This window comes from Pongo abelii, chromosome 12 (assembly GCF_028885655.2).
Source record: "Pongo abelii isolate AG06213 chromosome 12, NHGRI_mPonAbe1-v2.0_pri, whole genome shotgun sequence".
Classification (NCBI taxonomy): domain Eukaryota; kingdom Metazoa; phylum Chordata; class Mammalia; order Primates; family Hominidae; genus Pongo; species Pongo abelii.
In genome coordinates, this window is record NC_071997.2 from 25,405,341 (window position 1) to 25,685,412 (window position 280,072).

General features: G+C 42.0%; 2 protein-coding genes, 3 long non-coding RNA genes and 5 pseudogenes across 8 annotated transcripts; 5 read left to right on the top strand and 5 right to left on the bottom strand.

Moving 5' to 3' along the window:
* Positions 1-9,738: 9,738 nt before the first annotated feature.
* LOC129057490 (cilia- and flagella-associated protein 144-like) lies at positions 9,739-10,831 on the bottom strand (annotated as a pseudogene).
* Positions 10,832-31,287: 20,456 nt separating this feature from the next.
* On the top strand, positions 31,288-31,759 carry LOC112131746 (cytochrome c oxidase subunit 7B, mitochondrial-like; annotated as a pseudogene).
* Positions 31,760-42,549: 10,790 nt separating this feature from the next.
* LOC129057491 (protein CREG2) lies at positions 42,550-61,146 on the bottom strand. The gene is made up of 3 exons (XM_054547167.2): positions 61,121-61,146; positions 50,659-52,388; positions 42,550-45,926 (listed from the first exon to the last, which is right to left on the bottom strand). Exons 2-3 carry the CDS (start codon positions 51,322-51,324, stop codon positions 45,921-45,923), a joined length of 672 nt encoding a protein of 223 aa, XP_054403142.2. The 5' UTR covers positions 51,325-52,388; positions 61,121-61,146; the 3' UTR covers positions 42,550-45,920.
* Positions 43,192-50,732, top strand: LOC129057494 (uncharacterized). Of its 3 annotated transcripts, XR_008522052.2 has the most exons (5): positions 43,192-43,312; positions 46,274-46,388; positions 49,246-49,400; positions 49,925-50,059; positions 50,186-50,730. It is a non-coding gene; the product is annotated as an uncharacterized LOC129057494 (long non-coding RNA). The 3 variants fall into 3 exon arrangements; XR_008522051.2 differs by having other exon boundaries at positions 49,925-50,730; XR_008522053.2 differs by lacking the exon at positions 49,246-49,400 and having other exon boundaries at positions 49,925-50,732.
* Positions 61,147-62,062: 916 nt separating the features above from the next.
* LOC112128507 (ranBP2-like and GRIP domain-containing protein 4) lies at positions 62,063-206,162 on the bottom strand (annotated as a pseudogene).
* On the bottom strand, positions 188,946-192,669 carry LOC129057496 (uncharacterized). The gene is made up of 2 exons (XR_008522056.1): positions 192,012-192,669; positions 188,946-191,680 (listed from the first exon to the last, which is right to left on the bottom strand). It is a non-coding gene; the product is annotated as an uncharacterized LOC129057496 (long non-coding RNA).
* A 1-nt stretch (position 206,163) lies between the features above and the next one.
* On the top strand, positions 206,164-221,171 carry LOC129057485 (tripartite motif-containing protein 43B-like; annotated as a pseudogene).
* A 3,469-nt stretch (positions 221,172-224,640) lies between these two features.
* On the top strand, positions 224,641-232,220 carry LOC134759631 (uncharacterized). Of its 2 annotated transcripts, none has more exons than XR_010136158.1 (3): positions 224,641-224,900; positions 229,418-229,556; positions 231,297-232,220. It is a non-coding gene; the product is annotated as an uncharacterized LOC134759631 (long non-coding RNA). The 2 variants fall into 2 exon arrangements; XR_010136159.1 differs by lacking the exon at positions 224,641-224,900 and adding an exon at positions 228,642-228,720.
* On the bottom strand, positions 225,781-228,557 carry LOC129057486 (Krueppel-like factor 4; annotated as a pseudogene).
* A 17,773-nt stretch (positions 232,221-249,993) lies between the features above and the next one.
* Positions 249,994-253,148, top strand: LOC129057489 (putative upstream-binding factor 1-like protein 6). The gene has a single exon (XM_054547165.2). It carries the CDS (start codon positions 250,783-250,785, stop codon positions 251,935-251,937), a length of 1,155 nt encoding a protein of 384 aa, XP_054403140.1. The 5' UTR covers positions 249,994-250,782; the 3' UTR covers positions 251,938-253,148.
* Positions 253,149-280,072: the final 26,924 nt, after the last annotated feature.

A 280,072-nucleotide genomic window follows, 5' to 3' on the forward strand; every position in this document is an offset into this window, starting at 1 on the left:
GAGACAAAGTCTCACTCTTGTCCGCAGGCTGGTGTGCAATGGCGCTATCTCGGCTCACTGCAACCTCCACCTCCCAGGTTCAAGCGATTCTCCTGACTCAGCTTCCTGAGTAGCCGGGATTACAGGTGCCTGCCACCATGCCCAGCTAATTTTTGTATTTTTAGTAGAGACAGGGTTTCACCATTTTGGCCAGGCTGATCTTGAACTCCTGACCTCAGGTGATCCACCTGCCTCAGCCTCCCAAAGTGTTGGGATTACAGCTGTGAGCCACTGCTCCCGGCTGGATGTTATAACATTTTAAATCAATCAATGCAGTCATATTAACAGTGTAAAGAAGAAAAATTACATGATCATATCAATTGATGTAGAAAAAGCATCTTACATAATTCAATGTCCATTCATGATAAAATCTGTCAGCAAACTAGGAATAGGAAATTTCCTCCATCTGATAAAGGCATCTATAAATATCTGTGGCTGGCCGGGCACAGCTGATAAAGGCATCTATAAATATCTGTGGCTAGCCAGGCTCTAGCCTGTAATCCCAGATGTTTGGGAAGCCAAGACAGGAGGATCGCTTGAGCCAGGGAGTTTGAGACCAACCTGGACAACTTAATGATACCTCATCTCTACTAAAAATCAAAAAATAAAAAAAAAATAGCTAGGCATCATGGTTAATGACCTAATTAACAGTGAAACTCTTTCCCCTTAAGATCAAAAAGACTTTTATCATTAAGTAGGAGAGAATATCCTCTCACACCAGTCTTATTCAATATTTTACTAGAAGTTCAAGATTTTGAAATAAGACATAAAAAAAAAAGAAAGAAACAGCATACAGATTGAAAAGAAAGATCTAAAACTGTCCCTCTTCACAGATAACATTACTGTCTATGTGTAAAAGCTCAAATAATTTACAATTAATCTCCTAGAATAGGGAAGTTTAGCAATGTCACAGGATACGAGGTTGTATTTCTCTATACCAGCAATGTACAATTTAAAGCTGAAATCTAAAAAAAAATAGCATTTACATTAGCTTTATAAAAACAGAACTTATAACTTAACAAAACATGTACAGGTTGTATATGCTCAAAACCACAAAATACTGTTGCAACTGAAGAAGATCTAAATAAATGGAGAGACATACCATTCCCATGAATTGGAAGACACAGTAAAGGCGTCAATTCTCCCCATATTGATCTATAGATCAAACACATTTCCAATCAAGTTCTTAGCAGATTTTTTCATAGATATAGATAATTAAATTAGAGAATGTAGGTGGAAAATCAAAGGAACTAGAATGTGATAACAATTTTGACAAAGAAGTATAAACTTGGAGGAATCACACTACCATCTTTAAACCTTATTATAAAGCTATAGTAGGCCGGGCGCAGTGGCTCACACCTGTAATCCCAGAACTTTGGGAGGCCAAGGTGGGTGGATCATTTGAGGTCAGAAGTTTGAGACCAGCCTGGCCAACATGCTGAAACCCTGTCTCTACCAAAAAATACAAAAATTAGATGGGCATGGTAGTGCCCACCTATAGTCCCAGCTACTCAGTGGGAGAATTGCTTGAACCTGGGAGGCAGAGGCTGCAGTGGGCCTAGATTGCACCACTGCACTTTAGCCTGGGCAACAGAATGAGACCCTGTCTCCAAAAAAAAAAGCTATTGTAATCAAGAAAGCGAGGTATGTGCAAAGAGATAGATACATAAATCAATGAAAACAAAAAGATAGTCCAGATATAAATCCACACTAATATGGCATTTGATATTTACAAAGGTGGTACAGCAATCTTTGTAAATTGATTTTACAAATCAATTTACAAACATATGAGAAAATATGTAAACATATGAGTGTAAAACATATGAGAAAATCTTACTGACCTAGGGTTAGGCAAAGAGTTCGTAGACATGACACCAAAAGGATGAGTTATAATAGAAAATAATGGCTAAGTTGAACTTTATTAAAATTAATGGCTGGGCACGGTGGCTCACACCTATAGTCCTAGCACTTTGGGAGGCCAAGGAGGGCAGATCATGAGGTCAGGAGATCAAGACCATCCTAGCTAACACAGCGAAACCCCGTCTCTACTAAAAATACAAAAAAATTAGTCAGGCGTGGTGGTGCACGCCTGTAGTCCCAGCTACTCGGGAGGCTGAGGCAAGAGAATCGCTTGCACCTGGGAGGAAGAGGTTGCAGTGAGTCGAGATTGCACCACTGCACTCCAGCCTGGTGACCCCGTCTCAAAAGAGCAAGACCCCATCTCAAAAAAAAAAAAAAAAAACAGGCAGCCAGCCCACAGGCTATGGCTATAGTTTGTTGACCCTTGTCCTAGAAAAATTAAAACTATGTCCATTGAAAAACCTTTATACAAATGTTTACAGAAGCTCTATTCATAATCACCAAAAACTGGTAATAACCCAAATGTCCTAAAAATGGTAAATGTACTAGTGGTATATCCATACTATGGAATATTATTCAGCAATGAAAACAGAAACTATTTCTACAGGCAGCAACTTTGGATGAATTTCCAGGGCATTATGCTGAGTGAAAGAAGCCTGTATCAAAAGGCTACATAACATATAATTCCATTTATATGGTATATAGTGTGTAATCAGTGGTAAGGGGGTGAGTGGAAGGTATAACTATAAAGTAATAACATGAATGAGTTTTTAGAATGTTGGAATTGTTATGTATCCTTACTGCGGTAGTGGTTACATGAATCTGGACATACGTGTCTTAAAATTTGTAGAACTGGCTGGGCAGGTGGTTCATACACATAATCCCAGAATTTTGGGAGGCTGAGGTGGGTGGATCACCTGAGGTCAGGAGTTTGAGACCAGCCTGGCCAACATGGCAAAACTCCATCTCTACTAAAAATACAAAAATTAGCTGGGCGTGGTGGTGCATGCCTGCTATCCCAGTTACTCAGGAGGCTGAGGCAGGAGAATCGCTTGAACCCAGGAGGCGGAGGTTGCAGTGAGCTGAGATTGAACCACTGCACTCCAGCCTGGGTGACACAGTGAGACTCCATCTAAAAAAAAAAAAAAAAAAATTGTAGAACTATACACGCCCTGGCTGGGTGTGGTGGCTCACACCTGTAATCCCAGCACTTTGGGAAGCCAAGGCAGCTGGATCACAAGGTCAAGAGATTGAGACCATCCTGGCCAACATGGTGAAACCCCATCTTTACTAAAAATACAAAAATTAGCTGGGCGTGGTGGTGCATGCCTATAATCTCAGCTACTCAGGAGGCTGAGGCAGGAGAATCGCTTGAACCCAGGAGGCGGAGGTTGCAGTGAGCCGGGATTATGCCACTGCACTCCAGCCTGGCAACAGAGTGAGACTCCGTCTCAAAAAAAAGAAAGAAAAGAAAAAAAAAAAAAGAACTATACACCCCCCAAATGGGCAACTTTTCTATATGATTATATACTGAAAATACCTGTATCGATTATAGTTTTTTAAAAAAGTAATCACCACTTTGTGCACCTGTTTCCTTACCACCTAATTCCTCCTTTTCCATGGGCGGGTGGGTTTTGGTCTGTACCACTTTTTTCAAAAGTGAGCTTTTAGAGGAGGAGGCAGAGCAGATGTCTGAATAGAACCCTCCAGCAAGCATCACCCCAACCCTCTGCCCTGCAGGAACACCAAATGGAACAACTATCTACATAAAAAAGCACCTTCCTAAGACACAAAGATCAGATGAGTGATCACAGTACCTGGTTTTTAACATCATATCAAGGAAAGAGGCACTGAAGAGGGAAGGAAAGACAGTCTTGAACTGCTGATGCCACCTTTCCCCCATCTCCCCAGTAGTAGCAGCAGCCTCATGACAAGAGAGAATCTGTGTGATTTGGGGAGGGAGAGTGCAGTGATTGTGAGACTTTGCCTTGGAACTCAGTGTTTCCCTGTAACATCGGAAAGCAACACAGAGCAGAATTCAGCAGGTACCCTCGGAGGGAGCATTTAGACCAGCCACAGCCAGAAGGGTATTATCCATCCTAGTTGTCAGAACCTGAATTCCAGCAAGCCTTGCCACCATGGGCCAAAGTGCCCTGGTGTCCTAGGGCACTAAACTTAAAAGGCAGTCCAGGCCACAAGGACTACAATTTCTTAGCAATTTTGGTGCTATGGTTTTTTGGACTCAGAGCCAGTGAACTCCGGGTGCACATAACCTAATGAGACACCAGATGGGGTGGCTGAGAGCCCAGCACCCCAGGGAGTACAGCTGGGGTAGCATGGCTGTGGGAGAGACTCTTTTCTTTTCTTTTTCTTTTTTTTTTTTTTTTTGAGACAGGGTCTTGGTCTGTCACCCAAACTGGAATGCAGTGATGCAGTCATGGCTCCCTGCAGCCTCGACCTCCCAGGCTCAAGTGATCCTCTCACCTCAGCCTCCCCAGTAGCTGGGACTACAGACATGTCCCACAATGCCTGGCTAGTTTATTTTTCTCTGTAGAGACAGGGGTCTCACTATGCTGCCCAGGCTTCTCTCAAACTCCTGGGCTAAAGCAATCCTCCTGCCTTGGTGGCCCAAAGTGCTGGGATTACAAGTATGGGCCACCATGGCTGGCCAAGACTCTTTTCTTCTGTGGGAAGAGAGCAGAGGGGAGAGTAAAGAGGACTCTATCTTGCAACTTGGATACCAACTCAGCCACAGTAAAATAGGGCACCAGGCAGAGTCCTGAGGCCCCCATTTAGGCGCTAGCTCCCAGATGACATTTTGGGACACACCCTGGGCAGGAAGGGAACCCACTGCCTTGAAGGGAAGAACCTGGTCCTGGCAGAATTCATCACCTGCTGACTAAAGAGCACTTGGGCCTTGAATAAACATCAGTGGTTGCCAGGCTGTACCCACTGTGGGCCTTGGGTGAAACACAGTGCCATGTGGGCCTCATGTGTGACCCAGTGCATTCCCAGCTATGGTGGCCATGGGGAGAGGCTCCTTCTGCTTGATGAAAGGAGAGGAAAGAGTAAAGGGGACTTTGTCTTGCAGCTTGGGTTCCAGCTTGGCCACACTGAGATAGAGCAACAGGTGGGCTCCTGGGGTCTCTGATTCCAGGCCTTGGCTCCTGTGTAGCATTTTTGGACTTGCTCTAGGCAAGAGGGATCCCTTTGTCCTCAAAGAAGAGACCCAGCCTGGCAGCAATCACCAGAAGCTGGTGATTCTGGTGATTCCTCATCACAAGGAAATGATAAGTATTTGAGGTGATGGATATGCTAAATACCCTGATTTGATCATTACGCAACTTATCCCATAAATCTATGCAATTCTTATGTGTAAATTAAAAATAAACCTTTTACAAAATACATAATTTCCTATAAGTAAAGAACACACAAAAAAGGAGAGGCCAGAGAATTGAATCCAGCCATCTAAATGGACATTGAACCCACTCAGCATGACAGACTCAAGAATAAGACTTTGAGAGAAGTGTGAATGTTTTCATTGAAAAAGAGAGGATCCAGGAGGTCTGAAAGGACAAGCCAGGGACACGGTGGCTCATAGCACAAGCTTCTAAGGAGCAAGAGATTTTCTAATAGGAAGAGAGAAATAATGGTTTTAAAGGAATTAGAAGGAGCAAGGAGAAGCAATACCCCACCCACATTCTCACCCTGAAGTACTTTAGAGTTTGAAAGAATGATTAGTCTCTACTTGAGATACAAGGGAAACAGTGTCCTCAAGAGAAATGCAGGTACAGTTAAAGCCAGGAGTCACAGGGGACTGTCAATAAAGAAGCACTCCCAGGAAATAGGGGAGTTTGCTGAATCATGTAGCTGGACTTCCAGGAAGTACAACGGAAGGTTTTGTCAAATAAGAGAGGAAAAGGACGTTGGGGAAAAGTCAGATATTATAGTGATGTTGATGAAAAGAGTTAAACTTTGAAGATGGCCGAATAGGAACAGCTCTGGTCTATAGCTCCCAGCGTGAGTGATGCAGAAGACAGGTGATTTCTGCATTTCCATCTGAGGTACTGGGTTCATCTCACTAGGGAGTGCCAGACAGTGGGCGCAAGACAGTGAGTGCAGTGCACCGTGCACAAGCCAAAGCAGGGTGAGGCATTGCCTCACTCAGGAAGTGCCAAGGGTCAGGGAGTTCCCTTTCCTGGTCAAGGAAAGGGGTGACAGATGGAGGGCACCTGGAAATTCGGGCCACTCCCACCTGAATACTGCGCTTTACCGATGGGCTTAGGAAACGGCACACCAGGAGATGATATCCCGCACCTGGCTCAGAGGGTCCTGCACCCACGGAATCTCGCTGATTGCTAGCGCAGCAGTCTGAGATCAAACTGCAAGGCGACAGCGAGGCTGGGGGAGGGGCGCCCGCGATTGCCCAGGCTTGCTTAAGTAAACAAAGCAGCCAGGAAGCTCGAACTGGGTGGAGCCCACCACAGCTCCAGGAGGCCTGCCTGCCTCTGTAGGCTCCACCTCTGGGGGCAGGGCACAGTCAAACAAAAGACAGCAGTAACCTCTGCAGACTTAAATGTCCCTGTCTGACAGCTTTGAGGAGAGCAGTGGTTCTCCCAGCACGCAGCTGGAGATCTGAGAACGGGCAGACTGCCTCCTCAAGCGGGTCCCTGACCCCTGACCCCCGAGCAGCCTAACTGGGAGGCACCCCCCAGTAGGGGCAGACTGACACCTCACATGGCCATGTACTCCTCTGAGACAAAACTTCCAGAGGAACGATCAGACAGCAGCATTCGCGGATCATGAAAATCCGCAGTTCTGCAGACACCGCTGCTGATACCCAGGCAAACAGGGTCTGGAGTGGACCTCTAGCAAACTCCAACAGACCTGCAGCTGAGGGTCCCCAGTACTTCAGCCAGATTCACAATTTAATCCTCTCCCATCCAACTCCTTCTCCTCTTCTGTGTTCATTGTGGTTGACTCCTTGACATCTATTCCTCTTCTCTTTACAACTAACCTGATTTCCACTGGGTTACCAATCTACCTGAAACAGAGGGATCTGATTCCATCTTGGACTCTAGGGTTGTCAAGGCTCTAAACACTGCAACAGTCCCTAGTTACACTTACATTGCTTCTTTATCACTAATAAGAGATGGATATATGGCTCAATTGGAGTCAGTAAGACATGAGGCAAGGCTTCCTGGTTGTTTGAAGGAAAGAAGCTTTCTCACTTGTCTGAAAGTTGCTAATGTGATCACCTGTCCTGCAGATTTGGATAAGTAAGTCCGAACCCTGGGAGTTGTTGGCAGCCAATCCGGGCAGTGGATCGGGGAAGGCGAGAGCCTTAGGATGAAGCTGACACTCAAGACAGCAGAGCGGAGAGACAAAAGGATTCCAGGTGCCTGATGACACTGTCGAAATGCTGAATCAAACCATCCCTGAAACTCACCCTACCCCTGAGCTTTCTATTATGTGAGTTTATAGATCTGTATTGCCTAAGTCAGTTTGAGTCTTTAGTTACCTGCAATTAAAAACACTTGAGACACTTGTATTAAAATTGTTCTTACCTGGTTCTGGATTGACTTCTATGCAGCTAAATATAATAATCTCTCTCAGTCTCATTTTCTCTTCTTGACAGCATTTGACAAATATACCACTGACTCCTTAAGGCAATCTTTTAGCTTGGCTTCTGTGAGATATATACATATTGAGACAGATTCTTTCCCTGTCACCCATGCTGGAGTACAATAGCATGATCACAACTCACTGCAGCCGTGACTTCTCTGGCTCAAGCGATCCTCCTGCCTCAGCCTCCCGAGCAGCTGGGTCCAGAGATGTGTGGCACCATGCTCAGCTAATTTTTAACATTTTTGTAGAGAGGAGGTCTCACTATGCTGCCCAGGCTAGTCTTGAACTCCTGGGCTCAAGCAATTCTCCCACCTTGGCCTCCCAAACTGTTGGGATAACAGGTGTGAGCCACCACCCCCTGCCTTCCATGATATTATGCTCACTGCTGTTTCTCCTCCTCTACAGCCTCTGTTCTCTGGTCTCCTTAATCCACTCTTTTGTCTCTACCTAACCCCTGAATATTGGAGGTCTTCAGAGACTGGTCATATGCACACTTCAATTCTCACTTGATACCTTCTACCTAGGCAATGCCTTTTATTTCCCTGTGTTTAAGTCCCACGACAGGGCAATGACTCCCAAATTTATACTCTTCAATTCAGACCTCGTTTCTGAGGAGCTGCAACTGCTATTGGGACTGTTTCTTTTTTTTTTTTTTGAGACAGGGTCTTGCTTTGTCACCCAGACTGCAGTGCAGTGTCCCAATCATGGCTCACTGCAGCCTTGACCTCCCGGGTTCAATGGATCCTTCCACCTCAGCCACCCGAGTAGCTGGGCCTACAGGTGCATGCCACCATGCCCAGCTAATTTTTGTCTTTTTAGTAGAGACAGGGTTTTGCCATGTTGTCCAGCCTGGTCTACAACTCCTGGGCTCAAGTGATTTACCTACCTTGGCCTCCCAAAATGTTGGGATTACAGGCATGAGCCTGTAATGAGCACCTGGCCTATTGTGATGTCTTGGTCATCTCACAGGGGCTGAAACCTAATTTGTTATATTAAAATATAAAGTTTACGAGGTCAGGGCCCATGGCTGTCCTGTTTGCCACTGTATCACCCATTCCCAGCATCCTGCCTCACACAGAAAGATTCCATGAAACTTCTGAATGAAAGAATGAATGAGGAACAGATGAGTGAATAAATTAAGTAATGGTGCCCTCTGGTTGCAAATAACATGATATCCCAACTCAAAGTAGTTTAAATAAAAAGAGAAAGTTAGTGTAGACAACTGAGGGAGTCTCAAGTGCACTTGGGGAATGTGGCTGAACCTCAAGACCATTTAGAACATTGGCTTTGGACACTGTCAGGACTTTCTTCAACTATCGCCACTTCTTGGTATGCAGTTACTTCATTTTTCTCTCTTGCTGCCTTTTTAGTTCCTCAGACCAAATAGAAATTCTAGACCTCCACTGGGATTGGTTGGTTTTTTTTTTTTTGAGACAGCGTCTCACCCTGTCACCCAGGCTGGAGTGCAGTGGTGCAACCTTGGCTCACTGCAACCTCTGCCTCCTGGGTTCAAGCGATTCAGCCCCCTGAGTAGCTGGGAATACAGGTGCGCACCACCACACCTGGTTAATTTTTGTATTTTTAGTAGAGGCGGGGTCTCACCATGTTGGTCAGGCTAGTCTTGAACTCCTGACCTCATGATCCGCCTGCCTTGGCCTCCCAAGGTGTTGGGATTACAAGTGTGAGCCACCATGCCTGGCCTGGCAGGTTTTTTAAAAGGCCCCGAGCTTTATGATATCACACTCTGCTGATTTTCACCCTCTACAGCCTCTCTTAGCTGGTGTCATTTATCAGCTTTTTCCTCTACCCAGCCCCTAAGTTTTGGAGTTCCTCAGGGACTGGTCACATAGGCTTGCAGGTCATGAGGTCTCTCTCATAACCACTCGCCTTGGCCATTGTGCACGAAAGCAGTTATAGACAGTAGGTAAATAAATGGCCACTACTGTGTTCCTAGAAAACGTGATTTCCTCACTGGCTAGAGTAAAAGGAAAAAAAAACACACACACAAAAAAACATTATTTACAAACAGGTGGTGGCCCTTGGGCTGTAGGCTGCTGGCCCTGGTCTAGAATACCAACAGATACTGATATGGTTTGGCTGTGTGACCCGGCCCCCCTCCAAATCTCACCTTGAATTGTAATAATCCCCACATGTCAAGGGCAGGGCCAGGTGGAGATAATTAATTCGTGGGGACAGTTTCCCTCCTACTGTTCTCAGGTAGTAAATAAGTCTCATAAGATCTGATGGTTTTATAAAGGGGAGTTCCCCTGCACAAGCTCTCTTGCCTGCCGCCATACAAGGTGTGACTTTGCTTCTCCTTTGCCTTCCGCCATGATTGTGAGGCCTCCTCAGCCATGCTGAACTGTGAGTCCATTAAAACTCTTTCCTTTATAAATTACCCAGTCTTGGCTATGTCTTTGTTAGACGCATGAGAACAAACTAATACAGATACTAAGTCCGCATGTCATCATCAGTTCAGTAATTTGGAGACAGTCACAGCTCTCTCTTGGTTCTGTGCTGTCTCTTAGCCTAGCTGGGGTGGCTTTCCCATCCCTGATCCAAGGGACTGGTGGTGGAGGAGGCAGGGCCAACATACTACTCTCTAGGTGAGTATGGCTACTCTCATGGCGCTCACCTGTACTGCAGAAGGACTGAAGATTGGGAACAATTCCTGGGAAGAATCATGCTACAAAATTCCAATGTCTAAAACTTAGTGTCATTTTATTTATTTGGCTTTAAAATAACATTTATTTCTCGGGGCAGTGCACACACTGGGCATGAAACCCGGGGCCTCACTCCACCGCTGGGATGCCACTGGTGGCCATCATCTTCTCCCAGGCTCCACATCTGAGCCTTGTATAGAGCAATGTCATTGCAGACCCTGCAGTGGTTCAGCCTGCGATCTGGGCATTCTGGGTTGAGCGAGGGCTCTGAGTCCCATACAGTTTCCTGGTTTTCAGTCTGTGTCTGGGTCCTTCTTCCTTGATCCCTGGGCAGTGTGGTGAATGAGATTCCGAAACCTGGCGTCTCCAGGCTCCTCCAGGTTACCATGCCAAGACGTGGGCTTCCTGGTGATCTGTGGACCTCGTGGAGGGGTTCACGTGATGCCGCGCATAGGCGTTCTGGGCTGGCAGCTCTTTGAGGTACAGCTCCTGCAAGATCTGGTTCTGACGGACCTCATCCTGGATCACCTTCTCCCTGGGGTGTCCCGCCATGGCCTTGGCGTTGCTCCATCGGGTTCGATGCGCTCTCTGCTCCCTGGTGCCTCTCTCCCTGGCCCCGGGCATCTGCCGTCTCCAGGCAACGGTGTCCCACGCAGTCTCCAGGCAACAGCGCTCCCACAGCCCCAGCTCCTGGCGACCCAGCCCTTACCCCAACCGCCCGTGGACACCTCCAGGAAAGGGCTTCCTGTCACAGGACAGACCCGGAGGTCATGGGCATGTGGTTAGGCCTCACCTTGGCCAGTCGTTTCCCTCCCAGCGAGCAGAGGCGCTGCTTCCTCGTGCTCTCCCTTCTCCGTCTCGGGCCTGCAGTTTGCTCGGTGGTTCCAGACCAAGGCCCACGGGGAAGCCATTGCCAAATGCAGAGGCTGGCGCGGCTGGCTGAGCAGGCAGCGGAGGCCGAGGGTGGGTGTCCGTGGTCCTGCGTCCCCGTGTCCACAGCCAGGCCGCGGGGACCCCAGGTTCCGCTCCTTCGCTGCCCGAGCACGGTGCCTGCAGGGTCCTCTCCGTGGGATCCTGGATCGTCAGGGCCGCGTGGGTGGCTGGGTGGGAGCGGGCTGCAGGCAGGCTCTAAAAGCAGGGGCTGGGCGGGGGCGTGGGGGGATAGGGAGGGACGTAGTGGAAGTTGGGGCCCCAACGGACATGCGGGCGGCAGATGCAGCCCTTGTGAAGACTCAGGCAGGAAGAGCTCGGCAGGGCGATGCCCACGACGGGGTAGTGGACGGGGACGAATTGGTTGAGAGACGGGTAGCAGATGGGGCAGAAGGACGAGTAGGTGGGATGGAACAGGAGCGTAGTCTGCGGGTCCAGAAACGGGCGACGGATGGGAGGAAAGAAGAGCTGACTGCCAGGGCGCTGCGGGGTGGCGCCGAGCGGGCGCCGGGGTTGGAAGGCGGAGAGGCGGGGCAGCTTTCGAGTCATTTTGAGCGAGTGCAGCGCTCCCTCGTCGGAACTGTCGGAGTGCGCGGCGAGCGCGGGGCCTGCGCGGCTTTTATCTCCTCCGGGCGTTCCAGGGCGGAACGCGCTTTGTGACCCGCGCCCCACCCGAAGCCGGGAGCGCCCCGCCGGTCGGCACAGGGCCCCATCTCCGAGTTTAGGACTGAACAGGGGAAATGGAAGACAGAGGAAATGGCAGCCCCTGTTCTTGGGTACCCTGTAGTTTTGCCCTCAGCAGGCAAAGGCTGATCAGGGGGCTAGCATACAGGTAGGGGCCGGGGGCCTGGGAGAGAGGCTCTGATCAGGATCTGGGAAAACGGGACGGAGTCAGTGCCCCAGGCGCCTTCCCTTACGACAGCGCAGCGTTGAAAGCCCTTCAGTCCCTCACATCACTGCGGGAACATGCGCAATTAGACATGCTACGTCCATTTTACCCATGGGACACGCACGGAGGACCAGAGAGGGAACCTCCATAGGCTGGCGGTGGGTGACAAAGCAGGTGGGGCTAGAACTTGGGGCAGGAGAGGGCAGGTAGGAGGGAACGCAAAACGGCCCCAAGCGCGCACCAGCGGTCGCTCCTGCGTGTCTGGACGGGATCCTGCAGGGGGCGCGTCAGAGCAGACCTGGGCGTTTCCTAGCTTACCCCGGCCCCTGTGTTCCTTGGTTTGATGCTTTTAACTAGAACCAGAAACGTAAGAGTCACAGCTGGTAGGATGACTACCCACTCCTGAGCGCCTAATAACTAGATTTGGATTTCCTTGTTCCCTACCTGAGATGCCTCGCTCCCTGCCAGATGATTAAGGAGGCTGCACTTTTGTCTGATGCAGAAACCCTCTCTGCTGAACATTACTGGTTTCTTTGATCACCATCCAAAGCATAAGCTCCTTTATTCCCCTATTCTCAAGGATACTTTTATTACAGAGGACTAAGCTCTAATGTTTTATCTTACCCAAATTCCTACCTAAGGGGTCTAGAGATTCATGCCCTACAAACCTTAAATTCTCGTCAGATGAGTTTTATTTAACCCTGTATATTGTGACTTACTTTTCTTGTCTTTCCTTTCTTTTTTTTTTTTTGAGACGGAGTCTCACTCTGTCACCCAGGCTGGAGTGCGGTGGCGGGATCTGGGCTCACTGCAAGCTCCGCCTCCCGGGTTAACGCCCTTCTCCTGCCTCAGCCTCCTGAGTAGCTGAGACTACAGGCTCCCGTCACCATGCCCAGCTAATTTTTTTGTATTTTTAGTGGAGACGTGGTTTCACCGTGTTAGTCAGGATGGTCTCGATCTCCTGACCTCGTGATCCACCCGCCTCGGCCTCCCAAAGTGCGGGGATTACAGGTGTGAGCCACCGCGCCCGGCCTGTGACTTACTTTTCAATCTAACTCTGGCATAACATTATAAGACAAGGAAAAAATATTTAACCCCAAAATATATCTCCTTGCCATACCTTAAAATTGCCCTGCAAAGTCTCTTGTGGGAAAAAATCCACATTCTATAGAGAACCCCCTCCCCCTTTGTTTTCCTTCCTTTCTTTCCAGATCCAGGAGATAATCAACTAAGAGCCAGGCACCCTTTTAGGTCCCATAAGAAATATTTTACAACCTGCTCTCTCTAAAGTTGGCTATGTGAGAGCTTCCTCTGCGCAATAAAACTTAGTCTCCACAATCTTTTATCTGTAAGCTAAACATTCCTATCAATCCCAAGTCTTTAAACAAACTCAACCAATTGTCAACCAAAAAATTGTTTAAATTTACTTACAGCCTAGAAGCCCCCACTTTAAGTTGTCCCACCCTTCTAAACCAAACCAATGTATTTCTGAAATGCAATTAATGTCTCATGCCTTCCTAAAACATAAAAAACCAAGCTGTGCCCCAACCACCTTGGGCACATATTCCCAGCACCTCCCGAGGGCCATGTCATGGGCCATGGTCACTCATATTTGGCCCAGAATCAATCTCTTCAAATATTTTACAAAGTTTAACTCTTTTCTCTTTTGTTTTGTTTTTTTTTATTTTATTATACTTTAAGTTTTAGGGTACATGTGCACAATGTGCAGGTTAGTTACATATGTATACATGTGCCATGCTGGTGTGCTGCACCCATTAACTCATCATTTAGCATCAGGTATATCTCCTAATGCTATCCCTCCCCTCTCCGCCCACCCCACAACCATCCCCAGAGTGTGATGTTCCCCTTCCTGTGTCCATGTGTTCTCATTGTTCAATTCCCATCTATGAGCAAGAACATGCGGTGTTTGGTTTTTTTGTCATTGCGATAGTTTACTGAGAATGATGATTTCCAATTTCATCCATGTCCCTACAAAGGACATGAATTTATCATTTTTTATGGCTGCATAGTATTCCATGGTGTATATGTGCCACATTTTCTTAATCCAGTCTATCATTGTTGGACATTTGGGTTGGTTCCAAGTCTTTGCTATTGTGAATAGTGCCACAATAAATATGCGTGTACATGTGTCTTTATAGCAGCATGATTTATAGTCCTTTGGGTATATACCCAGTAATGGGATGGCTGGGTCAAATGGTATTTGTAGTCCTAGATCCCTGAGGAATCGCCACACTGACTTCCACAATGGTTGAACTAGTTTACAGTCCCACCAACAGTGTAAAAGTGTTCCTATTTCTCCACATCCTCTCCAGCACCTGTTATTTCCTGACTTTTTAATGATTGCCATTCTAACTGGTGTGAGATGGTATCTCATTGTGGTTTTGATTTCCATTTCTCTGATGGCCAGTGATGACGAGCATTTTTTCATGTGTCTTTTGGCTGCATAAATGTCTTCTTTTGAGAAGTGTCTGTTCATACCCTTCACCCACTTTTTGATGGGGTTGTTTGTTTTTTTCTTGTAAATTTGTTGGAGTTCATTGTAGATTCTGGATATTAGCCCTTTGTCAGATGAGTAGGTTGCGAAAATTTTCTCCCATTCTGTAGGTTGCCTGTTCACTCTGATTGTAGTTTCTTTTGCTGTGCAGAAGCTCTTTAGTTTAATTAGATCCCATTTGTCAATTTTGGCTTTTGTTGCCATTGCTTTTGATGTTTTAGACATGAAGTTCTTGCCCATGCCTAGGTCCTGAATGGTAATGGCTAGGTTTTCTTCTAGGGTTTTTATGGTTTTGGGTCTAACGTTTAAGTCTTTAATCCATCTTGAATTAATTTTTGTATAAGGTGTAAGGAAGGGATCCAGTTTCAGCTTTCTACATATGGCTAGCCAGTTTTCCCAGCACCATTTATTAAATAGGGAATCCTTTCCCCATTGCTTGTTTTTCTCAGGTTTGTCAAAGATCAGATAGTTGTAGATATGCAGCGTTATTTCTGAGGGCTCTGTTCTGTTCCATTGATCTATATCTCTGTTTTGGTACCAGAACCATGCTGTTTAGGTTATTGTAGCCTTGTAGTATAGTTTGAAGTCAGGTAGCGTGATGCCTCCAGCTTTGTTCTTTTGGCTTAGGATTGACTTGGCAATGCGGGATCTTTTTTGGTTCCATATGAACTTTAAGTAGTTTTTTCCAATTCTGTGAAGAAAGTTATTGGTAGTTTGATGGGGATGGCATTGAATCTATAAATTACCTTGGCAGTATGGCCATTTTCATGATATTGATTCTTCCTACCCATGAGCATGGAATGTTCTTCCATTTGTTTGTGTTCTCTTTTATTTCATTGAGCAGTGGTTTGTAGTTCTCCTTGAAGAGGTCCCTCATGTCCTTTGTAAGTTGGATTCCTAAGTATTTTATTCTCTTTGAAGCAATTGTGAATGGGAGTTCACTCATGATTTGGCTCTCTGTTTGTCTGTTATTGGTGTATAAGAATGCTTGTGATTTTTGCACATTGATTTTGTCTCCTGAGACTTTGCTGAAGTTGCTTATCAGCTTAAGGAGATTTTGGGCTGAGACAATGGGGTTTTCTAGATATACAATCATGTCATCTGCAAACAGGGACAATTTGACTTCCTCTTTTCCTATTTGAATACCCTTTATTTCCTTCTGCTGCCTGATTGCCCTGGCCAGCACTTCCAACACTATGTTGAATAGGAGTGGTGAGAGAGGGCATCCCTGTCTTGTGCCAGTTTTCAAAGGGAATGCTTCCAGTTTGATATTGGCTGTGGGTTTGTCATAGACAGCTCTTATTATTTTGAGATATATCCCATCAATACCTAATTTATTGAGAGTTTTTAGCATGAAGCGTTGTTGAATTTTGTCAAAGGCCTTTTCTGCATCTCTTGAGATAATCATGTGGTTTTTGTCTTTGGTTCTGTTTATATGCTGGATTACATTTATTGATTTGCATATATTGAACCAGCCTTGCATCCCAGGGATGAAGCCCACTTGATCATGGTAGATAAGCTTTTTGATATGCTGCTGGATTCGGTTTGCCAGTATTTTATTGAGGATTTTTGCATCAATGTTCATCAAGGATATTGGTCTAAAATTCTCTTTTTTGGTTGTGTGTCTGCCCGGGTTTGGTATCAGGATGATGCTAGCCTCATGAAATGAGTTAGGGAGGATTCCCTCTTTTTCTATTGATTGGAATAGTTTCAGAAGGAGTGGTACCAGTTCCTCCTTGTACCTCTGGTACAATTCGGCTGTGAATCCATCTGGTCCTGGACTCTTTTTGGTTGGTAAGCTATTGATTATTGCCACAATTTCAGATCCTGTCATCGGTCTATTCAGAGATTCAACTTCTTCCTGCTTTAGTCTTGGGAGGATGTATGTGTCAAGGAATTTATCCATTTCTTCTAGATTTTCTAGTTTATTTGCGTAGAGGTGTTTGTAGTATTCTCTGATGGTAGTTTCTATTTCTGTGGGATCGGTGGTGATATCCCCTTTATCATTTTTTATTGCATCTATTTGACTCTTCTCTCTTTTTTTCTTTATTAGTCTTGCTAGCGGTCTATCAATTTTGTTGATCTTTTCAAAAAACCAGCCCTGGATTCATTAATTTTTTGAAGGGCTTTTTTTTGGTCTCTATTTCCTTCAGTTCTGCTCTGATTTTAGTTATTTCTTGCCTTCTGCTAGCTTTTGAATGTGTTTGTTCTTGCTTTTCTAGTTCTTTTAATTGTGATGTTAGGGTGTCAATTTTGGATCTTTCCTGCTTTCTCTTGTGGGCATTTAGTGCATAAATTTCCCTCTACACACTGCTTTGAATGTGTCCCAGCGATTCTGGTATGTTGTGTCTTTGTTCTCATTGTTTTCAAAGAACATCTTTATTTCTGCTTTCATTTCTTTATGTACCCAGTAGTCATTCAGGAGCAGGTTGTTCAGTTTCCATGTAGTTGAGTGGTTTTGAGTGAGTTTCTTAATCCTGAGTTCTAGTTTGATTGCACTGTGGTCTGAGAGACAGTTTGTTATAATTTCTCTTCTTTTACATTTGCTGAGGAGTGCTTTACTTCCAACTATGTGGTCAATTTTGGAATAGATGTGGTGTGGTGCTGAAAAAAATGTATATTCTGTTGATTTGGGGTGGAGAGTTCTGTAGATGTCTATTAGGTCCGCTTGGTGCAGAGCTGAGTTCAATTCCTGTGTGTCCTTGTTAACTTTCTGTCTCGTTGATCTGTCTAATGTTGACAGTGGGGTGTTAAAGTCTCCCATTATTATTGTGTGGGAGTCTAAGTCTCTTTGTAGGTCACTCAGGACTTGCTTTATGAATCTGGGTGCTCCTCTATTGGGTGCATATATATTTAGGATAGTTAGCTCTTCTTGTTGAATTAATCCCTTTACCATTATGTAATGGCCTTCTTTGTCTCTTTTGATCTTTGTTGGTTTAAAGTCTGTTTTATCGGAGACTAGGATTGCAACCCCTGCCTTTTGTGTTTTCTATTTGCTTGGTAGATCTTCCTCCATCCCTTTATATTGAACCTATGTGTGTCTCTGCACATGAGATGGGTTTCCTGAATACAGCACACTGATGGGTCTTGACTCTTTATCCAATTTGCCAGTCTGTGTCTTTTAATTGGAGCATTTAGTCCATTTACATTTAAAGTTAATATTGTTATGTGTGAATTTGATCCTGTCATTATGATGTTAGCTGGTTATTTTGCTTGTTAGTTGATGCAGTTTCTTCCTAGTCTCGATGGTCTTTACATTTTGGCGTGATTTTGCAGTGGCTGGTACCGGATTTGCCTTTCCATGTTTAGTGCTTCCTTCAGGAGCTCCTTTAGGGCAGGCCTGATGGTGACAAAATCTCTCAGCATTTGCTTCTCTGTAAAGCATTTTATTTCTCCTTCACTTATGAAGCTTAGTTTGGCTGGATATGAAATTCTGGGTTGAAAATTCTTTTCTTTAAGAATGTTGAATATTGGCCCCCACTCTCTTCTGGCTTGTAGAGTTTCTCTAATGAGAGATCCGCTGTTAGTCTAATGGGCTTCCCTTTGTGGGTAACCCGACCTTTCTCTCCGGCTGCCCTTAACATTTTTTCCTTCATTTCAACTTCGGTGAATCTGACAATTATGTGTCTTGGAGTTGCTCTTCTCGAGGAGTATCTTTGTGGCGTTCTCTGTATTTCCTGAATCTGAATGTTGGCCTGCCTTGCTAGATTGGGGAAGTTCTCCTGGATAATATCCTGCAGTGTTTTCCAACTTGGTTCCATTCTCCCCATCACTTTCAGGTACACCAATCAGATGCAGATTTGGTCTTTTCACATAGTCTCATATTTCTTGGAGGCTTTGTTCATTTCTTTTTATTCTTTTTTCTCTAAACTTCCCTTCTCACTTCATTTCATTCATTTAATCTTCCAGCACTGATACCCTTTCTTCCAGTTGATCACATTGGCTCCTGAGGCTTCTGCATTCTTCACGTAGTTCTCGAGCCTTGGCTTTCAGCTCCATCAGCTCCTTTAAGCACTTCTCTGTATTGGTTATTCTAGTTATACATTCATCTAAATTTTTTTCAAAGTTTTCAACTTCTTTGCCTTTGGTTTGAATTTCCTCCTGTAGCTCAGAGTAGTTTGATTTTCTGAAGCCTTCTTCTTTCAACTCGCCAAGTCATTCTCCGTCCAGCTTTGTTCCGTTGCTGGTGAGGAACTGCGTTCCTTTGGAGGAGGAGGGGTGCTCTGCTTTTTAGAATTTCCAGTTTTTCTGCTCTGTTTTTTCCCCATCTTTGTGGTTTTATCTACTTTTGGTCTTTGATGATGGTGAGGTACAGATGGGTTTTTGGTGTGGATGTCCTTTCTGTTTGTTAGTTTTCCTTCTAACAGACAGGACTCTCAGCTGCAGGTCTGTTGGAGTTTGCTAGAGGTCCACTCCAGACCCTGTTTGCCTGGGTATCAGCAGCGGTGTCTGCAGAACTGCGGATTTTCATGATCCGCGAATGCTGCTGTCTGATCATTCCTCTGGAAGTTTTGTCTCAGAGGAGTACCCAGCCATGTGAGGTGTGAGTCTGCCCCTACTTAGGGGTGCCTCCCAGTTAGGCTGCTCGGGGGTCAGGGGTCAGGGACCTGCTTGAGGAGGCAGTCTGCCCGTTCTCAGATCTCCAGCTGCATGCTGGGAGAACCACTGCTCTCCTCAAAGCTGTCAGACAGGGACATTTAAGTCCGCAGAGGTTACTGCTGTCTTTTTGTTTGACTGTGCCCTGCCCCCAGAGGTGGAGCCTACAGAGGCAGGCAGGCCTCCTTGAGCTGTGGTGGGCTCCACCGATTTTGAGCTTCCTGGCTGCTTTGTTTACTTAAGCAAGCCTGGGCAATCGCGGGCACCCCTCCCCCAGCCTCGCTGTCGCCTTGCAGTTTGATCTCAGACTGCTGCGCTAGCAATCAGCGAGATTCCGTGGGTGCAGGACCCTCTGAGCCAGGCGCGGGATATAATCTCCTGGTGTGCCGTTTTCTAAGCCCATCGGTAAAGCACAGTATTCAGGTGGGAGTGGCCCGATTTTCCAGGTGCCCTCCATCTGTCACCCCTTTCCTTGACCAGGAAAGGGAACTCCCGGACCCCTTGGAATTCCTGAGTGAGGCAATGCCTCGCCCTGCTTTGGCTTGTGCACGGTGCACTGCACTCACTGTCTTGCGCCCACTGTCTGGCACTCCCTAGTGAGATGAACCCAGTACCTCAGATGGAAATGCAGAAATCACCTGTCTTCTGCATCACTCATGCTGGGAGCTATAGACCAGAGCTGTTCCTATTCGGCCATCTTCAAAGTTTAACTCTTTTCATCAACATCACTATAATATCTGATTTTTCCCCAACGTCCTTTTCCTCTCTTATTTGACAAAACCTTCCATTGTACTCCCTGGAAGTCCAGCTACATGATTCAGCAAACTCCCCTATTTCCTGGGAGTGCTTCTTTATTGACAGTCCCCTGTGACTCCTGGCTTTAACTGTACCTGCATTTCTCTTGAGGACACTGTTTCCCTTGTATCTCAAGTAGAGACTACTCATTCTTTCAAACTCTAAAGTACTTCAGGGTGAGAATGTGGGTGGGGTATTTCTTCTCCTTGCTCCTTCTAATTCCTTTAAAACCATTATTTCTCTCTTCCTATTAGAAAATCTCTTGCTCCTTAGAAGCTTGTGCTATGAGCCACCATGTCCCTGGCTTGTCCTTTCAGACCTCCTGGATCCTCTCTTTTTCAATGAAAACATTCACACTTGTCTCAAAGTCTTATTCTTGAGTCTGTCATGCTGAGTGGGTTCAATGTCCATTTAGATGGCTGGATTCAATTCTCTGGCCTCTCCTTTTTTGTGTGTTCTTTACTTATAGGAAATTATGTATTTTGTAAAAGGTTTATTTTTAATTTACACATAAGAATTGCATAGATTTATGGGATAAGTTGCGTAATGATCAAATCAGGGTATTTAGCATATCCATCACCTCAAATACTTATCATTTCCTTGTGATGAGGAATCACCAGAATCGCCAGCTTCTGGTGATTGCTGCCAGGCTGGGTCTCTTCTTTGAGGACAAAGGGATCCCTCTTGCCTAGAGCAAGTCCAAAAATGCCACACAGGAGCCAAGGCCTGGAATCAGAGACCCCAGGAGCCCACCTGGTGCTCTATCTCAGTGTGGCCTAGCTGGCACCCAAGCTGCAAGACAAAGTCCCCTTTACTCTTTCCTCTCCTTTCATCAAGCAGAAGGAGCCTCTCCCCATGGCCACCATAGCTGGGAATGCACTGGGTCACACGTGAGGCCAGCATGGCACTGTGTTTCACCCAAGACCCACAGTGGGTACAGCCTGGCAACCACTGATGTTTATTCAAGGCCCAAGTGCTCTTTAGTCAGCAGGTGATGAATTCTGCCAGGGCCAGGTTCTTCCCTTCAAGGCAGTGGGTTCCCTTCCTGCCCAGGGTGTGTCCCAAAATGTCATCTGGGAGCTAGTGCCTAAATGGGGGCCTCAGGACTCTGCCTGGTGCCCTATTTTACTGTGGCTGGGCTGGTATCCAAGTTGCAAGATAGAGTCCTCTTTACTCTCCCCTCTGCTCTCTTCCCACAGAAGAAAAAAGTCTTGGCCAGCCATGGTGGCCCATACTTGTAATCCCAGCACTTTGGGCCACCAAGGCAGGAGGATTGCTTTAGCCCAGGAGTTTGAGAGAAGCCTGGGCAGCATAGTGAGACCCCTGTCTCTACAGAGAAAAATAAACTAGCCAGGCATTGTGGGACATGTCTGTTGTCCCAGCTACTGGGGAGGCTGAGGTGAGAGGATCACTTGAGCCTGGGAGGTCGAGGCTGCAGGGAGCCATGACTGCATCACTGCATTCCAGTTTGGGTGACAGACCAAGACCCTGTCTCAAAAAAAAAAAAAAAGAAAAAGAAAAGAAAAGAAAAGAGTCTCTCCCACAGCCATGCTACCCCAGCTGTACTCCCTGGGGTGCTGGGCTCTCAGCCACCCCATCTGGTGTCTCATTAGGTTATGTGCACCCGGAGTTCACTGGCTCTGAGTCCAAAAAACCATAGCACCAAAATTGCTAAGAAATTGTAGTCCTTGTGGCCTGGACTGCCTTTTAAGTTTAGTGCCCTAGGACACCAGGGCACTTTGGCCCATGGTGGCAAGGCTTGCTGGAATTCAGGTTCTGACAACTAGGATGGATAATTCCCTTCTGGCTGTGGCTGGTCTAAATGCTCCCTCCAAGGGTACCTGCTGAATTCTGTTCTGTGTTGCTTTCCGATGTTACAGGGAAGCACTGAGTTCCAAGGCAAAGTCTCACAATCACTGCACTCTCCCTCCCCAAATCACACAGATTCTCTCTTGTCATGAGGCTGCTGCTACTACTGGGGAGATGGGGGAAAGGTGGCATCAGCAGTTCAAGACTGTCTTTCCTTCCCTCTTCAGTGCCTCTTTCCTTGATATGATGTTAAAAACCAGGTACTGTGATCACTCATCTGATCTTTGTGTCTTAGGAAGGTGCTTTTTTATGTAGATAGTTGTTCCATTTGGTGTTCCTGCAGGGCAGAGGGTTGGGGTGATGCTTGCTGGAGGGTTCTATTCAGACATCTGCTCTGCCTCCTCCTCTAAAAGCTCACTTTTGAAAAAAGTGGTACAGACCAAAACCCACCCGCCCATGGAAAAGGAGGAATTAGGTGGTAAGGAAACAGGTGCACAAAGTGGTGATTACTTTTTTAAAAAACTATAATCGATACAGGTATTTTCAGTATATAATCATATAGAAAAGTTGCCCATTTGGGGGGTGTATAGTTCTTTTTTTTCTTTTCTTTTTTTTCTTTTTTTTGAGACGGAGTCTCACTCTGTTGCCAGGCTGGAGTGCAGTGGCATAATCCCGGCTCACTGCAACCTCCGCCTCCTGGGTTCAAGCGATTCTCCTGCCTCAGCCTCCTGAGTAGCTGAGATTATAGGCATGCACCACCACGCCCAGCTAATTTTTGTATTTTTAGTAAAGATGGGGTTTCACCATGTTGGCCAGGATGGTCTCAATCTCTTGACCTTGTGATCCAGCTGCCTTGGCTTCCCAAAGTGCTGGGATTACAGGTGTGAGCCACCACACCCAGCCAGGGCGTGTATAGTTCTACAATTTTTTTTTTTTTTTTTTTAGATGGAGTCTCACTGTGTCACCCAGGCTGGAGTGCAGTGGTTCAATCTCAGCTCACTGCAATCTCCGCCTCCTGGGTTCAAGCGATTCTCCTGCCTCAGCCTCCTGAGTAACTGGGATAGCAGGCATGCACCACCACGCCCAGCTAATTTTTGTATTTTTAGTAGAGATGGAGTTTTGCCATGTTGGCCAGGCTGGTCTCAAACTCCTGACCTCAGGTGATCCACCCACCTCAGCCTCCCAAAATTCTGGGATTATGTGTATGAACCACCTGCCCAGCCAGTTCTACAAATTTTAAGACACGTATGTCCAGATTCATGTAACCACTACCACAGTAAGGATACGTAACAATTCCAACATTCTAAAAACTCATTCATGTTATTACTTTATAGTTATACCTTCCACTCACCCCCTTACCACTGATTACACATTATATACCATATAAATGGAATTATATGTTATGTAGCCTTTTGATACAGGCTTCTTTCACTCAGCATAATGCCCTGGAAATTCATCCAAAGTTGCTGCCTGTAGAAATAGTTTTTGTTTTCATTGCTGAATAATATTCCATAGTATGGATATACCACTAGTACATTTACCATTTTTAGGACATTTGGGTTGTTACCAGTTTTTGGTGATTATGAATAGAGCTTCTGTAAACATTTGTATAAAGGTTTTTCAATGGACATAGTTTTAATTTTTCTAGGACAAGGGTCAACAAACTATAGCCATAGTCTGTGGGCTGGCTGCCTGTTTTTTTTTTTTTTTTTTTTTGAGATGGTGTCTTCCTCTTTTGAGACGGGGTCACCAGGCTGGAGTGCGGGAGCACAATCTCGACTCACTGCAACCTCCGCCTCCCGGGTTCAAGCGATTCTCTTGCCTCAGCCTCCCGAGTAGCTGGGACTACAGGCGTGCACCACCACGCCTGACTAATTTTTTTGTATTTTTTGTAGATACAGGGTTTCGCTGTGTTAGCTAGGATGGTCTTGATCTCCTGACCTCATGATCTGCCCTCCTTGGCCTCCCAAAGTGCTAGGACTATAGGCGTGAGCCATCGTGCCCAGCCATTAATTTTAATAAAGCTCAACTTAGCCATTATTTTCTATTATAACTCATCCTTTTGGTGTCATGTCTACGAACTCTTTGCCTAACCCTAGGTCAGTAAGATTTTCTCATATGTTTTACACTCTTATGTTTACATATTTTCTCATATGTTTGTAAATTGATTTGTAAAATCAATTTACAAAGATTGCTGTACCACCTTTGTAAATATCAAATGCCATATTAGTGTGGATTTATATCTGGACTATCTTTTTGTTTTCATTGATTTATGTATCTATCTCTTTGCACATACCTCGCTTTCTTGATTACAATAGCTTTTTTTTTTGGAGACAGGGTCTCATTCTGTTGCCCAGGCTAAAGTGCAGTGGTGCAATCTAGGCCCACTGCAGCCTCTGCCTCCCAGGTTCAAACAATTCTCCCACTGAGTAGCTGGGACTATAGGTGGGCACCACCATGCCCATCTAATTTTTGTATTTTTTGGTAGAGACAGGGTTTCAGCATGTTGGCCAGGCTGGTCTCAAACTTCTGACCTCAAATGATCCACCCACCTTGGCCTCCCAAAGTTCTGGGATTACAGGTGTGAGCCACTGCGCCCGGCCTACTATAGCTTTATAATAAGGTTTAAAGATGGTAGTGTGATTCCTCCAAGTTTATACTTCTTTGTCAAAATTGTTATCACATTCTAGTTCCTTTGATTTTCCACCTACATTCTCTAATTTAATTATCTATATCTATGAAAAAATCTGCTAAGAACTTGATTGGAAATGTGTTTGATCTATAGATCAATATGGGGAGAATTGACGCCTTTACTGTGTCTTCCAATTCATGGGAATGGTATGTCTCTCCATTTATTTAGATCTTCTTCAGTTGCAACAGTATTCTGTGGTTTTGAGCGTATACAACCTGTACATGTTTTGTTAAGTTATAAGTTCTGTTTTTATAAAGCTAATGTAAATGCTATTTTTTTTTTAGACTTCAGCTTTAAATTGTACATTGCTGGTATAGAGAAATACAACCTCGTATCCTGTGACATTGCTAAACTTCCCTATTCTAGGAGATTAATTGTAAATTATTTGAGCTTTTACACATAAACAGTAATGTTATCTGTGAAGAGGGACAGTTTTAGATCTTTCTTTTCAATCTGTATGCCGTTTCTTTCTTTTTTTTTTATGTCTTATTTCAACATCTTGAACTTCTAGTAAAATATTGAATAAGACTGGTGTGAGAGGATATTCTCTCCTACTTAGTGATAAAAGTCTTTTTGATCTTAAGGGGAAAGAGTTTCACTGTTAATTAGGTCATTAACCACCATGCCTAGCTATTTTTTTTTTATTTTTTGATTTTTAGTAGAGATGAGGTATCATTAAGTTGTCCAGGTTGGTCTCAAACTCCCTGGCTCAAGCGATCCTCCTGTCTTGGCTTCCCAAACATCTGGGATTACAGGCTAGAGCCTGGCTAGCCACAGATATTTATAGATGCCTTTATCAGCTGTGCCCAGCCAGCCACAGATATTTATAGATGCCTTTGTCAGATGGAGGAAATTTCCTATTCCTAGTTTGCTGACAGATTTTATCATGAATGGACATTGAATTATGTAAGATGCTTTTTCTACATCAATTGATATGATCATGTAATTTTTCTTCTTTACACTGTTAATATGACTGCATTGATTGATTTAAAATGTTATACCATCCAGCCGGGAGCAGTGGCTCATGGCTATAATCCCAGCACTTTGGGAGGCTGAGGCAGGTGGATCACCTGAGGTCAGGAGTTCAAGATCAGCCTGGCCAACATGGTGAAACCCTGTCTCTACTAAAAATACAAAAATTAGCTGGGCATGGTGGCAGGCACCTGTAATCCCAGCTACTCAGGAAGCTGAGTCAGGAGAATCGCTTGAACCTGGGAGGTGGAGGTTGCAGTGAGCCAAGATAGTGCCATTGCACCCCAGCCTGTGGACAAGAGTGAGACTTTGTCTCAAAAAAATATATATATATATGTTATACCATCCTTGAAAGTCCCAGGATAAACCCTATTTGGTTGTGATGCATTTGTTTGTTTATTGTGGTAAAATACACATAACATAAAACTTACCATTTTAACTGTTTTTAAGTGTACAATTCAGTAACATTAAGTTTGTTCACCATGTTGTGTAACCATCAACACTATCCATTTCCAAAACTTTTTGATCATCTCAAATAGAAACTCTGTGCCTAATAAACAATTACTCCCCACTCCCCACTCCACAAGCCCCTGGTAACCCTAACTCTGCTTTTTGTCTTTATGAATTTGCCTACTAGCATTTTTTGTTGCTGTTTTGTTTTGTTTTTTGAAACAGGGTCCTGCTCTGGCGCTCAGGCTGGAGTGCAGTGGCATGATCTTGGCTCATGGCAACCTTCGCCTACTGGCTTCAAGTGATTCTCAAGCCTCAGCCTCCTGAGTATCTGGGACTACAGGCATGTGCTATCACATCCAGATAATTTTTGTATTTTCAGTAGAAATGGGGTTTCGCCATATTGGCCAGGCTGTTCTCCAACTCCTGGCCTCAAGTGATCCGCCTGCCTCAGCCTCCCCAAATGCTGGGATTACAGGCATGAGCCACTGCGCCTGACCTCATGGCTTTGAATGACTGAATATGTATTGACATTTTGTAAACTACTTGATTCAGTTTGCAATCTTTTTTAGGGTTTTTGCATCTAATTTCATGAGGGATATTGATATTTTCTAATTTCCCTTCAGATATTCTCTTTGATACATAGATTAATTTAGAAGTCTGTTGTTTAAATGTTCAGGGATTCTCCTATTGTTTGTCTTATTGATTCCTGGTCTACTTTTGTTATGGTCAGAGAACATACCTGGCATGATTTCACTTCATTTAAGTATGTTAAGGCTTGTTTTATGACCCAGGATATAGTCTATCTTGGTGAATGGTTCTATGTGCACTTGAAAATAATGTATAGTCTGCTGTTTATGGGTAGAGTGTTCCTCAAAGTTCAATTAGATCTTGTTGGCTAGTGGTGCTGTTTAATTCTCCTCTTCTTTGCTGATTTTCGTTTTCTGTTTTTTTTTTTTTTTTTTTTTTTTTTTTTTTTTTTTTTTTTTTGTGACTGAGTCTCACTCTGTTGCCCAGGGTGGAGTGCAGTGGCGCAATCTCGACTCACTGCAAGCTCCACCTCCCAGGTTCATGCCATTCTCCTGCCTCTGCCTGCCAAGTAGCTGGGACTACAGGCACCCGCCACCATGCCCGGCTAATTTTTTGTATTTTTAGTAGAGATGGGGTTTCACCGTGTTAGCCAGGATGGTCTCGATCTCCTGACCTTGTGATCTGCCCGCCTTGGCCTCCCAAAGTGCTGGGATTACAGGCGTGAGCCACCGTACCTAGCCTTCTTTGCTGATTTTCTAATAGTTCTATCAGTGATTGAGAGAGGAGCATTGAAGTCTCCAAATGTAATTTTGGGTTTGTCTATTTGCTTTGAGAATTTTGAAGCTGTGGTGTAAGATGCAAACTATTTAGGATTATTATATCTCCTTGGTGAATTAACTATTTTATCATGATGTATGATCCTTTTTTGTCCCTAATGATTTTCATTGCTCTGGAAGTTGCTGTGTGTGATATTAACATAGCCACACCAACTGTTTTGGTTAATATTTCCATGCTATATCTTTTCCTCTTTTTTTTTTTTTGGAGATGGAGTCTTGTCCTGTCACCTGGGCTAGAGTACAGTGGCGTTATCTCAGCTCACTGCAACCTCCACCTCTCGGATTCAAGTGATTCTCCTGCCTCGACCTTCTGAGTAATTGGGACTACAGGCAACACCACTACACCTGACTAATTTTTGTGTTTTTGTTAGAGATGGGGTTTCACCATGTTGGCCAGGCTGGTGTATATCTCCTGACCTCAAGCAATCCACCCGTCTCGGCCTCCCAAAGTGCTGGGATTACAGGCATGAGCCACTCTGCCCGGCCTCTATTCTTTACTTCTAACCTATATATATAATATTTAAAGCAAGTTTTGGCTGGGTATGGTGGCTATTGCTTGTAATTCCAGTGTTTTGGAAGGCTGAGGTGGGAGGACTGCTTGAGGCCAGTAGTTTGAGACTAGCCTGGGCAACCTGGTGAGCCCCTGTCTCTATAAAAAAAACAAAACAAAACAGAAAATCTAGTCAGATATGATGGTACATGCCTGTAGTCTTAGCTACAGGGAAAGCTGAGGCAGGAGGATTTCTTGTGTCCAGGAGTTGGAAGCTGTAGTGAGCTATGATCATTCCATTGCACTCCAGTCTGGGCACCAGAGCAAAACCTTGTCTCTAATAAATAAATAAATAAATAAATGCAAAACATTTTTTTAAAAATGAAAAAAATTTTAAAAAGTAAAGCAAGTTTCTTGTAAATAGCATATGGCTGGGCACTGCTTTTACCCATTCTGACGATGTCTTTTGAGATTTAGGTTTAGTCCATTGATGTTTACTGTAATTATTTATGTGTTTGGATATATGTCTACCATCTTATTTTATTTCATTTTTTCTGAGACAGAGTCTTGTCCTGTCACCCAGGCTGGAGAGCAGTGGTGCCATCTCAGCTCACAGCAACCTCAGCCTCCCAGCCTCAAGCGATTCCGGTGCCTCAGCCTCCCAAGTAGTTGGGATTACAGGCATGTACCATCATGCCCAGCTGATTTTTCTATTTTTAGTAAAGACAGGGTTTTACCATGTTGGCCAGGCTGATCTCAAACTCCGGGCCTCAAGTGATTCACCCACCTCAGCTTCCCAAAGTTTTGGGATTACAGGTGTGAGCCACTGGGCCCAGCCCCATCTTATTACTTTTTTTTTTGCTCCAATGTTTATCCTTCTGCTTACCACTTTTCACCTCCTTTTTGGTTATTTAAATGATTTTTAGCATTCTGTTTTATTTCATATATTGGTTTTGAATATATCTCTTTGAATAGTTTTTTAAATGGTGACTCTAGGGATTACAATACACTTAATTTTTCACAGAATGAACATATTACCACTTAAGTGGAATGTAGAAATCTTACAGCTGGATAGGTATTTTTACCTTTCCCTCTTTACATTATAGATGTTTTCTATTACATTTACATGCATTGTAAACTCCACTAATGTTATAATTTTTGCTTTTGCTTTCTTCTCTTTCTTTCCTTCTTTCCTTCTTTTTTTTTTTTTTTTTTTGAGATAGGGTTTTGCTATTGTTGCCTAGGCTGGAGTGCAATGGCGTGATCGCGGGTCACCACAACCTCCTGTCCCAGGTTGAAGTGCTTCTCCTGCCTCAGCCTCCCGAGTAGCTGGGATTACAGGCATGTGCCACCATGCCTGGCTAATTTTTGTATTTTTAGTAGAGATGGGGTTTCTCCATGTTGGTCAGGCTGGTCTCGAACTCCTGACATCAAGTGATCTGCCCGCCTTGGCCTCTGAAAGTGCTGGGATTATAGGTGTGAGCCACCACACCTGGCCTAATTTTTGCTTTCAACCGTCAAATGTATTTTTAAAAACAATAATGGACAGATCCACTAGACAGGGACCATCAAGAAAATACAAGACTTCAACAATGGGTTAAACAAGCTAGACCAAATAGACATCTATAGAAAATTCCACCTAACAATATCAAAATACACATTCTTCTTAAGTGCACTTGGAAAACTCTTTAGCATAACCCATATGCTAGAGCATAAGAAAAACTTCAATGATTCTTTTTTCAATAAGCCTTTTGTACTCCTAAACCCTCAATAAATTTAAAAGAATTGAAATCATAAAGCATATGTGTTCTGACCAGAATGGAATGAAATTAGAAATCAACAACAGAAATTTGAGAAATTCACAAACATTTGGACATTAAACAACACACTTCTAAATAACCAGTTAGTCAAATAAGAAATCACAAGGGAAACTGGGTATGGTGGCTCACGCCTGTAATCCCAACACTTTGAGAGGCTGAGGTGGGCAGATCATGAGGTCAGGAGATCGAGACCATCCTGGCTAACACGGTGAAACCTCGTCTCTACTAAAAATCCAAAAAAAAAAAAATTAGCCAGGCATGGTGGCAGGTGCCTGTAGTCCCAGCTAATCAGGAGGCTGAGGCAGGAGAATGGTGTGAACCCGGGAGGTGGAGCTTGTGGTGAGCCGAGATTGTGCCTCTGCACTCCAGCCTGGGTGACAGAGCGAGACTCTGACTCCAAAAAAAAAAAAAAAGAAAAGAAAAATGAAATCACAGGGGAAATTAGAAAGTACACAGGAAATGAGAAGAAATCACGACATGTGAAATTAGAAAATTAGAGAAATTTGAGATGGATAAATGAAGATACAGCACACAAAAACTTATGGGATACAGCTAAAGCAACATTAAGAAGGAAATGTATACCTATAAAGACTATATTAAAAAAAATAATGACCTCTAAAAAGTAAGTAACCAAAGCATACCACTACAGAAAGTCATTGAATCATAAAGGAAGACAGTAAGAGGGGAAGAAAGGAACAAAGGATCTATGAAACAACTAGAAAACAATTTTTTTTTGAGACACCATCTCACTCTGTCACCCAGGCTGGTGGAGTGCAGTGGTGCAATCTTGGCTCACTGCGACCTCTGCTTCCCGGGTTCAAGCAATCCTTGTGCCTCAGCCTACCGGGTAGCTGGGACCACAGGTGTGCACCAACTCGTGGGACTAGTTTTTGTATTTTTAGTAGAGACAGGATTTCACCATGTTGGCCAGGCTGGTCTCAAACTCCTGGCCTCAAGTGATCTGCCCACCTCGGCCTCCCAAAATGCTGGAATTACAGGCATGAGCCACTGTGCCCATCTGGAAAACTTTTTTTTTTTTTTTGAGATGAAGTTTCACTCGTTGCCCAGGCTGGAGTGCAATGGCATGATCTTGGCTCACGACAACCTCCCCCCACTGATTTCAAGTGATTCTCCTACCTCAGCCTCCTGAATAGCTGGGGTTACAGGCATGTGCCACCACACCTGGCTAATTTTGTATTTTTAGTAGAGACGGGGTTTCTTCATGTTGGTCAGGCTGGTCTTGAACTCCTGACCTCAGGTGATCCACCCGCCTCGGCCTCCCAAAGTGCTGGGATCACAGGCGTGAGCCACCACGCCCAGCCAGGAAAACAATTTTTTAAATGACAGTAGTAATCTTTACCTATCAATAATTACCTTGAATATCAGTGGACTTAAAAAAATGATCTCAAATCAATAGCCTGGGGAAAAAAAAGAGCAAACTGTGCTTAAGGCAAGCAGAAGGAAGGACATAAAGGTCAAAGCTGGAATTAGTGAAATAGAAACTAGAAAAACAATAGAGACCTCAACAACAGCAAACAAGTGAGCGAAAGGCTGGACTAGACAATTTTCTAAGGATGATACAGAAATGTATAAAAAGCATAAGAAAAGATGCTTAGGCTGGGTGCGGTGGCTCATGCCTGTAATTCCAGCATTTTGGGAGGCCAAGGCGTGGTGGATCACTTGAGGTCAGTAGCTCAAGACCAGCCTGGCCAACGTGGCAAAACCCCATCTTTATTAAAAATACAAAAATTGGAATTTGCACCAAAGCAGCAGCTGCATTCCCACAGTTCGATCTTCACCTTCACGATGTTTCACTGGTCAAAAAATGCACTAAGTCATCTCCAAGATCAAAGCATTCAGCAAACAATGGCAAGGCAGAGCCACCAGAAAAGTTCACCTGATTTTCATGACAATACGATAATGCTGTATTAGATAGTGGAGCCACTTTCTGTATTGCTATATGGACATATGTAGCAACACAAATCAGAATAGAATGGAACCTGGACCCTACTGGCAGAGTCACCCCAAAGGAACGGAGAGATCAGTAATCATCCCAGCTGGTATAATAATGAATTGTTTAAAAAACAGCTCATAATTGATACCAAGTTAAAACACTGTGTACCCATTAAGTTATGGCATTATTGAAGAAATAAAGTACATTTTGAAACCTTCAAAAAAAAATACAAAACTTAGCTGGGCATAGTGGCAGGCACCTGTAATCTCAGCTACTTGGGAGGCACAGGCATAGAATAGCTTGAACTCAGGAGGCAGAGGTTTCAGTGAGCCAAGATCGCAACACTGTACTCCAGCCTGAGTGACAGAGTGAGACTGTGTCTCAAAACAAAAACAAAAACAAAACAAAACAAAAAATGCTCAACATTGCTAATCATCATTAGAGAAATGGAAATCAAAATCACAAGGAAATATTATCTTACACCCATTAGGATGTCTACTATCAAAAAAGCAGAAAATCACAAGTGTTAAAGAGGATGCACAGAAACTGGAGCTTTTGTGCAATGCAAAATGGTGTAGCTACTACCAAAAACAATCTGATGGGTTCTCAGAAAAATAAAAATAGAATTGCCATATGCATTTCTGGACATATATCCAAAAGAATTGAGAATAGGGTCTTTAAGAGATATTTGCACATTGCACTTTAAGAGATATTTGCTATTTGATTTATAGCAGTATTATTCACAATAGCCAACATGCAGAAGCAGCCTAAATATCCATCAACAGATGAGTGGATAAACAAAATGTGGTGTATACAAATAAGGGAGTATTACTCAGCCTTAAAAAGGAAAGGAATTCTGTTACATGCTATAACATGGAAGAACCTTGAGGACATCATGCTAAGTGGAATAAGCCAGTCACAAAAATACAAATACTGTATGCTTCCACTTATATGAGGTATCTAAAGTAGTCAAATTCACAGAAACAGCAAATCAAATGGTGGTCACCAGAAACTAGGGAGAGGAGGAAATGGAGAGTAGTTGTTTCATGGGCATAGATGTTCAAGTTTTAAAAGATAAAGTTGGGCCAAGTGGTGGCTCACGCCTGTAATCCCAGCACTTTGGGAGGCCGAGGTGGGAGGATTGCTTGAAGCTAGGAGTTTAAGAACAGCTTAGGCAACAAAGCAAGACTCTCTCTCTACAAAAAAAAAAAAAAAAAAAAATTAACCCAGCTCAGTAGTGCACACCTGTAGTCCTCAGCTACTTGGGAGGCTGAGGCAGGAGGATTGATTGAGCGCAAGAGTTTGAAGTTGCAGAGACCTATAATTGCACCACTGCATTCCATCCTGGGTGACAACGAGATCGTGTCTCAAAATAATAAATAAATAAATAAATAAATAGAAATAAAAGATGAAAACGTTCTGGAGATATATTGCACAACAACATAAGGCTACTGCACTGCACACTTAAAAATGGTTAAGTTGGGCCGGGTGTGGTGGCTCATGCCTGTAATCCCAGCACTTTGGGAGGTCGAGGTGGGCTGATCACGAGGTCAGGAGATCAAGACTATCCTGGTTAACAATGTGAAACCCCGTCTCTACTAAAAAATACAAAAATAAAATAAAATTAGCCAGACATGGTGGCGGGCACCTGTAGTCCCAGCTACTCGGGAGGCTGAGGCATAAGAATGGCGTGAACCCGGGAGGCAAGCTTGCAGTGAGCCGAGATCATGCCACCGCACTCCAGCCTGGGTGACAGACTCCATCTCAAAAAAAAAAAAGGTTAAGTTGGGCTGGGTGTGGTGGCTCACGCCTATAATCCTAGCACTTTGGGAGGCCGAAGCGGGCATTCACCTGTGGTTGGGAGTTGGAGACCAGCCTGACCAACATGGAGAAACTCTGTCTCTACTAAAAATACAAAATTAGCAGGGCATGGTGGCACATGCCTGTAATCCCAGCTACTCAGGAGGCTGTGGCAGGAGAATCGTTTGAACTCTGGAGGTGGAGGTTGCAGTGAGTGGAGATCGTACCAGTACACTCTAGCCTGGGCAACAAGAGTGAAACTCTGGTTCAAAAAAAAAAACACGTTAAGTTGGTAAATCTTTTTTTTAACCACTATTAATTCTTTTAAAAATCATTTTTAAAGAGTAGAGAAAACCAACAAAGGCAAAAGTTGGTGTTTTGAAAAAAAATTTTTTTTTTTTTTGAGATGGAGTCTCGCTCTGTCACCCAGGCTGGAGTGCAGTGGTGCGATCTTGGCTCAGTGCAAGCTCTGCCTCCTGGTTTCATGCCATTCTCCTGCCTCAGCCTCCTGAGTAGCTGGGACTACAGGCACCCACCACCACACCCGGCTAATTTTTTTTTTTTTGTATTTTTTTAGTAGAGATGGTGTTTCATCGTGTTAGCCAGGATAGTCTCAATCTCCTGACCTTGTGATCAGCCTGCCTCAGCCTCTGAAAGTGCTGGGATTACAGGAGTGAGCCACCATGCCTGGCCTAGAAAAAGTTTTAAAATTCATGAACTTTTTTTTTTTTTTTGAGATTGACCAAGAAAAAAGAAAGACTCTAATTACTAAAATCAGGGATGAAAGAAGGGGTATAAAAACTGACTTATGGCTGGGCGCAGTGGCTTACAAAGTGCTTGTAATCCCAGCACTTTGGGAGGCCAAGGTGGGCAGATCACGAGGTCAGGAGTTCGAGACCAGCCTGGTCAACATAGTGAAACCCCGTCTCTAATAAAAATACAAAAAATAAGCCAGGTGTGGTGGTGGGCACCAGTAATCCCAGCTACTCAGGAGGCTCAGGTAGGAGAATTGCTTGAACCTGGGAGGTGGAGGTTGCCGTGAGCCGAGATCATGCCAATGCACTCCAGCCTGGGCCAAAGTGTGAGACTCCGTGTCAAAAAAAAAAAAAAAAAATTGACTTACAAGGATTCCTTCTTTCTTCACTTTTATTCAACACTGTACTGGATGTTCTAGCCAGGGCAATTAGGCAAGAAATGCAAACAAAAACTATTGAAATAGGAATAGAATAAATAAAACTATCTCTCTTCTAGATGACATGATCTTATATATAGAAAACCCTAGTGAAACCTCAAAAAAAAAGACCTAAACCATCAGTGATAATACATGAGTTCAGAGATTGTACCATACAAGGTCAATTAAAAAAATGAGTTGCCTACTTATACACTAGCAATGAACAATTCAAGTAAAATTAAGTAAACATTTCCATTTATAATATTATCAAAAATAATAAAATAATTATGAATAAATTTAATCCAAAAGTGTAAGACTTGTAAACTGGAAACTACACAACACTGTTGAAAGAAATTAAAGAAGAGCTAAATCAATGGAAAGGCATCCTGTGTTCATTAATTGGATGTAAACATGTCTACACAAAAACTTGTATACAGGCCAGGCATGGTGGCTCATGCCTGTAACCCCAGCACTTTGGGAGTTTTCGATGGGAAGATCACTTGAGTCCAGGAATTCGAGACCAGCCTGAGCAACACAGTGAGACCCCCATCTCTACAAAAAAGAAAAAATGAAAACAAAAGCAAACCTATACATGAATGTTTATAGCAGTACTGTTTTTATTAGTAAAAGGTGGAAACAATCCAAATTTCCATCTACTGAAGATGGACTTTTAAAATGTGGTATTATTGGGCACAGACACACATGCCTGTAGTCCCAGCCACTGGGGAGGTTGAAGCAGGAGGGTCGCTTGAGCCTGAGAGTTTGAAGCTGCAGTTTGCAGCTGCAGTGATGCTCCTTGATCTGTGCAGGAGCTGTGATCAGGCCTGTGAAGAGCCACTCTACTCCAGCCTAGGTGACATAGTGAGATCTCTGTCTCAAAGAAAAATGTGGTATAGCCATACCATAGAATATTACCTTTGCATAAAAAATAATGAAGTACCAATGCATACTACAACATGAATCAGCCTTGAAAACATTACTGTAAATGAAAGGAGCCAATCACAAAACCTTGTATATCATTTAATGTATATGAAATATCCAGAGTAGGCAAACTCAAAGACACAGAGAGTAGACTAGTGATTGCCAAGGGATGGGCGGAGGGGAAATCTGGGAGTGCATGTGACTGCCAAAGTGAATGGAGTCTCTCGTTGGGGTGATAGAGATATTTTGGAATTAGATTTTGGGGATGGCTGTAAAACATTGCAAATTTACTAAAAAAAAAAAATCATTGAATGAAATTAAATCCTATGGAGATTAGAGGTATTTTCATTTTGGCCAGGCAATCTACCTGATTAGGTTCAAGCCACAAGTTCCCACCCCTCCATTCTGCAGTCTGGTTCCAAAGTCAGTTCAGTGTCCAAAATCTTCCCAGGACTATTCAGTTCTGTCTGACTTGTGCACTACCCAGTGGCCAGTTGTGTCTGTGGGTGATGGTCTCTCAGTTCAGCTGTCAATCTTTGGTGTGTTGAACAGGACCAGATCTATGCAGGAGCAGCTCAAGAATGAGCCCTGGGGTTTGTAGACAAGTTAATGGGGTTGCTTCACTGATTAACTCTCTCTCAGTAATTACCCTGTTGCTTTCATTTGCTGAGGCTTCTCTTTTTAGTCTTCCAAGCAGAAAACAGGCTTTCGTTATCTGGCTCTACCATGCATTTCTACATCTGAAGCCAAGCAGTGGGAGGTCTGAATTGGAAGGGAAGCAACATGGATTGTTTCTGCCCTCTTGGGACCACAGCTCTGTCAATTGGAGAAGGTTCCTCCTGCATCTTGGCTCCTGGGCTCCTCTTGGGGCTGGTGCTAGTGCCACGGTGGGACTGCTTGTGGGCTGAGGTATGAGAGAACAGGGAAAAGAAAAATGGGGAGGAACGAACTTCTGGATTCCCTCGGAATGTTAGGAGACCCTTTTCCTGTTACTTGAGCCAGAAATAGAGAGCGTCTTCTGCAGCTCTTTCTATCTACACCCTGGTGCCCACTGCCAGGTTAGTCAGGGGATACCATAGGGGAAACATGGTTATCTCACCACTGGTTTGGTGGTACTTCAAGTTCTGGTCTTCTTGGGAAAGCTGCCTGCAACTATTTAGTTTTCAATGTCTTCCAATAGCTGCTCCATGCATTCCGTACTGTCTCCCGGCTGGACTCCATGCAGGAAGCCTGTCTCCTCCACAGTGTGCACTCACTCAGGTCATTGCTCAGTTTTATTGTTGGCATTTGTTTGCCTTAATTTTTCAGACTGGCTTCCTAGAGGTTGCTTCTTGTCTGCATAGTTTGTCAGTCAAACATCAGTTAAAGCCAATATGGCTTCCACCATCTGCTGCTGGATCTATGTGCAATGGCACATAGATTGCCCCGGGCCGTTTGCCCGGGCCATTTGCAAGGGTGTTCTGGCTTTTACTTCCTAACACTGGCACCGGCACAGACACAGGCTGTGTGCCCTGGGCATATGGACATGGCTTGGGTTTGCTCTAATCTCTGCCAGCTATGAGCCTTCAGTCCGTTTGGATAGTGTGGAGTTTACTAAGCTCCCTCTGGCTCTCCCACCTCCTGGAGCTCCCTCTTACATCCCTGACTAATCTGCAGGTCATTTGCTTGTCTCCAAAGGCCCAGAGCCTCAGGCTAGGAGTCAGTGGCCTTTCTTCCTCCTGGTCACTGATATGACCACCTTAACTAGCCATGCTGCAAATTAAAACCTTCCTCACTCTTGCCTCTAGCTCCTGCAGCGAGGTGGCAGGGGAGCTTATTTCCACAGGCTGCCCTGCTGGGGGCCACTGTGTGTGTTATCAACAGCTGGGGTAAATGGGGGTAGCAGCCTGGGCAAAGATGCCATGGACACAGGCTGGTCTTATCCAAGGCTCACTTTAATTCTTTTTTTTTTCTTTTGAGACAGGGTCTGTCTCACTCTGTTGCTCAGGTTGGAGTGCAGTGGTGTGATCACAGCTCACTGCATCCTCAATCTCCTGGGCTCAAATGATTCTCCTGTCTTAGGCTCCCATGTAGCTGGGACCACAAGTGTGCACCACCATGCCTTTTTTGATTTTTTTTGTAGAGACGGGGGTCTCACCACATTACCCAGGCTGTTTTTGAACTCCTGAGCTCAAGTGGTCCTTCTGCTTCAGCCTCCCAAAGTGCTGTGGTTACAGGCATGAGCCACCATGCCCGGCCAGCTTTCATTCTTAAACACATCCCCATTTGTGCTGTGCCTTTGGTAAAATTACAGAATGCTAAATGGTTTGTCCAGCTACCTTTTGGAAAGATTTGTTGACCTCCTCACTTCATCATGCTAGAAGTGGGAACTTTGATTACTCTTTAAAGAATCTGAAGATGAAGGGAAGACCAACACATAATTTGAGAGAATGTCAAGACTGAGAAAGGTTTCTGTAGCATGGTGCATGCATGTGTGTGTGCGTGTGTGTGTAGGGAGAGGCAAAGGGTTCTGACAAGAGGAAGAGGCTGAGGAAGCAGGCTTATCTCCACAACGTGCTGCTGCCACCCAATCATAGGGTCTTTTGCAGCAATTCTAGTCCTGATCTCACAAACCTCATACCCTAACTACTGTCCCCCTAATTGGGGTCCCTCCTCAGAGCTTTCCTAAGGCTCCCTAACTTTTCCCCTCACCTCGGTTGAGACCTCCATGGTTTGGACTTGTTGGTTTTGCCTTGCTCTTCCCTTGATAAATACACCGTTTATTCCGGTTCAGCCCTTGGAACTTTAAACCTTAACCTAAGCCTCCTGCACCCCACTATATTAGCCCAAGCCTAGAGTATCAGATCTGGATATTTGGGTAAAGATGCAGACAAATTTTGAATTGGAAAAGAACTTAATTCATTACTAAAAGATGACCTTGATAGCTATATGGGAAACAAGAATGTATCGGGAAGTTAATCCTTTGCTCACACTACACCTGGTGCATGTAATTCCATCTCTGAGTTTTCCCCTTATTATTATTATTATATTTTGAGATGGAGTCTCACTTTATTGCCTAGGCTGGTGTGCAATGGCACAATCTTGGCTCACTGCAACCTCCACCTCCTGAGTTCAAGCGATTCTCCTGCCTCAGCCTCCCGAGTAGCTGAGGTTACAGGTGTGTACCACCACGTCTGGGTAACTTTTCTATTTTTAGTACAGACAGGTTTTCCCCATGTTGGCCAGGCTGTTCTTGAACTCCTGACCTTGTGATCTGCCCACCTCAGCCTCCCAAAGTGCTGGGAATATAGCCATAAGCCACAGCGCGCACTCTATCTTTTGGTTATTAATCCCTTATCAGATAGATAGTTTGCAGCTAATTTCTCCCCTTCTGTGGGTTTTCCCTTCACTTTTTTCCCTTATTGTTCAAAGCCAAGCTCAAGTCCTGCCCCTTTGGGAAAACTTCCTTGACCACTCTATTACAGAGTGTTCGCTTTTTCTATCCTTGGAGTTCCTATCACATTACTATCCCGTTCCTCTGGCATCAATCATCTATTATGTCCTATCTTTCCTTGTATTATTCCCTTTTTTGTGGTTGCAATAGTACGGTGGGATAAAGGGCTCTTGCCTGGAGAGGCTTGGCAGGACTCTGTATGGTAGAATGGCTTTGATGAAACCTCCACCATCCAGGATCTGATTCTTAGCTGACAAGACACTGTGTTGTCAGTATCCCAAAAGCCAACCAATGTCTGACAATTAATCAATCAGCAGATATTTATTGACTGCCTCTGCCATGTCAGGTGCTGTGCTAGGCATAGGTCCATGTTAGCCACCCATCTCCAACTTCATCTCTCGCACCAGAGCTTAATCTCAACTAAATGGGAATTCTCACCATTCTCTTATCACACCAGGCTCTTCTTACAGGTGGGTCTCTTTGCCTAAAAAGCCCACTCACCCCTCCGCCCCACCCTCCGCCCTTTCCCCTTTCTCCCTCTGGAAAGCTGCTTCCATGTCTTTCAAACCCCAGTGCAGCCATCACCACCTTTGGGAAATCTTTGCAGATGCCCTACAATCACCCAGTCTCTCTGAGCAATCTCTGTATCCCATTCATATATATATATATATATATATATATATATATATATTTTTTTTTTTTGAGATGGAGTCTCGCTCTGTCACCCAGGCTGGAGTGCACTGGTGCAATTGCAGCTCACTGCAACCTCTGCCTCCTGGTTTCAAGCGATTCTCTTGCCTCAGCCTCCTGAGTAGTTGGGACTACAGGTGCCCACCACCACACCCAGCTAATTTTTGTATTTTTAGTAGAGACGGGATTTCACCATATTGGTGAGGCTGGTCTTGAACTCCTGATCTCAGATGATCTGCCTGCCTCGGCCTCTCAAAGTGCTGGGATTACAGGCATGAGCTACCATGCCTGGCCTCCCATTCATATTTCTAACATTGATTCTTACCACATTATATGCTGATGCTTTTTCTTTTTTTTTAGAAAGGTCTCACTTTGTCGCCCAGGCTGGAGTACAGTGGTATGATCATGGCTCACTGCAGCCTCAATGTCCTGGGCTCAGGGGATTCTTCCACCTCAGCCTCCCGAGTAGCTGGGACTACAGGTGCATGCTACCACACCTGGCTAATTTTTTGTATTTTTAGTAGAGATGGGGTTTCATTGTGTTGCTCAGGCTGGTTTTGAACTCCTGGACTCAAGCCATCTGCCTGCCTAGGCCTCCCAAAGGGCTGGGACTACAGGTGTGAGCCACCGTGCCTGGCCTCTGATGCACTTCTTTTTTTTGTGGTCCTCAACCTTTTTGGCACCATGGACCAGTTTCATGGAAAGCAATTTTTCCACAGTTGGTGGTGGTGGAGATGGTTTCAGGATGATTCAAGCATATTACCTTTATTGTGTACTTTACTTCTATTATTACATTGTAATATATAATAATTACACAACTCACTATAAGGTAGAATCTGTGGGGGTCCTGAGCTTGTTTTCCCGCAACTAGATGGTCCCGTCTGAGGGTGATGGGAGACAGTGACAGATCATCAGACATCAGATTCTCATAAGGAGCACCCAACCTAGATCCCTCACATGCACAGTTCACAATAGGGTTTGTACCCCTATAAGAATCTGATGCCCCCGATGATTTGACAGGAGGCAGATGGTGATGCAAGTGATAAGGAGAGGTTGTAAATACAGAGGAAGCTTCACTTAGGGACCACTGCTCTAGTTGTTCTTTTTTTTTTTGAGACAGAGTTTCACTCTTGTTGCCCAGGCTGGAGCGCAATGGTGCGATCTCGGCTCTCTGCAATCTCCGCCTCCCGGGTTCAAGCGATTCTCCTGACTCAACCTCCCAAATAGCTGGGATTACAGGCATGTGCCACCATGCCTGGCTAATTTTGTATTTTTAGTAGAAACAGGGTTTCTCCATATTGGTCAGGCTAGTCTCGAATTCCCGACCTCAGGTGATCTGCCTGCCTCGGCCTCCCAAAGTGCTGGGATTACAGGTGTGAGCCATCTCGCCTGGCCAGAATGTCACTAATTTTTATTGCAAGGGTAAATGGCTTCTGAGATCTAAAATTTTACCAGGCAGGGTGACTGGCTCATTAGAGTGAAGGCTTTACTTTTAACTCTACTAAGTTAGAATTTGTGATAATTAAGACAGGAGCTGCTTAAAAGCAGCTAAAGCTCAGCATGGCTCCATCTGTGGGGAAAATTTTGCCAAAAAATTATGAAAACAATATTGTAGCATATGCATTTGATTTAACAGAGCACGTTCAAAAAATAAAGTTACCATTTCCTATTATTATAGAATTTTGGCAAGCTGAAAACACAATCTGAAGAGTCCCCTTTCTCTACAAAAAAAAAAGCTCCAAACAAAAAATTTAAAAACCATTTCCATAACATTTCAATATATTCCCTCCATCTTTTCAAAAGGCCATTTTGCACATACTTATGATCATGTATAGTATTTTAGATCCTGCTTTTACTATTATAAGTATTTCCCAAGTAGATTTTTTTAATTTTTTTTTCAGACAGGGTCTCGCTGTCACCCAGGCTGGAGTGCAGCAGTGCGATCATAGCTCACTGCAGCCTTGACCTGGGCTCAAGCCATCCTCAGCCTCCAGAGTAGCTGGTCACCATAGGCATGTGCCACCATGCCTAACTTTTTGATTTTTTGTAGAGACGGGGTCTCACCACCACACCTGCCTAGTTTTTAATTTTTGTAGAACTGGGGTCTTGCTATGTCGCCCAGGCTTGTCTTGGAACTCCTGGGCTCAAGCAGTCCTTCTGCCGTGGCCTGGGATGCCCACTCCCTATCCTCCTTCCCCACCTGGCCAACTTCTGTTCATCTCTCAAGATCCAGCTCCTCTAGGAAGCCTCCCCTCTCCTCCCCTCCCTGGGCTCCTGCCACTATGGTCTAGCATGCTCTGTGCTCACCCCATCCAACACTTCCCACAGGGAGATGTAATGACCTGTCTCACCTCCACAGGGAAGGAAATGGAATGCAAGACTCAGACAGAGCCCCCAGGATTCTCTACATTTAAGGTGGATGCAGAGCCAGGCGGACCAAGCCCTGGAAGAGGAATGCCCTGGTAGTGGGTGTCTTAACAACACACTGCGCACAGTGACTCAGGGCCTGCTGAATTGTTTATTAAGCTGTATATCTCCTTTCTTTTTTTTTTTTGAGATGGAGTCTTTCTTACTCTGTCACCCAGGCTGGAGTGCAATGGCACAGTCTCAGCTCACTGAAACCTCTGCCTCCTGGATTCAAGTGATTCTACTGCCTCAGCCTCCCAAGTAGCTGGGACTACAGGTGCACACCACCACGCCCTACTAATTTTTGTATCTTTAGTAGAGATGAGGTTTCACTGTGTTGGCCAGGCTGGTCTCAAACTCCTGACCTCAAGTGATCCACTGGCCTCGGCCTCCCAAAGTGCTGGGATTACAGGTGTGAGCCACTGTGCCTGGCCTGTTATCTCCTTTCTTAAGAATAAGAAAAATAAAAAAAAAAACCCAGCATTTACATTGAATAGAGGGAAGACTACACCATTGTTCTAAATGGTTCAAAATTTGGCTTATCTATAGTAACCAGGTCATTTTATTCATTTACTTGTTTCTATTATATATTCATGAATACTTCAATTTTCATATGTATTTCACATATATACCATTCAAATTAAACAATATACAACAGGTTATCGTTAACAGTTATTAACATTTATTAAGCACCAAGAATATACTGTGATGGTTGCTGTATGAAAACATAATTATCGATATAGTATCCCTGCCATTGAGCTTACAATCTAAAATGAAACACAAGGCTATGAGCCTACCTAAAAACTTCCTTAACTTAGAAATGGCTACTTTGGCAAATGAGTGAGGCAAATTACCTATTATTCAGGTGCAGTGCTAATAAGGCTTTGAGTATGATCCAAAGAATGTTTTACTTGTACCCATTTTTCCCGATTATATTACACTTGCTAAGAAAAACAGTACTTAGAATTTTGGCATGAACAATGAATTATTTCCAATTGTCTTGTAGGACTTTAAACAAAGAGATGCTTACTGGCCTAAGTTTTCCAGCAGCCAGGGAAAGCCCTATTAAAAATATTATGAACTAGACCAAGTTTCTCTTTTAATCCACTTAAACAGTTTTTTTTTTTTTTTTTTGAGACGGAGTCTTGCTCTGTCGCCCAGGCTGGAGTGCAGTGGCGCGATCTCGGCTCACTGCCAAGATCCGTCTCCTGGGTTCAAGCCATTCTCCTGCCTCAGCCTCCCGAGTAGCTGGGACTACAGGTGCCCGCCACCACGCCTGCCTAATGTTTTTTTGTATTTTTAGTAGAGACGGGGTTTCACCGTGTTAGCCGGGAAAGTCTCGATCTCCGGACCTCATGATCTGCCCCTCTCAGCCTCCCAAAGTGCTGGGATTACAGGAGTCAGCCACCACACCCAGCCCAGGTACACTTTTTAAACTTCTTCCTCTTCTCCTATACCTAAGGGCTCCAATGATACTACTTATCAGGGAAGAAAGTACTGTATCTAGATAAACTACCCTTAAGTATTACAGGCTTAGCAAGTTGAATTTCTAGAAAATACTCATGCATAGTTTATTTTTATTTTTTATTTTTATTTTTTTTGAGATGGAGTCTTGCTCTGTTGCCCAGGCTGGAGTGCAGTGGCGCAATCTTGGCTCACTGCAAGCTCTGCCTCCCGGGTTCCTGCCATTCTCCTGCCTCAGCCTCCTGAGTAGCTGGGACTACAGGTGCCCGCCACCACGCCCGGCTAATTTTTTTGTAGTAGTGATGGGGTTTTGGTGTTAGCCAGGATGATCTTGATCTCCTGACCTCGTGATCCACCTGCCTCAACCTCCCAAAGTGCTGGGATTACAGGTGTGAGCCACCGCACCTGTCCACTAATTCATATTTTAAAAGAGGACTGAGCAAAGACAGCAATGGAACCTCTGGCTACAGGAGATGCCTGGCTATGCCTGATATGTAAACAAACACAAGCAGTCGAGTTCAGGCCATGCATCTTCAAAGTGATGAAGAATATATGTAAATGCTTGTTTTTCTCCTCCATATTTCTCATGTAGAGGTGTATGAGAATTTAGCATCAAGACTCTATACTGCAAACCCTGTCCTATGTTGCCTATATTCATAGTATAACATTTAATAAATACTCCCAAGTTTGTCATTGCTGGTCACATATTAGCTGACAAAGGCACACTGAAGGGACTTTGATTCTTGCGGTCAAATGCAAAGATTGTTTTAAACTACTGAACACATACAATCTTAAACTATGTGATGATTATTTTCAATCATTTATGATAATTTTTATTCTGAAAGATTACTAAAAAAATTGGTTGTAGGGTATCTGAAAACAGAAATAGAATGTACTCTATAAAGTACATGCACAGAATTTTTAAAAATGCAGGCATACAAATATTTAATGGCAGAGTGGTAATAACCTGAGACCTTTTAAAAATGGGAAAACAATATTTCAGCAATTTTTGGAAAAAAAAATATTTTCCCTAAGAAGTCTCTCTTGGCAACTTTCTTTTTAAGTAACAAAGCAGCAGCAACATTTTTAAATGTTCATAAAGCTTGCTTTCCATTAACAAGTTTATTAAGGAAGAGTGGTCCTGAAACTTCAGGATAAAACTTTTGATAAAAATAGAATCACTAATTTTGACCTAAAACAGACACTAAAACACCCCTCCTTCCAATTTAAGAGTGTCATTTATACCTCCTACTTATAGTAAATAAATCCAATTAATTATAAGATTTGAAATGGAAAATCTGAAACATATCAACATCATTTTCTTCTAATAAGATAACAGAAATTAACTTCAATGGATTTCCCCAAAAAGAGGAGAATAGAGTTTCTAAAAACTTAATTACAGCTGTGGTAAATGAATCTGGGTTTCCCAATCTCAGATCTCAATGCACTTAGTTTTAGTTGGTATTCTGTGAGATGGCTAGAATTTCTGATTTAAGTATGTAGTATGTATTTTTTTAAGGCAAGGCAAGTTTGAGTATGTATAAAGCATAGATATTAGCATGGTTATAAAGGCAATATGACCGACATACACATTCAGTTTTCTGAAGCAATACATTCCAAGCTACATACAACTTAATTTCATGTCCTATTCTAAGACTACATGCTTAACATTAAGCTTAGAAACATAATTGCTGTAATACATTAAAAATACTTCATTTTCCAATATTGTAAAGTATATTTCCAAATACCTGGTAGAAATTTTTTTGCACAAAAATTTAAAAGACATCCTACTAGCTAGCTATTACTACTGTGTTAAGTAATCATTTGAAGGAAGAATTCACAAGGAGAGCAGGTTATAAAACTAAGCATAATAATTATTGCATTGAACTAAAAAAGAATCAAGTAGTTCTGAATTACACTTGTTTTCTGTCTTAGCAATGTGCATATTCACTTTATAGCTACTAGTTTGATAAATATACTAAAGATTGTATAAGATTTGTTTTTCTTGTTTTTGTTTTTCTTGGGTGGTTATTTTTCTTTTCTGTGTCCTTCCCCAACAGCAGTTGGAATTTTCTTTTGAATACAAAGTAAATTAATGTTTATACTGTTTTTTCACCTGAGTCATGTAAAAGGTGGCTCCCTTCATTTTAAAAAGTCATATGTAATTTTGGGGGGCCTTAATTAAAATTTAACATTTAACCACGTGGTTTTTTTTTTGTAGACAGTCTACATGTCAACAAATGGATAAGGGTTAACAAAGGCAAATACTGACTTCATCTGTGTTTTAAACACGATTATATGAATTTTTCTTTTTTAATTAAAAAAATGACATAAAACCATTCATACAGGTCCTCTTCTCTCTCACCTGCTTTGAGATATAGCTTTAAATATGGGTAGATCAAGACAAGTAATGTTGGTAATCTCTTATCTTGCATAGAAAAGAAAAAATAAAGGAACTTATTTCCTTCCTAAGGTCTCAGCTAGTTTCTTAAGTCTTTTCTTCAGCTCCAATGGAAATTTCTCATAGCACTTCTTACAGACTGGCTTCATGTCGAACTCCACAAACTTATTCCTAAAGATAATAATTATAAAAAAAAAGAAATTAGTGGAAACATATTCAACAAAGATATATAAATGATGTGAAGTAATTGTACCAAACTAAACGAAGGCCACTAGGTGATGATATTATATTCATGTTAGTAAAAAACCATAATTCTAACCTCAATTCTTATTGTGATATACATATAAAAATTTAGTATCATTTGAAAAAAAAGTCCTATAAATTTGTTCTATACATCCATCTGTGTAACATAGACTGTAGATTACATTTCATTCAGTACTAAGTAAATAGGAAATCTAATGTAAATATAATTTACTTAAATACAGTCAATCACTTTTTTTTTTTTTTTTTGGAAACAGAGCCTCGACTGTCACCCAGGCTGGAGTGCAGTGGTGATCACAGCTCGCTGCAGCCTCTAACTCCTGGACTCAAGCCATCCTTCCCACCTCAGCCTCCTGAACAGCTGGGACACAGGTGCATACTACTATGCCTGGCTAACTTAAAAATTTTTTTTGTAGAGACAGGGTCCTGCCGTATTGCCTAGGATGGTAATCACATTTTAGAATACCTCAAAGATAAATTTATCTAAAGGAAAGAATCATATTTTTATAATGTGAATGATTTCTTTATTGGAGGCAACATGATCTTAGTACTTTAAACTAGGTAGCCATGAGGTTTAATTAATTTTAAATTATAAGGGGTTATTTTGGTTATCTGACAGAAAGGTTGGAAGAAAGTTTTTAATCACTCTTAACATAAATGTAACCAGATCACCTGTGGTTGTATTGTAAGCTGTAGCTATTTGAAGAACTCAACTATTCTTTTGAAAAGCTAGAGCAATACACATTATTAATTTATTTTTAAAATGGTCCTGGAGAAGACAACTTTTCAGAGAGCCTCCTGACCATCTGTAATGCATTTCCAACAGGTAACCACAGGAGCTTATTACTGTTGAAATCCACAGTGTTTAATTTTGAATTGAGTAAATATACAACTTGGTAACTTGTTCATTGTCTGTGAAATTATATTCAGGTAGCATTTGTGAAATAAATCTAGTGGTATATTGCTATCTATGACAAAAATTATAAAATCTGCTGATATTTTTACTGCATTTAAACATTGTATTAAACTAGACTTTGCTTCAAGATCATTTTAAAGGACAATGTTAGTAACACAGGAAATTCCTAAACACATATTTAAAACGAAAAATCTTCTATTTTAAAACACCACACTGGGAATTATTTTACGGCTTTTCTCCCAAGGTCATCTTAGAGCAAAAGCTATTAAAACTGCCATTTTTTTGATAAAAGAAAAAAAATTATTCCTGTTTTCAGACAGACTACCTTAGCAAGCTTTCCAGTTTTAATCTTTTTTATATTATTTTTTTTTTGAGACAGTCTCACTCTGTCACCCAGGGTGGAATGCAGTGGCACGATCTCGGCTCACTGCAACCTCTGCCTCTCAGGTTCAAGCAATTCTCCTGTCTTGGTCTCATGAGTAGCTGGGATTACAGGCACCCGCCACCATGCCTGGCTAATTTTTTTGTATTTTTAGTAGAGATGGGGTTTCACCATGTTGCCCAGGCTGATCTCAAGTGATCTGCTGCCTTGGCATCTCAAAGTGCTGGGATCACAGGCGTGAGCCACCATGCCCAGCTTCATTGTTTTAATCTTACATTTACATTTAATTCCTCTTTATAGAAGGAAACATGTAAACTGAAACAAAATATTTTTAGAGCTCCAAACACGATGGTAACTATGAGGGAAAACTGGAACAATCATGCTAGTAATTCAAGAGAATTTCAAAGATTGAAATACTTCTCATAAAAATCAGGAATAAAAAAAGAGTTTGAAGACACTGAGGAAATGAATTCATAAACAGTAGCATATGGGTATTGTATGAATGCATATTTGAACATCACAGAAGAAGATGTCTTATGTAAACCGGATGGACTTTGCTTAGATATGAAACATGCTGAAAGATTTTTTTTTTTTTTGAGACAGAGTCTCACTCTGTTGCCCAAGCTGGAGTGCAGTGGCAGTCATGGCTCACTGCAGCAGCCTCAGCCTCCTGAGTAGCTGGGACTATAGGTATGGGCCACCACGCCTGGCTAATTTGTTTATTTTTTTTGACGGATGGGGTCTAGGCATGTTGTCCAGGCTGGTCTCAAAATCCTGGGCTCAGGCAATCCTTCCACTCTGGCTTCCTAAAGTGCTGGGAATATAGGCGTGAGCCACCATGCCTGGCCATGTTGAAATAATTTAATACATAACTTAGAATATATGCATTTTAAAAAATATCAAACAACACTTATAATTTATCAATTAAATGATGTGGCAAGGAAACCAAAAATCAGGATTTTAAAAGCTACAGTTAATCAGACAAAAATTCTTTAAAATGTTTTCCAGGGTCTATTAAGAGATTAGAATTCTTCCCTTTGAATCCATTTTTTAAAAAAATGAAAGAAATGTATACCATATGGTGTTTAAAAAATGAAGTGAGTGAGTGAGTCTACAGAGTAAGTCAAGTACATGACCACAAAATTGTATTAAGTATGGGGTGTATTCATTTAATTTTCATAATTTTAGCAGTTATGCAAAAGGACCAATTCTACATAGGACAAACACTTGAATTTCAATCTCTGATGACTACAAATACATGCCCAAAAGTTGCAGGGGGGGAGGAAAGCAAAAGACAGAAACAGAATAAAGCTGGAAACTATGTCAGGCAAATTTGCCTCCTGTTTTATTGCTAAATAAGATAGCTACAAAGATAACAACCTACATCCCTCCCTCATCATTTGCCCACAAGAAAACTCCTTATGGAAAAAGGACAGACACAACTCAAAGTCATCCTTTGAGGCTCACCTGAGACAAATGCATAACTGATTGCTTCCTCTACCCTATTGTTCATGTAAAAATGTAGGTTCACTGAGCCAGACACAATTGTGTATTCATTGGAAGGCTGATCAAGGACTCAAAAGAATGCAACCTTTTGTCTCTCATCTACTTCTGGCCTGGAAATCCCCTACTTCGAATTGTTCTGCCTTACTGGACCGAACCAATGTACATCTTACATATATTGATTGATGTCTCATGTCTCCCTGAAATGTATAAAAGCAAGGTGTACCCCGACCACCCCGGGGCGCATGTTGTCAGGACCTCCTGAGGCTGTGTCATGGGTGTGTCATTAACTTTGGCAAAATACACGTTCTAAATTGAATAAGACTTGTCTCAGATACTTTTTGGTTTACAGCAATGATGACAATCATGATGTAGCACTAGAGACAACTAAAGGGCTCAGAATCTTTCTCATGTCCCCGTCCTCTCAGGGCAGTGTGCCACCCACCAAAACCAAGAGACTGTGAAATAAAATCTACAGAACAAGCACAAGGCACACTGATGGACAGTCACGGAACCAGCAGCGATAAACAAAATGCAGCAGAGACACCAAGTAACAACCATAAATAATGATATCCAAGAGTCAGTGAGTGCTTCCTATCACATCCCTTAATCCTTCCCATGGCTTCTGAGATAGGTGTTAGTTACAAATGAAGAAACTGAGGCACAAAGAGACTGAATAACTACTAAGGAGGTGGTGGAGTCAAGATTTAAACCTAGGCACTCTGAGTCCAGAGCCTATGTTGTTAATCCCTATGTGAGAAAATGGTAAACATAATTACTGGGAAGCACAATGGTTAGCCAGAAAAGATTAGGGAGTGGGTACCAGATAGGACTGGAAGCAGGGGACCAAATCTTTCTACTTTGAACCCTAAAAATCTCAGAGGATAGGTCAAGAACTCAAAGGCTGTGGGCTACAGATCCTGCCCAGGCCCAAAGCCTATGGCTGACGAAACAAGGGAACGACCATATTTAAATAAGAAAGGAACAACCTCATGGTTTAAAATTTTTCCTTTCAATTTATCTACATTCTTGGTGAGACCCAGAGCTGGGGCAAGAACCTGGCCAATGTCCTATGCCTTCTATAAAAGATTATTTCTTTTTTTGTAGGAAGTAAAGAGGAGTTCACATTACTGCCCTGTAGCTCTTTCATCTCTCTTTAAAACCCCAAAAGCCTTCTGGAGGCGTGGAAGTTACATCTGCATTACTTATCCATGTCATTCTAGGTGGAATCATGTCTAACAGGTGAGTAAAGCATTTGCGAACTGAACAATTAAAAGTGCAGCGAATAGCTCATTCCAGCATTTACACACTTTGCATAATGAGCCTCCTTTCCAGAAAAAATCTTGAACTCCATTTTCTTAAATGCAGATTTCCATCGAAGCCCTGGTGCTGTCTCTCTCCCCATCCCCGCTTCAGCTCCAGGTCAGAAGGTGAAGGGGAGTTCAGGTCTATGGGTTTGTGCCCTGCGCTGGGAAGGGCTGTCCTCGCCTACTCTGCGATTCCAAAGGCTCTGTGGCTGCTTTGGTCCAGGTCTCGGTCAGACGCTGGTTAGGTGTCCGTCTCTCTGCCTGGCCACCTCAAGGTGGGGATTCGGTACTCAACCCTACCTGGCAGGAAGCCTGGTTATTCATGTCCCTCTCCGACCCTGCCCCGACTTCGCCAGGCTCACGGAGGCACCATCGCCTTCCATTATGTACAGTGCCCAGGGTCCCGTCCAGCGCACCGGGCACGTCTGGTGGACCCGGATCCCAGTCCCGAGCGGTCGCGAGCACGTCCCAGTCCTCGTCGCCCCGCCGCCGCCTGAATGCCAGGCACCCTCGCGCTCCCCGCCGGGCGCTTACCTTCTCGTGGGCGGACACGGTGGCCAGGCAGCCCCAGACGCTGGCGTGGGTCAGGGAGCGGGCGGTGGCGGCGCGCAGTCTAGGGCCCGGGGGCGCACCGGCCGCCTGGCCGCCCTCGCGCCGGTAGGAGAACATCCCGGGCGGCGCGGGGGGCGGCCTGGCGCGGGCGGCGCCCGCCCGGGGCCACAGGTGCGCGTCCTCCTTATGAGCCGAGGCGGGGAAGCTTTGCTGCCAGATGCTGCCCGAATCCTCCAGCAGCGCGGGCATAGCCTCCTCACTGGAGGCGCTGTCCAGCTCCTCGTCCACCTCGTTGGTGACGACCCAGGACACGGAGCTCACGATCAGGTAGCCCGCGGCCGGGGACAGCAGGGCGCTGCGGCACAGCAGCCAGGAGAGGCGGGTCCCCGGCCGCGCCGGCCGCCAGCCGCGGCGCACGGACATCTTGCAGGCGGCACGCCCGGCCGCCGGGGCCGCCAGTAGCGCTAGTGCCGGGGAGCCCGGCAGCGCCCCCCTGCGGCGGAAGCAAGGAGCCCGCGCCTCCTTCCCACCCCTGCAGGATCCCCGGGCGCGGTCCCTGGCGCGAGTCCCGGCGAATCCCTGCAGCCGCGCGCCAAGCTCAGAAGTCCAGGCTTGCAGAATACCAGGTTCCACGCACACGCCGCGCATCCTGCGGAGTCCTCCTGGCGCGCCAGGTCCCGGGATGGGTTCGTTTCCTGCAGGATGGCACAGGTTCCGCAGCCAGAGGGAGGGCGTTCAAATCCCGGCTTAATACACGCCTCTGCTCAACAGCTGTGAGACCTGCCAAGCTACTTAACCTGTCTGTGCCCATTTCCTTCATTAGGTGACAAAGATAATGTCTACCTCTTAAGGATGATGGATGGGACGGTTGAACGATTAATATTTGAAGAGGCTTGGAACAGTGTGTGGCATGGAGCAAACGCTCTACAGTGGTCCCTTGGTATCCGAGGGGTATTGGTTCCAGGACCCCCGTGGATACCAAAATCCAGAGATGCTGAAGTCCCTTATAAAAAAATAGTGCAGCATTTGCATATAACCCATGCACATCTTCCTTTAATATCTAAATTGCTTATAAAATGCCTAATACAATGTAAATACTATGTAAATTGTTGTTTACTGTATTGTTTAGGGAATAGAACAAGAAAGAAAGCCAATATATGTTCAGCACAGATGCAATCACCCTTTTTTATTTTTTATTTTTCTGATGAAGGGTCTTGCTCTGTCCTCCCAGGCTGGAGTGCAGTGGCACAATCACAGCTCACTGCAGCCTCAACTTCCCAGGCTCAGGTGATCCTCCTGCCTCAGCCTCCAAAAGTGCTGGGATTACAGGTGTGAACCACTGCGTCCAGCTTTTTTGTTCTTCAAATATTTTCAGCCTGTGGTTGGCTGGGAACCCACAGATACGAAGGGCTGACTGTATTTAGTAAGCTAGACACAAGCTAGGGATTGTTATCATCATCTTATTAGAGGAGAAAACTGAATAAATGGTGGAGGTAAGATTAGCACCAATTCCATCTGATGCCCATTCTCTTTCTCTGCAAGGACGATAACCCTTACACTTTGCTGTGTCAGGAGGGCATCGCAGCCAGTTCATCTAATAGCAGAATCAAATTATTTGCATTTAAGCTGAAACAAACTGACCGAGGCCACATGGACAAATACCGCCTTGGCCAAGCCCCTCATTCCAGGTCATCAGAACTCCGGTCCAAGCCCTGGAAAGGAAAAATGCGGAGGAATATGGCAGGCTTTTGGCTGTTTTCTTTTCTTTTCCCTCCCTCCCTCCCCGCCTCCCTCTCCTTCCTTCCTTCCTTCCTTCCTTCCTTTCTTTCTTTCTTTCCTTCTTTCTTTCTTTCTTTCTTTCTTTCTTTCTTTCTTTCGTTCTTTCTCTCTTTCTTTCTTTCTCTTTCTTTCTTTCTCTCTTTCTCTCTTTCTTTCTTTTTTGAGACAGAATCCCGCTCTTTCTCCAGGCTGGAGCGCAATGGCACACTACAACCTCTGCCTCCCGGGTTCAAGCGATTTTTCTGCCTCAGTCCCCCGAGTACCTGGCACTGCAGGCGCCCGCCACCACACCCAGCGAATTTTTGTATTTTTAGTGGAGATGGGGTTTCACCATGTTGGCCAGGATGGTCTCGATCTATTGACCTCATGATTCACCCGCATCGGCCTCCCAAAGTGCTGGGATTACAGGCTTGAACCACCGCGCCCAGCCATGGCTATTTTCTTACTCCTGCCTCCTCATGGGAGAAGTGACCCATATGATGTATGAGTTTCGAGAGGCAAGCTTAACATGCTTTTCTCAGCCCCTGCAAAGCTATTCTTTTCTGAATGATCTGTTCACCCTTCTCTTCTGTCTTGCCTGAGCTGTCCTGCCCCTTCAGCAGGTGAGAGGTCGCCCCGCCCTGTCTGTGACTAAGGGAGTAAGTTCAGTTGCAGAACCTAATAGGAATCCTATTTGGTCAAAATTTCCCATTAGCTTTACTTCTATTACGCTTTCTGATTCTTGAGTTTTATTTCCCAAATTAGTTCCACACTCAGAGGGGATTTAAGAGGGTGATCAATAATCAGTCTTCAAACCCCATCACACAACTTGTGCCAGAACATAGTAAATGCTCCATTAATGACAGCAATTGTTGTTCGTTTTGGCCATTTACCCCTGAATATTCAACAGATCCCTCAAACTCAAATTTTGGAAGATAATTCTCCATGGATTTCCTGGTTTCCTGCAGAATCCAAATCTGTTTGAATAACCTTGAAAAGCTAGAGATAGTGTCTTTCTGGAGAGATTTAGGGATCTATTTTGCAGAGGCATCCCAGGTAGTAAAGATATGGGTAGGAATATTTTTATATATATATTGAAAATATATATATATATTTGAAAATCAAACTTATTTTCAAAATGATTGTACCAGTTTATACTGCTACTGTCAGAAGGTGAGAGTTACTGTTACAGCTCTACATTCTCATCAACACAGATTAGCGTTAGTTTTTTTTGCCCATTCCCCGCACCCTCCCATGCCAACCAAATCTGGCGGATGAGCAATGGTATCTCATTGTTATTTTAATTTGCATTTACCTAATGACTAATATGGTTGATCATTTTTCATGCATTTATTGCCCAGTTCGAAATCTTTTATAAAATGCCTGTTAATGTCTTTTGCCCATTTAAAAAAATGTGGTAAAAAGTGTAACATGAGATCTACCTAACAAGTGTACAGTACAGCATTGTTAACTATAAGAACACTGTTCTATAGCAAATCTCTAGAATTTTACCTTGCATAACTGAAACTCTTTATCCACTGAACAGCAACTCCCCATTTTCCCTTCCCCCAGCCCCTGGCAGCAGCCATTCTATTCTCTGTTTCTATGAGTTTGACTATTTTAGATACCTTATATAAGTGGAATTATACAGTATTTGTCCTTCCATGACTGGCTTACCTTACTTAGCATGATGTTCAAAATTCATCCACGTTATAGCATATGACAGGAGGTTATTCTTTTTAAAAGGTGAGTAATATTCCATTGCATGTGTGAAAGGAAAATATCTTGGGACCCCAAAATCAAAATCTGAGACACGTCTCAGTTAATTTAGGACGTTTATTTTGCCAAGGTTGAAGATGCTCCCATGACACAGCCTCAGGAAGTCCTGACGACATGTGTCCAAGGTGGTCGGGGCACAGCTGGGGTTTATACATTTTAGGGAGACATGAGACATCAATCAATACATGTAAGAAGTACATTGGTTCAGTCTGGAAAGGCTGGACAGCTTGAAGCAAAGGCAGGAAGACTTGAAGTGGGGAGGGAGTTTCCAGGTCACAGATAGGTGAAACAAAAATGATTGCATTCTTTTGAGTTTCTGATTAGCCTTCTGGGTTCACATATGTATATATCACATTTCCTTTTTTTTTTTTTTTTTTTTGAGTCAGGGTCTCACTCTGTTGCCCAGGCTGGGGTGCAGTGGCACGATCATGGCTCACTGCAGCCTGGATTGCCTGGATTCAAGTGGTCCCCCATCCTCAGCCTCCTGAGAAGTTGGTACTACAGGCACACCACCATGCCTGGCTCACTTTTATTTTTTATTTTTTGTAGAGATGAGGTCTTACTATGTTGCCCAGGCTGATCTCGAACTCCTGAGCTCAAGCAATTCTCTGACTTCAGCCTCCCAAAGTGCTGGGATTACAGACGTGAGCCACTGCATCGGGCCCATATTTTCTTTATCCATTCATCATTGATGGACATTTAAGTTGTTTCTGCCTTACAGTTATTGTGAATACTACTGCAATAAACATTTGAGTGTAAATACATCCTAGAGATCCTGTCTTGAATTCTTTTGGGTAAATCCCGATAATTGTGATTGCTGAATCATAAGATAGTTTGCTTTTAATGAACCTCCATACTGTTTCCCAAAACAGCTGCACTATTTTATATTGCTACCAATGATGCACAAGAGTTCTAATGTATCCACCTTCTCACCAACACCTGTTGTTATTTTTTATAATGGCCATTCTAATGGGTGTAAGGTGATATCATTGCAGGGTTTTTTTTTATTATTATTATTATTCTTTCTTGTTTGTTCATTTTAGAGACAGAGTCTTACTCTTTTGCCCAAGCTGGAGTGAAGTGGTAATGATCATAGCTCACTGTAACCTCAAACTCCTGTGCTCAAGCGATCCTCTCTCCTTGGCTTCTGGAGTAGCTAGGACTATAGACAGGAACATGCCATCATGCCAGGCTAATTTTTATTTTTTATTTTTTTTGTAGAAATGGGGTCTTGCTATGTTGTCCAGGCTGGTCTTGAACTCCTGGACTCAAATGGTCCTCCCACCATGGCCTTCCGAGGTGTGAGCCTCTGCACCCAGCCACTAAGTGGATTTTGATAGGAATTGAATTGAATTTGTAGATTCCTTTGGGTAGTATGAACAGTTTAACAAAATTATGTCTTCTGATTCATGAATATGGGATGTCTTTGCACTTATTTGTGTTGCCTTTAATTTCTTTTATCAATATATTATATATTCTATATATATTGAAGAGATTAAGGGACTTAAAATCATATATATATATAATTTAGTTAATGGCCATAAATTTGAAGTGTCTATATATATATAAATCATATATATGTATAGTATATATAATTTTATATATATTGTATATATGATTTATATACAGTGTATACATGATTTTAAATATATATACAGTGTATATATAGAGAATATATATGATTTTAAGTTCCTTAATCACTTCAGATTTATGGCCATTAACTTCAAGGGGGCATTAGCCCTGCCTGGTAGTACTCTCCTACTTCTCTGATTCATTTTCCTCCCCTTTTTAGGAGACTCTCACACCTTTCCTTTCTCCTACTTTCTTCAGGTCTCTTTTCAGATTACCCCTTGTGAGAGAGGTCTTGCTTGAATGCCCTATAAGAAGCAGCATCAGGCTGGGTGCGGTGGCTCACGCCTGTAATCCCAATACTTTGGGAGGCAGAGGTGAGCAGATCACCTGAGGTCAGGAGTTCAAGACCAGCCTGGCCAACAAGGCAAAACCCCGACTCTATCAAATAATACAAAAATTAGTTGAGCATGGTGGCACACACCTGTAATCCCAGCTACTCGGGAAGCTGAGGCAGGAGAATTGCTTGAATCCGGGAGGCAGAGATTGCAGTGAGCCGAGATCACGCCATTGCACTCCAGCCTGGGCAATGGAGAGAGACTCTGTCAAAAAAAAAAAAAAAAAAGAGAGAATCTCCATCCCCATAGTGAATTTTCATGGTAATACTTATATCTACTTAAGATATTTTGCTTTTATTTGCTGATTAGCTCAGTGTCAGTCTTCCTGTACCAGGAACATAAGTTCAATAAAGAGCACAGATTTATCTATTTTATTCATGGTTGAGAAAGTCATGCCCAGAGTGTAACGCTTTGACATGCTGAGTACTTTGAAGTAAAGGACAGTGGAAGAGCCTCAGAAGCAAAATCTCTTTCTGGCCTTTTCCTACCCTTCTTTCTCCTGCTCCCCCTCTCCCACAAGGCAGGCCATAGGAACTAGAATTTCTCTTCCCCAAGATGGATCACAGAAATTAGAACCCCTCTCCTTCAAAGCCAGCCATAAAGCCTAGAAATATGACTGTAACTCCCTCTGCCTTCCTGTATAGGAGCTGGCCATAAAGAGGTCCTCGGATCCACCTTGTCCGAGAGTAGGTCATGAGACCTCATTCCAGAAGGGGTCCTGCCCCACACCTGGGGGAAGGGAATGACACACAGAAGGAGGAAGAAGACCCTGAACAGACAGGCCTTGCTGGGTTTCCCACTCGTCTATTACCATTAGATCATTCACTTTTTCTCCAATCACAATTCTTCATGGTTGTCCGTTCTTCACCGAGCATAAGCATGGAAATGGACAGATTTCCCTGAGTCTTTGAGTCTTTATTTATTTATTTATTTTTTTTTTTTTTATTTTTTTTTTTTTGAGACGGAGTCTCGCTCTGTCGCCCAGGCTGGAGTGCAGTGGTGCGATCTCGGCTCACTGCAACCTCTGCCTCCCGGGTTCACGCCATTCTCCTGCCTTAGCCTCCGGAGTAGCTGGGACTACAGGCGCCCGCCACCATGTCCGGCAAATTTTTTTTGTATTTTTAGTAGAGGCGGGGTTTCCCCATGTTAGCCAGGATGGTCTTGATCTCCTGACCTCGAGATCCACCTATCTCGGCCTCCCAAAGTGCTGGGATTACAGGCGTGGGCCACCGCGCTCGGCGAGTCTTTATTTAGGCTTTCATGTCACATAAAACTTTGATGGTACAGTTTGGATCTGTGTCCCCCGCCCATATCTCATGTCTAACTGTAATCCCCAACGTTGGAGGTGGGGCCTGCTGGGAGGTGATTGGATCATGGGGGTGAATATCCCCTTTGGTACTACTCACTAATAGTGAGTGAGTTCTCGTGAGATCTCATTGTTTAAAAGTGTATAGCACCTATCCTGCCCACTGCCTCCTGCTTCAGCCATGTAAGATGTGTCTGCTTCCCCTTCACCTTCTGCCATGATTGTAAGTTTCCTGTGGCCTCCCCAGAAGCCAAGCAGATGCCACCATGCTTCCTGTACAGCCTGTGGAACCACGAGCCAATTAAACCTCTTTTCTTTATAAATTACCCAGTCACGGGTATTTCTCTGTAGCAGTGTGAGAATGGCCTCATACATGGGATTAAATTTTAAATACATTTGTTATGCTTTTCTCTTTTTCCTTTTGTTACAGGAGTGTTGGCCATGACGGTTATGGTGGGTGAGGAAAGGTATCACGGCTTTCCACCCCTACAATCCCAAGTGTTTATACAGTACCCGGTAAAAGAAAAAATACATGACAAATACTTAATTTTGGAAAATGTCACTGTAAATTTTTGATCAGATATGTGTTTCTGAAAAATCTGTCTGCTGCCAGCATGTTAGTGGGCTTCCAACTTATCATCATGAGTGAACATTTATGTTCCAAGATACATGTGGGTGCAGCTATTATTACTGTGAAGAGAAATGTGATGTGCCTCTCTTTCTGTACTCACCATATTGACAATCAGTAATGTGCCCAAGAGGGATATCTGTCTGTACAGGTTCTCATTATTTTTCCTATTTCAAATTACTGTTTCAGAAAATCCTATTGCTTCTATGCATACTAATGGATCAAATGTTTGTTTCCTATCAAGTTAAGTTGCATGGAGGGCAGTGCCGTAATAATGTCACAATTGATGGGGGTGATTGATTGTGGAATCTGCAGGTGGCCAGGATCTCACTGCTGCTTGAGGATCCTGAGCAGGGCATTTCCACCTGGGAAGAGAGCAACTGGGATAATGATTTAGATGTTGTTTTGAGTGAGTTGAACTGGATAAGGTAGGTGGTAGAGTGATGTGGTTGACAACTCCAATTGTTTGACACCTCCCTGCATCCATACCCATTAGGAGTACCTTATCTTGCTAACTCTGAGTTTGGCAACATGACTTGCTTTGGTCAATGGTTCAAGACCACACTTGATGCAAAAGGAGGTGTGAAAACATGCTTGTGTGTTTCCACGTCTGCTCTCTTGGACTCCCTCCTGTCATGAGAACATGCATGAACTGGCCTGTTGAAGGAATGTGGGAACCACATGGAGGACAGCTGAGGCCATCCTAGACTAGCCAGCCCCCTACATACCTGTCAGGAACCTTGGAGGGCTGAGTGAGCCCAGCTGAGATTTGTCGAGTCCAGCCTAGAACAGCAGAACCAGCTACGCAAGCAAACTGCGGACTGGTGAGGAATAATACATAGACGGTGGTTGTTTTAAGCCATGAAGGATTAGTTTGTTATGCTGTAATAGTGAACTGATCCATGGTACAAGCAGAAAACAATCTTTGCAACCTGCTGTGTGGATTCTTTATGGCTCTTGAAGAAAAATCTAAGTTTGGGGTAGGGAATAGGGGGATTTCCTGTTCACATTCATGTTCGCTTTCAAGTAGTAGACCACCAGTTACTTTCAATCATAGGAACCATCTCTGTTCAGTAATTAAAATCTCAGCGTAATAATCAAAATGTCAAACTTCATGAAGGTTGACATCTTCTCCTCTCTCCTGCTAGCTGCTTAAGGATTTGAGGGCTGAGGTGGGTGAGACAGATGTGTTTGCATTCTTTTTCATTTTTCTCTTTGCTGGGCCTCATGTCTCAGCTCATCAAGGAAGGGGATTGGGAGTTAAAAATAAAGACTTGCCTATGAGGCAGGTGCAGCTCTGTTCTCACACCAGAGCTTGTTGGTCCTGGTGGTTTTCTTTCTTTCTTATCTCTTTCTTTCTCTCTCTCTCTCTTCTCTCTTTCTTTTTCTACTTTTTTTTTCCAGACAGGGCCTTGCTTTGTGGCCCAGGCTGTAGTGCAGTGGTACAATCATAGCTCACTGCAGCCTCAACCTCCTGGACTTAAGCTATCCTCCCACCTCAGCCTCCCAAGTAGCTGGGACTACAGGCACTAATCACTATGCCTGGCAATTTTTTATATTTTTTGTCAAGATGAGAGTTTCACCATGTTGCCCAGGCTGGTGACAAACTCCTGAGCTCAAGCAATCCAGCCACCTTGGCCTCCCAGGTGCTGGGATTACAGGTGTGAGCCACTGCACCTGGTGACTTTTCAAGCCCAGCTCGCTTCCTCTTGAAATCCTCTTGTGTGCTTTTTAATCTTTCTTCCATCAGGAACCTCCAATCCACTCCCCATAAAGTGGGCAATGCCATTTATTTATTTATTTTTAAGACAGGGTCTTGCTCTGTCATCCAGGCTGAAGTGCAGTGGCATGATCATAGTTCACTGCAGTCTTGAACTGGGCTCAAGCAATCCTCCTGCCTCCTGAGTAGCTGAGACTACAGCTACATGCCACCACATCCAGCTGATTTTTTTCTTTTGTAGAGATAGGGTTCTCATTATGTTGCCCAGGCTGGTCTTGAACTCCTATGCTCAAGCAATCCTCTCACCTTCAGCTCCCAAAGTGTTGGGATTATAGGCATGAGCCACCGTGCCTGGCCACCTTGTATTTTTTAAGATACACTTTCATATATAACATATGCAGAAATGTAATCAAGTCAAATCACAAACTTCGTGACACATTTTCGCAAGGTGAACACACGACACTGTATGGCCAGCCCCCAGCCCAAGAATGGGAGCACCGTGAGGGTTCCTGGCATAGACTTCATGGAGTGGCAGCCTTGACAGCCATTTTTAGACCTGACATAAGCTGTTTGAAATCCAGTTCAATCCTGTCATCCTTGTCTTCAGTGAGACTTCTCCTCTCTGTGTGGTGTTTGCAATAGAGCCTGCTTGTTCCTCATCTCACTGATGCCAAATCCAGCTCATGCCACAGTTGCTGGCTGTGGGAAAAATCTAATGGTCAACACTGGAGTCATGTAAATGAGTTCCCTCTTTTATGTATGTTTTCTTTAAATGACTCAGATCCACAAGTCCCAAGGGAAAGCCTAAGGACTAGCACCCTGGGCCTTAATAAAGGCAGGTCCCACAGGCTCAACCACAGGCTGGCTGAGCTCCCTGCTGCCTCCAGTCTCCTCCTGGCCCTCCTAGTGATTCGGTGCCCCTAACCTCTCTGGGTCTGTGAGCAATAAACTTCTGCTTCTTGCATTTTCGTTTAACCAACACACCCAAACCTTATTCTCTCCCCCTCCCACCCCATCAGGGCTCTCCTAGACAGGCCCCAATATCAAATAAGAAAGAAACCATAATAATACAAATCGCAACAGTCCCAGAAGTCCCTCCTCCTCTCTGCTATTACCCATCCACATCCCCTATCCTAACGTCTAACGCTACAGAGAAACAATGAAAATTGTTTTCTTTGGTAAACTTGAGCATTCAAGGACAGAATGCCCAGAATGACTTCTGCTAGCTCTTAGCTAATCAGTTTACCCCAAAACATGCAAACAAAATTCACCATTCCCACACTTACAGATCCTGTTGTCTCCTGTGTTCTGTGACTCAGTCCACCAACTGTCTACTTACTTATGAGCAAACACATGACATGCAAAGTCACCGAGCAGTGAGCAAAAGAATAAATATCTCTCTGACTCATTCTTTGACAAAGAACAACTCCTCCCAGATAGCCTGAGATAATATATTAAATGTAGTTGAAAAGGGCTCTTAAATATGATTACTTTTTTATCCATAAAGATGAGTAATTCTTAATGAATCTACAGACGTACAGCTCCTGTGGTTTTTAAAAAAATTTCCAAGCATTTGGGGAAATGTAATTCATTTCATAAGTAAATTTAATTCATTCCATATGTAAAGATACATGAAATTTAGTTCATTTCATATGTAATATGAGATCAATAAAATATTCTCTATTTTTTCCATGTATACCGGAAATCATGTGAAGCACGAATTTTAAAATTCCTTTTAAATATTATAATCAGTTACATAAAAGTGGATTTTCTGTAACAATGATCTATTCCTAGTTTCAGCAGTTTTTAGGATTTTGCTACAAAAAGAGAACTAAACAGTGATTCAAAGCAGGACATTGGCCTCTGCTGCAGACATTGTTGCATTCAAAATTCTCTCACTTTATGAAAATTGGGATAGTGAACCAAAGGTGTTTAATGGACCAGTGAATGAGTTTAACAGTGATATCATATTGATTTTTTTTCTGTTCATCACTGCCTGAGGGGATCTATCTACAAATTCTATTTTGATTGAGGCACCACCAAGGGGAGGAAAAATATCACCACTGGCATTTTACTGCTTGTACCAGTTGGTATTCCTTGAACTTTTTCTTTCTCTGGAGCCTTAACTATTTCTTTACTCCCGAAAAGCATTCTCAAATTTCCTTTCTGCCATGTCTCAAAATAGAAATACTCGGACAGCCCCAAAAGAAAAGCAACAGAGGCAAAAATTATTCTCCAAATCAGTTTATATATTTTATCAAAACCACCTCCTTGAAATACATATAAACATAAAATAGACAATGCTACATCTATTATATACATAACATCGTCTTTTATCAATAGAAAAACTTTAGGATTTAATATTTTTAAGAATGCAAGTCTATCAGTTTTCTTATTCTCTATTCAAATAAATAATCTCACACTTTAGCATTGCTTTCTCTGAAATAAATATCTTCAGAGCTTTGGGGTACATCTGATATCTGAATCACAAATTGTTGTCCGTCTTTTAGGGTTATGAGGGCTTCTTGTCCCATAGGAAGGCTGAGTTTAACTGCGCTTTCGGTGGTTTCATCTTCCAACAGCACGTGGATGAGCTGTGAGAGGGAAATGTTTAAAGGGAAAAGATAAAAAGAGACAGTTATACTATTCCTTGTTGCAGGAACTACCATTTGAGTTCTTCTACCAAGCCCAAGGTCCCACCCTGGGATGTAAAGGAGAAGTTCATGCATTTATTCTTTTTTTTTTTTTTGAGATGGAGTTTCACTCTTGTTGCCCAAGCTGGAGTGCAATGGCACCATCTCAGCTCACTGCAACCTCCGCCTCCCAGGTTCAAATGATTCTCCTGCCTCAGCCTCCCAAGTAGCTGAGATTACAGGCATGTACCACCATGCCCAGCTAATTTTGTATTTTTAGTAGAGACAGGGTTTCACTATGTTGGCCAGGCTGGTTTCGAACTCCTGACCTCAGGTGATCCACCTGCGTCAGCCTCCCAAAGTGCTGGGATTAGAGGCATGAGCCACTGCGCCCAGCTCATGCATTTATTCTTACTAAGAGAACTCCTGATTTCTCAGGAAAACACTCAGGGTCCAGTGAGGACTCAGTGGGAGGCTTTGCAAGGCAGGGATGGTGCAGGGGCAGGGAGCTGATGGGCTCTCTTTAGGGAAAGGAAGAGGGCTTTGCAGTTTGTGAGAAATGTCCTCGTGAGAGCAAACCAACATTCTTCCTTAACAGACACTGGAGAAAGCAGATGAGTCGTGAAAGTTGGGAGGGAGCCTATGAAAGGCACCCACGGTCTCCATGTGGCTGCAGAACCCCCATCAATTTGGGGGTCTCAAGACGTGTACTAATCCCCGCATTCTCAACAAGTCTCTGGAGCTGACATAGTCGGTTCAAATTCCCACACAGGCTCTCCTTCCCCCATCCATCAGCAATCTGGTATTGGTGACTCAATTGGGAAGTAACAGATTCGAGAGATGGGGAGGTTCTAAGTTACCTGAAGCTCTCCTCAGACACTTCACCTGACGAGCAAGTAAGTCTTCCTATCTGAGAATGGTGAATGTACCATCCCTCCCTTAGCTCCAGGAAACTTGGCCATGACTACTTTAAAACCAATAGAAATGTATTCACTTGGTCTGATTTCATGAATAAACCTCCTATAAGCTAGTATACTTTGACAGAGATGTGTGCACCATTAACTTCAAATGCAAGGTTCATGAAAGTATGTCTCACTCCTCCTCTAAATTCAACAAAAACCATCACCACCAATGAAAAGGCGTTTTTCTTCTTTTTCAAAAAATTGTTTTCACCTTTATCTTAGAGGTGAAGAGACACTTAAAAAATGTTGTTTTGCTCTGCTGTAATCCTGGAGTACATGACCTAAATTCGTTATTTGATATCAGTATAGTTTTTCACTTTATTCTTAAACATGCCTTGGCATCTGACTATTTTGAATGCCGCTAGAATGTAGAAGAGGGACAGATGGGTATGGCAATCCGGAATGCTGACTTCAGTTGTTACCGGAGGTGCAGGCCAGCACTAAATTGTTCAGGGAATGAGGCTGCCACAGCTGTGCAGCTGAACGGGGTGTTAAATGGTGGCAGATGAATGCAGATGGGACACGCAGGGTGTGCTTTTCTGTTGATGATGAGTGCAAGTGCTGAATAATGGATGCAATGAAAATCAGATGAGTGTAACTTTTGGTGTGATTGTTTAAGTCATTATAGCTAATTCAGCAGGCAGGAATGAACAGAAGCAGGTTTAATTAATCTCTAATGTGTATTACCTTGGATTACCTGACATTTGTCTGCTTCTGTTGCTTTATTATGTAGTTCAATTAAGTGTTTAATATCTTCTCTATTGTTTCCACCCATTAAATATAGGTCAAACCTCATTGCAAGGACCTTCAGAGGAGCTAAGGGATTGGGCCAAGAGTGTTAAGAGAAAGTGCTCAGCTTAGGAGGCAGTGGTGGAGCAATAATAATGATGACCAGTGGTTACTGGGTACTTACTATATTCTAGGAAATAGCCTAAGCATTTTACAACAATTAACTCATTTAAACCTCATAATGGCCCTATAGAATTAGACATGAGTATCCCCATAAGTTAAGCAATTTGTCCAACGTTCTAACTAACAAGGGGAAGAAGTAGAATTTGAACCCAGAAATGTACGTGCCAGGATTGCCTTTATCAGACTTGAAGGTATTTTTAGTAATTAGTCCCAAGTGACCAATTATGGAATTAAAGCAGATGGCAGAAAACACTTTGGGGGAGAGAGAGAATGCTGAGAAGGACAGTCTTGGAAGGATCTGTGGAGGTGTAAATTCCTGTTCTTCCACTAATTAGTGAGGTGACCTTGGGAAAATTACCCAACCCCTTCAAGATCCTCAGTTATGCCAGCTGTAAAATAGGGTTGATGATAACACCTATTTCACTGAGATGAAAAGATGCATTTAAACGTTCAGCTATGGAAGACTGTCAGCGTCTGCTCTTCACGCCTTCTAACTGTGCCTGAAGAGGTAAAAGCTTACTCCTGGTTACCTTGCTGACTAATATATACACATTTACTATATAATTGTGTATATCATTTGACTAACATTCTCCACTTGGCTGAACTTTATTCTGGCTCCTGAACCTTCTCGTTTGCCCACTTTCTTGTGAAATCCAGTTTTAGCAAGAACCCTGCTGAGTCACTTTAGCAAGAATGCCCCATCTCCATATGTGATCAGTTTCCTCATCCTCTGCCAGCCTCTAGGTGATGTCTGGTCACCCCAGCTGGCTGGACTTCTACAAGAATCCTCTTAGGTGGGTTCAGCCAGAATCCCCCTTACCTCTGACATTTCTTCTTAGTAAGTTCCCATCCACTGACCCCCCACCCAGCTCCTAGGCTATAAATTCCGCTCCCGCCACCCTGTCCCTGCTGTACTCAGAGTTAAGCCCAATCTCCCTCCCCGGCTGCAAAAGCCCTGTGGAGATGGTACTGAATAAAGCCTTCCTTACAGATAAAGCCTCCCTTATGGTGCTTTAACAAGTGTCACTGCAAGATGTTTTTGTTTTTCCTTTAACAAGTTGTCATGCTACGCGCTGACCTCTTGCTCCAGCTGGTGAGCGCAAAGAATTTGCTTTCACTTGGAGCTGAACACTGCAGCCCAGCATGAATGCTGGCCCTGCTAGGGCTCTACAGAATGCTCCAGACTACACTCAGGCGCTTTCCACTGGTGGCCCTTGGAGGGCTCTGCCACAGGTACAGCAGCAGGGAGAGCCATTCTCCTAGGCATAGCCTAGCCAAGCCATTGCCTCTTCAGAACTAACTGGGCCTTCTTTCTGCCAACTGTCTAAAAACACCTGCTTCCTGAAAGCGCCTTAGCTGCTGCCAGCTAAGGAGGCCCAGCTCTCATTAGCACCCCCAAGTTGGGGTCAGTGTTTCACTGCTGCATGCTTCATCAACCATGTCTGCTCTTTTCACATGTACACTCATGCAGGAGGTGAGTTTCTCATTTACAGACACACATTGGAATCTACCTCACAGAGAGCACTGAATGCAGCTGGATATGTGACTTACTATCTCAAAGTGAGAAAGAAAGACCAAATACAGATAGAGAACTGGTAAACCTGAGAGATGCATTGAGATGCATTTCCCTGGCTCCTGTTTTTTTTTTTTTTTTTTTTTGGTCTAGGGAGGTGTCTTGTCCAAGCATTGCTCAATAACAGGTGTGCAGGATCTCTGCAATTGGAGAACTCAGAATGAGAGTTTGCTCAAGAAGGAAAGGGCCCTGGAAGCTTCCTATTATTCTGCGGACTCTAAGGCATGAAGAGTTTTAGGCTGTGACTCATTGCCACGGCCAAGACCACTATTAACCTGCTTCAGGGTGAATGATTGCACCTACTTCAATTTCCTACTAAGCACAACTCATCTGTGTGAGAGGGGGAACTTGTGGGCACAAAAAGAAGATGGATAGCGGCTAAACATCAAACATGTGCAGAGAAATTAGCCCTAAGACAATTGCTGTCAGTTTTTTTTTAACCAGCCCACTCCCCACTCCTCAATGGAGGCATTTCAGTTGTTCCTCCATCAGTCCAGCTCTGCTTCATGGTACTGACGTCCATGTCCGACCTCTACAACCTGTGTCCTGCACTCCTCAGGGCATAAAACAACCTCCTGTCTAGGGTTGTAGGTGAAGAATGGACTTGAGATCAGGCAGGCTGGGGCTCCAATCTCTGTTCCACTATTTCCTCGCATTTCCTTGCTGTGTGACTTTGTGCAAGTCACTCAGCTTCTGTGAGCCTCAGTTTCCTCATCCATCAAATGACAATGACAAGAACAAATATTCTACAGGATGGCATGGCTTCGAGATAACATACATAAGGGCTATATAGTAGGTGTTAGGTAAATAGTAACTCTAATTTTTGTATCTTTCAACAGGTATCCCAATGTAATCTTTTCAAAATCCTCTGTTCAGACTATTTGACGTTTCCTGTCTTTGAACACTAGGGGAATTTTCAGTGCATGCCACTCAGATGTCAGTGGTGTGCTATTGCTGAGTTAGTCTCACCAGGCCAGGCACACTCTGGGAAGGCAATAAATACCCAGGCCATCAGATGGCCCACACTTCTAATCATGCCAGGCATCTATCAATGTCCCACAAACCTGAGCCGACCAGTAATCAACAGACAGTGAATTAAACTCACCCCCAGCAAAATCGCCTAGTGTAAAGATGATTGTAGAATCCTTTATCATTGTTTGGACAAAGTGATCTTGAGGGTTTTCCTAATCACCTATGGCTCTTATTCCCCTTGAAACAGCTGTGTGGAAGGGGGTCCTGGTGTCCCTACCTTATCGCCCGTGGCAGTGTCCACCAAGAAGCCCAGGATCCTGAGGACCATGTTGCTCACACCCACGGGATATCGGCCGTGGCCCATGTGTGTCAGCATCACCCCCAGTAGCTCCACGCTGGGGCTGGCACACGCCTGCGACAGTGAGGAATTCAGAGGGTGGGAAAGTGCCTGATCTGGCTGGCTGAGAGTCGGGTCATCTGGTAGCATTTCCTTGACATTCCCCATGTCCTCCTCCTCCTCTTCCTCCTCTAGGCATGACTGAAGTATATGAATTATGTATTCTAAAAGCAGCAAGTGAAACAGATGCCAGGAGCCTACATTTAGATAATAACCAAAAATGAATACATTTGATCGACAGACAATAAACAAATCACTGTGAAACTAACAACTTTTCTGGGGCTAACACCTGTGTAAGTGAGCCTCGTTCCAATAGCCTACCCAGAAGAGGCCTGGGTGGGCCTCTTACATAGCAGCCATCAGTAGAAAACCCCTGGCAAGGCAGCTTTTGGACAGAAAGGACCAAGAGCTAAACAGCCTAAGCCATGAAAAGGAACTTAAAATCCATCTGGTGTGAGATGGGAGGAAAGCAAACCCTACAGGGAACTGGGTGCTGCTCCCAGAGCTGGAGAGGTTACCCCTCAACCTCACTGTGCCCCATGTATGATCCACAGGAATGTCCAGAAGGGGTGGGAGGAAATGGGGGCAGTGTGCAGAGGGAGCCCTGCTGCTGTTTCGTGGTGTTTGAAACGTAGTGCGTTGCCTCTCTTGCAGACCCTGTGGCTGCAGCTTTTTGTGTGGGAAGTGGGTAAGGAGGCCAGCTGGCTTTCCACCTGTGAGAGGTGTCTTCTCAGGTGCACCTGCAAGTGCCGTCATCAGAGAGGAAGGAGGGTATGTGACTTAGCTGAATGCTCCAAATCCCAAGGACTTTGCACTCACAGAAAGGAAAACAATCATTAATGTTTGCTTGAGAAACAGAGGAGGAAATCTGGCCTATTGCAATCGTTAAAAGATAAGTATTAAATAAAGGTAAAATCATGACTCTTATACAGATATAAAATAGACACATCAGGCACAGTGGCTCACACCTGTAATCCCAGCACTTTTGGAGGCCGAGGCGGGCAGATCACAAGGCCAGGAGATCGAGACCATCCCGGCTAACAAGGCAAAACCTCGTCTCCACTAAAAAATACAAAAAATTAGCCGTGCAGGGTGGCACGTGCCTGTAGTCCCAGCTACTCGGGAGACTGAGGCAGGAGAATCACTTGAACCCAGGAGGCAGAGGTTGCAGTGAGCCGAGATCACACCATTGCATTCCAGCCTGGGTGACAGAGCCTGGGTGACAGAGTGAGACTCCATCTCAAGAAGAAAAAAGAGAAAAGGACATATCAAAGGTTTTCTTTAACTCATTAATTAAATGATGTATTACATCTTATTGCTACATCAGTAAGATGTTGTCACTGGTTCAAAAGAGAATTCAAAGTACTAACTATATACTATAGACAGAAAAGAATGCTGACAGTGACAAATAGATCCAAAAGGGATCTGTCCTCAAGGCAGCATCAATCACAACCACCTGACACAACTAGTTTGTATTTCTGTGGATGAGGGTCATCTGCATTATCAGTTTGCTGCAACTTACAGAGCTGTAAAAATAACTCAAAGACAATGGAATGTAGAGATAACCCAGAAGGCTGTGCCAACCTTTTGTCCATTTCAAAGCCTTTTGTCCATTTCAAGTAATCTTTTCATCCATTTCAAAAGCCCTTCACAGTTTTTTCCCTGAGCAGTGTTCTATTCCTCCACGGATCTGGGTGAGAGATCACTGTCCCTGTGGAAGGCATGACCTTGCCTGAAGTGAGCCTGACAACATCGTCTGGCCTATTTAACCTTGGAAAATCAGAGTCCAAGTCTTGAAACCGTTGTTCAAACTACTGGTGTGAATACACTGATTTCATGTGGAGGTACAGAGAAGGTAGACTGGGAAAAGTAACAACTACAGACTAGATTTCTTTTCTTTTTTTGACACAGAGTCTGGCTCTGCTACCCAGGCTGGAGTGCAGTGGCCCAATCTCAGCTCATTGCAACCTCTGCCTCCCTGGTTCAAGCAATCCTCCCACCTCAGCCTCCCAAGTAGCTGGGACTACTGGGCCACCACATCTGGCTAATTTTTGTATTTGTATTTTATTTTTTTTGTAGTGACAGGGTTTGATCATATTGCCCAGGCTGGTCTTAAACTCCCAGGCTCAAGAGATCTGCGTGCCTCAGTCTCGCAAAGTGCTGGGATTACAGGTGTGAGCCACCATACCCGGCTCAGGGCTAGATTTCTTCCCATGATGCATGTAAACTCTGCTGTCTCTCTGCTCTGGAAGAGCAGGAGCATAAAGCAGAGTCAGTTTGGACTTCAGTGAAGGGAAGAGTCCCACTATAAGTGAGTGTCACCTATATGGCAGCTGATAGCAGCAGCCCTCAGGAGCTCCAGGGTGTCTGCAAAGCTGGTCTAATAGGGCTTGCTTTCTCTTCCTTCTTGCTGTGAGAGCATCTGGCAGCTCTCTGTGCAGGGATCACTTGCCATAACTACTGTGCAAACTCACAGGAGTGGAGACTTTATCTTTTCACTGCTGTATGCCCAGTGCCCAGGAAGGTGCCTGGGAAGCATGAAATACCTTTTGAAGGAATGATCCAGTCCATGAAGCTGGTGGGCTGAGTGGTGAACTTCCCTTCCTATAATCCTTTTTGTTTTTTTTTCTTTTTGAGGTGGAGTTTCACTCTTGTCACCCAGGTTGGAGTGCAATGGTGCGATCTCAGCTCACCGCAACTTCTGCCTCCCAGGTTCAAGTGATTCTCCTGCCTCAAGCTCCCGAGTTGCTGGGATTACAAGCATCCACCACCATGCCTGGCTAATTTTTGTATTTTTAGTAGAGACAGGGTTTCACCATGTTGGTCAGGCTGGTCTCGAACTCCTGACCTCAGGTGATCCACCTGCCCCAACCTCCCAAAGTGCTGGGATTACAGGTGTGAGCCATAGCACCCAACCCCTACAACCCTTTTTATAAGGCAATTGCATCAAAGATGTGACCTTCCCCAACAGAGGAAGACCAGGGATTTGACCAGGAAGTTTGCAAAATGAACATTACTTCACTCTCTCTACCATCTGCATACAATGGCAACTTAATCATTATTCCTGAGAGTTAAGTATGAGTGCTTCAAAGAATCCATTTTGTGCTCCATCTCAGTTGTCTCTCTCGGTGCTTTTCTCTAAATGTCACAAAGCTCATAATTCAAGAACAAGGAGAGGCTTCCTGTGTGTCTAATGATGATGAAACAGGAAGGAAAAGCATGGTCCATCTGTTTGACAGACTATCACACTGACACTAAAAATAAAAATTACTATCATGTTGTATGGTTTGCTGCATCTATGTTATATTTTACATAAAAAGGTTAAAAGAAGATGGCTGGATTCTACATAGCAATACGCAAAATACTTATGCCATAATGACATTTTTAAAAGGTAGAATACAAAATATTTTCTTATTTTCTGACTTACCAAAACTATCTCCGTGGCAGAGGGTCATGGCTTTGCTCACAGCAGTGAGAAGAAGATTCCATCTCAGCTGGAAGCTGGCGGCTAATTTGATAAACTCTTCTTTGCTTCTGCTTGGCTGTTAAGTTTTTGTGAGAAAAAGGCTGCAGTTTGTGATAAAATCAAGAAGCAGAGTATGTTTCGAATGCACACATTTGTCATGCACACGCATTTTTAAACAGCCAGAGAAGACGAAGATGAAATAATGGGCCAATGTCTGGTCTTTCTCTGTCTTCCATGGAGATGGTTCCAGGGCAGAGCCCTTTAAAGTTGGTGGAGAGAAGGAGGGAGGTAGGAAATTGGCTTACTTTTTCTCTTAAAATAAAAAAAAAGCAATTTTTTTTTTGAGACATGGTCTTCCTCTTCCCCAGGCTGGAGTGCAGTGGCATGATCTTGGCCCACTGCAGACTCAAACTCCTGGGCTTAAGGGATCCTCCCACCTCAGCCTCCTCAGTAGCTGGGACTACAGGCATGCACCACTGCGCATGACTAATTTAATTTTTGGGGGGAGGGTGGGTAGAGATAAGGGTCTCACTGTGTTGCTCAAGCTGGCCTTAACTTCTAGGCTCAAGTGATCCTCCTGCCTCGGCCTCCCAGAGGCACTGGGATTAGAGGCATAAGCCACCATGCCCAGCACCACACAGTTTTTCAAAAGAGGTCACTTATGATGTGTGACACAGAAACACCGTAGGGACAGCCTCATTGAAGTCCACTTGGGAATGGCCATCAAGAGGGGCAGGGGCTGTTTTATTCCTGCACTTCTGCATGTCAAATCTGATTGTGGAAAAGCGGCACAGAATCCCATAATAACGAAAAGCAGTGGTGCCCATTTGGAAAAGCTGGTCATCATGCTTGCTGTGTAAGCAAGCTCCAAACTGGAAAGTCCCAGCTCCTGCACCCAGTGGAACCAAGGTCATCTGACAGCCTCACTGGCACTAAACTGTATACCAATAAGATGCTGCTGCATGCAGACTAAGAGATTCCCTCTACCCAGACAGAGAGCAGCCTTGGACCACACTTGAAGCCATCTGTAAGCCATGAGTCATGGATTTCAAATGCATCTGTCAATATGCATGCTCCAAGCCTCGTCTCATCCTCAGTCACATGCCTGTGGACCCACCACAGCTCCACCACATGTCTTTGAGGAAGAAATAGAGAGCCTGGCTATAAACAAAGAATGCCCTTTCTTGTCATTGCTTCTTTTCCCTTCTGCCCCAGCGAAACCCTTGGCACACCAGAAGGTGGCCCTGAGCTTCAGGGGACGTGAGGTCCTTTCAGTAGCATCCTCCTCCTCAGTGCTCCTCACCATCTGAGATGGACTCTTGGGAGGAGCCCTTCCCATCGGTGTTCAGCAGAGGGTTTTATGTTGAAGGGACAATGAGAGTACAAAAGCACAGGGATCCTGCTGGGCACGGTGGCTCACGCCTATAATCCCAGCACTTTGAGAGGCAGAGGCAGGTGGATCATTTGAGGTCAGGAGTTCAAGACCAGCCTGGCCAATATGGCAGAACCCCATCTCTACTAAAAATACAAAAATTAGCCAGGCAGGGTGGCACACACCTGTAATCCCAGCTACTCCGGAGGCTGAGGCAGGAGAATCGCTTGAACCTGGGAGGCGGAGGTTGCAGTGAGCTGAGATTGCACCACTGCTCTCCAGCCTGGGTGACAGAGCAAGACTCCATCTCAATTAAAAAAAAAAAAACAACCCACAGGGATACTTCCTAAAAGCATCGGGGGATGCAGCTCTGAGTGACCAGGGCTCTCTCTGCACAAATGTTTGAAAGTCAGCATAAACACCATTGAGCGTTCTTCCCGTCATGTCCACAGTGTGGCACTTCATGTCCCCCAACATAGAAGCTCCTCCAGGGCCCAAACTGCCCTCTGCTCACTGACTGCCAGATGCTAACTGAAGCCATGGGGCATCTCTGACAAGCCCAAGTGTGTGCATCTTAATAGTCTGAGCATTTGATTGACAATAATCTGGTTTTGTAAAGATCAGCCAAGCTATTTTACAAAAACAAGACCTTCAAAGGCACACAGTTACAAAAACACCATTTTTCTAATGTGCCTCCTTTGTGAAGGCTGAAGGCACAATGATGGAGACTTGGGAAACACATAGCCCTCTGGTTTGCAATGTAGGATGGCAGGGTTGGCAGTGATGATCTCAGTGGGTTCATCTGATTAAAGCTGGAGGCTGAGTTCTAGTTTCCACTTAAGGAACAGACAATAGACAGCTCCTGTCTGTGAGGATGTATAATATAAGCCTTTGGCTAGCGAATGAATAAATGTCTCAGTAGCCATCCAGCTCTGGACATGGTCACTGCTGTTAAAAATAAGCTTTGCCTAAGATCAACAGGAGGAATAAAAACCATACAGAATCTGGGATAATGATTTTCAAGAAGCATATGAGACCAGGCACCTGCCAAGGGTTGGAACTGGCTTTCCAGCTCCTTCCTGAGGATTTTTCTGGTTCATACCTAGGAGGTCGAAAATCCCAAAGTCCCCTGCAGTCTTCTTGGTCTCAGTGATTATTTCTCCTCTTTCTTCTCAACTGAGAGTTCAGGGATACAGACAAGGCCAGGCAGGTGGCACAAGGGAGTGGCCGCAACATGGCCAGAAGCTTAAAGAGAAAGCTCAGAGCCACGCTCCCAGCCCCAGGCCCTCGGAGTCTTTGTTCTCTCCCCCAGTGTGGACTGCTCCTTCCTTCCTAGGTAAACTCACTCCTGCTCTTGAATGCCCGATCCCCCTCTCTCAGCTTATTTTAATCCTACACATGCTTCATATCCCAGTTTTAAGTCCCACCTTCTCTTCGAAGCCTTTCCAAACCACTTCAGCCTTGGCAAGCACAAAGTCTCAAGAGGTGGGGCCCGGGCTGCCTCATTTCCCCCTAGGTGTTTTTGTTTGTTTGTTTGTTTGTTTGTTTTTTGAGACAGAGTCTTGCTCTGCCACCCAGGCTGGAGTGCAGTGGTGTGATCTCAGCTCACTGCAACCTCCAGTTCCCAGGTTCAAGTGATTCTGGTGCCTCAGCCTCCCGAGTAGCTGGGATTACAGGTGCATGACACCACGCCCAGCTAATTTTTTTGTATTTTTTTAGCAGAGACGGGGTTTCACCGTGTTAGCCAGAATGGTCTCCATCTCCTGACCTTGTGATCTGCCTGCCGCGGCCACCCAAAGTGCTGGGATTACAGGTGTGAGCCACCATGCCCGGCCAGACGGAGTCTTTTGTTGCCCAGGCTGGAGTGCAGTGGCTCTCAGCTCACTGCAAACTCCGCCTCCTGGGTTCAAGCGATTCTCCTGCCTCAGCCTCCTGAGCAGCTGGGATTACAGGTGTGTGCCACCATGCCCAGCTAATTTTTGTATTTTTAGGAGAAAGAGGGTTTCACTGTGTTGGCCAGGCTGGTCTTGAACTCCTGACCTCACGTGATCTTCCCGCCTTGGCCTCCCAAATTGCTGGGATTACAGATGTGAGCCACCGTGCCCGGCCTCCCTGTAGGTTTTAACCCGCAGCCCCTAGCTCTCCCCACCTGCCCTGGGCCCATGGAGTGAAGGACCGTGACCTCTCTCAAGGCATTCTCAGCTCTCCACTGCCCCCATGGAGGATGATGAAAATCAAGCCCAGGACCCCACTGAAGCAACTCCCAAGAGTCACGATGGTCGGAAGGATCAAACCTGCCCATATCCACAACGAAACCATCTTTGGGCTTTTGAAATCAAGCCAGACATTTTACTGGAACATGTCTGCAAAACATGGGCTGTTCTCCCCCTGAAACAGACAAAACCCCTCCTCCTTTTCCACACTCCCTTTGCTGCAATACACACCTGCACACACAGTCACCCACACCAACTTACACACATGCTCACACACACTGCACACACATGCTCACCTGTACACACACTCATCCATGCATGCTCAAACACCCACACACATACTGCATACGCTCATGCACACCCACTCACCTGTACACCATGCTCACCACACCCACATACACACATGCTCACACACACCCTGACACACATGCTCACCACAGGCTCACCCCTCCACACACACTCCCACACACCCAAACATATGCACACACTCACACACACACACACACACACTTGTGTGATGTGCTCCCCCAGACCCCCATTCTCTGCCTGCTACAGAGTTTGAGGCCATCCCCTGCCCTCACACCCAGGCCAGCTTTGACACATTTCCGACCAGAGCCTAAGAAGCCTCTTTCCCATCCCTTAGGCAATGGGCACTCATTTATCTAGAATGGTCAACACACTTTGTTTGTTTTTTTCTTTTAAGTCACAGCTTCCTACCTGGAACACAAATGCTTGCAGATGTGAAGACAGACAGCTGAGGAATACCCTGAGATCTGTTGATGTTCCCAGCAAAGAAATTAGGTTTCTTAAACCTGCAAAGATACAAAATAAACAAACTAAAGATTGCATGCAGCAGAGCAGAATTTCTCTTAGGTATTTGTGTACTGGGTAACCTGGGAACATCACTGAACAATAGCTCGAAGGGACTCCCCAGGGCCTCACGCTCATTGTGAACACAGAGGATGTCCTGAGGCTGGCTTTGTCACCTCTGCGGTCATCTATTCAGAATTACATGGACATACCTGTTGTGAGCCACCTCTGCCACTTGTTGAAACAGAAATATTTTGAAACCATAACTACACCTTGCAATTATCCAGACCTTGTCTTCAGATGAGCTCATTGCACGATACAGACATGACCTCACCTATCCTTGCCATCTTCATAAAAGGGCTGGTTTATTAGTGTCATTGAAGTGATGGCAGACATACATCAAAGCTGCTGAGAGAGGGTGAGCGCCTTGCCTGTGGTTATGCACTCAGTTAGGTGGAGCCTGGTGTGAAGTCAGGTTCTGGATCCTCCACCTGCACAGGTAGCACTGAGAGGGAAAGAACAGCCTTTGGCCTTCCCAGCTTTTTGAGTGCTTCTGCATACCAAGCAGAGTTTGGAAAACTGAGTCGTTTGCAGTGGCCCCCCTGACGCTTGGTGGAGGTACGCTTGGACTCGGAAGTGGAAGCATTTGTCTGCAGGTATCAGCAGTGGCTGACAGTCTGCTATCTCCCTGCAGAACTCTGCATCTTCCTGTTGGGACTCACGAAGATGCCAGTAGGAGCACAGGAGCCCTGGCCAGACCAGTGGGCAGTCTCGAACGCACCTGGGCGTGGGGGGGTCTCATGCCTTCCTGGGACTCCCTGTGATCCAGCTGGGGGTAAGAGGGGGTTTTGGTTAGCCAGCACGTTGGGAAGGGGACCTATTGGGTTCCCACTAATCAAAACTGCAGAATTACTAATCAGAATTAGTAATCCTACTAATAGCTCTGAAGCCTGCTGGATTAAGTGTTAACCTTTTAGTTGCTGGACTGGTGAGAAAAAAAAAAAGTGCCCTGTGGGAGGATCTGGAATTGGGGTCAGCCAGGGGACACTATCAAGGAACAGGACAGTGGAGGGGAGCAGAGGTCATTTACCAACAACTAGGGATATATTTTAGTATTTTAATAACTGGCACAACCCTACCAAGGCCAGCCCTACTGCAAGGTGAAAGAAAGAGGATGGGCTAATTTACAGGTGGTGCTTTTGTGTACTCCTGAATTCTGTACCCATCAAGTCACAAAACACTGAAGTGCTCCTGTGGGCCAGTGCAATTCTGGGTGGCCCAGGGTTACTAAGACACAGCTGACAGCCTGAAGGGGTTCATGGGAACTGAGTGGGCAGCTGTGGACACAGCTGAGAGTACTAGCAAGGAGTTATGCCCATAGAGGGAGAGGCCATTGGACTTACCTGGGGCATCGCAGCAGCGAGTGTTTGGAAAGGGCACACACAGGAGAGCCTGGCACCCTCCCTGTAGCCATCATAGGAGGGCCTAGAGATGCCCATAATTCATAATTGGTAACCATCCTGCAGCTCCCTGCCTCCCAGGTCCTCTCTGAGTCTGGAGAGCTCCTTCTGCCATTACGTTCGCTCCCCAAGGACGCAACAACACACACCAGCCAGCAATGCAAGCTCTTTATGGAAGGGGGATTTTTTTCTTGAAAAACAATGACAATGATCAATAGCAAATGGCAAGAATATCCACCTGCTTCCTGTCACTTGTTTGGAAGGTAATGAAATATGGTAAAAGCACCATTGTTAAACTTCACATTGCAGGTAACAAGAGTGATGGGAGAATGTGTCAATGCAGACATCTAGCTCAAGGCAATTTAGCATGATTGAAGAGACACAGGAGTCTGTGTGTGTACAACACAGATGCAGAAACTAAACTTTTCCCCCACAGGAGATATTCTGGAGATAAATACTGTCAAGCAGCAAGCACACTCATCTGATCGTTAATTAACTCAACTAACAGGTATCAGCACTGCTGCCCTGTCTGGCCCTGGGGTAGGTCCTGGGAGCACAGGGACAGGGCATTCCCTGGGGTGTTCATCACCCCACTACAGGAAGAGAAGTGTGAGCAGGAAACTTAGAACATCGGAGTTATAAAGTTCTACCCCTATTAAGAAATTCATGAGTTAATGATGGCCATGCTAGCCCCAGATCTATGCCCAACATGCCAATAAAGCAAGCTGCAGAAGGAAGATTACATTTCATCTCTGGGTTGTTCTCCAGTTCATCTGCACCACTCCGGTCACTTGCCAGGGCTTTCTTAGAAGTAGCCAAAGTGCCTTGATTGATGATGGCCTGCAGATCTGACTTCAAAACGCTGACACGCCTCTTACTTTTCAATACCATTCGCATAGTCTAAAGATAATGGGGAGGCATAATACTCAATTCAATCTTGTCATTTTATTTTTACCTAACTCTCCCCCAAATTGCCAAGATTTTTGTTGTGGGGGAGAAAGAAACATTGATGCAGGTATTACCCATTAAAAATGAATCTTAAACAAGAATGAAAAGGTTAAAATTGCACGCATTCTAGAACGGCCCTTCTGGAAGAAGAAAGAACAAATCTCTAGGAAGACACGTTCAGGGCTGTCTGGCACTGCTGCTGCTGCTTCTCTGCACCACACTCACCCCACGCCCGAATGACTCTAGTAAGGGAACCCAGGGATTGAGCCTCTGCAAGGAAGGTGTAGGTAGAGCCTGCACTGATCCTGAGGGAGCGGCTGTGGGATTCGGAAGCTGGCTGTCCCTTCTTCGTGGGAGCCTTGGCCATGAGGAATTTGGCCTCTGGGAGGTGATATCCTCAGCTGTCAAATGGGGACAATCTAGTCCCCAACACTGTCCATCTGCCTGGGATGCACTTGGTGATCCTCACAGCAGTCCTGTGAGAAGGCACGAGTTACCCCTCCCTTTTACAGAGGAGGACACTGAGGGCTCTTGGGGCGTGAAGTAACTTTCCTGAGGGAATGCCTTTCCTGCTCTAAGATAAGGCTTAGAGCAGGGACAGGCTTCAGAACCCACGCTTACTGCTCTGGTTGTGTTGAGAGGAAGAGCACACTGCCGGGTCATTTCCAGACTGACTGAGTCAGGACGTGAGAGCCCTGGAGGACAGGACTGGCTGTGACTGGCAGTGGGACACAACCCCTCTGAGCTCAGAGTCTGGGGAGGGCTCTGCACTGGGAGGATGGGGCCCAGCTTGGGGTCATGGAAGCCACAGCTGGGATCCTCCCACTGGAGACTGATTTGGAGCAGGGTGATGGTCCCCAGGCCCTATCCCGATAGGGCGCTCGCAGGACGTGAGAGAGGACTCCTGGTAGCCCATGAGCTGGGTGCCAGCATCACAGAATCTTTTCTTCAGCCCTTCTCAACCTTTCTCTAAATCACCCCAGGATTGAAAAGGTCAGAGCTGAAGTAACTGGCGGCCTGGCCACACTGAGTCCACGGGCCACACACATGGGTGAAGGGTGTGTCTGTCTGTCTGTCATAGGCCCTGTTACCTCTGACACTGGCACCTCTGTGTGGGGCCTCCTTCTGGCATCTTTTAATTTTATTTTTTTATTTTTTTGAGATGGAGTCTCGTTTTGTTGTTCAGGCTGGAGTACAGTGGCACAATCTTAGCTCACTGCAACCTCCATTTCCCAGGTTCAAGAGATTCTCCTGCCTCAGCCTCCTGAGTAGCTAGGACTCCAGGCACACACCACCATGCCCAGCTAGTTTTTGTATTTTTTTTTTTTTAATAGAGACAGGGTTTTGCCATGTTGGCCAGGCCGGTCTCGAACTCCTGACGTCAAGTAATCTGCCTGCCTTGGACTCCCAAAGTGCCACGATTACAGGTATAAGCCCCCCACGCCTGGCCATTGGCATCTTTTAAGTGTTGACCTGCTTTCCCTCCTGCTCTGAGAGAGCCAGGAGATTGGAGCCTTCCTGAGGATGGGTGGAAAGGGGGCAGGCTTCTAGCTTTGAGTCACGGGGGCCCACCTCGACTCCTCTGCTGGTGGCCAGGCAAGGCCACCCTGCCTGCCCTCTGCCCTCCAGATGGACAGAGCAACCACTCACTCTTAACAGGGACTTAGAGCTTTCACCTCTTTTCAGGAAACTGCTCTGTTCCCTCCTATCTGCTTGGCTGAAACCTACCTTAGCCATGTTGGAAAGTTACGTCTTTCTTCTTAGTCTTTTGACAAATAGAGTAACTTCTGTTAAGAACAACACATGTGGCCATTAATACAATAACTTCAAGTTCTCATGTGGGCAGTGGGGAAGAGAAGGTGCATGTTTGGGGTAGGAAGGCACAGCTGGCTAAACTGCAACTTCCCCACCCTGTGTCTGCGGGTCCTCTCTGAGTGGCTAGGAGATCCTGGCAGGGGACACTTGGCTGAAATGTCCTCATGTGCCAGAAAAGTTAAGTAACCCCAGCATCTGACATGCGTGCTACTATGATGTGAATGTTTATCTCCCACACCCCCAGTTTCATATGTTGAACCTCACCCCCGTTGTGATGGTGTTAGGAAATGGAGCCTTGGGGAGGTGATGAGGCCCTGAGTGTGGAGTTCCCATGAAGAGCATTAGAGGCCCCAGAGTGACCCCTTGCCTCTTTCACCATGTGAAGACAAAGCAAAAAGACAGCCATCTGTGAACCAGTAAGCAGACCTTCCCCAGACACCCATCTGCTGGTGCCTTGATCTTGGACTTCCCAGCCTCCAGAACTATAAGCAATACATTTCAGTTGTTTATATACTGCCACCTAGTTGGTGGCATTTTACTACAGCAGCCAGATTGGACTAAGACCGGTATGCGAAGGAGCACCCCCAACTTTCTCATCCTACAGTGCTTTCCTTGGAAAATAATCAAAGGAAAGGAAAGGATGAAAAGGGAACACATAGAAACAGGTGTTCTCTTCTTGAATGCATTCATTCATTTGACAAATATTTGGGAGAACACTCGTGCAGTGTTTGCTCAATAACTATTTGCTGGAAGGCTGCTGAGCTGATGGACGGAAGAGGACAGCCCTTCCCTACAAAGGGCTCATGCTCCAGAGGGTGGGTCACCAGATATGCAAACACATCCCAAAAGCAGGCTAAGTGCTCCTATGTGATGTGAGAGCACAAGGAAGAAAGGGAGGCTGTCTGGAAGAAGGTATTGAGGAAAGCTTCACTGAGAAGGTGACATTTCATCTGGGCTTTGATGCGTAGGTAGGAGTTAGCCAGGAGTAATGGGGCAGAAGGCAGTCCAAGCAGAGAAAATGGCAGGAATAAGGGCCTTTTCTGGGGACAGCCTGTCTAGTGTTGCTGAAGAGCACTGTTGGGTCATGGGAGTCCCTTGGGAGATGGAGACAGGGATGGGGCCAGAGGCCAAACTGTGAAGGGGCCAGAGGCCAAACTGTGAATGACTGCAGAGCAGTGGAGGAGAGTGGGCCATCTGGGCAGTGGGGGCCTGGGAAGGTTGGTAATTGATTAATTGCTGTTTTAGAATGATCACTGGGGGTGGAGGGGAGTGTGTCTGGGAAGGGGGGGTGGAAGCAGGATGACCAACTAGGAAACTGCTGAAGTAGCCTACAGAGTGAAGAGACAGAGGCTTGAATTCGGGCAGATGTTAAAGGAGCACAGGAAAACTGGAGCGAGGCTCTGCTCCCCACTCCTTGGACCCCCTTTGTAGCAAGTCCCAGTCTCACCTTCTGCAACATCCCTAAAATTTCCAAGTGGGACAAACTGGATCAGGGCACCCAGCATTAGTAGTGAACACAGCTGGGGGAAGGGGTCATGGGGAGTGGCGATTAGACATGGTCCTATGCTGTAGGCACTTTGAGAAGTCCCCTATCTGCACTACCTAGGAAATAATTGCAAAGGAAGCAAGACTTACAGAAATGTGAGGCAATAACTGGTGCCTGCTTGGTGACAAAATGGCCCTGAGCTGGCAAGAAGGGTGGGACCCCATAGGGAGTTTGAGAGCTGCAGGCAATGATAGCAAAACTGCACAAAGGCAAGAGGGAGAAAATGGGTATTTCCAGGATGATCTGACAGGGCATGGCAGGTGCGGGCTGGCCTTTGAAGGAACATGGAGATTCAGGGACACAAAGAGGACAGATTTATAGGGAACTGGACCAGCTGACAGAGCAGTTCAATCTCACGCTCGGAAACCACTGCAGGCCTTGAACAGATAAATAGCCTGGTGGGACTGCAGCCTGGCAGCCAGACAGAAGGGGAAAGCATTCTAGAAACTCAGCAGAGAGATGGTGCAATTCAGGTGTGAGAATGCCCTGGTGAATATCCACACCTAGAACACCTTGACCTGCCAAAAGTCCATGTTATTATTCCAAAGAGAAATAGCTTAAAAGGGTGTGGCTGGATCAGCACAAAAATCCATCACCAGCACTAAAAGCCAGAAACCCTGAGCAGGCTGGGCCTTCCGGACTGTAGCTGAGTGCATGCGGCAGCCGCTGAAAGCTACCACCCAGGGTGAAAGTCAGGTGCTTCATCTACACTTACAGAATTTATTTATTTATGTATTTCTTTACTTTAAAAACAGGGTCTTGCTCCATCACCCAGGCTGGAGTGCACTGACATGATCATGGCTCACTGTAGCCTTGACCTCCTGGGCTCAAGTGATCCTCCCTCCTCAGCCTTCTGAGTAGCTAGGTCCACAGGTGTGTGCCACCACACTCAGCTAATTTTTAAAACTTTTTTGTAGAGACAGGATCTCACTATGTTGCCCAGGCTGGTCTCAAACTCCTGGGCTCAAGCGATCCTCTTGCCTTAGCCTTCCGAAGTGCTGGGATTACAGGCATGAGCCACTGCACCAGCCCAGAATTTATTTTTGTCATTGAAACCTACCTTTGAGTTTGGAGATCTGCAAGAGGGCCAGGACACCTTCCAAAGCACTAAGAAGCCACAGCTTAAATTTCTTACTAAATAACCGCACAGATTTCAGGTACTGAATAGAAACATCTTCCAAGAAGTCATGAAGGAGAACATCCTCAATTCCCTACAACAAAAGTATCAAGACACTATGATTCTGCTGATGGTGCAGGTGTGACTGAAGCTCACACATGCCACAGGGACAGGGAGGGTCTCAAGAAGTCTGAGAGCGGGTCCCCACCCAGGTTGAGGGGGAAGCACCATGTAGCCTGGCCACTGCTTCCCATGCAGGATGTTAGGCTGGTGCAGCCACAGTTGGAATTTTTTTCCAATATTTTTATTTATTTATTTGAGACGGAGTCTTGTTCTGTCACCCAGGCTGGAGTGCAGTGGCATGATCTTGGCTCACTGCAACCTCCGCCTCCCGGGTTCAAGCGATTCCCCTACCTCAGCCTCCCGAGTAGCTGGGATTACAGGTGCATGCCACCACACCTGGTTAATTTTTTTGTAATTTTAGTAGAGATGGGGTTTCACCATCTTGGCCAGGCTGGCCTCGAACTCCTGACCTCGTGATCCACCCGCCTCAGCCTCCCAAAGTGCTGGGATTACAGGCATGAGCCATCGCTCCTGGCCTCAAATATTTTTAGAAGATTGATAACTGATTCAAATATTTTTTTAAAAAATCACACAATGCTGGCCAATACTAGGTGGGTCAATCCAAATGTATTTAAGGGCTGAACCCAGCTTCTAGTTTTCAAACTTTGTGTTAAAAACTTGGAAGTACTAGATGGTTTCCTTATAAATAATAAAATAAAAGGTTAGGCTTGTGACTCGCTGAAGGAGAACATCTTTTTAACCCAGAGAAGATGTAAACCTGACCCTCCAAATACAACCCTCCAAATACAATCACTTCAGAGATAGCGCTTCAACCAAAGCAAAGCAAAGCAAAGCAAAGCAAAGCAAAACAAAACAAAAGCCCTGGCAGTTAAGCATATTACAATTCCAATTATTCATTTTAGAATGTCTTCTTTTACAGAAATTCCCAGAGAAAGAACTTCGACTCAATTCGGACTTCACTGATATGGAACCAGAGGTTACTATGTGCTTTGGCTTTTGGTGTCCATGAGGTAATTCACAAAGGGAAACTGAGTGTTAGGCAGAGATCAGATGGCTCCTGGTCCATACACCCCACTATTCACTCCTCAGAGGACCATGGAGACTGCAGAGAGGTGGAGCTGTGGGTCCAAACCCAGCATTTGCTGCCAATTTCTGCAAAGGATACACTCTAGAGACTCACGCATCCTCCTACCTTGTACAGCTGGACATCGTAGCATTTAAAGAGCTGGCACACATCAGGCAATGACATCAGCATGATTGTGTCTTGCTGCAGAGACTTCCAGAAGGAAGTAAGCAAGTCCTCCACCTGGGGTAAGTAACAGCATATTGCCAAAACTCGTTTTCCACCTCCCAAGGCTAACCCCCTGCCACAGATACTTCCTTAGCCCCAGATGACAATGGGATGAATTTTGTTCCAGTGCAAGTAAAGCTTTGCCTCTCAGCTTTTCCAAGCTGTATTTTGATAGAATTCTTTCCAACAACCCATCTGAGAGCACCTGCCAGTTGGATGGGATAATGTAGAACATTATTAATATTTTTTTGAGGCAGTTTCTAGAAGGGAAGCTCTTTCTGACCACAAGGAGGCTCCAGTTGATTATACTAGGATGAGGACTGGGCCACAGGGCACAGCCCAGAGAGAATAAATGTTCATTGGCTGACTGACTGACTGACTGCCTCAATCATTTTTCAGCTCAGAGAAAGGTGTGATAGTACTTAATCTAAGAGACCCCTTCCTTGCCATCAAGTTAGAAGTCGCCTAACGACTGTGGAAGGAAAAGGAGACTGGTGTGGTTCTACACAGGAGCCTTCTCTAAAGCCTATGTGGACTACTTCGTGGCGGCTCCTCTTTTCTGTTTTTTCCCATGTTGACTTATCAGTTTCCATTCTTGAACCACGTGACCGATCTGCTTCGCCGCCAGTAAAGACTCTTGCCTGTTTGGGATTTCCACAGGCTCAGACACTGTGAGGCATCACAACCTTATCGTGTCTCCCTTGGTCCTGGTGCTAGGACCTGCCAGTGATGCCAGACAAGGTGCTGGCCCCATGCATCGGTTGTCATGGAAGTTAGGGTCAACTCCTGAATTACATGGCCACAGGCACTGATTTAAAATCCTGTTATCAAGGCATTAATTCTAGAGAGGACTTCTCCAAAGACACTCTGAAAAATACAACACAGGGTGTAGCAATCCCTTTTCTCTCAGGCTGGGAACCTTGGAGCAAGGAGCTTTGGGGAAGGGGGGTCTGGGTGGAGCCACTACCACAGACTTGTCTCTGCCCACCCCTCACCACCCGCGTCCAAGTCACCAAACCCTGTTGCGATTGCCTCTGAAATATTTCTCTAACCTGCCCCTGTTTAATCTGTGATATCACTGTCACTGCCCCAGAACCGACCCTTGTTGCTTCTCACCTCAACTGTGACAAAACCTCCTCGCTGCCTCTCTGTTCCACGACGGCCAAGCCCTATTGTCACTGCTCCCCCACTGTCTTCTCAACAAGTCAAGAGTTCTTCCTGGGGCATCCGAGGCCCCTTCTAGCATCAGCCTACTTTCCCACCTCCCCTCTGGCTTCTCTTCTTTAGAAATAATAAAATCTAGGCTGGGCACGGTGGCTCACAGCTGTAATCCCAGCACTTTGGGAGGCTGAGGTGGGCAGATCACCTGAGGTCAGGGGTTTGAGACCAGCCTGGCCAGCATGGTAAAAACCCCGTCTCTACTAAAAATACAAAAAATTAGCCGGGCATAGTGGTGGGCGCCTGTGGTCCCAGCTACTCGGGAGGCTGAGGCAGGAGAATTGCTTGAACTCAGGAGGTGGAGATTCAGTGAGCCGAGATCGCACCACTGAACTCCAGCCTGGGTGACAGAGCAAGACTACGTCTCAAAAAAAAAAAAAAAAAAAAAAGAAAGAAAGAAAAAAGAAAAGAAAAAAAGAAATAATAAAATATAGTCATAGTGACCTTTTTGTCACATCATGCCCGTGAACATCATGCTGCCTTTACCTGCACCATGGGTTCTACCTGGAATCCCTCTCCTACCCCATTTTCTGTCTATTGCACCTCTGCCTTTCCTACTAGAGTCAGCAGCAACGTGGCCTGCTTTGGAAGCACTCCCTGGCCTTCTCTGTTACCCTTCTCTGGGCACCCAGAATAGTCTAATCATGCAGCTATTCTAGAACTTTCCACATTGCATCATATTTATTGGATAATATTGCTCCTTTCATTACCAAATACTAACTTCTCAAGCCTTATGGAGAATACTTTCCTAGTCCTGGTAACAGTGTCGGTCACAGGGTAGGAATTAAATACGTATTTGATGAGTAAGTGAAGAAGGAAAGGAATATGTCAGATATCCAGTGTGGATGGGTATTTGTAACATTGCATCAACAGGACAGGGGCCATCCTGAAGACATCTTGGTCTCTCCCTCACTACAATGCTTTACACCAAGTAGGTAGTAAATGCGCTCGTGCTGAATGAACGTTATCACCCAAAGTTGAAGTGCTTAGAATATACTGAAGCATCAGGAAAAAATTCTCATTTGAATGTGCACTTGTTTCCTTGGATTTTCATCTCACACTGCAGAAGATGAAACTCAGAATAGCTGAAAGATTTATTCATGTTTTCCACAGCCAATTCTAGGATTAAATCCAATCGTGACAATACCCATGCCAGATCACTCAGCTGTGAAGTCCTGCTCCATCTTCAGTTAGGGCATATCAATAAAATGGCTCTTCGGCACCACTGAAAATTCCAGGGTGAATTTTATTACCAATACTTTATTCAAAATGAGCAGAATTAGGATCTAAAAAATAGCTGAATTTGTATTTAGAGCCTAAAGTTATCTGTATTAGCACCTTGGAGAATTTCCAACTGATTACACTGAAAATCAATCTCACCTTCCAGAACTCAATGACTACAAGATAGGCACATAGCATGTAAGCACTTCAGTGCAGTGGGTTACCACTGGACATCGGTTGATGGAGTCTCATCAAATAAAAATGATTAATAAGGAGTCATAAATGCTTGTATTTTATAGATAAAACCCTACCCTCTCAAGTTCTTGGTTCCTCACATTTCGTAAAATGTCTCGACAAAAGTTGCAGTATTCGTCAGCAAGGAAGGCCATCTAGGAAGAATATGGAAAATTATTTCAGCTTGTGGGCCTTTTCAAAAATGAACTGATCTTCACAGACTTTTCTGAAGCTCTCAGAGGCTGGTCTTGTTGCAATTCTCAAATGACAATAGCTGGGCCCTTCACTTGGGCCACAGCATTTTGTTTGTTTGTTTCTATAAACTAATGCAGACCTTATAGGCTGATAGTCCATGTAGCTTTAATTTCAATGTCATAACTCATATTTGCAGATTTATTCTACTACTACAAAGGCCACCAAACTTTGACACCTTTTTTTCTAAACTTCAATTTTCCCCTCCATAATCCCCAGCCCTAATTTCTAGAAAATCCATATATCTGTTCCTTTGTTTGTCTTGGGGAAGAGGCAGTCCCAGCAGGAGCCTTGCCATAGGATGTGATAAGGAACCCTGAACTTCCTGAGCACCATCAAACCAGGGAAGGCTGCTAAGGCTGCTGGTCCTCATGGGTCTGGCAAAGGCAAACATTATTCCATGTGACACAGCCATGACCACAAGCACAAAAGGAAGCTATTTACTGCCCTAAGCATCACACAGCCTGAAAGGCTAATCTCCCCATGAGTGTAAACCTACCATATTACAGGAGTATTTCTTTGCCAGTTCTTGCTCCAAAAATGGACATCTCCCGAATTCAGACAAAGGGGATCCAACTGGGTCTGTCTTCATTGGTGAATGATCTTCACACTAAAAATCATTTGTGCAATGGATTATGTCTTAAAATACAATACTTTTTTGGCATACAAATCATCTTATGATCACGCTACTCTAAGTTAGTATTGTGTATAACCTTTTAGCCACACCTCTGCACACATTACTGATTCCAGCAACTTTCCTCTCATATTTTACTCCAAATGCTGCTAGTTTTTGTCTATAATTCTATGAACGATGGACATCAGGGAAGGGATAGGATTTAATGTATTACCAAATGTATCTCTCTTGGGATCATCCATTTACAAATCCTCTATAGCAATGTACAATAAGACTATTATCTATGAATTATTTAATATCACAATACACTTCTACAACCCTTGTCCATGTAATTGTTCCTCCTTGAAATGAAATCATACCTTGTTTGGGTCATCCTGCCTATATCATAACAATGGTTCATTGTATGAGAAATCTCAGGGCCATTGCAAACAAGGAAAATGAGGAGCATGGACTTTCCTTTAGAAGAGCCAATTACAGGCCCAGGCGTGGTGGCTCATGCCTATAATCCCAGCACTTTGGGAGGCTGAGGTGAGTGGATCACTTGAAGTCAGTAGTTCAAGACCAGCCTAGCCAACATGGTGAAACCCCGTCTCTACTAAAAATACAAAAATTAGCTGGGTGTGGTGGCGGACACTTGTAATCCCAGCTATTCGGGAGGCTGAAGTGGATGAATTGCTTGAGCCCAGGAAATGGAGGTTGCAGTGAGCCAAGATTACACCACTGCACTCTAGCCTGGGCGAGAAAGAGCAAAACTCCATCTCAAAAAAAAAAAAGAAAAAAAAGAACCAATTACAGGATGGGAAGGAGGAAGAAAGGTGGCATGGCGGAAAGCAAGTGCAACATTCCTCCCTGCCTCCCTGTGTCACTCATGCTGCTGTCCCCTCTGGGCATGGGGAGGCATGAGGTCTCCTCCTGGTCTGAATAAAGGGTATCAATTTTATTTGAAATGATTTCTTCAGCGTTGTCATAGACTGCTTTTAAATAATTTCACTTACAATAAAGTAGGATGAAAGAATTCCTCCAAGTTGAAAATTGAGCGGCCAACCCTGCTACGCCAGACTGTGACTTTTCATTCTCTCAAACCTCATGACCCGCTCTCTGACCCTATAGTTCCAAGGTCAGCATTCCATCCTTAGCCTGCCCAGTCCTTACGCACCCTAAGCCTCACTAAGCTACTCACTTATAGAATTGCTTCTGTGGGTTTTGGTAGGTTCCTGTCTATAAGACATGTGAGGGCATGGCAGCTTCTCTAACCACCTGTGCCCACCCTTTACAGGAGGAGTGAGCTCAGCCACCATCCCACACAGTGCTGCACACACTCAAAACAGGCACCACTGTGTTTTCCTCCTCTCCGATGCCCCAGTGTCAACCAGTACTGCACTGGGGATCACGGAAGTTTAGAGAGCATGCTTAACTGTCCTCTCAGTGCCCTAAAGTCTGTATTTCATAACTCTGTTGTGATTCTGAACCTCTTTAAGAATCTGATGAAAGCAACTGACCCTCTCCCTGGAGAAAATGCATACTATGCACACAATATTATGAAGATGCCATGTTAAAACTTCCCCCATTAATACTGTTGGAATGATGTAGGGGTATAGATGTCTAAATAAATACATAAAGCAGGAACACAGAGGGGACAGCTCAAAGGAGTCTCTCTATTGGGTGCTGTCTAAGCCTCATTCACACCACACTTTAGAATATTGGCTTTATTCGGAGTCATCAGAAGATGGGTCTTCTTGACATTTATGCAGCCAACAGACACATGAAAAAATGCTCATCATCACTGGTCATCAGAGAAATGCAAATCAAAACCACAATGAGATACCATCTCACACCAGTTAGAATGGTGATCATTAAAAAGTCAGGAAACAACAGGTGCTGGAGAGGATGTGGAGAAATAGGAATGCTTTTACACTGTTGGTGGACTATAAACTAGTTCAACCATTGTGAAAGAGAGTGTGGTGCCGCCTCAAGGATCTAGAACCAGAAATACCATTTGACCCAGTGATCCCATTACTGGGTATATACCCAAAGGATTATAAATCATGCTGCCATAAAGACACATGCACACGTATGTTTATTGCGGCACTATTCACAATAGCAAAGACTTGGAACCAACATAAATGTCCATCAGTGATAGACTGGATAAAGAAAATGTGGCACATATACACCATGGAATACTATGCAGCCATAAAAAGGATGAGTTAACGTCCTTTGTAGTGACATGGATGAAGCTGGAAACCATCATTCTGAGGAAACTATCACAAGGACAGAAAACCAAACACTGCATGTTCTCACTCATAGGTGGGAATTGAACAATGAGAATGCTTGGACACAGGGTGGGAAACATCACACACTGGGGCCTGTCAGGGGTTGGGGCCTGGGGAAGGGATAGCATTAGGAGAAATACCTAATGTAAATGACGAGTTGATGGGTGCAGCAAACCAACATGGCACATGTATACCTGTGTAACAAACCTGCACGTTGTGCACATGTACCCTATAACTTAAAGTATAATTAAATAAATAATAATTTGAAACAGAAAAAAAAAAAGAAGATGGGTTTTCTTGTATGTGGGTATGGATGATGCTCAAGTTGATCATACTGAAGGATGGAGCTATTCCATGAAGCTCATTGGCCTGATCATAGGCGTTCTGTTAGAGAACTGAGGAATCCTCAATTTTAACTCTGGGCTAACCTCTCATAATGCAAGACCCCAACTGCATCCATATTTTCCAGAGCACTCACACCCTGGTTATGTCAATGTTCTCTGGGTGTTACTGCTGGTATTCCCAAAGCAGCATTCTCAAACACATCAGAATCCCTTGGGGCCCTTGAGATCCATGTTCCTAGGCCTCTAGTGAATCTGATGAGACAAGAACTCTAGATGTGTAACCAGCTTCCCTACTGAGCCTTCTGCATGCCCATGCTGAGAACTGCAGCTTTAGGCCGACAGTTCTTTGTTGAATGCTACAGAAATCTCTACATTTCACCATGGCATATACAACACAGTTTCACCTGTTCAGAAGAAAACATCTGACAATGTACTGTTAAGATATTCAATAAACAATTACAAGGAAAATGTAAAAGTGTTTTATTACACAACATAATGAAGAGCAAATTCATGATTTCCTGAAGTCAATTCCCTGAGGTCTCTTCCTCCATAGACATTACTTATAGGCATAATCCTTTCATTAAAAACTGTGAAAAGAATTGTTCTTTCACAAACAATATTTTTAAAATCATAAATTGAAATATTTCCTTTACAACATAAACAACCAGAAATCTAAAGTAAAAGTAGAGTACAGACCACTAAAGTGTGGATCCCTGCAGGAGATTCTCTACAGCAGAAGGCATTCAGGAAGCATGCTGAGGAATTCCAGTGCATAAACAATAATTCGGCAAAGCAAAGAAGGGGATGGAGAGAAGTTGATCAATGGGTACAAACAGACAGTCAGAAGAAATGAGACCTAGGCTTTGATCAATCTAGTAGAGTGACTATTGTTCACAAAAATCTATTTGATATTTTCAAATACCCAGATGAGAATCATTTGGCTGCCTCCAGATAAAGAAAAGATACCTGTTTAAGGCAATAAGTATCCCAATTATACTGATTTGATCTTTACACAGTATAGAAATGTATCAAAATATCACGTGTATCCAGAAAATATATACATCTATTATATATCAGTCTTTAAAAATCCACCAACTTTTAAACAATAACTGTGTTGAGTGTGGTGGCTCATGCTTGTAATCCCAGAACTTTTGGAGGCTGAGGCAGGAGGATTGCCTCAGGCCAGGAGTTCATGACCAATATGGGCAACATAGTAAGAGCCTGTCTCTACAAAAAATTTTAAAAAAAAAAACAAAAAAAAAAAACATGTCTGGGCATGGTGACATACGCCTGGAGTCCTAGCTACTCAGGAGGCTGAGGTGAGAGGATGCCTTGAGCCCAGAAGTTGGAGGCTCCAGTGAGCTGTGATCATGCCACTGCTCTCCAGCCTGGGCAAAAGAGCAAGACCTCGTCTCTAAAAAATAAAATAAATAAATAAATACTGCATAATGACAAATATGTATAAACAAAAGCTATATCTAAAAAATGACAAAGAAAAAAATGAGAAATTCTACGTGGATTCTTTAGGTATATTAAATGCAGTTTGAGATTTTCAATAGACCCAAGAAATGTCATTGGAGTTACATGCTACCATTCATCTACTCATTCTTTAGTGAGCGTGCACTAGGTGTCAGCCCCTGGGAGTCTGATGTGTGACACCTTCCCACCATCACCTGCTCCATCAGGCACCATCTGCCTCCCCTGGATTACCCCATCAATTCTCCTGAATGCCTTTGCTTCTTCCTGCATCCTTGAAGACACTGTTCCCAGAATTATCACCCCCCAAAGCAAATGTATCCTGTTACTCCCCTTCTGAAGATGCCTCGATGGTGCCCCATGGTCTCCTGGGTCAAATCCAAGTTCTCTGCCTAGCATTGACAAGCTCTGTGCCCTCTGGTCCTCTCCACCCACCTCGCCCAGTGCGCTGCTCCCCAGCATATGCACGCTGGCTTCCACACACGTTTGTCATCACCTCCCAGCTCCAATGCAGGCTACACCCTCAAAATGAACACCCTCCTAAGTGAGGAGCCAGTGACCCCCTTCAGGACTAGCTCAAGGATAATATGACAGGCAGAATCAGGCCCCTCCACCCCAAAAATGTCCACATCCTAATCCCTGGAACCTATGAATATGTTCCCTTGCATGGCAAAGGGACCTTGCAGATGTGATTAAGGTTAAGGACCTTGAGATGGGAGGGTTTCCTGCCTTATCCAAGTGGCCTCATGTCATCACAAAGGTGCTTTAGAAAGGGCCACCTTTCCCAGCTGCAGGGAGCCAGACAGACTGCAGCATGAGAAGGGTCTGGCCTGTCTTTGCTGGCTTTGAAGATGGGGCGCAGGCCATGAGCCAAGGAATGGGAGTGACCTCTAGAAGCTGGAAAAGGGAAGGAATGGATTCTTCCCTAGAATGTCCAGAAGGAACACAGCTCTGCCAACACGTTGATATTAGTCTGGTAAGAATGGTGTTGAAATTATGACTTCCAGGGCTGTATGACAACAAATTTGTGTTGTTTTAAGTCACTGACTTTGTGCTAATTTGTCACAACAGTAGGAACCGCACTCTTGAGTGCAGCCCTCTCTAATCACTCTTGCCTCCCATAGCCCCTCTCCTCCACCCCCAATTTGGAGTTCCCAAACCACCCATGGCCTGCACTGCCCACTCGACCTGGTACCCATTGTTCCACGTCTATCTTAGCTTCCCAACTACAAAACTGTGTCCTACTTAAGTAGAGGGACTTTGTTTGGTTTTAGCTTTTCTTTCACAACCCATTCAGCCCTGAAGAGGGCTGGTCACTAAACATGTTTATAAATGGTTATCTGTTCAATGACACTTGTCAACAAGACAGTATCTGTTATTGTCAGAATGTTGGTATCCCCACCGCCCCCCGCCAGGTAATATGTTAAAACCCTAATCCTGGCTGAGCGTGGTGGCTCACTCCTGTAATCCCAGCATTTTGGGAGGCCGAGGGGGGCAGATCGCTTGGGGTCAGGAGTTTGAGACCAGCCTGGCCAGCTTAGTGAAACCCTGTCTCAACGAAAAATAAGAAAATTAGCCAGCGTGGTTGCGGGCGCCTGTAATCCCAACTACTTGGGAGGCTGAGGCAGGAGAATCACTTGAACCAGCCTGGGCAACAGAACGAGATTCCATCTCAAAACAACAACAACAACAACAACAACAAAAAACCTCTAATCCCAACATTACAGTATTTGGAGGTGGGGCCTCTGGGAGGTAATTAGGTCACAAAAGTGGAGCTCTCATGAATGAGATTAGTGCTTGCTCCCTCTCTTTTCACCACGTGAGACACAATGAGGAGTCATCTGCAGCCTGAAAGAGGACCCTCCCGTAACCTGGCGATGCTGGCACCTGGGACTTCCAGCCTCTGGAACTGTGAGAAATAAATGTTTGTTGTTGAAGCCATCCTGTCAATGGTAATTTGCAGCTCGCACTAAGACAGTATCCAAGTACTATCATATCGTTTTGGCCCACTAAAATAAAATCAACTCATGATGTCATACATTAGTTATTCATAGTTCTGGTGTCCTAATTCAGAGCTGTAACTGTAATAGGGAGACACTTCAGACACATTTATTGCCAACAGCCTATATATCCTTTTTAATTTTAGCTGAAGAAACACAGTTAAGCAGGGAATGTGCAGCCAAACAGTAGGTTCCTTAAGGACAGAGACTATGTCTGTCTTGGCACAGCATGTGGAAAGTGGTGGGCACTGAACATTTATGGTCAGATGGGTGAATGGTTAGGAGCTACCTAGAGTAAGAACATTACACACAGAAAAACAGCTGGATTGAATTAAGCAATCACTGGTATTGCTAGATCTGGGTCTATTATAGTAAATCTATTTGATTAACACTCACTGTTGCTTCTTGTTGGATAATGCTGTTATAATTAGTAGATTTTTCAAAGGCAATGGCATCTCCACTGTGAAGGAACAGAAAACAGAGAAGTAATTTTAGCAAGACACCTGTCTCTGAGCAGAAGCACGAAGTTTCTTTTGCAGCAAGGTTATTTGTTTAGGGGTATAACTTTTATTGAAAAACCCTCTGCTATGTTTCTATCCACAAATGGTAATGATCACAAGCTTGGGGCTTTAAAAAATCCATTTCTGTAACTGGGACAACCACGCATTTATTTTTAAAGGTTTATTCCTTTCAGAAGCAAGAATATGATATCATCATGGGTAGAATTCACTCCTGTGGGAAAAGAAAAATCATCATGAACTTGAATTCTTATTACTTTTTTATTTTGGTGCATTTTAAATAATCGATACAGAAATGATAACATCCTCTGAGTTGATGGATGTAGAAGAACACCTTTACAGAACAAAGAAACTGGTAATTAATAATAGAGATGTAAATTTCATTTCACCATGCCTCTTGGATTCATATAAGATAATGGAAAAGTTTATACATAATGGAGAACAGACTCGGTCCTATCTATGCAGTACAGTGTATTTTTTCTTTAATCATGGGCATTCGATAAGCTGTGAGCCCAGTTCACTTGCACCAGGGAATGTCCATTCTCAAGATGCCAGAGTTGGTGGTGTCTCCTCCCACTTCCCTGTCACTCAGCCCCAGAGTTATGGCTGAGCCAAGGGCAGACATGACTTCGGTGGGTCCGTCCACTCCAAGTCAGCACACATCCTCATGCCTGATGGTTTCAGCTCTACCTGAACATAAAAAAGAGAAGAGGAAGCCAGCAGCCTCTTGCTGTGCTTCTGGAAGCCAGGCAATGGTCATCCAGGTAAGGAGGACCTGGGAGGAGGTGGGAGTCAGAGGGGAGGTAGAGGAAAATGGCTTTCCTTCCAGATAGGATGGTTCTACATCCTCCCCAGCCTCTTGAAAGCCCCAGGGGCTCTCTTCTGAAGGTTTGGGTCAGTCCACTCTCCAAACCAAGTCATAGAAAACTGGGCAGAATGCTTGATACCCATCTGATAAATGTTTCCACATAATGTTTTATTTCAAAACAGGGCACACAGATTCAGGGTCTGGACACAAACCCACTAGAAAGGCACTCTTCATCTTTTAATAAGAGTTGTTATCAAAATAGAAATTTTGCTGTGGACTTTCCAGTGGCTGCAGGACACAGCACCTGTTCAACCTGAAAGGGTATATGGATAAGCCCTGCACATGCACATAGGGTGATGGGCAATGCTAGAGGAGCCAAAGGCAAAGAATTTGGAGTGTCTTAGGAATTCCATTTGTCATGTGTTATGGACTGAGTTGCCTTCTCCTCAAATTCCTATGTTGAAGCCCTAGCCCTCTATGTGACTGTATTTGTAAATAAGATCTTTAAGGAGATAATTAAGGTTAAATGAGGTCATAAGAATAGGGCCTTAATCCAATCCAGGACTGGTGTCCTTATAAGAAGACACCAGAGAACTTGCTCTCTTTCTCTCTCTCTCCATGTGAACAAAGACAAGAACATGTGAAGACACAGCAAGAAGGTGGCTGACTGCAAGCCAGGAAGAGAGCCCTCACCAGAAACCAAATTTTGGGGTACCTTGATCTTGGACTTCTAGCCTCCAGAACTGTGAGAAAATAAATTTCTGTTGCTTAAGCCACCCAGTCGGTTGTATTTTGTTATGACAGCCCAAGAGAATGCATCATATCTCAATGATATCTTGGGTAGGTGTGAATATTATGCAGTTTCTTCAGGTAAAATTTATAAACAGCCCATTGCCACAGATTCTGGGACATTATAGCAACAAAAACAACAAATAATAAATCAAACTTAGAATAAAGACTAGAATGAAATAAGACAGAAGAAAATATCAGAAGTGAAATTTCACTAAATAAAGGGCTAATAGAAAAGAAATTTAATCAGCAAAATATGGTCATCACTCTTTAGAGATGTCTAAAAATTACTTGTGAGACTTTCTTCAACTAAATTGGAGGAAGGGCAATTTCTCCCCAATTCCATGTTGTGTCAGCATGCTACTCCTAATATGTTTTCTTTGGAAAATGAATGCAAGACCACAATATGAATACACTGAGCTCCATCCATCCATCCATTCATCCATCCATCCATCCAACCAACCATCCATCCATCCATCATCAATCCATCTCTCATTCATTCATCAGTGTCTACTGAATGTCAGGCATTGTGCCAGGCTTTGGTGGATATAGCTGTGATCCAGGGAGACAAGGTCTGTTTTCACAGAGGTTATAGCCTATTGGGGAGGAAAAATGTCACACAAATAATCACTAATCACAAAGATGTTGAGTGAGGGTTATGACAACTGAAGTGTTGGGTGCTAGGAAAACGTACATCAGGGGGCCATCCTATTCTCTTGTTAGTCCAACAGTGCACATCTCTGTCAATTGGCAGCTTGATGAGCTCAGGAGAGCTGCATTTGTGATCAGTTAGCCTGATCTGGTTGGTGTTCATCACATCACCATATAAGGATAGCTTATTAAACAATTTTGAATGGTGACATTGATCCTCATGGGGCATTCCTATAGATACTCAGAAACAGATATTTCAAAGCTAGAATGTCTGGTTTCAGACTTAAAGGAATGACAAGGAAAACTCTCAACTTTATCACTCATCCCTCTCCCTCCACCCTGACTCTGGGAGCTTTGGACTAATGAGTAATGCTCATTATGACTGAGTAATGTTCTCAATTATTTTGAGTTCCTAAATGATACTCCCAAGTTTCTGCCTCTGTTCAATGCAGAATATGGGCTTAATTCAACAGCAATTGAAAAGAAGGTGGCATCACCCTCCTCATCTTTATAGGGAAGCCTGAAGTGACCTGCCTGCCCTGTAGGGGTCTGTGTATAGCAGGAATCCTCACTGGGAGAGCTATGTTAATTTTTAGCATTTAATTGGGAGACTTTATGCATCAACCTAATGGTGAGAAAGAGAAAATATTTCAACCTCATGGAGAGATGGGGTCATCTATGAAAAAGTCCCCATTTCTACCTGGCCGGACAAAGACATTCATTTGTTCAAACGAATGGCAAGGCTGTCTCTTTCCACCTCTGGAATGTCCTAATTTAAGAGACTGGCTCACAACAGGGGTCATCATGTAGGTTTAATGAGATCATATTTATTTTCTAAAATCACCTAGTTTCTGAGGCTTCTGCAAACAAAGAACCACAAAAATATTCAAGTGACAGGGGGATTAGGAGGCAATAACATTGTTGGGCTACAAGGCAGGTGAGCAGAGTTGCTGGAGACCAGCAAGTGGGGATTCATGAGGGTCTAAGTTCAGGTTACCAGCACCCTGAGAGTCTGGCAGATTCAGAAGAGTGAACAATGCAGGCATTGCTGGGCTTTCATCTGGCAGGCAAGGCTGGACTAGGCTAGAGAGGGAGGTTGAGGTAGACCAGTGCTCCACCAGGGTGCAGTTCCCCATATGGGGCCACCACCCAAGAGCAGGTGCAGGGAGCGTGAGGCCAGAGCAGGCTGGGAGGTGGCTGTTTCAGGCAGAAGCCCTGCGTGCCCACCGGGACAGCTTTGTGTCTTTGGGCTCACTGCCCCCTGCATCATTTCCAGACTGTGGCTCTGAGTCAGGCCTTTGGGACATTTATCAGACTGTGATCAAAAGCACAGTCATTGCTAAAATACAGCACCAAGGAAACCACACACAACATCCAGAGCTGGCCTTGTTGTGAAGGAAGGGCTTCCAGTCCAAAAGGCATCTTCTCCACTTGCTCTCCGAGGCCTGTGATGCTTTAGCAATGCCAAATCATCGAGTCAGAGAAAAACAACAGAGCACAAGGCAGACCTTGACACAGGAGTGACTCCCAGGCGAGTCCATCCTCAGGTCATTTGCATTCCTTGGGAGCTGCCCCCCTTAGTGACTGCTCCTCAGGGCCCAGGCCAAACCTGGCCTAAGATGTTAGGATTTAATAACCACTGGAGGGAAGGGCAGGGTCAGCTGGGGATGGAGGGAGAAGAGCCCAGATGGGGAAGACTGGGGAGGGAGAAGGGCTGAGAATTCCTGCAGCACAATGGAACGGGCCTCCTAGTTCAGCTCTGCAGCTAGCTGGCTATATTGCTTTAAGCAAGTCACATGAAGCGCCAGGGCCTCAATTTTGCACCCTGTAAAGGGAAGGATTGGGATTTGGTGACCCCCACCCCAAGACCTTTTCCAGCTCTCACTGGAACACGGGGACTCAGAGGTCCCCCAGGTCTTACACAATGGTCTGAAGGTTCCTTCTGGGCTTCATGCAGGGACAATGGAGGTGGGCCTGGTTTCTTCTGGGCACCAGCAAATTGTCCACTTTACTCAGTACAGTGAAGTCACAGACTGAGAACCACGTTTTACTTTAATTTTTATGATCAATTTGTCTAAAAAATGTCAGGCATAGAGAGGACTGAGACACAATTATATAGCACATAACTCATCTTCTTTCTTTAATTTTTTCCCATAAAGTCTTTCAAATGTAGTGTTAGCTTAATATGCTCTTTGGCATTAACTTTTCTTAGTCTAACTACAATTTGCATTTACATTCTCAGGTTTTGACATCATTTATCATTAGTCCAGACTTTCATTGACATCATTTTGGCATCATAAATTGCCCTCGCAAATCACCCTAACCAGTGGTGAAACAACTTGAAGCAATTACAAAGGTAAGAGGATAAAAATGTAATAAAACCTAATTCATGTACCATACTTGTTCTGTGTCAGATTTCAGAGCAAAGGCGCTTCATCTTCCAATCATTAAAGGCTCTCATCGTAACTCTTCCTCAAAGCACATGAAGTAATTATTTTGGTTTTGATTAAGAGAAGATATCTTTGACTTGATGAATATTTTTACATATGTTAAAATAGTAAATATATATATATATTCACATTCAGACATATGTCATTATAATTTTGAAAAACTAATATAATTTTGATTATACTAATAATATTAATCATTAAAATACACTCAGCACTTACTCATCCTAAATGTTTTACTTGTTTTACCCTAGTTCTCATGAACACCTGTTAGGAAGGTAGATAAGAATTATCCCCAACTTGCAGATTAAGAAGGACAAACAGAATTCACAGAGCTGGAGACCTCCCTCTGACTTCAGAGTAGAATATTACCTATTCTATGATTCTGTCTTTTAAGACGGAATCACGTGTGTGGCAAAAAAAATGTACACAAGAAGCAAAAAGTAAGATATCAATTTTTTGAAACTGAAAATTAACAAGAACAATCTTCCTTTAAAATCTGGTCTTGTGTGTGTTGGGGTTTAGTTGTTTTCTGCACTGGGGCCATTATTGTTATATTACTTAACTGTATCCTGACCCATTCGATTTTATGAACACCTTAATTGCAAAATGATGACCGAGGGGGAGACATGTGGAAGTGAGGGAAGTATAACACATCCACATTCACCTTCTTGAGGCAAAACTCAGCCACTGGGGGTTAAGCTTCACTGGCAGACAGCAAATAACACGTTGCATTGCACGGGCGTCTGTCTGTTGGAGATGGGCAAGAGAGCGATAAAATGATACAGTTCCCGACGTGAGAGGTATTCAGAGCGGTACCTCCTTTTAAAACCTTTCCCAAGCAAGGAAGGGTGCAGTCTAGGCTGTTATTCTCCACACATGTGTTTTAATCTGCCAGAGAGCAACCAGGTAATACATATTTTTTAGCATTAGCAAGTTCTAACCAGCCTTGAAAACCACAGGGTGGACAAGGCCAAAAAGCGGGTTGCAACTTGGACACCTTATTAGTACCTGAGAGGGAGGCCCTCTGGGGTTCATCGGAGGCCTTGTGGGGGGCCCTGGCCCCAGGAAGACTCAGCCCCAACTCTCAGCCCCTCCAGGGGCCTTGGCTGCACACACAGAAGGAAAACAGGCTCCTGCTTGGGGCTGGAGAGACCCCTCTGAAAGAACCACTGGTGTCTGACATCACCAGGCTGTGGTACCACCGCCGCCGGCTCCCTGTGAACCCGCTCGCCCTCAGCGCGGTGAAGCCTGGAAGACGAACCTCTCCCTCTTCTGTTCCACCGTCTGCACAGCCGCTGTGGACCCGCGGCCCTGCATTCCCCAGTCTCAGGCCCGCCAGGCAGCGCCCCTGAGCTCATGGCTTGCAAAAGAACAAAGGCGTGGAAGAACAAAGGCACGGCGTGTTGAAGGCACAGTTTTAGAAGCTTTTTAAAGGCCTTTAATAAGCCGAGTTGAAAAAGCTGACGTGGTGAGAGAGGAAAGTGTGTGTGTTTCGGGAGGGATGAGGGCGAGGCTGTTTCCACATATCCCCAAGGGGAACCTGAGCCTCCCAATGGCTGATTGCAGACTTTACATGACATAGAATGGGGATTCATGTTTGGAAAATGACAACAAATTTATCCTTGAAACAAAACCCAGGGATTTTGCCTAAGAGGTGGAGAATAAAGGTTAATTACACAGAGCTGTTTCTCCAGATGTGATATAATACACGCACATATACACACGTACACATACATACACACACACGTTCTCCACTCCCCTGTTCCCCTAGACAATAATAAAGTATTTTATACTTTGGCCTGGATTCTTCCATGAATTTCTGAGTCAGCAATTATACCCAGGTCCAAACCTCAATCTGGTTGCCAACTAAACGGGATTGGAATCTGGGGAGGCCATTCTGCCCTGATAGGGGAGCAGGAAGGGAGGGGGAATGTGCTGGACTTTGTGAAGTGGTCTTGTTCGTGTGGCACACGTTGCACATTTATGGTCATTTTCATTTAAAAAAATAGCCTCAAGCTGTTCATTTGTTTTAAAAATCAAACCTTGGTCTCTCCTTGGTGAGGACAAATGCTGCCTCTGCATTTTTCAGCACGATTCACCACAATCCCCATCCCACCCCAGTGAAAACGAATGCCCCCACCTGCTGCTCAGCCACCTCTCCAGGTGTCCAGTTAAGTGGACCACCAGTGCCCTGGTTCCCGGCTCTGTCATGACCCCCCTGCTGCATCTGTGGGCACCCTCTTCTCCCCTCCCCAGCAGATGGGTGTGGAGGGAGGAGCAGGATGTGCAGGTTCAGGGACCTGGGAATCAGAATTCCTAAACTTCCGGGGCTTAGGGGGCAATATGGAAACAATAGGGAGGAGATAAGGGCTAATCTTGAGACTACATTTATTTTAATTAGATTCTATGCTTCTTTGGAGTACTTGGTGGTAGTGAGAGAAGTTGCCCCTTTGCTACAATCCTGGTTCATGGCCAAATCTCTCTAAGACAATGCTCTTATTGGTGTTTCCATTTCTTTCCTTAACACAAGGTCCAGAAAGAAGAGATAAAGATGAATCAGATGCCCTTGAACAGCCTGCGCACAGCTCGGTGACTCTGAGAACTGATTTGGGAGAGCTTGTATGTTCTACTCTAAGATGGTCCCAGCAAGGCGTGCTCTTTTTAACCACCCTCACCCCCAACCAAAATGAAATTCCAGTTCCTCCCTTAGGCAAATATTAGTAGGACAGTTTTTGCAAATCACTCTGCAATTGCTGCACACATAGAGAAATGGCTGCTTCACCCAGGCATAAAACATTGGGGGAAAGACCAATATACTCATCGTAGGTTTGCTAGAGGGCTCGCTTCTGGGTTTTAAAGACAATAGAGATCACATCCGTAAAAGCCTTGTGTGAGAACGCACCCTGTGCACACACAGCTGCACACCGTGGGGACTGACCACCTCCAGGTGGGCAGCACTCTGGTCCTCTGTTGGCCTCTGACCTCCCTCTGCTAAGGAGCCCTGCTCTGGTTCTGTTAAAGGCAATGATGCCTGTGTGTCCAGAGGAAAAGCAACTGTGTGCACGGATGGAAATGCCAGGAGAGTGCTTTGAAAGAAAGGAAGGAGTCGCACTCCAACCGTGAGAAGAGAGAATGGGCGTCAGCGGAAGAAACCCTGAGACCTTGGACCCCCCAAGAAATGGGCAGGAAAGGGCTGTGGGGTACTTCATGGGGCCTGTCATGATGTCATTTCCTGAATTATAGGATTCTGCTTGATTTATTATTTTTAATTGAAATTCTTATGAAGATAATTGTAGATTTACATGCAGTTGTAAGAAATAATTCAGGCTGGGTGCAGTGGCTCACGCCTGTAATCTCAGCACTTTGGGAGGTTGAGGCAGGAGCATCCCTTGAGCCCAGCAGTTGCCCAGCCTGGACAACATAGTAAGACCCATCTCCTACAAAAAAATAAAAATAATTAGACAAGTGCAGTGGCTCCCAACTGTCGCCAGCTACTTGGGAGACTGAGGCAGGAGGATCCCTTGAGGCCGGGAGTTCAAGACCAGTGTGGGCAACACAACAAGACCCTGTCTCTACAAAAAAACAAAACAAAAAAATAGCTAGGTATGATGGTGCCTGCCTGTGATCTCAGCTACTCGGGAGGCTGAGGCAGGAGGATCACTTGAGCCTAAGTGGCCAAGGCTGTAGTGACCCGTGATTATGCCATGTCACCACACTCCAGCCTGGGTGACAGATGTTTCAAAAAAAAGAAAAGAAAAGAAGGAAAAAAAGAGAAAGGAAGACAAAAGAAAAGAAAGAAGGAAGGAAGGAGAGAAATAATTCAGAGAGATCTCTTTTACACCCTGCTTAGCTTCCCCCAATGGTTATATTTTGCAAAAACTATGGTATAATATCACAACCCAGATACTGACGTTGATACACTCTGCTGATCTTAAATTTCCCAAGTTTTACTTCAACTCATTTGTGTGTATATTTATTTCTAGACAATTGTATCACCTGTGCAGGTTCATGTATCCACCACCACAAACAACCACATTCCTCTCTTGCTTTCCCCACCCCTACGTCATTTCAAAATATTTTATAAATGGACTCATGCTATATAATTTTTTGGGATTGGAGTTTTTTCCACTCGGCAAAATTCCCTAGATTCATTCAAGTTGTGTGTCAATAGTTTGTTCCTCTTTTTTTTTAATTTTCAATTTTTGTGTGTACATAGTTGGTGTATATATTTATGGGGTTCATGAGATATTTTGATATAGGCAATGTGTAATAATCACATCGGGATAAATGGGGTATCCATCACATCAAGCATTTATCCTTTGTGTTACAAACAATACCATTATACTTTTATTTTTTAATATACAATTAAATTATTATTGACTATCGTCACCTGCTGTGCTAGTGAATATTAGATCTTATTCATTATTTATGTTGTTGCAAATGACAGGATCTCATTCCATTTTACAGCTGAATACTACTCCACTGTGTATATGTACCAAATTTTCTTTATCCATTCATCAGTTGATGGACACTTAGATTGCTTCCAAGTAATAGTTTATTCCTCTTTATTGTTGAGTAGTGTTCCACACTATGGATGGATCATAGTTTATTTACAGTCACCTATTGAAGGACATCTAGGCTGATTCCAGTTTTGGGCTATTACACATAAACTTGCTATGAATGTTTGTATACAAGCTTCTGTGTGGCTATAAGTTCTCACGCCTCTGGAATAAATGCCCAAGGTGCAGTTGCTGGTTTGGATGGTAAATTGTATGTTTGGTTTAATGAGAAACTGCCAAACTGTATTTCAGAGTGGCTAGACCATTTTACCTTCCCATTGTGTGAGTGACCTAGCTTCTCTACATCCCTGCTGGCATTGGGTACTGTCACTATTTTTTATTTTAGTCAATCTTGTAGGTGAGTAGTGATATCTCATTGTGGTTTTATGTTTTATTTATTTATTTCTTTTTGAGACGGAGTTTCACTCTTGTTGCCAGGCTGGAGTGCAATGGCGTAATCTAGGCTCACTGCAACCTCCGCCTCCTAGGTTCAAGCGATTCTCTTGGCTCAGCCTCCTGACTAGCTGGGATTACAGGCACCCGCCACCATGCCTGGCTAATTTTTTGTATTTTTAGTAGAGACAGGGTTTCACCGTGTTGGTCAGGCTGGTCTTGAACTCCTGACCTCAGGTGATCCACCTGCCTCAGTCTCCCAAAGCGCTGGGATTACAGGTGTGAGCCACCATGCCCCGCCTCTTTGTGGTTTTAATTTGTATTTCCACAGTGACTAATGGACTGAGTGTCCCTTCATGTGCATATTTACAATTGCTTTAACATATGTTTATGTTTTTGCCCATTTTCTAATTGGATTGTTTGTTTCTTTTACTGTTGAGTTTTGAGCCTTCTTTCTATATTCTAGATACTAGTCCTTGGTCAGTTATGTGGTTTGCAAATGTTTTCCTCCCATTTGTAGCTTGTCTTTCCCTCCTCTTCACATGGGCTTTCTGAGAGCAAAAGTTTTGATTTTGATGTGGTCCAACTTTACATTTTCTTTTTATGGATCATACTTCTGGTGTCTGGTCTGAGAACTTTTTGTGTGCAAGTCCCAATGATTTTGTCCAAGGTTTTTAAAGTTTAATATTATGCTTTAAGTCTACGATCCATTTTGAGTTAATTTTCATATACATTGTGAAGATTAGACTGAGGTTCATTTTTTTTTTTTTTTTGCCTCTGGTTTTCTAATTGTTCCAGCACCATTTGTTGAAAGCAGCCCCTTTCATTGAATTAATTTTGTACCCTTGACAAAAATCAGTGGAACGTATTTGAGTAGATTTTTTTTTTTTTTTGAGATGGGGTTTCACTTTTGTCACCCAGGCTGGAGTTCAATGACACAATCTCGGCTTACTGCAACCTCCACCTCCCAGGTTCAAGTGATTCTCCTGTTAGCCTCCCAAAATGCTAGGATTACAGGTGTGAGCCACCATGCACAGCCGAGTGGATCTATTTCTGTATCCTTCACTCAGTTCCAGTGATCTGTGTGTCCATGCCGCCATCAATACCACACCATCCTGATTGCTGTGGCTATACGGTGAGCCTTAATATAAGGGAGAGTGTTCACCTCCCATTTTATTCCTTTTTGTCAAGTTTGTTTGAGCAATTTGCTTTTCCATATAACTTTTTAGAAGAGGCTTGTCTATGTCTACGAGAAAATCTTGCTGGGATTTAAAAAAACAATCTCATTGGGAGATAATTCATATACCATACAATTCACCCATTTAAAGAGTCCAAGTCAATGTTTATTTAAAGCATATCCACAGGGTTATGCAGCTGTGCAGAAAAGAGATAACACTGCAGGCCTGAGACTGCTCTTGTAGAAAGCTCTGCTGCCAAGTTTGGCCCTTGGCTAGGGTCTGGGAACTTGGCTCTTGGAGTGTTCCCAGTCAACCATTAACTGATAAGAGTGGCTCCCTGTGCCTAGACTGTACAAAGAATATGGTTTATGCTGAACACCTGCTTTCCTTTTAGGAGTCTATAATGTTGGCATGTGCTAGACATAGGGTGCTTATGTGACCAGCTTTCAATAAAAACTCTAGGTGCCGAGTCTCTAATGGGCTTCCCTGGGAAGAAACCTCAAACACATGTTGCTGCATTTCATTGCTGGGGGAGGAGTGAACTTTGTATGATCCCTCATGGGGGAGGGGAGAGCACACAGGAAGCCTCACAAGGGTTCCACCAGACTCTGCCTCTTTTTCCATCATGATCCTGGGTATCTTTACTGGGTCACTGTCATAAATCTTAGCCATGCGTACGATTATATGCTAAGTCCTGTGAGTCCTTCTACTGGATCTCTGCAAGTGGAGGTGGTCTTGGAGATCCCTAGCACAGTGGTGAGATTTGCTAGAATAACCAGAATTCACTGAAGTACGGCTCAGAGAAAAAGAAAGGGCAGTTTGATTGTTCAGTGTGCACACATTTAGGATGGTTATGTCTTCCTGGGGGATTGATCCTTTCATCATTATATAAGGTCCTAGTTATGGTTTGAATATTTGTCCCCTCTGAAACTCATGTTGAATTTTTTTTTTTTTTGAGACAGAGTCTCGCTCTGTCGCCCAGGCTGGAGTGCAGTGGCACGATCTTGGCTCACTGCAAGCTCTGGCTCCCAGGTTCACGCCATTCTCCTGCCTCAGCCTTCTGAGTAGCCGGGACTACAGGCACCCGCCACCACGCCTGGCTAATTTTGTTTTTGTATTTTTAGTAGAGAAGGGGTTTCACCGGGTTAGCCAGGATGGTCTCGATCTTCTGATGTCGTGATCTGCCCGTCTCGGCCTCCCAAAGTGCTGGGATTACAGGCATGAGCCACCACACCCAGCCCTTGTGTTGAAATTTAATCCTCAATGTGGCAGTATTGAGAGGTGAGGCCTTTAAGAGATAGGTGATTTGATCTTGAGGGCCCTGCCCTTAAGAATTCATGGATTCATGGATTAATGGGTTATCATGGGAATGAGACTGTTGGCTTTGTAAAAGAGGAAGAGACCTGAGCCAGCACACTCAGCCCCCTTGCCATGTGATGTCCTGGGCCACCTCGGGACTCTGCAGAGGGTCCCTGTCAGCAAGAAGGCCCTCACCGGATGTGGCCCCTTGAACTTAGACTTCTCAGCCTTCATAACTGTAAGAAATAAATTCATTTTCCTTATAAATTACCTAGTTTCAGGTATCCTGTTATAAGCAACAGAAAATGGACTAAGTCAGTCCCTTTTTGTCCCTAGTAATTTTCTTTGTTCTGAAGTCTGCTTTATTAGATATGAACATAGCCACTCCTGCTATCCGTGGATTAATGTTTGCAAGTTACATCTTTTCCATCCATTTACTTTCAACCTGCCTATGTCCCTGAATTTGAAGTGAGTTTCTTGGCAACAGTATATACTTGAGTCATTTTTTTCTTTTTAAATTCACTCTGCCAGTCTTGTCTTTTGGCTGATTATATAAGATAATTTACATTTAAGGTAATTCTTGGTATGTTAGCACTTAAGTCTGCCATTTTATTACTTGTTTTCTATTTGTTTCCTTTGGTTCTTATTCTTCTATTTCTCTTTTCTTGCCTTTCTGAGGACTAAACAGCATTGAGGACTCTATCTTGATTTAATTGTAGTATTTTTGAGTGCATCTCTTGGTATAGTTCTCATAGTGGTCACATGAGTATTACAATAGACACGTGTGACTTACCACAGTCTGTTGTTGGCAATGTTTCACCACTTTGAGTGAGGTGTGGAAATCTCTTTTCCATTTAGGCCTCTTTATCTTCCCCACTTTTAAATATCATTGTCTCAAGTACCAGATGGAGGCCTGATTTTTGTTTCATCAAACATGATTCATAGAACTTGTGAAGCAAAGGACAGTGTATTGTATGTATCCCATATTTCTGCTCTTCCCATTGTTTTTTCTCTTCTGATACTCCAACATTCCTTCTATTACCATTTCCCTTCTCTTTGAAAAACTTTCTTTAGCTGATCTCTAAGGGTGAGTCAGCTAGTGGCAAATTCTTTTGGTTTTTCTTTGCCTGGGAATATTTTCATTTCCCTTTCATTCCTGAAAATAAATTTGCTGGATGTAGAAATTGTGGTTGACAGTTCTTATCTCAGCCCTTGAAACCTTTTGTGCCACTTCCTTCTAGCTTTCTTGGTGGTTTCAATGATAAATGTGTTGCCATTCAAATCACTGTTATAGGTAATGTGTTATTTTTCTGCCTACTTCCAGGGGTTTTTTTTTTTTTCCTTTGTTTTTTGTTTTCAAAAGCTTAATTTTCAGAGCCTTTGTGGTGTTGTTTCAGCCTGCTTGGTTTATCTGGTGCCTCTGGGCCTCCCACTGGTTCCTGCTGGTGCTACCTGAGGAGGGAGAAGGGTTTCCCCGGGCTAGACTTTGGGACTTCTCTCCATGAGGGAAGTACTCCTCCTACTGATGCTCCTGGCAGCCTCTAGGGAGCGGAAGAGTGTCAGTCAGGCTGCAGAACAAAGAGGCTTCCTGGACCAAGAGGCTTGTTGAAGCTGGGTCTCTCTAGGCAGATCGGCTCACACCCTCAGTATCTCTTGGTAGAAAAGGAGTGTCTCAGACCCAGGAAGGAAGGAGAGTATTTTCTCTATTAACCAACCCCAAAATTATTTTGCCTGATATTATTAGAGCAACTCAAGGAAGGAAGAATGAATCTACCTGGGTTGCCTTCTCTTCCTACTTCAGGCTTGGAAAACATTGAGTCTGGGTTTCAGGGTGCAGGGTGGGGGATGCAAGATGCTCTGCTGCGGTGCTGATTGTACAGTCCTGGGTCCCAAACCAGCTCACTCTCTTATCACCACCTTTCAGAGTTTTCCTTTGGTTGCCTCTTGCATTATTTCCAGGGTTTACAGTTGTGCTTAGTGTGGAGGGGCATGAAGAAATATGTTCATCTTGTCCCAACCAGAAGTCTCCACCATCGTATTTTGACTGATCATATTTTGAAGTATTAGGCACAATCATATAATTAAGCATTCCACTCACTAGTAATATTGGTTCCTAATGTATATATGGTTTGTTTTCAAAAAGCATCTGTGGTAGTTTGTATTACAAATCATGTACAGGGAACAAGGTGGTGTAGATTCACCTTCCTTTCCTGCCTCTAATACAACTAAATATTTGGAAATTATTCTACAAACAAGGATAGAAGAGCTCTGAAAGCTGGAAAGAAGAAGTTAGACTGGGTAGAGATGACAGGAGTAGAGAAATGACAATGTGGTGGGTTCCCTGGGTTTTCTTTTTGTCTTCCACACACCCCTGGACTGAGCACTGGAGAAATGTGCAACACAGTCTGTTATGTCAATAGGCGTAGGCATAAAATCCCAAGAAAAGCCTGCACTTTGGCCAAAGGACTAGGAAAGGGAAGGGAAGTCCAGTGGAGACCTAGTAGGGGGCTGCAACCCTCTTTCCACAACGAGGGCATGAACTGGTGACCCATCTGCCCACAGCAGCAGCTTCAGAGTTCTGGTAGACTGACCTGCATGCTCCATACACCCACACCCAGAGCACTGGCAGGCAGGCAGGATCAGGATCAGCCTGCCTGCCAGTGCTCTGGGTATGTGTATATAGGGTCACTACTGTCCACCTGCATGCATAGTAGTGAAGCCATGGGTCAATTCAATGCCCATTCCACATGTGCAGCACTGAAATGGCAGGTCATGCTCCCCACATGACAACATTGGCAGAGCCTGATGCCTCCCTCCTTACACCAAAGGGCATAAGGAGACCCAGGCCCAGCCACTCTGGCTCTCCCCACTCTCCACAGAAAGTGGTCCATGGAAGTGGGTTGAGCCCCTGCAGGTGGCACCAGTAGGGATTAATCAGAAGTCTCAGCAGTGCCAGAAGAATGAAGCAGACAAGAATATCATGCAAAGGCTCAGGAAACTGAGCTGGCATTGGACCCACAGCCCATAAAAGTAGGCCAGAACCTACACACTAAACCTAAACAGGGCGACTGCCTTCTGTCTAAAACAGAAGATTTACATAGGATCAAGAGTCTCCTAACATAACCAAAATTCCCAGGATGCAATGGAAACTCACCCATAATCCCAAAGACCAGGTAAGTCACCATTTGAATGAGAGAAGACAATCAACTGATACCAAGACTGAGGTGAATCAGATGTTGAATTATCTGACAAGGATTTTCAAGCAGTCATTATAAAAATGCTCCAATAAATAATTGTCAATTCTTTTGAAACAAATGAAAAAATTGAAAACCTCAGCAAAGTCATATAAGTCATACAAAAGAATCAAGTGGAAATTATGCAACTGAAAAATACAATAACTAGAGTAAAAATAATACATGAATACCATGAAAAAATCATGCAGACATGATAAAATAAATACATCAAAGTACAGATCAATATGCTTAGGAGCCCTACTGAATGTTTACTGTGTGCCAGATGCTGCACTAAGCATTTTCCCTGTATTAATTAATGTAATCTCACAACCGTCCCATGAAATAGATACTGTTATCCTTAATTAATGGATGAGGAAACTGAGACCCAGAGAGACTGAGTGACCTGCCTAAGATCACACAGCTTACTAGCGGTAGAGCCAGACAGTCTGCTCCAGTCTCTGCTCTTATCCACATGTAGTATTGCATAGTGTGCTGCTGCCTCTTGGGAGAATTAAAATTATTTAAGTCATTCATCTCAATGGGCTGTTTCTTCCAGGGCTGCCACAAAAGCCTCTCCCTAGTCTCTCTAACCTCTACCTCACCTCTGTGGTCAGGTTCCTCTCCTCCCACCCTCCTGCTCACCCACTGAAGTCCACGCTCAGACTTTCTTGCTCCTTGAACTAATCTCTGCCTCAGGCCTTTTTTTGCACAGCCCTTTCCTCTGCCTGGAACGCTTGTTCCAGATCTTCACTTAGCTTCTTGACTGGCACTCTGTTCAAATGCTGTTGTCTCAGGGAGGCCTCTCCATGACTCCATTGTATTGTCTTCAGGTCACATCTCGAGATTATTCCTTTTTTTTCTGAGACAGGGTCTTGCTCTGTAGCCCAGGCTGGAGTTCAGTGGCGTTATCATAGCTCACTGCAGCCTTGACCTCCTGGGCTCAGGTTACTCTCCCACCTCAGCTTCCTGAATAGCTGGGACCACAAGTGCACCACCATGCCCAGCTAATATTTATGTATAAATATACATTAAATACAAAATATTTAATTTTGTATTTTTTGAAGAGATGGGGGTTTGCTTTATTGCCCAGGCTGGTCTCAAACTCCTGAACTCAAACAATCTGTCCATGTTGGCCTCCCAAAGCACTGGGATTACAGGCAGGAGCCACTATGCCTGGTCTATTGTCCTTTTTTATTCTTTTTTCCTAACTAAGCTAACAAAAGGAGAGACCTTGTTTATCTTGTTCACTGCTATATCACTGGTAGCTAGAACAGGCCTGACTTATTGTAGGAACTCAAATGAATGAACAAATAAGTAAATGGCAGATGAGTTATAGAGTTTTCATTACCTGAAAACCAGAGAGATAAACTTATTTATTTTGAGACCTAATTTTTATGAGGAATTTGTCACACAGGTCCTTATATAATAAAATAGACACTTTTCATCAGTACAGCTGATTAACAACAGTGTACGATTTCTTATACTTCTGCTTTCTAAAATACACTTTTAGTGTGTCCTGAATGTGGCATTGGTAGTGAAGTTATCCTTAAATCTTAACGCTTTAAAAAAAAAATCTCTTAGTTGGCCAAGACTTTAAAGTTGATCTATTATTTTTGTTTGTTTTTGTTTTTTGTTATTCTTTTTGAGATGGTGTCTCACTCTGTCGCCCAGGCTGGAGTGCAGTGGCATGATCTCGGCTCATTGCAGCCTCCACCTCCTGGGTTCAAGCAATTCTCCTGTCTCAGTCTCCCAAGTAGCTGGGACTACAGGCACGCGCCACCACACCTGGCTAATTTTTATATTTGTGGTAGAGATGGGGCTTCAGTATGTTGGCCAGGCTGGTCTCAATCTCCTAACCTCGTGATCCACTCACCTTGTCCTCCGAAAATGCTGGGATTACAGGTGTGGGCCACTGCTCCCTGCCAAGTTGATCAATTATTAAGTATATGCTGAGCATAGAGTACATGAAAAACACCTGTTGCTGGGCTTATCTCATGACCAGCCGATGTCACTCTTGCCTTTATCTTTGTCCTCTAGCAGTCCTCCTCTTCCTCACCGATGATAAAGCCTATTTTGATTCCCCCACGAAGGCCACTCCTAGCCCCTCTCTCTGTGACATCGGAAACAAACAGAGTCCCCGGGACACTAATGGTCTCTCCCCTCTGAGTGCCGAGTGCCTGCCTAGTTACTTGTTTTCCTGGAGCATGCAGGGCTCTCCAAATTGTCTGTTAGTTAACTGACTGCTAGGTGCCAGGGGGTGGGGGTGGGGGGGGCACAAAATGGAATGCAGGATCTACACCCAGCCTTTCAGGAGCCTACAGATCAGGAAGTGAGAGGACACTTTTGCACTAGGGATGTTCTAACAGTCACTAAAATAAATCTCTCATTATAGCTATTCCTTTTCCTAGCTTCTCTATTTTTGCCAATGTCACTTTTCCATCCCTGTGACTAAGAGATGAATAAGAGATGTAAGAGGAAGAGCTGGTTTGGCACAGAACACAGTGACTTTATTTGAGGTTGAGTTTGAGGTTTAGGTGGGACAGGCTTGACTGAATCTTCTCTGCTCCCCTCTACTACACTGACTCGACCAACTGCCAGATCCTGAAGACCCTGCCTCTAAGAGGTCTCTCAGACCTGCCTCCTATCTGATTCCAGCGTAAATCTGAACAACGGCAGCAGCCCTGGGGCCATCTCCAGGCTCGTCACCCTCTCCTTTCCCAACTCTTCTTCTTAAACCCCAATGCTGAATTTTCAGTTCTCCAATAGCTATTTCAGTGCCCACTCTGGGAATATGTCCTTGTTCCCGCAGCTGTAACAAAATACCTTAGACTGGGTACTTTATAAACAAAAGAAATTTATCTCTCACAGTTCTGGAGGCTGGGAAGTCCAAGATCACGGTGCAGGCAGATTTGGTGTCTGGTAAAAGCTTGCTCTTTGCTTCTTCTTCTTTTTTAACATACTAATTGTATACATTTATGGGGTACATGTGATATTGTGATACATGCATCAGGGTGTTTAGCATATCCATTACCTTAAACACTTATTATTTCTTTGTGTTGGGACATTTCAAATCTTCTAGATATTTTGAAATACACAATATATAGTCACCCTGCTAGGCTATCAAATACTAGAACTTATTCCTTCTATCTAACTGTATGTTGATATCCATTAATCATTAACCCACCTTTCATTCCTCCCTATTGTCTCCAGCCTCTGGTAACCACTATTCTACTCCTTGCCTCCACAAGATAAACTTCTTTTAGCTCTCTCCTATGAGTGAGAACATGCAATATTTGTCTTTCTGTGTCTGGCTTATTTAACTTAACATAACAAACTCCAGTTCTTGCTCTCTGCTTCTAAGATAGTACCTTGTTGCTACATCCTCATGTGGCAGAAGGCAGAAGGATGACAGAGATGAACACTGTGTCCTCACATGGCAGAAGAGACGAAAGGGCCAGCTAGCTCTCTGAAGCCTCTTTTACAAGGTTATTAATCCCATTCATGAGGGTGGAGCCTTCATGGCCTAATCATCTTGGAAAGGCCCCACCTCTTAATATTGTTGCATCGGGGATCAGGTTCAATGTGAATTTTGGAAGGACACAAACATTCAAACCACGGCACAACAGAAACAAACAAAGCTCCATGGTTTCTGCCCTTGTGGATATTCCACCCTATTTCTCAAAGGAAGCCTCCAAAGGACTTGTGGACACCCCCCACCGCCCAGGCTGGTAATCTAGGCCCCCTGAACTTTCCCTCCAGATTCATCTTCTTCTACTAGAGCTCCATGCATGCCTGTACAGGACGAAGCCCATGCCTTCATGTACCTTTATCTTTGCTCCCCTAAGCCTGGATGTCCTCTGCACTCCTGCCCCCTTCTCCGACACCACCTGTCAAAATTCTAATCTGTTCTTCATTGCTTCACTCAAAGCCCAACGCCCTTGTAGGCCCTTCATGGTCACCTATCTAAAATGTGTGTTCCACATCTTTGAGTTCTTATGGTACCTTTTTTACCTTTCTGACACTCGTCATGTTATATATGAGGATCAAAGTAAATGGACATCTTAGCCTCCCTCTTCAGCTATCAGAGAAAAGGGTCCTTGTCTTACCTATACTGGAGGCTCCTCATCTCTCTACCACAGCAGCTGCCTCATACACAGGATGCTTTATACCAAAGGTAACCATATAATTCATTTTAATTTATTGTTCAAACTAGAACACCTTTGAGAGTGAAAGGAGCACAATTAATAATTATGCAGGGCTCCAAGTGAAATTGATATTGTCCTTGGCTACTTGGATATATGATCATCTTTTTATGCCAAAGAAGGCTCAAATAGCAGGAATGCTGGTTGTATGGATGGACAGTGATCAGCATGAAGAAGTGGAAGAAAGAGCTTTCCTGTACCTGGCATTGTTGGGGATGGTCCCATGGGGCAGGTGATCTCTGAGGTATGTCCAGAAGGTACGGACGGGATTCAGGAAGGTCCCATTAGACAGAGACAAGAAGAAATGGCACTATAGAAGGTTGGATGGTGGGAGCAAAGGTGGACTGCATTTGATAGGTTCAGGGAAACGTGAGTGTGGCTTAAATTATGGTTGGTATTGGGGAGAAATAAGTAACATGGTTGGAAAGTGGAGTCAGAAGGAACTTGGCTAACACCAGCCTAGGGTTGGTCTTTATCCAGCAGGTAAGAACAAGCACTTACATGTTTCTGAGCAGGAAAGAGACAAAGCAAATGTAGAATTTTAGGAGGATTCATCTGGTAGCTGTGTTTAGAGCAGGGAGAGGCTGAGGAGGGGGAGGCCATATGGGATCACTGAAAATAATTTCAGTGTAAGATGACAAAGGATTAAAGGAGATATTGGTTACCAAAAAGAGTGAGTTCAGGAGAACTTAAAGAGAAAGGTTAACAAGGCTTTGTGACCCACGGGGGTCAGGGGTGGCTTTGGAGTGACACTTTGTATAGGTTCTATCTCTTGGTATCAAGATTGAACTAAGAAAATCAAGGGGCAGAGACAATTTGGAGGAAGAGGCTAAATTTAGATTTCCATATGTTGAGTGTGAGGTACCAGTGGGTCATCTAAATGGAAATGTCCAGTAGAGAGCCAGGGAGGAATGCCTAGGATGTGGGCAAGGTCAGGACCAGTGAGGATTCAGGAGTCATCCACCTGCAGGAGGCCACAGGTGAAAGATAAAAAAGAATGAGATGTCTGGGGCCAAACGGTAGGAAGAGTAATGGCGATTATCAAGATGAGATCTCGGGGAAAGCCCAAGCTTACTGGAGAATGGAAAGAGCAGGAGACTGAGGATTCAGGGCTGGGGTGGGGGGTGTTGGATGACACAGTCCTGAGGGCTAAAGGAAGCTTTGAGAGAGGTGCCCAATTGTGTCCAATTTTGCAGAAAGGTTGAGAAGGATAGACTCAGTGAAAAATGGCTTTGGCAACTGGATGACAGTCAAAATGAGAAATGTCTTAAGGAAATGAAGCAGAAATGCACTTCTCTGGCCAATGACATTGCCAGAGGCTGACAAAGGGGCATTGGTTAAATGTTGATGTGATATGTGTGTTTCCTTAAGGAGGACTTAAAGACAGAACAACCAAAAATTCAGTTAGATACAACTAAAATATGAATGGTTCTTTTATTTATTAATTTATTATTATTATTACTATTTTGAGACAGGGTCTCACTCTGTCACCCAGGCTGGAATGCAGGGACGCAATCACGGCTCACTGCAGCCTGGACCTTGTCAGGCTCAGGTGATCCTCCCACCTCAGCCTCTCGAGTAGCTGAGACTACCGGTGCACAACACCATCCCTGGCTAACTTTTGTATTTTTTAGTAGAGATGGAGTTTTGCCATGTTGCCCAGGCTAGTCTTGAACTACTGAACTCAACTCAAGCGATTCTTCCACCCCAGCCTCCCAAAGTGCTGGGATTACAGGCGTGAGCCACCACACTTGGCCTGAGTGGTTCTAACATTCACCAGGCTTGTGACCCAAGACCAAAGTACCAAAATGATAGTTACTAACCTGTGATACCTTTTTTCACCTATCAGGTAGCAATACTGGGCATAGAAGAAAGAGCTTTTCTTGATACAGATTCCATCATAATGATACCTGGAAAAATAAAGGCTGTCTTTAAATTTTTGTCTAACTACTGACATGCTTTATGGAAGGCAGAGAATAGGTGAGCTAATGAAGACTTGGAGTTCTTCTCCAGGTTTTATCATTGGCTGCATTTCTCTGGAAAAGCTAATCCTTCAGTCTGACCAAGCTCTGTTATGTAGACAAGCAACTTCATACACTTTCACACATCAGCCTTGAAATAGGTTTGTGGAGGCTCTCCTCTGCTTGCCTGATGCAGGACATGCTAATCTTAGAGAGATGTGATAGGGAAAGCCTCCTTGTGCCCTGCCCCGCCTCCTCAACCACTGCCTCCCCAACCCCCAGCACCCATTAACCTTTTTCAGGTGAAGGGAAAATGACACCAAGGTTCCCTCCACTGAAGTTGTCAGAAACCCAGTAGGGAAGTCAAGAGCCTTCTCAGTAGCCCAGACCTTCCTCCGCTAAGCCCAGGGGGCTATAGCAGCTTGTCCTGCCTTAAGACAAAATTTTTTCAAGTTAATTATTGCCCAGTATTAGGTTTGGCAAACACTTCCACTGTCTTCAATTCCTTGGTGAGTGGCAGCCCCCTTTCCTAATTTGGCTTCAATGTCTTCTCACTGATTTTCCCTCGCAATTTAAAACAAGCAACAAATAGCAATAATAATTGAGTGACAATTATGACACAAGGCACCCAATAATGCTGGAATTTATTTTCACATTAGAAATACAACCTTGGGGCCGGGCGCGGTGGCTCACACCTGTAACCTCAGCTCTTTGGGAGGCTGAGGTGGGTGGATCACCTGAGGTCAGGAGTTTGAGACCAGCCTGGCCAACATGGTAAAACCCCGTCTCTACTAAAAATACAAAAAATTAGCCGGGTGTGGTGGCAGGCACCTGTAATCCCAGCTACTCGGGAGGCTGAGGCAGGAGAATCGCTTGAACCTGGGAGGCAGAGGTTGCAGTGAGCCATGATCATGCCATTGCACTCCAGCCTGGGCAACAAGGGTGAAACTCCGTCTCAAAAAAAAAGAAAATTAATATAGCCTCGGGACCACACCTCTGGAATATAATTCAAATATGCTAATTTGGTGAACATAGAGACTTTAGTTCAAAGGGTAATTAAACAGTTCCAAGGGTGGACATGGTGGCTCACACCTGTAATCCCAGTGCTTTGGGAGGCCAAAGTGGGAGGATCACTTGAGCCCAGGAGTTTGAGACCCACCTGGGCAATTTAGCAAAACCTTGTCTGTAAAAAACACAAAAACTAGCCAGGCCTGGTGGGACACACCTGCAGTCCTAGCTACTCAGGAGGCTGAAGTGGAAGGACTGCTTGAGCCCAGGGACTTGAGGCTGCAGTGAGAAATGATCACACCATTGCACTCCAGCCTGGGAGACAGTTGCATTACTTGATGTGTGTTAATTATTTAAATATTTCAAGAATGAGACACTTACCTAACTGTAGAACAATAAAAATATATTGTAACCTTCATATATTAACAAAATAGAGGCCAGTGTTTGGTTCTAGCATCAACTGAATGATTTCAGGCACTGGGAATTAATGTGAATTGTGGACACTCTTTGGTAAGAGTTGTTATTTATAGTTTGCTTTGTTTTGCATTTTTTATCGTTCATTTTGTGATTTTCCAAATCCTTGTTTTTAACATTTGAAATAAAACAAAAATTCTCAACTTACCTGGCGCTTCCTCTAGTGCCCAGCCTCCAAGTGCCAAGGTCCAGTAAAACCAATCTCACAAGCTAAAAGAATAAACCAGGTTTAAAGTTGCAACTTGAAAACTTAGAAACAAACTTCCAATTTTTTGTCTTACAATATTTAAATGACATTCCTTTTCCTCTTTTCTAATAAGCAAACAATAAAGAAAATAAATATAATAATAAAGTAATAAGGTAACAATAAAGAAAATAAATGTAAATGAAATTTTTGGGGAAAAAAAATCAGACAAGTGTCAAAAAGAAAACATACCACTTGGAGGCCAGGCACAGTGGCTCCTGCCTGTAATCCCAACACTCTGGGAGGCTGAGACAGGCAAATCACTTGAGGTCAGGAGTTTGAAACCAGCCTGGCCAACATGGTGAAACCCTGTCTCTACAACCTGGTCTCTACTACAAATACAAAGGCTGGGCATGGTGGCTCACGCCTGTAATCCCAGCACTCTGGGAGGCTGAGGCAGGCGGATCATGAGGTCAAGAGATTGAGAACATCCTGGCCAACATGGTGAAACCCCGTCTCTGCTAAAAATGCAAAAATTAGCTGGGCATGGTGACGCGTGCCTGTAGTCCCAGCTACTAGGGAGGCTGAGGCAGGGAGCTACTAGGGAGGCTGAACCCGGGAGGTGGAGGTTGCAGTGAGCGGAGATCGCACAACTGCACTCCATCCTGGTGACAGAGCAAGACTCCATCTCAAAACAAAGGAAGAAACAAACAAACTTAGCCAGGTGTGGTGGCACACACCTGTAGTCCCAGCTACTCTGGAGGCTGAGGCAGGAGAATCAATGGAACCAAGGAGGCGGAGGTTGCAGTGAGCCAGGATCATGCCACTGCACTCCAGCCTGGGTGACAGAGCAAGACTCTGTCTCAAAAAAAAGAGAGAAAAAAAGAAAACATATCACTTGGAGAAAATGCCATTTAAATCTCGATGTTGGCCAGGCATGGTGACTCATGCCTGTAATCCCAGCACTTTGGGAGGCCACAATGGACAGATCACCTGAGGTCAGGAGTTTGAGATCAGCCTGGTCAACATGGTGAAAGCCCGTCTCTACTGAAAATACAAAAATTAGCTGGGCGTGAACCCAGGAGGCAGAGGTTGCAGTGAGCTGAGAGTGCATCGCACTCTAGCCTAGGTGACAAGGGTGAAACTTGGTCTCAAAAACAAAACAAAACAAAAAACCCTCAATGTAATTTCCTCCAGTCTTTTTTTCAAAGCCCCAATATGTGTAAGTGTTCTCTGGGTTTCATATTTAATACCTGGCATCACACAATTAGCATGTCTGCAGTTTTGCATTCTACTTTCTTCCCTCAACATTATGCCACGGATATTTCCCCTTGTCATAAAAAATTCTCTGGAAACAGGGAATTATGAACCATAGTTATAATTGGGCTCACAGGTTGGCATCATAGTCCAACCTGTGAGAATGCTATAATTTTACCATTTTCCTCTTTTTCTAATGTGATAGTCATTTTCACTTTTTAAATTATTATTATACTTTAAGTTCTAGGGTACATGTGCACAACATGCAGGTTTGTTACATATGTATACATGTGCCATGTTGGTTTGCTGCACCCATCATCTCATCATTTACATTAGGTATTTCTCCTAATGCTATCACTGCCCCAGTCCCCCACCCCCCGACAGGCCCCAGTGTGTGATGTTCCCCGCACTGTGTTCATGTGCTCTCATTGTTCAATTCCCACCTATGAGTGAGAACATGCAGTGTTTGGTTTTCTGTCCTTGTGATAGTTTGCTGAGAATGATGGTTTCCAGCGTCATCCATGTCCCTGCAAAGGACATGAACTCATCCTTTTTTATGGCTGCATAGTATTCCATGGTGTATATGTGCCACATTTTCTTAATCCAGTCTATTATTGATGGACATTTAGGTTGGTTCCAAGTCTTTGCTATTGTGAATAGTGCTATAATAACATATGTGTGCATGTGTCTTTATAGTAGAATAATTTATAATCCTTTGGGTATATACCCAGTAATGGGATCACTGGGTCAAATGGTATTTCTAGTTCTAGATCCTTGAGGCGGCACCACACTGTCTTCCACAATGGTTGAACTAATATACCACAGTGTAAAAGCATTCCTATTTCTCCACATCGTCTCCAGCATCTGTTGTTTCCTGACTTTTTAATGATTGTCATTATAACCAGCATAAGATGATATCTCATTGTGGTTTGATTTGCATTTTTCTGATAACCAGTGATGATGAGCATTTTTTCATATGTCTGTTGGCTGCATAAATGTCTTCTTTTGAGAAGGGTCTATTCATATCCTTTGCCCACTTTTTGATGGGGTTGTTTTTTTCTTGTAAATTTGTTTAAGTTATTTGTAGATTCTGGATATTAGCCCTTTGTCAGATGGGTAGATTGTAAAAATTTTCGCCCATTCTGTAGATTGCTTGTTCACTCTGATGATAGTTTCTTTTGCTGTGCAGAAGCTCTTTAGTTTAATTAGATCCCATTTCTCAATTTTGGCTTTTGTTGCCATTGCTTTTGGTGTTTTAGTCATGAAGTCTTTGCCCATGCCTATGTCCTGAATGGTATTGCCTAGGTTTTCTTCTAGGGTTTTTATCATTTTAGGTCTTACATATAAGTCTTTAATCCATCTTGAGTTAATTTTTGTATAAGTTGTAAGGAAGGGATCCAGTTTCAGCTTTCTACATATGGTTAGCCAGTTTTCCCAGCACCATTTATTAAATAGGGAATCCTTTCTCCATTGCTTGTTTTTGTCAGGTTTGTCAAAGATCAGATGGTTGTAGATGTGTGGTGTTATTTCTGAGGCCTCTGTTCTGGTCCATTGGTCTATATATCTGTTTTGGTACCAGTACCATGCTGTTTTGGTTACTGTAGCCTTGTAGCATAGTTTGACATCAGGTAGTGTGATGCCTCCTGCTTTGTTCTTTTGACTTAGGATTATCTTGGCTATGCAGGCTCCTTTTTGGTTCCATATGAACTTTAAAGTAGTTTTTTTCAATTCTGTGAAGAAAGGCATTGGTAGCTTGATGGGGATGGCATTGAATCTATAAATTACCTTGGGCTGTATGGCATTTTCATGATATTGATTCTTCCTATCTATGAGCATGGAATGTTCTTCCATTTCTTTGTGTCCTCTTTTATTTCATTGAGCAGTGGTTTGTAGTTCTTGAAGAGGTCCTTCGCATCCCTTGTAAGTTGTATTCCTAGGTATTTTATTCTCTTTGTAGCAATTGTGAATGGGAGTTCACTCATGATTTGGCACTCTGTTTGTCTGTTATTGGTGTATAGGAATGCTTGTAATTTTTGCACATTGATTTTGTATCCTGAGACTTTGCTGAAGTTGCTTATCAGCTTAAGGAGATTTTGTGCTGAGAAGATGGGGTTTTCTAAATATACAACCATCTCATCTGCAAACAGGGATAATTTGACTTCCTCTTTTCCTAACTGAGTACCCTTTATTTCTTTCTCTTGCCTGATTGTCCTAGCTAGAACTTCCAACACCATGTTGAATAGGAGTGGTGAGAGAGAGCATCCTTGTCTTGTGCTGCTTTTCAAAGGGAATGCTTCCACTTTTTGCCCGTTCAGTATGATATTGGCTGTGGGTTTGTCATAAATAGCTCTTCTTATTTTGAGATATGTTCCATCAATGCCTAGTTTATTGAGAGTTTTTAGCATGAATGGCTGTTGAATTTTGCTGAAGGCCTTTTCTGCATCTATTGAGATAATCATCATGTGGTTTTTGTCATTGGTTCTGTTTATGTGATGGGTTATGTTTATTGATTTGCGTATGTTGAACCAGCCTTGCAGCCCAGGGACGAAGCCGACTTGATCATAGTGGATAAGCTTTTTGATGTGCTACTGGATTCGGTTTGCCAGTATTTGATGGAAGATTTTCGTATCGATGTTCATCAGGGATATTGGTCTAAAATTCTCTTTTTTTTTTTGTTATGTCTCTGCCAGGCTTTGGTATCAGGATGATGATGGCCAGATAAAATGAGTTAGGGAAGATTCCCTTTTTCTATTGATTGGAATAGTTTCAGAAGGAATGGTACCAGCTCCTCTTTGTACCTCTGGTAGAATTTGGCTGTAGAATCCATCTGGTTCTGCACATTTTTTGATTGGTAGACTATTAATTATTGCCTCAATTTCAGAATCTATTATTCAGAGATTCAACTTCTTCCTGGTTTAGTCTTGGGAGGGGGTAGGTGTCCAGGAATTTATCCATTTCCTCTAGATTTTCTAGTTTATTTGCATAGAGGTGTTTATACTATTCTCTGATGGTAGTGTGTATTTCTGTGGGATCAGTGGTGATATCCCCTTTATCATTGTTTATTGCATCTATTTGATTCTTCTCTCTTTTCTTCTTTATTAGTCTTGCTAGCGGTCTATCAATTTTGTTGATCTTTTCAAAAAACCAGCTCCTGGATTCATTGATTTTTTTGAAGGGTTTTTGTGTCTCTTATCTCCTTCAATTCTGCTCTGATCTTAGATATTTCTTGCCTTCTGCTAGCTTTTGAATTTGTTTGCTCTTGCTTCTCTAGTTCTTTTAATTGTGATGTTAGAGTGTCGATTTTAGATCTTTCCTGCTTTCTCTTGTGGGCATTTAGTGCTATAAATTTCCCTCTACACGCTGCTTTAAATGTGTCCCAGAGATTCTGGTACATTGTGTCTTTGTTCTCACTGGTTTCAAAAAGAACATCTCTATTTCTGCCTTCATTTTGTTATTTATCCAGTAGTCATTCAGGAGCAGGTTGTTCAGTTTCCATGTAGTTGTGCGGTTTTGAGTGAGTTTCTTATTCCTGAGTTCTAATTTGATTGCACTGTGGTCTGAGAGACAGTTTGTTGTGATTTCTGTTCTTTTACATTTGCTGAGGAGTGCTTTACTTCCAATTATGTGATCAATTTTGGAATAAGTGTGATGTGGTGATTCTGTTGATTTGGGCTGGAGAGTTCTGTAGATGTCTATTAGGTCTGTTTGGTGCAGAGCTGAGTTTAGGTCCTGGATATCCTTGTTAACCTTCTACCTCATTGATCTGTCTAAAGTTGACAGTGGGGTGTTAAAGTCTCCCATTATTACGGTGTGGGAGTCTAAGTCTCTTTCTAGGTCTCTAAGGACTTGCTTTATGAATCTGGGTGCTCCTGTATTGGGTGCATATATATTTAGGATAGTTAGCTCTTCTTGTTGAATTGATCTCTTTACCATTATGTAATGGCCTTCCTTGTCTCTTTTGATCTTTGTTGGTTTAAAGTCTGTTTTCTCACAGGCAAGCATTGCAACCCCTCCTTTTTTTTGCTTTGCATTTGCTTGGTAGATCTTCCTCCACCTCCTTATTTTGAGCCTACGTGTGTCTCTGCACATGAGATGGGTCTCCTGAATATAGCACACTGATGGGCAATGATTCTTTATCCAACTTGCCAGTCTGTGTCTTTTAATTGGGGCATTTAGTCCATTTACATTTAAGGTTAATATTGTTATGTGTGAATTTGATCCTATCATTATGATGTTAGCTGGTTATTTTGCCCATTAATTAACGCAGTTTCTTCCTACATCGATGGTCTTTACAATTTGGCATGTTTTTGCAGTGACTGGTACTGGTTGTTTGTTTCCAAGTTTAGTGCTTCCTTCAGGAGCTCTTCTAAGGCAGGCCTCATGGTGACAAAATCTCTCAGCATTTGCTTGTCTGTGAAGGATTTTATTTCTTCTTCACTTATGAAGCTGAGTTTGGCTGGATATGAAATTCTGGGTTGAAAATTCTTTCCTTTAAGAATGTTTAATGTTGGCCTCCACTCTCTTCTGGCTTGTAGGGTTTCTGCTGAGAGATCCACTGTTAGTCTGATGGGCTTCCCTTTGTGGGTAAATTGACCTTTCTCTCTGTCTGCCCTTAACAATTTTTCCTTCATTTCAACGTTGGTGAATCTGACAATTAAGTGTCTTGGGGTTGCTCTTTTTGAGAAATATCTTTGTGGTGTTCTCTGTATTTCCTGAATTTGAATGTTGGCCTGCCTTGGTAGGTTGGAGAAGTTCTCCTGGATAATATCCTGAAGAGTGTTTTCTAACTTGGTTCCATTCTCTCCGACACTTTCAGGTACATCAATCAACGCAGATTTGGTCTTTTCACATAGTCCCGTATTTCTTGGAGGCTTTGTTCATTTCTTGTTACTCTTTTTTCTCTAATCTTGTCTTCTCACTTTATTTCATTAATTTGATCTTCAATCATTGATACCCTTTCTTCCACTTGATTGAATTGGCTATTGAAGCTTGTGCATGCATCACAAAGTTCTCGTGCCATGGTTTTCAGCTCCATCAGGTCCCTTATGGCCTTCTCTACACTGTTTATTCTAGTTAGCCATTCATCTAACCTTTTTTCAAGGTTTTTAGCTTCCTTGCAATGGGTTCAAACATCCTCCTTTAGCTTGGAGAAGTTTGTTATTACCGACCTTATGAAGCCTATCTCTGTCAAATCGTCAAAGTCATTCTCCGTCCAGTTTTGTTCCGTTGCTGGCGAGGAGCTGTGATCCTTTGGAGGAGAAGAGGCGCTTGGTTTTCAGAATTTTCAGCTTTTCTGCTCCGGTTTCTCCCCATCTTTGTGGTTTTATCTACCTTTGATCTTTGATGTTGGTGACCTACAGATGGGGTTTCGGTGTGGATGTCCTTTTTGTTGATGTTGATGTTATTCCTCTCTGTTTGTTAGTTTTCCTCCTAACAGTCAGGCCCCTCAGCTGCAGGTCTGTTGGAGTTTGCTGGAGGTCCACTCCAGACCCTGTTTGCCAGGGTATCACCAGCAGAGGCTGCAGAATGGCAAATATTGCTGCCTGATCCTTCCTCTGGAAGCTTTGTTCCAGAGGGGCACCCACCATATGGGGTGTCTGTTGGATGCACCTGGGAGATGTCTCCCAGTCAGGCTATGTGGGGATCAGCAACCCACTTAAGGATGCAGTCTGTCCATTCTCAGAGCTTGAATGCTGTGCTGGGAGAACCACGGCTCTGTCTTCAGAGCTGTCAGACAGGGACATTTAAGTCTGCAGAAGTTGTCTGCTGCTTTTGTTCAGCTATGCCCTGCCCACAGAGGTGGAGTCCACAGAGGCAGTAGGGCTTGTTGCACTGCAGTGGGCTCCATCCAGTTCGAGCTTCCCAGCTGCTTTGTTTATGAACTCAAGTCTCAGCAATGGCCAATGCCCTGCCCCACCCCTCACCTGGCTGCATCCTCGCAGGTTGATCTCAGACTACTACTGCACTAGCAGGGAGCAAGTCTCCTTGGGCGTGGGACCCACTGAGCCAGGCACAGGAGGGAATCTTCTGGTCTGCCAGTTGCTAAGACCTTGGGAAAAGTGCAGTATTTGGGCAGGAGTGAAATGTTTTTCCAGGTACAGTCTGTCATGTCTTCCCTTGGCTAGGAAAGGATATCCCCCAACATCTTGAGCTTCCCAGGTGAGGTGACACCCCACCCTGCTTCAGCTCACCCTCCAAGGGCTGCACCCACTGTCCAACCAGTCCCAACAAGATGAACCAGGAACCTCAGTTGGATATACAGAAATCACCTGTATTCTGCGTCGATCTCACTGACAGCTGCAGATAGGAGCTGTTCCTATTCGGCCATCTTGGAAGCCAGACCCCATTTTCACTTTTTATTATCCATTTGTTTGCCTAATTTGTTTTCACTTTCTGGGTTTGATTAGTGAATGCTATCTTGTTTATCAGCACTTTGTTAGAGAGCCATGACATTACACTTATGACCAATAGAAGTCTGGTCTAGTTTCCGAATCAGCGAGGTTCATGACAAGCGTGGCATCCACGACATGCGTGTTGAGTGGAAATCCTGGATTATCATGAAATTACGAAACACAGAGCAGGGAAGCCACGATGTTTGGAGCTGTCAAGTAATTACTTCTGTTCTTTTTCTACACCCTGTCCGTAATCATTCAGTCCTTGCTTCTGCTTGGTTTCATGTTGCATCCCTCTTTCTTTCTTTTTTTTTTTTTAAATTAGCTCCCAAGCAGTGGGATTTGATGGAAATTTGAACCATTTTTCCTCTTTTCTGACTCCAGGTCCTACCTCTTCCTGCAGGAAGCCCACACAAGCTGGGATGAGGGGGAGGCAAGAAAAAAGAGCAGGGTAGGCAAGTTTGACACAATTAACACCTTGATCATGCCTCCAAATGCAGAAGGTCTTTCAGGGAAGGAGAACCAAAATGTACAGGAGAAAAATGACAGGAGATGACAGGCACGGTGGCTCACGCCTGTAATCCCAGCACTTTGGGAGACGGAGGCGGGTGGATCACGAGGTCAGGAGATTGAGACCATCCTGGCTGACACAGTGAAACCCCATCTCTACTAAAATACAAAAAAAAATTGCTGGGCCTGGCAGTGGGCACCTGTAGTCCCAGCTACTCCGGAGGCTGGAGAATGGCATGAACCCGGGAGGTGGAGCTTGCAGTGAGCCGAGATCATGCCACTGCATCCCAGCCTGGGCAACAGAGTGAGACTCCATCTCAAAAAAAAAAAAAAGAAAAGAAAAGAAAAGAAAAATGACAGGAGACAAAAGGAAAAGTCAGCCAAATCTAAATGCAGTATTAGAAGCTAGAAATTCCTGTTGTCAACAAGAGATTCTGACAACTTCATCTCCTCTAACTTAAGAAAATCATTGAAAAGCCTTCCTATATGTTTAGTTGCAAAGCAAAATCCAGATGCACATCTTAAGTACCTACAGAAATTATGAGAAAGTATGCAGCAGGCTCAGATTCTAGCCCTGAGAAATAATCTGGTGTTTGGGAGAGAAAAGCAGAAGTAAAGTGCCTGATTGTCTGGCAAAGTAACACTCTGTACATTGAATAATACTGAGTCACCCCAACCCCAGACTATTCTGTGATTTCATTTTAATATAGAGAGCAAACACAACACAGTTAAAATGAAAAAATCAACTGGGATAACTTGCAGAAAATATAATTAAGTTAAAAATTATATCCTGAACATAGAGAGAACTCAAACAAATCAATAGGAAATACACCCCAGTAGAAAATGATCTGGTGGTAATATGTACACACACAACATACACATGACCAAAGCGCATGCAAAAGTCCTCACCTTATAATCCAATAAATGCAAGTAGAAACAGCTAATTCTAATTTTTACCCAGCAAGTTTTCTGGGGTAGGAATGTTATGAATTTGTGTAAGAATACCATGAATCATCATCAGGGATGGGAACTGACTGCAATTGTTTATAGTTGGTTTCAAAAAGCAATTCAGCAGGCCACATGTGGGGATCTATCCTAAAAAAAATGACCAGATATGGATGGGGACTTACGGTGTTTAAAACAAAGGAAAATTACAAACAACCTGTATTTCCAATAAGGGATATGGTTAGGCTGGGCGCGGTGGCTCACACCTGTAACCCCAGCACTTTGGGAGGCCAAGACGCAGATGCATTGCCTAAGCCCAGGGGTCCAAGACCAGCCTGGGCAACTTGGCAAAACCCTGTCTCTACAAACAAAACAAAACAAAACAAAATTAGCCAGGTGTGGTGGCACACATGTAGTCTCAGCTACTTGGGAGGCTGAAGTGAGAGGCTTGCTGGAGCCCAGGAGGCAGAGGTTGCAGTGAGTTGAGATCATGTCACTGTATTCCAGCCTAAGTGACAGAGCAACACTCTGCCTCAAAAAAAAGGGGGGGATATGGTTAAATAAATTATGGTACACCCCCCAAAATATTTCACAGCTATTATACAAGATGCACTTGAAAATATCTTAATGTGAAAATGCTTATGATATTTGAGGCAAAAAGAATGATAAAAGTTAGTATTTCTTGGGGGCTTTCCACGTCCCAGGACTGTTTTATTCCGTTTACATCTGTTTCTCATTCATTTCTTAAAAGAACCTCATGAAGTAGATACTATTATTAATATTACTATTATTAATATCCTCACTTTATATACGATGAAGTGGAAACAAGATGGTTATCTTACCCAGGGTTACAATCTAAGAAGTTCCATTCCAGGCTTGATGCTGTTAAAAATTTTACCACGTTACCTGATGGCTATCTGTCTGTCTGCCTGTGTGTCTGTCTATCTACCTATTTATTTTTATCAGTTAGGGTCCCAATAGGAAACAGCACACTCAAGTGAAAATAACTGAAGAAGACTTTGTCAAAAGGAGTCTTTATAATAGGTGTGGCCAGGAGGTAAGGAAGCAATAAGAGGCCATGCAGTACTCAAGGCCCAAAGAGGAAACAAAAATCAAATCAGGAAGAAGAAAGTCTTCTCAGGGGTCCTCTTGTCTAATTATTATCTGTCCGTCCATCATCCATCCACACATCAATCTTTCAATCCATCCAGCCTTGCAGCCTCTGTATGACAGGATGAGGCAAAAAGACAGCAGATAACATGCCATAAAGTGAATTGTGAGACACATACCCTAGGGGACTTTTGTCTTCCAGCATTTAGCTGAAATGTGGTTATAGAATGCTACAGAAGCCCTTAACACTAATCCCCCACAATGAGGTAGAGAGGATAGGACACATAAGGGGCTTTCCGGCTTCGAGACCACCCTCTTCCCTGGTGTGGGAGGGGTGTGGGCCCCCTCAGGCCTGAGTCACTCAAAGAGCAGCCTCAGACTCCTGGTGGGCAGTGAGGGCAGGGCTGGCCAGCAGCTCTGGCAGGAGAGTGGAAGAGATGGGTGCAGCTGTGGGTTCAGCCGGCTCATCCACCGTCTGTGCAGGCTGAGAATGGCTGCGTCCTCTCCATGGAAGAGCTGGCATGTGGGAGAGCCCAGACGCTGCCCTGTGAGACCCCTGGTCAGGCAGTCAGCCACAGCAGCCCTGGCAGATAGCCTGCCGGGCAGGCAGCATGTGACCGCTGAAAAGGGTCTTTCACCAAGCCTGGGGATGCACACTGGGACAGTCCCTGGGGATGCATGCTGAACACTACCACCGGGAGACAGGGTCCGCCTGCCCCCAGAGCCTGCAGCCATGAAATAAGTACTGTCCAGCCACTTACCTCCTTCTCTCCCTCCCAGAAGGGTCAGGCCACACCTGGTGAGCTGTGGGAGGAGGCAGAGGGAGGGAAGAAGCCCCAGGCCTAGTTCTCTGTGGCAAGATACCAAGCTGGAGGGGGTGAGGAAACAGCTCTACTTTAAACTGAGTTCAGAGTTTTGATATTTTCTGGGACTGGGTACTCTAAGCATCAGACTGATGACATTGTTGGGTAGTTACAGTGACAACAAAACTTGGTGTCATCCAAGAGTTTCCAGCAAGGTCATGCTGATTGCTCAAATGCTCACTCAGGAGCTGAGGAAGAACCAGCCACTGGACACCTTCAGACACAGAACAGGAAGATGAAGTCGCCATGTGGTTACTTCTCCAGCTCCTGCCGGTCCCATATGTGTGCATGAGTGAGTGTGCACATCTGCAAATGAACTACACACATGGGCCTGTATCTCTGGACAGGGAAGTGATAGCTGGCATTCATTTTCTTCTTTTTACACATTCTCCTCTAATTTCCACATTTCCTACAAAAGGGATGTAGTCCTTTTATAATCAGAAAAACATCAGCAAATGTTATTTCAAAAGAGGAAGTCAGCCTTCCGGAAATTCCCTAATCCATGTAAAATATCACTTGTACCCGGAATGAGCCTTACCCATCACATGCCCAGTACCGCCACAAAGAGCAAGAAACATTCCAACATCTGCACAGGAACTTGGCGAGAAACCGACTCTATTCCCAGGGGAGGAGGGAGGAAGTGAGAATTGCGGATTTGGTTGTTTCTCTTGTAAACATACTTTGGGATCATATCCTTTTCCTTTCCCCTCCCTTCTCCATTTAGTCACAAATTCAGCAGCACAGAGACCCTTCCCAATACCAGCTCAACTGATGTGGCCCATTTTTCAGGCAAATTTCCAATGAGAGCTGAAAGTTAGTACCTTGGCATCTTGAGGAATTCTAGAGGAATCTGAGAGTACTGAGATAAAAAATGCTTCCTAGCTGCATGTAGTCACACACTGGAGTCCCTTTAACTTTTTTTCTAATGCTTTGCAGTGGAATTACCATGAAGGTGAAACAGCCTTATAAAAAGATCTTTAAAAGTTCATGAAAAAGAGTTTTTGCTATGTTAGAAAAGGAGGTAGGAATCCCGTGGAGCTAAAACACATCAAGCCAAAGTCACCCACTTCCCTCTGATAAGGGTAGTAGATGGCTGGATGGGAAAAGGCTGCAGGGCCAGGATACCCAGCACTCAGCTCAGCCTTGGATGATGTTTCCCAATATTTGGAGTGATGAAATGGCAAAATATGACCTGGATGAGAGCAGCTGGGGGAATTCCCAGCTAGTGGGAAAGCCTTAGAGTCACCTAGCAGGATGACTTGATAAGACACACTTTTCAAACATAGCCACTTCAGCAGGTAGGGAAGACTAGATGAAGCAGGTTGGGAATTCTATGATTCAAGAATATAGTGAGAAATAGAACTGCAGGTCAAAACTGAATAGGTGGCCAGGCACACTGGCTCACCCCTATAATCCCAGCACATAGGAAGGCGGGCAGATCATGAGGTCGGGGGATCGAGACCATCCTGGCCAACATAGTGAAACCCACTCTCTACTAAAAAAAATACAAAAAATTAGCTGGGCGTGGTGGTGCACACCTGTAGTCCCAGATACTTGGGAGACTGAGGCATGGGAATCGCTTGAACTCAGGAGGCGGAGGTTGAAGTGAGCCAAGATTGTGCCACTGCACTTCAGCCTGGCAACAGAGCAAGACTTTGTCTCAAAAAAAACAAAAAACAAAAACAAACAAACAAAAAACACAAAAAACTGAAGAGGTAAAATACAATAGGAATAAGAGTATAACTACTCTTGGGTCCAAATAGTTAATTACATGATGATAACAGTCTGATAACAAGAACAACATTTTGTATTTATATAGAGTATTAATATTTTACAGTTTACAAGACTGTTTTGGGAGGCTTACCTTAGTTTCAACTCTTTAGAAAAAAATACTTAAGGGTTGTTTCTGTTGACTACAAGCTTAAAGTGAACAGATACAGAAAAATAAAAGCCAATAGTAGCCAAAAAAAGGTAAGTGCTCTTGTCCTTTGAGCACATCTGAGGCAGTGGGTTGCACCCTTGGGGCCACCTTTAAGAGAAACATCAATAATTGAAGTCATAACAAAACAGGTGGGCAGGGAGGTGAAGGGAAGACAGGGAGAGGTGAACAGTTGTTTCAAATATGTGAGCAGCCTCCATATTAGAAGATTCTGTGACTATCAGAAACGTAGAGTTTCCACAAATGACCAGAAGTTTCAAAGATGAAGACTGTGTTTGGAAGAATGGATCTAATCATTTCGATGTTTTGCAGGTACAATTGAAATCCACAGGATTGCTGTGGGGAGGATAATGGTTTGGCCACATCCCTTGATGTCACTCAGCCATGCACTCCCTGACACTGCAAGGTCACTCCTGGACATACAGATGCAAGAGGCAGGAGGCTCATTTGAACCTGGGAGGTGGAGGTTGCAGTGAGCCAAGATTGCACCATTGTTGCAGCCTGGGCAACAAGAGGGAAATTCTGTCTTGGAAAAAAAAAAGAAGATCTTAATCTCCAGAGGAGATCTTTTAAGAGCCAATAAGTTCTCTCAGCACAACCAAATTATGAGAAACATCAGTTGTCCGATATCACAAAGTGGCTCTCAGCTTGTGTGGTGCCAAAGCAGCTCTCAGAGCTTGGTGCTTCTATGCAGGGAATACCATCCCAGCAAATCTGGCTCCCTGAGGAGTGCTTGGAGCTGCCATAATTACATTCCCTTAGGTGCTACCCATTCCTCATCCTTCGCGGCCCCTCACTATGAAGTGTGGACAAAGGGAAGTGGCTAACAGGACGGCTCTTCAATTAGCTGAAGGATGTTGACCAGCTGGTGGGAAGGAAGCCAAAGATACCCACTGAAAATCCATTAGACTCAAATACATTGCAACATTTCCTCCAATAACTTGCTTCCCTTTTTTGCACTCAGTGAATAGAGCGTTCTTAATCTTCAACAACTTACCTTCCCAAAGGTGGCTGGGTTGACTTGGTTCTCAGTGTTTTGCCCACAGGTCTCCACGTAAATCTCATACATGAGACAGCGAGGGAGGCTGCACCCTTTGCAAATGCAGAAGTTGTCGACCAACCTGGAGGAGAGGAGGACAAAGAAGAGGAAATTGGCATTTGTTTTTCTAGAGCAAAATATTTTGACAAAATCAATGGTCAAGATGTGTATGAGATTCCATACTTATGAAACATGTATAATTTATTGGATGAATCCCTGCGAAGGCTCACAACTGGCATCACTATGTACCCATTTGTCCTTAGGCCAGTGTTAAGTATATTGACTGCGGCTTTTAGAAGATCAGAAGCGCATAACGTGTTTCTGTTTTTGTTTGTTTCCTGGCAGGTTGGCATGCTAAAAAGAAGTTCAAATTAGGACTTCAGCAGACGCTGTTTCATAGACCTTTACAAAGGTTACAGCCAAGAGCTACATAACTACAAAGTGGAGAATTATTTATTCCACTTTATGAATAAGACACAAAACAATACCCAGGTAAATCCTATCACCCCTGCAGGCCAACCTGGCTTCCCAGGCCCCATTTTCACATCCTTCCCTCTGTGATCCCTGTTCCTCTGAAGCAGTTGCTTGCATGGTTCTTAAACCCCTGTGGTTAGGGCAGGCCATTATGTTTGGAGTCTTTGAATTGCAATGAGGTGTAAAACGCAAGACACAAAGACACACCAAGAGAGGCAGAGTGCTTTGGCTCTGCTTTCTTCCCTATTGGTACAGAGCCAGAGCAGCACAGAGAGAATGCAGCAGTGCCTGTGAACGCACCTGCGGTGCCTGTGACCTCTGCTCAAAGTGGGACCTTCAACTACCCAAATGCTCCTGGTCTGGGGGCAGAGTGTATTCCTTACCAATGAAGGGCTCTGGCTGAGGTTCACAGACCACCCCCGGCCCCTGGGGACAGCCAGGTGCCTGTTCCAGCAGCAGTATGTGAGTGTGGGGGTGAGTGGTGAAGGTGGCCTGGGTCAGAGAGGGTCCGTAGTGACATCCAGCCACGACCTTCCTTTCCCAGTGGGATAGACTGTCGTTCTTTAAAAAAAATACACAAAGCAAGCCAGTATAACTCTTAAACAAAGAGGAATATTTATTTAGCAGAGACTTTACAGACAATACATCTCCCTGGCATTTGTTTTTTTAGAGCATAATATGAGTATTTTGCTCTAGTTGGGTATATAGGCAGTATACAGCTGATCTTCCGGAATGAGGCACACTAGGCCCAAATTTACTTTCCTTGGGCACTAAAGGACATAGTCACAATTGTTAACCCCACTGGCTTCCCAGAAAAAAAGACACATGGACATAAGGAATGGGGGAATCTCTGGCCCTGCAATGCTTCCTTGGGGTAACAAATTACCACAGGCCCAGTGGCCTCAAACAACAGAAATGTATTCTCACAGTTCTGGAAGCTGGAAGCTTAAAAATCCAAGTGCCAGCAAGGTCGGTTCCAACCAGAGGCTCTGAGGGACACCCTGCTTGATATTTTTCTCCTTGTTTCTGTTGATTTCTGGAAATCCTCAGTGTTCCTTGGCTTCACTCCAGTCCCTGCCTGTGTCTTACACAGCCTTCTCCCTGTGTGTCCATATCTCTGTGAATTTTATTGTTTTTCTTTTTCGTATTTTTTTAGTACAGACCGGATTTTGCCATGTTGGCCAGGCTGGTCTTGAACTCCTGGGCTCAAGCGATCCACTCACCTCAGCCTCCCAAAGTGCTGGGATTACAGGCGTGAGTCACCGTGTGTGGCTAGTAGCACTGTGAATTTTCTTATCAAGATACCAGTGACTGGATTTAGAGCCCATCCTAATTCAGGATGACTTCAACTTAACCAATTACATCTACAAAGATCCTATTTCCAAATAAGGTTACATTCTGAGGTTCCGGGTGGACATGAGTTTTTTTTGGGAGGATGCTATTCAACCCAGCACAGGCATCAAGGAAGTAGATTTTTCTGGGATGCTTCCCTAAATCATTGTGGGAGCCTGACACTTCAGATACTTCACAATGGCTTAAATGCAGCTGCTACTGCATCAATTATTTGGCTCGAGGTTGAGTACAGGGTGATATCTATTGATGGGATGGTGGGATGGGGGAGTGGCAGATTCATATATATAGTCAGTATATATATATGTGTGTGTGTATATATATATGTATGTATGTATGTATGTAGACAGAGAGAGAGAGAGAGAGAGAGAGAGAGAGACTCCCTCTGGAATGCAGTGGTGCAATCATAGCTCACTGCATCCTTAAACTCCTGGGCTCAAGGGATCCTTCTGCCTTAGCCTCCTGAATAGCTGGGACTACAGGCGTGTGACCATGTCCAGATACTTAAAAAAAATTTTGTAGAGGCAGGGTCTCACTATGTTGCCCAAGCTAGTGTTGACCTCCCATCGTCGAGCAATCCTCCCACTTGGCCTTCCAAAGTGCTGGGATTACAGGCACAAACCACTGCACCTGCCTTCTATTTCTTTTGTTAAGACACTACTTGTTGATATATGAAAAACTCAATATTGGAAGTATCACAGAAAGACGTTGGCTAAATCCGGGAAACTGAGGCAAAATGTGATGTGCATTGAATTCAAACTCACTTCTGTTTATTCATAGTTACTCCAGATTTAGTTAGGGAATTATCTCCTTAAAAAAGAAGTGTAAAAAATACAAACTCCTTAAAATGGACTGTAGTTTTCCACATTTGCTGATTGTTCTTTCCTGTGACAGATGCTCATTTGTTCTAAGTCTCTATGAATTGCTGTCCTCCAATTTCAAAATGATACTACCAAGCCTGCCTGTTACCTAAGTGGAAGAGGAAGGCCAAATAATACTCTTAATAAGAATAATAGTAAAGGTCTGTGGCCAAGAGTCCTTTCTATGCCACACATGTAAAGAAAGGGCTGCCTTCGGATGTGAGCCCTGTGTGGCTGCCTTGATCCTGTCAGTTCCAAGAGATTCATCCTGTTTCTGACCATGTGTCTGTGGTCATTTGCCCAACATTCTAAGCCAAATCGCAGAGGCTGACCAATGGCAGCCAGTCAGCATACAGTAACCGGACAAGCAGAAGGTTTGAAAGTGGACTTTGTCACCCAGTAGTTGCCTCAGCCTTCAGTGTCCACACACATGGGAAATTATGATCGTGACTATTACCCTGCGCTTTGAACATCAAAGACCCAGGTTTCCATGCTGACTCTGAGACACCTGAGAGATTTGTGATCAGAAAACAAGCACATGACGTGCCCACTACCCTGGCTTGCACACAGAAGCTCTTATTATTATCATTTTTATGTCTACCATCAAAATCCGGAATGGAAGCAAGAAAGATGCTGATGTTGGCAGAGTGGCTGCACAGAGCACCTGCTGTAGGTGAGCCTGACTTCCAACTGCCTGGGGCTCCAAGGAGAGACTGAATGGGGACTGGCAGAACTGCTGGCAGGTGACATTGGTTAAGGGTTTTATACTCTGCCATCAAAATGTCCTTTGGTGATACACCTGGGAATAAAGCCTGTCTACATTTGGAGTGAATCAGATCACTAGATTCCTTGCTTAGCTTCATAATAACACTATTTTCCTGGTCTTGCCATCAGACAAGGTGGATTATTAAGATTTTGAGACCATTCATGATGTTCTCCTCACTTTGAGTGATGAACAATCTGATGATTACTGACTTCAGAGCACAAATACTTAGCCAGTGGTTCACACATTTTGAGTACTCGTTTTTTTTTTTTTTTTTTTGAGATGGAGTCTCACTCTGTCACCCAGGCTGGAGTGCAGTGGCGCAATCACGGCTTAATGCAAGCTCCGCCTCCCAAGTTCACGCCATTATCCTGCCTTAGCCTCCCGAGTAGCTGGGACTACAGGTGCCTGCCACCTCGCCCGGCTAATTTTTTGTATATTTAGTAGAGACGGGGTTTCACCATGTTAGCCAGGATGGTCTCGATCTCCTGATCTTGTGATCCACCTGCCTCAGACTCCCAAAGTGCTGGGATTACAGGCGTGAGCTACCGCGCCCAGCCTCTGAGTACTCTTTAAAGAAAAATGTCATGAGCAACTGGGCACAGTGGCTCATGCCTGTAATCCCAGCACCTTGGGAGGCTGAGATGGGCAGATCACCTGAGGTCAGGAGTTCAAGGCCAGCCTGGCTAACATGGCAAAACCCCATCTCTACTAAAAATACAAAAATTAGCTGGGCGCAGTGGTGTGTGCCTGTAATCCCAGCTTCTCAGGAGGCTGAGGTAGGAGAATCACTTGAACCCGGGAGGCAGAGGTTGCAATGAGCCAAGATCGTGCCACTGCACTCCAGCCTGGGAGACAAAGTGAGACTCCATCTCAAAACAAACAAACAAAAAAAAAACAAAGAAAAATGTCATGAGCCCCCCACACTAGGAACTAGAGTACCTTTTCGATCCGGCTGATCAAAAGCTACCATAAATTCTACACCTTTCCAAACAAATTTGTATTTTTAAAATTTCAACAGAGTCTGCAGAAATTTGTAAAAGTCTATGTGGGAGATAGTTGTGTAGTCTACAGCCAGGGCTCAGCATGCATTGGGATTAGGTAATGCTTAGGTTTTGCCTGGTCTGAAGCCAGGGGTTAGACCTGCTAGGTCTGCACTCCAGCAAGGAAGTCAGATCACTGTTCTTCATTCCTTTGTGCTCCCCAGAGCTTTAACCCCACCTCTCCCCATTTCTGCAGTCTTTCCTGTCCATGAAACAGAAAGCTTCTATTACCTCTGGCCCCTGAGACTTGGCCAAGCTCTCCTGGGGCCTTTCTCCTGGGAGAATTTATCCAATGTGGATGACAATGGCACTGATGTCTCTAACACATGTTGGGGTCCTAACAAGTGACTGATTAGAAGACAAAACAATGAAGTAATGTGGAAAATGGCAGGTTTCCTCTACAGGACAACAGTTGGGCCCCTCCCTGGTCTTTCACTCAGACACTGGCTAACGGAGATGTCTCCGGGCGTTCAGACCCCTTGCTCTGCACTACCCACCACTGCTCCTCCAGCATTGGAGATACTTTGCAATACCAGAGGCTGTTCTTGATGTTGATGTTAAAACCACTAGTACCAATCGTCTGTTTTGGGTTTTTTATTTTGTTTTGAGATGGAGTTTCACTCTTGTTGCCCATGCTGGAGCAGAGTGGCACAATCTTGGTTCACTACAACCTCCACCTCCCAGGTTCAAGTGATTCTCCTGCCTCAGCATTCAGAGTAGCTGGGATTTACAGGCGCCCGCCACCACACCCAGCTAATTTTTGTATTTTTAGTAGAGCCAGGGTTTCACTGTGTTAGCCAGGCTGGTCTCGAACTCCTGAGCTCAAGTGATCCACCTGGCTCAGCCTCCCAAAGTGCTGGGATTACAGGCCCGAGCCACCACACCCGGCCTCAACGATCTGTTAAACATACCACCTCATCAACTGGATGTCTAAAGAACAGCCTTCCCCAATGAAACAGTGAACCCTCCCTTATTTCCATTGCCTCCACCCCCCAACCTTGAAGAGAGGCCTATAGGGATAGGAACTTGTAATATGGGACTTGAATAAGTCAGACTCTCTGCTAAAATGGCCTACACCAGGGGCATCCAATCTCTTTTCCTGGGCTACACTGTAAGAAAAATTGTCTTGGGTCACATATAAAATACACTAACACTAATGATAGCTGATGAGCCAAAAAAAAAAAAAAGCTCATAATATTTTAACAAAGTTTATGAAGGCCCAGCGTGGTGGCTCACACCTGTAATCCCAGCACTTTGGGAGGCCGAGGCAGGTGGATCACTTCAGGTCAGGACTTCCAGACCAGCCTGGCTAACATGGTGAAACCTTGTCTCTAAGAAAAATACAAAAATTAGCAGGGCATGGTGGCGCAGACCTGTAATCCCAGCTACTACGGAAGGATAAGGCAGGAGAATCACTTGAACTTAGGAGGCGGAGGTCACAGTGAACCAGATCATGCCACTGCACTCCAGACTGGACAACAGAGCAAGACTCTGTCACAAAAAAAAAAAAAAAGGAAAAGAAAGTTTACAAATCTGTGTTGGGACTCATGCAAAGCTGTCCTGGGCCTCATGCAGCCCTTAGACCAAGGGTTGGACAAGCTTGGTCTAGACCATCATAGGCCCCCTGGTTACCATTTGAAGTGAGTTCACAAACGGCCTTAGGAGGATGTTCAGGTATTTTTTAATCAGTCTCATCATTCTTTCAAGTCTCTGGAGCATAATTTAAACCCTGGAAACTCTAATTCACTAAATGGCGAACTGAAGTCATTGAAAGGCATCCTGAGTCCTTTTTTCTAAGAAGGATGCATGAGGGGCCTGGGTCAGTGGGTGTAGCAGAAACCTAGCCCGGCTGTGTAACACTGAAAAACGCTGTGTGCTTCAATATTTATTCATTTGATTTTTTTTTCTCTCATTGAAGATAAGACATATCAAAAATGTTCTTTTGGAGGAAAGTGGTAACTGTTTAGGCCTGCCAGGGTTATAATCACAAAACACGCCCTTCATTTTTGTGTCACTCACATGACTTTTTCAAAAGTCTTCCCTGAGAAATATTCTTTGAAACTTAAAAAGAGAAAAATGTACTCTGTTATATAACAGTTATTCACCTTGTAAAACTAAAGGTCCTAGAACTGGTTTCAATTATTTTCCTATTTAAGAAGATCTGCAACCCCATGAGTTTCTCGGTCCCAGGGGCTGAGGATATTTTTCTTTCCCTTTTTTCCTGCTTCGACTTAAATAGCTAGAAGTGAATTTCACAATGTGGAATGCATTGCTAAAGCTAAAAACTCCTTAGCTTTAAATTAGGAAACATCCCATCCTGGATCTAGGGAGAGAAAGCTTTTCCTCCCCTGGCCAGTGCTCAGGCGCTTTTGGATGTACATGGAAGCAGGGTCCAACCAACGGGCCCCCGCGGGGCAGACCCGATGGCTTTCCGCGGGAAGGGTGACAACGGGGAACCCACAGATGGAAAGCCCGGCCCCATCGCCGATTCGGGCCCGGGGCTTTTACGCGTGTGCGTGCATGGGAGGCCCCTCCGCCTGCGGCGGGCGAGCATCAGAAAGCGCTGGGCCTGGGGCCGCTCCTCACACCCGGCTTTGACCCGGCGTCCCGAGGGCAGCCGTAGCGGGAACCACGCTTCCCCTCCCCGGCCCCACCTCCTCCATCCGAGCGTCCCAGGCGCCTGGCAGCTCACCACTGGATGACGCCGCTGTGTGGGCCCCGGCTACCCCCGCCGCTGGACGGCGAGGCAGGCACCCCCTCCGCCATGGCTCGGCCCCGGACCTGCAGCACCGAGGCAGGCAGCGAGCGGCGGCCGTGGGCGGTGCTGGGTTGCACCGGTCCTGCCACCGCCGCTCCTCGGTGTTTACTTTAGAAAGGGGCGCGGGGCGCGGGGCCGGAGCCCACTCCTCCAGACCCGAGCCCGGGGGCGCGGAAGGCGCGCGGCGAGTACGGGAGGCCACAGCTCCCCAACCCCCGCGCCCCGCCGAGGATGTGCGGACCCCGCCCTGCATCCTGCGGTGTAGGCTGGAGCCGCCTCCCGCTGGCACCCAGCGCCCTTCCCACCTGCTTACCAATCAAACAGGGACGCGAACAAGCAGCACCAACTTACACCTTTTCCAATCTGGTCGCGGTGTTGAATCCGTGGGGGTCCTTGACTTGCTTGGGCGTTGGAGTTATTCAGGCAGTTTTCAAAAATATTGATACCACGGCTGCCGCTCCCCCTCCCAGCCCCGCCCCGCCCCAAGAGGTTCTGATGAATTGGTCTGGGCGAGGGCAGCCTGGGCCAACCGGCTTTTTCAGGGCCCTGGGGTCATGCTAATGTGCCCGCCGTTGCTGAAAACCGCTGGACTTAGGAGTTTTGAAAAATCTCGGAGCTCAGAATTTCTGGCAGGCAGGCGCATCTGGACTTCTAGGAGGCTGGTCCCAGGTGACTCCAGTGTGCTGCTCCAGGTGAGCAGTGCCACCTCAACGTGAGTCCCCATATCTGTAGCCAGGCCCTGCCAGTCCTTGCCCTCAAGAGCCATTTATGTCAGTGTCATTGCTGTGTGACATGGAGCTGCTGGCCATCTCCAAATTCATTTCCTTTGTGGGGAACTGTGTGGTTGTTGTGAGTATTAAGCGACATTTACTTGGAAGGCTGTGGCATAGTCAGAGTTCAGTCATGCAGCCGTTACTGTGGCTGCTAACTGCTTCAGAGTCTCCGGGTAAGGATTTCTCAATCTAGATCAAAAACACATTTGCCGACTTAACAACAACAAAAACCAAACCGCCCAGTTTAAAAATGGGCAAAGGACTTGAATAGACATTTATCCAAGATAGCATTCCATTGTATAGATATACCATAATTTGTTATTCATTAGTCTTCTGTTGATGGTCATTTGGGTTGTGTCCAGTTTTGAGCTATTATGAATGAAGCTGCTATCTATGAACATTGCTGTTTTCCCCTGATACTGTTTTAAAAATCCATTTTCTATTCTCTTGCTTTTTTCTCCCTTGTTTATTTTCATTCTTTCTTTTTCTTTTTTCTTTTTTTTTTGAGACAGAGTCTTGCTCTGTCACCCAGGCTGGAGTGCAGTGGCACAATCTCAGCTCACTGCAAGCTCCAACTCCCGGGTTCATGCCATTCCCCTGCCTCAGCCTCCCAAGTAGCTGGGACTACAGGCGCCCCGCCACCACGCCCGGCTAATTTTTTGTATTTTTAGTAGAGATGGGGTTTCACCATGTTAGCCAGGATGGTCTCGATCTCCTGCCCTTGTGATCCGCCCACCTCGGCCTCCCAAAGTGCTGGGATTACAGGCATGAGCCACCATGCCCAGCCCCCTTGTTTATTTTCTTAAAATCCTGATGACTCTACCATAGACACCAAGTGACCTGGAGCTGAGGCCCATTCCCTGGTAGAATAATCATACAGATGAGAGCCTCTGTGTTCAAACCTACCACACAAACCAAGAAAACATCAATAATTGATATGACCTTGTTGTATTTATCAAGAGTTGTGATGAACTTGGTAGTTAAAATGTGAAGGCAGTACCTTGGTAGTAACTACCACAACATTCTTTCTAAGCAATGTTACAGAAACAATTTCCCCTATACACACACACAGATGTCTCACTCACCCATTTATGAACCCATGGTGTTATAAATAAAAGAGGTGAGCCGGGCGTGGTGGCTCATGCCTGTAACCCCAGCACTTTTGGAGGCCAAGGTGAGCAGATCACTTGAGGTCAGGAGTTCGAGACCAGCCTGACCAAACATGGCGAAACCCCATCACTACTAAAAATACAAAAATTAGCTGAGTGTGATGGTGCGCACCTGTAATCCCAGCTACTTAGGAGGCTGAGGCAGGGAGAATCGCTTGAACCCAGGAGGTGGAGGTTGTAGTGAGACGAAATCATGCCATTGCACTCCAGCCTGGGCAACAGAGTGAGACTCTGTCTCACAAAAAAAAAAAATAAATAAATATAAAAAATAAAAGGGGTAAAAGATGAAAGTTACATTTCTTTCTTCTTCCTCCATTTGCAACAAACTAGGAGTCAAAGACATTAAGAAACTAGTAACAAGGAGAAATTTGGCCCGGAATCAGTCCTCATTCCATATGCCATTTCAGTCTTCCTCTCCATCCCCCCAGCTCCAGCCCAGTCGGTGCTCTACGGATTGCGAATGCTCCATAAGTTCTGAAGACTGACCGCCTCTGTGATGTGGCCGCCATCCATCCTTCAGTCACTCACATCCAAGGTGACTTTTCTTGTCATCCAACATCCATGTTTAAAGACCTTTCCTCATTACCAGGACTTCTGATCCACTTAGGAAGGCCTCTAGAGGGATATATAGTTAAATATGGTAGATGGAATTATGTATTTACCGCCATTCCCTCCAAAAGCTTCACTCAAATAACAGATATGAGACTTAAAAGAAAGAAAGAAAGGACACAGAGCAAGATAGAAAATGACAGCAATGACATTTGGGAGCCTAGAAATCATGAGTTTGTGCTAATGGATTTAGCACCCTTGAGAAAGCCAAAATCTAAACTGGCAGAGGAAGAAATTCAGAAGTAGGCTGGTTTGTACAGCAGAAAGTCAGAAAGACTCAAGAACTAGAGGTACTAGGTGACTTTAAAAGTAGGGGTCCAAGTGAGACTAAAAATAAGTATATTGGTTAAAAGTCACTCTCAGAATCCATTACACCTGAATTTCCCCTCTGTGGTTAAGCAACCAGGCAACTGCCCCAGGCCACACTGGGAAGAAGACCCCAGGTTCACTCTCTGGAGAGGCAGGGCCAGAGGGATTCCAGCCCCGCAGGAACAGTGGGAAATGGGTGTTCCCATACTGAAAACAGGGGATTAAGTGTGACACTTGAGAGAGTGACAGCTCTCATCCCTTCTTCAATCTGACTCCAAGAACACAGGCAGCCAGGCTAATATCTCCCAAGAGGAGACAGGGAACTTCCTCCCTTGTAGAAATAACCTGACTTTCAGCCTGCAGAGCTTTGAGAAAGTGGACTACTGTTGCTTAAGCCCCCCCGAGTCGTGGTACCTTGTTATATAGCAGCCGTGAAAGACTGACAAAACCATCTTCCTTAAGAAGAACAGGAGGCCAGGTGCGGTGGCTCATGCCTGTAATCTCAGCACTTTGGGGGGCTGAGGTGGGCGGATCACGAGGTCAGGAGATCGAGACCATCCTGGCTAACATGGTGAAGCCTCGTCTCTACTGAAAATATAAAAAATTAGTCGGGCGTGGTGGCAGGCGCTTGTAGTCCCAGCTACTTGGGAGGCTGAGGCAGGAGAATGGCATGAACCCGGGAGGCGGAGCTTGCAGTGAGCCGAGATCACGCCACTGCACTCCAGCCTGGGTGACAGAGTGAGACACTGTCTCAAAAAAAAAAAAAAAAAAAGAAAAGAAAAAGAAAAAAGAAGAACAGGAATAGGTCTGGACCTGGTGGCTCATGCCTGTAATCCCAGCACTTTGGAAGACCAAGGCGAGAAGATCACTTGAGGTCAGGAGTTGGAGACTGGCCTGGCCAACAAGGTGAAACCCTGTCTCCACTAAAAATACAAAAAAATTATCTGAGCGTGGTGGTGTATAATTGTCATCCAGCTACTTGAGAGGCTGAGGCAGTAGAATCACTTGAACGCGGGAGGCAGAGGTTGCAGTGAGCCTAGATCGCACCACTGCACTCCAGCCTGGGTGACACAGCCAGATTCTGTCTCAAAAAAAAAAAAAAAAAAAAAAAAAAAGAGAAATAACCTGCCTGAGAGAAAACACCTACCATTTACATTTGGGGATTTCCCAGTGAAACAGCCCAGCCAGAGAACTGTAAGTGAAGTGCACCAACCAATAAGCCTCACCTACCCTCACAGAATTTCCACTCTTAATGACAAATGGATAGCCAAGGATCACCAGACATTTGAGAAATGCTTCTAACATGAACCACAAAGATTAAAGTAAAAGGAAACTGGTGAGGGGGAGAGAAATAGGCAAAGAGCAAAAACAAACAAACAAAAAAACCAATAGAATTAACATCCTTAAAGAGCTAAGGATAGATATTGCACCCATGAGACAAGAACAAGAGGTTATAGACAAAATTTTTGACAAGAGGGCTCTTAGGAATTAAAAATGTGAGAGCAGATATGTAGAAGTCAATAAAAGGATTAGAAAATAACATCAGGAAATATCACAAACATAGAACAATAACCGAGAAAAAAGGATGAAACAAGATTTTTAAAATATTAGCAAATGACCAGGTGTGGTCGCTAATGCCCATAATTCCAGCACTTTGGGAGGCCAAGGTGGGCAGATTGCTTGAGCTCAGGTGTTCAAGACCAGCCTGGGCAACATGGCAAAACCCCATCTCTACTAAAAATACAAAAATTAGCCTGCTGTGGTGGCGCATGCCCATCTTCCCAGCTACTCAGGAGGCTGAGGCCAGAGGATCACTTAAGCTCAGGAGGCAGAAGTTGCAGTGAGACGAGATTGCATCACTGCACTCCAGCCTGGTGACAGAGTGACCCTGTCTCAAAAAAATAAAAAAATAATAAACAAACAGCCAATAAGTTCAGATAGTCCAATATCTGGAAGGGACTTCAAGAATGAATAAACGGAGAAAAGTGGGGAAAAGAAATGAAGCAAACCATCATAAGAGACAACTTCTGGAATGGAAGGATGTGAGTTTGTAGATGGAGAGGGTTCACCAAGCACCCAGAGCTAGGGAGGAATGACAATTCAGGGGTCACAGGAAATCTCAGAACACCAAGGACACAGAAAATCTCAACAGCTTCCAATAAGTTAAAGAAAGAAAAAAAAAAAAAAAGACACAGTCAAAGCCTTGGGGAAAGACTGGGAATCAGAGTGGGTCAGACTCCTTGTCAGTGACCACCAGAAGACAAGGATTATACATCTTCAAATTCTAGGGGAAATGGCTTCAAACTAAAATTCTACATCTAAGCAACCACCATCAGTCTAGGGTGAGGGTAGAATAAAATCTCAAAAAACTTTACCTTCCTGTCCCCATTTTTCTTTTAAGGACAGATATACTCCACTACATGAGGGAATGCTTGAAGCAGAGGCAGGCCCAGGGTCCAGGCATGGGAAGGCATTGCCCATGCTGGAGGCTAGGGCTGTCCTGCAGTGACAGTGACCTGCAGGCCTGGAGTGCTATTGAATTGAAACCGACCCAATAGTCCCATAGACAGATTTTTTGTTTGTTTGTTTTGTTTCGGATAAACATAGGAATTGACCCTTCTGATGCTAAAGCTTGAAATTTGTATTTGTTTTATCTAAGTTCCTTCCCTGGGAAAAGACCCTCAGACCTCTCAAAAAACAGTATCAAAGAACTGCAACTCACCAGATCATTGCATCAGCCAATGAGATGCCAGACCCCTCATTCATCACAATTGTTTCCTTACCCTTCCCTAGTTCCTGTTTTCCTACACATTGTTACTTTTCTTCCCTGCTATGTAAACCCCTAATTTTAGTCCATCAGGGAGGTGGATTTGAGACTGATCTCCCATCTCCTAGGCTGCAGCACCCAGTTAAAGCCTTCTTCCTTGGAAATAATCACTCAGTGATTGGTGTTCTGTTCGGTGAGCAGCAGGACCTAGATGGAACCCCTGGTATTTCCATAGCAGAATCAGTCTGAAACAAGAGGACAGAGGGTTACAGGAGGGGTGGCCCCAAGGGAGAAAAAAAAATTGATAAATTACCTCCTATGTTTGAATGTATGGAGAAGCAATTTACATTTTAGGAGAGTTATAAGAATGAAAATAAATTAGCAATTGGCACATAAAAATCTAAAAAGAAAAATTATCTTAGGAAAGCAAAAAAGAAAAAAAGTGTGGTATGAGAAAGAAAATGTAGTTAATTATATAGTATACCACATGGCTAAGCTTTGAATAGTATTTTCACAGTCATAGTAATATAAATACTGGTAACAATCGACCAAAGTATTTTTTATTTTATTTATATTGGGAGGGAAATTGTAGTGTATGAGAGCCAATTATTCTCTTCTGCAGAAGGAAGACAAAGGGTAGTATTAAAGTAGAAAAATAAAGAAATAGCAGCATAAGCAAGTTATTTAAATATAGGAAGGCAAAAATCAAAATAAACAGCTGAACTAATTGAAACTGGTATTGCCTGTAGTGGGAATGGGGAGTAGAAAACTGGCACAGGAGCTGCTGCTCTTGTTACAAGCTTGTAAAATAATTTCACTTATTAATGTATCTGTCACTCTAAGAATTAGGATTTTCTAAAGAAAAGAAAAAAATAGGCTTGAGAGTATTTTTTTTTTTTTTTTTTTTGAGACAGAGCCTTGCTCTGTCGCCTAGGCTGGAGTGCAATGGCGTGAGAGCAACAGCTCACTGCAGCTCTACCTCCTGGGTTCAAGTGATTCATGTGCCTCAGCCTCCTGAGTAGCTGGGACTATAGATGCACACCACCAGGCCCAGCTAATTTTTGTATTTTTGGTAGAGACATAGTTTCAAGATGTTGGCCAGGCTGGTCTCGAACTCCTGGCCTCAAGCGATCCGCCTGCCTCAGCCTCCCAAAGCGCTGGGATTATAGGCGTGAGCTGCCATGCCCAGTGGCTTGTGGACATCTTTTGGTGTCTGGAGACATGAGCACATTGAATAATGTGGGATCTTAAGCATATCCAAACCCCTGTCCTGCTGGATGCAGCCACCCACAAGTCCCCAGAGTAGTCTAAGCCTCCTCAAGGACTCCAGTCTGCGTCTGGTTCCTCCTTCCAAGTTGTTGTAGAGTCATTAACCAGAAAGACTGATTTCTCTTTGGTGGTTTATCCCCAGTAGCCAGAACACAGTATAGATGCAGTGCTATCTTTTTTAGCATGTGAAAGAAATGCATAGGTTGCCAGGCTAATTAACTAAATGTTATATTTAACTGGGAAGATAACATAGCCCTAGTATTTGGATTTATCAAAACAAATTCCAGATGGCACACAAGCCCCAGAGAGAGGGGCCATCTGGTAAGAAAAAGCACGGCTCATTTTTTATAAAGGTGAAAGGTAGTAAATGTCAACACTTTCTTTTTTTTTTGAGGTGGAGTCTTGCTCTGTCACCCAGGCTGGAGTGCAGTGGCATGATCTTGGCTCACTGCGACCTCTGCCTCCTGAGTTCAAGTGATTTTCCTGCCTCAGCCTCCTGAGTAGCTGGGATTATAGGCACCTGTCAGCACACCTGACTAATTTTTGTATTTTTAGTAGAGATGGGGTTTCACCATGTTGGCCAGGCTGGTCTTGAACTCCTGACCTCAGGTGATCCACCCACCTTGGCCTTTCAAAGTGCTGGGATTACAGGCGTGAGCCACCACGCTCGACCGTAAATGCCAAAACTTTCTATGCTGAAAATATATCTAGCTGTTGCTCTCCTGGAGGAGCAATCCTCAGCCTCATATCTTTGCTAATTCAAATACCTGCAACATTATGCTCTTTCAAATAACTGAGTGATTAAGTATGGTGAGTATAAGTGATTAACACTTGGTGAGTATTGTAAGGTTTCAGCATATACCTGTTAAATATATTTTGTACAGTGACAGCTGCAGGCATTAATAACACCATTTAACAGACTCTACAATTACACAAATTCTTTGAGTATATAAACCAATAAAAACTGAAAATATTTTTTTCCAAAATGATTTAAGATGTTGCTGCCATTTTTTTATTTAGCTCAGCAGTGGTATTTTTGGTGTGTTTTCTGTTTGACAGGATGTTTCTTGCACATACTTTCTTCTCTCCGTATTCCCACTGTTCCTCTGAAACTAATCATTCCCTGCCTGTATTTATTCACCAGTTTCCCACTCCCCTCCACCTGGCCCCACTTGCACACAACTGCCAGCTTAATCTTCTTTAAACATTGCACTGTTTATATAACTTCCCAGCTCAAAAAACAGTCAATACCTCTCTGATGTCCAGAAGATAATGTGCAGGCTTCTGCTCACAGACACCCCAACCTCATCACCCAACTCCCTCAGTGTGAGTCCCCCACACCCCAGGGCTGCAGCCAGGCTATCATCCCAAGAACTGGAGCTCTGTGCCCAACCTCAGTGCTTTGGCTGGGACCAGATCCTCTCTCTGCTGGGCCCTAACAGCCTTCTCCTTAAGGAGTCTGGGCCCTGCTCCGTCTATCTTGAGCCGAATCCAAGATGATTCAGCATGAAGATGGGAACTGTGCCCACAGAGAGGCTTCTTGCTCGAGCCCACCTCCAGGTCTGTTTCCAGGGGGGAGGTCATTAGCCCAGATTTTATGTGATGGGAACAGTTGGCTATCCTTGGTGGTAAGCACAATAATAATGTCCCCTTACCCTACAATGTCTACAGCCTAATACCCAGAACCTGTGAATTTGTTACATTACATGGCAAAAGAGACTTTGTGATTAAGTTAAGGATCTTGAGATGGGGAGATGATACTGGATTAGCCCAGTAGACCCAATGTGAACATAAGGGTCCTTATCAGAGCGAGGCAGGAGGGTCAGACTCAGAGAAGGCGATGTGAGGACAGAAGCAGAGGTCAGAGAGAAAGGGAGATTTTGAAGATGCTAAGGGCTGGCTTTGAAGATGGAGGAGGGGGCTATAAGCAGAAGAATGCAGGCAGCCTCTGGAAACTGCAAGAAATGGATTCTCCCCCGCCCTCCAAAGGAGCCAGCCCTGCCAACACCTAACTTTAGCCTGACTCATAAGACTAACTGATATGTCTGACGTCCAGAACTGTAAGACAAGAAATTTGTGTTGTTTTAAGCCACGAAATTTGTAGTAATTTGTTCCAGCATCACTAGGAAAATACTACACTCCCTTTGCAGACTCTCCTGGTTCCAGTCCTAGTAATCCTGGCCTGCACTCTGATGTATCTATTACCAGGCTTTCAAGCTGAGACCGATAAAGGCTAAAACCTGCGCAGTCCAATACATTCACCACCAGTCACATGCAACTATTTATAATTAAACTTAAACCAGCCATAATGGCTCACACCCGTAATCCCAGCACTTTGGAAGGCCGAGGTGGGAGGATTGCTTAAGCCCAGGAATTTGAGACCAGCCTGGACAACACAGTGAGACCGAGTCTCCACAAATAAAAAAAATAATAGGGTGTGGTGGTGTGTACCTGTGGTCCCGGCTACTCAGGAGGCTGAAGTGGGAGCATTGTTTGAGCCTGGAAGGTCGAGGCTGCAATGAGCCATGATCTTGCCACTGCACTCCAGCCTGGGTGATAGAGCAAGACTCCATCTCAAAATAATTTAATTAACTAACTAATTGGTGTAGTTAAATTAAAATAAAACATTCAGTTCCTCTGTTATGCTAGCCATATTTTCGGTGTTTAATAGCCACATGTGGGTAGTTGTTACCAAACTGGATAGTGAAGGCAGAATAATTCCATAACCACCAAGAAAGCGAAGGAAGAACCATCGGAGGTTACAAAAATAGTCTAAGCAGGATAAAAATTAGAGGTAGGATAAAGTGTCTATTCTCAGGCAGTATCACTGACATTTATGAATTTACCAATTTGAAAGCTAAATGCTTAAACCCCCCATCTGGAATCAGAATGATTGTGCTGACAGAAGTTCACTGTTCTGTCTCAGTTGTTACAGAGGTGTTTATATTAACTGTAGTCTCTGGGTAATACAGATATTCATTAGTTAGCCTAATTATCACATTCCTCTGGAACCATTTTCACAATCTGCTATAGAGAAAGTATGAATATTAAAACATTTTTTAAAAGTGGAGACTATATAAAGAGAAGGCTATTTCTTCATACTTGGGCACAGACAGTAACAATACCATTAGTTTTTAATATTTCTGAAGAAGAGGAAAGACTCCTAAAGATACCTCAAAATGCTATGAAAACTGACTGGCACATAGTAGGTGCTCGAAAAACACTTACTGAAAGACTGAATTGCTTTAGAGGAATCAACAGTACTTTATTTGTGTTAGCAATGTAATTTGCAATAACTTTCCTAAAGAATAAGTGTTGGAGAATATCAAGCAAACATCACTATATATAAGATAATCTCATGGTAAACCCTGATAATAGGCAGTTAGAAAACTGGTACATCTTCCCTGAAACTTTGGTTTACATGATTAACATGCAAATTCCACTGTTAACAGACAGAAGCCACAAAAAGCTAAACCTGCTTTCATTTTTCAGATTAGCATAAGATTAGGTATATATTATATAAGCAAATCTGTGATAAAATTATCTTAACACCCTTGATAAAAGATGCTCAATGAAGAATTCTTTTCCTCAGCCTAATACTCCTACTACCCAATTTCTTTATCACAGGAGTTGAAAACTTCTTGTTCACAATAATCTATTTATTTTGCCAATACTTCTAATGTCTATTTAAAGTATTATAGTGATGAACAAAATATGACAAATTGAAGACAGAATTGCAAAGATAAGTTGCATATTCTTTTTCAGTTAGCAACTATTTGGGTGTTTTCTTCTAGAAAAAAAAATGCTTATGATTGGATACCTGGGTTGGAAAGTTGTGTTTTTGTTTGTTTTCTTAGAGAAACATCCTAGCCAAGAAGGCCATAGGAGACACAGAACACTGGATGAGCAGATAGACATTAATTGTTCTTAAAAATGCAAAATATAAAAGCAACATAAAAGGCGAAGCTCTAAGGTACATAAAGCAAAGTTACCAAGCCTTTAGAAATGTCTATTTTTTATTTTCTAATCTGCATTTATCTCAAGGATCAACATATTAGAAGTTTCAACAAAGAAATACATTGCTGTCTGGTACAGCGTTAGCGCTGCTAACAGCCTCACTTTTCCCAGAGTTCCGCCTCTTTGGACAGTTTCCTGCAGCATCTTGTTGTGCCTTTCTAGAAGTGTATCATGTTCAGATTGCAATGTTTGAAGTTCAGATACATTAACCTGTAAGTTATTTTGGCTATTTTGTAATTTCATTTTTAGCTGGTCAATCAGCATTTCCAGATGTTCCCTAAAACAGAAATACAGTTTTAAAATTTTTTGAAAAAGGTGAATTTGATTTTGTGGTTTTAAATATAGTTTAACCGTTTAACCTTTCAATGCCATACACTTGGATGATTCTAAAGGAAATATAATAGTCTGAAGAATTCAAGACTAGGATTAAATATAATACAAAAGATACTATAGCCAGATTTAAAATCTTAGGCACTACAGATTTACAAAAAATTTCTCCAAAATTTAGAATTTCATATTGAAAAAGGGGCATCAAAATAGCCTATTTTATGTTACAGGACTATGTCAGTTAAAGAAAAAACCTCACACTACTTTTTTTTTTGAGACGGAGTCTGGCTCTGTTGCCCAGGCTGGAGTGCAGTGGCGCAATCTCGGCTCACTGCAACTTCCGCCTCCCAGGTTCAAGTGATCCTCCTGCCTCATCCTCCTGAGTAGCTAGGACTACAGTCGCCCACCACCACACTCAGCTAATTTTTTATTTTTAGTAGAGACAGCATTTCACCATGTTGGTCAGGTTGGTCTTGAACTCCTGACCTCAGGTGATCCGCCAGCCTTGGATTCCCAAAGTGCTGGGATTACAGGTGTGAACTGCCATGCCTGGCGCACTCACACAGTTCTTAAATTGTTGTTATAAGAATGGTATGTCAGACCAAGTTACAGTGAAAGATAATCCCTGAAGAAAAGCAGGTCTTTTTAGACTTGGAAAAAACACTAGGTGGAAATAGTTAAAATCCTGATTCTGCCACAATGAGTACAATACACTATTAGTTTCTCTTTTTTAAAAATGTATATTATAAGAAAGTAGAAGGAACACAAAACATTTACATTCATATAATGTGAACTCAAAATTTAGGCATGGTCAAAAATGGCTCTTGAAAATGGTGACATTTATATTTATGAAATGTATCAGTATCTAATTTCCCCTTTATTTAATGAGCTACTGGAAAGAAAATACCATGTCTCAATCTACAGTCTCTATATTTAATAGATTCCTAAATGAAAGTAATAGAAACATAAACATACAAAAATTTCAGAATAATTAGTCTTGTTTAGAACAGTAAGAGCCAGATGTAAAACTGCTTTGAATACTGAACCGCTCAACACAGATGCCATGGAATGCCCTATCTCTCTCTCACTCCCAGTACAAACAGGATCTGTATGCTAGTTTTAAAGCAGCATAAACAATATACCATTCAAATAGAACTGAAATGGTCATAAATAAGAAAAGTTTAATTCTAGACCAAAATTCAGTACTAAATTTAAAATTTTTGAAATAAGTGAAATATTTTAAAGCAACTTCTGTTTAACCTAAATTAATGGCAAATAAGTATACTTAGCATTTTAATTTTTACTTCTAAATTTTCAAAACTGGAAAAACAAATCATAATGTAATTTTAATGCTTGTATTTTCTACCATGACAAGATCTTATTAAGACAAGATTGAACTGTGAGCCTATTATCTCATATCCTGGCTTCACTGTGCACTTTAACATCTAATTTTAGAGTTTGCAACAGTGTCCTTTGTAATGAAGTTTCCCTGTTACTGTTTGCAGACACAGTGAAGCCAAGAAATTCTGTTCTCTTTGGTAACAATATACATAATTTCACAGTTAAAAATCATAATAGGATTTTAGGCTGGGTGCTGTGGCTCACGTCTGTAATCCCAGCACTCTGAGAGGCTGAGGCGGGTGGATCATCTGAGGTCAGGAGTTTGAGACCAGCCTGGCCAACATGGTGAAACCCCGTCTCTAATAAAAATACAAAAATTAGCTGGGCATGATGGTGTACGCCTGTAATCCTAGCTACTCAGGAGGCTGAAGCAGGAGAATCACTTGAACCCAGGAAGCGGAGGTGGCAGTGAGCTGAGATTGCACCACTGCACTCCCGCTTGGGCAACGAGAGCGAAACTCTGTCTCAAAAAAAAAAAAAAAAAAAAATCATAATAGGATTTTCAATCTACTTGGTGAAGAACCTGCATTGTGGGAGGAAAACTCTGCATATTTAATTTAGACTTTACCTTTCTTGTTTAGCGCCCTCAGTTTCAGCCTGAGACACAGATTTATTTTTCTGTTGTTTTAGAACGTTATGAACTTGGACTTTGTAGCTCTCGAATTCAGAGGTTATAGTAGCTTGTTCTGCCTGTAACATTTAAAAGAGAGAAACGTTTTCTATTGTAACAGGGTCCTTCTATTTTCTTTCAGAGATTAACAAATTGAGATAAAAACCTGTTTTTGAAAATGAGAAAGATAGCTGACATTCTTTTTGGTTTCTTGATTAACCTTGCTAAAAAGCATACTTCTGTTGGCTTTACACTTAAAAAATTTTAACTGATACATAATTGTACATATTTATGGGGTGCATGTGATATTTTGATGGATGCATACAATGTGTAATAAGCAAATCAGGGTAATTAGGATATCCATTGCCTCCAACATTTATCAGGTCTTCATGTTGGGAGGTCTTACACTTTTTAAAGGCCTCTCAATAATATATATTTTCTGATAAGAGATCCATTTCTACCATGTCTTCTACCCTGGTAGATTAATTTACTAACCATACATTTTATAGTGACACTATGTACTTTTGGAACTTTATAAACATTTTCTCTTATGATATCTCCTCTTTTTATAAATTTGAGAAAAATTAACTCAAAGAAATTAAGTTATTTGAACTTCAGTTTTCAAAACAGGGTGGTTAAGTGTTAAGTTCTAGGTCATCCACTTTCTTGAAGTGATCTGTAAACTCCCACAACAGCGTTGCCATGATTGCTTAAATAAGAGCTGCATCTAACACAACCACTGCACTGTGTCTGTTTTGGATGATGACAAGAAAGTAGGCCCCCCACAGCCATGCTATTAAAATGTTATTTATAATCATTTAGCCCTAAGAACTGTAACACTTTTCTAATAAAAAAAGCTTTATAAATAAGTGACACATAAATTGCAAAACAAGGTTGAAATGGAAAAAACATCATGTTTTTCCTTTTGGCAAAAAAAGTGATCCAAGTTACGATTAGGGTTGGCATGGGATTGCGGTTAGACCCAGATTAACTGAACAGGTCTTAATCTAATAAGTGCTCTTAACAGCAAAATAGTAAAAAGGGAGAGCACAGCCCTGGAGTAAACCAATGACTAGCTGATAATAAAATCCCAGTGGCTTGCTGTGGCTGAAGAACGCACCTTGGCAGCACGGCTCTCTTCCTGTAGTGCTGTCACTCTCTGCTGGTACGCACTTAGCGTACGCTGGTGCTGTTCCGCAGAGGTTTTCAGGTGCTCGTGGATTGTGTGCTTCTCTGATGTTATTTCAGCCAGCTGAATCTCGGGGTAAATCTTTAAATTTAGCTTTAGCAAATCCTATCTTCACTAGTTAAAGAGGTTTTCCTTAAAATGCAAACTTTAGGTTTGAGACATAAGTACATATAAGGCATAATTAAGTAGTGAAATATTTTTATGTATTATTATTGAAAAAGTAGAGACAAGTAGAACATTTTCTCATTAAGCTATCTTTTCTTAAACCAACATCAATTCAAAAAAATGAACATCCCAGACTACATATTTAACATACAATATTTAAATACTTCAAGACATTATATATATAAAAATATACACAAACATAACAAACGTATAAAATCATTTTACAAACTGTTCCTTGTGACTGCAATATCATTAAGTTCAAATGCAGGCTTATTTTATTTTGCACTATTCTATAGTATACTACGAATTTCCAAATACGTGAAAATAATCTAGCTTGAGCTAACCAATATACTCCAGTTATATGCCAGACTTGATTTATTGTTGTAACTTCCTCAAAATGTTGAGGAATCTTTCTAGATATCCTTATAGGATAATCAATAAAATCTCTAAATGGTACTTCACTTCTACATGAAAAAACTTTTTTTAATCTTAAAAAGTAAAACCCTTACTTTATAGACTTCTACTTGCTGCTGGCTTGCCTCCACCTCACCTTTTAAAGATGCTTGAAGTATTAAGTGATCAGTTTCCTACAGAATGAGAATCTTGGTTAAATTTTTTTTAATGTTACTCATAAATAAATTATGAACAAGTACTAAAATACGAAACAAAAATTAACGTACTGCTTGCTTTGAATCTGCCAGTTCCTTTTTGGCTTTCACAAGCAATTGCTTGATTTTGGTGTTTTTCTCTTCATATTGTTGTACTGAAGACTGTAATGAAGCTAGCACAAGAAATAATTTCAGTAGAAAAAGATGTAACAATTTTTATCAGTGAATTTAAATACACAAATATGTCTTCTTTGTATTGGCTTATCTTTAAGCCTGTTTTAGCTTTTTATTATGGAATACTTCAAACATATGCGACAGTAGTAACAACAGTGCCATAAACTCTACTGTACCCATCTCCTGGCTGTAACAATTACAACCCATAGACAATCTTAGTTAACCCAGACCAGGAAACAGCAAGGTACTTAAGAAATGTTAAAGTGAATAAATGTGGACTATAAACATCTTAATGGCAAATAGTTTTACACCCATTCTGGGTCCCCAGTAACATTTATCACTGTGTTAAACACCCGACTGACAGTGAAAGACTGGTGAAATAAACAAGTAATGCCCCCCACCAAATCAAGTTGTTATGATGAAATAATTAAAAGGTAAAGTGAATTTTCTTTAACTCACTTATTTCTTCTTCTAGGGTTTCTTGTTTCTGTTTTTGAATTTTTATTTCTTGCTCCAAATCTTCTATCTTGTTGTTTTTATTAGTTAACTTTTGATTTAGTTCTTTCATCAAACGTTCATAATCAGCTATTTCCATATTCATCAATGTGGTCTGTTGGGCATCCTGCACATTATAAGTAGAAGATTTACACAATAGTAGATCAGTTCATTTGTAAATTCTTTTTGTCATTTGTAAAATTGCTAAAATGATGCCACAGCAATAAATGGGTGCCTTTCTGTAATAGTGAAATCATTTACACTGTAACAAAGAAATGAGGAGTTGGATATTTTCTAGTTTTTAATTTCACAAAATATTTTCTAGTAGTTTAACCCAACTTTCTTAGTTTCATTTTATTTCATTATAACTAACTACAACTGACAGTTGTAGCTTGCGGAGCTCTTATTTATAAAATACTAATATGTCAAGTGGCTCTTATAGTACATTTCTTTTTAGCCTCATCTTTGAAGGAGTAAAGTCAGCCAAAGTTTTAAGTATAATACAAATTTCAAGCTTTGACATTAATTAAATCTTATGTGTCATACAACAATCATGTATACAAAATGAAATGTCAAACCAAAATCTTGTAAATCAGGAGCCTAGATTCTTCTGAAAGGACTGGTACTTAGAGAATTAAGTTAAATTTTCAATTTTTTGAGCAAATAATTTATAAAGCATTATTTTAGTACCACAAGTAACATTCTAAAACACTTCTTTTCAACATGTATAGAATAGTTTAACAATGCAGGCTGAGTGCGGTGGCTCACACCTGTAATCCCAGCACTCGGAGAGGCTGAGATGGGTGGATCATTTGAGGTCAGGAGTTCCAGACGAGCCTAACCAAATTGGTGAAACTCCATCTCTACCAAAAATACAAAAAATTAGCCGGGTGTGGTGACGCATGCGTGGAATCTCGGCTACCTGGGAGGCTGAGGCACAAGAATTGCTTGAACTCGGGAGGCGGAGGTTGCAGTGAGCCGAGATCATGCCACTGCACTCCAGCCTGGGCCACAGCGTGAGATCGCAGACAGAACAGAACAAATAGAACAACAAAACAGAACAATGTGAACATTACATCAATTTTCATCCTAGTGTTTTATTTTACCTTTTTAACCAGCTCTAATTCTTGCATGGTTTTCTGAAGCTGTTTCTTTTCCTTTTGAAGTTGTACCTGAAGTTCTTCAAGTTCATTTACAGTAGTGGCATGTTCCTGAAATTAAAAATAAAAACAACCCACACAACCCAACCAACATTAAAAAGGTATTTTTAAGGGGCTTTAAAATAAATCTGACAGCCTGGCGTGGTGTCTCACACCTGTAATCCCAGCACTTTGGGAGGCTGAGGCGGGTGGATCACAAGGTCAGGAGATTGAGACCATCCTGGCTAACACAGTGAAACCCCGTCTCCACTAAAAACACACACGAAAAATTAGCTGGGCATGGTGGTGACTGCCTGTAATCCCAGCTACTCGGGAGGCTGAGGCAGGAGAATGGTGTGAACCCGGGAGGTGGAGCTTGCAGTGAGCTGAGATTGCGCCACTGCACTCCAGCCTGGGCGACAGAGTGAGACTCCGTCTCAAAAAAAAAAATAAATAAATAAATAAAAAATAAAAAATAAAAATAAGTAAATAAATAAAATAAATCTGACATGCTAAAATACAGAAAGTTTGGTAATATTTCAATGTTTAAAATGTATACACCCCCAAATCACAGCATGGATTCTCAAATTTATGGTTGGTATTAAGGAATTAATGAACTCTGCTGTATTCATAAATGCTACTCTTTAGTAAGTCTTCCCTTCATTTAAATAATATTTTGGTAAATGCATCATATATATGTGAATCAATCTCACAGGATTGTTTTTACCTTTATCTTCTCTTCTTTCTGAAGTTTTTCAGCTTCTAATTCTTTGTCTATCATTGCTTTGGCTCTCTGGACTTCTAAAATCTGTACTTCTAATAATTCGGCATTAGACTGTAGTGTCTCAATACGAGCCAGGAGATCTTCATTATCAGAATTTATTTTTTCACACTGAAATGACACATGATTCATTACTATAAACATGCAGAAAACATATACAGCAGAGGAAGAATGAACAGGTACATTAATGAGAATATTGGCATAGTGTGACAAATGAAGATTTCCAAGTCCATGCTACAGAATAATATTAAGAATCAGTTTTAAAATCTGTCATTGAAATACTAATATGGTAAACCTTACAAGAGATCAGGTTGCACTGGCAGAGCAAAGAGCAGAAATGAAAAAAAACAAACCCCCAAACAAACAAACAATTCTCTAGGGGAACTGAGATTAGAATAATAAGCAAGATAGTTGCTAGCTGTTTCGTCTTATTCTTCTCTCCTAAGTGGGAAGGAGGGTGAAGTGGGGGGGAATAAATTCTGTTTCCGACTATATTTAATTTTTTATGCAAAAAGTATTGAGATTAAAATATACCTGTTATACTTTTCATTTTTGGATTTATTAAAAAATTACCTGCAAAGTCGAATTTCTTAATTGTCTTGTAAGGTCTTCAATATGACGCTCAAAATTATCAGCACGTTCTTTTTCCACATCCAGTTGCTCTGACTGCTTTTCATATTCTAATAAAAGATTCTTCAATAAAAGAAGGATTTAACTTTGGCATATTATTATGCATTCAACAGGTCAGACTTCATCATCAAGCCACCTTAAGATTCATGAGTCCATTCCGGATGCTTAAAATATTTACCCAAGTTGAACAGAATACCTAACTGGCATTAGGTAATAAAATTAGCATATTTTGGGTAACTTTTAGTATTGGAGGGTGGCGGAAACATATGAAAGGAGAAGAAAATTTTAAATATAAACAATATAATAGCTCCAAGGTTAAATATTCTACTCATTAACAAAAACGAACTTCTGAAATGTAACCACAATTTAAGGATAGATAAAACGTTTAATAAACACAATTTAAGGACAGAGGATAAAAAGTTTAACCTGGATACCTAACTCTACCTGAAGAATTCTGATGAGAGAAATATTCCAGGCCTGACCTAATATAAGGTAAAGGTGTTAATGAAAGAACACTGGAAGACATTCATAGATTTAGTCTCTCACACTCTGCAGTGACACTTTCAGTATTTCCTGAAGAATCCAAAGCCAACTGAATTTTCTTTGATATTCCTAGTTGGCCTACTGAAGGACAGAATGATCAGACTTTTTTGCCACACACAAGCTAATTAGGTTATCCACCAAAATATGTAAATGAGATTCAGTTTCGAGATTGCATGTAGTTCTTTTTCTCTCTCCTTCCTTATAAATCCTGTTTTTGCCTTTGTTTCTGGAAAACTTCTATTTTCTTCCCATAAATGTGCCTGCAAAATTACTAGCAAAATGGTGTTTTAAAAAAATTTTTTAACTTTTAAGTTCAGGGGTACATGTGCAGGTTTGTTATGTAGGGCAAACTTGTGTCACAGGGGTTTGTTGAACAGATTATTTCGCCATCCAAGTACTAAGCCTGGTACCCATTACTTATTTTTCTGATCCTCTCCCTCCTCCTACCCCTCCACCTTCTGTTAGGCCCCAGTGTCTGTTGCTCGTCTGTATGTGTCCATGTGTTCTCATCATTTAGCTCCCACTTATAAATGAGAACATGTGGTATTTAGTTTTCCATTCCTGCATTAGTTTGCTAAGGATAGTGGCTTCCAGCTTCATACATGTCCCTGCAAAGGACATAATCTCATATTTTTTTATGGCTGTGTAGTATTCCATGGTGTATATATACCAATTTTCTTTATCCAGTCTACCACTGACAGGCCCTTCGGTTGATTCCACGTCTTTGCTATCATGAATAGTGCTGCAGAGAACATACACGTACATGTGACTTTATGACACAATGACTTACATTCCTTTGGGTATATACCCAGTAACGGGATTGCTGGGTCAAATGGTATTTCTGTTTTTAGGTCTTTGAGGGATCTGTTTTCCACAATGGCTGAACTAATTTACACTCCCACCAAAAGTGTAAGTGTTCCTTTTTTCTCTGCAACCTTACCAGCACCTGTTATTTTTTTGACATTTTAATAGTAGCCATCCTGACTGATGTGAGGTGGTATCTAATTGTGGTTTTATTGCTAGCACACTGTTTATGTTTCCTTGCAAAGTTTATATTTGGAAGTTCCACTGAGATATTATGCGTAAAACAGAAACGACATTAACCAAGAGGACTGTGAAGCCTGGCAGTGGCTTTCCTGTGGACCTGGACCTCTTGTGTCCTTGGCTCACCTCCACAGGCTTCTCTGGTGGTTTTTTTTTTTTAAGATAGAGTCTCGCTCTGTTGCCAGGCTGGAGTGCAGTGGCGCGATCTTGGCTCACTGCAGCCTTCGCCTCCCGGGTTCCAATGATTCTCCTGCCTCAGCCTCCGGGGTAGTTGGGATTACAGGCATGTGTCACCACAACCGGCTAATTTTTGTATTTTTAGTAGAGACAGGGTTTCACCGTGTTGGCCAGGCTGGTCTTGAATTGACCTCAGGTGATCCGCATGCCTCAAACCTCTCAAAGTGTTGGAATTACAGGCATGAGCCACTGAGCCCGGCCTCTGCTGGGTCTTGTGTGGCATTTATGCTCTTTTGGATCGTGCTTGCGAAATCTTTTTTTTGAGATGGGGTCTTGCTCTGTCACCCAGGCTGGAGTGCAGTGGTGCAACCTCAGCTCACTGTAACCTCTGTCTCCTGGGTTCAAGCGATTCTCCTCCCTCCGCCTCCCAAGTAGCTGGGACTATAGGTGTGTGCCACTACAGCTAACTAATATTTGCAGTTTTAGTAGATGACAGGGTTTCGCCATGTTGCCCAGGCTGGTCTCAAACTCCTGAGCTCAGGCAATCTGCCTGCCTAGGTCTCCCAAAGTGCTAGGATAACAGGTGTGAGCCACCATGCCCGGCTCTTGCTTCCCAGATCAGATCCTTGACTAACGCACTTTTGTTTCTAATTCTCATTTACATATGGTCAATTATTTGACTCAACTGGTGGCTGACTGTTACAATCTGAATTTTGATTTTATAGTCTGTCCATTTAGTGGTTTCAGTGGCAGAAGACAAGACTTGGGAATCTAGAATCTGGCTTATGTTCTATTTTTTTTTGAGACGTTGTCTCGCTCTGTCGCTAGGCTGGAGTGCAGTGGCGCGATCTCAGCTCACTGCAACCTCCACCTCTCTGGTTCAAGCAATTCTCCTGCCTCAACCACCATGTCCAGCTACTTTTTTTGTATTTTTTAGGAGAGATGGGGTTTCCCCATGTGGCCAGACTGGTCTCGAACTCCTGACCTCAGGCAATCCTCAAGCTATGGCCTCCCAAAGTATGTTTTTCTATGTTTATTTATGAGTTTGCTACTTCTTGGCACACATGCATACAGGGTTGAGGTATCACTAGGGTCTTTTCTTTTCCATAGAAAGAAGATTCTGTGCTTGTTTAGTATTTGGGTAGGCTCCTCTAGAAATCAGAGATATTTATCCTCTTAGTCTCTATCTGGCCCTCTTCATTTTTACTCATTCTGGTTCCAATTGCTGTCAATAGCTGTAAAAACTGAATTGCTATGCCAAGGCGTAATAAATAATGGCTCCCTTTGGGAAATTCTGATTTTAATCAAGTATTATTCCTAAGGGGAGTCTTGGAACAAAAACGAATGCCATGCATACAAGAGTCTACTTTCCTTATGCAGGGTAGACACTTCTAAACATCTGAATAATTACAAATTATTGTCCCTCTAGGACTCCTGTGTGTTCAGATCTTTTAATAAACCGATACAAGTTATTACAAGTGATATGAACACTAAAAAACTAGCCAAATTAACAAACTCCAAAAATTACTCAGTATCTTTATAATGATGCATCCTGAAGAACCTAATAGAGCATAGGTATATGTGTTTTTAAAAGTGATCAACATTAATAAACATTTCAGCACCTCTGGTTCTACCTTAAATCCTGTCACATTTTTATACGTAAGTTTATATTACATATGAAAATATGGTAATGAAATTTGAAAATTTAAATTTATACATGACAAAGAATTAGTATGCTTATATATAAAGATCTTATAAATCCATTAAAAAACCCATTTAAAATTTATATATGGGCTTCTTCATAAGAGCAAGTTACATGAGGAACTTGCTTCTTTACATTTTAAGAGACCCTATAATCTATTAATTTCTTCCAGAGGTAGACCAGACATATCAATTTCAAGTAGTTAAATCTATCAATCTTTTCCTTTGTAATTTGTCAAAATACTTTAGGTAGGGGTGCAGTGGTACAATCTCCGCTCACTGCAACTGCCACCTTCCAGGTTCAAGTGATTCTCGTGCCTCGGCCATCCGAGTAGCTAGGACTAGTCACCATGAGTGTGTGTGCCACCATGCCCAGCTAAATTTTGTATATTTTGTAGAGACAGGGTTTCGCTGTGTTGGCCAGGCTGATCTCAAACTCCTGGCCTCAAGTGACTCACCCACCTTGGCCTCCCAAAGTGCTACAATTACAGGCGTGAGCAACTGCACCTGGCCTAAATTTAGTATCTAAAGTTTGAAAAAGTCTTTTGTATCCAGAAGTCAGTTAAAAAAAAGATCAAGTACTTCACTCCAGGTTTTTAAAAACTATTTTTCACAAAATTTTTTAACCCATCCAGAATACATTTTGCTATGTGGAGTGAAATAAAAACCTAATTCCTTAGAAGGAATTTCTTTCTTCATTGGTTTCTGTTTCAAACTTTACTGAGATGGTATAGCTTAGTTGATGAAACAATAGATCTGGAACGAGACTCCCTGAATTAAAATTTCAGCTCTGCTCTGTTACTTGTTCTGTGACCCTGAGGTTTCTTAAGAAATCTGAGTCTGTGACTTTGAGTTCCTTCATCTATTTATGCCTCAGAGTCCTCACTTGTAAAGTGTTGATGCTAATATACTTGGGGGTTGTTTTGAGAATTAAGTGTATTGAGATATGTAAAGTGCTTAGAAGAGAGCCTGGCACCTGTTTGTTGTTATGCGGAAGTATCACTCTCTTCTGCTACATTAATCTGTACCATTCTTGCATCAGAATTCTACCACATTACTGTAACTGTGATAAGTTTTAGTGTCTCTTTCAGTAGGATGTCACTTTTTTCTTTTCATTTACAAAAAATTTAGCTACTCTTGCTAGTTTTTTACTTAAAACTTAGAATTCTCTCAAGATCCAGCCAAAAAAACTCTACAATTTTTAACAAATTTGTCTTAGAATTTATAAACCAATCTGAGAACTGATAGTTCAAATAACAATCATCCTATATAAGTTTTGCAGTTTTCTTCATTAAGTGCCAAAACTTCTCATTTAAGTGCTTCCTAAGATTGGATTTTATGGCTGCTGTGGGATTTTTTTTTTTTCATCAAATCCTGCCTGATTACCACTCACTCTCTTCTCCCTACCCACCTTACTTTTTTTTTTTTTTTCTTATGAAGTATTTATTGATCATTCTTGGGTGTTTCTCGGAGAGGGGGATATGGCAGGGTCATAGGATAATAGTGGAGAGAAGGTCAGGAGATAAACACATGAACAAAGGTCTCTGGTTTTCCTAGGCAGAGGTCCCTGCGGCCTTCTGCAGTGTTTGTGCCCCTGGGTACTTGAGATTAGGGAGTGGTGATGACTCTTAAAAGAGCATGCTGCCTTCAAGCATCTGTTTAACAAAGCACATCTTGCACTGCCCTTAGTCCATTTAACCCTGAGTTGACACAGCACATGCTTCAGAGAGCACGGGGCTGGGGGAAAGGCCATAGATCAACAGCATCCCAAGGCAGAAGAATCTCTCCTAGTCAGAACAAAATGGAGTCTCCTATGCCCACCTCTTTCTACACAGACAGAGCAACAATCTGATCTCTCCTTCCTTTCCCCACACTTCCCCCCCTTCTTTTCAACAAAACCGCCATCGTCCTCATGGCCCGCTCCCGATGGTCGCTGTCTCTTCGGAGCTGTTGGGTACACCTCCCAGACAGGGCGGCCGGGCAGAGGCGCTCCTCACCTCCCAGACGGGGTTGCAGCCAGGCAGAGGCGCTCCTCACTTCCCAGATGGGGCGGCCGGGAAGAGGCACTCCTCACTTCCCAGACGGGGCGGCCGGGCAGAGGCGCTCCTCACTTCCCAGACGGGGCAGCCGGGCAGAGACGCTCCTCACTTCCTCCCAGACGGGGTGGCAGCCAGGCAGAGGCGCTCCTCACCTCCCAGACGGGGCTGCCAGGCAGAGGCGCTCCTCACCTCCCAGACGGGGTGGCCGGGCAGAGGCGCTCCTCACTTCCCAGATGGGGCGGCCGGGCAGAGGCGCTCCTCACTTCCCAGATGGGGCGGCCGGGCAGAGGCGCTCCTCACTTCCCAGATGGGGCGGCCGGGCAGAGACGCTCCTCACTTCCTCCCAGATGGGGTGGCAGCCAGGCAGAGGCGCTCCTCACCTCCCAGACGGGGCGGCCGGGCAGAGGCGCTCCTCACTTCCCAGACGGGGTGGCCAGGCAGAGGCGCTCCTCACTTCCTCCCAGACGCGGTGGCGGCCGGGCAGAGGCGCTCCTCACCTCCCAGACAGGGCGGCCAGGCAGACGTGCTCCTCACTTCCCATACGGGGTGGCGGCCAGGCAGAGGCACTCCTCACTTCCCAGATGGGGCAGCCGGGCAGAGGCGCTCCTCACTTCCTCCCAGACGGGGTGGCGGCCAGGCAGAGGCGCTCCTCACCTCCCAGACGGGGCGGCCGGGCAGAGGTGCTCCTCATCTCCCAGACGGGGCAGCCGGGCAGAGGTGCTCCTCACTTCCTCCCAGACAGGGTGGCGGCCGGGCAGAGGCACTCCTCACCTCCCAGACGGGGTGGCCGGGCAGAGGCGCTCCTCACCTCCCAGACGGGGTGGCCAGGCAGAGGCGCTCCTCACTTCCCAGACTGGATGGCGGCCAGGCAGAGGCACTCCTCACTTCCCAGAGGGGGTGGCCGGGCAGAGGCGCTCCTCACTTCCCAGATGGGGCGGCCGGGCAGAGATGCTCCTCACTTCCTCCCAGACGGGGTGGCAGCCGGGCAGAGGTGCTCCTCACCTCCCAGATGGGGTGGCCAGGCAGAGGTGCTCCTCACTTCCCATACGGGGTGGCGGCCAGGCAGAGGCGCTCCTCACTTCCCAGATGGGGCAGCCAGGCAGAGGCGCTCCTCACTTCCTCCCAGACGGGGTGGCGGCCGGGCAGAGGCTCTCCTCACCTCCCAGACAGGGTGGCCGGGCAGAGGCGCTCCTCACTTCCTCCCAGATGGGGTGGCGGCCGGGCAGAGGCGCTCCTCACCTCCCAGACGGGGTGGCCGGGCAGAGGCGCTCCTCACTTCCTCCCAGACGGGGTGGCGGCCGGGCAGAGGCGCTCCTCACCTCCCAGACGGGGCGGCCGGGCAGAGGCGCTCCTCACTTCCCAGACGGGGTGGCCGGGCAGAGGCGCTCCTCACTTCCCAGACGTTGGGCGACTGGGCAGAGGCGCTCCTCACATCCCAGATGATGGGCAGCCGGGTAGAGACGTTCCTCACTTCCTATACGGGATGGCAGCTGGGCAGAGGCGCTCCTCACTTCCCAGATGGGGCGGCCGGGCAGAGGGGCTCCTCACATCCCAGACGATGGGCGGCCAGGCAGAGACGCTCCTCACTTCCTAGACGGGGTGGCGGCGGGGCAGAGGCTGTAATCTTAGCACTTTAAGAGGCCAAGGCAGGAGGCTGGTAGGTGGAGGTTGCAGCGAGCCGAGATAACGTCACTACACTCCAGCCTGAGCACCATTGAGCATTGAGTGAGCGAGACTCCGTCTGCAATCCCAGCACCTCGGGAGGCCGAGGCAGGCAGATCACTCGAGGCCAGGAGCTGGAGACCAGCCCGGTCAACATGGCGAAACCCCGTCTCCACCAAAAATACAAAAACCATTCAGGCGTGGCGGCGCGCGCCTGCAATCCCAGGCACTCGGCAGGCCGAGGCAGGAGAGTCACAGGAGCCTGAGGCAGGGAGGTTGCAGCGAGCCAAGATCACGGCAGTACAGTCCAGCTTCGGCAACATAGGGAGACCGAAAAAAGAAGGAGGGAGACCGAAGAAGGGAGAGGGAGGCGGAGGGGGAGGGGGAGGGGGAGGGAGAGGGCCTCTTTCCTTCATTATAAACAAAAACTTAGTATCATTTCCTAGCTAGGAGAAATAACAGTACACCATATGATACAGATTCTTGTTCCACTTCTGCTATTACTCAGTAAAGACACCTTGGGTAAATCAGATAGCCTCTCTTGGCCTCAGTTTACTCATGTCTAAAGTCTTCATTTCTAAGGTCCCTTGGGACAATGACATTATCAGATTCAAAACAGAATAAGGCTCTATGTTCTACAGTAGTGTATAGGCACATTCGTTCTTAGGTCAGGGATTCCTAACCTAGAGCTCACAGAAACTGTACGCAAGTATACATCCACTTTTAAGTTAACACTTTTCACATTTCTCAAAGACCGTATCTTTAAAAATGAAAGATTAAGAGCTACCTTAGCTAGTAATAAAACTGGTATACTTAAAAAAAAAAATTCAGAGATTGTTACTTTATCACTGTACTTGTTTGGCATGGCTAAGATGTGTTACTGGTCACTAATGGTGAGATTTCACTTCCCTAACCTGTTCTTGAAGGCCTTCAACAGATTCCACTTCTTCTTCCACTCTAGTAGCCACACTTCTAAAAATGATCTGTGCAACATATATAATATGCAAGCTGTAGAATGCTGGCTGTTAAAAATGGGGTCCATTTTCAAATACAACATTTTTCTAAACCATGCACAAAAGAACAGCCCTACAGGGACACTCTTCCATATTGTATACATGCCGTTGCCACTACATTTGAATACTGGCAGACGTTAGTGGCTAAAGATAAACATTAGATAAAACATAGGTCTTCACTGAGCAGACCTGAAATAACAGAGCAATGAAGTACATTACAAATCAGCATCCCAGTACATTTTAAAAAAACAAACCAACAAGGGTGTCATGCCACCAGTCAAAAGGTACTTTGCTTAAACTGGCATTCTTTAACATGCACGTTGTAGTGGTAAGTACTTAATTTCATACAGCCACAGTTATTAATACTTTGCTAAGAGCTACCAGCTGCTAAAAACTGCTGTTATCTCATACTGAGAATGCTAGTTCTATACCTTTGCTCTCAGGCTGTGAGGAAGGGGTGCTAGTCCAAAAGGACATGGGATTAGATTTAAAAAGGCTAAAATTAAATCCTAGAAAATAAAGAATATTTTTTAACATTTTGGGAAACAAAATGAATATGCTTTTAAAACATAAAAAGCCAGAATCCCTCAATTTATACCACCAATCTGATTGTCTTACATATTCATTTATCCCTGTAGTTTCATTCTTTGCTCATTTAATAAATGAGCAAGACTGACATACAACATATAAAATGAGAACATCTCAATATCATGTTCTTTTTTTTTTTTTTTTGGAGACAATGTCTCACTCAGTCGCTCAGTCAGGCTGGAGTGCAGTGGCATGATTTCAGCTCACTGCTACCTCCATCTCCTCTGCTCAAGCGATCCTCCTGCTTCAGCCTCCTGAGTAGCTGCTAATTATAGGCACGCACCACCATGCCCAGCTCATTTTTGTATTTTCAGTAGAAACAAGGTTTCACCATGTTGGCCAGGCTGGTCTCAAACTCCTGAGCTCAAGTGATCTGCCCACCTCAACCTCCCAAAGTGCTGGCATTCTAGGAGTGAGCCACCGTGCCCAACCTCAATATCATGTTTTCTGAGTGACAAAACAAACTGAACAAATGAAAATGAACACTTTAAAAAAAGACTCACGTTAATGCACATGATTCAAGCATGAGTCCGTATACTGTACTGAGTTCTTTTGCTCTGCCCTAGCATGATAGAAGTATCTTCCAGTTACTGAAATGTCTTAAACTAAGTTCTCTTGCTCTTTGAAACCTCACTGTGAACTTATTAAGGGAGAAAAAAAATTGCTCAAATCTTTTGGGGGTGTTCACAAAGCATCATTTATATCCCAACATTAGTATCCTACAAAGAGTCTGCATCAAGCTAAACATTAAAAGAAAGAAAAACTGTGCTTAACTTAACAACAAAGTACTTACCCTTTTCTGGTGTTTTAAATGTGTAGTTGATTGAAGATTCTTCCGTTGGAAAGGAAGCAAAGAGATTTTTGACTTTGCTATCTGAAGACTGTTCCATATCAGAGTTCTTTGACAGTTCACATTTGTTAGGTTCCACTTTGCTTTCAGATCCACTCTGGGCTACTGAACTAGTTTCACCATTGTTACTTTTCAAAGATGCATTAAAACTAAATCCAAACAAAGACCCAGTGGCTGAACTGTTGCCAAATGCAAATGGTTTTGATTTTTCACTACTAAAAATGCTTTTAACAGACTCTGAACCAAATATAAACTTTGGAGGACAAACCACTGCTTTTGTTGTTGTTTCAGATGTGCTAGACACTTCAACTTCTGAAGTTGCATCTGCTACATCATCACCCTGAATAACATCTGTCCTCTCTCTTGTGGTTTCTTCTAATACAGCTACAGCAATTTTGCCACATGGTGACTCTCTGGGAGTGCTTGACCGAGAAACATGAGGTGTTATCAAAGAATCTTTTTCCTAGGCTGTTTTTGCTTCATCAAAAAAAATTTTTTTTTTAAGCTTTCCAAAAAGAACATATTCTTATTTTATTTATTCTAATTTAATTACCCTTTTTTAAAAAAATTATTATTATACGTTTGCTTTTATGGTATATGTGTGCAATGTGCAGGTAAGTTACGTATGTATACATGTGCCATGCTGGTGCACTGCACCCACCAGCTCGTCATCTAGCATTAGGTATATCTCCCAATGCTATCCCTCCCCCCTCCCCCCTCAAAAATTTTCTTAAACGAGTCTGCAACATCCTGTAGTTTAAAACAAACAGCTAAATGCTCTACTTTTCTTTCTCCATCTGCAAAATCACATGCAGTCCACACCCATACTCTTTCCGTTCCTTTCATATTTTGCAAAGTCATGTCTGGAGTTATTCTGTGATTGGCACAAAGTTTTAATACTTGGTCCCTTCTCATCACTATACGAACTTGCTTATTATCATAATTCTGTAAAATCTTTATATCACCAATGCCCTTTTCTTTCCATTGACCAACATCTTTATCATATCTGTAGAGTTTTGCCCTGTGACTAAAAACAACTTGTTCATTTTCCTCACCACCGGATACTTCAACTAGATCAGGTAAAGGAACAACAGGTTCAAAGTACTGTCCATCTCTCTCTTCTTCTTGAGTAACATCAGATTCTTCATCAGTGCCAACTGAAGTCCCACTCTGATTCAACTTGGCAGGAGACTTAGATGGACTCAAAGCAGATTTCAAATTCAAGTTAAATCCTGTTGTTGACTCACCAGAGTGGAAAAGATTTTTTCTCACAGGGCTACCTGCCAATGCAGAAGCATGTACTGACCTACTACTAACACTATCATCCAAAGCATCTTCCCTTAAATCGTAGTTATCCCATTCTAATGTGGGCCCAGTGTTTTCAGGATTGGGTTTTATTGTTGTGTCTGAGGCACTGGCTGCAACTGTATCTGAACTCTTATCCTCTTCCTCAGTGACTTTTGTTTGATCATTTGTCAAAAATGTTTTGATATCTTTCAGTCCACTCTTCATTTCTTCAGCTCTCTGTATTAACTTGGCAGCTCTGCCAGTATCTACAAATTTATGGGGAGTTTGAAGTGGTACGTCTAACAGAAGCCGCTGGCATTCCTCAAATCTCTGCTTGAATTCTTCAGCCAGCTCTGGTGTTTTAAATTTTGCTGCCAACTGCTCTAGTTTGGCATCACCACCAGAGAAATCAATGGCTAACCAGATCCATGCTCTATCTGATCCAGAGAGAGGCTTCAGGTTCATTGTAGTCGTTATCCAATGATTAACACACACTTTTAGTACTTGTTCTCTTCGCATCAGCATTCTTAGTTTGCCATTGACCTCATTTTTGAGAATTTTTAAGTTCCCCAAACCCCTTTCTTTCCACTGACTTATCTCGGCATCAAATCTAAATAGTTTTACCCGCTGTGAATACAGAACTTTTTCATCTTCTTCTCCTGTTACAAGTTCTACTTTTTCAGGCATTTGAACTACTGGTTCAAAATGGATGTCATCGCTGTCCTCAGTCTTATAGGCATCATCATCTTTCTCAAAATCACCAGAAGTGTTTGCTTTATTGGCCATTTTACCGCATTGTGATGAGAATAATTTTTCTCCAGCACCTGAAAATCCCTTGAAATTGGGCTCTTTTTTGCCAAACTGAAATCCTTCTCCGGAAGTTGATTTTGCAAGATCTGCAAATGTAAACGTGCTACTTGTTTGGCCAACAATCACAACACGACCATTCTTCTGGCTACTAATATCCTGAGCCTGGAAGCCAGTATCATTTCCAAGAGGCTTTTCACTTTTCTTTTCTTCATTTCCTGGTTCCGAAATGCCAAACTTAAATCCATCAGCAGACACAGGGATGGAAAATCCTTCTTTGGTTGACTTAAATTCTGTATTAGAAGAACCCGGAAACATACATGAAGGTGAATTTTCTTGATCCACATGCCCAAATTTGAATCCTTGCTCTGTATTGCCAAACTTAAAAGCTTTTTCTGAGAAATTACTTTTAAATCCTGTTCCCACCTGACTTCCAGAAGAGTCATGCAACTGCATTTCTGAGCCCAATGTGAAAGCTGAAGGAGCTTCTGCAATAGGTTTATAAGTTGGTTTAGAGGCATCACAAGCCACACATTTTAAGCAAGAACTCTCATTTTGTACACAGCAAACACTACAGTCCCACTGTCCTTTCCTGATGAACAGTCCTTCAAATCCCCTCTTTGGAGCCTTGCTTATCTTGTTATCATGACTTGTGGGTTCTTTTACAATTCTGACAGCCTGATTTGATGCTGTGGCTACATTTGTTCCTGAGGCTTTTAAAATGCTCTGGGCTTCTTCAAACTTGCACTTAAAAAGTGCTGCTTCCTCAGGAGTTTTGAACCTAATAGCAAGTTGTTCTGGTTTTGGCAACTCATCTGCATAATCAAGGGCATGCCATACAAAAGATCTGTCTGATCCAGCATTTGGTGTCAATTTCATATCTGGACTGATGTAATGATTTGCACAGATTTTCAATACTTGCTCTCGTCTCATTAGAAGGCGAATTTTACCAGATGTTTTATGCCTCAGTATTTTTACATTGCCAATCCCACGTTCTTTCCATCCTTTGGATTCTACATCAAAACGAAACAATTTCGCGCGGTTGCAAAAGAATTCTTCTTCATCTTCCTCACCAGTTTTTACTTCAACCTTATCCGGAAGAGGTACTACAGGCTCAAAGTGAGGACCGTCATCATCATCATCATCATCATCATCCCCATGGGCACTTCCTCCATCTGTCTCCTGATTCTTGTTTGCTGTCTCTAAAGTGGGTGTTCCAAATACTGATTTCCCTGGACCATGGAAAGTAAACATATCACTTCGTCGAAAACCAGAATTCTTTTGCTGACTCGACCCCATGTTTTCTGTAAATGAAATTCCAGACACATTTTTGCTTCCAAAATTGAATGTATTTCGAGGCCCAATGGTTTGACCACCAGGAATTGGTTTGGGTCCACTATAGCCATCTCCTTGCAAGGGTTTATCTGAAGTCAGGAGACCTAAAAGGCTTTCACTGTTACTGTAAGCTGCAGGAGGGGGCTGTGTCACAACCTGTGGTGAGGAAAACGTGAAGTCACCATCATTTGATTTGAAATTTGAGTTAAATTTAAAAGGAGCTGGCTGTGTTGTGTGTGCTGGTGTTGGCAAAGATGGCCTTATTCCTTCACCCGGCATGGGCTGAACAAAATTAGTTTTCCCAAATTCTATAGCCTTAGATTCTGCAGATCTTGAAGCATGAGCTGCAATTGGAGGTTTTGTGAAATATCCTGGTTCTCGCAAAGGTGGATTTGTGCTTGTCTGTTGAACATTGTAATTAAAGGAATCATCACCCCTAGGCGATAGAATTCCTGTTGCAGGAGACTCAAAACGCAATGCAGGAGGACCATACATCTCCTGAGAGAACATACAAGCAGAAGAGCTTTGCACTGGCGGTGTGTGCATCTGTTGCGGATAGGCATAAATATGCTGTTGGGGTGGAAGCCTATTCATGCCATAGACTGGGCCCTAAAAGACAGAAAGTTAAAACATTTTGTAGATTGTCTACAAAACTACAGATAACTAAATGCAAACCAATTCTCACAAACTTCAAACATGAATATGAAGTGAAGAAGATCTCATTAGGGGATGTAGTACACATCATTAACCCGTTTATGCCAGAGGCTGCAAATTTTCTGTGTGAAAAATCAGACCTTCGCAATGACCTTGAGCAGTAGGATATAAATAACTCCCATAAGCTTAGTGTTCCAATAATGGAGCGCTAGGCATAAGTAGGTTAAGAGAAAACCACATTACTACAAAGATACTTGCATATATACTTGGCATATAATGAAAATTAATTATAGCATCTTAAAATCTACAGCTAAAGTCGTAAAATAAATACCTTCTTCATTCCTAAACAATTTATCAAATGATGTTAACAATAATGATGATGATGATGATGATGATAACATTCATTGAGCATTTATTAATGTGCCAGCTGGGCACTGTTCTAAGCACTTTACATTATTATCTCATTTTAATATCCCCAAAAACCCTATGAATTAAGGTATTATTATTATCCTCATTTTACATATGACGCAACTGATGCATTGAGAGGTTAAGAAACTTGCCTGTGGTCAAAATAAGCAGAAGAGCAAGGGTCTAAATGCACCCCAACACTCTGTCCTCAAAGCTGTCACATTCAACTACCACTGTAATATTGAGTCTTCAATCAATTGTTATACATATAGCTGTATCAGGCCTGAAAGTACTTACCACATAGTGGGTCAGCAAGGGCATTACTGTTCTATTTCTGTTAAAACAGAATGATGAAGGATCCACCACCACCACTCCCATTTTTAAAATATTCTAAATATTCACACTTATTGTAACACAAAAATAAGGTGACTAAGAAGTATAATTTCTGTATTTGGAGATAAATTTAAAATATCTACATTTTAAGGGACATAAAAGTTTTAATACTGAACTACTGCTCTCTTGAATTTATTTGAAGGAACCCTAAACAATTTAAAAAGGAAATAATTATAAATGTATAAATTATTCCTTTGTTACCTTTGTGGGAGTAACATTAGCTGCTGGTCTGAGAAGATACCGGGAATTATATGCTGGTGACTGACTATAACATACTGAAGGGCCAGTAGTTGCAACTAAAAAAAAAAAAAAGAAAAGAAAGAAAACACTGTTAAAGTCTATACTACAGTTAAGACTAGGCAAGAGCTATAAATACAAAAGCAATAGAAATTAAAGAAAGATTTAACTACATAAATTTTAAATTTCTGTACATCAAAATACACCAATCAAGATTATCAAATGACAAACTAGAAAAAAATTGCTAAATATGACATGAAGAATAAGAGAATAGCATCACTGTGATCAACAACAACAACTACCTCACAAGCATTAAAAAAGGAATAAAGAAGAAAGTAACTGTTGCCTTTTCTAAGAAAGATCAGTATGATGTGGAATTACGGACATTCAGTCACAGAAAGGACGTAAGGAACCAAGATGCCATCTGATGGTCAATGCATTTGAAGTGGGCCTAGAAAATCTGCAGAAAGACTAGGTTGTATTTTGTAAACTAAAGCTATTACTGAGAATGTTCAGCTCAAAAATCACCTGACAAATTCATGGAAAGGATGTCATCAACAACATAAAATGTGTTCCCTGGCTTAAAATAAAAAGCACATCAACACTCATGCTGATGTACAAACTATCTGCTCCTCTGTTTTGTGTGTTTTACCAGGAAACAAAACGACTAGAAGGCACCCATGTTAACGGCAAAACTACCAATAGTCATTTGCTTGAACTGTTTTATGATAGTTTTACCAGAAAACAACCAAAAGACCTTTTATGCCTGTACATGGAAGAAGAAACAGAAACTGTGCCAAGAGGTTCCAAACAATTGCCTCTGGAAAGCACTGAAAAATCAAGACCGAGAAAAGGCTAGCCAGAAGCCCAAGTTTGATTTTGGAAACCTAACAGAGGTGAGGATAGCTATTTTGAAATTACTATGGGGAGGAAGCAGGCACAGAACACAGAACAACCTGACAGAAATGGCCCAAGAATCTTAAAGTCTTGCAAGATGTCTGTCTACATGAAAGCAAAAAGAAAAAATATAATTTTAAATTTAAAAAAAAATCTTAGTCTGAAGTTTAAGTAGGGACTTTAATTGACTACTGACTCTAAACTGTGCGGAAAAAAACTAAAGAGCTCTAATAAATCTACTAAAAGTAATCTAATTTTTAAAAGCACCATATGAATAGACAATTTAGGAAAGAAATATAATAGGCCTCAAGGAACATGTTTTCGAAGTGAGCCTTGAAAATCCGCAAAATGACGAGGTTGCATTGTGCAAACTGAAGCTATTATGAGAATGTTCAGGTCAAAAAAATTACCTGACAAATTCATGCAAAGGATCTCACAAGGAACACAAATGTGTTCGCTGGCTTTTAAAAAATCACATTAACATTCATGTTGATATACAAATTCTTCTCCAACTGTTTTGTGTGAGTTTTACCAAGAAACCAAACAACTGGAAGGTACCCACGTTGAAGATGGCAAAACTACCAACAGCCATTTGCATGAATTGTTGAGCACGACTAGTATTAAAAAACCTTAAAAATTGATATCACTTTTGTTCCTACAAATTGGCAAAGGATTTTATAAACTAGTAAGTCAGCATTAGCAAAAGTGCGAAGATGGCACTATCAGATACTAGTGGTAAGAGCATAAACTGAATATTTTGAATACCCTACAAAACTAGGACAGTGTCCTAGAATTTGTAATGGCATAAACCAGAAACAACATAAAGGAACAGAATTTACAGTACTTCCATGTGATGGGATACCATGAACTCATTAATATTCAAAAAACATTTAAGTTTAAAAATGCTCAGAACTAAAGTAACATTTAAAAAACAGGCTAGCTCATCTACACGCAACATAATAACATGGTAACAATCTCATAAAAAATACTGTATGTATAGAGAAAGAACCAGAAGGAAATGCTCTCACATATAAGAAATGTTAATAAGGTGGTTAGTTTTTAGTTTTCTTCACCCTGTTCAGTACTTCTGAGTATCTCCTATGAGCTCATTAATCTTTAATTTTAATCATCTTACTTTAAAAAAAACAAGGACCATCTTGATATATGTTTACTTTTATTAAGGAAAAAGAATCTATGAACACAGGAACAGAAATCAGGAGATCTTGGCTCTCGCCCTTTCAGTGCCACAAAGCTGTTTTGTGAACCTGTAAATAATCCATTTGGAGTCTCCATATTTCTCAATTGTAAAATGAGGATGTGCTGCTTCTACACATTTCATAGGGTCATTGCAAGAATAAAATGAGACAATGGGAATGTTGTATTTACATGCTTGTATAAGAACAGAAGGCCTTTTATGCCTGTACACAGAAGAAATGGAAACATGACCCACAAGGCACCAAATAACTGACTGCACACATCACTAAAAAAGCCCCAGAAAAGGCTAGCCAGTTCGTTTATCCTCTTACAAGGACCTATATGATGTATAAGGTTTTAAGTAAACAAGGTTTGAACGTTAGACATTTCATATACTTATCTATGACTTATGACATTTAATAAGCTTGACTTCACAAAGATTTTGTTATTTTGCTTGTGTTGAGAAGATACTATCACAAAAGGCTAGTGGGGTTGCCTTAACTATATGAACCATCACACAAATGTGCTAATCTAAACTAGATTTGATTCTAAATCTTTCCTGGGCTAAAAAGAGAAAAAAAAAAGGGCACTACTACTACCATTTCAGAAGTCTGTCGTATGTAAAAGGAACAATTTTGTTATTTCTGGCTGCCTGGGAGCAATGTATTATACTGGCAAGTGCTTTGGAGTTACACCACTGGAGTGTGAATCTTGGCTCTATCAATAACTAGCTGTATAATAATGAGTAAGCTACCTAACCTTTCTTTATCCCATTTCTTTATTTATAAAAAAGGGATTAATAATGGTACCGGCCATTCTAAGTTACTGTAATTAAATAAAATTACATTCACAAAGCACTTTTGCACATAGCCAACCCACAGTAAACACTATTAGTAACCTTAGTTCATTAACTATTTACTGTATACTCTAATAAATGTCTGATACACACCCACGCCCACCTGCACATACACAAATGCTCATAGTAATTATGTAAGGCAAGTATTATCTCCACATTTCAGACAGGTTAACTTACACAGCTATTATAGTAAGTGATAGAGCAGAACTTAAAAACCCAGTATGATTCAGGTCCAAACTCCTTTTCTTTCTTTATATAACCATAATATTTCAAATTAAGTAAGATTTCCTATATAATGTCCTGCCTCTCATCATTATCATCAAAATAATTCCCCAGAGGTGTAGGTTCTTAATTAAGCATTTCTTAGTGCATAACTCTATTCATTAACATTTTTCAGTTTAAGGAATAATCTCATCTCAGCTCATCTGAGGTGTGGATTAAGTGTTCTTTAAGCCTTTATATACATGTGATCACATACAGCTCGTTTTTTCTGCTTGGGGTTATAAAAATCTCCGTTAACACCAAATACAGCTTTTGAAGTAATATATAAACAGACGTTGACATGTATATTAACAAACATATATAAATAAGGTGATTTCACAAGTTATCTACTTAAAACAGGGAAGTAAAGTAGTTTTACTAAAATATGCAATTATCCACTTGCCAGCTCACCTGTTAGTGGAGCCCCATGAAATGTCTGTGACCCCTGATATCCATCAGGCACTGAGTCTGGTCCATAATTCTCTGTGGGCCAACGATGAAGGGATGCTGAGTTACTGCTATTTAGTTTCAACTCCTGCATTTCTTTCTATTGGAAGAAAAAAAAATCAAATAATTTTAAACATTTAATTATATCATGCCAGAAACAGTGCTGGGAAAGCTTACTCTTTTAAATTTAAATAACTGATTTTTTTTTTTTTGAGATGGTGTCTCGATCTGTCGTCCAGGCTGGAGTGCAATGGCACAATCTTGGCTCACCGCAACCTCCACCTCCTGGGCTCAAGCAATTCTCCCACCTCAGCCTCCCAAGTAGCTGGGATTACAGGCGTCAGCCAGCACGCCCGGCTAATTTTTTGTATAATAGTAGAGATGAGGTTTCACCATGTTTGCCAGGCTAGTCTTGAACTCCTGACCTCAAGTGATCCACAACCTCAGCCTCCCAAAGTGCTGGGATTATAGGTGTGACCCACCACGCCCGGACCTGATTATATCTTTTGAAAGTTTCTATTTGCCAATGAGTTCTAGGTACCTGGTGCTGATTTTAAAATATGATTCTTAATTTGTTAAAAATTTATCTGTTCCCATTTTCATTCATTAATACAAAACCTAATTCATTAACTCTCTCACCTAAACAAATAACCTCCTAAATGATCACACCTTCATTTCCATTCTACACTTGCCTACATTAACCTTTCTGATGTTCACCTCCAGCCAAGACAATTCCCTGCTCAAAAAAACAAGTACCTAGAAACTAAATTTCTTTCCCCAACTTTCACAGTCCTCTAACATTACACTGACCATCCTTTCAGTGTGTTCTTTCTACACTGCAATCTGGACTACCTGACATTCCAAATCACCTCCCCAAATTAGCTTTTCACTTAACCCCGTGCTGAAACAAAATACAACTCATTCTCAAGGTGATGTTCAAATGCTCCACCAGGAAAGGGAAAAAAGTAGCAGCTGCAGAGAAATTTATTATGTATATAATGATATGTCCAACGCACTTAAACTCTTAATTCTTATACTATCTACACTGTTAGGTAAACAATATTAGCTCCTATCTTAAAATGAGAGAAAGGGATGCAGGGAATAACAGCTGGAATTTGAACCAGATCTGACTCCAAAAATGGTTTCTTAACCCAACTCTGCTGCCTTGACAAGACGGCAGATAGATACAATGCCGTCTAGTGTAGCTATGTGGCTACCTGATCTCTGCTGAAGAAAACTAAATGACAGCACCATACCCAACCCTAGAACCTACAAAATGTCCCCTTACAAAACAGACACTTAACAGGAAATTGTTTTTCCAAAGAAATTGTAGTGGTATCAGAAAACAGGTAAATTTTGAAAAGTTTCAAACTTCTCTGTATCAGCCCAGGAATCCGACCACTTCTAACAAGTGAGGTCAGGGACAGATCTAGCATGTCGGCTTTCTTTTTCCACAAGTGTTTCAAATAAAAATTTCCCAGAAAGACCTAACCATGAGGTCCAAAACCATCTCAATTTTCAAGCTAAATAAAATTTCCCCCACTCATCCATCTACAGTGCCTAGTCCAGATGCTACACATACACATCCAAGAAATAAGAAACTAGTGGAATCACCTAGAAAACTTTATGGTCACTGTTGGTATCCGCACCAGAGCTTTGAATTTGCAATCACTGCTGTAACTGTAATTTTTAACATTCAATGTGATGAGAACTGGCTTCAATAATTCTCTCGTTTTTAAAGATAAGACGCCAAACAGTCACAAAGGAAGTGACTGGCCCAAGATCATTAATTAATGGCAGAGTCAGTACTAGTACCAAGCTTTTCAAGCTCATGGACTAGTGCTCCACTATACTTCCACAGAATACAATGCTGGGAACCTGAAACCTGTATGTTAAGTCAAAATTGTATGTAATTGTCATAGGCCACGACTACACAGAATTAACATTCAAAATTTTTGTGCAAATTCAAAAATGTCTTCCCCACCAAATAGTATTCTCTTAAGTTGCAAATACTGCTGATCACACTGTAATAATCGCCACACATCAGCATATCTTTGATGTAACTTTAGCAGTATGAGTAATTTAGTTCTTGCCTGATAGGCATGAAAGAACCTACTTTTATTTCCAATTCCAAAAAAGTCAAGCTCCTTTGAACCCTATTGTTAAAATAAGATATATATACATAACTATTTCCTTACATAATTAAGTCAAATTCATATGGAAGTATTAAAATATAGTAGGACTTTTTGAAGCTCAGACCGCTTTTCAATTCCTAGCTATACATTTGAAACACATGTAATCCACAGCTAATCTGGGAATGAACTCATAGACCAGAGTATGATTAGTACAGTGTAGCAGTTCGATCACTCAGGAAACTTCTCTGTGCCAGGAACTCTTATATTTTAAATAAAACAGTTTCTACCTTTGAAGGTCTCAAATTTTGTGGAAGATGACGAGAGAGACACATAAAGTACTTTCAAAAATATGGTAAAGGGTTGGGCGTGGTGGCTTACACCTGTAATCCCAGCACTTTGGGAGGCCAAAGCAGGCAGATCACCTGAGGTCAGAAGTTCAAAACCAGCCTGGCCAACATGGTGAAACTCTGTGTCTACTAAAAATACAAAAATTAGCTGGGCGTGGTGGCGGGTGCCTGTAATCCCAGCTACTCGGGAGGCTGAGGCAGGAGAGTCGCTTGAACCTGGGAGGTGGAGCTTGCAGTGAGCCAAGATCGCACCATTGCACTCCAGACTGGGCAACAGAGTGAGACTCCATCTCAAAACAAAACAAAACAAAATATGGTAAAGTGTCAAGACCGAGGTATGTAGGCTGGGCACAGTGGCTCACGCCTGCAATCCCAGCACTTTGGGAGGCTGAAGCAGGAGGACTGTTTGAGCCAGGAGTTCAAGGCCACCCTGGGCAACATGGCAAAATCCTGTCTCTACAAAAAATACAACAATTAGCTGGGCCTGGTGGCGTGTGACTGTCTGTAGTCCTGGCTTCGTGGCAGGCTGAGCCAAGAGGCTCTCTTGAGCTAGGAGGTGGAAGCCACAGTAAGCTGTGATCATACCACTGTACTCCAGCCTGCACAACAGAAGAAGACCCTGTCTTTAAAAAAAAAAAAAAAGACCAAAATGTCCCCTTGCCATACTATTTGGATGGCAGGGGGACATTTTGACCAGCTTCAGAAAAAAAGTGAGAGAGTGGCCAGGGAAGGAATCTTGGAATAAAAAGTACAGCTAGAGAAATTAAGTGACTTACCTTAATGGCCTTCAGTTGTTGGCAAATCATTTTCAGTAAAGAATTCTGATCTTCTGCCCATCGAGGTGGTGTTTTGGGAGAATACTAAAAAAAAAAAAATAAAAATAACAAAACAGCATTTAAAACACTTAGAACAGAAACAATTTCACAATGAAATGATTCCATTCTTTCCTGTTTACCTTGTAACTTTTACTTGGTGATAGTGAATATTTGGTAGGAGATGGTGTAGAATGTTTTATTTCTGAATCTACATTTCGCAAAGAACCATTTTTATAAAGAGGACCTCCTTCACTATAGTCTTCGAGTTCCTGCATGACTGAATTAAGCATCTCTTTTACAGACTCCAGGGGCACAGGCAACTAAAAAGACATTAATTAAGGGCTTTCGTTTGCAAAAAATTCCAAAAGTAAAAACTCTAAAATGATATATTTTATCTTATTTACATTTTTGTCACTTTAATAAGCACTTTACACTTTAAATAATAATACACGTGAAAATGTTTTTTAATTATCTTTTTTCTTTGTTTTTCTGTTGTTTTGTATTATTATTTTTATTTTTTTGTCTTTATTCTATAATTTTTTTCTTCATGAACACAGAAAAGTGTTGTACAATCTAACATCTTCTGATTCTAAAGTCCATGCTCTTTCTATTACTTCTGTTAACCATGATAACTGTAGAGGAATGTTAACTTGGAAAGCTTTTCCAAGTGAACAAAATAAGTTACTGATGTTTTCTAACTGATTTTCAATGGTGACAGAAATACAGATGCTACAATACACCAGACAACATAAATCCTAATAAAAGAGTAGTAACACAAATTAATCAACAAAACACTCAGAAGACTGAACATAATTTAACATCATCATGACAATCTCAAACAGCTGACAGCAAGAAAACAAGGGCGTTCATAATGGCTGATGAGGATGAGAAGAAATGCTCTTAAGATGTCAGCAACAACTTTCAATTTCAGCAAAGTTCATTAAGAATCAGTCCTGAGGCTATATTTGTTTTGATTACACTGCTAAGATAACAAAATCAATGTCTGATCTTAGAAATCTTTTCTAATTCCCCAAGAAGTACTTTTTAAGAGCATATACCTAGATTCCCAAGTTTAAAAAGACACACCAAACCTAAGACAAAGCAAGCAAATATAAGCATTTAGACACACACATCCCTTCTGTGCATTAGTAACAACATATTACTGAGTATTTTTGAAATTACCAAAATATAAGACCAACGCAAAAACATTGACCAGTGGGTTATCAGTAAGAACGTACATACAACAACCTGCTACTTACTTTCTTGACCACTGAAAGATTTGAATCACTGTCATCTAAAATCTTTATTAGGTAGTCCTTGGTCTTTCTCAGATAATTTTTGCATTCTTCTTGTTCTTCAGGAGACAGGGCATCATTTTCAATGTCTTCTGCCTTCCTGTGAAAAATCTATACAAATAGTGCTTTTATGAAATCATTAGGTTTTTAAAACAAAAAACTTTTAGCTTGGCCAGGCACGGTGGCTCATGCCTGTAATCCCAGCTACTCGGGAGCTGAGGCACAAGAATCGCTTGAGCCTGAGAAGCAGAGGTTGCAGTGAGCCAACATTGTGCCACTGCACTCTAGCCTGGCCAACAGAGAAACCCCATCTTTTAAAAATAAATAAATAAATAAATAAAACTTGTAGCTCAAGTACCACATCTACTTACCAGTGCGAGATTCCAATAAGAAACAACGCTTTTTATAGATTCAAAAGCAGTCATAGCATCTTCTATATTTCCGTTTACTGCATCCAATATAGCAAAAGTTATGTGTGCGTCTTCTTCATATTCAACAATTTCTGATGCCTAAACACACAGAATAGTTTTTAGTCAAATTGTTTATACTCAGAATATAAAACCCAAATGATTTTCCAAAGATTTTATGTGATCTTAAGAGACAAACATCTCATTACTCTTCTCTGTCATATCTTATTTGTGAGAGCTAGTGAATTTAGAAAACAAGATTACCATTAAATAACAAGGCAATTAATTTAAGCAGTTTATAGCTCCATGTCTTTGTTTATAAACTGGAAATTCCCATCTCCAATAAATTCATAAAGGAACTCTATTACCTGAATGTCTACACTATGAAAATGTTTAAACAGAGGATCAATAGGTTCAGGAATACTGTTCTTCTTTTTTATTATCTTCAACAATGGCAAAACTTTCTTCCAATAATGAACACTTCTCCCTATGTATTCTCGTTGATCATAAAAAGAATTAAGATCGCTGCCCTAAAAAAGAAAGTTAAAAGCACACAACTTTAAGGAACACGCATGATTAGATCTGAAGTTCATTTACAAGTTGTAAGAACTGGCTCAAATTTCAAGTCAAAACCAAATGGTACCTCAATAGTCACTTGTTCAGCTTCCAAATACTGTAATAACTAAACCACTTTAATACCAGTGATCATTCTACACTGACTTTTTTTTCTTTTTGAGACAGAGTCTCGCTCTGTAGCCCAGGCTGGAGTGCAGTGGCGTGATCTTGGCTCACTGCAAGCTCCGCCTCCTGGGTTCACGCCATTCCCTTGCCTCAGCCTCCCAAGTAGCTGGGACTACAGGCGCCTGCCACCACGCCTGGCTAATTTTTTTTTTTTTTTTTTTTTTTGTATTTTTAGTAGAGACGGGGTTTCACCATGTTAGCCAGGAATGATCTCGATCTCCTGACCTTGTGATCTGCCCACCTCGGCCTCCTAACATGCTGGGATTACAGGCATGAGCCACCGCACCCAGCCTCTACACTCAACTTTTAAACGCTTCTAATGATACCACCCTAACGTAGCAATCCAAACTACTTTTTAACAGTTACCATTTTTAGATAGCTGAAACCTGCCTCTTCTGTAGTGTCAGTTTGTTCAAAAGGCTGACCATCTACACCTAATGGTGACACAAAACACACCTTAAATATTTAGAAAGATCTATAATGGTCTTACCTACAAAGCCTTGTGCTAATTTTTTTTTAATTTTTCAGGCTGAATAATTATCAGGACTTAATTATTAAGGAATAACAGTAACAGCTCAGCTAATATGTAACATTCACTGTGTGCCAGGTACTGCTCCTCTAAGTGCTTATATTTAACTACATTAACTATTTTGCAGCAATAAAAAACACATCTGTCATAATATGACCAAGCTGCTGTTTTCAGAACAAAAAAACTTTCAATGAAAAGTTCATGATTCTAAAAAATTAAGGTAATGTTCTTTAAAAATGCTTATACTTTAAAACTCACCATTTTCTGAAGGCATTTTGCCCAATGTACAAGCAGAGCAGGCTGAAGGCCATGTTTTTCCTGGGCTCTTAGAGTGTTTATTTCATGCTGAACTAGAAGTCTCAATTTTGCTGCGTTTCCAAGTCTAAAAAATAGTTCAATTTACTAAAATTGCTTTCTAAATACACAGTTCAGCGCTTACATACATATATGTTCATGGGTCACATGACAAGTTAAATCTTCACATGAGGATTAAATCCCTGGTAAAACCTATGCACTAAGTGACAGCAATATTTTTGTTTTACTACTTACACTGCTTTTCTGTGAATCAGAGTACAAACCGCATCCCACCAAGATTTTTGTCTTTCTGTACAAAGCTGTTTACACACAGGAAGGGGCAGGCATAACGGCTGATAGGAGCTGTGGTGAGAATTACATTTCTCCTTTAATTGTAAGTGGCTGGTATATACTACTCCAAGGAGAAATACCTGTTTTATTTAAGGAAAAGTTAAGTTAGTAAAAAAAAATTAAACAAAATTCAGAATATTTAATTTGTTAAAATCTTTGCTTACTTCAAGGTCTAAAATACATATTGATTCAGGTGCATTTGTTTCAAGCCTTGAGGTTTCCTGGGGCAAATGATGGAAAAGCTGTTTTAGCCATTTTCGGATTCCAGGTAAAGCAGGCAATGAATTCCACTGTAAGCCAAGCCAAGTAAGGTGCTGAAGACTACCATTATGTGCTCGAATAGCACCTAAAATCAAATTTAAAAATTGGCTTAAGGGTTTGAAATTTTTCTTTGTGCCATTAGTTTTGCCAACATAAGCAATTCACATTATATATATCTTAATTATATAACTGCTTTTCTATATCAAAGCTGGAGAGAATTCTATGTTAGGCAAAATCTCATGTTCTTATTAATGCATTCTCACTTGATTATTTCTAGAAATTTTAATAAAAATAGTAGTGATGAAGAATGTTTAAGTCCATCTTAAAAAATGACACTGACTAGAACTCAATAAACCAAAATCAACTGACAAAAACCAAATAAAGAATACCTAACCTAATAAGAAACCCCAAAACAATGGGTTTTCCTTTAAGTCATTAAAGCAATGGAACATCACTATATTAATCCATCAGTACAGTAAAGAAATCTGTTTTTCTATAAGAAAGTCAATATTGAAAAGGATATGCACAGTCAGGAGTTCGAGACCAGCCTGGCCAGCATGGTGAAACTCCGTCTCTACTAAAAATACAAAAAATTAGCCGAGCATGGTGTCACGTGCCTGTAGTCCCAGCTACTTGGGAGGCTGAGGCAAGACAATTGCTTGAACCTGGCAGGCGGAAGTTGCAGTGAGCCGAGATTGCGCCACTGCGCTCCAGCCTGGGCGACAGAGTGAGACTCTGTCTCAAAAGAAAAGAAAAGAAAAGACAAGAAAAGAAAAGGTTATGTGCTTCCGGAAGCATAAAGAGGTATAATCTTTCTGTCATTTTGGCAATTTGCAAGACTTAAAGATGTTCATGTCCTTTGTCTCAGTAATTCTGTTTTTAGGTATCTCTATGGAAATAACTTGCAATGAAGACACTTTTTGTTGAAGTTTTTATCAGAGTATGATTATTAACAGTGGAAAAGTTGAAAACAACTTGGATGCCCAATAACAGAAAGTAGCAAGCAAATTATGACTACTTCATAAAAAAGATTATATTGCCAATAAAAGTGATATTTATAGTTTTAATACAGAGACTATGGGAGAGAATTCATGAAGGAAGCAAGATAAATCATACATAAACAACCATTTAGATGAAAAATATGGCCAGATGCAGTGGCTCATGCCTATAATTCCAACACTTTTTGTTTTTGAGATGAAGTCTCGCTCTGTCGCCCAGGCTGTAGTGCAGCGGTGTGATCTTGGCTCACTGCAACCTCCACCTCCCGGGTTGAAGCTATTCTCCTGCCTCAGCCTCCCGAGTAGCTGGGACTACAGGCACATGCCACCACGCCCGGATAATTTTTGTATTTTTAGTAGAGACGGGGTTTCACCATGTTGGCCAGGATGGTCTCGAACTCCTGATCTCAGGTGATCTGCCCGCCTCGGCCTCCCAAAGTGCTGGGATTACAGATATGAGCCACTGTGCCGGGCCCAATCCCAACACTTTGGGGGGCTTAGGGCTAGGAGTTCGAGACTAGCCTGGGCAACAAAGGGAGACCCTGTCTCTACCAATTAAAAAACAAAATTATTTGGGCAGAGTGGCATGTGCCTATGGTACCAGCTACTCAGGAGGCTGAGGCAAGAGAATCCCTTGAGCCCAGAAGTTCAAGGTAGCAGTGACCTACGATCATGCCACTACACTCCAGCCCAGGTGACACAGCAAGACCCTGTCTCAAAATACAACAAGGCTGGACGCGGTGGCTCACACCTGTAATCCCAGCACTTTGGGAGGCCAAGGCAGGTGGATCACCTGAGGTCAGGAGTTTGAGACCAGCCTGACCAACATGATGAAACCCCGTCTCTACTAAAAATACAAAAAATTAGCCGGGCGTGGTGGCGGGCACTTGTAATCCCGCTACTTGGGAGACTGAGGCAGCACAATCACTTGAACCCGGGAGGCAGAGGTTACAGTGAGCCGAGATTGCAACACTGAACTCCAGCGTGGAGGACAAGAGCAAAACTTGGTCTCAAAAACAACAACAACAACAAAAACTACATGCCACCCCCACAGCACCACATTCAAACTCCCCCCAGCCCAACCCACACACGAAAGGAATACAGAAAAATATTAAGTCATTATTTCTGGGTAATAAGATTATGGGCAATTTATAAGAATTAAGACAGACCGTTTCCTCTGAAACATATAACTTACCAACATCATATCTAGCCAAATCTTCAAGCTCTGGTTCTTGTATATCAATGTTTCCAATATCATCGCTACCAAGAAAAGATGTATCCTTAGGTGACTGACTAGAAAACAGAGCATCATATAATGCAGACTGCCCGCTTTTGTTGGCAAAAGATTCAACAACCTCTTTTAAAAAATCTTGCTTGCCACGACTTAAGTTTAGCAACATGTGCCCTGAAAAAAAAATTTATTTCCATCACTTTAAAAATACAGATTGTATTTGCTCACATTGTCTCATTTGTATACCCAAAGGGGAAATAACATGATTATTGCAGACCTAACCCTCCAACCCAAAAAATACAGCTGGACAACAAAACGGGTGCTTATGTAGAAAATGAAAAGAGTACAGGTTTAATATTCTCAGTATCTACAGAAGACAGCAGAAGGGGGAAAAAAGACAGGAATGTGTATGAAAAATGCCAAACATATTTGCATTTTAGATGAAAAGGTCTGGATTTAAGTGGCCATAGGAGAACAGGGACAAGCTCTTATTCTCTGATCTGATACACTGATTTCTAAATCTGGCTGATCAGAATCCTCCTTTAAACAGCTTTTAAGAATTATTTCCGGCTGGGCACGGTGGCTCATGCCTGTAATCCCAGCACTTTGGGAGGCCAAGCTGGGCAGATAATGAGGTCAGGAGATCGAGACCATCCTGGCTAACACAGTGAAACTCCATCTCTACTAAAAATACAAAAAAAAAGATTAGCCAGCCATGGTGGCGGGCGCCTGTAGTCCCAGCTACTGGGGAGGCTGAGGGAGGAGAACGGCATGAACCCGGGAGGCAGAGCTTGCAGTGAGCCAAGATCACACCACTGCACTCCAGCCTGGGCGACAGAGTGAGACTCTGTCTCAGGAAAAAAAAAAAAAAAAAAGAATTATTTCCAGGCCTCTTTGCCAGAGATTTTTATTCCATAGGTTTACAGTAAGCAATCAAAAAATCATAGTCCTCGGATAAAGTACTGATACATGCTATAACGCAGATGACCCTTGAAAACCTTGCTAAATGAAAGAAGCCAGTCACAAAAGACCACATACTATATGATTCCACTTATGTGAAATGTTCAGAATAGGCAAACCTACAGAAACAGATTAGCGGTTGCCAAGGCTGAGAGGTTTGAGTAAAATGGGGAGTAACTGCTAATAGGTACGGAATTCCTCATGGAGTGATGAAAATCTTCTAAAACTGATTGTCGTGACAATGGTAATACTCTATGAACATACTAAAACCCACTGAACTGTACACTTTAAATGGGTGAAGCGTATGGTATACGAATTATATTTCAATTGAACTTTTTTTAAAAACCCTCCTTCGAGTTAATTCTGCTGGGCAATTAGGTTTGGTTACCACTACACAGTTGTGTCTCAGCACACTTACAGAGGCACCCTTGGGATGCCCAGATCAAAGACATAAAAAAAAATAGGCAATTTTTATCTAACTGTGACACCATGCAAAGGCACTTATGAGAGCCCTGCAAGGGTAGAAGAAAAAGAGAAAAGGAAAAAAGTAGAAAGTCACTTTAAGGATTGAAAGCCTAACTCCCACAAAAAAAGTGGGCTATGGAATAAAAGAGCAATGTGAGCTTTGGCCAACAGCCTAACTATATACCAAAGCTTATAATAACTTTAATATTACATCTTGTGCTCTTTACAAAATTCATCCAACTTTATATCAAAACTGCTCCTTATAGAAAGCATTATGTTTCTTCAGTTCACTGCTTGATTCAATGGCCACCTAACTACCTTAAAGTTTGTATCTTAGCAAAATCACAGGTAATATGCAACAGATCTTTAGGATTCATCCCAAGCCAAAAATGGGGGAAAAAATCCACAAATTCCAAGAGCCTAATACAAGGTAAGTATATATCTTCTATCTTCCTCACTATGCTCTCAGCTCTTTAAGACAGATCCATATCTTCTTCATCTTTATATCCCCACAGCAGTGTTTTTAGAATCAGCTGGTGTTAAATGGTTGGCAAATCAATAATTATACTTAGTTCAGGAAGTGACTAAATATTCAGGACAGAGGCTCTAGCAGCCAGATAAAGAAAGAGTTAAGAAATCCTCTCCACCTAGGAACACACAATATCAAATATTCATTTTTTTTAAAGAATGTGCTATTTCTTCACATCTCTTCCATACCTATTGCTCTTAACTGATACGGCAAAAAAATAATTTTGACAAATTATCTCCTGGACAGATGAAGATTTTATCATAAGACATGCCTTAACAGAAATTCCTTTTTCTTTTTAAATCAAATTAGTTTAATATTACTATTACCTGATTGGCTCAGTCGGTCACAGGCCAACATTCCCAGCAGATTTTGTCCAGCTTCACCTTTTATTAATTTAATCTTTGGTCTTGGAACCTAATAATTTTAGAATCAAAAATCTTAATTTGATGATACCCATACTTCTAATAGTAACATGGTCTTATCTATTACACTGTACTTTTTTTGATAATGAATAAACAGTTAACCATTAATTAAACTGAATTGGAAAAGACTGCAAAAACTGGGAACCAAGGAATTTATATAACCTATGAAAGACAGGCCAGGTACAGGCGTGGTGGCTCACACCTGTAATCCAACACTCTGGGAGGCCAAGGTGGGCTGATCACTTGAGGTCAGGAGTTCGACATCAGCCTGGCCAACATGGTGAAACCCAGTCTCTACTAAAAATAATTTTAAAAAAACGAAGAGCCAGGCGTGGTGGCACACATCTATTAATTCCAGCTACTTGGGAGGCTGAGGCACAAGGATAGCTTGAACCTGGGAGGCAGAGGTTGTAGTGAGCCAAGACCGTGCCACTGCACTTCAGCCTGGGTGAAAGAGTGAGACTCCATCTCAAAAAAAAAAAAAAAAAAAAAAAAAGAGCAGCCAGACATGGTGGCCCACACCTGTAATCCCAGCACTTTGGGAGGCCAAGGTGGGGGGATCGCTTGAGCCCAGAGTTCAAGACCAGCCTGAACAACACGGTGAGACCCTATCTCTAAAAAAAGTTGTTTTTAATTAGCCAGGCGTGGTGGCACACACCTGTGGTCCCAGCTACTCAGGAGGCTGAGGCAGGAGGATCACTTAAATCCAGGAGATCAAGGCTGCAGTGAGCCATGATCATGCCACTGTGCTCCAGCTTGGGAGACAGAGTGAGACCCTATCTCCAAAAAAAAGAAAAAAAAAAAAAAGCATACACGGAGCAGTTCTGAGAAATTAGTTTCTACTAAAAGCACATTCATGTTATATTCAGAGAAATGGAAAATTTAATTACATTACTTTTCTACCCTGCATAAATAGGACAACAGCAGATGTTGTCCTATCTGAGTAGATATGACACCCTACTTTAAAAAGTACAGGTGAAATGACACTTGGAAATGCCACATTGTAGATAACACATTTTCAGAGTATGGATAATATGGGATAGCACTGGAATAAATGGGACAACCAGGAAATTAAAGAGATCCTAATGTAATAACCTGTGAAAACAAAAAAACATGATCAATAGAATGGTGAAGGGAAGACATGACAGCTGCCTTCAAATATTAAAATTATTTTATAAAAGCAATCATCAAAAGAAGAAACAAGACCAACAGGTAGAAGACTTGAAGAATATTTTTATTCTATATAAGGAAGTACCAAGAGCCAAACCACCTAAAGATGCACTGGGCTATCTTGAAAAGTAATGAATGTCCATCACTGAAAATGTCCAGTCATAGGCAATGCCCACTTACTAGAAACATGCCAAAAGTAACTATATGGGTGACTAGAGCATCGGCTTTTAATTCTATCACCACTTTCTTAATTGGTGGTGGAAATGTAATTTGATACAACCTCTTTAGGGTTAGATATTTGGCAGCAGCTCTAAAAATTATAAATGCACAGATATACTTTGATACTGCAATTCTTTCAGGAATTCATGGCACAAGTTAATCATTGCTAAATTACTTGAAGTAGCATTAAAAAAAAAAAGTAAAAGCAAGCTAATGTCCTGGTTTTAGGACCCTGGTTTTAAAAACTCCAAAGCTACAGTACATCCACACAATAGAATAATATGCAAGCATCCAAACTAATGAGAATGCCCTTTATATATACTGACATGGACATATCTCCAAGATACAGTTAATGGAAATAAAGTAAATGCAATCTTCAAATGTTTTCCTCCTTCTTTTAAAGACGGGGGATGTATGTGTGTTTACTTGGAGATGCATACAACATTTCCTGAAGAATACACAAGAAAGCAATAACATTAGTTTCTTTGGGAGTGAAGAAAGTAAATAACTAGGGAACAGAAAGGAGTCTTCATATCATATTCTTAAGAGCCACCAGAATTTTAAACCATGTATATATAATTCTTTCCAAACATGCTCATTTTTCAAAATATATGATTTATGAACCTAAAAGCTTCTGATTTTGAATTTTAGAAATATTCGTATCGGCTATCCTTTTACTCACAAGTTTTCTAAACATCATGTCAAAGTTTGTCATCTATATGTTGAAAAGAGCACACAAAATAAACAAAATGTTGACATCATTCTTTTTGTTTTCAAACTGACCTCAATTCATAAACCCGGCCTCTTTTACAAAATTATTCAACAGTTGAATTTGTGACCAGTTAATTAGTTGTGAATCCACTCAATCAAATCATCTCAATTCACTATTTCCTTTTTTTTTTTTTTTGAGATGGAGTCTAGCTCTGTCGCCAGGCTGGAGTGCTGCAGCGGCAATATCTTGGCTCACTGCAACCTCCACCTCCTGGTTTCAAGCAATTCTCCTGTCTCGGCCCCTCAAGTAGCTGGGACTACAGGCACCCGCCACCATGTGTGGCTAATTTTTATATTTTTAGTAGAGATCGGGTTTGACCATGTTGGTCAGGATGGTCTCGAACTGCTGACCTCAAGTGATCCGCCCACCTCAGCTTCCCAAAGTGCTGGGATTATAGGCGTGAGCCACCGCGCCTGGCTATTTCCTCATCTTAACTAAAAGGTTTCAAGATACTTTGTTAAATACCTAGCTGCAATGCAGATGTACTTACTAGAACCACAGTATTCCTCTGATTAAGAGTCTGAAAATCTTGCCATAAAAGTCAGCCAATTCTTAAATACCCAAATGCCAGCACATAACCTACATTTTATGCTTATAATCATTTGATCATTGAGCTTTAAAATAAACTGATAAAATAAAATACAAGCATCTAAGATGTTTCTATTATATATTCATTCTACAGAAATATGTGGTAGTTAAAGACTGAGGTAGGTATCTCTGTGCTGAAGTGGAACAATGAAGAAACATTTAGAAAAGCAAGGCATCTGGCAATAGGTAAAGCACACCCACATTGAGGCACAATATTTTTTAAAAGCAGAGAAAGAATGTATTGCACATTTGCATATGCAAAAAATATTTCTGAACACCCAAGAAACTCCTAACAGTAGTTGTCATCTAGGAAAGGAGACCTGAGTGAATGGATTAAGAGGGAAACTAACTTTTTATTATTAAAAGTTCACAGTCAGGTGTGGTGGCTCATACCTGTAATCCCAGCACTTTGGGAGGGCAAGGCAGAAGGATCACTTGAAGCCAGGAGTTCAAGACCAACCAGCCTGGGAAACATAGCAAGACCTTGTCTTTACAAAAAATTTAACAATGTAGCCAGGCATGGTGGCAGGCACCTGTAGTCCCAGCTACTGAGCTGAGGCTGAAGCAGGAGAGGATCGCTTGAGCCCAGGAGTTCGAGGATACAGTGAGCTATGATCGTGCCACTGCACTCCAGCCAGAGCAACAAGAGTGAGACTCTGCCTCCCAAAACTACATATCAGAAAATTTTAGGCTGTGCACAGTAGCTCACACCTATAATCCCAGAACTCTGGGAAGCTCGAGCCCAGTTCAGCGTTACAGTGAGCTACGATTACGCAACTGCACTCCAGCCTGGGTGACACAGCAAGACTCTAATAGACACACAGACAGATAAATTTTAAAGTTTCCATTAAAATAAGAACTATTGGCAGGGCGCGGTAGCTCATGCCTGTAATGCCAGCACTTTGAGAGGCCAAGGTGGGCGGATCATGAGGTCAGGAGATTGAGACCATCCTGGCTAACACGGTGAAACCCCATCTCTACTGAAAATACAAAAAAATTAGCCGGGCGTGGTGGTGGGTGCCTGTAGTCCCAGCTACTCGGGAGGCTGAGGTAGAAGAATGGTGTGAACCCAGGAGGCGGAGCTTGCAGTGAGCCGAGGTCGTGCCACCGTGCTCCAGCCTGGGCGACAGAGTGAGACTCCGTCTCAAAAAAAATAAAATAAATAAAAATAAGAACTATCAGTTACTCGAGAATTTCTATAAGAAACTTTTAATGTTTGTATTACCTAGTGAACCTCACTAAATCCATTAATTTTCACTAATCCATTCCTTACGAACACAGAAGTTTCTACTGAGCATTTTAAATATTAGTACTTAACATGTGAACTGTCTATCAATGGTGCTTTTAAAAGATTTACAGGCCAGGCTCGGTGGCTCATGCCTGTAATCCCAGCACTTTGAGAGGCCGAGTCGGGTGGATCACGAGGTCAGAAGATCGAGACCATCCTGGCTAACATGGTGAAACCCCGTCTCTACTAAAAAATACAAAAAATTAGCCCGGCATGGTGGTGTGTGCCTGTAATCCCAGATACATGATAGGCTGAAGCAGGAGAATCACTTGAACCCAGGAGGCACAGGTTGCAGTGAGCTGAGATTGCGCCACTGCACTCCAGCCTGGTGACAGAGCGAGACTCTGTCTCAAATAAAAATAAAAAGATTTATATTAGGCAGGGCATGGTGGCTCACTGCCTGTAATCCCAGCACTTTGAGAGGCCGAGGCGCACAGATCACCTGAGGTCAGGAGTTCGAGACCAGCCTGACCAACATGGAGAAACCCCGTCTCTACTAAAAATACAAAATTAGACGGGGGTGGTGGCGCGTGCCTGTTATCCCAGCTACTTGGGAGACTGAAGCAGGACAATCACTTGAACCTGGGAGGTGGAGGTTGCAGTGAGCCAGATGGCGCCATTACACTCCAGCCTGGGCAACGAGAGCAAAACTCCGTCTCAAAAAGAAAAAAAGATTTATATTAGAAGGAGGGGCCTTCTCTAAAAGTAATGAATCCTTTTTTTCCCTCCCCAAGCAAAAAATCCTTCTCTAAAATTAACAATCATTTTTCTAAGCCAGGTTTAATGCTTTTTTGGAAGACTGCTTATTTCTTTTCCTTTCAAAAGTTATGCAAGCTCATTAAAAAAAAAAAAAAAAAAGGCCGGGAGTGGTGGCTCACGCCTGTAATCCCAGCACTTTGGGAGGCCGAGGCGGGTGGATGACTAGGTCAGGAGATTGAGACCATCCTGGCTAACACGGTGAAACTCCGTCTCTACTAAAAGAACAAAAAAAAAATTAGCCAGGCATGGTGGCGGGTGCCTGTAGTCCCAGCTACTCGGGAGGCTGAGGCAGGAAAACGGCATGAACTCGGGAGGCGGAGCCTGCAGTGAGCCGAGATCGTGCCACTGCACTCCAGCCTGGGCGACAGAGCGAGACTCCGTCTCAAAAAAGGCCAGGCGCAGTGGCTCGCGCCTGTAATCCCAGCACTTTGGGAGACCAAGGCAGGTAGATCACGAGGTCAAGAGATTGCAACCATCCTGGCCAACATGGTGAAACCCCGTCTCTATTAAAAATACAAACAATTAGCTGGGCGTGGTAGCACGGACCTGTAGTCCCAGCTACTCAGGAGGCTGAGGCAGGAGAATCACTTGAACCCAGGAGGTGGAGGTTGCAGTGAGCCGAGATCACGCCACTGCACTCCAGCCTGGCGACAGAGAGAGACTTGGTCTCAAAAAAAATAAAAAAATAAAAAATAAGAAAAGGTTTTATGTTTTCAAGATTAATAGATATACTGTTACATATACACAATACAGTCATAAATGTTATATACATGTTTTTCAATTAACATGTTAAATTGCAATCATATTCTTCTATCATAGGTTATAAAGCCACTGCCCTACATCTACTTATTAGGATTTTGTCCAAGTAACACATCTTTTTGAATCAAGCTTTACCCATAATACGAGATTACATCTTTATCATGTTCCCAAAAATCGCAGAGTAAAAAGATTAAACTCTTCAAATCTGTCTACAAACAAATCATGGCTATGGAGGCTTTCAACAAGAGTGCACTCAACATCCCTGTTTCACCAGCCTCACCAGTACTGTGTATGCTTAGTTATTTTCCACTGTATCAAATTGACTATTTCATTTTAACTTTAATTCCACAGGTTTGTTCACATCCTGTCATTACATACCAGAGCACACCTTCATTTAAAACACATCAAGACTCAGTGAAATGTCAATTGCTCCTACAAGTGGAAGACTTACCTGAAATGCTATGAGATAGCACAATGCAGCCAGCTCAGAAAGAGCTCGCCATTGAACATTACTATGCTGACCCATCTTCAAAAGCAGAGAACCAGCATGCATGTAGAAATGTCCTTTCATTTCTAAGAAAGTAGCTGACAGTTCATCATTTCCACCCAAAGAAGATTTCACAGACTGAAGAGCACTACCAAAACTGTAATATGAAAATATCAAACAGATAATACACACTTACTGCACTGTGAATAATCATGGTTTATTTAATTCAGAACAAAATAAACATTTTATTTCAAGCTTCATCTTCCACATTCAACTTCTAATAATTCTTATTCCCCATGTTATAAATTATGAATCATCTAATGCTTATTTTTATCCTGCATGCTTCCTATACTTCATGCTTAACCTCTCAAATGATGTCTTATTCCCAGTTATTTCCAGCCCTCCAATCACAGATAAATATAAGATTAGTGATTATAGGTGCACATTTCAAAATAAACCAGGAGAAAATTGGGAGACTATTTTGTAGCTTCTTCCTGATCATATAATTTCATTATTTAATTAACAGTTGTAATTTCTCAAATTAGACATACCATTTCCAAATTAGAAGTAAATAACTGACAGGTATTTGAGTATCAATACAGTAATTGCTCTCTTTACTACACAGATCATTACAGCGTTAAATAAATTGTCTTCCTTTTTTTTTTTTTTTTTGAGACGGAGTCTCTCACTATCGCCTGGGCTTGAGTGCAATGGCACGATCTAAGCTCACTGCAACCTCCACCTCCTAGGTTCAAGTGATTCTCCTGACTCAGCCACCTGAGTAGCTGGGATTACAGGTGCCTGCCACCATGCCCCGCTAAACTTTTTTTATATTTTTAGTAGAGACAGGGTTTCACTATGTTGGCCAGGCTGGTCTCGAACTCCTCACCTCATGATCCACCCGCCTCAGCTTACCAATGTGCTGAGATTACAGGCATAAGCCACTACGCCTGGCCTATTATTTGTAATCTATATTCTAAATTAGTTCTTCTAAATCCTAATGTTTCTCCAAATCCTCACTTTGGAAGAAAAGTAAAAGCCAAAAGGAAACACTTAAACGTGAAGCATGATTTTAAAGTGGCTTACAATAAAGCAGCCAGAGCAAGTGAGGTCTAAAGATCTCTGAGGGTGCTCAAAAACCCCTTCAGGGGATCCATGAAGTTAAAATTACTTTCACAATCATACCAAAAAAAATTTATATTTTACATACTCATTCTCTCATGTATGTAGAGCTGAGTTTTTTTGTTTTTGTTTTTGTTTTTGGAGACAGAATCTCGCTCTGTCACAAGGTTGGAGTGCAGTGGCACAATCTTCGCTTACTGCAACCTCTGACTCCCAGGTTCAAGCAATTCTTCTACCTCAGCCTCCCGAGTAGCTGGGACTGTAGGCGCGTGCCAACATGCCCGGCTAATTTTTTGTATTTTTAGTAGAGACAAGGTTTCACCGGTGTTAGCTGGGATGGTCTCGATCTCCTGACTTTGTGATCCATCTGCCTCGGCCTCCCAAAGTGCTGGGATTACAGGCCTGAGCCACCATGCCCCGCTGAGCTGAGTTTTCTAGAAGCTTCATGACATGTAATAGTTTTACAGACTGAAAGAGGAAGTAAATGAGAACCTAGCTATGTTCTACTAAGCGAGACATTAAAAAGATTTACAAAAATGCAAAAACAATGACACTTTTCTGACTAGTTTTTTGCTGTTGGAAAATAATTATTTTTCATAAAAAATGCTATTATTGGCCCTGTGCGGTGGCTCACACATGTAATTCCAGCACTTTGGGAGGCTGAGGCGGGTGGATCACCTGAGGTCAGGAGTTCAAGACCAGCCTAGCCAACATGGTGAAACCCCATCTCTACTAAAAATACAAAAAATTAGCCAGGCGTGGAGGTGGGCACCTGTAATTCCAGCTACTTGGGAGGCTGAGGCAGGAGAATCGCTTGAACCTGCGAAGCAGAGGTTGCAGTGATCCGAGATCACACTGTTGCACTCTAGCCTGGGCAACAAGAGCAAAACTCTGTCTCAAAAAAAAAAAAAAAAAAGCTATTATTATTAACACACAATAGGGCTTATTACATTTTTAATGGATTACATATTTTTTATTTCTTTTAATTTCTAATGTAATAAACACTGATAGAAATAACCCACATACGGCCAGGTGCAGTGACTCAGATCTGCAATCCCAGCACTTTGGAAGGCCAAGGAAGGCGGATCACGAGGTCAAGAGATTGAGACCTCCCAGTACTTTGGGAGGCCAAGGTAGGCGGATCAAGAGGTCAAGAGATCGAGACCAGCTGGGCGCGGTGGCTCACGCCTGTAATCCCAGTGCTTTGGGAGGCCAAGGCGGGTGGCTCACAAGGTCAGGAGATCAAGACCATCCTGGCTAACAAGGTGAAACCCCATCTCTACTAAAAATACAAAAAATTAGCTGGGTGTAGTGGCGGGCACCTGTAGGCCCAGCTACTTGAGAGGCTGAGGCAGGAGAATGGCGTGAACCCTGGAGACAGAGCTTGCAGTGAGCCAAGATGGCGCCACTGCACTCCAGCCTGGGCGACAGAGCGAGACTCCGTCTCAAAAAAAAAAAAAAAAAAAAAAAAAAGATCGAGACCATCCTGGCCAACATGATGAAACCCTGTTCCTACTAAAAATACAAAAATTAGCCAGGTGTGGGCTGGGCATGGTGGCTCATGCCTGTAATCCCAACACTTTGGGAGGCCAAGGAGGGCAGATCATGAGGTCAGGAGATCGAGATCATCCTGGCTAACACGGTGAAACTCCGTCTCTACTAAAAATACAAAAAAATTAGCCGATCGTGGTGGTGGGCGCCTGTAGTCCCAGCTACTCAGGAGGCTGAGGCAGAAGAATGGCATGAACCTGGGAGGCAGAGCTTGCAGTGAGCCGAGATTGCGCCACTGTACTCCAGCCTGGGTGACAGAGCGAGACTCTGTCTCAAAAAAAAAAAAAAAAAAATTAGACAGGTGTGGCGGTGGGCACCTGTAGTCCCACCTATTCAGGAGACAGAGACAAAAGAATCACTTGAACCCAGGAGGCAGAGGTTGCAGTGAGCTGAGACTGCGCCACTGCATGCCAGCCTGGTGAGAGCAAGACTCAGTCTCAAAAAAAAAAAAAAGAGATTGAGACCATCCTGAACTCCGTCTCTACTAAACATACAAAAATTAGCTGGGCGTGGTGGTGTGCACCTGTGGTCCCAGCTACTCGGGAGGCTGAGGCAGGAGAATTGCCTGAACCCAGGAGGCGGAGGTTACAGTGAGCCAAGGTCGTGCCACTGCACTCCAGCCTGGTGACAGAGCAAGACTCCATCTCAAAAAAAAAAAAAGAAAGAAAGAAAAAAAGGAACCCACATACAAAGATCTTTGAAGTCCTTAAGAAAAATGTAAATTGGGACCAAAAAATTTGAGTATACAAAGAATACAAAATAAAACATCCTACATGTTTTCTAAAATAATCTTAAAGTTATGTTAGTTCTTTTAGATACTGCTCTTACCCTACCAATTTAGGACACTATGTACTTTTTCAAGAAAATTACCTACTCCCTGCACTCAGTGAAATGAACTTCTTTCCTTATACCAGATGGGGAAATAAATTAACTTCCAAACAAATGGACAGCCTAAACTAGCAATCAGTAAACTTTTTCTACAAAAAGGAGGAGAATACTAATCTGGCTTTACAGGCATACAATCTCTGCTGCAACCACTCAACTCCAACCTTGTAGTATGTAAGCAGCCACAGACAATACATAAACAGAGGCATGCTGTATTCCAATAAATATTAACAAAATTAGGCAGGGGCCATATTTGGCCCACAAGCTCTAATCAACCCCTGCTCTAAACTAACATCTTTATACAAATCCAAGTGATGTTTTTGTTCAATGGAATTTATTTTCAAAATGGAGACACTGGTTTTCAAAATCAAAATTTAGGAAAAAAGGTAAATCACATAGTTGAGTTCTTTTGTTTCTTAGCTAAAACAGTATTCTCTGAAATACTAGTGATGCTAAGTGCTTATACTAGTACATGTGAACCTAGCCATCTGATGACAGATGAACTTTAATTTTCACTCAAGATTATACTATTATAAAAAATAAAATATGAAATGCAGTTAGAACATTCATTTTAAGCTTGACCATGACAAAACTGAGTATTTAACCATAACGCTAATTTTAATCAAGCTTGAACTATAAGAGTTCTCTAAAAAGGAAAGTCACATAAAACCAATTAGAACTTCCCCATAAAAGAAGAAAAATAAGATTGCCTCCTAGTGGTTCACTGTATTAACTATAACTCTTAGGTACATTATAGAAATAATGATTCAGTAAAGAAGTTTACAGCAATGAACTTACTGCAAAAAGAAAAACTGCAATTTATACTAAAACATTCTCCTCAAAGTCAACGTACCTTTCCAGTAATTCTCTACTTTCCTGCACGTCTCTAGTGGAAAGCGTAAGAAGCATAAGATTAGCATAGGCCAGCAGTAAGTCTGTATTGGTTGCTCGCCAGTCACTTTTATCAGACTCCAAACACTGTAAAGACTCCAGATATTCCTATTTTGTGGAATTAACAGTAAGTTACAAAACTTAATCAAATGTTAAGAAATTAACCATTTTATGCCTACAAATTCCTTTTCTCACTCCAACCACGTTTGTAAAACTATATTGATTTTTACATCAACCTTAAAATGAAAACACCAAAAATATATACACTTATCATAGTTATCTCCCCAATCTTCCCATTATAAATTTAACTGATCCCCTGGTAAAAATTTCATTTTATAACTGTTCTACATAAATAAAAGAAATTTAAGTCCAGCAGGGCACTGCTGCTTTAGTACAAAAAGATGTATGCTAATTGCCTACATAGAAATGTAAAGACCCAATAGCTTTTATCTACCTTAAGGGTCTGTACAACACACGAATTCCATTCTAAACTTGAACGCAAAGCTGTGTTCCTCCCTGCCTCATGGCAGTGGGCCACAGCATCCTTCAATCTTTTATTTGAGCGATACAACTCCACTAGCCGGATATTCACATGGACGTCATCAGGTCTTACATAAAGTTCTGACTGAATCAAGTCAAAAAGTTTATTCCATCCATCTTCACCTTCACAATCTAGAAGCTGTTCCTATTTAGAGGGGAAAAAGAAAAATTATTAGATTAACACTTGTGCAATTTTAAACAAGTCATGCTCCCAAAGAGCACCATTCCACTATGTCTAGTTTTACGATGATGCCACCAAAAACACCATCCTATATACCTTATTCGTCCCTTCTGAGAGTTGCTTACAACCCAGAAACTAAGCCTCAAGAACTGTATGTGAAGAAAAGCATCTGTGATTACTGCAGTAGCTCACACTCTCTTCAGAGACTACCACGACTATTGCCACACATCCCTGTCCAACTGAGTCACCACCAGAAGCCTAGACCTCCCCAGTCAATCCTCAGCAACAAGGTCTTTATCTTCAAACTGCTCTGTATCTCCTTAAATCTGACTCAATCCTGCATCCCCTCTCCTCCCACTGTTCTGTTACCTTCATCATCATCTCAAAGTACTGTCATCACCTCCTGACCTTAAATGAAGACAGTATCATCTCAGGATAACCCCCACTACCATGATGGCTTTTTCTCTCTGAACTTACATACAAGGAGAGGAAGTAGGGTTTGTGGCCACTCACTTCTCATTTGCGATGCTCTTCCATCAGCCTCTCAAGAAGCTAGGAGCACAGGCATGCACCACCATGCCCGGCTAATTTTTTTTTAACGTTCTGTAGAGATGGGGTCTTGCCATGTGGCCCAGGCTGACTACTCAGTTCCTTAATCACCTCATCTCCAGTGATGTTATCCTCCACTCCAACCTCAAACATCCACTTGCCACTGACACAAGTCTTCAAAATCTGTATTTTGGTCATACCACCGAAACCACCATACCACCCTTCTTATTCTTCCACCTCACTGAGGGCCTACATACCCTTACTTTCAGAAATATACTTCTCCACCACATGACAAGTTCCCTTCAAGACAATAACATCATCAAGTTTTAAACACCTGTAAACACATATAAATACACACACTTTCTTCTGTCAGGCAAAAAATGCTATAATCCCTTATATCCATAATTACTGTTTGCTTACAGATTCCTTCAACTAATTCCCTCTTTTCCTCAGAAGAACCCTCCCAACTGGTTTCTGTGTGCTTAGATTTGGGAAATCATAACCCCAAGCTAACTGATTTCATTTTCATTATCTCAACCACCAAACTGGTGCTGCCTAAAACAAAATATCATTTTAGTACTAACAGACTCACTTTCTCCACTCCCTGACAGTTCATACCTCCTCCTATTTCCTCAGCTTCCCCATACCTTCCTTTGACCCTCACTTTCAACCTATAACCTAGATTCATCCTTCACTGAGAAACTTGATGCTATCACACATAAATTCCATTTTACCTTACCTACTTAAATTCGTCTTTCCCCAACTCTCAAGACCAAGCCGCCCATTAGTACTCTGTATTTCATTCCCCTCTCTCCTTTATCAATTTCTCCTCTTCTGGATGAGACGGATGATACCCTGGCCTCTCCCTATTGCAAAAGCCCTAGTCTTTGACTCTATGTTAAAAATTTTTTTAAAAACCACTATGAGTGCTTTTAAAAAGTTCTATCTCATACTTGAGAGAAAAAGCCTTCTCAACAGTAATACTCTCATTCATTAAACAAACGTCAGAAACTGTTTACCTTAGCAAGCCTTAAATGTTAGGAGAAATGGAATTACTCTGCATGACAGTTATAAATCTCATGGATTTCAATTCCAAAAAAAAAAAAAAAAATCTGATACAGGAAAGGTGTAACAGTGCCTTCAAGTTATTAAAGAAAATCTTTAAAGAATGCTTCAAAGTATCTAACTTGTTATACTGCAAGAAAAGAATCCCCCTATCATTACATATGTTCTTTAACACTACCGACACCAGATTAACTGAATTGCCACGCCCAATATGGGAATTATGTTTGAGGCATAACTCCTAAGAGAGTAAAGAAATCTGCACAATTAGACCTCACGTTTTAGACTAATATTTAAAATCCAGCTGCTTATTACTGGGGAGAAAAACTTATCAGTAATTTTTATCTTTGGAAGCATTTTCAATGCTTTTTCAGCTTCAAAAATCTGTACATGACTGTTCATAGCAGATGAACAATAGCCAAAACCTAGAAATAACCAAAATGCCCCTCAAAAGTGAATGGTTAAGGCTGGGCACAGTGGCTCACACCCGTAATCCCAGCACTTTGGGAGGCCGAAGTGGGTGGATCACCTGAGAACCCGGGAGGCAGAAGTTGCAGTGAGCCGAGATAGCACCACTGCACTCCAGCATGGGCGACAGAGCAAGACTGTCTCAAAAAAAAAAAAAAATAGTGGATGGTTAAATTGTGGACCATGAAATACTACTCAGAAGTAAAGGAACCAACTATGGATATACAAAACTTATATGGATCACAAATGGTATTATGCTGACTGAACAAGCCAACCTCAAAAGGTCACATGCTTGGCCGGGCGCGGTGGCTCACGCCTGTAATCCTAGCACTTTGGGAGGCTGGGGCGGGCAGATCACGTGAGGTCAGGAGTTCAAGACCAGCCAGGCCAACATGGTGAAACCCTGTTTCTACTAAAAATACAAAAATAAGTGGGACATGGTAACATGTGCCTGTAGTCCCAGCTACCCGGAAGGCTGAGGCAGGAGAATCGCTTGAACCTGGGAGGTGGAGGTGGCAGTGAGCTGAGATTGCGCCAGTGAACTCCAACCTGGGCAACAGAGCAAGACTCTGTCTCAAAAAAAATGAAAAAAGAAAAAAAAAAGTCACACACTTCATGATGACATTTACATAACATTTTGAAATCACCAAAGTATAAAGATGGAGAACAGATTAATGGTTGCCAGAGGTCAGGCATAGTGAAGAGAAGTAAGTAGCATGACTACAAAAGGGGCAGCATGAGGAAGATCTCTGTGGTAATAGAGTAGTTCTGTATCTTGACGGCAGTGGTGGTATGAATCTACACGTGATAAAATGAAAGAAAACTATACATACACATTGTACCAATGTCAAAATTCCTGATTTTCATATTGTGCTTTGGTCGGGTTAAACAGGTTGAGTATCCCTTATCCAAAATGCTTGAGACCAGAAGTATTTCAGATTTTGAATTTTTTCAGACTTTGGAATATTTGCAGGATACTTAGCAGGTAGAGCATCTCAAATCTGAAAATCTGAAATCCAAAATTTTCTAATGAGCATTTCCTTTGAGCACCATGTCAGTGCTCAAAAAATTTCAGATTTTGGAGCATTTAGGATTTCGGATTTTAAATGCTCAACCTGTATAAGCACTGGGGAAAAATGAAGTAGCATATAGGATCTTTCTGTACAATCTTTGCAACTTCCTGTGCAAAAAAATCTATAATTATTTCAAAATTAAAATTTTTTACATTTCTATCAGAAACATATATAATGGGGGTAGGAGGAGGCTAAAGGCAAATATACATTTATAATTTAATATTGTACATACACAATAAAGTATACATTAATATATAAAACATTACAATATACATTTTAAATGTTTGCCAAACATATTTGTGTAGATTTTCTCCAGAACAGTTACTTAGTAAACTATATTTTACTCTATAAAGAATATCAGGACCAGTCAACACACTAGCAAGAACTTCCTACCATTTTTAGTAATTACGTCTTATATACTAGAGAAACCACCTTTTATCTTTTGCTTGAAAACCTTACTATCTCAAAATACAATCCCTTCTACTTTCAGACAATAGTTATTAGAAAACTCTCCTTTAAAATATCCCTAAATTGTCATCCTGTAGGTAATTTTCACTTAAAGAAGCAAAAATTGGATACCAGACAGAACTTAATGTAAATCTTAGCTCTACTTAGTTTACAGCTACTAAACTGTAAAATCCCTAAAATATTAATTATTTCAGAAGGGTAAATGAGATGTCACTTATAAAGTATAACTATGCCTAATAAGACAGTAGATGCTCAGAAAGGTTTTAATACACTTTTTAAAAGAAAAATTTTAAAGGAAACACAAACACCTGGGCTTAAGGTTTGCTATTGAAAAGTAATTTAAACTCCAAATATTAGAAATGGTTATGTCTTTTCTCCCTTTATGTTTTGTTTGTTTACCTTTAGTTTATAAACTGCAGGACTTCCTGGGAAAAGTTTAGCTGCTCTTTCAACCCAGTATTTTGCTCTTCCATCAGTAACATCATTTTTACAAAGCAATTCTGCAATCTTCAACACAAGATCTTTTTGTGTTGGGTTTAATTCCACTGAACGCTAATATCAGAAAAGAAATTAAAGATTAGTAAATAAATTGTATGTATGTATGTAGGAGTATATATACTTATATATAAAGGTTAAAAAATGATCACTCCAACCCTTAAAAAATTCTACTTCTAGAGAAAACATGTTACTTCAAAGGTGTTAAAATAAAAGTGTCTTGGAATTTTCTGGAAATGAATCAAATAAAAATTATATTTGTGTCATCTGAATGCAAAAAACACAAAAGAACACCATTTCTGACCGTGTTAGACTTACAATTTATAGGTGTTAAACAATTCTATAGCTGTTCCAAGCTGTGTCACATAATTGTACTATGATACCAATGCCTGTTTTATGATATTCATAAAATATATTTGACTTACTTATATAAATTTCTCTGGGCATCATGTGTTTGGCTATGCAAAGGCTATATTTGGATCCTATAACTTACCCTGTAACATCCAACGGCTTTGTCTGTGTTTTCTTCCAATTCATAAAGAAGACCCAGAAATCTATGAGCTTTGGGATCCCTCTCTTGCACATTAATGTAAGTACATATGTATCTGTTTTTTAAAAGTAATACAAAAGTAAATTAAACTTACAACTGTACTTTTAAATGCTAACCGAAGAATACATCTTAAACCAAAGCAACCACTAAACTTGTTTATATTGTTACTCAAAACTACCAATATTTATGCGATAACTCAAAAGTATTCATAGAAAGAAATGGGTAATATTTAAAAACACGTACATAGAGTTGACCACATACTCATTTTACCATTAAATGTCACATTTACCAAATTTTTCTCCAGTGTTATCCACACATAAGAAATGAACATATAAATTGCTTTTTCTTCCTGATCACATTTTAATAAAGTACTAACAGTTTTGCAAATAAATTAGAAGTGATTATAGTAAACATTTTTAAAGTTGTCATAATGCAAAATACTAAACAGCAACAATTTCCCAAACAAAGGGAAATACATTTACCCTTTAAGCAAGAAAGTAATTTCTAACAGTACTATATCCAGCTAAAATCGAACAGAAGAAAAATTACTAATTACAGTACCAAATACAGGAAATTTCCATTTCTCAAATCAAGTAACAACTAAAATAAGTAAATATCCTCTAGGTTCCTTGACAGTATTACAATCAGAGAAATTAGGCCAGACCTAAACTAAGGGATTAAAGTCTCACAGTAAAAAGGTACAAGAGTTAACAGTCACAGTGCTGCTAGTTACATAATTTATGTACCACCATTTTCCTTTCTTACCAGCATTTCCATCTTCCTTTGGATGCCTTTAAAAGCCTGCCTCCCAGCAGAAGCAGTAACACACACCTGTAGTCCCAACACTATGGGAGGCCGAGGCAGGCAGACTGCTGTGCTCAGAAGTTCAAGACTAGCCTGGGCAACATAGTGACACCTGTCTCTACCAAAAAATGCAAACCTTAGCCAGGTGTGGTGGTGCGCATCTGTATCCCCAGCTACTTGGGGCGCTGAGGTGGGAAGATCTCTTGAGCCCAGAAGGCAGAGGTTACAGTGAGCAAAGATGGAGTCAGCTGCTGCACTCCAGCCTGAGCAAGAGAGACAGATACTGCCTTAAAAAAAAAAAAAAAAAGCCTGCCTCCCTCTTAATTTCCTGCTTTAATCCACTCCAAGTCAGGAAATCAGAATCACCAAGCTTCTTACCCCTAGGATAGAGCCTTAGAGCATCACATACTGTGTCAATTAAAGATCTTTTATACAAGCTATTCTCCCGCCTTACACTTACAGTTTAATTTTTTATTCATTGCTATTTTTCATCTGATTAAGGTATCAGATATTTAACCAAAAACAAATTAAGATATAGGCATGGTCCTCTTTTACTCCAACAGAAGACAATTTTTAGAAAAAGTGTTTTAAGCCAAACAATTTCTTGCCCTTGGTATAAACAAGCAGCAGCATGCAGAAAACACTAATTACCATTTCAATCTCAATGGAATCTAGGCTGGTCCTTAGCATCAGTCTGAGTGATAAATCCCTTATTCCAGAATACACTTAGGAAGAACTACTAAGAACATATTTTTACCTATTTCAAAGAAGAAAATGAGAAAAGGCATTGATTTTTAAAAAACGAATACATGTTACAGTTTGTACTTACTTTTTAGCAAGATCATATTCTTTAGCTTCATAATACAGCTTTGCAAAATAGAATCCGTTCATTGACATCTAAAAAAAAATTAAAAGTTGTTTTACTTTTCATACAGAAATATTTTCCAACATTTTTTCAAAAGCAGTAAAAACCTGTCCTAAGTTTAAGTTCAAATACGCCATTTTCATTCACTTAAAAGTTTTTTTTAAAGCCTGACAAATGCATAATTCCATGTTTTATAATTTCCTATCACAAAACAAAAAATAGAGCTGGGTGCAGTGGTTCATGCCTGTAAGCCCAGCACTGTGGGAGGCCGAAGTGGGCGGATCACCTGAGGTCAGGAATTTGAGACCAGCCTGGCTAACATGGTGAAACCCCGTCTCCACAAAAATACAAAAATTAGCCAGGCATAATGGCGGGTGCCTGTAATCCCAGCTACAGGCTGGGACAGGAGAATGGCGTGAACCCGGGAGGGAGAGTTTGCAGTGAGCCGAGATCGCGCCACTGCACTCCAGCCTGCGGGATAAAGCGAGACTCCGTCTCAAAAAAAAAAAAAGAAAAGAAAATGTCTAAAACGGGAGAAAGGGAATTAAGAATAACAAAAGTATATATGTGTGTTACTCAGAAGTATATAGATGTAAAGGGCAGAAAAAACAACTAACAGCTGTCAAAGGTGCCTGCCTGTAGTCCTAAGTACTCAGGAAACAGAGGTAGGAGGATCATTTATGCCTAAAAATTTGATGCCAGCCTGGGCAACACAGCAAGACCCTATTCTAAAAAAATAAAAATAAAAATAAGAGCTGTCAAGTAGCCTTTGAGAAGTAGGAATCAGCTGCAGAATAAGAAACCAACTTAACAGAACATAGAAAAACTAAACAGAAGCCATCTGGAAAAAGAAAAACTAGAGAAAGAATTTTTTTTTTCCTTTTTTTTTTTTTTGGAGACGTAGTCTCGCTCTGTCACACAGGCTGGAGTGCAGTGGCGCAATCTCTGCTCACCACAACCTCTGCCTCCATGGTTCAAGAAATTCTCCTGTCTCAGCCTACCGAGTAGGTGGGACTACAGGTGCCTGCCACCACGCCCGGCTCATTTTTGTATTTTTAATACTGACGGATTTTCACCATATTGATCAGGCTGGTCTCTCGGCCTCACAAAGTGCTCGGATTACAGACGAAGAATATTTTTAAGGGCAAAAGCACAGCCGCCAAAGCTCACCCGGGAGCTGCGTCAGTCCCCACTGGGTTCCTCCAGGCCAAAGAGGTACGACCTCCGCCGCAGCATATAAAGTAAATGTCCAGGAGATGGGAAGAAACCCGCCGATATAGCACCCGGGTGCCCAAGCCCCCGAGAACTAGGCCGCGCCGGTACTACGCAGCGCGCCATCGGCCAGAAAGCCTGGGCCAGGGCGGGCCCACGAGCGAGCACCGTCGGGAGCGAGCACCGTCGGGAGCCAGCACCGTCGGGAGCCTGCACCGTCGGGAGCCTGCACCGTCGGGAGCCAGCGCCGTCGGGAGCCAGCACCGTCCGGAGCCAGCACCGTCGGGAACAAGCCGGGAGAAAGAGGAAGCGCCGGCGCCAACGGTCTCCCGTCCACCGCGGTCCCCCAAGGACTCTCCCTGAGATTGCAAGCGCCACGCCGCCCACAGGACTGCGCTAGCCGGCCGGCGCCTCAACAGAGCGCGCCAGGGAGCAGCGCCCGTCGGGAACCATGACGCCTGAGCCGCGCCAGGCCGCCGCCCGGCCAGGTCGAGGCCGTCGGTCTCTTCGAGACCCACTCACCTTTCTAGGCGACGGGGCGGAGCCCTGCACCCAGGCGATGTACCGCTCCACGTCGGCCTTGCTGCGCCTCATCGCGCCGCCAACCTGACTGCCGAGCCGCGTGAGACCAGCGCTCAGCCCCGCAGCAGTCGCCACTTCCAAGAGGAAAGCGCCTGGAAGTCAGGGACGCAGCGAGGTAGCCCGCGGAGGACCATTCTGACGAACTTGCGTGCTGCGTCATCACTGTGCGTCACATTGGCGACGTCGGCGCTCGAGCTGCACTCGGCAGGGCTCTTGGCAGCGCCCTGGGCTCTGAGGTTGTCTTGGCAACCCCGGATCAGATTTCGGCCGCCAGCCTCCACAGCCTAAGGTGGATTTCCAGCAGATAACAATTTGCGTGATGGGCTCTTAAGCGTTTTGGTCACTTGTTCTAAATTATAAGTGCGCAATGCATTGGAAGAAAAAAGCACTCAGGCCAATTTGGTGAATGTCTAAATTGGAACGACGTTTCTGGAGATGACTGGTTAAATACGTTGCATCGGACATGTGTGAATACTAAAGCATACATTTTTAAATTCATATCTATTAAAAAAAATGAGGGTCGAGGATGGTGGCTCACGCCTGTAATCCCAGCACTTTGGGAGGCTGAGGCAGGCGGATCACCTGAGGTCAGGAGTTCAAGACCAGCCTGACCAACATGGTGAAACCTTGTCTCTACTGAAAATACAAAAATTAGTCCGGCATGGTGGCGTTCACCTGTAATCTCAGCTACTCAGGAGGGTGAGGCAGGAAAATCGCGTGAACCCGGGAGGCAGAGGTTGCAGTGAGCTTAGACCACGCCACTGCACTGCAGCTTGGGTGACAGCAGGCACGCACCACCATGCCCAGCTAATTTTTGTATTTTTAGTACAGACGGAGTTTCACCATGGTGGCCAGGCTGGTCTCAAACTCCTGACCTCAGGTGATCCACCCACCTCAGCCTCCCAAAGTGCTGGGATTACAGGCATGAGCTACTTCGCCTGCCCTATGTTTTGCTTATTAATCCCTTGTCAGATAGATAGTTTGCAGATAATTTCTCCCCTTCTGTGGGCTGTCCTTTCACTTTGTTGATTTTTTTCCTTTGGGGTGCAGGAGCTTTTTAATTTAATGTGATCCCATTTGTCCATTTTTGCTTTGCTTGCCTGTGCTTTTGAGGTATTACTCAGGAAATCTTTGCCCAGACCAATGTCCTGAAGAGTTCTCCCAATATTTTCTTGTAGTAATTTCATAGTTTGAGGTCTTAATTTTAAGTGTTTAATCCATTTTGATTTGATTTTTGTATATGGTTAGAGAGAAGTCTAGTTTCATTCTTTTGCATATGGATATCCAGTTTTCCTAGCACTATTTATTGAAGAGACCATCCTTTCCCCAATGTATGTTCTTGACACCATTGTTGTAACAAGTCCACTGTACTGTGTGGATTTGTTTCTGGGTTCTCTATTCTGTTCTAGTGGTCTATGCATCTGTTTTTATGCCAGTACCATGCTGTTCGATTGCTATAGCTCTGTAGTATAATTTGAAGTCAGGTAATGTGATTCCTCCAGTTGTGTTGTTTTTGCTCATGATAGCTTTGGCTATTCTGGGTCTTTTGTGGCTTCATATAAATTTTAGGATTATTTTTTCTATTTCTGTGAAGAATGTCATTGGTATTTAATAGGGATTGTGTTGAATCTGTAGATTGCTTTGGGTAGTATGGACATTTAAAAAATATTGATTTTTCCAATCCATAAACATGGAATATTCTTCTATTTATTGGTGTCCTCTTCAATTTCTTTCATCAGTATTTTATTGTTTTCATTATAGAGGTCTTTCACCTTTTTGGTTAATTCCTAGGTATTTTATTTTATTTGCAGCTACTGTAAATAGGATTACTTTCTTGATTTTTCAGATTTTTTGCTGTTGGCATATAGAAATGCTACTGATTTTTATATGTTTATTTTGTATCCTCCAATTTTACTGAATTTGTTTTTCAGTTCTAATATTTTTTGGGGGGAGCAGGTCATTAGATTTTTGAAATGTAAGATCATATCATCTGCAGACAAGAATAATTTGACTTCTTTCTTTCCAATTTGAATGCCCTTTGTTTCTTTCTCTTCTCTGATTTCTTTCTCTTCTCTAATTTCTCTAGCTAGGTCTTCCCCAGTACTTGTTGAATAACAGCAGTGAAAGTGGGTATCCTTCTCTTGTTCCAGGTCTTAGAGGAAAGGCTTTCAGTTTTTCTCCATTGAGTATGATATTAGCTGTGGGTCTGTTATATGGTTTTTATTATGTTGAAGTATGTTCTGTCTATATGCAGTTTTTTGAGAGTTTCTTTTCATCACAAAATACATTGATTTTCCCATCTCAGCCTCCTGAGTAGCTGGGACTACAGGGGCATGCCACCACACTTGATTAATTTTTTATTTTTAGTGGAGGTGGAGTCTTGCTATATTGACCAGACTGGTTTCAAACTGTTGGCCTCAACTGATTCTCTCACCTTGGCCCCCCAACGTGCTGGGATTACAGGCATAAGACACTCACTGTGCCTGGCCAAGATGTTGAATATTATCAAATGTTTTTCCAGCATCTAGTGAAGTAGTCATATCATTTCTGTCCTTTATTTTGTTGATATGATGTATTACATTGATTGCTTTGCATACACTGAGCCATCCTGGGATAAATCCCACTTGGTCATGATAAATGATCTTTTTTAATGTATTGGTGAATTTGCTTGCTAGTATGTTGAGGATTTTTGCATCAACGTTTATCAAGAATATTGACCTGTAGCTTCCCTTCCCTTCCCTTCCCTCCCCTCCCCTCCCCTCCCCTCCTCTCTCCTCTCCTCCCCTCCCTCCTTGCTTTATATATCTGGGTGCTCTAGTATTGGATGCATATATATTTGTAATTGTTATAGTCTCTTGATGAATGGACCCTTTTTCATTATATAATGATCTTCTTTGTATTTTTTATAGTTTTTGTCTTGAAATCTATTTGGTATGATGTAGTATAGTTACTTTGGCTCTTTTTTGCCTTCCATTTGCATAAAATATCCTTTCCCAATCCCTTTATTTTCAATCTATGTGTGTCTTTATAGGTGAAGTCTGTTTCTTGTAGGCAACAGGTTGTTGGGTCTTTTTTTTTTTTATTTTTTTATCTATTCTGCCACTGTGTCTTTTGATTGGAGAGTTTAGTCCATTTATATTCAATATCATTACTGAAAAGTAAGCACTTAACTACTTCAATTTTGATACTTGTTTCCTGGTGGTTTTGTAGTCGTTCCTACCTACCTACCTTCCTTCCTTCCTCCCCTCCCCTCCCCTCCCTCCCTGCCTCCTTCCCTCCTTCCTTCCTTCCTTCCTTCTTGTGAAGGTGATTTTCTCTGGTGGTATGTTTTAATTTCTTGCTATTTATTTTTTCTGTATCTGTTTTAGGTTTTTTTATTTGAAGTTACCACAAGGCTTGCAAATATCATCTTATAATTTACTATTTTAAACTGATGAAAACATAACACTGTAAAAACAAATAAGCAAAGAGAAAACTAATAAAAAGTCTACACTTTAGCTTCATCTCCCCACTTTTTAACATTTTGTTTTTTCTGTTTATATCTTATTATATTGTCTATGTCTTGAAAAACTGTTGTTATTTTTTGATAGGTTCATCTTTTAGTCTTTTTTTTTTTTTTTGAGATGGAGTCTTGCCCTATCGCCCAGGCTGGAGTGCAATGGCGTGATCTTGGCTCACTGCAACCTCCGCCTCCTGGGTTCAAGCGATTCTCCTACCTCAGCCTCCTGAGTAACTGGGATTACAGGCGTGTGCCTCCACGCCCAGCTAATTTTTGTATTTTTAGTAGAGACAGGGTTTCACCATGTTGGCCAGGCTGGTCTCGAACTCCTGACCTCGTGATCCACCTGCCTTGGCCTCCCAAAGTGCTGGGATTACAGGCGTGAGCCACTGTGCCCTGCCCTCATCTTTTAGTCTTTCTACTCAAGGTATGAGTAGTTTACACACAACAATTACAGTGTTACCATATTCTATGTTTATGTGTGCAGTTACTATTACCAATGAGGTGTTTTTTTTAACCTTCAGATGATTTCTTATTGCTCATTAATGTCCTTTTCTTTCAGATTGAAGAACTCCCTTTAGCATTTCTTGTAGGACAGGTCTATTGTTGATGAAGTTCCTCAGCTTTTGTTTGTTTGAGAAAGTCTTTCTCCTTCATGTTTGAAGGATTTTTTCACTGGATATACTATTCTAGGATAAAAGCGGGTTTGTTGTGGTAGTTGTTGCTGTTGTTGCTTTTCAGCTCTTTAAATATGTCATGTCACTCTCTCCTGGCCTGCAAGGTTTCCACTGAGAAGTCTGCTGCCAGATACATTGGAGCTCCTTTGTATGTTATTTGTTTCTTTTTTCTTGCCACTTTTAGTATTTCTTCTTTATCCTTGACCTTTAGGAGTTTAATTATTAAATGTCTTGAGGCAGTCTTATTTGGGTTAAATCTACTTGGTGTTCTATAACCTTCTTGTACTTAAATATTGATATATTTCTCTAGGTTAAGAAAGTTCTCTGTTATTGGCTGGGTGTGGTGGCTCACACCTGTAATCCCAGCACTTTAGGAGGCTGAGGCAGGTGGATCACCTGAGGTCGAGAGTTTGAGACCAGCCTGACCAACATGGAGAAACCCCATCTCTACTAAAAATACAAAATTAGCCCGGCATGGTGGTGCATGCCTGTAATCCCAGCTACTTGGGAGGCTGAGGCAGGAGAATCGCTTGAACCCAGGGGGCAGAGGTTGCGGTGAGCAGAGACTGTGCTATTGCACTCCAGCCTAGGCAACAAGAGTGAAACTCCATCTCAAAAAAAAAAAAAAGAAAAAGAAAAAGAAAATTCTCTGTTATTAAGGAACAATACAGTATTATTAAGAAACAATACAAATAAATGAAAGGAAGACAGGAATGATTTATTTCATGGTTCTGTCAAGTGGGAAGACATGAGTTTATGTATTTAGCTTATTGGTAGAATACATGAGTCAGGCTAGGCTTGGTGGTTCATGTCTGTAATCCCAATAATTTGGGAGGACCACTTGAGACCAGGAGTTTCAAACCAGCCTGGCCATCAACATAGTGAGACCCTGATCTTTATTATAAAGAAAAGATGAAAGAGATAAAGAAAAGAAAACGAGTCAAAGTGAATAGAAGAGGTATAAGTGGAGGAGGATGAATTCAGAGTAAATATGTCATCTAGGAAATCCAGGTCCCCGCAGTGCTATGTGTAGCTATGGGCAGAGATGACCAGAGCTGAGTAGAGGAAGCTGCATTCAGTTCCCCATGAGAAGTAAAACAACATTTAGAGAAAATTACAGAGGATGACAGAAAGATTTTACAGCAACTTAAGAAAAGCAAAAAGACAAAATGGTTCAGAAAAAAAAAAAAAAAACCAAAGAAAAATCTATAAGGAGCTGATAAAAATGTGCCATAAACTAGATGTGGAGCTGCTCCAGGAAAGAACCAATAATATACCTAAAAAATGTTTATAGTATTTGAAGTTCATACCTTAGAACAAGCTTGCCCAACCCACGGTCCATGGGCCACATACAGCCAAGGACAGCTTTGAATGTGGCCCAACACAAATTCCTAACCTTTCTTGAAACATGGTGAGATTTTTGTCATTTTACAATACAGCTATAGTTAATCTTAGTGTATTTCATGTGTGGCCCAAGACAATTCTTTTTCTAATGAGGCCCAGGGAAGCCAAAAGATTGCACACCCCTGGCTTAGATGATATTATTTATTCAACACCATAGATATGTATGTGTGTGTGGGGGTGTATATATATGTATATGTGTGTATGCATATCCATATGTACCATATATATATAAAATATATATATCATATGTGTATCTCCTGCTTCTAAGAGGGAGGAACTTTTCCAAATAGAAACAACATAGATGAAATGTAATTCTTATCCTAACCATGAACAAGCAAGCTTTTTTGGAATTTTTGAGTGGATGTAATTTTATATTCCCCTTTATCAAACACTGACCACAGGGAATATTCCCCTCTAATAAGCTTCTTTTGTAGCTTTTTTCTGAAAAACTGGACAAATGTAATGTGGGAGTCAGACAGCATGTGTCACTAAGCTGAGAGCAGTGACATATGAAGGTGACATTTGCATGTCCTGGCAGCATTGTCCAGCAAAGGCTTCCTTTCTTTGGGGATGGACCCTCCCTCCTTACCTGGAGCAGCTCCACGTCAGGCATGTGGCACGTCTCCCACAGCTCTCTGTACATGTCTTTCATCCTTTCTAAATGTTGGGTCATTCTCACTTGACTGTCTTGTAGTTGTTGGAAAAGCTCTTTTGCTTCTCTGTCCAGTGCCTGCAGATGCAGTTGCTTCTCCTCATCGAGAAATAGAGGCATCTTTTGATATTGAATATTGATTATCACCTTACTTAATGACACATAGTTCTGCGGAGACATTTGGTTAAAAGGATTACATACTCTCACTCTCAACAGAAAACTTCAAATAATTATATGCTGGGTGTAATCAAGCAATCTATAAACTTTCTGCCTCACTCTTGCAAGGAGTCTTGAATATTTGTTATTTCTTTCTGTCCGTCTTTTTCAATGTTCCTGTTCTCTTTCCCTCTTTAAATCAAAACCTGTATAAAGACTTCCAGTTTCTCTTCCTGAGATGCTTCTTCACAGTTCTTACTGAGTCCATTATTTCCTCTATTAATCTCCCTTTTAGGATTTTTCCATGTCTGATTCGCCTAAATGTTAAAAAACATTTGGCCATACGCCATATTATGCAGATTGATTTTTCCTTTTACTATATTTTTACTCTATATACTATTTTATATACTATTCTATTTCTTTCCTCTTCCTCACACCCAATCTTGGTGAAATGTCTCATGTCCAGTGTCTGAAAAGGTTTATACCAACCTTCAAATTTGAACTAGAATACATATCATGCCATTTATCCAATAAACTAGAATTAATTTGGTTAGCTTTTGTGGGCTTCTCTATTTGCAATTCCTGTGGGCTTCTCTATGTGCAATTCCTATTATATCAATTATATCAAACCCCCTCTCTACTAACAATGCAAAAAAAAAAACTAGCCAGAGACAGAGCCAGACTCCTTTCAAAAAAAAATAAACAAACATAAAACTTCTGTTTTGAAGAAACCTAATCATCTATGTTAACACCCACCTATGCCCTGTGAAATGCAATCAATTAGAGGAAACGGATGTGGTCTTCACAGATTTATAAACGGACACTTCAGGAGCCAAGCTCATTCTTCTCCAGAGCCCACAGAGTAGCTTTGCAACTGGCTTTGGGGACTTCCGAAATCTACCAGCACTGCAGTGAGACTCTCATCCGTGAGCTCAATTCATCTGATTCGACAGCAAGCTTTGGTGAGAACACAGATATATTTCTGAGGTAAGTACACAGTTTCCAGAGTAGGAGCTACTATTAGGTTACAAACCAAAACAAAATTTGGGGACTTTAATTTATCTGCAAACTTAGATTATTTTTAGATGAAATGATCTCATTTTCTGAGTTTTAAAAACGGCTCCATTTCTTTATAAAATTATTTTAAACATAATCCATAGGTTTATGGATTAAACATGGGCCACCATGTTCAGCTGTTTGTTTGTTTGTTTGTTTGTTTATTTTGAGTTGGAATCACTCTCTATCGCCAGGCTGGAGTGTAGTGGCGCTCTTGGCTCACTGCAACCTCCGCCTTCCAGGTTCAAACGATTCTTCAGCCTCAGCCTCCAGAGTAGCTGGAAATATAGGTGACTGCCACCACGCCCAGCTAATTTTTGTATTTTTTTTAGTAGAGACGGGGTTTCATTATGTTGGCCAGGATGGTCTCCATCTCTTGATTTTGTGATCCGTTCACCTCGGCCTCTGAAAGTGTTGGGATTACAGGCCTGAGCCACTGCGTCCGGCCTTTTTTTTTTTTTTTTTTTTAATTTATATAAGTATTTTTAGAGACAAGATGATCTAGACATTTTGCCGTGTCACCAGTCTAGTGCTCCTGAGCTCAAAAAACCTGCCTGACTTGGCCTCCCAAAATGCTGGGATTACAGGCTTGAGTCACCTTCCCTGGCTTGGTTTTTATTTTTATTTGTATTTTAGCAAAACATACATTTAAAATGCTGACTTACTGTCTAGTGCCTAGTTTTTTGTTTTTGTTTTTTCTTGGGGGGGAGACAGAATCTTGCTCTGTTAGCCAGGCTGGAGTGCAGTGGCACAATCTCGGCTCACTGCAAGCTCCGCCTCCCAGGTTCACGCCATTCTCCAGCCTCAGCCTCCAGAGTAGCTGGGACTACAGGCGTCCGCACCACTCCCAGCTAATTTTTCATAATTTTTAGTAATTTAGTGAATCCCTATCTCGGATTCACTATGTTAGCCAGGATGGTCTTGATCTCGTGACATCGTGATCTGCCCGCCTCAGCCACCTTGGCCTCCCAAAGTGCTCTGATTACTGGCGTAAGCCACCGTGCCCGGCCTCTAGTGCCTATTATTGCATGATACTTACTCTTTTCCTGACTGTGTGAAAGAGTCATGATAATGCTTCAATTATCATTATCTTTTTGTAAATTTAATTAATTGTCTTTTAAGGATGTTGTAATATTAACCAGTACATCCCCAAATTAACAGACTGTCCAGGAACAGTAAACATGCCAGAAAGTTTTTGTTGATTAAATTAACATAGCAGCCTAGAAAAACAATGATTCTTAGCTTTACCTTGGAGAGGTACCTTACCTTGATTTGACTGTTTTTCCTTGGAGAGTAAAGGCTAGCTTTTTCTGATTTGGGTCAAAGTATGAGTTCTGCTCTAACATTTTCAAGCAAAGTCCTTCTGGAAAAGTCATTATGGATGGTTGTTATAGTTAAATAAAATAATGAGAGTAGAAGAGCTTAGTTAGCTTTCCTTCTCTAAACCAATCACCGGCAATTAAGAGTGTTACTGATTTTCAGACCATTCAAGACCCAAACCTTGAGTTTACAGGTTGATGAAACCCTTGAAGCCTAAGCAATTTGGTGGACACTAACACCTCAAAAAAATCCGACATTCTTCCATGCAAGAAAGTAGAGTTTGCAAATCTAGGTCATGTGTTGATTGGAGAACAGTCACTTTTTCTAGAGGTTGATGTCTCTTTGTGCCTTAGTTTTCTATTTTTCCTATTTCTGTCGTTGCAAATTAAAGCCTATAGTTCTCTAGAAAGAAAGGATATTATTCGATCACGAACTGATTCAAACTTTGCTCAGATCTTTGTCTCTCCAGGGTAGAAGCTTAAATTCTTGTGGTTTTCTTTCCTTAGGAAAATGGACTCAGACTTCTCACATGCCTTCCAGAAGGAACTCGCCTGTGTCATCTGTTTGAACTACCTGGTAGACCCTGTCACCATCTGCTGTGGGCACAGCTTCTGCAGGCCCTGTCTCTGCCTTTCCTGGGAGGAAGCCCAAAGTCCTGCCAACTGCCCTGCATGCAGGGAACCATCACAGAAAAAGGACTTCAAAACCAATATTCTTCTGAAGAATTTAGTGACCATTGCCAGAAAAACCAGTCTCTGGCAATTCCTGAGCTCTGAGAAACAAATATGTGGGACCCATAGGCAAACAAAGAAGATGTTCTGTGACATGGACAAGAGTCTCCTCTGCTTGCTGTGCTCCAACTCTCAGGAGCACGGGGCTCACAAACATTATCCCATGAAGAGGCAGCTGAGGAACACCGGGTAAGAGATAGCTCTGTGATCACCTGAAAGCTGGAGGATGGCAGAGTTAAAGAGATTAGAAGGACGATGAGAATCACGGTGGTTACTCCATTCTTTACTGAGTGCCAGGTGCTGTTCTAGGTACCAATGATGACATTTTGAATAAAATGTGCAACTCTACCTTCCTTCATGGAGCTTGCACCCAAAAAGAGACTGATTAAGTACATGTCATTCTTATTGACTCTACAGTTCAATGCTAATGACATTGAAAAGCTACCAAAACTACCAGTGCAAAGAAAGGTACTTTGGAAATATATTTAATATTACTGGACAAATGAGTATGGGAATAGCACACTACAAAATCAGGGGCTAGCATAGTGGGTTCTGAAGCAGGATGTTTCCCTGAACTAATTTAGCTGGGTTACAGGAAATCTTCACTCTTCAGTTCCCTAAACTGTTCTACATTCTGAAACCTCAAACTGAAAAATATCAATTAAGGATGAGCAATGAAAAATTTTGTTTTTTTCTCCTCCCACTAATGTATTTATCTATTATATCCATTGCCTGCATATACCACTCAGATTGTGGAATCTTTGGTATTTGACTTTCTGTTGTTCAACCTTGTAATTCTTTTGCAGGAGAAACTCTTAAAGCAAATGAGGATTTTATGGGAAAAGATTCAAGAAAATCAGAGAAATCTATATGAGGAGAGAAGAACAGCCTTCGTCTGGAGGGTAAGTATGAGACCGTGAGTCCTCCTGACCAGCTTGAGACAAGCACGCTGACAACATTTATATTAGCAACTTGAGTTGAAATTCTCGTATGCCAGATTTTGTCATGTGTTTATTCATAGGCTGGAAAACAACCAGACTGTTCAATATAACGATTGTTCAGGTTTTCTGTAAATGCTTTTCAGATAAGTAAAAAATAAATATAAATTCTGAAGGGCAAGCATGTGCTCAAAATTAATAAGTATTTCAGACAGAGTTTTCTGTATAATATGAATTATGAAATATTGATTAAATAGTATATAATTGAGAAATCAAGGCATTGATTGGTGAATATGATATTGTCCAGGGGGAAGAAACCGGGTGGGAACAGTAATTTAAGAAATGTGCCTGTGCTGGTGAAATCTGATAGCGAAGGACCCACATGATGCCAGTCCAAGTAGGAGAAAATGCAACATGATGAAAAGCTGAGGAGAAGGGATAAAAAATGACTGGGGGAGTGAGAGGATAAATATGTCATTACTGAGAGGAGAAACACAATGGAATGGGGATTCATGTTCTTAGAATGGCAGTGCAATACAGAGTCTATGGATTTGACAGAAGAAAGATAGGAGACAGAAAAGAGGTAGTCGGTTTGACAGATGGGGGTTAAATTTTTTACAAGATCCTTTTTGTGTGATGGCTTCTGATCCTGATTATAATATACTAAAAACATTTCTACTAAGAGTGATTGTTCAGGCTGTGAAGTACAGAGATTTGAAACAACAACCTAATTGAGTAACAAAGATTATGTGTATTATTCATGACAATGTAACAACCAATCATAAATTTTAGTTGTTTTCTAATTGTATTTCCGATTTGAGAGGACATAGATTTAGACATTTAAATTTAAAGGGCTTTTTTGCAGGTGTTTGGGAATTGATGAATTACATAAACTTTGAAGGAAGGTCTTGCTTAACTCATCATCCTGTTTGTAAAGGATGGAAAATAAAAGAAGGAATGAGGAGGATGAATTTGTGGGTTCTGCGAGGTGGAAGTAGGCCTGGGTATATAACCTACAAAATTCATATCCCTACAGGGCGATGTGGTTTTACGGGCACAGATGATCAGGAATGAGTATAGGAAGCTGCACCCGGTTCTCCATAAGGAAGAAAAACAACATTTAGAGAGATTGAACAAGGAATATCGAGAGATTTTTCAGCAACTCCAGAGAAGTTGGGTCAAAATGGATCAAAAGAGTAAACACTTGAAAGAAATGTATCAGGAGCTAATGGAAATGTGTCATAAACCAGATGTGGAGCTGCTCCAGGTAAGAACGGAGGATGCCCCTTGAGACACTTTGTGTTAGCTGACCTTTACATCTTTGCCTTTCATTGGGTACCAAAGACATTATTTCTTCATCTCCTGCATTGATGGTGAGAGTCATTCCCACCAGTTATAGAGATAAACTGTAACTCCTACCCTAATCATGGAAATAAAGCTTTATGGAATTGTGCAACTAGATTTCCATACAACATTTTCTACCACAAGCTTCCTCCTCCAGCACATTTCATTAAAACTCTGGAAGAAAAAATTTCATGTGAAAATTCCATGTTTAACTCCAATGGATAATACATAGAAATTATGGAAAAACTGACATTTCCTTCTTCCTCCTTTTGGGAAGTCCTAGGTTTGAAATGCTCTTGATTTGAGCCACATTACACTTTGGGGACTAGCCCTGAAAGAGACCACACTGTAGACAGCTGCAGCAATGCGCAGTCACTACTCACACCTTTCTCTCTCACTCAAATTTAGGGTCCTGAATTTATCAGAAATTCATACTGTCAATAGGTCTTACTGGTATAATTGTTAGAGATGACAATACATTTTAAAAGAGTTGCAGTGATACTATGTGGTAATTCTAAAGTTTTCAAAACCTGAAGACCAGATAGGCAGAATAACAACTGTTTTTGTGTGTTTATTTTGAGACAGAGTCTTCCTCTGTCACCCAGACTGAAGTCCAGTGGCCCAATCTCAGCTCACTGCAACTTCTGCCTCTTTGGTTCAAGCAATTCTCCTGCCTCAGCCTCCCTAGTAGCTGGGACTAAAGGCATGCACCACCACACCCCACTATTGTTGGTTTTTTTTTTTTTTTTTTTTTTGGATTTTTAGTAGAGACGGGGATTTGCCATGTTGTCCAGGCTAGTCTGGAAGTCCTGACCTCAGGTGATCCACCCACCTTGGCCTCCCAAAGTGCTGGGATTACAGGTGTGAACCACCTCACCCAACAAGAATAACAACTTTCTAAATAAGTAATTTTTTTTTTCTCTCTCTCTCTCTCTACAGGATTTGGGAGACATCGTGGCAAGGTATGTTTTCGGCCATCAGTGCAAACTGGAGCACAAGGCATGCTATGAAAAACAGGCTGTTTCCAACAAAGTGAAAACATAATTTACTAACACCATAATGTGTCAGTGTGATTGTGTGTGTATGTGTGTATAGTCACGTGTTTGTGTGGTATGATAAATGTTACCTATGCCTTTTATCAGACATTAATCTTTTCTTACTTTCCCAAGTGACTCAAGGGGTTATGTTTTGAAGAGTGCAATGCAGAGATTGCTAGAATACAGTTGCCTCTTTTTATGATTCAGAATCATAATTAGAGATCAACTATTTGGTGGCAGATAGGGAGAGAGGCATTTATCTTTCAGTGGCAGTAGGTTAGAAATGGAGTGAATAGTTAGAAAGATTCCCTAAGAGCCACAAACCCATCCTAGCGTTGTGGAGGTACATTACAGTATCAGAAGTGGGTTTGAATGAAGCATTTTCTGTTGGAATCTGTTTCTTAAACACAGACATCAGAAACTTAACCAACTCAACCTACTTCCTTGCAGGAGTGAGTCTGTGCTGCTGCACATGCCCCAACCTGTGAATCCAGAGCTCACTGCAGGGCCCATCACTGGACTGGTGTACAGGCTCAACCGCTTCCGAGGTGAGTGTCGCCCTCTTGGTGGGATCAACGTGCAATGCCTTCAATTATGGTTTTCTATGGGCAGCTTTCCCAGTGTAATGATCTTTCATCTAGAAGAAGAGAATAGTCTGTGAATAGGTATTTATATTTATAGTTTCACTATCATCAAACAGACAAAACTAAATAAAAGCTGGTGAAATGTAATAGGAATCAGCCATATAACAAATTTCTTAGAAAAATAAAACATGCAGAAGGGCTCTTTAGGACTTTAGGAACCATTCTCTGATACAATTTCATGTATACAATTATGACATGAAGCATACAGAACTGAATTCAGGACATTTCAATTTCAAATTCAGTGCAGTTAATGACTGATTTGAGTGACAGTTTTTTTTAATACATTTCAGGTGAAGTTTCATAGCATTTATAATTTTAATCATGTTTTTAATCAACTAAAGCACACATGAGTAACTTATATAACAATGCAAAAACTGAGAATCTGTGAACAATAGGAACATGATTTGGTGGTTGATGAGGTCTTAGAACTCCAGGATAGATCATGACAAATCCAGCAGAATAAAAGAAGTCTGTGCCTGAATCTGGCATGAAAGTCAGATAATTCTTGCAAGGAATCTTCACTTTTCAGAAGGCAGATTCAGATTTTGTCTTTAAGTATGAATTTGCTAGCTTAAGTCGCAGATCATAATATTTCTGGAAAGTGATAACTTTTTTATTTGGGACTAAGAATGTCTGCCCACCTCATCTCCTGTCCAAAGCCTCCTGCTCTGCCCTGACGGAGAAGAGACAATGAAGGTTAATTTTATTGCTATGGACTTGGCTACAGCGCAAGAGCTTCCAGTTTTCAGTTGTTATGAAAGGTCACTAACAAGACATAGACATGACCTTCCTCCCCTTTATACTTTTTGAGTTTATAGAAATTGTGATCATCATAGTTTAGCCGTTTATTTGTGCAGATCACCTAACACCCTTTGATTCCAACATTTTTCCGGACAGAATTTTCTTTCTAATCTTGACCTGTGTTTTCTAGTGAGAATCTCTTTCTTATCTGAACATAAGGATTTATAAACTGCTTTTCACTGGAACATTCTCTTTTTTCTACAGTGGAAATTTCCTTCCATTATGAAGTAAGCAATCACAACATCAGGCTCTTTGAAGATGTGAGAAGTTGGATGCTTAGACGTGGATCTTTGAATTCTGACAGATCTGACTATTTTGCTGCATGGGGATCCAGGGTCTTCTCCTTTGGGAAACACTACTGGGAGCTGGATGTGGACAACTCTTGGGACTGGGCTCTGGGAGTCTGTAAGGACACCTGGATAAGGAAGAATAGCACAATGGTTAAATCTGAGGACATATTTCTTCTTTTGTGTGTGAAGGTGAATAATCATTTCAGTCTCTTGACCACCTCCCCAGTGTTTCCTCACTATATAGAGAAACCTCAGGGCCGGGTTGGTGTGTTTCTTGATTTTGAAAGTGGAAGTGTGAGTTTTTTGAATGTCACCAAGAGTTCCCTCATATGGAGTTACCCGGCTGGCTCCTTAAAGTTTCCTGTCAGGCCTTTCTTTTACACTGGCCACAGATGATCAGGATTAAGAAAACTTACTGTTTGGGAACTCCATATACAAGGGAGCCCTTCACTGTTGATATAAAGAAATCATACTGTTCAGGCTTTTTTCTACTTCGGTGTCACTTCATTTTATTGCTATTAAATATAAAATTTGTAAAAGGCAAGACTTTTTGTACATTTTCTTACAATTAAAATAATCTCTTATGGCCCATTACCTAAAATACGTATTGTGATTTTCAAGTGTTTGTGAATTTATTGGATGGAATTCTGGAAATATGTGGGTGTGTGATTCCAACTTAATGATCTCATTCAGGAACAAATTTTGCACATCATGGACAGACGGTGTTTTGTACAATGAACTTGTAAGTGTGAGAGTTCCCTCCTATTAATACAGTAAATTCTACACCTCATCACTTTGGGGGGGAAAATTTATTTTACGCAGAAGTTTTCACTGAATCTTTGGGCTAGAACAGGAATTTAACAGTCATGCATCCTATGGCAACAAAATACATTCTGAGAAATGCATTTTTAGGCACTTTTATCATTGTGTGAACATCAGAACACACTACAAAAACCTAGATAGTGTATCGATCTACAGACATAGGCTAATGGTACAGCCTATTGCTTTTCTGAGAATTTGCCAGCAATGTCTGAGCAAGAACCAAAAGGGTTGAACCCACATTGAATTCTGTAGCTGTTTGATAAAGCAAACAGCGTCACCCACGGAATAATAGACAGATGTGCAGACTGTCTGCTTTAAAATGTGTTTGTATTTCCAAGTCACACAGACTGTGAATTCTCACTGATAACCTAGAGACCAGACATAACCATCACCTCATGTTACATTGGAAACATATTAGTATCAGGTAAAAATAAATAAATAAAAAATAAACAAATTAACTAAATTAAACCAAAACCAAAAACAAAACAAACAAAACCCAGTTCTGATGAAAACCCAGTTTATAGTGAGTCCATTGAGTCTGTCTACCCATCAAATGGTCATTTTCATGATCACTGATTAAATAATGGAAACATTCTACTTCCAGTCCAGCAGATGATCCTGGCTGATGTCTGAGGTTCCTTGCTTGGGGCTGTTACCTAGAATATATTCAAATGGCCTCTCTAGGTAGCCGCTTGGGCTTGCTCACAGCATGGTAGATAATTTTCCACACTGAAGATTCCCATAGAGTCAGGAGAATTGTATACTACCATTATTCTACAGAGTAAAACATCAGCTGTAGTCACAACCCTACACAAAGTAAAGGGACTAGAACACGCACACAGCAGTAGCAGTCTTGAAGTTACATCATAGAAAAACAATGTGGGATGGAATATATAATTTAGCACTCTTTTAGAGAGAGTGGGGGAGGAATATAACCTACTACACCTACTCTTCCTAAGAAGTGGACATTGAGGATCTATATCCAGAGACTGGGGGTCCTGTAAAACATGAGATCCAACGAGCCCCTTATAGAAACATCATTCAAGTTCCAGATTCCTGTAAAAGGGCAATTGATAATTGACCAGGTAAATATTTTTTGGAAATTTTCTTCAAGATTTGGTATCAACTGGACAATCATTAAGAGCACAACACAGCAAAATCACTGACGAAAATGCACACGACACTGGAGTAGAGGGGGGGAAGGGGTGGTCCATCTCCTTCAAGATGACCAGGGACAGACACAGTAATTCTAGGTCAGTGAGATAAAAAAGGTCAGGGCATCCTTGTCAGGAACCGCCTTCTGATATCTATATGCGGCTGCAAACTATTCATGTAGGCCTTCTGAATGCCTTGTACTTCCCAAGATTTCTTGATGTTAAGAGCCACTCACTGGGCTTCATAGTACATAGAATACCTTCAGCATACAGGGTGACAAAGTCTTTCCCTCAAAAGCCAGAAGTTCAGAAACCTGTAACCGAGTCATCCACGGGACCTTACCAGTAAGTGTGGGCTGAAGAGAGAGACACTGGCTTTAACCTCAGATAAAAGGTATTCCATTCTCACTGCCTTGTAGCCTCTCATACTCAGAAAGGAAGGTGAGGCTAGGTCCTGACTATTCATTCTTCCAGACTGTGAAAGCTTTTGATGCTGACTCAGAGAAATGTCGTCTGCTTACTAAAATCTAACGTCTATTAACATTCTGCTGCAAAAGAGATAGGCCTTGTCTTGTCACAGTCCTCTCAACCTGTGCCCATATGTTCCACTCCTCTGGCCCTTACTGAACCGTGATGCCTGCCAGAATCACTCTGAAATTCTTCTGCCCCTGTCAGTCTTCTGGCCCAGTTCTCGGAACACAGGTCCCTGTCTATCTGCTTTCCAATGATCTGTCCATGCCCTTCAAATTCACAACATAAGAAAAGTTGATCATGAAAATATCCCAGAATGGGAAATACACGTTCCCTGTTTTGTCTGAGACCAGCAATGCAGATGCAGGATTCTAGGGGAGGAGGAGAAAGCAAAAGTTGATGCCCTTGAAACTGCTCAGTCACATCCTTGTGACATCTAAAAGGGTAAAAGGTATTCAGGGTTAAATAATTGGAACAGAAAGAGGACAGTCAAGTTCAGGCATATACGGAGAAAGAGAGCTTCTATCAGAGCCTGACACCAAGTAAAACTCTTTCTTTAATGGAATGCACCCATAAATGTGTCAGAAAAATAACCCTTGGTGAGGAAAAGCAAAGTTGTAGAGAACAAGGGATAAAGAAGACAACAAGCAACATTTCCTGCCTATTTCAAAATAATTCTTGAGTGCTTACATTTCCTGGAATTGCCATGAGGCTACTGTGTATTATCACCCACTGTGAAAAGGTCAGCTGAGAGTAATATGGTATCATGGTTAAGAGCAATGTCTTGAAGCTAAATTGCCTGGGTTTGATTCCCCAACTCACTGCTCATAAGCCTCATTCCCAGAACAAAGTGCCTTTCTCAAAGCCTTGTGCATGGATGTGGGGTGTATGGGTGTGTTAGGCATATTTTTATATAATATAGTATTTGTATATTCACAGTAATTGTGTGTGTGTGTATTTGTGTGTGTGTGTGTATATATATATATAAATATATATATGTGCTGGGATTATAGGTGTCAGCCAATGCGTCTGGCTTACTCTCACTTTTAATTATTGTCTTAGAAGCATGCATGATTCAATTTGTTTTTCAATTCACGAATATATCTAATGGTTAGAGATGTATTTTTTAACTTAACTGTCATGTTTTGCTGATAATGCAATTATGATATCTTTATTTCTATTCAACCCTCACATTATTTACTTCTTTTTCTTGTCTAGTTGCATTGAAAAGGACATCGAGCAAGGTGTTGAACACAAGTGATGATAACAGGGCTTATATCTCATTCCCATTCCTAAGTAGAAGCTTTCAAATTCTCTGTTAAGTATGGTACTGGCTCTAAGTTATTACGTTCTTATTAGAGAAAGTTCATGGCTATTTAAGTTTTTTTAATAGTGCTTTCAAAATTGTACATGACCATTTTATTGTATCAAATATTTACTTCCTCTTTTTACAGGAACAATAATATGTATTTCATCCTGTTCATGTGGTGAGTACTTATTTCAATTTCTGATGTTACATTAGTCAACCTTTCTAGAATAAGCTCCACTTGGAGATGATATGAATTTATCTCTCACAAGATTTGATTAGCTAGCTAACTTTTTTGAATTGTTGCACCTATATTTATTTTAGAGTCTGTTCTGCAGTTTGCATTTCTTGTAACACACTTATCAGGATCGAAGATCAAAATTATATGTTGGAGCTTGGCACAGCAGCTAGAGCCTGTCATCACAGCCCTTTGGGAGGCCAAGACAGGAGGATCACTCGAGCCTAGAAGTTTTGGGCTTCAGTGAGCTATGATCTTGCCATTGCACTATAGCCTGGGCAACAGAGAGAGAAGCTGTTTACAAAAAGTAAAAGAAAAACACAACAGAAAAGCAAAGTTACGAGTTGGGAGGTATTACTGCTTTTTTCTGTTCTCTAGAAGGGTTCATCTAAAAGTGTGTGATTTTTTTCTTAAATGTCGTAAATATTTCACTGAAAAAGATCACCGGGTTTTTCATTGGGAGAAGTTTTGTTTTTTAAATAATAGGGTAAATTTTTAGAATCTACATCATATCTTAGATTTGTCTATGATTTCTTCTGTTGGTTTTTGTCAGATATGTTTTTCAGGGAAATTTCTCATTTCATCTAAATCATTAAGTGTATGAGCATAAAAGTCGTCTTAAAATCTTCTTATTAACATATTCATTTGTGGACGACCTAAGTGTTTGCCTATTTATTTTTGATTTGAACCCCTCTTCTCCATTTTTTAATTGAGTCTTACTAAGAATTTATCAATTTAATTTATCTGTGTAAAGAGCCTACTTTTGGCAGGTGTGGTGGCTCACACCTGTAATCCCAGCACTTTGGGAGGCCGAGGTGGGTGGGTTATTTGAGGTTAGGAGTTGGAGACCAGCCCAGCCAACATGGTGAAACCCCAACTCTACTAAAAATACAAAAATCAGCCAAGCGTGATGGTGTGTGCTTGTAATCCTAGCTACTCGGGAGGCTAAGGAAGGAGAATCACTTGAACCTGGGTGGCAGAGGTTGCAAGGAGCCGAGATCGCACCACTGCACTCCAGCCTGGATGACAGAGTGAGACTCTGTCTCAAACAAAAAAAAAAAGCATACTTTTGACTTCGTTGATTTTATCTACTGTATGATTTTTAATCAATATTCTACAATTATTTTAATTTTTTTTTAGATTTTGGCATGAATTTACTTTTCTTTTTTTTCTTAAATATTATAGGTTTATTTAAAACTTAATTCTCACCTTGAGTATGCAAAATACAAACTCCACAAAATGTTCATTTTACTTTGTAGTTTACAAATATACAAAATAGACGTTTGCTTAAATTTATATTACATATTTATTAAGGCAAGGAACTATATAGAAAAACACATTTGTTCTGCTTAAGGCATACTTGGGAATAAACCATGGTACAAATTATTGCACATCTGAAACCACAGTGCATAACAGACTGTCTGCATAAAAATGCTAAAGAAGTAAACCAGGTATATTACCTGACTTAGGTCATAAATGTAGATCGGAAGACAAATATAGATTTTCCTTGTCAAAGTATGCAGCAGTTTGAAAACTTTGGCTTCCTTGTTTGGTACCTTTAGAACCAAGACTCACCAAGCACCATCATTTAGGCTATTTAAACATGTTTTCTGTACCTGAATTTCTTCCTCTGCTTCTAACATCATAATAATGGCTTTTAGAAGGTAAAGAGAATACGTGGTGATCTTTTATGCTTATATTGCATCAATACACAATTCAAGGGAATTCTGGTCTTCCCTCCCCCCAACTCACGGATATAATTTATACCCTGATATCCACAACTTCCAGTCACCCCCTTGGCATTTTGTAAGTCCAGGAATATTCAGGTTGGATTTAGAATTGGAATGATAGAAGATCCAGTCACAGACCCCATCTATTCTTTGATTTTTGTCTTTTGAATTCCTCATTTTTCCTGATTATCCACCCACAAGATGACTCAGTTGGGAACTTGACCATGATTGTAGTGCTTTCTGGCTGGGCTCCTTCCCTCATCGGGAAGACAGTGTGAAAAGTAAAAAATACTGAATTCTCTTCTGGCAGTGTGGGTCATATCCACTGTCTGGGATTTAAAAATGCCTCTTCATGTGTAAGGCAAGGTGGTCCGACCTGGAAAATGCTCGGTCGCATTTTTGGCACTGGAACGGGCGGTGCCCAGTGTGTTTACGGTAGTGCCTGGTCAGTTCATCTGAGCGGGCGAATTTCCATCCACAGCCGTCCCAGTCACAGTGGTAAGGTTTCTCACCTGTGTGGGTTCGCAGGTGTGCCTTGAGATGGGAACTCTGTGTAGGTTTTGCCGCAGCCCGCGTAATCACAAGTGTGGGTGGCGGTCCTTTTCCGGGGCCACGATCGTCTTCCCCTCTTTGGCTTGGGCTCCTCCGGCATGCACGAACCGGGTGGCATGAGCTCTTGGTAGTGGAGCGGCGGGACTTGCGGCTGCATCTGGTCGGGCAGGAAGGATGGGTAATTGGGCCCCGGGTGGGGATGGAAGCCGGGGGGAAGCGGCAGGGCAGGGTGACAGTCCCTGCTGCTCAGCACTGCCTCAAGACCCAGGGTCGGGGTAGTCCTGCTGGGGAGCTGCCGCCCCAGGGGGAGGTCGTGTGCAGCCGGCCGGTGGCCATTGCTGAGAGGGGGTCCAGCGCCCAAGTGGGTGCACGAGGAGACCGCCTCCCGCTTGATCTTGGGACACGTGCGCGGCGGCCCGCCGTTGTAGGGCGCCACCACCACCGGGTGGCTGCCGTCAGGGCTGCCTTTGCCGACGCTGATGACCGACGGGCTGCCGTACTCGCTGCCAGGGGCGCTCAGCGACGCCTTCAGCACGAACTTGCCCATCAGCCCGCCACCTGGCGGCTGCGGCTGCTGCGGCGGAATGTACACCGGGTCCAATTCTGGCCGCAGGAGCTCGGCCACGAAGCCGCCCGAGGGGCTCACGTCGTTGATGTCCGCCAGGTTGAAGGGAGCCGTCGGAGGGCGAGCGGGCTCCCTGCCATCAAGAGGCCTCCGCCCGTGCCGCCCGGCGCCACGCCCGGGTCGTTCCCGGCCCGGATCGGATAGGTGAAGCTGCAGGTGGAGGGCGCGCTGGCAGGGCCGCTGCTCGACGGGGACGACGAGGAGGAGGCTGACGCTGACGAGGACACGGTGGCGGCCACTGACTCCGGAGGATGGGTCAGCGAATTAGAGAGGATAAAGTCCAGGTCCAGGAGATCGTTGAATTCCTCGGTCTCTCTCCGAGGTAGGGGCGCCAGGTTGCTACCGCCGCAAGCGGCACCGGCTCCGCCGCTCTCCAGGTCTGTGGCCACGGTCGCCGCCGCCAGGTCATAGGGGCGGCCGGGAAGCACCGGGGGAAGTCGCTTCATGTGGGAGAGCTCCTCCCGCCAGCGGTTATTCGGGGCACCTGCTTGACGCAGTGTCTTCTCCCTTCCCGCCGGGCCAGACGCGAACGTGGAGAAAGATGGGAGCAGCGCGTCGCTGACAGCCATGTCAGACTCGCCAGGTGGCTGCCTCATTAATGTGGGGGCCCAGAAGGTCCTCGGGAGCCCGAAGCAGCTGGGGCACCCGAACCCCAAAGTCAACGAAGAGAAGAAACGAAGCCAAAACCCAAAAACCCAAATTGGCTGAGATCCTTCTTCTTTGGATTAAATATAAATTGGAAGCGTCCTTTTTAAAAAGTTCCTTTGTATACAAAAGTTCTTAGAAAAGTTGTAAACTCAAAAATAGACAATCAGCAAGGCGAGTAAGTAGGTCTGGTGGCCGGGCTGCGCTCTCTTCCCTTCAGCAGCGTCCCCCACCACTGTCGCGGTCGCCTCGAGTGCTGCCGTGGGCGCAGGGGCTGTGGCCGGGGCGGTGGGCGCAGGGGCTGTGGCCGGGGCGGCGGGCGGGCGGTGCCGCCAGGTGAGACTGGCTACCGTGGCGCGGAGCTGCGAACTGGTCGGCGGCGCAGGGCGCGGAGTCCGGAGAGTTGTGTGGAGCGCGCGCGGCCATGGGCGCGGGCCACGGGCGGGTGGGAGGGTGGGGGGCCAGATGGACGGGGAGGGTCACTCGGCGGCTCCCGGTGCCTCCGCCGCCCGCCACCGCCTCTGCTCCCCGCGCGCCCGCAGACACGTTCGTTCTCTCTGGTCGGGGAACTGCCCAATTTACTTTTCTTTATCTGGCTCTTTGGGATAGACCTTCATTTGTAAATAACAGATGAATATACTGCTATACATTTTCTTCTTAATATTGTTTTAATTAAATCTCAGAAGTTTTCTTTCTATATATCTTGAATATTATCCCATGAAAAATATATTCATTGCTTTTCTTTAATTCATGCATTTGCAGAGAAACTGTAAAGGAAAGAGAAGAAAATACTTTTTCAAACCTTTATTTTAAGTATAGCAATACATGCGCGGGTTTGTTACATGGGTAATCTTGTGTCATCAGGGTTTGTTGTATAGATTATTTTATCAACCAGGTCTCAAGCCTAGCACCCATGAGTTATTTTTCCTGATCCTCTCCGTCTTCTAACCCCCACCCTCCTATAGGCCCCAGCGTGTGTTGTTCCCCTCTATGTGTCCATATGTTCTCATCATTTAGCTCCCACTTATAAGTGAGAACATGCACTATTTGGTTTTCTGTTCCTGTGTTAGTTTGCTAAAGATAATAGCCTCCAGCTCCTTCCCTGTCCCTGCAAAAGACATGATCTAATAATTTTTTATGGCTGCATAGTGGGAATACATTTTCTAGTTACATTATAAAACAATAAGAAACAACTGAAATTAATTTTAATAAAAATTGTTAACCAAATATATCCAATATGTTTCGACATGATTAACATGACAAATATTAGTAAGATATTTTATATTGTTACTCTTTTGTTGTTTGTTTTGAGACAGGCTCTTCCTCTGTCACCCAGGCTGGCATGCAGAGATGTGCATTCCAACTAACTGCAGCCTCAACATCCTGTGCTCCAGCAATCCTGCCACCTCAGCCTCCCCAGTAGCTGGGACTACAGCTGCTTGCCACAACACCCGGGTAAATTTTTTTTGGTAATGATGAGGTTTCACAATGTTGACCAGGCTGGTCTCAAACTTCTTGAATCATGAAACGTCCCACTGCAGCCTCCCAATGGGCTGGTATTACAGGCACGATCCACTGCACTCTGCTTTCTTACTTTTCATGCTAAATTTTTGAAATTGTGCACTAGAAGATCTGAAGTAAGAGAAGTGTTAAAAAAGATGAGGCCCCCAAATTGCAAGAACCACAGAGAGTAATAAACTGTGGTCCAAAGGTAATCAGACAGATTTAAACTCATATACAGAAAAACCAATCTAAAAAGAAAGGAAACATTGATTATAAAGCAAGATTCTTGACTTGGTGATTGCAGACTTTGTGATTAGCAGTTTTCTATAATGGTAAAATTCAGGTCAGGCCATGAGAGTGGAGGCAGAGATACAATAAAGGAGAAGTTCTTTCAACCAGACCTCACAATCTAGTAGAAGTAGCAGACACACTAGTAAAGCAACAATCCCAGTACAACATGGAAACTGCCACAAATATCTATCTATTGGACATATAGAATTAAAGATCAAATCGTTTGCATGAGTCTTGAAGAATGAATGGAAATTTTCCAGGTGAATAAACAGTAAGAGTTGTCCAGGTTCAGACAAACGCCTGCATAAGGGAGAATTTTCTGTCTAAGGTGGTTTTCAATACCTGCAATTCTTGGCAGATGAGCAATGCTTTGATGGTCCAGAAAAAATCGAGGGGTGAGTTAAAAGTGTATTTGTGGAATGCAACTTTTTATAAATCCAAAAAGTAACTTTTAAAAGGAGATTGTGGATGGATTTCTGAATCACAAGTAAGGGAAACTCTGTCAGAGAGGACTTCCAACTGGACAATTTCAAATGAGGAATCCTTAGCTCATTTGAAATACCAAGGTCTTAGAAAAAGAGAACAGAGGCCATGGACTGGAGATGAGAGTTTGTGTTTTAAACAGGGTGGTCAGAAAATGCCTCAATGGAAAATTCATATTGAGACAACGTCTTGAAGAGGAAGGCAAACACAAGTGTGTGTGTGTGTGTGTGTGTGTGTGTGTTGTGTGTGTGTGTGTGTGTGTGTACTTAGAGAGAGAAAGAGGGAGAGAGAATTCTAGGTGAAGAAAACAACATGTGCAGTAATATTGAGTTTGTGTTTATTTTGAGGGCTGAGGAACCACAAAGAAGTCTATGTTTTATGTTAAAGTCAGTATTAAAGGCAATGGAAAGAAATGAGATTAGAGAGACAAAGAAGGCCAGATCATAAACGAAGCCTTATTAGCATAGGTTTTGCTTGTTGAAATGCATTGAGCTGAGCATGCTAGTCTGAGGCTATTTCACACGTGATGAATTTAAATAACTTGCCCCAAATTTCAGAAATGAAAATAATTATTTCCTTTCTAGTCAATATAGCTCTAGAGTCTAACTATTAAGCAGGAACTGTCTTACTTTTGTATAAATATGGGTTGGAAAAGAGGAATCCAATTTGTTTTTCTTCTTTATGACTATCTTAGAAAAAACACTTTATCATGAATAAAGTGAATATATTTGGGTAGATACATCTATGTTGGTTGATCTTCATGCAGAAAAGAAAAAAGAGTAAAATTTCATATAGTCTGAGAATTGGCAAGACCAAGAGTTAAAATATGGGATGTTCAAGAGACAAAGAGGAATCAGTGAGATTCAATAGGAGATGAGTAAATCGGTTTTGTTTTTGACTAACCCATTGTTACTGCAGGATTATGTGAATTTAAAGATAGAAGCAATCAGAGCTGAATATTGGAAGATGCCTGCATTTCTCCATGAAGAACAGCAACATCATTTGGAGATGCTTCAAAAGGAGGACAAAGACAATTTTTAGCAACTCAATAAAAGCAATGCCAGAATGGCCCATGAGAGGGAGATTTTAAAAGGAATGTATGAGGAGCTGAAGGAAATGTCCCATAAACCAGATGTGGAGCTAATCCAGGTACTGACTGACCATGGGGTATCAGGATGTGGAACATTCATGTGCACAGGTGTTTTTCCTCTTTCCTGAAATGCTTTCTTCCCTGTATTTCCACGACTTCTTTCCAGAAACACATTTCCATAACTCATGCTACTTTGTGGGTAGAGTATAGCCCCTCCAAGTGATTTTACCGGAAAAAAGTTCCCTCTTACTTTATCCACCAGCAACAAAACTTTGTGGAATGGTCAAGGTAACAGCCCTAATAAATATTCCCCATCTACAGTCAATAATATATTTTGGCTTTTTGAACATTTATAAAATAGTGAGCAGTTCATTTACATTAGGTCAATCTGGAGACATGGCAAGACTGGGAGTTTGGGGAATCTAAATATTATTTTTCATCCACTCACATTTATAATAGGGCCTAGGGAAGATGACTGGATAGGTTCTTCATAGTTACTGCAGAAGATAGACTCTCTGGACCTTTTCTCCCTTCACTTGTGTAAAGAATGTCTTCAAGATTCCGACTTCACTAGGACATTAATTCATAACAATATGAGAGACAAGGTTTTTCATTAGAGAAGAAATATAAAATGCTTTCCAGAAGGGAAAATGGCAGGAAAATAATATTTTCAGAAACTGCCTCCAGATCTCACACTGAACTTAGTGGAAGACTCATCTTGCAGAAAGCACAAACGCTTTCTTTTTTTTTTTTTACAGGTGTTTGGAGACATATTACCCAGGTGCATGTGTACCTGGATTTTAGCAGGTGTTCTTTCAGTTTCCACAAATATTAAACAGGATCTACTAAAGCGAAGGCATACATGATCAAGATATTAATATTACTTTTTCCTGGATCTACTTTCGCTCCCCCACCTTATGTAGTCATCTATTATGTTGCCATCCTCAGTGATTTTACTGGACAGATGCAAAGAAAGTATCGGAAAAAAAAAGGAGAAGAAGCAAACACCAATACATAAATGAATAAACAAAAAAAGAATGAAAGAAAACAAGCTTCTCAATTTCCAATTGTTTTATACCTCCAAATCCTGGATAGGTGAAAGATAAAGTGTTGTTTCCTGGATGGTGGGAAAGTCACCAGGGGAAGCAGCAGGAGAGAGAAGGGGAAAGTATTTTAGAAGTGAGAAAGTGTTGATGATTTGTTGTTTACATATATATATACACACACACATATATATACACACACATAGACATATATATAATCAGCTGATGTGCTGAAAAATAGATTAAACAAACTGTAAAGTGTTAGTGCCAGAAAAGCCTGGCCCTAAAGAAGAAGAGCACACTGACAGGCACCAGCAGACGCTGGCAGCCATTAATGGTACAATGACATGGAAATCAGCTGAGAGCTCTTGGAGGTGAGCCCTGCTGCTGAGACGTTTTACTGCAGGGGAACACCACCTTCCCACTCCATCCCCCTCCTGGCACACCATTTATCTGCTGAAAGCTGCTTTCACCAATCAATAAATCTTGCACTCATTCTACAAGCCCACATATGATCCGAGTTTTCTGGCACACTAAGGCAACAACCCTAGGATACAGAAAGCACTCTGTCCTTGCAAAAAGGCAGAGGGTCTAATTGAGCTGGTTAACACAAGCCATTTGTGGACAGCTAAGCTAAAAGAGCACACTGTAACACAAGCCCACTGGTGCTTTTCTTTTATAATACTATAAAATCTAAAACTTAAAGAAATGTCACTTTTATTTACTACTATACTCCAGGAAATAATAACACTTAATCGGTTAATATAATGTCTAGGACATAATGGATATGTAACAAATATTTCAATAATTAAACTTAAAAATGCATAAGAGAGATTTGAAAGCTTTGATGTTAAAGATAGGAGCATTAATTTAATGGTTTGCATTTTTTAGGATTTTAGGTTGATGTGAAAACAAATTAAATTCTAGAAGCTTATTTTTTTATTATTATTATTATACTTTAAGTTTTAGGATACATATGCACAATGTGCAGGTTAGTTACATATGTATACATGTGCCATGCTGGTGAGCTGCACCCATTAACTCGTCATTTAGCATTAGGTATATCTCCTAATGCTATACCTCTCCCCTCCCCCACCCTAAACCTCATGCATTTTTCATTTTTTTAGAAAGTTTCCTATGTTTGTTAGGATGCAGGGATTATAGAGAGTGTATTAGCACAGAAGCCTAATGTGTGGGTGTCTGATAAAGTCATGGTGGTTATTCATTATTTATTTTATTTTATATATATATATATAAATACATATATAAATATATAAATATATGTAAATATATATAAATATATAAATATATGTAAATATATGTATAAATATACATAAATATATATAAATACATATTAATATATAAATATATGAATATATAAAATATATATCAATATATAACAATATATAAATATATAGAAAAAATATATAAATATATGTATGAATATATATAAAAATATGTATAAATATATACATAAATATATATAAATATATAAATATACATAAATACATAAATATATAAATATACAAATATATATAATATACAAAATATCTACATAAATATATAAATATATAATATATAATATATATAAATATATATGAAAATATATATAAATAAACATATGAATATATACAAATATATATAAAATGTATATAAATATATAAATATATAAAATATATAAATATATATAAATATATAAATATATAAAAATATATATAAATATAAAAAACATATAAATATATAAATATGAAAATAAATATATAAATATATATAAAATATATATAAATATATATGAATATATGTAAATATATAAATAAATATGTAAATATATATAAATACATGTGAATATATAAATATATAAATATATATAAATAAGTATATAAATATATAGATGTATATAAATATATAAATATATAGAAAATATATATCTAAATATATAAATATATATCTAAAAATAAAAATATATAAAAATATATAAAAATATATATAAATATATAAAAATATAAAAAATATACAAATATATAAATATATAAATATAAAGGTACATAAATATAAATATATAAATATAAAGGTACATAAATATACATATATAAATATAAAGGTACATAAATATACATATATAAATATATAAATATATAAATATAAATAAATATATAAATATATATAAAAATATATAAATATATAAATACATACAAAAATATATATATAAATATATAAATATATAAATATACATACGTATGTACATATATACATATAAATATACATATAAATGTATATGAATATATAAATATACATAAATATATAAATGTATATAAATATATAAATATGTAAATGTATATAAATATATAAATATATAAATATAAATATATAAACATATAAATATATAAATATATGTAAATATATACAAATATATAAATAAATATATAAATATATATAAATATATAAACATATATAAATATATAAATATATATAAATATATAAATATATAAATATATATAAATATATATAAATATATAAATATATAAATATATAAATATATATAAATATATATAAATATATAAATATATAAATATATATAAATATATATAAATATATAAATATATAAATGTATATATAAATATATATAAATATCTAAATACATAAATATATAAATATATATAAATATATATAAATATATAAATACATACAAAAATATATATAAATATATAAATACATAAATATATACATAAATATATAAACATATATAAAAATATATATCTATATATAAAAATATGTATAAATATATAAAATATATATAAAAATATATATAAATATATACATATACACATATATAAATATATAAATATATACATATACATATAAATATATAAAGATATACATATATACATATATAAATATATAAATATATAAATATATACATATACATATAAATATATAAATATATACATATACATATACATATATAAAGATATACATATATACATATAAATATATAAAGATATACATATATACATATAAATATATAAATATTTAAAAATATATATAAATATATACATATATAAATATATAAATACATATAAATATATACATATACATATATAAATACATATAAATATATAGATATATAAATATATAAATATATACATATATAAATATATACAAATATAGACATAGATATATATAAATATATACATATATAAATATATACAAATATAGACATAGATAAATATATATAAATATATACAAATATAGACATATATAAACATATATAAATATATATAAATACAGACATATATAAATATATATAAATATATACATATATAAATATATACAAATATATACATATAAATATATAAATATATAGATATACATAAATATAGAAATATATACATATATAAATAAATGTATAAATATATACTATATAAATATATATAAATATATATACTATATATAAATATATAAATGTATATACTATATATAAATATATAAATATATACTTTATATAAATATAAATATAAATATATATAAATATATATACTTTATATAAATATAAATATAAATATATATATAAATATATATAAATATATATAAATATATAAATATACATAAATATAAATATATAAATATATAAATATATATAAATATAAATATATAAATATATAAATATATATAAATATAAATATATAAATATATAAATATATATAAATATAAATATATAAATATAAATATATAAGTATATATAAACATATATAAATATATATAAATATAAATATATAAGTATATATAAACATATATAAATATATATAAATATAAATATATAAGTATATATAAACATATATAAATATATAAATATACAAAAATATGTGTATAAATATATATAAAAAATGTATAAATATATAAATATAAATAAATAAATATAGATATATATAAATATACATAAAAATGTATATATATTTGGATAGAAAGATAGACCGAATTTTTAAAATGGAGACAGGGTCTCACTATGTTCCCCAAGCTGAACTCATACTCCTGGGCTCAAGGGATGCTCCTCCCTCAGCCTATGGAGTAGTCAGGAATATAGGAGCTGGCCACCATGCCTGGCAGTTTGTTTCATTTTAATTTAATTTAAGGTCATCCCCCAGGCCATAAGAGAAGGGATGGGAGGATAGAAGAACAAAGTGTAGACATATACTCCCTACTTTCTATTCTCATTTCACCATCATACAATATCCCCTTGGTTTTTGTTTTAATAATTGTTCTGCCACAGTTAATTACACATTTACTAGTGTGTTTCCACTATCAAACACACTTCTTCAGTATACTGTGGAAATTAACAAATGCTTGTTAACAGAAAAAAAACAAAACTTAAAGCTTGGTCAACATCACTGTCTTCCATACCTGGGAATGAGTGTTGCTGTGGGGCCTTGAACAAGTCTCCTCAAGGTAGGGGGCTAAACTTGACTTTCGAGGTAGGGCTTAGACACCAAACCAAATTGAGGATTAGCTAAAACAGGGACCAGGCAGAAGCAGCTTTCCAAAATACACGCCCACCAGTGTGCCATAGCAGGTTACCATTGCCATGCCAACACCCAGGAGTTTTCACCCATTCCATGGCAATGACTTGACAACCCAAATTACCCTTTCTCTAGAAATTTCTGCATAAACCCCTTAGTCACCCTTCATCACCGCATTTCAACTGTTTACACACAAACACAATTTAAAGTTTTTTATGGCTTGGCATGGCGGCTCATGCCTGTGATCCCAGCACTTTGGAAGGTAGTGGCAGGAAGATTGCTTGAGGTTTGAGACCAGCCTAGGCAATATAGCAACACCCCATCGCTACAAAATATATATGTATATATAAGCCATGCGTGGTGGCTCACACCTGTAATCTTAGCTACTCACAAGGCTGAGGTGGGAGGACCCCTTCAGTCCAGGAGTTTAAGGCTAAAATAAGCTGTGATTGCACCACAGCACTCCAGCCTGGGTGACAGAATGAGACCTCGTCTCAAAAAAAAAAAAAAAAAAAAAAAAAAAAAGTTGTACATGAATATATGTTTACAAAAATGCCTGCTTTGTTCCAGACATGGATTGTTGTGCTCTGGATATATGAAGTTCTTAATATTCTCCTTACATAAGAATAAAAGAATTAATATAAACAAATATTTTTCTGTAATAGAATTAGGAAATTTTCCCCAAAGCATGGGTAGCATAATATGATAGAAAATATTAAAGGATAATGTCAAAAAACGTAAGAAGATTAGTGTCAAGATTCACATGCTAATGAACTTTCATTATTTATATATTTGAAACAATTGTGTCTTATTTTTCTTCTATAAGGTTGATTTTGAAATTTTCAGAGGATGGCCAACATGTACCAGTGAAATAGGAAGATTCTTAGTGATAAGAAAATATAAAAAAGGACTTACAATGATGGAGACTGTCAGGAATTAAATTGACATATATATTAAGCTACTCACTAAGAATAAAATGATTTCCATCTCATTTACTGTAGAAATATACAAAACACACATTATAAAGAGGAATACAGATGATAGAGAGTGCAAATTTTTATAATAAATTGAGAAACCTATGTTAAAACAAAAAAGGAAAGAAAATATCTTGGATTATATACAAGAGATCAATTGTGACTGATATGTAAAGAATTTGTATCATCTGTAATTTATTCAGTCTCATAAAACTGAGGGTACATTTCTCTCAGATACTCAGTATCAGCGAAAACCTCTCATGGGATCAGTTAGGGCACAGGCTAGTTTACTCTAATAAAGATCCCAATTTTAAGTAAATGGGGGCTATTTTTTTTCATCTACTTATCTAAATAGAGGAGGTAATCAAAAAAATGACTATTACTTTCAACAACTGGATTTCATCTCTATTTGCAAGAAAGTGAAATTTGTTGCCATCTGCTGTTCAGCAAGAAAACTGAAAAACCATCCTGAGCAAGAGGACCTGAATGTAAGGAGATGACGTGGTGCTTTCTACAATACTTCTGTTCCCATCCTCTTCCTTCAAGCTTAGGCATGCAGCACACTGAGCTGCCAGATGTATCTGGAAATGCTGAGTACACATTAAATATTTATTTTTATTTCCTTTATTTTATTTTATTTATTTTCTATTTTTATTTTTATTTTTTGCCAGAGACAAGGTCTTGCTATGTTGCCCAGGGTGGTCTCGAAGTCATGAACTCTAATAACCCTCCTACCTCAATCACCCAAAGCTTGGGATTAGAGGCATGTGCTACTGTGTCTGGCCTTTTCTTTTTCTTTTTTTTTTTCTTTGATTTAGAAGAAAAAAATATTCAATGACAGACAGAGCAGAAGAAATACCCAGAGCTTGTGTTCAGTAAAAATCAGGTGATCCTTTACTAAAGAGTTGCTTTTAGTTCGAACTGGGAATGAGTATTCAGGAATAAGTACACTCTGCTTTTCACCACTGTCGAGGTGTCCAGTGTTTCCCCATTCAGAAACTGGCTAACTAAGGATCATATGGCAAGAAGGATCTTATGTGTCTTTTAATCTCTTAAATTGATGGCTAAATCAAGGTGATTATCCAAATTATGAAAATACTTATCAGCAATGCTTCCTTATTCTTTCTGTCTGTACTACCTAGACTGCTTAGTTAACTTTCTCTCTTCTCCTCCCACACATTTTTTTGTAGCACTTTACTAAGTAACAGGAAAACTCTATCACCTTCTGAAATTTGTGTCTCTCCAAGTGATCTCACATTGTGGAATTTTACCTTCTGGGCTTTCAACTCAATTTTCCTTTCTGTTTCCACCTAAAGTTCCTGAGCATTCTCTATCGACACTAAAATTTCCATAAGCAACAGCCATTACACTCTCAATATTACCTTGTTACCAATTTTGTTTGTCATTGATTCAAAGAAAATTTTATAGCTAATCTTATTTAGCTTAGATTTACTTGTACATACAGGTGGTATCAGCCACCAAGGACATTTAAGATATAGGTTGGTAAATTTTCTCAGCCATTAAACCAAAAATTTATTACATTCTTCTGTTTTGATAACTTCTATTATAGTTATTATCACCTGGGATGTTCCTAAATTGAGAAATAAAATTAAGGTAAGACACTGGGAACCTTGCCAGTTATATCAGAAACCTAAGATTCCTTCTCACCTCTTGAAGAGGTTATTGATCCATTTGCCTTGTCACATTTTGGGGGGCAGAAGTAAAATTCTTCATAGAAATAAAATTAAAAACTGATGTGGAAACATAGCATGTGTGTAGTTCAAACCAGAGAAGTGATATGAAATTTTAAGGAAGAGTATACAAAATGGGAAGAGATCATAGTCTATGATGAAATTCTGGGAAAGCCATAGCATAAAGGTCACATCAAGGAATATGAGCCCAGGAAGGAACTAAGATGTGTTAACCATGTAGTTAAAAAAAGAAAATTACATGTTGGGAGGCTGAGGCGGGCAGATAACTTGAGGTCAGGAGTTCGAGACAAGCCTGGCCAACATGGTGAAACCCTGTCTCTATCAAAATTATGAAAATTAGCCAGACATGGTGGTGGGCATCTGTAATCCCAGCTACTTGAGACACAGAGGCTGGAGACTTCCTTGAACCCAGAAGGTGCAGGCTGCAGTGAGCTGAGATTATGCCACTGCACTTCACCCTGGGTGCCAGAGTAAGACTCTGTCTCAAAAGAAAAGAAAAGAAAGGAAAATTATTTGTGGCAAAATCAAGCAAATGCATAATAGTAGCATACATAGAGTTCTTGTCTTGTGTTCTCCATTTAGCCAGCATAATTTAATTTATCATTTCAACTAACTATAGTTGATGATGCTGCAGACTCAGAGAGGAATGTCTACCCAGGTGTCCTCCTGTGAGCTTTCCTTTGACTCATTGTTAGTAACCAAAAATTCAAGATTATATAAAATAAAGTTACTGTTATTAGACAATAAAAATTCTACTGCCTTCAAATCAGAAAATGTTATTTCTGTTCTCAGTTCAACTCCTGATTGTGTGTGTGTATGTGTGTGTGTGTGTGTGTGTGTGTGTGTGTGATTTTGGCCAGATTTTCTCATATCTCTTTGGGTTTTCTCATTGTATATTTGAAGATATGAGAAGACAATATTTTTGCAAATTTAGCTAAGTGATCAAATTGGCTTCTATCTGTGATTCAAAAATCAGGAAATATCTCATCCAAAAATAGAGAGTTTCTATGCTGGGTATGGGACAAGAGCCAGTTTTTGTAAGGTTTCTTGAACAGGAGCAAAGAAACAAAATAATACAACAAATGAAATGGTTAACATCAGGTTACTCTTCTTCCGTAGATGAAAGAATAGAAGACTTCTTTATCATGCTGGCTAAAACTGGCCTGTTTTGGCGTTTGGCTATTATGCATCCATCCTGATTTTTTACTAAGTCAGGTAAACAATGTAGTTAAAAATTCAGGGATGGAGAACTTTAGCATGAATAGCTGCATTTTGATTTGGTCTGTTGGGGCATAGTCCAAATAAATGGCATTTTTTATAATTTGAATTAACAGAATGTTTTTACATTTATCTCACATTTCTATAGTATTTTAGGATTTAATTTTCTATCCTTGATATTCATCTGAGGTTTTCTTAAAATGTCTGAGGACAGTCACCTAATACATATTGGAATTTTATACTTCTAACCTTTCTAACTTTTAGGAACACACATGACCTTATTTTATAGGGGGAGCTTAAATTCATTATTTTATTACTTTTGAATTTCAGAAAGAAAATATCTTTCTTTCTGAATTTTCTGGGAGATAGGCAGAATAATCTGGGAGATAGGCAGAAAATCTAGAGACAACTGAGAGAAGAGGGCAATATGATCACAATGTGGAAAAGAGATCAGTGGCAATTTTTTTCTTTTAATCCAATCTTGGAACCAGATCATTTATTCACTCATGCATCCTTTAATCCCAGCCACTTGGAATTCCCTTGTGAGTCTCTTCCCTCACCTGTAGTTGATTTCCAAACATATTTGGGAAACATGCACAGAGAACACTATGTTACCCTAATCCTATTAATAAAACAATCACTTTAATAGGAAGGAAGAAGCCTGTAAGAATCAAAAAGGACGATCAAGACAAATTTCTGTGATTTTTTTTGTAGCATCGTGCATGGAGGATCCACATGGTTTCCACAGAGCTGGAGTCATTCAGGGAAGCTTCTTATATCAAGAGTGGTCCAGAAGAATTCTACCAAAGATTTAAGAAGTGTTTTTCTGCAACTCACATCTTCATAAGTGTAAAGGGTAAAGATTCTCAGAATACAGTTCATGGATATCTGATTCTTAACAGGTAAGACAGATACTGTCCAAGAGCATTTCCAACAGGATAATATTGAGTAGTGTATCCTTACATGCACCTGGAAAGCCAGGAATTAGAGAAAAGTATGAAGATGAGAAAGCAGTGTCATCTGCTATTTTTGCAGTGATGGTACAAGCTCCAGCTTACCAAACTATCAGTGGGCAGCATACTGCCATTACTCAGTGAGGAGCTTTAGAACTAACTAGTAATGATACTCTTGGTGCACAGGGACTGCAGAAAAGATAACGGACTAGAGGAGCTACTCTATTGCTGGTGACATACACAGTGCACTATCTAGAGACCACTGATGGGCAGAGAATGCTAGCAGCCAGCAACCAGGTTGTGGTACTAGCTGTCACAGAAAATGTGCCATCATCCCAGATTGGCATCCTCTATCAGCATTGTTCCTGAAGCTGGTAGGGCATCTTTCCCAGGTCCAACTGCTCAGCTTTTCAAAGGGCAGTGGAGAAGAGAGAGAGGCTGGCCCGAAAAGAAACAATGAAGCATCATGAGAATATTGTAGAAAGTATAAGGAAAATGGGAACAATTTAGAAAAGAAACTGCAGAACTTGGAAAAGTAAACAACTCTTTCATTAAGGACATAAATTCACTTAAGAGGTTTGTTATTGGAAAAAATAAAATAGATTATGTTTCAATTTATTTGTTGTGTTTATTTGCATGGCAAGTTTCCTGACATTAGCTTTATTGAAAGAGCTGTTTGTTCTGAAGAAAAGCAGCAGGAGTATCTCAGATTAGTACTGAAAAGCAAGGATACCATAAGGAAGAGTTTAGATTATGACAGGAGCTTTGCTTGAATGCTGAGTTATAAAATCTGGTCAGGCAGTGGTGTGCAAGATGTTCCATAGGCAGAAAGAGGCAACAGCTAAGAGATTAAAATAATTTCCATCAAAAGGAGCCTTGATTGTTAGTATAGCATACAAGTAACAGACAGAGAGATGGAAGTAAAAACAATACAAAGAACATCTCCAGCCAAATATTTCAGATATCACCATCTTATCCCTCAAAAGTACTTATCTAGGCCAGGCACTGTGGCTCACACCTGTGATCCCAACACATTGAAAGGCTGAGAGCGGGGGATCACCTGAGGTCATCAGTTCAAGACCAGCCTGGCCAACTGGTGAAACCCTGTCTCTACTAGAAATAAAAATAAAAAATTAGCCGGGCGTGTTGGTGGGCACCTGTAATCTCAGCTAATTGGGAGGCTAAGGCAGGAGAATTGCTTGAACCCAGGTGGCAGAGGTTGCAGTGAGCCGAGATCGTGCCAGGGCACTCCAGCCTGGGGAACAGGGCAAGAGTCCATCTCAAAAACAAACAAACAAATGAAAAACCTACTTGTCTAATGCAGTCCCATCTTCTCCAACCCAGAGTGTGTGAGGCGTGGATTCCTTATTTGGTCCTAAGCATTTGGCTGCATAGCTGAGACAGCTTTTCCTCTCAGTTGTGCTCTATGTCATTGTTTCTCTGCTGTGATATCAATTGTGGGTGTCCGTTTGAGTGCAGACTTTCATGCTTGACATGGGTGGCACTTTGTGGTATGTGTGATGGCAGATCCTCATCAGGACACAGATTCAGAGTTAGTTTCTCAGAAAATGAAGATCTCAGAGGGAAGAGCTGTGACTAAACTAGCCCCGTAAAATTTGAGAATCAGTCAATTACTCTGCAGAAAAAGAAACACACCTAAAATTTCACATGGAATTGTCTTCATTGACAAGTGTCTTGCCATATTTTAGTTTAGAAACTGTACATATGAGTAGGTGACTCTAAAGTAATGGCAACAGTAACAAGAAGTTGATAGTATTCCTAAATATAGAAAACAGCATTTTGCCTTTGTGGAAATAGAAGAGAGGACATTTGCACAGAGGTGCGCCAAGCACCATCTGATGAGGGATGGGCACCAAGATTGGAAATGGTTACAAGGAAATATATAAATAGCAATAGATAATAACCACTTTTAATTTATTTACCAATCCCCCAATTTAGTGAGGTGTACTTTGTATGTAAGATCTAGTTTTGTGATTCTTATTGTTGAAATCAAAGAAGGTAAATGGTTTTGTATCTGAATTGATGAAAACTCGAGCAGTTGCAGCTAACTTGAGTTTGGTAAAAAATATCCAGAACCTGAACTGATTCTGTTAAAGCAGGAGGTCATATTTGAGAGGTCACTATAGACTCTGTATACAATCTGGACGGATGTTTTGGGGCCAAATTTTGTATTTCTCAAAAAGCACAGTGGCCTCAATTAACATCAGAGGATCTGAACATATCTGCTCTGCTTTTTGTCCTGTGTGAGATGTTGTGAAGTGGAACAAGGAAGAAAGAAAGAGCACAGCCATGAGCTACCATGGTAAGTAGCGGCCCTGAAACCAGAGCTCTCCAGCACAGGGCTGGTCCTTAACAATGAAATACGAGCTAATACTGGGTGTCTACTTTGCAAGAAGAAGACCAACATACAAAGAAAGAGCCTTTTTATTAAGCATTAGGGGTTATGACAGAAATAACATTTTTTCTAGAAATGATGAGACAGAAGCTCACCACCAAAATTACTCATGCAGGGAATATTGCCATAATAACCAACGAATGCATGTTTTACATGTTGGGAACAGTTATCTTAGGACTTCTTAATTTTCTTAGGACTAGCACCAGAAAAAAGCAAAAACATCTGGAAAAGGCTGAATAAAAATTCCTTTCAAGGCCAGACATAGTGCCTTATGCCTTTAATCCCAGCACTTTGGGAGGCTGAGGTAGGAGGAAGGCTTGAATTCAGGAGTGCAAGATGAGCCTGGACAACACTGAGATACTCTATTTCTATAAAAATATTTTTTAAAAAAATTAGCCAGGTATGGTGGCACACATCTTTGGTTCCAGCTACTTAGGAGGCTGAGACGGGAGGATCACTTGAGCCCAGGAGTTTGATGCTGCAGTGAACCATGATTGTTCCACTGCATTCCATTCTGGGCAACAGAGCTAGAGCTTTTCTCAACACCAACTAACAAACAAAAAAAGGTATTTTATTTCACTGCAATATTTTATTTGTATATATTTACATGTGCACATATATGTGTGTGTGTTGATATATTTTAGAGTAGAAGACAAACTTTAAGTCACTAGATGGATGACAGTTTGAGCTTACATCCCCAAACTGTAGCATGTGTTAGAATTATCCCCAGGGCTTGCTTTATAGATATTTCTAAACCCCATCATATAAAGCTTATTGTAACTACAGACATCTAAATAATTATTTATGTTAGCTCTATAAGAGATGCATATCTGAGAGTATATTCTTATAGAAGCAAAGATTTCACTTTCAATAGAAGCTTATTCTCATTAACAAATTGCCATAAAATGTTTTTTTAAAAGATGATAATTTTAAAAATAATATCAGCAAGCTTTTACCATTAAAATCTCCAAGGGATTTAGTCCTTTTGATATTTTCCTGTACATGTTTTTGTCTATATCCACCTTTGTCTATATTTTTTAAAGTTTTTTCTAAAATAAGTCATATTTATTTCTTGTATTTTAAAGCTCAAAATGTATTTAAACATTTTATTAATTTAGGCTCTTTTAAATAATATCTTGTTATTTGATATGTTCAGTTAATTACTAGTTGGTAACTTTAGACATAAAGTTTTAAATGGCAGAAGTCTATTTTATAAATGATGAAGCCTGAGGTTGTCAAACCCTAATTTGATCAATGCACAATTTATACATGTATCAAAATATTATATTGTATGTCATACATATGTGCAATTTTTATATATTGATTAAAAATAAAAATTTAAAAATTATTCAAATAAGTTGTCATTTAAATAAAGGTTTTTTTGATTAGCTTGAATTTAGTAAAAATGCTTTAAATAAAATCACCTGAATATTTTTTATGCACAGTACCTACTTCATTTCCCTGAGTTTAAAATTAAATCATCCATAGGTGCCAGACATTAAGGCTCTACTTGTCCTTTTCCAAAACCATCCATCATTGTCATTAGCATTTTGATCTTCAAATCTAAAGACTGGTAGAAATTGATCAGTACTGAAGGGATTTACATGTCGATGAGCCAGGTGAGATGGTAGCAGATCCTAGATTTCAGTGAAGAAAGGGCAGAAATTATCAAAGAATGAAATGGTGTATTCAAATCTCATATAAAAATACAATCAGATGTGGGAGCAGAAATGAAAGTAGACTTGGGGCCCCAGAAAATCAAACATTAATTTGCCACGTGGGTGTTGTTTAATAATCAATGACAAAAGCCAGGCATGGTGGCTCACACCTGTGATTCCAGCACTTTGGGAGGCCGAGGTGGGCGGATCACCAGAGGTCAGGAGTCTGAGACCAGTCTGGCCAACATGGTGAAACCCTGTCTCTACTAAAAATACAAAATCAGCCGGGCCTGGTGGCACATGCCTGTAATCTGAACAACTCGGGAGGCTGAGACAGGAGAATCCCTTGAACCTGGGAGGCAGAGGTTGCGGTGAGCCGAGATCATGCCATTGCACTCCAGCCTGGATGACAGAGGGTGACTCCGTCTCAAAATAAATAAATAAATAAATAAATGACAAGATAAACCAGCACTAACCACAACTAGAGGGTGTTTGTAGAGGGTTATTTACAGAGATTAGGAATTGAGTTGATGTAAACAATGGTGGAAAGGTAAATCCTTTCATTTGTACTCTGTACTGCAGAAACCTAATAAGGGAGGGGCTTTAAGGATCCTATAATACTTTGGCCTCCAAAAAGCAAGGATTATTACTTATAGAGGCATTTGGAATTTGCTAGACTGTGGAAATCTCAGAGAATAACATCTGTTATCCAGAAAGCCCAGAGGACACCCAACTCCTGAGCCAAATGCATGAATTTCCTGCAAGCACTGTTCAGACCAGTTATAGAATATTCAGGTGAGTATTTCCTTTAATTTTTTTCTTTGTGTATAAAAATTGTGAACTTCTGGGCAGCAGGTCCTGGATATTTTACAGTTTTATCTATAGCATGACATCTAGAATTTAATTGGAAACGTTTATTGTAGAATATGAAAAGTTCTATGTTGACTGTAACTTCAGGTTGTATGCAGCCTTGGTCCTCTGCAAAGTTTTCAAAGTGCTCAAAGGCACTTTTTTATTTTCCTAATATTCCACTGAAGTTTTTATTTATGTAATGGTATTTTTAATTTACAAAATCTATTTTGTTGTTTGAATGTTCTTTTCAAAGCCTCTTGTTATTTTTTGAGATTTTTACTCTATAAAATAGAAAACATGTGACTTTGTGAAGGTTATACGTTTGTATTTCTTTATTTATTTTTATTTTTTACTTTTTATGTCACAAAAATTAAAAAAATAAAAATTAATAAAAATTAAAAACTAAGAATTCATACAGCTTCACAAAGTCACAGGAGTCCATACATTATGTTTAAGATCAAAACTTACCCTCAAATGATTCAAGGATAAAAGGATGTCTTAAACTTCTAAGTATTTTACAAGTGATGATGATAAAAAGTAAAAAGTAAACAAATAAAAGATGTATTCTAACACAGAAAAGGGAGCAATCACATACAATTGACAAGGTTAATTTTTTTGAGGCAGGGTCTCACTCTGTTGCCTAGTCTGAAGAGCACTGATACAATCAAGGCTCACTGAAGTCTTGCCCTCCTGTGCTCAAGCCATCCTCTCACCTCAGCCTCCAGAGTGGCTGGGACTACAGGCACTACGAGTGTGGGTCTGGCTACATTTTTGTTTTTCTAGAGATGGGGTCTCTCTAAGTTGCCCAGGCTGGTCTCAAACTCCTGAGCTCAAGCAATCTTCCTGCTTCAGCCTCCCAAAGTGTTGAAATTACAGGCGTGAGCCACTGTGCCTGGCCCTGTATACATTCTTAGTTTTTCCCGGCTTCTTTCTTTCTTTTTGTAAGAGATGGGGGTTTCTCACTTGTTGCCCAGGCTTATCTTGAACTCCTGAGTTCAAGTGATCCTCCCATCTTAGGCTCCTAAAGTGCTGGGATTACAGGCATGAGCCTCCACACCTGTTTGCAGTTTTCTCACGGAAGTAATACAACAGCAAGCATAAAATGACCTCATAGAGATTCAAGGAGAAAAATAAGATATTAATAATAAGTGTAAAACATTTGCATATTAGTTTGCTGGGGCTGCTGTAATAAACTATCACAGATGAAACAGTAATTTGCTCTCTCACATACTGAAAACCTAAAACTTATAATCAACACGTTGACAGAGTTGGTTCCCATTGGGGATTCTGAGTAGAAATCCAGCCCCTCCCTGTCTACTAGTTTCTGGTGGCTGATGGGAACATTTAGCTTTCATTGGCTTGTGGCAGCATAGCTCCAGTGAGCTCTGTCTCCACATGACTGTTGACGTGTCTCAGATCTTCCTTTTATTTCTTCTATAATGATAAGAGTCATCGGACTTAGGTCCCACCCTAAACCCAGACTAATCTCATTAGGAGATTACCAAGGTAATTACATCTGCAAAGATCCTATTTTCAAAAGGTCATATTCACAGGTTTCAGGGGTCAGGACTTAGACATATGTTTTGGGGGGCCACACTCTTTAACTGGCAATTTGAAAAAATGTCTGGCTCATAAAAGAGCCACATAACAACAAAAACACAACTGTATTTTTATTTTCACTGCTTTATACACATCATCCTAACATTTACAATTGGGAAGACAGTACTTCTTTTCCTAAATTCAGATTCTGAGTATTCCACATCTCTTTTCTAACATCAAGTCTATGTGACTTCTCCTTTTTCTGAGTTAGAATACATCTTATATTTATGTATTTATTTTTTATAATCATCACTTACAATATATTTGGAAGTTTGACATCTTTTTATCCCTGAACCATTTCAGAGTATGTTTTGATCTTAAACACAAAGTATGAAATCAAATGTTTTTTAATTTTTTTATTTTCCTTTCTGAATGTTACTTTTTTCTTAATTACTCTCCCGTTATACTATTAAGTTTTTTTTTTTTAGGACACTAATGAAATGACTTTTTTCAGATTTTTGAGGTTAAAAATTCAATAACTTTCAAGTTTACCCTCTTCTAAGTTTTTCAGTTTATTTTAATGCTTTTTTATAAATTTTAATTTTTTATTTATATTTTCATTTATTATGAACAATTTTCCAAAAGCCTTTTTCACATAATAAATTTGATGTATGAGCTACTCTTTATTTTATCTTCTACCTCAAATATGGACTTGAATTATTATTCAATATTTTAAAACATTTTAATCTATATATTAAGGAATTTGTGTTTTGAGGCATGTGATATTATAACATTCTTCATACTTCTAGTGAATTTTTAACATCATTCAAAGGCTACATCCTTCTATACTTTACTGAGAATTAAAAATAGTTCTCAAAAATATTCTCACATATTCAGAAACTCATTCTCAGAATTTCAACCTCCTCTGGCATCTTTTTTTATTATTATTATTATTATACTTTAAGTTTTAGGGTACATGTGCACAATGTGCAGGTTAGTTACATATGTATACATGTGCCATGCTGGTGTGCTGCACCCATTAACTCGTCATTTAGCATTAGGTATATCTCCTAATGCTATCCCTCCCCCCTCCCCCCACCCCACAACTGTCCCCAGAGTGTGATGTTCCCCTCCCTGTGTCCATGTGTTCTCATTGTTCAATTCCCATCTATGAGTGAGAACATGCGGTGTTTGGTTTTTCAGTTTTTCATGTCCTTTGTAGGGACATGGATGAAATTGGAAATCATCATTCTCACTGGCATCTTAACTCTGTTCTCTTTCCCTTCTAATGCATATTTTCCCCCGAAGGCCCCATGTTACACTCCTTATGCACCCTCTATTTAAGATCTGGTTTAATTTAATGTTGTATGTATTTGTACACAATTTTACTGAAGTTAGGCTTTGTCTTAGAATAGAAGATTATCCTAAAAAGACTAGTGAAAGAGTTACGAGAATTTGGAGAATTAGTTGGGAAATCATGCCCCAGAGGAATTACTTTAGGCAAAACAAAATTGGTGGAAAAAAAAAAAAAAGCAGTAGTTATCGGATCTGCCATGTTTTCAAGTTCTATAGTGGAAAATGCCAGGTACTTTGGAGGCACTTTCTGGAGGAAGCCAAACTTTCACTGAGGCTTAAAGATGATGAACAGTTAACCAAATAAAATTGAAATGTTTTATAATTGCCATTAAATCCTTGATATTTAAAAGGAGAAGCAGTATGGTTCACTAGAAAGCATTCATTCCCATGCATGGGTCCTGGAGAATCTTTAATTCAGTCTTTTATCACAGGTTCACATTCCCTCATAAAAAGGTAACAGTTGGATGCATGTCTGGAGGAGCTCTTGGGCTTGTCCTATTGCATCTTTAACTTCTCATCTGCAACTTTAGCTATGGCCATTTGGGCTGTGCTTAGAAAACGGCCATACTCAGGGCACTGTAGAATGAACAGTCTTTCCCGTTTAGGCATTTCTCCTTCCACTTTAACTTTTGACTCTGTCTTCAGGGCATTTCTGTTCTATTAAGCTTCTTAAGTGATGAGTGGTCTGGTGTTTGCCTTATGCAACTCAATTTAAGATCAGTTCATGTGAGATCTGGCAGAAAGAAGGCTGGGGTGGAGTGTGGAGATATTGAATATTGCACATGTAGCATATGAAAGGCAAATATGGATTTTAATTCAGAAATGGGCTATATTTTATTTATATCGTTAAGAGTAAATTAATTATACAAGGGATGTATGGCAAATAGGGTGTAATTTTTTTCATCAATCCCAATGAAGCAGAGTAACTTTCCTTTCTTTCTCCTCAGAAATACAGAATCACACATACTGCAGGACTTCCAGAAAGAAATCATCCACTGACTCTTAAAAGTAAGGAACTCTGTGTTCTTACTCTGAGGTCTACATAACCGGGATCTTATAAGTAAGCCAGAGACATCAAAATGGCTTTGCCTAGAAGCCAAAGCCATTGGTCCAATGCAGACGTCTTGAGGTTACTGGAATGCATGGAGAATAATCTCCCATCTGATGACAACGGCACGTTCAGCTCAACTCAGTCACACATGGACTGGGGAAAAGTAGCTTTTAAAAACTTTTCTGGTGAAATGTGCAGACTCAAATGGTTAGAGATTTCTTGCAGCTTGAGAAAATTCAGCACTTTGAAAGAATTAGTCCTGGAAGCTAAGAAATGTGTTAAAAATACAAACGAAAGCCAAAAAGGCAGGAACCATCCAGACTTTCCAAAGAGGCCCCTTACTGCTTATATCCGCTTCTTCAAGGAGAATTGGCCCCAGTACTCCCAAATGTACCCTGGGATGAGAAGCCAGGAACTGACCAAAATCCTGTCAGAGAAATACAAGGAGCTCCCAGAGCAGATGAAACAGAAATATATTCAGGATTTCCAGAAGGAAAAGCAAGAATTTGAGGAAAAACTTGCTCGATTCAGGGAAGAACACCCTGACTTAGACCAGAAGGGCAAGAAATCTGATATCTCCAAGAGGGTTCAAACCAAAGTGCAAAAGAAGGTTCAGAAAAATATTGAAGAAGTGAGGTCTCTTCCAAAAACAGATCCATTTTTCAAGAAGGTAAAATTTCATGGAGAGCCTCAGAAACCCCCCATGAATGGATACCACAAGTTTCACCAAGATTCCTGGTCAAGTAAGGAGCTGCAACATTTGTCCCTGAGGGAGCGCATGGTAGAGATTGGCAGACGCTGGCAGCGCATCCCTCAGAGCCAGAAGGATCATTATAAGAGCCAGGCTGAGGAGCTGCAGAAGCAATACAAAGTGAAATTGGATCTCTGGCTCAAGACTTTGTCACCTGAAGATTATGCTGCATACAAAGAATCGACCTATGCTAAGGGTAAGAATATGTTGATGACAGGAGGTCCGCAGTCCTCATCAGCAAAGGGTCTGCAAGAAGGGTTTGGGGAGGGGCAGGGGCTCCAGGCTGCAGGAGCAGATGCATCACAGACTATTTGGGTAAACTGCCATGTCTCCATGGAACCAGAAGAGAACAGGAAGAAAGATGGCGAAGAGGAAGAAAGCAGTACCTCTTTAGACTGCAGTAGTGGAGAAGAAATGGAAGTTGATGTCTGAGGGCAGTGACTCTAGTGCAGCTTCCTCAGAGGACTTCTAAATGGGACTCTACCTGACTCAGACTCCGCCTGACTCAGACTCCAGGGTCAGGCAGAGTTTCTCCACAAAAGCCCATTCATGCCATTCGTGTCAAGGAAAAGGGACTCTCCTTCTGCCTCTTTTTACTTCTTTGCTTTTTTTTTTTTTTTCTCTTTTCTGCCTTCCCCGCTCTCCTCCTCTACACAAAGTAGGAGAGGTTGGAAAGAAGCAACTTGGTGCAGCACCCTCTTACATCAGGATTACAAACCTGGGAGGGACTCTTTGGGGAGAATAAATATAAGTTTCAGCCAATACCAACCTTATCCTTAAAAAACAGGCAAATATCCTCCCTTTCCCAGTGAATTCTCTGCAATTAATGCTTCTGGAATGAAGCGATGATTAGGTGTAGGGTACACACTGTATTAGACTGAATATTTCTGAAGCAAGAAGCTTTGCTTTACTCATTTTTGTTCTGCTAAAGGCAGTAAGAAGACACCCATGAGCCTGGGACCCCGACCTTCCCTGTGGAAATGTTTTTCAGGACTCCTGCACTTAATCTAGGGTTGGGGATATTTGATGAAAGGTGGGGTAGGTGTCTTAAGAAAATTGTTGTACTCTTGATATCTCTCTCCTCCACTCCCCGAAGTAAGGAGTTGGTCACTCGCATGCCTGGGAGTAGGCAGCAATATTTCTATATATATATCTGACTCTTAGCTTTCATTGAGACTTTTCTTTCTCATTTCCAAAAAAAAAAAATTGAAAATACAAAATAAAAACTTACCTATTTCATCTGAATGAGCTCCCCCACAGAATCCCTTATGACATTGGGTACAGCATCTCTAAGTGCCATCTGCATTTATTCTTGAAGCTCCAAATATTTTCTCCTGATTCAGGTGCAAGTGAATCTCACCTTAAGCACTCAGGATTGATAGAAAGATGCACAGAAAGACACATATAGATAAATACACTATTCTGTTTCACTATCTTCTCTATGAATTCATGCACCAATATAACATTGTTTTAATTTTTTTTGGTTTACTAATATGTTTGAAAATCAACCTAAGGTTAGTGCCTTCTCAGTATACCTTTATTCTCTTAAACATTTCTGGCTATTTTCATATTTTGTTCTCATGAATATAAGCATTACAGAAGTAGTTGTATACTTTTTATATGAAAACCATTGACTATCATGTGTTTATTTTGTCCCTAGATATCTTAATAAATTTTTGTTTATAAGTTTTTTCTAGGTAAATAAGTTTCAGAGAATAATGAAAATATTTACCATTTTATACCTCTAATTTCTAAATGTATCAGATTAAAATATCCAGGAGAATATTAAGCAATAATAAAGTAATATGTTCTTTGCTTGCTTCTGATTTTCAATCTAATGCTTACAGAATTTAAAATCATGAAAATTATGCTGATGTGTATATTTGAAATAAATTATAAAAAAAGAAAATTGCTATTTACTGTTATTATTTGGTTGACTTTATAATGTTTATCGATTTGAACAAATTTATTTTGTTAAATTTATCATATATTTATGTAATTTTTCCTTAGTGTGTTAGTCATCATCCTTCAGAGAAACAGTAGCACCAACATAGAGAGAGAAACAGCGTGACAGAGAGAGAGATAGAATAATACAGAGAGGAGACAGAGAGAGACAGATACGGTGTCTTGTCGCCCAGGCTGCAGTGCAGTGGTATGATCTGGGCTCACTGCAACATCCACCTCCTAGATTGAAGCAATTCTCCTGCCTCAGCCTCCTAAGCAGCTGGAATTACAGACACCTGCCACCACACCCAACTAATTTTTGTATTTTTAGTAAAGACGGGGCTTCACCATGTTGGCCAGCCTGGTCTCGAACTCCTGACCTCAAGTGATCCGCCCACCCAGAAAGACTAATTTTATTATGAAGAATTGGCTGACAAAATTGTGGAGGCAAAAAATACCATGATCTGCAATGTGCAAGCTGGTCACTTAGGAAAGCCAGAGGTGTCATTCAATCTGAGTCTGAAGGCCTGGGAACCAGGGAAGCCAATGGTGTCAACCCCAGTTCAAGGGTAGGAGAAGATAAGATGGGATACTGTACTAGCTTAAGAAGTGAGGCAGGAACAAAAGGGTCAAACTCCTCTATCATCTGCCCTTCATTCTATTCAGGAGCTACTGGGGAGAGAAATCTACTTTACAGAGACCAATTCAAGCTGACACATAAAATTTATCACACTTTCATTTTCTTACAGATTCTGGGGATTTAGGCATTTTTACCATTTTTTCATGAATTCTAGATGGCTGATGGGTTGAATTTATTTAGAAAATGTATTTGCATATTATGCCCATTGTTTCGCTTCAAGTTTGCAAAATTAACTTTAAAGATGTGATTCTTTTTACTTCCAATTTAGAAGATACTGTAAGTCACATTTCCCACTAAGTGGTAGTAAGGCCTATAGCTCAGGCTAGACAGTGAGATGTACAAATGCAGTTGGGGCTTTGCTTGTGATTTTAAATACAGCGTTTTAAAATTTATTCAGCCCCAACTCTTTTTTAAGGCGTGCCCTCCTTGTGTGGGACACACAGATGAAAGGTACAATTGTTGACTTCATGACACTCAGAGTTAAAGATGGTATTATTTGGTTTAAAAAGGTCAAGTACTGACAAATAGAAACTGAACTTCTGAGTTTGCTATTATAATAAAATATCATTGGTTAAAATAATGATCTCTTTGCTTTTCTGTTACCTCATCTATACATTCTTGAAGTGGGAATAAAATTACAGTGAGATTAGGCCAGGCATGGAGGCTCATGCCTATAAGCCACCTTACAGCACTTTGGGAGGCTGACTCTGGCAGATCACTTGAGGTCAGGAGTTCGAGACCAGCCTGGCCAACATGGTGAATCCTCCTCTCTACTAAAAATACAAAAATTACCCGGGTGCTGTGACACTTGCCTGTAATCTCAGCTACTCGAGGCTGAGGCAAGAGAGTTGCTTGAACCTTGGAAGTAGAGGGTGCAATGAGCCCAGATCATGCCACTGCGGGCCACCCTGGGTGACAGAGTGAGACTCCATCTCAAAACAAAACCAAAAACAAAACGAAAAAATTACAGTGAGATTATATATAGGTAAAAGTTACACTTAATGCTTATAAAGTACCTATCTCACAGTAGATTTACAGAAAATGTTAGGTTGATTTTCACATTTTTTTCTCCTTTATTCCTTTTTTCATCCATATTTCTCCTTTATTTAATGCCAACAAAACCTTTAATTAATGCATATGACATAACAAGATATATTACATTCAATAAATAAAAATTCAATGAATGATACTTGTCTGCAATGCATAAAGACCTGCACCCTTGCTAGAATTTGATCCCAACTTTGACCTAAGTACCAGAAATTTTAAAAAATAGTGTTGTTGATTCTATGGGTGTGTGTATATGTATGTGTGTGTATATATATGTATGTGTGTATGTATATGTATACACACTATATATATTTGTACATAATAATGGGAGATCCTTGAATGCAATGCAATTGATAGAAAGTACAATACAATTTTTTAAATGTAAAAATGTTTCTGCAAGGCAATTAAATCAAAATTTATCCTTGATAAAACAAGTATTAATTCAAAAAAGAAGTATTGGAAGTGGAAGTGACGTCCAGACAGAGGAAACAGCATACCTAAACACTCGAAGAGAAGAAGGCCATGATGCCTGTGGAGAAGCTACTTCTACAATTCTTTTGTTCTGGTCTTCTGTTACACACAGCTCATGGAACCCGCTAAACACACTGAGATCCAGTTTAGAGGCATTCCTTGTTTACACATTTTAAAAATTTGCACCTTAAAATTCTGAAAAGATAGAGAGGTGCAGTATACTTTCAGACCATTTCCAAACCTCTAAAGAAAAACAGTGAAAAACTAGAATAACAAAATTAAAATTCACGAACAATATCTACAACAACACTGAGTGACAGTGTACCCTACAAAAATCCCAAATGTGAATAGTCACAGACAAATCAGGTGCAACAGCAATATCCATGAGGAATCAGAATCCTTTCAGGATGATGCAGAGAGGGTGAACAGAACACATGTAGATTTGAGAACTCCCCAAGTCAGCAACAAGGATTCATTAGAAAGTGTGCAAGGTAATTAAAAAAGAGCTGCTGAAACTGAGTAGGGTGGGAGTTTGCACACATCAATAAGCAAGAGTCCAGGATAAGACAAAAAGAGGCTGGGACCACATGGCTTCTACAGCTCTTAAAATAACCAGCCCAAATTCTTCCATGATCAAATTCCATACTGAGAAGAATATACTGGGAGTAAACTACATATTAAACAAGGCTGACACAATAGGATAAAAAAAAGCGAAGGCCCCAATAAAGTAAGTGGAGACAGAAGCAGAACCAGGACAGAGCAAAAAGTCAGTGCTCTTATTATTGAATACCTTATGGAATCAACAGGAGAGCTCTAGAGTCAGGATGCTAGGAAAGCTATCTTGACTGATCTTTACCTTATAAAAGTTCAAGTTTCATTCCATACAAATAGCATCAATAGGACATGCTTTTGTTGTTATTCTTCTTTGTTTCTTATTTAAGGAGAGGGCAGAGAGAAGAAAATGCCTTTCCAAAAATAGTATACCTTGATATGACTGTTCATGAAGTAACATCTAGCGTTCTTAAAAGAACCTTAGTGTCAGGGCTACAGTGAGCTTATATTCTGCAGCTGCAACCTGGAGAGACATGCCTCTGGGCAGTCCTCTCTGTTTCCTGCCCAGTAGAATCTCAGCTCCACCTCACTGGATCCAGCTCCATCACTGTGCCTGGCCACCTCCAGCTATTCCTGAAGGTCAATTTCTGCAGTATGTCCTGATCCTCTCCTCCTCCAAACACCCCTCTTGGTCCCTGCAGTATCCCTCCAGGACCCTACCTAGAAGCCTTTTTGCCTGTCCTTGCTCCATAGCACCTCATCCAGGAATGTATTATGAGCCTGTGTGGTGGCTCACACCTGTAATCCCAGCACTTTAGGTGCCCCAGGCAGACAGATCACTTAAGGTAAGAAGTTCCAGACCAGACTAGCCAACAAGGTGAAGCCCCCTCTCTACAAAAATACAAAGATTAGCAGAGAGTGGTGATGCATGCCTGTACTCCCAGCTACTTAGGAGGCAGAGGCAAGTGAATAGCTTGAACCTGGGAGGCAAAATTTGAAGTGAGTGAGATAGCAGCACTGCACTCCAGCCTGAGCAACAGTGATGACGAGTGAGAAAAAAATACCATAGGTAGAGCTAGAAGTACATATCTATCTACATATCTATGTATCTATGTCTTTAGCTATATATAATATAGATGTATATTATACATATACATGAATATATGTGTTATATATTGTTTAATATGTAGTTTACTTCCAGTATCATATATAATACATTACATATGTGTATATATATATATTGCATATATGAGAGAGAGATGTGAAATGTATAGAATCCCTAATAACAAGCAGCTACCACCCCCATCTTTCACAATGGCTAATTACTTGACTGTGTGATTTACTCTCAGATATGGTACTGCGGACCACGAGGTGTCTCCAGCAAATTAGCAGCAAATTCAAGTGTAAGTTTTTGGCTTTAGAAAAAGTTTCAATTAAGTCAGCTACACTTGGGAAAGGAGGTTAGGAATATGCACCCAAAGGGTTGATCTTAACTATTCCTTATTACTAATGAGAAAATTCTGGAGATGAATGGATGTTTAGGGTGGCTGTTTTGCTCTGACAGGAGTAGGGATGGGGGATGGATTTCTCCTCTATTCCTCTTATGTTAATAATGGCGGGAGATTTTGGTTACTGGGAATAGTATCTGCATGAGCTGGATAAAGCGCAAGCACTAAAGGTCTTGGGAGGGTAAAGAGAGGGGCTGCAGGGGCTGCAGGGAGGAGGAACTAAGGCTTTTTCAGAGAGTGTGCAGAGAGAAAGCAGTCAGCTTCTCTGTCCATCATCCACAGCTCCAGGGTTAAAGAAAACTCTGCTTTCTCCCTGCACATTCTCTTTGTATCTGTAAGAGAAAGTGGATGGGTTAAATTAGTGATCCGAAATGATTATTTTCCAGAAAGACAATTGAACCACTACCGAAATATATAAAGGCAGCTGGGGCTTTGCAAGGCCACCCAACCCAACCTCCATATTGGGGAATGAAAGGGGACCCAGTTGTCCCCAATTCTGGAGCTTTTGGGTTAATCAGGAAAGTGCCAAGGAGGCAGTGGAGGGGTGGGGTTAAATAAAACACCTTCTGTAATCCATGTATTAATGGGCCAGGCTAGGAAAGAAAAACTGGTAAACATGAGTTGATAGAAGAGAAATAGGAGAGAAGGTTTTATTTTATTTTAAAAAATAATTTTCAGAAACCAAGTTCCTATGAGTTTTACAGAAGAAAGGACTAGAAATAATAGGAATAAAAATATGTGTGTTTAGCAAAGGAAGTTCATGGTCAGATAAAGAATGTAGTTCAAAGGATGTTGGTGGTGAGATGAAGAACATGGTTTGTGTAAACTGTTGGGTATGAAAGATTTCATTGAATTGAAGAAAGATGGAAAGTTTCACAAATGAGTACAAAGAACATACTCATGTGGTCAGGAATATGCTTTGTTATGGACAAAGGAGATAGCACAAAAATCAAGCGAAGATATTGGGTCAATGTAGCTATTTAGTTTTATTTCAAAACAGTGGGAGTAAATAAAGTAGTTTTTAAAATTGAGAGAAAATAACAAAGATAAAGCAAGAAGAAGAAAATGAAAGAGAGGAAATTAACATTGGAAGGCAATTGTCTGTTGAATAATGTCTCTGAGAATAGCATGGAAGTCAGCTTCTATGTGTAGGGCAAAGCCTTAGAAAAGAAGAAGCAAGTTGCACTAATGGGGTCAGGCTCTGGTTAGCAGGTAGTTTTTGAACTGCTAAAAGAAAAAATTTTGGAAACGTCTTATGTCATTCTATGAAGTAATATTCGCTGTTGTTTTTGAGAATAAAGACTCAGCATACAGGTAAAATATTTGAGAATAAAGAAACCAAACAGATTTAGTAATAAGGCTTTTGTGTATTATAAGATAATTAATTATCAAATCATAAGTTACCATTTTTAAATCAAATGTAGATACTTGAGGGCAAAGAGTTGAAGGCCAGATTTTGACTTCTGGTGCAAATACATATATACATACATACATAGAAAAGAAAGAAAGAAAAGGAAGAAACAAAAGAGAAACCAGTCTCTAATTTTTGGTTCATTCATTGCAACAAATTGCTAAATACCTTAAGATAAAACAAGAAATAAAAAGGCATGAATAAAAGTAGACTATGTGTTCCAGTGATTTCATTATTACTTCAGGGTCATATGAATCTATGGAGGAAGATGATCCATGCTGTGTATTGCAGAGTTTCTCATTTGTTTTATGAGGAAGAGGAGTGTCACTTGGAGAGACTGGAATAGGAAAGCAAAGAGAAGTAAAGACAGTGAAGACAGAATGAAATGAAAGGAGAAAGCCATAGGAGGAATGTATAAGAAACTGAAGGAAAGGCACCATAAACCAGACCTGGAGCTGCTCCAGATTAGGACTGAGAACAAGAGAGTCCACTGGGAAAAATGACCTCATTCTCTTTGCCTTCTGTGATGTGTTTGGAATGATGCTTGAAAGTGAATTGCTTGTCTAGTAACAAAAGAGACAAAGACAGTTGTTCTTGATCCAGGAGCAAAACACAAACAAACAAAAACAGTAGGAAAACACCCAGAAAAAAATTTCCTTTCAAAATTCATTCAATTGCTGAAAAACTGCAGTAAAAAAGTTTATTTGAAGCTTTTTGAATTTGTATTTAAATATATTCAGATATTTAGATATTTGAGAATCCATGCAATATATTTCCTCAATGGCCATTTCCTGGATACCAATTGGTATAAACTTTGGGTTCACCCATCCTTAGGAATCTAATAAATTAAGCCTTCACTATGAATTTTGTGATGAATGCTAAGACTTTCTCTCTTCTTTCTTACCTAATTTTAGAAATGTGTTAGAAAGGTAAATTTCTTCTTATATTCAAGTTTTGAGAACTGTAACAGTGATCAGTCTAATACTGAAGTGGGAACATAATTTATTATGAAAATGTACCCTCCTTTATAGTATATTTAGTCTTCCCATTTTCAAACGGTAGAAAGGTTTTGTTTGTTTGTTAGGCAGGGCTATTATTGTCAAGGAACTATAGAGAAATCACATAGAGAAAATTACCATTTCCAATTTTAATTTTCAAAGTGTATAAAGAAATTGACATAATGGCCCCAAATTATGCCAGGACTTATGGGGGAAAGGTAAGTATTTCTGACAGCGTATGGTGAAAGCAGGGTGTAAAGAAGCAAAAGAAAAGACCCTCAAGGATTTGAGGCTTCTGTAGGTAGGAGATGGCAGATTCCAACTTCAAATGGAAAGACTATAGGGTGCACTTAGGGAAGCTGGGTCCGAGGAAGCAGGATGCCTACCTCAGCTAAGCTTGTCAAGCCCCAGCTTGTGGTTACTGACACTCAGTATTACAGTGGTGCATAACAATACACAAAATACTTTGTATAATCATCCATGATATCAAAAACATTAGAGGAATATTTATAACAACAGCCACAAAGTAAACTGGCAACTAATTTCACTGGATTTATCCCTTTCTCAAGAGATACTCTGGCAGAGAATTCTCACAACGAAATCTTTCAAAAGCATATGTGGATTTTCTTTTACTTTATTATACCTATGCATGCTTCAGTGAAAAATCCATAAATCTGAGACAAAGTGGTTATTTAAAATAAGAGTTATCATTTACATTATTTTTCTGAAAATAAGAGCAAGCTGCTTTTGCTACTCACTTTGAATTATTAAAAATTCCACAAATTTAAATGTTCTAGGGAATGTGAGCTTAGCAATAATTTCTGTTCTTTATATATTCCAAAAAATATTGTAATTTTTCCCCATTTTTCTGGTTCAGGATTTGCTTGTTATAAATATGGAGTAACCCTTGAACATCAGTAAACTTCTCGAGTGTTCCTGCTGTCCTGACCCATATTTCCAGTGACAACCTGACATATGTAGACACTATGCAAAGCCCACATCCATTAGACATTTATAACACTATGTTTTCATGTGACTGTTTTCTTATTTCTGCAGCACATATTTCCTGGGATAATAAAATAACCACTTGTTACATCCCCCTTGTTTGAAGTTCTGAAACAGCTACTCTTTGGTTCTGATGATCTCAACATTGCCCCAACTCCAACAGAATCTAAAGTGTTTTCTTGATGGCAAGCCCTGCCATTCACTTTTGAAGATATTACTGAGAGGTGGATGTTGGGCAGTCTTGGAACTGGGCTGTTGGATTTTGCAACGATTCTTGGACAATGAGAAATGACATGCTGGTTAACTCCAAGGAATTTTTTCTACATTTTGTGTCAAGAAGGCTACTGGTGTCATCTCAAGACCTCTTCCCCACTATTACCTCAGTATACAGAAAGGCCACTAGGCCAGATGGGGTTGTTTCTAGATTATGAGTCTGGCATGGTAAGCTTTGTTAATGTGGCCAACAGTTTTCTCATTTGTAGCCTCTCGGGTTCTTTCCCTTACACTCTTGGACGTTTGTTTTGCTTTGCTTTGCACTCACAGAATCAGGGATAGGTCGGTAACATGACTAAAGGTATCAGAAACACCATCTTCTGAAAATGCTAACCTACTGACTACTTGATTTTCTTTATCTGTTTCTATAAAATTTGTACCATTTTTAAATTGTGGAGATATATATTTGTTTTGATTTTCATTAAACTACTCTCTCTTAGAATACCACACATGTCTTTTTTTTTATGCTGTATCTTTTTTTTCCCTTGATTTCCAAACCAGCCCAGGTAAATGAACACCTGCGTGTGTTTATCCAAACTGATGGGTTAATGCAAGAGCACAGGGTTCTTCCCCCTGAACTGGAATTTTCTTTTCTCTGTTCCACATCTGCTGAGTCACATTTCATCAAGTGTAAGTTCCAACATTTCTTCAGGGAATTCTTTCTTTAGCTCCTGGGCTAGATTAGGCTATTTGTTTTAAAGACTCAGAAAACCTTACACTTTTCTTTGTAAAGCTCACAATGTAACAGTAGGCTTCTTTTCTGCTTTTCAAATTACAAGAAAAGGATTGTGTTTGTAACACAGTTATATTCCAAGAAAGTAGACAATGGTTAAGATATAACTGATATTCAATAATTGTCTGTTTGAATAAAAGAATAAATGCACAAATTAATTGAGGAAAACATATGATACAACTATTTAAAAGGCTACCAAATTTACCCCTGTATTCCTATTGATTTTGGCTACTGAATGTAACCAAAATCAACAAGGATACTGAGAAATATTATTTAATGAAGATATAAATTGTACACTTATCAGATTGATAGGCTCAGTCAATTTTCTTTAGCTCAGGAACAAACTATTGATGGACGCAGATCTTAACAGAATGACAATGATACAGATAAAAAGACTGAAAACCTGTTAGATTTTAGTAATTTCACTGATGGCATCCTACAGACAGTTACCTGGGAACATGTCATTACCAGAATAGAAAGTAAGACTCACTTTTTGCTTCAGAAAATACAGAATACTCAGAAGCCTCATTACACTTTAATAAAATTCCAAATTTATTAAGGTCTTTGAAATTTTTAAGATACATTTGCAGTAAAATATCCTTATTATCAGAAATACACATATTTTGGTCATGTTAACTTGGTATGAAGCCTTTCCTTAAGTATCGACTGGAAATTGATTCCAGGACTCCCCACAGATACCAAAATCTTGGATGCTAATAATCCTCGGATGTCCTTACATAAGATGGCGAAGTATTTGCATGCAGCCTAAGCACATCCTCCAATGTACTTTAATTATCTCTAGATCACTTAAAATACTCAATGCAATGTAAATGCTATGTAAGTTGTTGTTATACTATATGACTTAGGGAATAATGACAAGCAAAAAAAAGTCTGCACATGTTCAGTGAAAACGTAATCATTCAATTTTTTTCCTGAAATTTTTTAATCCATGATGAGTTGAATCCATGGGTGCAGAACCCTATCATATGCAGGTCCAACTGTATATCAAATATCATATTTAATGGTGTATTTTCTAGTATTTAATTACTGGCAATATGGCACACAACAAACATATCAAAAGTTTCTGGTATGTGTTTTTTGAATTTATTTAAAGCAATAAAATAATGCCTCCTTTAATGAGGATTGCTGAGAACAAAGTCTAAAAAAGGCTGACTCCATCTATAAGGAGTAACTCTGATCTAAAAGTTTAATGACAGAGAGGATCTCTGAGTTGTTATTCCACTGGATGTGGGACATAATTGTCAACTTCCTGATCTGTGAAAACAGTCTCCAAGCCACACACACATTGAATGGTAAAGGATAAAAATCTAACTAACTAGGAAGGCTTAGGCACAACTTTTCAAATGCAGATTTAGGTAGAAATAGAGAAAAATAGATATGAATATTGCTGAGCTTCATGTTTAGCTGAATTCATAGTAAATATTTATCATCATGAATATGTTCATCTCAGAAGCCAAAAGCATACCTACTCTCACAGGAAGGTTGCATATATATACATATATATGTGTGTGTATATATATATGTATATATATAAAATACATATATTTCAAAGCAGTCATTCATATATATTTTTTTCAAGTAGTAAGCTAATTTTCCAAGGACTATTATTATATATACATAAAATATACATATATACATATATACATGTATTTTATATATATATATATATATATATATATATATATATATATATATATATATAGTCCCAGCACTTTTAGAGGCTGAGGTGGGAGGATCACTTGATCCAGGAGTTGGAGAGAAGCCTGGGCAACAGGGTCTCTCCAACAACAGCAACAACAAAATTACTCAGGCATGACAATTCGGCCTGTAGTCCAGCTATTTGCAAGGCTGAGGTTGGAGGACTGCTTGATCTGGGGAGGTCGACTCTGCAGTGAGCTGTGATCTCACCACTGCACTCCAACCTGGGTGACAGAGTGAGAGCCTGTCTCAAAAACAAAACAAAACAAAACAAAAACAAAAAGCTGACTATATTTATCCATTCTTCCTTATTGCTCTAATAGCTGTATTCTAATATACAATGAGATTATATACAAGATGAGGATGGTTAAAAGAGTATAATGCTATTAAAATATAAATGACTACAGAATTGTATGTTTGCATTACTGCTGTCATTGGAATACAGATCCTGTCACCTTGGTAGTCAGCATAGTACCCAATAGGTAGTTTTTAAAAAATATATCATTATCATTTATTAATGTGGAGAACAGCCTTCCAAAGACAGCTCCAATGTCCTTGTCACACAGAGGCAGCAGTCATCAGGAACTCTGCTGGCCAATGCTTTAGGTGCCTGTCTACAGGGAAGACATTCTGAAAAAAAAAAGTCAGGAAACTTCAGGAAAAAAAAAAAAAAAACAAATCAAAAAGTATAATAATAATAAATTTTTTAAAAAAAGAATTTTCTCTAAAGAAAAAAAAAAAACCACCACCAACAAAAAAAACACCTTTTCTTCCAAAGTAAGTATTTTCTGACACTCTCACCTTCAGGCTGTTGCCCCTGTTGGAAGTGAGAGAGTGACTAGTTACTGGCAGTGTGACACCATGAGCACGCTCCTAGGCTAATGGAGCTGACTGAAGAGCTCCCTCCAAGACAGGCTCCCTGCAGCCCTCCCCTTTCTTTCTTCTGAAAATGTGTATCTTTCTTTTCAAGCCACGACTTAAAGTCTTATTTTGTTCCTACTCTTAGAAACAGTCAAAAAGAGCCCTATACCAGCCATTTTATGAATCCATGTAATTTTAAAGCAGAGGGATAGTAAGGCATTATTTGTCTCTCTGGTCTTGGTTCCTTTTCTGCATCCTGCAATCATTCAACTGCATCTTAACTCTACCATGTCCATGACACCACTTATGCCTAGTGCCTAGAAGACTGAACATCACTTGTGCCTACGTGCAGATACAGAGAAAGTCGTCTGGTCACATTACCACTTTGGTGGAGGACACTCTTGAAAAATTCATCAGCCAGCTCTGCTATTATAAACACTGGGTCAAAACTTGGTTGACTTCAAAGTGTTCTCAGAAAGTTTGATAATACACTATTGAAAGATGGTTTTCCACCTCAAAACCTGACTGGTGGCAACCTTCAATTGGCCCCTGCATTTCCTCTGAGCTGAAGCAGCCAAGAGACGGAATCGTTTGCATGAGGAGTTCTTACTGCCACTATGGTTGTTAGAAAACATGGAATGATCCCTCTGCCCTCCAGGTGATTGAAAGCTATGCAAAACAAGGTTGTTTCTTTCTGAGAGGAAGGAAGGAATGGGTAAGAAAACTTTTAAGGCATAAATAATATAAAATGGCACACATTTTAAGACACATTCACATGACATTATACTACAAAAAAAAAAAAAATACTGACTTTCTCTGATTTGAATCAAGGTCCTTCACACAGTTCACTCCCAGGCCTGTTTTGTGCAGTTAGTTACAGGATTGAAGTTGGAACATGACCGGTTGTTTGCACATCCTCCGGTTTCTTGGAGCTGCTGGAGGACCCCTGAGGGGCTGTGCAAAGGAAAACCAGGCAGAGGCCATGTTGTCTCTTCAGCACAGTCCTCTGAGATAGGTGGCAAAATAAGAGGATTCCAGTGTAAAATGTTGCTGTCTGTTTCTGAATAGACCCAGCTGTCTCCTCTGCTGAACTCTTCTGGATTTTCTGTGCAATCACAGCTGACATCGTTTCTATTATCCTGACAGCACTTTTTTCCTCCTCTGTAATAACACACTTTGTGGATGAACCAAAATCACCAAAAACTGCCACGGATACTGTTACAGGGCCACTCAAAATAATACCAATGCTATTGTTGGCAATGGATTGGTAGAAACCCAAAAGAGAGAAGGTAAGAGAAAGCATTGTCAAAGTCCCCTGATGAAGCTTTGTATGTTCCATGTTTCTATCCTACTTTTTTCCATTATGCAACCATGAGCTATGAGTGGTCACAGGTCTGGCAGAGCAATGTAGTTCTACAGGTCCACCACGTTTCTGGACGGTAGACGTGGCTCAGAAGTAAAATAAGGTGCCAACTCTGAGCTCATGGAAGACAAGAGAATCATGACAGTAACATACAGCAGTGTCCATATGGATCCAAGATTCACATGCAGAGTGCCCGATTACAGAAGCAGGCAAGGCAGGCTTCCAGAGCAAAACTCAAGCCTTGGTTCACTTTCCAAGGTACTAGAGTTCAGGGTAATCAGACGCATTCCTTAACCTTGACTCCTTCCTGCTTACTAAGACTTTGATCAGGGACAGTCTTCATGCTGTCCACAGCGGGTCTCCGAAACTGAGAGTAACAGTTGGCTTACATCTCCAGCGATTCAAGTCTGCAAGGTGTATATGATTGTGCTTCGGGGGGAAAGCAGAGATGCCACTTTCTGTACTTACAATGGAGTTCACTTCAGTGCTAAAAGCACATCATAGCAGTTCTGCTCATAATAAACTCCAAACTAGCAATCTGCCTTTGGGTTGAGCTGTTCTCCTACAAGATAAGCTGTTAAGTCATGCCTTGACTTTAGATCTCTCAGCCAAGAGGGCTAAGCATCCAGAGGTCCTGTGTGGCAGCCGGCTGGGAAAGCCACCCTCAGGTCCTTCCCACCGATGCCTGCGGCAGCAACTATGGTGGCGGCTATGGTGGCAGCGGCTGCGATCGATCCGAAGGGGCCCCTCCACGCACCGCGCAGAGCAGAGGAGGGCGCGGTGTCTTGCAGGCCGGGGTGCAGGTGCTGGGTAGGTCAGGCGGGTGCTGGGTTCTTGTTCTTCTGGCATCTTGACGCTGGAGCTGGGCATAGGGCTCAGCACTTCTCCAGGCAGAGGCGAGTGGGCATGTAACCGGGCGGGTTCATGGCTGCCAGGAGCATGCCAGGAGCAGGAGGAGGGATCCTGTGAGACACAAGGGGGGCTGGCTGTAGAGGCCACCCCCAATAAGTAGTTTTTTTAACCCATCCCTCTCCCTCCACTCTCAAGTAGACCAGAGAGTCTATTTTTCCCATATTGATGTCTCTGTGTGTTCAATGCTTAGCTCCCAATTATAAGTGAGAACATACAGCATTTAATTTTCTGATCCTGCATTAATTTGCTTAGGATTACAGCCTCCAGCTCCATCCCCATTGCTGTAAGAGGGTTGGTGTGCCCAGAGTAAATCCCTCCATTTAAGCTCCCATTCACAACTACACTGACTCCATTGAGAACGGACCTTATGGTGAAGGTGGGAGCAGCCACTGCTGAAACCGCCATTGCTCAGTAAGCCTCCATGAACATTTCCGTTTATCTCATTTGCTCCTGAGAGAGTGGTGCCTTACATCATCTGCCCGTTAATATCTGATCCTTCATAGAGGTATCCTGGAGGGTCATATTTCTCTATGATATTCTGCTGGTGATTCTTCCACAGGCACATTTCAATGAAAACCATAAGAATGAGAGCAGCTCACCGGGCCCCTCAGCTAGGACCCTGTGGTCCAGCCCAGAGCAGCAGGAGTCAGGACGCAGGAATCCTCTCCAACCAGTGCCAGGGCCCTGGAGTGGCTGCCTTCCTGACAGCTGTTCTTGGGGAAGTGCCAAGGAAAAAACCCAGGCCCAGGGCTTTTCATCAGACTCAGGGTTGGCTTTTGTTCTTTGTGGACTTGAAATGCCAGTGGTTCCTGCTGTGTGCACGAACCACGGAACAGGGCCTATCCTCCCCAGCTCCTGCCAGTGCCCAGGGGCTGTTGAAGGGACCAGAGGCTCTGCAGGTTTGAGTGGAGCAAGGGAATGAGGTTGAGGCATAGAGAAGACTCAACAGATCTAACTGGCCCTTTGCTTACCCCAGGAGGGCTTCTCGCACATTCTGAGTGGAGCAAACTTGGGTGCTTCACCTACTCCTTCATGGGGCTAGGCTCACTACAGGGCTATGTCCTCTTGTGTCATGTTGTGGACCACACAGCACCTGCCTTCCCTGCATCTGAAGGAGCAGCCTTGAGGGCTTAGGGTTCTGGAACCCCATTTTACTCTCTGTGCTTCACTGGCTATCCTTGCTGCTTATGGCCCCCACACCGGAGTGGACATACCATTACCCCGAAGGAATGCTAAGCATGGTATTTCCTTCTAACACCAACGGCTACTACTACTGTAATTTACTAAGTATTACTTAATGCCAGGAACTGTGGAGTGCCTTATACACAGCCCCACTTATCTTTCACAAAACCCAGTGAAGCCAGGGCTTTGAGGCAACTTGGCCGCAGAGGGTGCTCTGGGTCACCCATTTGCTGAGCAGCAGAACCAGGATCTGAACTCAGGTCCATCTAATGCCTGAACCCGCATTCTCCTCACTACCCCATGGAGTAGCTCCAAAGCATGGACAACTGTAATAACTCCAAGGAAGCATTAGAATAAACTAGAAAATAAACTTAAAAAACAGTGTCAGTGTTAGGGGCCACTAGTGGACTGTTGAGAAGAAGCTTGACCCCAGTAATGAGATGTATGATTTTTAGGCCCACAGAGTGGGTAGGTAACTGAAAGAATGTAGAGGAAATCAAAGGCTGGGGTCATGGTGAATCCCATCGCTCTCCGACTGAACTCCTGCTAGGCTTGCAAAGCACAGACACAGAACACACTTGTGGCAAGAATGAGTGAGTCATCCATTTACACATTTTCTAAACTTGTTTTAAAATTCTTTCTATTTTTAGGCCTACCATATTTTATGTCATGTAGCATTTCCTTTTATTTCTTCCAAACACCACTCCTTTGAACCTCCTGGAGTGTGCTGTGTCCATGGTAATTTCTGTTCACTTTGTCCACATTCCCTGCACTTTAGAGATTTTGATCCCGTCTGCTCTGAGATTTTATTTCTTAAGTAGAATCACTTGTTCCAGTGAAGATGGCCTAGAGTCTTGAGAGAATGATTTTTTTCTTATTTGGGGTCTGGTACCCTTTCTTCCATAATGCAGAGAGACCATAGGGGTCACACTGCTGGGCTGGGAATCTGGCGGCCAAAGCCAGAACCCTGGCACATTCTCATACTGGCTGTGTGACCTTGTGCCAATCACTCAACTTCTCTGAGCCAAAGTTTCTATGTCTGAAGACTGAGACTAATAATGGTACTTCTCTTGTACGATATTAGGATGTTTAAGGCAGACAAAGTGTTTGGAGCACAGTGAGTGCTCAATAAATGTCAGTGGCTGAAAGTCAAACTAGCCACAAGAAAGATGGCAGAGAAGCGTTGCTCATGGACCTTGGTGAGGTGTCATAGTCATTATACCAGGGATACCGAGAAACAGAGAGAGGTCCCAAAAATGGCAGCGGGGCAAGGCAGCTGGGGAATGGGAGCAATGAGGACAACCTGATGAGGTGGTCTCTCAGGTGTGAATGAGCTGATTCCTTCCATCCTGGATCTGAGTGTGCACTCTCTGGAGCTCAGGAGTCTGCTCTTACGGTGTCCAGGACTACAGTCACAGACTAGAGCCTACTCCAGCAGCTCAATGGGCTGCCAAGTTCTACTGTCTGAGAACTCTCTGAGTTCTGAGAGAGTGTTCCATGCTACCAGGGACCTGCGGCTCTGGAGAGCAGAATCCAGAATAGAAGATACCATTCCCATGGCTTCCAGAGCCATGGCGTCCCAGGCTCAGTTTCTCCATGAACCCAGGCGGTGGAGGTTGCTGTGAGCCAAGATAGTGTACCCCACAAAAAAAGATTGCTCTGTAATGAACTGTATGTATAAATATTTTCCTGGAGAGATGAGAAGTGACAAATGGAACTGTGGGAATACAGGTGGGGCACCTTTAGAATGAATATGGACAAGTTGGCTTCCCTTAAACCTAGTCTGTCTCGTCTTTTTGCAGCTTTTGAATATCCCTTTAAAGATTAAAGGTAAGCAGGTAGGGAAGTGTAAGAAGGGAGTACCTGGAGAGATTCCCCAGTCCAGGGCCATTGCCATTTTCCAGGCAGTGACCAAGGTGTACAGAAGCTTAGGATGTGCGTCCTGACTGGGTAATGCTCCTGATCCTGAAAGCAGCCTTGACTGCCCACAGGTAACCAGGAAATAAAGAAAGGGTACACATTGACCCCCGAGATCCTCAAGCCACTTTCACAGGTCAAATTAGGTGACTGAGTTCAGTCTTATGGTCTCTTGTTCAGGATTCAGGAGATAGCTGTACTGCCATGTTTGAAACTTAGTCTCTCCATTCTAGAGCCCAAGGAGCTGTGAGTTATGGAAAGCACCCTAGACTCAAAGTCAGAGAGACCTGGGTTGGTGATACCACCCTGCTCTGAGCAGTGACCTCAAATTCTCAGGTTTCTCACACTTAGTAAAACTATACATGTAACAGCCACATCTTATTAGCAGGGTGACCTGAAAATGATTTGTAAACTGTTAAGAAATGGAGAAAAGTAAGGGATGAGGCAATTATGATGATCAATATAGTGCCGTGGTTTCCTCACCAGGACAGCCTTTTCTATTTTCCTGTCTTCCTCCCCTTTGATGTATTTAGCTGTACAAGCATTTACTGAGCATCTACTAAGTGCTGGACTATCTGCTAGGACCTGGGAACACAGTGGCGACTGAAACAAGAACCATGTCCTCATGGAACAAATAAACAGGTCCTAGTAGGGAGGTGTGCTTCATGCTGTAATGTGGCTAGAGTGTAGAGGGGGAGGTGTGGGGAGCAGTGAGGGTACCCCACAGAGTCTTGGCTGTCCAGAAAAAGAGACCTCTAAGCAGAGACTAGAAAGAAGAGTTGGAATCCACCAGGCAAATGTGAGAATGTGAACGGTAAAGGTGGAATGTTCTGGTACTGGCAGAAAAAGGTCCAGTAGCCAGAGAGGGCCAGGTTCATTTATGGAACTAAGTTCAGTGTAGTGGGAGATAAAGTACAGTAATAGAGTGCATGTTTGTATATGTGAGTGTGTGTGTGTGTGTGTGTGTGTATCTGTAGTGAGAGCTGAGAGATGGGTCTGGGAAAGTGTGCTGGGTTAGATCACAAAAATCTTTGTAGGCATGTTGAGAAATTTGGACTTTATACTAAAAAGCAAAGGGATCTTAGTTGGGGAAAGTGAAGGAACAAACGTGTTTTGGAAAGCTTTTTCTGGCTACAGTGTGGCGAATGGATTGGAGGAGGCCAGGTTGTAGGCAGGGTGGGGTGTTGGTGGGGCACCGTGTTCCCATAATTCTAAGGGATGATGGCAGCCCTGAGGATAGAGGGAAGTGGTGATGGGGATGGGTGGGGAAATATTGTCATAGTCAGCTTTTGACTCTCGATTCTATCCTTGACTGGTGGTGATGGGCTGCAGCCCTGTGAAGACCAGAATGAGTGTAAGCCCCATCCTGTCTTCCCATGTCCTTTGGTGAGCTTCAGCTTCCCCAAGCCCAGTAGTCACTGCAAGCAGATATGGCTCCTCCCACCTCAAAATCTTCCAGTGGCCCAGGGGAAGTTTCTGTCTGATGACAGTCAGATCAGAGAAGTGAGGAGGGGATGCTGGTCTAGGACCAATACTGCCATAGATGGGCTGATGAGATGCTTGATCCCTCACCTCCAAGTCTTGGCTCCAAGACAGCTTCTCAGGGAACTCTTCTCCAATCCCCCTATTGCAAACCAACGCTGCCTCCCCAACCACACCACCACTGGCTTTATTCCTTTCACTCTGCTTTATTTCTCTTCACCATTTGACATATTCTCTACTTCACTTATTTATTTATCATCTGTCTCCCCCCAGTAGAAGGTAAGTTACATGAGGGCAGGAATTCTTGGTAGTTTTGTTTACTGCTGTATCCCCAGTGCCTAGAACAGTGTCTGGCACTGTTGTTTTACTGAGTAAATGCTCAGTAAAAGCTTGTGCTTACATGAGTGTTCGATGGAATGACTGAGTGGCAAGGGTTACACAATGGCCTCATTGTGATGGTGTGGTGCTGGGTGCTGGGCACACAGCAGTTAATAAGATAAACACTGGACTGAAGTCTTAGCCATGCCTGCCCCTCTTTGGTTCTTGGCAGCTAGTGGCAGAAGCAGAAACTCAGTAGCCTTTTATTGTTTACCTGGGCATGCTGCCTGCCTCTCTCTTTTTTCTGGATTGCTGAGGACCCTCTGAGTAGACTATGGGTGAGAATTGGGCACAGGCCATGGGCAGGGTCAGGGAGTGACCTTCCCCAGATCCCAAGGGCAGTGGGAGACAGCCAGACCACTCTCCTCCTCGTCGGCATTCAGTCTCACCACGGAAGGCTCCAAATCTCTGGGGAAAGGTTATAGCACCTGCTGCCCAGGGAACATGTGACCACTTGAGCGCTGCTGGGTTGGAACAATCCACACAATCAGGCCATTGTACTAAACATGCAGGTCTCCTTACCAAGCCACACCTCATTCCGGCACTGCCAGACCCTCCTGGGGCCCTGATTTACAGGTGCCCCAAAGGGGGAGGTATTCTTCTAATGGCCTTGGGGGAGGATGAGGTCACATCTGTGTGACTCACTTACTCTGGCCTGCTCTGAGATCCAGGGAGAAGAAGATGAGAGAAGGAGTAAATAACTGCATTCTAGCTTCAGGCCCTATGAGGAGTGGTAGACAAGATCATTACTGTTTGACAAGATCATTACAGATGACATTGGCATTGACTATTGTCCTCCAACATGTGCTTTGCTTGGTGAAGACTGTTGGGCACTTGCTGATTTTTCAGAAGTCCAAAAGACATGACTGGGTCCAGAAATTCCCATCAAGTCACTATCCATTCTTGAAGATTTTCCTTCCCAGAACTGGTTCTCAGCAGACCATTAGACAAGGATTTGGTGCTACTGAACTCTTGGTCTGTACAAGATTGTGTTTGTTATTGTCCTTCTAGGAGCAAGGAGTTCTACAGGGCTTTGTACCCTGTTGACACTCAGGCCAAGGTCACTGGTAGGTTTCACTCCACAGGACCATTCAGTGACTGCAAGGAAGTCCCTGCTTAGGCCGTTTATTTTTTTCATTATTAGTAACCACACAGGAGATGGCATGATGAGGTAGAATCCAATTTGACTAAAGCAACCTTTTTTTTTGAGACAGGGTCTCAGTCTGTCACCCAGGATGGAGTGCGGTGGTGTGATCACAGCTCACTGCAGTCTGAAGCCTCAACCTCCTGGGCTCAGGCAATCTGTCTGCCTTAGCCTCCTGAGTATCTGGGATCACTGGCGCACACCAGCATACCCAGCAAATTTATTTTATTTTATTTTAGTAGAAATGAGTCCCGTCATGTTGCCCAGGTGGGTCTCGAACTCCTGGGCTCAAGCCATCCTCCTGCCTTGGTCTCCCAAGTTGCTGGGATTACAGGTGTGAGCCACCGTGCCTGGTGTCCACAGGAACCTTGGTTCTAAAAGGCAAGTGAATAAGGATATACCTTTGCTTGGCACATTGCAAGATACTTGAGTGCCTGGCATGTAGTGAGTGCTAAAAAAAGGTGAATCCGAATCAAGGAGCTTAAAGCCAACCAGGGCCATTTTAGGTTCTGGATACTAGTTACAGGTTCAGAGATATCAGTTCTGCTTTATCGCCAATCCTCATCATACCTTTCCACAAAGAGAGAGGAAGAGACTGCGCCAGCACTCACCCTTTCCCATCTTCACTTGCAGGAAAGACACTGGTTTAGAGGTCAGGACCCAGGCATCTGAGATGCCCTTGCCCCCGACCCTGGCTCTTGGGGCCCAGCAGGTGGTCCTTGTGTCCCATGTTTTTTCTCTCCAGAGTCATCCCCCAGGGGAACACACACACCCTGACCATGGGAAGGGAGGTCTGGCTAAAGGAGGAGGCCACTGCAATGACTGAACACCTACTTTGTGAGCAAGCACCAACTATGTGTCAGATGCTGTCCAAAGCATGGCGTGTCCAACATTTTCACCATTCTTGGTACCCTTATCTCTAAGGAAAAAGGTCTGCAACCTTGAATTTCTGAGTTGGACTGTCTTGGAGACTCCTCTATGCAAGTTACTGTGGGACCTTAACAGGTGATTTAGCCCTTCTGGACCCCCAGTGACCTCGCCTGTGGGATGGGGATAATGAGAACACCTTCATTTCAAGAGTTGTGTGAGGATTAAATGAGATGATGAAGCGCATGGCACAGGGCTTGTTAAAGGCTCTGCAAATTTTAGTCATGCCGGTGATGATGAAGAAGAAATGTAAGTGCTCTAAAGGCTCCCCAAGGTGTTATCCTTGGCTTCACTGCTGCCTAGAATTTGCAGCAGGGCAGCAAGAAGGCCCTGATGCTGGCAGTCCTGGGAAGCCTGAGTGTTTCTTACTTGCCTAGTGGCCTGGGGACAGTCACTTTCTCCTTCCGCACCTTCAGATCGGGGTCTGAGGGTTGAGTCCCCAGACACAATGTCAGAGTTGTTCCAAAAGACAGAAAGTCCCCTCTCCTCCAGGCGCCCAAGCCTCACCCTTAACTCCTCTGGGTCAGGCCACCTCCTGTCCCCTCTGCCTGCTGAAGGTGGGAGGAGTAGGGAGGAGGGGTGGGGTAGCAGAGGAGAAGGGCCCTGGAGGACCGGCGAGCCCCTCCAGGGCCAGGGTGTCTCTCCCCCTCCCCCCCAGAGCACAGCGGACTTTCTCTAGTTCTCTCCTCTCAGCAGCTGGGTCTCCAGGTGCGTTCCTTTAATTAAAAGTATTAGCCTTCCGCTACACTGGCCTTCATTTGCATGGGATCCTTCTTTTTATGCAGCCTCAGTATCAGAATGAGCCAGGAGGTTAACGGAGCGTCGTCGTGCAGCGTCCCGGGACACCAGGGCCCAGCGCGCGCTCTGCTTCCCCGCGCTGCCCTCTGGGACTCCGCAGGCGGCGGCTGTCACAGGGCGGGAGCTGTCAGGTTTCCAGCCCCTCCGCCCCGCAGGGCTGGGCCTCCCTGCGCAAGGAGAGGCGCCGCAGCTTCCCCATCCTCCCCTGGCAAAGCGCGTTCACAGCCCGCGTCTCCGTGGGCTGAACGAAGGAGGAAGACAGCTGTTTGCTGATCACCTACGTGTGCCAGACACTGGACTGAGTTCTGTGGCTATTCCAGGGAAGGACAGTCACAACTCCTGCCTGGAACTCATAGCTCCTCAGGAGGACTCTGTATTGGTGACTACACAAGGAAATATGACATCAGGTAGCAGGTGGTTAAAAACTGCAGGAATGTTTCACCCGAAGTGGCACTGATTGTTAGAGAAAAGCAGGACACGAACTGTCAGCGGCAGATCCTTACAAATGTTTTTTGTTTGTTTTCTTAGATGAACATTCTGATGCTTAAGATAATCAGGCAAATTCACCAAGGCCATGTAGATGGTGGCAGGCGGGCCTGGGGTTTAAACCCCAGCCAGCTGGCCTCCCAGGTCCATCTTTTCCCATTCAGGAGAGGAAGCTGACTGCTTGAGACCAGACTCCTTTCCCTCCAGGTGCTTGTGCTCTGATGGAGGCTCAGACGCAGACCTGGGAGACTCCAGATCATGGTGTTTGTTTCTGACTCCAGTCGCCTCTGTCTCACATTCCGGCTTCCTCAACCGACTTGGGGTTTTGTCTGTAAACTGCTCCTGGCCTGCTCACTGTCCCACTCCAGTCCCTCTCCATCCCCGGGCCAACATCCACCCCTTCCAGCTGCCCCAGGGTCTTAGGGACCAAGGGACAAGAGCAGGAAGGAGGCCTGATTCTTACAGATAAGGAAAGGGAGATGCAGGATGGGCTTCTCCAGTTCTGCTTAAGTTTTTACTCCTTATCCCAGACTGACTCAGGAGTCCAACTCCCCTCACTTCTGTAAGCTAGTTTGGATGGTCCTTTTCTACAAATTTCTCTTCCTTGGACTAGGAGACAGGCATCACGGGGGTGGGGTGTGGTAATGGGAGTTGCTGTGTTTCATTTCCATGCAGAGTGTCTGATGCAGAGTAGACAACCAATACATAGTGAATGAATGAATGGATGGGTCATAGATTGGGCTCAGCAGTAGACGTAGATGCCCATGTAAAAGACAAAGGAGGAAACAATATGGACAAAAAGGTGGAAGGGGTGTGGAATCCCTTAGCCACCAGCATTCTGTCGTCTTCCAGAGAGTAGACACCGGGGTCATGCCACAGCCCCTCCCATGATACTCCTGAGGAAAGCAGGCAACATTTCCTCTCACTTTGCTCTGTGGAGCCTCTGGAACTGGGAGCGTAATGGATCACCATTGCTGTCTGGAGTCAGCCCAGAAGGAGAGTCAGTTAATACTATTCTAGGTCCAGGGTAGACCTAGGTCCAGGGACAAGAAAGGGAATGATGAGCTTAGGATTTATTTTAGAGGTGTGTTTTCAGCACGTTTTTAGTCACTCCTTCTCCTTCCCTGCCCACTGGTGAAGGATCTAGAAGATGAAATTGTTTCATTAGCACTTTCTCAGCCATGCACCCAGAGTGGGCTGAGCTCTCCTGTCTCACATCTCCTTTGCCACGCGTGCTGTGCTGAGTTGGGGGAAGGCGGAGAGACTGCTTGAAATAATGGCAGCATTCATATCCCGGAGTAATTTAATAGCATTATCTCATATCATTTTCATGAGCAATTGATGAGGTTACTGTTAATCTGTTTTATGGATGAGCAAAGTGAAGCTCTGATGAGCTAAACACCATACTCAAGGTCAGGTCATTTAATGACTGTGTGCAGAAATCAGGACTTGGACCCAGGCCTTCCAATTCCAGAGTCTGTCTCTGGGACTAGGGAACACCATCAGGAAGGGAACTGGAATCTGGACAAGATCCTTGAATCCTCAGGTTTTGCCCAGGAAAAGTGGAATCTTCATGAAGAGGTCACTTAGAAGAACAAGTCAAGCATCCTGCTTGAAATGACACTCAATAGGTCAGGTCTCTTCTCTATTTCAGGCACTATGACTTTAGAGATGTGTTAAAACACAAATATTTTTGTTGGGAGTAGTGTGATGATATTAAGCCAAAGGCTCAGCAGAGTTATTAGCAGACACTGGACCATTCAGTGAGCTTGCCATCACTCAGAAACCAGAGAGCAAGACCCTCAGGGAATAGATCTTTAGGGCAGGTGCAATTTGATGGAGGTGCAGGCAGGCTGGGAATGGGAAGGGGATGAGGACAAGTATCTGAGCAGTGAGCTCTGTGAGTGGTGGGATTCTGAAGGCTGCAAGGAGGGCATTCTTAGAAGCTCTCTGAGGCCAGAACCTGGGACTGCCTTGTCCTGTCTGTGTCCCCACTGACCTACACAGCTCCTGGTACACGTAGGTTCTCAATATTGAGAAGCAGTAAGTAGTAATTGAGTGTTCCGAGAAGAAATAGTTGAGAGAGAAGGTGTGGAAGTAGGAGAGCAGACTGGAAGGCGGCTTTCATGTAGGTGAATCCACTTTAGGGTTGCAGCCGTGTGAGAGGGAGTGAGGTGGTGTGAACACGTCAGTGTGAGCTGAAGCTCCAGTTTTCTCACAGTGCTTTCTTCACCCCAAAACGGGCATTTCCAAAAAGTTTTTAAAAGGTTTTGTTGATTTTATTGTTGAATATAAAATTGGGCTCACCCTGGAGTGGGCTGTGCTAGGGGGGGGAAAGATACTGGCTTAATGGAGTGCAGACAGGTCCTCAACTGATTTAGCTGAAAAGAAAGGTCTTGATGGGTCTAGAGGCCCAAGGAATAAATACCAACCCTGCACAAGGGAGGCTTGTTTCCACCCAGTGCAGACATAATAGCACGAGCAGTGCCAAAGGTCTTCTGGAAATTGTGTTCTATTCACTGACACTCTTTAGTTGAAAAAATGGCAAACAATTAGGCCCGATTAGGCAAAAAATATAGGAGATGGGCTATAGAGATGCAGAGATGGGTTATGGAACCCAAGGTCAATGATGCAGCTGAGTTTCAGAAATGACCAGAACAAGGACCCAGAAGGTCACTCACTGGGCTGCTGGCCATCTGTTTCCCTCCCCCTCTCTCTCTCTTTCTTTCTTTCTTTCTCTCTTTCTTTCTTTCTTTCTTTCTCTCTCTTCCTCTCTCTCTCTCTCTCTGTCTCTTCCCCCTCCTCCCCCCCCATTTCTATTGGAGCATTGGCTTCTCTTTCTGTATCTCTGCAGGGAAGTTCTCTTTTCCATCAGGCAAAAGGCAGGTCCTGAGATTACCCATTAGATCCTCATGAAGAGAGTGACCACCCCTCTTTCATCAAAGAGAATCTCCTCATCCCAGCCTGTGTTGCTTGACACCCTGGTCCAGTCCACTCTCACTGAGGCTATTGGGGGTTCATTTCTGTGAATAAAGATTGCAGTTCTCAGAGAATAGGAAGTCAAGATCTTTTGGGCTGCTTAGACATCTCAAAGATACTCATTGAGGGTACTTTCTCAGATGGCTTGGGAGTTGTCTAAATATCTATTTGTCATAATTTACCTATCCAGTGTGCTGGGACTGACTGAAAGGTTGTTATATTCTTAGGTGGGACCAATAGGAAAAGCACATCCAAGATAAAAGTGCTATATTTCCTCTATACTTCTTTGAGTTGCACCACACTTGGGTTAATAGCTCCATTCTAAGCATTACCTACAAAGAAGGAGACTGAGAATTACCTACAAAGAAGGAGACTGAGAAAGAGAAACAGAGAGGACTAGGAACCATGAGAACAGTGTAAACCATGCCCACTGAGGATGAATTATAGGAACGAAGGATGTTTTGCCTAAAAAATGGAAGACTGAGGGTAAAATAAAAGTCCTTTTTAGAAAACTAGACAGTGGTTATGAGGAGAGAATCCATATGCTTGGTGAGCAATGTGTGAACATTGTGGACAAGTCAGTTTTGCTTAAGTCTGAGTAGCAAGTTTGAGGCAGTTGATCTGCCCACACTGTAATGGGCATTGCCTTAGGAGGGAGTTAATGGCCTATTGCTATGCTACAAGTCTTCTTTAAAAAAAAATTCAATAGGTTTTTGGGGAACAGGTGGTGTTTGGTTACATGACTAAGTTCTTTAGTGGTGATTTCTGAGATTCTGGTGCCCCCATTACCCAAGGAGTGTACGCTGTACCCATTGTGTAGTCTTATCCCTCACCCCTCCTCCCACCCTTTCCCCTGAGCCCCAAGGTCCATTGTATCATTCTTATGCCTTAGCATCCTCATAGCTTAGTTTCCACTTATGAATGAGAACATATGATGTTTGTTTTTTTATTCCTTAGATACTTCACTTAGAATAATGATCTCCAGTTCTATCTAGGTTGCTGTGAATGCCATTATTTCATTCCTTTTTATGGCTGAGTAGTATTCCATGGTATATACATACACCACAATTTGCTAAGAGTCTTCTTTAAGAGGAAGGTTGATGCTGAGGATGCTAAGCGGAGGAGACTGGGGTTGGGGATTTCCAAACCTGATTGATCATGCACTTGCCTAGAGGAGTTTAAAAAATCATAGACTCTTGAGTTGGGGTGGGGAAGAATCTCCCACAGGTGATTCTAATGGTCACCTGGACTTGGAAACCATTGAATCGGAAGACCTTTGAAGGATGTTCAAAGAAGGATGTTCAAATTCTAAATTTTGACAAACTTATCTACAGGAAGTGTGGCCCCCAGACTAGTAGCATCAGCATTATCTGGAAACTTACTTGAAATTCCAGTTCTTCAACCCCACCCAAGACCTACTGAATCAGTAACTCTAGGGGTGGATTCTAGCTATCTGTGTATTGCTAAATACACAGGTGATTCTGATGCCTGCTCAAATCTGAGCACCACCAAGCTTCAGTATTTATTAGTAATTCTATTTTTATTCTATATATTGGAGTCATGAGTTCCATTGCATTTACCACCTACTATGTTGTAGCCAGCCTTAAAGGTGGCCACTAGAGAATCCCAAAGGCAAAGCATTCCCTGCCTCCCACTATTTAGGCCCTTGTGTATTTCTTTCTCACATGTTATCAGGGTTAGTCTATACGACCACTAGAGTACAGCAGATTGATGGTATATCAATCCTGAGGCTAGATTTTGAAAGACAAGGCTTCTGTCCTGCTCTTTCTTGGATCACATGTCCACTGCCATGTCATGAGAACACTCAGGTATCCCC

Coding starts and splice junctions, on each gene's coding strand:
- LOC129057491 (XM_054547167.2), bottom strand. CDS start 51,324: ATGCGCGGCGTGTGCGTGGAACCTGGTATTCTGCAAGCCTGGACTTCT.
- LOC129057489 (XM_054547165.2), top strand. CDS start 250,783: ATGGCTTTGCCTAGAAGCCAAAGCCATTGGTCCAATGCAGACGTCTTG.